The 288,358-nt window shown below is 47.8% G+C and overlaps 1 long non-coding RNA gene across 1 annotated transcript; it reads right to left on the bottom strand.

The window, feature by feature from the left end:
* Positions 1-216,129: 216,129 nt before the first annotated feature.
* LOC142568475 (uncharacterized) lies at positions 216,130-219,608 on the bottom strand. The gene is made up of 3 exons (XR_012825437.1): positions 219,540-219,608; positions 217,084-217,196; positions 216,130-216,316 (listed from the first exon to the last, which is right to left on the bottom strand). It is a non-coding gene; the product is annotated as an uncharacterized LOC142568475 (long non-coding RNA).
* Between the last annotated feature and the right edge of the window lie 68,750 nt (positions 219,609-288,358).

Raw genomic sequence — 288,358 nt, 5'->3', positions numbered from 1 at the left:
TGCTTAACTTGTTGTTTGGCAGAATACAACCTCCGCGTCTACCAAAAGATGCATGTGCATGCATAACAAGTTGTTTACCACAAATCGATGCACGTGTGCTGAAAAGAGCAGCATGGGCGTGTTTAGCACATCGTTTGGTAGAAATCCACATGCCTGCTCTGCCAAAAGCAGCATGTGCATGCTTATCTTGTGGTTTGGCAGAAAAGAACTTCCGTGTCTATCAAAAGATGCATGTGCATGCTTAACAAGTTGTTTACCACAAATCGATGCGCGTGCGCTGAAAAGAGCAGCATGTGCAGGCTTAGCACGTGGTTTGGTAGAAATCAACGCGGGCGCTATGCCAAAAGCAGCATCTGCATGCTTAACTTGTGGTCTGGCAGAAAACAACGTCCGCGTCTACCGAAAGATGCATGTGCATGCTTAACAAGTTGTTTACCACAAATCCACGCGCGTGTGCAGAAAAGAGCAGCATGGGCGTGCTAGGCACGTCGTTTGGCAGAAATCCACGTGCGCGCTCTCCCAAAAGCAGCATGTGCATGCGGAAGGTGTGGTATGGCAGAAAACAACGCCCGAGCCTACCGAAAGATGCATGTGCATGCTTAACAAGTTGTTTACCACAAATCCATGCGCGTGTGCTGCAAAGAGCAGAATGGGCGTGCTTGGCACGACGTTTGGCAGAAATCGACGTGTGCGCTCTGCCGAAAGCAGCATGTGCCTGCTTAACTTGTGGTTTGGCAGAAAACAACGTCCGCGTCTACCAAAAGATACATGTGCATGCTTAACAAGTGGTTTACCCCAAATCGATGCGCGCGTACTGAAAAGAGCAGCATGGGCGTGCTTACCACGTGGTTTGGTAGAAATCCACATGCGCGCACTGCCAAAAGCAGCATGTGCATGCATAACTTGTTGTTTGGCAGAAAACAACGTGCGCGTCTACGGAAAGATGCATGTGCATGCTTAACAAGTGGTTTGGAACAAATCGATGCGCGTGTGCTGAAAAGAGCAGCATGGGCGTGCTTACCACGTCGTTTGGTAGAAATCCACGTGCGCGCTCTGCCAAAAGGTGCATGTCCATGCTTAATTGTGGTTTGGCATAGAACAACATCCGCGTCTACGAAAAGATGCATGTGCATGCTTAACAAGTGGTTTGCCTCACATCGATGCCCGTGTGCTGAAAAGAGCAGCATGGGCGTGTTAAGCACATGGTTTGGTAAAAATCCACATGCGCGCTCTGCCAAAAGCAGCACTGCATGAATAACTTGTGGTTTGGCAGAAAACAACGTGCGCCTATACGGAAAGATCCGTGTGCATGCTTAACAAGTGGTTTGGCACAAATCGATGCGCGTGTGCTGAAAAAAGCAGCAAGGGAGTGCTTAGCACGTGGTTTGGTAGAAACCAACATGCGCGCTCTGCCAAAAGCAGCATATGCATTCTTAACTTGTGGTTTGGCAGAAAACAACGAGCGCCTCTACGAAAAGATGCATGTGCATGCTTAACAAGTTGTTTACCACAAATCCATGCGCGTGTGCTGAAAAGAGCAGCAAGGGCGTGATTAGAACGTGGTTTGGTAGAAATCCACATCCGCGCTCTGCCAATAGCATCATGTGCATGCTTAACTTGTGGTTTGGCAGAAAACAACGTCCGCGTCTACCAAAAGATACATGTGCATGCTTAACAAGTGGTTTGGCACAAATCGATGCGCGTGTGCTGAAAAGAGCAGCATGGGCGTGCTTAGCACGTCGTTTGTTAGAAATCCACGTGCGCGCTCTGCCAAAAGCAGCATGTGCCTGCTTAACTTGTTGTTGGGCAGAAAACAACTTGCGCGTCTAACGAAAGATGAATGTGCATGCTTAACAAGTGGTTTGGCACAAATCGATGTGCGTGTGCTGAAAATAGCATGAGCGTGCTTGGCACGTGGTTTGGTAGATATCCACGTGCGCGTTCTGCCAAAAGCAGCATGTGCATGCATAGCTTGTGGTTTGGCAGAAAACAACGTGCGCGTCTACCGAAAGATGCATGTGCATACTTAACAAGTGGTTTGGCAAAAATCAATGCTTGGATGCTGAAAAAAGCAGCATGGGCGTGCTTAGCACGTGGTTTAGTAGAAATCCGCATGCGCGCTCTGCCAAAAGCAGCATGTGCATACTTAGCTTGTGGTTTGGCAGAAAACAACGTGCGCCTCTACGGAAAGATGCATGTGCATGCTTAACAAGTCGTTTACCACAAAGCCATGCGCGTGTGCTGAAAAGAGCAGCATGGGCGTGCTTGGCACGTCGTTTGGCAGAAATCCACGTGCGCGCTCTGCCAAAAGCAGCATGTGCATGCTTAAATTGTGGTTTGCAAGAAAACAACGTCCGCGTCTACCGAAAGATGTATGTGCATGCTTAACAAGTTGTTTACCACAAGTCGATATGCGTGTGCTGAAAAGAGCAGCAAGGGCGTGCTTAGCACGTGGTTTGGCAGAAATCCACATGCGCACTCTGACAAAAGTAGCATATGCACGCATAACTTGTGGTTTGGCAGAAAACAACGTGCGCGTCTACGGAAAGATCCGTGTGCATGCTTAACAAGTGGTTTGGAACAAATCGATGCGCGTGTGCTGAAAAGAGCAGCATGGGCGTACTTAGCACGTGGTTTGGTAGAAATCTACGTGCGCGCTCTGCCAAAAGCAGCATGTGCCTGCTTAACTTGTTGTTTGGCAGAAAACCACTTGCGCGTCTAACGAAAGATGAATGTGCATGCTTAACAAGTGGTTTGGCACAAATCGATGCGCGTGTGCTGAAAAAAGCATGAGCGTGCTTGGCACGTGGTTTGGTAGATATCCACGTGCGCGTTCTGCCAAAAGCAGCATGTGCATGCATAGCTTGTGGTTTGGCAGAAAACAACGTGCGCGTCTACCGAAAGATGCATGTTTATACTTAACAAGTGGTTTGGCAAAAATCGATGAGTGGATGCTGAAAAAAGCAGCATGGGCGTGCTTAGCACGTGGTTTAGTAGAAATCCGCATGCGCGCTCTGCCAAAAGCAGCATGTGCATACTTAGCTTGTGGTTTGGCAGAAAACAACGTGCGCCTCTACGGAAAGATGCATGTGCATGCTTAACAAGTGGTTTGGCACAAATCGATGCACGTGTGCAGAAAAGAGCAGCATGGGCGTGGTTGGCACGAAGTTGGGCAGAAAAACACGTGCGCGCTCTGCCAAAAGCTGCTTGTGCATGCTTAACTTGTGGTTTAGCAGAAAACAACGTCCGCGTCAACCGAAAGATGAATGTGCATGCTTAACAAGTTGTTTACCACAAATCGACGCACGTGTGCTGAAAAGAGTAGCATGGACGTTATAGCACACGGTTTGGTAGAAATCCACATGCGCGCTCGGCCAAAAGCAGCATGTGCATGCATAACTTGTGGTTTGGCAGAAAACAACTTGCGCGTCTAACGAAAGATGCATGTGCATGCTTAACAAGTGGTTTGGCACAAATCGATGCGCGTGCTGAAAAGAGCAGCATGAGCGTGCTTGGCACGTGGTTTGGTAGAAATCCACGTGCGTGCTCTACCAAAAGCAGCATGTGCATGCATACCTTGTGGTTTGACAGAAAACAACGTGCGCGTCTATCGAAAGATGCATGTGCATACTTAACAAGTGGTTTGGCAAAAATGGATGCGCGTGTGCTGAAAAAAGCAGCAAGGGCATGCTTAGCACGTGGTTTGGCAGAAATCCACATGCGCGCTCTGCCAAAAGCAGCGTATGCATTCTTAACTTGTGGTTTGGCAGAAAACAACGTCCCCGTCTACCAAAAGATCCATTTGCATGCTTAACAAGTTCTTTACCACAAATCGATACACGTGTGCTGAAAAGAGCAGCTTGGGCAAACTTAGCACCTGGTTTGGTAGAAATCCACGTGCGCGCTCTGCCAAAAGCAGCATGTGCATGCTTATCTTGTGGTTTGGCAGAAAAGAACTTCCGTGTCTATCAAAAGATGCATGTGCATGCATAACAAGTTGTTTACCACAAATCGATGCGCGTGCGCTGAAAAGAGCAGTATGTGCAGGCTTAGCACGTGGTTTGGTAGAAATCAACGCGGGCGCTATGCCAAAAGCAGCATCTGCATGCTTAACTTGTGGTCTGGCAGAAAACAACGTCCGCGTCTGCCGAAAGATGCATGTGCATGCTTAACAAGTTGTTTACCACAAATCCACGCGCCTGTGCAGAAAAGAGCAGCATGGGCGTGCTTGGCACGTCGTTTGGCAGAAATCCACGTGCGCGCTCTGCCGAAAGCAGCATGTGCCTGCTTAACTTGTGGTTTGGCAGAAAACAACGTCCGCGTCTACCAAAAGATACATGTGCATGCTTAACAAGTGGTTTACCACAAATCGATGCGCGCGTGCTGAAAAGAGCAGCATGGGCGTGCTTACCACGTGGTTTGGTAGAAATCCACGTGCGCGCTCTGCCAAAAGGTGCATGTCCATGCTTAATTGTGGTTTGGCATAGAACAACATCCGCGTCTACGAAAAGATGCATGTGCATGCTTAACAAGTGGTTTGCCTCACATCGATGCGCGTGTGCTGAAAAGAGCAGCATGGGCGTGCTTAGCATGTGCTTTAGCAGAAATCAGCTTGGGCGCTCTGCCAAAAGCAGCATGTGCATGCTTAGCTTGTGGTCTGGCAGAAAACAACGTGCGCGTTTACCGAAAGATCAATGTGCATGCTTAACAAGTGGTTTCGCACAAATCGATGCGCGTGTGCTGAAAAAAGCTGCATAGGCGTGCTTAGCCCGTGGTTTGGTAGAAATCCACATGCGCGCTCTGCCAAAAGCAGCATGTGCATGCATAACTTGTGGTTTGGCAGAAAAAACGTGCGCCTCTACGGAAAGATGCATGTGCATGCTTAACAAGTGGTTTCGCACAAAATGGTGCGCGTGTGCTGAAAAGAGCAGCATGGGCGTGCTTAGCACGTCGTTTGGTAGAAATCCACGTGCGCGCCTTGCCAAAAGCTGCATGTGCATGGTTAGCTTGTGGTTTGGCAGAAAACAACGCCCGAGTCTACCGAAAGATGCATGTGCATGCTTAACAAGTTGTTTACCACAAATCCATGCGCGTGTGCTGAAAAGAGCAGCATGGGCGTGGTTGGCACGACGTTTGGCAGAAATCCACGTGCGCGCTCTGCCGAAAGCAGCATGTGCCTGCTTCACTTGTGGTTTGGTAGAAAACAACATCCGCGTCTACGAAAAGATGCATGTGCACGCTTAACAAGTGGTTTCGCACAAATCGATGCGCGTGTGCTGAAAAAAGCTGCATGGGCGTGCTTAGCAGGTAGTTTGGTAGAAATCCACATGCGCGCTCAGCCAAAAGCAGCATGTGCATGCATAACTTGTGGTTTGGCAGAAAACAACGTGCGCCTCTACGGAAAGATGCATGTGCATGTTTAATAAGTGGTTTCGCACAAAATGGTGCGCGTGTGCTGAAAAGAGCAGCATGGGCGAGCTTAGCACGTCGTTTGGTAGAAATCCACGTGCGCGCTCTGCCAAAAGCTGCATGTGCATGCTTAGCTTGTGGTTTGGCAGAAAACAACGCCCGCGTCTACCGAAAGATGCAGGTGCCTACTTAACAAGTGGTTTGGCAAAAATCGATGCGCGTGTGCTGAAAAAAGCAGCAAGGGCCTGCTTAGCACGTGGTTGGTAGAAATCCACATGCGCGCTCTGCCAAAAGCAGCATATGCATTCATAACTTGTGGTTTGGCAGAAAACAATGTCCGCGTCTACCAAAAGATCCATTTGCATGCTTAACAAGTTGTTTACCACAAATCGATACGCGTGTGCTGATAAGAGCAGCAAGGGCGTGCTTAGCACGTGGTTTGGTAGAAATTCACTTGCGCGCTCTGCCAAAAGCAGCATATGCACGCATAACTTGTGGTTTGGCAGAAAACAACGTGCGAGTCTACGGAAAGATGCATGGGCATGCTTAACAAGTTATTTACCACAAATCGATGCGCGTGTGCTGAAAAGAGCAGCGAGGGCGTGCTTAGCACGTGGTTTGGAGGAACTCCACATGCGCGCTCTGACAAAAGCAGCACTGCATGCATAACTTGTGGTTTGGCAGAAAACAACGTGCGCCTCTACGGAAAGATCCGTGTGCATGCTTAACAACTGGTTTGGCACAAATCGATGCGCGTGTGCTGAAAAAAGCAGCAAGGGCGTGCTTAGCACGTGGTTTGGTAGAAACCAACATCCGCGCTCTGCCAAAAGCAGCATATGCATTCTTAACTTGTGGTTTGGCAGAAAACAACGTGCGCCTCTACGGAAAGATGCATGTGCATGCTTAACAAGTTGTTTACCACGAATCCATGCGCGTGTGCTGAAAAGAGCAGCAAGGGCGTGATTAGCACGAGGTTTGGAAGAAATCCACATGCGCGCTCTGCCAATAGCATCATGTGCATGCTTAACTTGTGCTTCGGCAGAAAACAACGTCCGCGTCTACCAAAAGATACATGTGCATGCTTAACAAGTTGTTTACCACAAATCGATGCGCGTGTGCTGAAAAGAGCAGCGAGGGCGTGCTTAGCACGTGGTTTGGTAGAACTCCACATGCGCGCTCTGCCAAAAGCAGCACTGCATGCATAACTTGTGGTTCGGCAGAAAAAAAACGTGCGGCACTACGGAAAGATCCGTGTACATGCTTAACAAGTGGTTTGGCACAAATCGATGCGCGTGTGCTGAAAAAAGCTGCAAGGGTGTGCTTAGCACGTGGTTTGGTAGAAATCCACATGCGCGCTCTGCCAAAAGCAGCATATGCATTCTTAACTTGTGGTGTGGCAGAAAACAACGTCCGCGTCTACCAAAAGATCCATTTGCATCCTTAACAAGTTGTTTACCTCAAGTCGATGCACGTGTGCTGAAAAGAGCAGCAAGGGCGTGCTTAGCATGCGGTTTTGTAGAAATTCACATGCGCGCTCTGCAAAAAGCAGCATATGCACGCCTAACTTGTGGTTTGGCAGAAAACAACGTGCGCGTCTACGGAAAGATCCGTGTGCATGCTTAGCAAGTGGTTTGGCACAAATCGATGGGCGTGTGCTGAAAGGAGCAGCATGGGCGTGCTTAGCACGTCGTTTGGCAGAAATCCACGTGCGAGCTCTGCCAAAAACAACATGTGCATGATTAACTTGTGGTTTGGCAGAAAACAACGTCCGCGTCTACCGAAAGGTGCATGTGCATGCGTAACAAATCGTTTACCACAAAGCCATGCGCGTGTGCTGAAAAGAGCAGCATGGGCGTGCTTGGCACGTCGTTTGGCAGAAATCCACGTGCGCGCTCTGCCAAAAGAAGCATATGCACGCATATCTTGTGGTTTAGCAGAAAACAACGTCCGCGTCTACCGAAAGATGCATGTGCATGCTTAACAAGTTGTTTACCACAAGTCGATCCGCGTGTGGTGAAAAGAGCAGCAAGGGCGTGCTTAGCACGTGGTTTTGTAGAAATCCACATGCGCGCACTGCTAAAAGCAGCTTATGCACGCATAACTTGTGGTTTGGCAGAAAGCAACGTCCGCGTCTACCAAAAGATCCATTTGCATGCTTAACTAGTTGTTTACCACAAATCGATACGCGTGTGCTGAAAAGAGCAGCAAGGGCATGCTTAGCACGTGGTTTGGCAGAAATCCACATGCGCGCTCTGCCAAAAGTAGCATATGCACGCATAACTTGTGGTTTGGCAGAAAACAACGTGCGCGTCTACGGAAAGATTCGTGTGCATGCTTAACAAGTTGTTTACCACAAATCGATGCACGTGTGCTGAAAAGAGCAGCATGGGCGTGTTTAGCACATGGTTTGGTAGAAATCCACATGCGCGCTCTGCCAAAAGCAGCATGTGCATGCATAACTTGTGGTTTGGCAGAAAACAACTTGCGCGTCTAACGAAAGATGCATGTGCATGCTTAACAAGTGGTTTGGCACAAATCGATGCGCGTGTGCTGAAAAGAATAGCATGAGCGTGCTTGGCACGTGCTTTGGTAGATAACCACGTGCGCGCTCTGCCAAAAGCAGCGTGCGCATGCTTAACTTGTGGTTTGGCAGAAAACAAAGTCCGCGGCTACCAAAAGATCTATGTGCATGCTTAACAAGTTGTTTAACACAAATCGATGCGCGTGTGCTGAAAAGAGCAGCATGGGCGTGATTAGCAGCTTGTTTGGTAGAAATCCACATGCCCGCTCTGCAAAAAGCAGCATGTGCATGCATGACTTGTTGTTTGGCAGAAAACAACATGCGCGTCTACGGAAAGATGCATGTGCAAGCTTAACAAGTGGTATGGCACACATCGATGCGCGTGTGCAGAAAAGAGCAGCAAGGCCGTGCTTAGCACGTGGTTTGGTAGAAATCCACATGTGCGCTCTGCCAAAAGCAGCATATGCATTCTTAACTTGTGGTTTGGCAGAAAACAACGTGCCCGTCTACGGAAAGATCCGTGTGCATGCTTAACAAGTGGTTTGGCACAAATCGACGCGCGTGTGCTGAAAAAAGCAGCATGGGCGTACTAGCGCGTGGTTTGGTAGAAATCCACGTGCGCGCTCTGCCAAAAGCAGCATGTGCATGCTTAACTTGTGGTTTGGCAGAAAACAACGTGCGCCTCTACGGAAAGATGCATGTGCATGCTTAACAAGTGGTTTCGCACAAAATGGTGCGCGTGTGCTGAAAAGAGCAGCATGGGCGTGCTTAGCACGTCGATTGGTAGAAATCCACGTGCGCGCTCTGCCAAAAGCAGCATATGCATTCTTAACTTGTGGTTTGGCAGAATACAACCTACGCGTCTACCAAAAGTTGCATGTGCATGCTTAACAAGTTGTTTACCACAAATCGACGCACGTGTGCTGAAAACAGCAGCATGGGCGTGTTAAGCACATGGTTTGGTAAAAATCCACATGCGCGCTCTGCCAAAAGCAGCACTGCATGAATAACTTGTGGTTTGGCAGAAAACAACGTGCGCCTATACGGAAAGATCCGTGTGCATGCTTAACAAGTGGTTTGGCACAAATCGATGCGCGTGTGCTGAAAAAAGCAGCAAGGGCGTGCTTAGCACGTGGTTTGGTAGAAACCAACATGCGCGCTCTGCCAAAATCAGCATATGCATTCTTAACTTGTGGTTTGGCAGAAAGCAACGTCCGCGTCTACCAAAAGATCCATTTGCATGCTTAACTAGTTGTTTACCACAAATCGATACGCGTGTGCTGAAAAGAGCAGCAAGGGCGTGCTTAGCACGTGGTTTGGCAGAAATCCACATGCGCGCTCTGCCAAAAGTAGCATATGCACGCATAACTTGTGGTTTGGCAGAAAACAACGTGCGCGTCTACGGAAAGATTCGTGTGCATGCTTAACAAGTTGTTTACCACAAATCGATGCACGTGTGCTGAAAAGAGCAGCATGGGCGTGTTTAGCACATGGTTTGGTAGAAATCCACATGCGCGCTCTGCCAAAAGCAGCATGTGCATGCATAACTTGTGGTTTGGCAGAAAACAACTTGCGCGTCTAACGAAAGATGCATGTGCATGCTTAACAAGTGGTTTGGCACAAATCGATGCGCGTGTGCTGAAAAGAATAGCATGAGCGTGCTTGGCATGTGCTTTGGTAGATAACCACGTGCGCGCTCTGCCAAAAGCAGCGTGCGCATGCTTAACTTGTGGTTTGGCAGAAAACAAAGTCCGCGGCTACCAAAAGATCTATGTGCATGCTTAACAAGTTGTTTAACACAAATCGATGCGCGTGTGCTGAAAAGAGCAGCATGGGCGTGATTAGCAGCTTGTTTGGTAGAAATCCACATGCGCGCTCTGCTAAAAGCAGCATATTCACGCATAACTTGTGGTTTGGCAGAAAGCAACGTCCGCGTCTACCAAAAGATCCATTTGCATGCTTAACTAGTTGTTTACCACAAATCGATACGCGTGTGCTGAAAAGAGCAGCAAGGGCGTGCTTAGCACGTGGTTTGGCAGAAATCCACATGCGCGCTCTGCCAAAAGTAGCATATGCACGCATAACTTGTGGTTTGGCAGAAAACAACGTGCGCGTCTACGGAAAGATTCGTGTGCATGCTTAACAAGTTGTTTACCGCAAATCGATGCACGTGTGCTGAAAAGAGCAGCATGGGCTTGTTTAGCACATGGTTTGGTAGAAATCCACATGCGCGCTCTGCAAAAAGCAGCATGTGCATGCATGACTTGTTGTTTGGCAGAAAACTACATGCGCGTCTACGGAAAGATGCATGTGCATGCTTAACAAGTGGTATGGCACACATCGATGCGCGTGTGCAGAAAAGAGCAGCAAGGCCGTGCTTAGCACGTGGTTTGGTAGAAATCCACATGCGCGCTCTGCCAAAAGCAGCATATGCATTCTTAACTTGTGGTTTGGCAGAAAACAACGTGCCCGTCTACGGAAAGATCCGTGTGCATGCTTAACAAGTGGTTTGGCACAAATCGACGCGCGTGTGCTGAAAAAAGCAGCATGGGCGTACTAGCGCGTGGTTTGGTAGAAATCCACGTGCGCGCTCTGCCAAAAGCAGCATGTGCATGCTTAACTTGTGGTTTGGCAGAAAACAACGTACGCCTCTACGGAAAGATGCATGTGCATGCTTAACAAGTGGTTTCGCACAAAATGGTGCGCGTGTGCTGAAAAGAGCAGCATGGGCGTGCTTAGCACGTCAATTGGTAGAAATCCACGTGCGCGCTCTGCCAAAAGCAGCATATGCATTCTTAACTTGTGGTTTGGCAGAATACAACCTCCGCGTCTACCAAAAGTTGCATGTGCAGGCTTAACAAGTTGTTTACTACAAATCGACGCACGTGTGCTGAAAACAGCAGCATGGGCGTGTTAAGCACATGGCTTGGTAAAAATCCACATGCGCGCTCTGCCAAAAGCAGCACTGCATGAATAACTTGTGGTTTGGCAGAAAACAACGTGCGCCTATACGGAAAGATCCGTGTGCATCCTTAACAAGTGGTTTGGCACAAATCGATGCGCGTGTGCTGGAAAAAGCAGCAAGGGCGTGCTTAGCACGTGGTTTGGTAGAAACCAACATGCGCGCTCTGCCAAAATCAGCATATGCATTCTTAACTTGTGGTTTGGCAGAAAACAACGAGCGCCACTACGAAAAGATGCATGTGCATGCTTAACAAGTTGTTTACCACAAATCCATGCGCGTGTGCTGAAAAGAGCAGCAAGGGCGTGATTAGAACGTGGTTTGGTAGAAATCCACATTCGCGCTCTGCCAATAGCATCATGTGCATGATTAACTTGTGGTTTGGCAGAAAACAACGTTCCCGTCTACCAAAAGATACATGTGCATGCTTAACAAGTGGTTTGGCACAAATCGATGCGCGTGTGCTGAAAAGAGCAGCATGGGCGTGCTTAGCACGTCGTTTGTTAGAAATCCACGTGCGCGCCCTGCCAAAAGCTGCATGTGCATGCTTATCTTGTGGTTTAGCAGAAAACAACGTCCGCGCCTACCGAAAGATGCATGTGCATGCTTAACAAGTCGTTTACCACAAAGCCATGCGCGTGTGCTGAAAAGAGCAGCATGGGCGTGCTTGGCACGTCGTTTGGCAGAAATCCACGTGCGCGCTCTGCCAAAAGCAGCATGTGCATGCTTAAATTGTGGTTTGCAAGAAAACAACGTCCGCGTCTACCGAAAGATGTATGTGCATGCTTAACAAGTTGTTTACCACAAGTCGATATGCGTGTGCTGAAAAGAGCAGCAAGGGCGTGCTTAGCACGTGGTTTTGTAGAAATCAACATGCGCGCTCTGCCAAAAGCAGCATATGCACGCATATCTTGTGGTTTCGCAGAAAACAACGTCCGCGTCTACCAAAAGATTCATTTGCATGCTTAACTAGTTGTTTACCACAAATCGATACGCGTGTGCTGAAAAGAGCAGCAAGGGCGTGCTTAGCACGTGGTTTGGCAGAAATCCACATGCGCGCTCTGACAAGAGTAGCATATGCACGCATAACTTGTGGTTTGGCAGAAAACAACGTGCGCGTCTACGGAAAGATCCGTGTGCATGCTTAACAAGTGGTTTGGCACAAATCGATGCGCGTGTGCTGAAAAGAGCAGCATGGGCGTACTTAGCACGTGGTTTGGTAGAAATCTACGTGCGCGCTCTGCCAAAAGCAGCATGTGCCTGCTTAACTTGTTTGGCAGAAAACCACTTGCGCGTCTAACGAAAGATGAATGTGCATGCTTAACCAGTGGTTTGGCACAAATCGATGCGCGTGTGCTGAAAATAGCATGAGCGTGCTTGGCACGTGGTTTGGTAGATATTCACGTGCGCGTTCTGCCAAAAGCAGCATGTGCATGCATAGCTTGTGGTTTGGCAGAAAACAACGTGCGCGTCTACCGAAAGATGCATGTGCATACTTAACAAGTGGCTTGGCAAAAATCGATGAGTGGATGCTGAAAAAAGCAGCATGGGCGTGCTTAGCACGTGGTTTAGTAGAAATCCGCATGCGCGCTCTGCCAAAAGCAGCATGTGCATACTTAGCTTGTGGTTTGGCAGAAAACAACGTGCGCCTCTACGGAAAGATGCATGTGCATGCTTAACAAGTGGTTTGGCACAAATCGATGCACGTGTGCTGAAAGGAGCAGCATGGGCGTGGTTGGCACGAAGTTGGGCAGAAAAACACGTGCGCGCTCTGCCAAAAGCTGCTTGTGCATGCTTTACTTGTGGTTTAGCAGAAAACAACGTCCGCGTCTACCGAAAGATGAATGTGCATGCTTAACAAGTTGTTTACCACAAATCGACGCACGTGTGCTGAAAAGAGTAGCATGGGCGTTATAGCACACGGTTTGGTAGAAATCCACATGCGCGCTCTGCCAAAAGCAGCATGTGCATGCATAACTTGTGGTTTGGCAGAAAACAACTTGCGCGTCTAACGAAAGATGCATGTGCATGCTTAACAAGTGGTTTGGCACAAATCGATGCGCGTGCTGAAAAGAGCAGCATGAGCGTGCTTGGCACGTGCTTTGGTAGATATGCACGTGCGCGCTCTGCCAAAAGCAGCATGCGCATGCTTAACTTGTGGTTTGGCAGAAAACAACGTCCGCGTCTACCAAAAGATCTATGTGCATGCTTAACAAGTTGTTTACCACAAATCGATGCGCGTGTGCTGAAAAGAGCAGCATGGGCGTGATTAGCAGCTTGTTTGGTAGAAATCCACATGCCCGCTCTGCAAAAAGCAGCATGTGCATGCATGACTTGTTGTTTGGCAGAAAACAACGTGCCCGTCTACGGAAAGATCCGTGTGCATGCTTAACAAGTGGTTTGGCACAAATCGACGCGCGTGTGCTGAAAAAAGCAGCATGGGCGTACTTAGCGCGTGGTTTGGTAGAAATCCACGTGCGCGCTCTGCCAAAAGCAGCATGTGCATGCTTAACTTGTGGTTTGGCAGAAAACAACGTGCGCCTCTACGGAAAGATGCATGTGGATGCTTAACAAGTGGTTTCGCACAAAATGGTGCGCGTGTGCTGAAAAGAGCAGCATGGGCGTGCTTAGCACGTCGATTGGTAGAAATCCACGTGCGCGCTCTGCCAAAAGCTGCATGTGCATGCTTAGCTTGTGGTTTGGCAGAAAACAACGCCCGCGTCTACCGAAAGATGCATGTGCATACTTAACAAGTTGTTTACCACAAATCCATGCGCGTGTGCTGAAAAGAGCAGCATGGGCGTGGTTGGCACGAAGTTTGGCAGAAAAACACGTGCGCGCTCTGCCAAAAGCTGCTTGTGCATGCTTAACTTGTGGTATAGCAGAAAACAACGTCCGCGTCTACAGAAAGATGCATGTGCATGCTTAACAATTGGTTTGGCACACATCGATGCGCGTGTGCTGAAAAGAGCAGCATGGGCGTGCTTAGCACGTGGTTTAGTAGAAATCCGCATGCGCGCTCTGCCAAAAGCAGCATATGCATTCTTAACTTGTGGTTTGGCAGAATACAACCTCCGCGTCTACCAAAAGTTGCATGTGCATGCTTAACAAGTTGTTTACCACAAATCGACGCACGTGTGCTGAAAACAGCAGCATGGGCGTGTTAAGCACATGGTGTGGTAAAAATCCACATGCGCGCTCTGCCAAAAGCAGCACTGCATGAATAACTTGTGGTTTGGCAGAAAACAACGTGCGCCTTTAGGGAAAGATCCGTGTGCATGCTTAACAAGTGGTTTGGCACAAATCGATGCGCGTGTGCTGAAAAAAGCAGCAAGGGCGTGCTTAGCACGTGGTTTGGTAGAAACCAACATGCACGCTCTGCCAAAAGCCGCATATGCATTCTTAACTTGTGGTTTGGCAGAAAACAACGAGCGCCTCTACGAAAAGATGCATGTGCATGCTTAACAAGTTGTTTACCACAAATCCATGCGCGTGTGCTGAAAAGAGCAGCAATGGCGTGATTAGAACGTGGTTTGGTAGAAATCCACATGCGCGCTCTGCCAATAGCATCATGTGCATGCTTAACTTGTGGTTTGGCAGAAAACAACGTCCGCGTCTACCGAAAGATCCATTTGTATGCTTAACAAGTTGTTTACCACAAATCGATACGCGTGTGCTGATAAGAGCAGCAAGAGCGTGCTTAGCACGTGGTTTGGTAGAAATTCACATGCGCGCTCTGCCAAAAGCAGCATATGCATTCTTAACTTGTGGTTTGGCAGAAAACAACGTCCGCGTCTACCAAAAGATCCATTTGCATGCTTAACAAGTTGTTTACCACAAATCGATACGAGTGTGCTGAAAAGAGCAGCAAGGGCGTGCTTAGCACGTGGTTTGGTCGAAATCCACTTGCGCGCTCTGCCAAAAGTAGCATATGCACGCATAACTTGTGGTTTGGAAGAAAACAACGTGCGCGTCTACGGAAAGATGCATGGGCATGCTTAACAAGTTGTTTACCACAAATCGATGCGCGTGTGCTGAAAAGAGCAGCGAGGGCGTGCTTAGCACGTGGTTTGGTGGAACTCCACATGCGCGCTCTGACAAAAGCAGCACTGCATGCATAACTTGTGGTTTGGCAGAAAACAACGTGCGCCTCTACGGAAAGATCCGTGTGCATGCTTAACAACTGGTTTGGCACAAATCGATGCGCGTGTGCTGAAAAAAGCAGCAAGGGCGTGCTTAGCACGTGGTTTGGTAGAAACCAACATCCGCGCTCTGCCAAAAGCAGCATATGCATTCTTAACTTGTGGTTTGGCAGAAAACAACGAGCGCCTCTACGGAAAGATGCATGTGCATGCTTAACAAGTTGTTTACCACGAATCCATGCTCGAGTGCTGAAAAGAGCAGCAAGGGCGTGATTAGCACGAGGTTTGGTAGAAATCCACATGCGCGCTCTGCCAATAGCATCATGTGCATGCTTAACTTGTGCTTTGGCAGAAAACAACGTCCGCGTCTACCAAAAGATACATGTGCATGCTTAACAAGTTGTTTACCACAAATCGATGCGCGTGTGCTGAAAAGAGCAGCGAGGGCGTGCTTAGCACGTGGTTTGGTAGAACTCCACATGCGCGCTCTGCCAAAAGCAGCACTGCATGCATAACTTGTGGTTTGGCAGAAAAAAACGTGCGCCACTACGGAAAGATCCGTGTACATGCTTAACAAGTGGTTTGGCACAAATCGATGCGCGTGTGCTGAAAAAAGCTGCAAGGGCGTGCTTAGCACGTGGTTTGGTAGAAATCCACATGCGCGCTCATCCAAAAGCAGCATATGCATTCTTAACTTGTGTTGTGGCAGAAAACAACGTCCGCGTCTACCAAAAGATCCATTTGCATCCTTAACAAGTTGTTTACCTCAAGTCGATGCACGTGTGCTGAAAAGAGCAGCAAGGGCGTGCTTAGCATGCGGTTTTGTAGAAATTCACATGCGCGCTCTGCAAAAAGCAGCATATGCACGCCTAACTTGTGGTTTGGCAGAAAACAACGTGCGCGTCTACGGAAAGATCCGTGTGCATGCTTAGCAAGTGGTTTGGCACAAATCGATGGGCGTGTGCTGAAAGGAGCAGCATGGGCGTGCTTAGCACGTCGTTTGGCAGAAATCCACGTGCGAGCTCTGCCAAAAACAGCATGTGCATGATTAACTTGTGGTTTGGCAGAAAACAACGTCCGCGTCTACCGAAAGGTGCATGTGCATGCGTAACAAGTCGTTTACCACAAAGCCATGCGCGTGTGCTGAAAAGAGCAGCATGGGCGTGCTTGGCACGTTGTTTGGCAGAAATCCACGTGCGCGCTCTGCCAAAAGCAGCATATGCACGCATATTTTGTGGTTTAGCAGAAAACAACGTCCGCGTCTACCAAAAGATGCAGGTGCATGCTTAATAAGTTGTTTACCACAAATCGATGCGCGTGTGTTGAAGAGAGCAGCTTGGGCGCGCTTAGCACGTGGTTTGGTAGAAATCCACGCGCGCGCTCTGCCAAAAGCAGCATGTGCATGCTTATCTTGTGCTTTGGCAGAAAACAACGTCCGCGTCTACCGAAAGATGCATGTGCATGTTTAACAAGTTGTTTACCACAAGTCGATCCGCGTGTGGTGAAAAGAGCAGCAAGGGCGTGCTTAGCACGTGGTTTTGTAGAAATCCACATGCGCGCTCTGCTAAAAGCAGCATATGCACGCATAACTTGTGGTTTGGCAGAAAGCAACGTCCGCGTCTACCAAAAGATCCATTTGCATGCTTAATTAGTTGTTTACCACAAATCGATACGCGTGTGCTGAAAAGAGCAGCAAGGGCGTGCTTAGCACGTGGTTTGGCAGAAATCCACATGCGCGCTCTGCCAAAAGTAGCATATGCACGCATAACTTGTGGTTTGGCAGAAAACAACGTGCGCGTCTACGGAAAGATTCGTGTGCATGCTTAACAAGTTGTTTACCGCAAATCGATGCACGTGTGCTGAAAAGAGCAGCATGGGCGTGTTTAGCACATGGTTTGGTAGAAATCCACATGCGCGCTCTGCCAAAAGCAGCATGTGCATGCATAACTTGTGGTTTGGCAGAAAACAACTTGCGCGTCTAACGAAAGATGCATGTGCATGCTTAACAAGTGGTTTGGCACAAATCGATGCGCGTGTGCTGAAAAGAATAGCAAAAGCGTGCTTGGCACGTGCTTTGGTAGATAACCACGTGCGCGCTCTGCCAAAAGCAGCATGCGCATGCTTAACTTGTGGTTTGGCAGAAAACAACGTCCGCGGCTACCAAAAGATCTATGTGCATGCTTAACAAGTTGTTTACCACAAATCGATGCGCGTGTGCTGAAAAGAGCAGCATGGGCGTGATTAGCAGCTTGTTTGGCAGAAATCCAAATGCCCGCTCTGCAAAAAGCAGCATGTGCATGCATGACTTGTTGTTTGGCAGAAAACAACGTGCGCGTCTACGGAAAGATGTATGTGCATGTTTAACAAGTGGTATGGCACACATCGATGCGCGTGTGCAGAAAAGAGCAGCAAGGCCGTGCTTAGCACGTGGTTTGGTAGAAATCCACATGCGCGCTCTGCCAAAAGCAGCATATGCATTCTTAACTTGTGGTTTGGCAGAAAACAACGTGCCCGTCTACGGAAAGATCCGTGTGCATGCTTAACAAGTGGTTTGGCACAAATCGACGCGCGTGTGCTGAAAAAAGCAGCATGGGCGTACTAGCGCGTGGTTTGGTAGAAATCCACGTGCGCGCTCTGCCAAAAGCAGCATGTGCATGCTTAACTTGTGGTTTGGCAGAAAACAACGTGCGCCTCTACGGAAAGATGCATGTGCATGCTTAACAAGTGGTTTCGCACAAAATGGTGCGCGTGTGCTGAAAAGAGCAGCATGGGCGTGCTTAGCACGTCGATTGGTAGAAATCCACGTGCGCGCTCTGCCAAAAGCTGCATGTGCATGCTTAGCTTGTGGTTTGGCAGAAAACAACGCCCGCGTCTACTGAAAGATGCATATGCATACTTAACGAGTTGTTTACCACAAATCCATGCGCGTGTGCTGAAAAGAGCAGCATGGGCGTGGTTGGCACGAAGTTTGGCAGAAAAACACGCGCGCGCTCTGCCAAAAGCTGCTTGTGCATGCTTAACTTGTGGTATAGCAGAAAACAACGTCCGCGTCTACCGAAAGATGCATGTGCATGCTTAACAATTGGTTTGGCACACATCGATGCGCGTGTGCTGAAAAGAGCAGCATGGGCGTGCTTAGCACGTGGTTTAGTAGAAATCCGCATGCGCGCTCTGTCAAAAGCAGCATATGCATTCTTAACTTGTGGTTTGGCAGAATACAACCTCCGCGTCTACCAAAAGTTGCATGTGCATGCTTAACAAGTTGTTTACCACAAATCGACGCACGTGTGCTGAAAACAGCAGCATGGGCGTGTTAAGCACATGGTTTGGTAAAAATCCACATGCGCGCTCTGCCAAAAGCAGCACTGCATGAATAACTTGTGGTTTGGCAGAAAACAACGTCCGTGTCTACCAAAAGATACATGTGCATGCTTAACAAGTGGTTTGGCACAAATCGATGCGCGTGTGCTGAAAAAAGCAGCAAGGGCGTGCTTAGCACGTGGTTTGGTAGAAACCAACATGCGCGCTCTGCCAAAAGCAGCATATGCATTCTTAACTTGTGGTTTGGCAGAAAACAACGAGCGCCTCTACGAAAAGATGCATGTGCATGCTTAACAAGTTGTTTACCACAAATCCATGCGCGTGTGCTGAAAAGAGCAGCAAGGGCGTGATTAGAACGTGGTTTGGTAGAAATCCACATCCGCACTCTGCCAATAGCATCATGTGCATGCTTAACTTGTGGTTTGGCAGAAAACAACGTCCGCGTCGACCAAAAGATACATGTGCATGCTTAACAAGTGGTTTGGCACAAATCGATGCGCGTGTGCTGAAAAGAGCAGCATGGGCGTGCTTAGCACGTCGTTTGTTAGAAATCCACGTGCGCGCTCTGCCAAAAGCAGCATGTGCCTGCTTAACTTGTTGTTGGGCAGAAAACCACTTGCGCGTCTAACGAAAGATGAATGTGCATGCTTAACAAGTGGTTTGGCACAAATCGATGCGCGTGTGCTGAAAATAGCATGAGCGTGCTTGGCACGTGGTTTGGTAGATATCCACGTGCGCGTTCTGCCAAAAGCAGCATGTGCATGCATAGCTTGTGGTTTGGCAGAAAACAACGTGCGCGTCTACCGAAAGATGCATGTGCATACTTAACAAGTGGTTTGGCAAAAATCGATGCTTGGATGCTGAAAAAAGCAGCATGGGCGTGCTTAGCACGTGGTTTAGTAGAAATCCGCATGCGCGCTCTGCCAAAAGCAGCATGTGCATACTTAGCTTGTGGTTTGGCAGAAAACAACGTGCGCCTCTACGGAAAGATGCATGTGCATGCTTAACAAGTGGTTTGGCACAAATCGATGCACGTGTGCTGAAAGGAGCAGCATGGGCGTGGTTGGCACGAAGTTGGGCAGAAAAACACGTGCGCGCTCTGCCAAAAGCTGCTTGTGCATGCTTAACTTGTGGTTTAGCAGAAAACCACGTCCGCGTCTACCGAAAGATGAATGTGCATGCTTAACAAGTTGTTTACCACAAATCGACGCACGTGTGCTGAAAAGAGTAGCATGGGCGTGCTTAGCACACGGTTTGGTAGAAATCCACATGCGCGCTCTGCCAAAAGCAGCATGTGCATGCATAACTTGTGGTTTGGCAGAAAACAACTTGCGCGTCTAACGAAAGATGCATGTGCATGCTTAACAAGTGGTTTGGCACAAATCGATGCGCGTGTGCTGAAAAGAGCAGCATGAGCGTGCTTGGCACGTGGTTTGGTAGAAATCCACGTGCGCGCTCTACCAAAAGCAGCATGTGCATGCATACCTTGTGGTTTGGCAGAAAACAACGTCCCCGTCTACCAAAAGATCCATTTGCATGCTTAACAAGTTGTTTACCACAAATCGATACACGTGTGCTGAAAAGGGCAGCAAGGGCGTGCTTAGCACGTGGTTTGGTAGAAATCCACGTGCGCGCTCTGCCAAAAGCAGCATGTGCATGCTTAACTTGTGGTTTGGCAGAAAACAACGTGCGCCTCTACGGAAAGATGCATGTGGATGCTTAACAAGTGGTTTCGCACAAAATGGTGCGCGTGTGCTGAAAAGAGCAGCTTGGGCGTACTTAGCACGTGGTTTGGCAGAAATCCACATGCGCGCTCTGACAAAAGTAGCATATGCACGCATAACTTGTGGTTTGGCAGAAAACAACATGCGCGTCTACGGAAAGATCCGTGTGCATGCTTAACAAGTGGTTTGGCACAAATCGATGCGCGTGTGCTGAAAAGAGCAGCATGGGCGTACTTAGCACGTGGTTTGGTAGAAATCTACGTGCGCGCTCTGCCAAAAGCAGCATGTGCATGCTTATCTTGTGGTTTGGCAGAAAAGAACTTCCGTGTCTATCAAAAGATGCATGTGCATGCTTAACAAGTTGTTTACCACAAATCGATGCGCGTGCGCTGAAAAGAGCAGCATGTGCAGGCTTAGCACGTGGTTTGGTAGAAATCAACGCGGGCGCTCTCCCAAAAGCAGCATGTGCATACGTAAGGTGTGGTATGGCAGAAAACAACGCCCGAGTCTACCGAAAGATGCATGTGCATGCTTAACAAGTTGTTTACCACAAATCCATGCGCGTGTGCTGCAAAGAGCAGAATGGGCGTGCTTGGCACGACGTTTGGCAGAAATCCACGTGTGCGCTCTGCCAAAAGCAGCATGTGCCTGCTTAACTTGTGGTTTGGCAGAAAACAACGTCTGCGTCTACCAAAGATACATGTGCATGCTTAACAAGTGGTTTACCACAAATCGATGCGCGCGTGCTGAAAAGAGCAGCATGGGCGTGCTTACCACGTGGTTTGGTAGAAATCCACATGCGCGCTCTGCCAAAAGCAGCATGTGCATGCATAACTTGTTGTTTGGCAGAAAACAATGTGCGCGTCTACAGAAAGATGCATGTGCATGCTTAACAAGTGGTTTGGAACAAATCGAAGCGCGTGTGCTGAAAAGAGCAGCATGGGCGTGCTTAGCATGTGGTTTAGCAGAAATCAGCTTGGGCGCTCTGCCAAAAGCAGCATGTGCATGCTTAGCTTGTGGTCTGGCAGAAAACAACGTGAGCGTTTACCGAAAGATCCATGTGCATGCTTAACAAGTGGTTTCGCACAAATCGATGCGCGTGTGCTGAAAAAAGCTGCATAGGCGTGCTTAGCACGTGGTTTGGTAGAAATCCACATGCGCGCTCTGCCAAAAGCAGCATGTGCATGCATACCTTTTGGTTTGGCAGAAAAGCGTGCGCCTCTACGGAAAGATGCATGTGCATGCTTAACAAGTGGTTTCGCACAAAATGGTGCGCGTGTGCTGAAAAGAGCAGCATGGGCGTGCTTAGCACGTCGTTTGGTAGAAGTCCACGTGCGCGCCGTGCCAAAAGCTGCATGTGCATGGTTAGCTTGTGGTTCGGCAGAAAACAACGCCCGAGTCTACCGAAAGATGCATGTGCATGCTTAACAAGTTGTTTACCACAAATCCATGCAAGTGTGCTGAAAAGAGCAGCATGGGCGTGGTTGGCACGACGTTTGGCAGAAATCCACGTGCGCGCTCTGCCGAAAGCAGCATGTGCCTGCTTAACTTGTGGTTTGGCAGAAATCAACATCCGCGTCTACGAAAAGATGCATGTGCACGCTTAACAACTGGTTTCGCACAAATCGATGCGCGTGTGCTGAAAAAAGCTGCATGGGCGTGCTTAGCAGGTAGTTTGGTAGAAATCCACATGCGCGCTCAGCCAAAAGCAGCATGTGCATGCATAACTTGTGGTTTGGCAGAAAACAACGTGCGCCTCTACGGAAAGATGCATGTGCATGTTTAATAAGTGGTTTCGCACAAAATAGTGCGCGTGTGCTGAAAAGAGCAGCATGGGCGAGCTTAGCACGTCGTTTGGTAGAAATCCACGTGCGCGCTCTGCCAAAAGCTGCATGTGCATGCTTAGCTTGTGGTTTGGCAGAAAACAACGCCCGCGTCTACCGAAAGATGCATGTGCCTACTTAACAAGTGGTTTGGCAAAAATCGATGCGCGTGTGCTGAAAAAAGCAGCAAGGGCCTGCTTAGCACGTGGTTTGGTAGAAATCCACATGCGCGCTCTGCCAAAAGGAGCATATGCATTCATAACTTGTGGTTTGGCAGAAAACAACGTCCGCGTCTACCAAAAGATCCATTTGCATGCTTAACAAGTTGTTTACCACAAATCGATACGCGTGTGCTGATAAGAGCAGCAAGGGCGTGCTTAGCACGTGGTTTGGTAGAAATTCACATGCGCGCTCTGCCAAAAGCAGCATATGCATTCTTAACTTGTGGTTTGGCAGAAAACAACGTCCGCGTCTACCAAAAGATCCTTTTGCATGCTTAACAAGTTGTTTACCACAAATCGATACGCGTGTGCTGAAAAGAGCAGCAAGGGCGTGCTTAGCACGTGGTTTGGTCGAAATCCACTTGCGCGCTCTGCCAAAAGCAGCATATGCACGCATAACTTGTGGTTTGGCAGAAAACAACGTGCGCGTCTACGGAAAGATGCATGGGCATGCTTAACAAGTTGTTTACCACAAATCGATGCGCGTGTGCTGAAAATAGCAGCGAGGGCGTGCTTAGCACGTGGTTTGGTGGAACTCCACATGCGCGCTCTGACAAAAGCAGCACTGCATGCATAACTTGTGGTTTGGCAGAAAACAACGTGCGCCTCTACGGAAAGATCCGTGTGCATGCTTAACAACTGGTTTGGCACAAATCGATGCGCGTGTGCTGAAAAAAGCAGCAAGGGCGTGCTTAGCACGTGGTTTGGTAGAAACCAACATCCGCGCTCTGCCAAAAGCAGCATATGCATTCTTAACTTGTGGTTTGGCAGAAAACAACGAGCGCCTCTACGGAAAGATGCATGTGCATGCTTAACAAGTTGTTTACCACGAATCCATGCGCGTGTGCTGAAAAGAGCAGCAAGGGCGTGATTAGCACGAGGTTTGGTAGAAATCCACATGCGCGCTCTGCCAATAGCATCATGTGCATGCTTAACTTGTGCTTTGGCAGAAAACAACGTCCGCGTCTACCAAAAGATACATGTGCATGCTTAACAAGTTGTTTACCACAAATCGATGCGCGTGTGCTGAAAAGAGCAGCGAGGGCGTGCTTAGCACGTGGTTTGGTAGAACTCCACATGCGCGCTCTGCCAAAAGCAGCACTGCATGCATAACTTGTGGTTTGGCAGAAAAAAACGTGCGCCACTACGGAAAGATCCGTGTACATGCTTAACAAGTGGTTTGGCACAAATCGATGCGCGTGTGCTGAAAAAAGCTGCAAGGTGCGTGCTTAGCACGTGGTTTGGTAGAAATCCACATGCGCGCTCTGCCAAAAGCAGCATATGCATTCTTAACTTGTGGTGTGGCAGAAAACAACGTCCGCGTCTACCAAAAGATCCATTTGCATCCTTAACAAGTTGTTTACCTCAAGTCGATGCACGTGTGCTGAAAAGAGCAGCAAGGGAGTGCTTAGCATGCGGTTTTGTAGAAATTCACATGCGCGCTCTGCAAAAAGCAGCATATGCACGCCTAACTTGTGGTTTGGCAGAAAACAACGTGCGCGTCTACGGAAAGATCCGTGTGCATGCTTAGCAAGTGGTTTGGCACAAATCGATGGGCGTGTGCTGAAAGGAGCAGCATGGGCGTGCTTAGCACGTCGTTTGGCAGAAATCCACGTGCGAGCTCTGCCAAAAACAGCATGTGCATGATTAACTTGTGGTTTGGCAGAAAACAACGTCCGCGTCTACCGAAAGGTGCATGTGCATGCGTAACAAGTCGTTTACCACAAAGCCATGCGCGTGTGCTGAAAAGAGCAGCATGGGCGTGCTTGGCACGTCGTTTGGCAGAAATCCACGTGCGCGCTCTGCCAAAAGCAGCATATGCACGCATATCTTGTGGTTTAGCAGAAAACAACGTCCGCGTCTACCAAAGGATGCAGGTGCATGCTTAACAAGTTGTTTACCACAAATCGATGCGCGTGTGTTGAAGAGAGCAGCATGGGCGCGCTTAGCACGTGGTTTGGTAGAAATCCACGCGCGCCCTCTGCCAAAAGCAGCATGTGCATGCTTAACTTGTGCTTTGGCAGAAAACAACGTCCGCGGCTACCGAAAGATGCATGTGCATGCTGAACAAGTTGTTTACCACAAGTCGATCCGCGTGTGGTGAAAAGAGCAGCAAGGGCGTGCTTAGCACGTGGTTTTGTAGAAATCCACATGCGCGCTCTGCTAAAAGCAGCTTATGCACGCATAACTTGTGGTTTGGCAGAAAGCAACGTCCGCGTCTACCAAAAGATCCATTTGCATGCTTAACTAGTTGTTTACCACAAATCGATACGCGTGTGCTGAAAAGAGCAGCAAGGGCGTGCTTAGCATGTGGTTTGGTGGAAATCCTCATGCGCGCTCTGCCAAAAGCAGCATGTGCATGCTTAACTTGTGGTTTGGCAGAAAACAACGTCCGCGTCTACCAAAAAGATACATGTGCATGCTTAACAAGTGGTTTGGCACAAATCGATGCGCGTGTGCTGAAAACAGCAGCATGGGCGTGCTTAGCACGTCGTTTGGCAGAAATCCACGCGCGAGCTCTGCCAAAAACAGCATGTGCATGATTAACTTGTGCTTTGGCAGAAAACAACATCCGCGTCTACCAAAAGATCTATGTGCATGCTTAACAAGTTGTTTACCACAAATCGATGCGCGTGTGCTGAAAAGAGCAGCATGGGCGTGATTAGCAGCTTGTTTGGCAGAAATCCACATGCGCGCTCTGCCAAAAGTAGCATATGCACGCATAACTTGTGGTTTGGCAGAAAACAACGTGCGCGTCTACGGAAAGATTCGTGTGCATGCTTAACAAGTTGTTTACCACAAATCGATGCACGTGTGCTGAAAAGAGCAGCATGGGCGTGTTTAGCACATGGTTTGGTAGAAATCCACATGCGCGCTCTGCCAAAAGCAGCATGTGCATGCATAACTTGTGGTTTGGCAGAAAACAACTTGCGCGTCTAACGAAAGATGCATGTGCATGCTTAACAAGTGGTTTGGCACAAATCGATGCGCGTGTGCTGAAAAGAATAGCATGAGCGTGCTTGGCACGTGCTTTGGTAGATATCCACGTGCGCGCTCTGCCAAAAGCAGCATGCGCATGCTTAACTTGTGGTTTGGCAGAAAACAACGTCCGCGTCTACCAAAAGATCTATGTGCATGCTTAACAAGTTGTTTACCACAAATCGATGCGCGTGTGCTGAAAAGAGCAGCATGGGCGTGATTAGCAGCTTGTTTGGTAGAAATCCACATGCCCGCTCTGCAAAAAGCAGCATGTGCATGCATGACTTGTTGTTTGGCAGAAAACAACGTGCGCGTCTACGGAAAGATGCATGTGCATGCTTAACAAGTTGTTTACCACAAATCGATGCGCGTGTGCTGAAAAGAGCAGCGAGGGCGTGCTTAGCACGTGGTTTGGTGGAACTCCACATGCGCGCTCTGACAAAAGCAGCACTGCATGCATAACTTGTGGTTTGGCAGAAAACAACGTGCGCCTCTACGGAAAGATCCGTGTGCATGCTTAACAACTGGTTTGGCACAAATCGATGCGCGTGTGCTGAAAAAAGCAGCAAGGGCGTGCTTAGCACGTGGTTTGGTAGAAACCAACATCCGCGCTCTGCCAAAAGCAGCATATGCATTCTTAACTTGTGGTTTGGCAGAAAACAACGAGCGCCTCTACGGAAAGATGCATGTGCATGCTTAACAAGTTGTTTACCACGAATCCATGCGCGTGTGCTGAAAAGAGCAGCAAGGGCGTGATTAGCACGAGGTTTGGTAGAAATCCACATGCGCGCTCTGCCAATAGCATCATGTGCATGCTTAACTTGTGCTTTGGCAGAAAACAACGTCCGCGTCTACCAAAAGATACATGTGCATGCTTAACAAGTTGTTTACCACAAATCGATGCGCGTGTGCTGAAAAGAGCAGCGAGGGCGTGCTTAGCACGTGGTTTGGTAGAACTCCACATGCGCGCTCTGCCAAAAGCAGCACTGCATGCATAACTTGTGGTTTGGCAGAAAAAAACGTGCGCCACTACGGAAAGATCCGTGTACATGCTTAACAAGTGGTTTGGCACAAATCGATGCGCGTGTGCTGAAAAAAGCTGCAAGGTGCGTGCTTAGCACGTGGTTTGGTAGAAATCCACATGCGCGCTCTGCCAAAAGCAGCATATGCATTCTTAACTTGTGGTGTGGCAGAAAACAACGTCCGCGTCTACCAAAAGATCCATTTGCATCCTTAACAAGTTGTTTACCTCAAGTCGATGCACGTGTGCTGAAAAGAGCAGCAAGGGAGTGCTTAGCATGCGGTTTTGTAGAAATTCACATGCGCGCTCTGCAAAAAGCAGCATATGCACGCCTAACTTGTGGTTTGGCAGAAAACAACGTGCGCGTCTACGGAAAGATCCGTGTGCATGCTTAGCAAGTGGTTTGGCACAAATCGATGGGCGTGTGCTGAAAGGAGCAGCATGGGCGTGCTTAGCACGTCGTTTGGCAGAAATCCACGTGCGAGCTCTGCCAAAAACAGCATGTGCATGATTAACTTGTGGTTTGGCAGAAAACAACGTCCGCGTCTACCGAAAGGTGCATGTGCATGCGTAACAAGTCGTTTACCACAAAGCCATGCGCGTGTGCTGAAAAGAGCAGCATGGGCGTGCTTGGCACGTCGTTTGGCAGAAATCCACGTGCGCGCTCTGCCAAAAGCAGCATATGCACGCATATCTTGTGGTTTAGCAGAAAACAACGTCCGCGTCTACCAAAAGATGCAGGTGCATGCTTAACAAGTTGTTTACCACAAATCGATGCGCGTGTGTTGAAGAGAGCAGCATGGGCGCGCTTAGCACGTGGTTTGGTAGAAATCCACGCGCGCGCTCTGCCAAAAGCAGCATGTGCATGCTTAACTTGTGCTTTGGCAGAAAACAACGTCCGCGGCTACCGAAAGATGCATGTGCATGCTGAACAAGTTGTTTACCACAAGTCGATCCGCGTGTGGTGAAAAGAGCAGCAAGGGCGTGCTTAGCACGTGGTTTTGTAGAAATCCACATGCGCGCTCTGCTAAAAGCAGCTTATGCACGCATAACTTGTGGTTTGGCAGAAAGCAACGTCCGCGTCTACCAAAAGATCCATTTGCATGCTTAACTAGTTGTTTACCACAAATCGATACGCGTGTGCTGAAAAGAGCAGCAAGGGCGTGCTTAGCATGTGGTTTGGTGGAAATCCTCATGCGCGCTCTGCCAAAAGCAGCATGTGCATGCTTAACTTGTGGTTTGGCAGAAAACAACGTCCGCGTCTACCAAAAAGATACATGTGCATGCTTAACAAGTGGTTTGGCACAAATCGATGCGCGTGTGCTGAAAACAGCAGCATGGGCGTGCTTAGCACGTCGTTTGGCAGAAATCCACGCGCGAGCTCTGCCAAAAACAGCATGTGCATGATTAACTTGTGCTTTGGCAGAAAACAACGTCCGCGTCTACCAAAAGATCTATGTGCATGCTTAACAAGTTGTTTACCACAAATCGATGCGCGTGTGCTGAAAAGAGCAGCATGGGCGTGATTAGCAGCTTGTTTGGCAGAAATCCACATGCGCGCTCTGCCAAAAGTAGCATATGCACGCATAACTTGTGGTTTGGCAGAAAACAACGTGCGCGTCTACGGAAAGATTCGTGTGCATGCTTAACAAGTTGTTTACCACAAATCGATGCACGTGTGCTGAAAAGAGCAGCATGGGCGTGTTTAGCACATGGTTTGGTAGAAATCCACATGCGCGCTCTGCCAAAAGCAGCATGTGCATGCATAACTTGTGGTTTGGCAGAAAACAACTTGCGCGTCTAACGAAAGATGCATGTGCATGCTTAACAAGTGGTTTGGCACAAATCGATGCGCGTGTGCTGAAAAGAATAGCATGAGCGTGCTTGGCACGTGCTTTGGTAGATATCCACGTGCGCGCTCTGCCAAAAGCAGCATGCGCATGCTTAACTTGTGGTTTGGCAGAAAACAACGTCCGCGTCTACCAAAAGATCTATGTGCATGCTTAACAAGTTGTTTACCACAAATCGATGCGCGTGTGCTGAAAAGAGCAGCATGGGCGTGATTAGCAGCTTGTTTGGTAGAAATCCACATGCCCGCTCTGCAAAAAGCAGCATGTGCATGCATGACTTGTTGTTTGGCAGAAAACAACGTGCGCGTCTACGGAAAGATGCATGTGCATGCTTAACAAGTGGTATGGCACACATCGATGCGCGTGTGCTGAAAAGAGCAGCAAGGCCGTGCTTAGCACGTGCTTAGGTAGAAATCCACATGCGCGCTCTGCCAAAAGCAGCATATGCATTCTTAACTTGTGGTTTGGCAGAAAACAACGTGCCCGTCTACGGAAAGATCCGTGTGCATGCTTAACAAGTGGTTTGGCACAAATCGACGCGCGTGTGCTGAAAAAAGCAGCATGGGCGTACTTAGCGCGTGGTTTGGTAGAAATCCACGTGCGCGCTCTGCCAAAAGCAGCATGTGCATGCTTAACTTGTGGTTTGGCAGAAAACAACGTGCGCCTCTACGGAAAGATGCATGTGGATGCTTAACAAGTGGTTTCGCACAAAATGTTGCGCGTGTGCTGAAAAGAGCAGCATGGGCGTGCTTAGCACGTCGATTGGTAGAAATCCACGTGCGCGCTCTGCCAAAAGCTGCATGTGCATGCTTAGCTTGTGGTTTGGCAGAAAACAACGCCCGCGTCTACCGAAAGATGCATGTGCATACTTAACAAGTTGTTTACCACAAATCCATGCGCGTGTGCTGAAAAGAGCAGCATGGGCGTGGTTGGCACGAAGTTTGGCAGAAAAACACGTGCGCGCTCTGCCAAAAGCTGCTTGTGCATGCTTAACTTGTGGTATAGCAGAAAACAACGTCCGCGTCTACAGAAAGATGCATGTGCATGCTTAACAATTGGTTTGGCACACATCGATGCGCGTGTGCTGAAAAGAGCAGCGTGGGCGTGCTTAGCACGTGGTTTAGTAGAAATCCGCATGCGCGCTCTGCCAAAAGCAGCATATGCATTCTTAACTTGTGGTTTGGCAGAATACAACCTCCGCGTCTACCAAAAGTTGCATGTGCATGCTTAACAAGTTGTTTACCACAAATCGACGCACGTGTGCTGAAAACAGCAGCATGGGCGTGTTAAGCACATGGTGTTGTAAAAATCCACATGCGCGCTCTGCCAAAAGCAGCACTGCATGAATAACTTGTGGTTTGGCAGAAAACAACGTGCGCCTATACGGAAAGATCCGTGTGCATGCTTAACAAGTGGTTTTGCACAAATCGATGCGCGTGTGCTGAAAAAAGCAGCAAGGGCGTGCTTAGCACGTGGTTTGGTAGAAACCAACATGCGCGCTCTGCCAAAAGCAGCATATGCATTCTTAACTTGTGGTTTGGCAGAAAACAACGAGCGCCTCTACGAAAAGATGCATGTGCATGCTTAACAAGTTGTTTACCACAAATCCATGCGCGTGTGCTGAAAAGAGCAGCAAGGGCGTGATTAGAACGTGGTTTGGTAGAAATCCACATGCGCGCTCTGCCAATAGCATCATGTGCATGCTTAACTTGTGGTTTGGCAGAAAACAACGTCCGCGTCTACCAAAAGATACATGTGCATGCTTAACAAGTGGTTTGGCACAAATCGATGCGCGTGTGCTGAAAAGAGCAGCATGGGCGTGCTTAGCACGTCGTTTGTTAGAAATCCACGTGCACGCTCTGCCAAAAGCTGCATGTGCATGCTTATCTTGTGGTTTAGCAGAAAACAACGTCCTCGTCTACCGACAGATGCATGTGCATGCTTAACAAGTTGTTTACCACAAATCCATGCGCACGCGCTGAAAGGAGCAGCAAGGGCGTGCTTAGCATGTGGTTTGGTGGAAATCCTCATGCGCGCTCTGCCAAAAGCAGCATGTGCATGCTTAACTTGTGGTTTGGCAGAAAACAACGTCCGCGTCTACCAAAAGATACATGTGCATGCTTAACAAGTGGTTTGGCACAAATCGATGCGCGTGTGCTGAAAACAGCAGCATGGGCGTGCTTAGCACGTCGTTTGGCAGAAATCCACGCGCGAGCTCTGCCAAAAACAGCATGTGCATGATTAACTTGTGCTTTGACAGAAAACAACGTCCGCGCCTACCGAAATACTTCTTCGTAAACTTGAGCGTTGTGGCTTCCGCGGCCATGCACTATCGCTTGTGCAGTCATACCTCATGGATCGCAAACAGGCAGTAGCAATAAATGGTCTCCTCTCAGATATGCAATCTGTAGGCTGTGGCGTTCCACAAGGTAGCATTTTGGGTCCATTTCTGTTTAATCTTTACATCAATGACATTGTACATGCAACTCCATTCGTTAAATTTATCATCTATGCTGACGACACCAGTATTTTTCTTGCCGGAGATAATGCAGCCGAACTCACAGATACTGCAAACAATGCACTGAGGCAAATAGAAAACTGGAGTAGCAGAAATGCGTTGCGAATTAACACAGCAAAGACTAAAGTCGTTGTTTTCAGAGGTAGAAACAAGAAGGTCCGTCTCACTAAGAATATATTCCTTCAGTCCGTACCCTTAGAAGTTGTGCCTTCATTTAAAACATTAGGTATATTATTTAATGAAAGAATGTCATGGGATGATCATGTTAGCTTTGTAACAAATAAATGTTCACGTATTATTGGTCTTCTTTACAAGAACCGTGAGATACTACCGCGAAATGTAATGCTAATGCTATATAATTCATTGATACAATCGCATTTCAGCTATTGCCATTTAACCTGGGGTGCAACAACAGCAGGCAATCTTCAGAAACTACACTTGTTACAGAAAAAATTTCTAAGAATTGTTGAAAATGTTCCGCATACCTACCATACGGCCGCACTTTTCTTAAAGTATAACTTACTACCAATTACTAAACTTTATGACTATCGTCTGAGCAAGTGTGTGAAAAACGAGGTGTTGAAGAACATATCTTTTCTATCAAAATTAGCTGGTTTAGAAAAACGAGATGCAATGTACAGCACAAGAAACATAGCACAATGGAACGTAAAAACATACAGAACTTTCTATGGTAATCAAACATTAGAAAATAAACTACCACGACTTCTTAACAAACTCGCACAAAACGATATTGATCTCCAAAACACAACACGCCACAAACTGTTCGAGTATTTTTTACACTACACCTAACCTTTTTTTTTTTTTTTTTTTTTTCTGTGATTTGTCTACCCAATTCTTCTTTCTTTCACCATCATTGTAAGTTTTCTTTCCAGCCAGGACAATGCTGTTGATTTTATGCTGACTACTGTAACCGGATAACAACTCTGCTATATGTATTTTTTTTTTTTTTTCCTTTGTTATCTGTATTTCCTGTATTTTCTTTTCTTTTTCGTGTGTGTGAAAAAAAAGGAAAAAAAAAAAAAAAAAAAGGGAAAGAAAAACAACCACTGTATTGCTGTCAAAGTGGGGGCCCGTGGCCTTGTCAAGCTGTCCAACGGCAGCTTTTACTACGGGTCCCCGCCATCATCTGTACCATGGTGGCAAAATAAAATTTGAATTTGAATTTGAATTTGAAAGATGCATGTGCATGCTTAACAAGTCGTTGACCACAAAGCCATGCGCGTGTGCTGAAAAGAGCAGCATGGGCGTGCTTGGCACGTCGTTTGGCAGAAATCCACGTGCGCGCTCTGCCAAAAGCAGCATGTGCATGCTTAAATTGTGGTTTGCAAGAAAACAACGTCCGCGTCTACCGAAAGATGTATGTGCATGCTTAACAAGTTGTTTACCACAAGTCGATATGCGTGTGCTGAAAAGAGCAGCAAGGGCGTGCTTAGCACGTGGTTTTGTAGAAATCAACATCCGCGCTCTGCCAAAAGCAGCATATGCACGCATATCTTGTGGTTTCGCAGAAAACAACGTCCGCGTCTACCAAAAGATCCATTTGCATGCTTAACTAGTTGTTTACCACAAATCGATACGCGTGTGCTGAAAAGAGCAGCAAGGGCGTGCTTAGCACGTGGTTTGGCAGAAATTCACATGCGCGCTCTGACAAAAGTAGCATATGCACGCATAACTTGTGGTTTGGCAGAAAACAACGTGCGCGTCTACGGAAAGATCCGTGTGCATGCTTAACAAGTGGTTTGGCACAAATCGATGCGCGTGTGCTGAAAAGAGCAGCATGGGCGTACTTAGCACGTGGTTTGGTAGAAATCTACGTGCGCGCTCTGCCAAAAGCAGCATGTGCCTGCTTAACTTGTTGTTTGGCAGAAAACCACTTGCGCGTCTAACGAAAGATGAATGTGCATGCTTAACAAGTGGTTTGGTACAAATCGATGCGCGTGTGCTGAAAAAAGCAGCATGGGCGTACTTAGCGCGTGGTTTGGTAGAAATCCACGTGCGCGCTCTCCCAAAAGCAGCATGTGCATGCTTAACTTGTGGTTTGGCAGAAAACAACGTGCGCCTCTACGGAAAGATGCATGTGCATGCTTAACAAGTGGTTTCGCACAAAATGGTGCGCGTGTGCTGAAAAGAGCAGCATGGGCGTGCTTAGCACGTCGATTGGTAGAAATCCACGTGCGCGCTCTGCCAAAAGCTGCATGTGCATGCTTAGCTTGTGGTTTGGCAGAAAACAACGCCCGCGTCTACCGAAAGATGCATGTGCATACTTAACAAGTTGTTTACCACAAATCCATGCGCGTGTGCTGAAAAGAGCAGCATGGGCGTGGTTGGCACGAAGTTTGGCAGAAAAACACGTGCGCGCTCTGCCAAAAGCTGCTTGTGCATGCTTAACTTGTGGTATAGCAGAAAACAACGTCCGCGTCTACCGAAAGATGCATGTGCATGCTTAACAATTGGTTTGGCACACATCGATGCGCGTGTGCTGAAAAGAGCAGCATGGGCGTGCTTAGCACGTGGTTTAGTAGAAATCCGCATGCGCGCTCTGCCAAAAGCAGCATATGCATTCTTAACTTGTGGTTTGGCAGAATACAACCTCCGCGTCTACCAAAAGTTGCATGTGCATGCTTAACAAGTTGTTTACCACAAATCGACGCACGTGTGCTGAAAACAGCAGCATGCGCGTGTTAAGCACATGGTTTGGTAAAAATCCACATGCGCGCTCTGCCAAAAGCAGCACTGCATGAATAACTTGTGGTTTGGCAGAAAACAACGTGCGCCTATACTGAAAGATCCGTGTGCATGCTTAACAAGTGGTTTGGCACAAATCGATGCGCGTGTGCTGAAAAAAGCAGCAAGGGCGTGCTTAGCACGTGGTTTGGTAGAAACCAACATGCGCGCTCTGCCAAAAGCAGCATATGCATTCTTAACTTGTGGTTTGGCAGAAAACAACGAGCGCCTCTACGAAAAGATGCATGTGCATGCTTAACAAGTTGTTTACCACAAATCCATGCGCGTGTGCTGAAAAGAGCAGCAAGGGCGTGATTAGAACGTGGTTTGGTAGAAATCCACATGCGCGCTCTGCCAATAGCATCATGTGCGTTCTTAACTTGTGGTTTGGCAGAAAACAACGTCCGCGTCTACCAAAAGATACATGTGCATGCTTAACAAGTGGTTTGGCACAAATCGATGCGCGTGTGCTGAAAAGAGCAGCATGGGCGTGCTTAGCACGTCGTTTGTTAGAAATCCACGTGCGCGCTCTGCCAAAAGCTGCATGTGCATGCTTATCTTGTGGTTTAGCAGAAAACAACGTCCTCGTCTACCGACAGATGCATGTGCATGCTTAACAAGTTGTTTACCACAAATCCATGCGCACGCGCTGAAAAGAGCAGCAAGGGCGTGCTTAGCATGTGGTTTGGTGGAAATCCTCATGCGCGCTTTGCCAAAAGCAGCATGTGCATGCTTAACTTGTGGTTTGGCAGAAAACAACGTCCGCGTCTACCAAAAGATACATGTGCATGCTTAACAAGTGGTTTGGCACAAATCGATGCGCGTGTGCTGAAAACAGCAGCATGGGCGTGCTTAGCACGTCGTTTGGCAGAAATCCACGCGCGAGCTCTGCCAAAAACAGCATGTGCATGATTAACTTGTGCTTTGGCAGAAAACAACGTCCGCGCCTACCGAAAGATGCATGTGCATGCTTAACAAGTCGTTTACCACAAAGCCATGCGCGTGTGCTGAAAAGAGCAGCATGGGCGTGCTTGGCACGTCGTTTGGCAGAAATCCACGTGCGCGCTCTGCCAAAAGCAGCATGTGCATGCTTAAATTGTGGTTTGCAAGAAAACAACGTCCGCGTCTACCGAAAGATGTATGTGCATGCTTAACAAGTTGTTTACCACAAGTCGATATGCGTGTGCTGAAAAGAGCAGCAAGGGCGTGCTTAGCACGTGGTTTTGTAGAAATCAACATGCGCGCTCTGCCAAAAGCAGCATATGCACGCATATCTTGTGGTTTCGCAGAAAACAACGTCCGCGTCTACCAAAAGATCCATTTGCATGCTTAACTAGTTGTTTACCACAAATCGATACGCGTGTGCTGAAAAGAGCAGCAAGGGCGTGCTTAGCACGTGGTTTGGCAGAAATCCACATGCGCGCTCTGACAAAAGTAGCATATGCACGCATAACTTGTGGTTTGGCAGAAAACAACGTGCGCGTCTACGGAAAGATCCGTGTGCATGCTTAACAAGTGGTTTGGCACAAATCGATGCGCGTGTGCTGAAAAGAGCAGCATGGGCGTACTTAGCACGTGGTTTGGTAGAAATCTACGTGCGCGCTCTGCCAAAAGCAGCTTGTGCCTGCTTAACTTGTTGTTGGGCAGAAAACCACTTGCGCGTCTAACGAAAGATGAATGTGCATGCTTAACAAGTGGTTTGGCACAAATCGATGCGCGTGTGCTGAAAATAGCATGAGCGTGCTTGGCACGTGGTTTGGTAGATATCCACGTGCGCGTTCTGCCAAAAGCAGCATGTGTATGCATAGCTTGTGGTTTGGCAGAAAACAACGTGCGCGTCTACCGAAAGGTGCATGTGCATACTTAACAAGTGGTTTGGCAAAAATCGATGCTTGGATGCTGAAAAAAGCAGCATGGGCGTGTTTGGCACGAAGTTGGGCAGAAAAACACGTGCGCGCTCTGCCAAAAGCTGCTTGTGCATGCTTAACTTGTGGTTTAGCAGAAAACCACGTCCGCGTCTACCGAAAGATGAATGTGCATGCTTAACAAGTTGTTTACCACAAATCGACGCACGTGTGCTGAAAAGAGTAGCATGGGCGTGCTTAGCACACGGTTTGGTAGAAATCCACATGCGCGCTCTGCCAAAAGCAGCATATGCATTCTTAACTTGTGGCTTGGCAGAAAACAACGTGCCCGTCTACGGAAAGATCCGTGTGCATGCTTAACAAGTGGTTTGGCACAAATCGACGCGCGTGTGCTGAAAAAAGCAGCATGGGCGTACTTAGCGCGTGGTTTGGTAGAAATCCACGTGCGCGCTCTCCCAAAAGCAGCATGTGCATGCTTAACTTGTGGTTTGGCAGAAAACAACGTGCGCCTCTACGGAAAGATGCATATGCATGCTTAACAAGTGGTTTCGCACAAAATGGTGCGCGTGTGCTGAAAAGAGCAGCATGGGCGTGCTTAGCACGTCGATTGGTAGAAATCCACGTGCGCGCTCTGCCAAAAGCTGCATGTGCATGCTTAGCTTGTGGTTTGGCAGAAAACAACGCCCGCGTCTACCGAAAGATGCATGTGCATACTTAACAAGTTGTTTACCACAAATCCATGCGCGTGTGCTGAAAAGAGCAGCAAGGGCGTGGTTGGCACGAAGTTTGGCAGAAAAACACGTGCGCGCTCTGCCAAAAGCTGCTTGTGCATGCTTAACTTGTGGTATAGCAGAAAACAACGTCCGCGTCTACAGAAAGATGCATGTGCATGCTTAACAATTGGTTTGGCACACATCGATGCGCGTGTGCTGAAAAGAGCAGCATGGGCGTGCTTAGCACGTGGTTTAGTAGAAATCCGCATGCGCGCTCTGCCAAAAGCAGCATATGCATTCTTAACTTGTGGTTTGGCAGAATACAACCTCCGCGTCTACCAAAAGTTGCATGTGCATGCTTAACAAGTTGTTTACCACAAATCGACGCACGTGTGCTGAAAACAGCAGCATGGGCGTGTTAAGCACATGGTTTGGTAAAAATCCACATGCGCGCTCTGCCAAAAGCAGCACTGCATGAATAACTTGTGGTTTGGCAGAAAACAACGTGCGCCTATACTGAAAGATCCGTGTGCATGCTTAACAAGTGGTTTGGCACAAATCGATGCGCGTGTGCTGAAAAAAGCAGCAAGGGCGTGCTTAGCACGTGGTTTGGTAGAAACCAACATGCGCGCTCTGCCAAAAGCAGCATATGCATTCTTAACTTGTGGTTTGGCAGAAAACAACGAGCGCCTCTACGAAAAGATGCATGTGCATGCTTAACAAGTTGTTTACCACAAATCCATGCGCGTGTGCTGAAAAGAGCAGCAAGGGCGTGATTAGAACGTGGTTTGGTAGAAATCCACATGCGCGCTCTGCCAATAGCATCATGTGCATGCTTAACTTGTGGTTTGGCAGAAAACAACGTCCGCGTCTACCAAAAGATACATGTGCATGCTTAACAAGTGGTTTGGCACAAATCGATGCGCGTGTGCTGAAAAGAGCAGCATGGGCGTGCTTAGCACGTCGTTTGTTAGAAATCCGCGTGCGCGCTCTGCCAAAAGCTGCATGTGCATGCTTATCTTGTGGTTTAGCCGAAAACAACGTCCTCGTCTACCGACAGATGCATGTGCATGCTTAACAAGTTGTTTACCACAAATCCATGCGCACGCGCTGAAAAGAGCAGCAAGGGCGTGCTTAGCATGTGGTTTGGTGGAAATCCTCATGCGCGCTTTGCCAAAAGCAGCATGTGCATGCTTAACTTGTGGTTTGGCAGAAAACAACGTCCGCGTCTACCAAAAGATACATGTGCATGCTTAACAAGTGGTTTGGCACAAATCGATGCGCGTGTGCTGAAAACAGCAGCATGGGCGTGCTTAGCACGTCGTTTGGCAGAAATCCACGCGCGAGCTCTGCCAAAAACAGCATGTGCATGATTAACTTGTGCTTTGGCAGAAAACAACGTCCGCGCCTACCGAAAGATGCATGTGCATGCTCAACAAGTCGTTTACCACAAAGCCATGCGCGTGTGCTGAAAAGAGCAGCATGGGCGTGCTTGGCACGTCGTTTGGCAGAAATCCACGTGCGCGCTCTGCCAAAAGCAGCATGTGCATGCTTAAATTGTGGTTTGCAAGAAAACAACGTCCGCGTCTACCGAAAGATGTATGTGCATGCTTAACAAGTTGTTTACCACAAGTCGATATGCGTGTGCTGAAAAGAGCAGCAAGGGCGTGCTTAGCACGTGGTTTTGTAGAAATCAACATGCGCGCTCTGCCAAAAGCAGCATATGCACGCATATCTTGTGGTTTCGCAGAAAACAACGTCCGCGTCTACCAAAAGATCCATTTGCATGCTTAACTAGTTGTTTACCACAAATCGATACGCGTGTGCTGAAAAGAGCAGCAAGGGCGTGCTTAGCACGTGGTTTGGCAGAAATCCACATGCGCGCTCTGACAAAAGTAGCATATGCACGCATAACTTGTGGTTTGGCAGAAAACAACGTGCGCGTCTACGGAAAGATCCGTGTGCATGCTTAACAAGTGGTTTGGCACAAATCGATGCGCGTGTGCTGAAAAGAGCAGCATGGGCGTACTTAGCACGTGGTTTGGTAGAAATCTACGTGCGCGCTCTGCCAAAAGCAGCTTGTGCCTGCTTAACTTGTTGTTGGGCAGAAAACCACTTGCGCGTCTAACGAAAGATGAATGTGCATGCTTAACAAGTGGTTTGGCACAAATCGATGCGCGTGTGCTGAAAATAGCATGAGCGTGCTTGGCACGTGGTTTGGTAGATATCCACGTGCGCGTTCTGCCAAAAGCAGCATGTGTATGCATAGCTTGTGGTTTGGCAGAAAACAACGTGCGCGTCTACCGAAAGATGCATGTGCATACTTAACAAGTGGTTTGGCAAAAATCGATGCTTGGATGCTGAAAAAAGCAGCATGGGCGTGGTTGGCACGAAGTTGGGCAGAAAAACACGTGCGCGCTCTGCCAAAAGCTGCTTGTGCATGCTTAACTTGTGGTTTAGCAGAAAACCACGTCCGCGTCTACCGAAAGATGAATGTGCATGCTTAACAAGTTGTTTACCACAAATCGACGCACGTGTGCTGAAAAGAGTAGCATGGGCGTGCTTAGCACACGGTTTGGTAGAAATCCACATGCGCGCTCTGCCAAAAGCAGCATATGCATTCTTAACTTGTGGTTTGGCAGAAAACAACGTGCCCGTCTACGGAAAGATCCGTGTGCATGCTTAACAAGTGGTTTGGCACAAATCGACGCGCGTGTGCTGAAAAAAGCAGCATGGGCGTACTTAGCGCGTGGTTTGGTAGAAATCCACGTGCGCGCTCTCCCAAAAGCAGCATGTGCATGCTTAACTTGTGGTTTGGCAGAAAACAACGTGCGCCTCTACGGAAAGATGCATATGCATGCTTAACAAGTGGTTTCGCACAAAATGGTGCGCGTGTGCTGAAAAGAGCAGCATGGGCGTGCTTAGCACGTCGATTGGTAGAAATCCACGTGCGCGCTCTGCCAAAAGCTGCATGTGCATGCTTAGCTTGTGGTTTGGCAGAAAACAACGCCCGCGTCTACCGAAAGATGCATGTGCATACTTAACAAGTTGTTTACCACAAATCCATGCGCGTGTGCTGAAAAGAGCAGCAAGGGCGTGGTTGGCACGAAGTTTGGCAGAAAAACACGTGCGCGCTCTGCCAAAAGCTGCTTGTGCATGCTTAACTTGTGGTATAGCAGAAAACAACGTCCGCGTCTACAGAAAGATGCATGTGCATGCTTAACAAGTGGTTTGGCACAAATCGATGCGCGTGTGCTGAAAAGAGCAGCATGGGCGTGCTTAGCACGTCGTTTGTTAGAAATCCGCGTGCGCGCTCTGCCAAAAGCTGCATGTGCATGCTTATCTTGTGGTTTAGCCGAAAACAACGTCCTCGTCTACCGACAGATGCATGTGCATGCTTAACAAGTTGTTTACCACAAATCCATGCGCACGCGCTGAAAAGAGCAGCAAGGGCGTGCTTAGCATGTGGTTTGGTGGAAATCCTCATGCGCGCTTTGCCAAAAGCAGCATGTGCATGCTTAACTTGTGGTTTGGCAGAAAACAACGTCCGCGTCTACCAAAAGATACATGTGCATGCTTAACAAGTGGTTTGGCACAAATCGATGCGCGTGTGCTGAAAACAGCAGCATGGGCGTGCTTAGCACGTCGTTTGGCAGAAATCCACGCGCGAGCTCTGCCAAAAACAGCATGTGCATGATTAACTTGTGCTTTGGCAGAAAACAACGTCCGCGCCTACCGAAAGATGCATGTGCATGCTTAACAAGTCGTTTACCACAAAGCCATGCGCGTGTGCTGAAAAGAGCAGCATGGGCGTGCTTGGCACGTCGTTTGGCAGAAATCCACGTGCGCGCTCTGCCAAAAGCAGCATGTGCATGCTTAAATTGTGGTTTGCAAGAAAACAACGTCCGCGTCTACCGAAAGATGTATGTGCATGCTTAACAAGTTGTTTACCACAAGTCGATATGCGTGTGCTGAAAAGAGCAGTAAGGGCGTGCTTAGCACGTGGTTTTGTAGAAATCAACATGCGCGCTCTGCCAAAAGCAGCATATGCACGCATATCTTGTGGTTTCGCAGAAAACAACGTCCGCGTCTACCAAAAGATCCATTTGCATGCTTAACTAGTTGTTTACCACAAATCGATACGCGTGTGCTGAAAAGAGCAGCAAGGGCGTGCTTAGCACGTGGTTTGGCAGAAATCCACATGCGCGCTCTGACAAAAGTAGCATATGCACGCATAACTTGTGGTTTGGCAGAAAACAACGTGCGCGTCTACGGAAAGATCCGTGTGCATGCTTAACAAGTGGTTTGGCACAAATCGATGCGCGTGTGCTGAAAAGAGCAGCATGGGCGTACTTAGCACGTGGTTTGGTAGAAATCTACGTGCGCGCTCTGCCAAAAGCAGCATGTGCCTGCTTAACTTGTTGTTGGGCAGAAAACCACTTGCGCGTCTAACGAAAGATGAATGTGCATGCTTAACAAGTGGTTTGGCACAAATCGATGCGCGTGTGCTGAAAATAGCATGAGCGTGCTTGGCACGTGGTTTGGTAGATATCCACGTGCGCGTTCTGCCAAAAGCAGCATGTGCATGCATAGCTTGTGGTTTGGCAGAAAACAACGTGCGCGTCTACCGAAAGATGCATGTGCATACTTAACAAGTGGTTTGGCAAAAATCGATGCTTGGATGCTGAAAAAAGCAGCATGGGCGTGCTTAGCACGTGGTTTAGTAGAAATCCGCATGCGCGCTCTGCCAAAAGCAGCATGTGCATACTTAGCTTGTGGTTTGGCGGAAAACAACGTGCGCCTCTACGGAAAGATGCATGTGCATGCTTAACAAGTGGTTTGGCACAAATCGATGCACGTGTGCTGAAAGGAGCAGCATGGGCGTGGTTGGCACGAAGTTGGGCAGAACAACACGTGCGCGCTCTGCCAAAAGCAGCATGTGCATGCATAACTTGTGGTTTGGCAGAAAACAACTTGCGCGTCTAACGAAAGATGCATGTGCATGCTTAACAAGTGGTTTGGCACAAATCGATGCGCGTGTGCTGAAAAGAGCAGCATGAGCGTGCTTGGCACGTGGTTTGGTAGAAATCCACGTGCGCGCTCTGCCACAAGCAGCATATGCACGCACAACTTGTGGTTTGGCAGAAAACAACGTGCGCGTCTACGGAAAGATCCGTGTGCATGCTTAACAAGTGGTTTGGCACAAATCGATGCGCGTGTGCTGAAAAAAGCAGCAAGGGCGTGCTTAGCACGTGGTTTGGTAGAAACCAACATGCGCGCTCTGCCAAAATCAGCATATGCATTCTTAACTTGTGGTTGGCAGAAAACAACGAGCGCCTCTACGAAAAGATGCATGTGCATGCTTAACAAGTTGTTTACCACAAATCCATGCGCGTGTGCTGAAAAGAGCAGCAAGGGCGTGATTAGAACGTGGTTTGGTAGAAATCCACATGCGCGCTCTGCCAATAGCATCATGTGCATGCTTAACTTGTGGTTTGGCAGAAAACAACGTCCGCGTCTACCAAAAGATACATGTGCATGCTTAACAAGTGATTTGGCACAAATCGATGCGCCTGTGCTGAAAAGAGCAGCATGGGCGTGCTTAGCACGTCGTTTGTTAGAAATCCACGTGCGCGCTCTGCCAAAAGCTGCATGTGCATGCTTATCTTGTGGTTTAGCAGAAAACAACGTCCTCGTCTACCGACAGATGCATGTGCATGCTTAACAAGTTGTTTACCACAAATCCATGCGCACGCGCTGAAAAGAGCAGCAAGGGCGTGCTTAGCATGTGGTTTGGTGGAAATCCTCATGCGCGCTCTGCCAAAAGCAGCATGTGCATGCTTAACTTGTGGTTTGGCAGAAAACAACGTCCGCGTCTACCAAACGATACCTGTGCATGCTTAACAAGTGGTTTGGCACAAATCGATGCGCGTGTGCTGAAAACAGCAGCATGGGAGTGCCTAGCACGTCGTTTGGCAGAAATCCACGCGCGAGCTCTGCCAAAAACAGCATGTGCATGATTAACTTGTGCTTTAGCAGAAAACAACGTCCGCGCCTACCGAAAGATGCATGTGCATGCTTAACAAGTCGTTTACCACAAAGCCATGCGCGTGGGCTGAAAAGAGCAGCATGGGCGTGCTTGGCACGTCGTTTGGCAGAAATCCACATGCGCGCTCTGCCAAAAGTAGCATATGCACGCACAACTTGTGGTTTGGCAGAAAACAACGTGCGCGTCTACGGAAAGATCCGTGTGCATGCTTAACAAGTGGTTTGGCACAAATCGATGCGCGTGTGCTGAAAAGAGCAGCTTGGGCGTACTTAGCACCTGGTTTGGTAGAAATCCACGTGCGCGCTCTGCCAAAAGCAGCATGTGCATCCTTAACTTGTTGTTTGGCAGAATACAACCTCCGCGTCTACCAAAAGATGCATGTGCATGCATAACAAGTTGTTTACCACAAATCGATGCACGTGTGCTGAAAAGAGCAGCGTGGGCGTGTTTAGCACATGGTTTGGTAGAAATCCACATGCCCGCTCTGCCAAAAGCAGCATGTGCATGCTTAACTTGTGGTATAGCAGAAAACAACGTCCGCGTCTACAGAAAGATGCATGTGCATGCTTAACAATTGGTTTGGCACACATCGATGCGCGTGTGCTGAAAAGAGCAGCATGGGCGTGCTTAGCACGTGGTTTAGTAGAAATCCGCATGCGCGCTCTGCCAAAAGCAGCATATGCATCCTTAACTTGTGGTTTGGCAGAATACAACCTCCGCGTCTACCAAAAGTTGCATGTGCATGCTTAACAAGTTGTTTACCACAAATCGATGCACGTGTGCTGAAAAGAGCAGCATGGGCGTGTTTAGCACATGGTTTGGTAGAAATCCACATGCGCGCTCTGCCAAAAGCAGCATGTGCATGCATAACTTGTGGTTTGGCAGAAAACAACTTGCGCGTCTAACGAAAGATGCATGTGCATGCTTAACAAGTGGTTTGGCACAAATCGATGCGCGTGTGCTGAAAAGAATAGCATGAGCGTGCTTGGCACGTGCTTTGGTAGATATCCACGTGCGCGCTCTGCCAAAAGCAGCATGGGCATGCTTAACTTGTGGTTTGGCAGAAAACAACGTCCGCGTCTACCAAAAGATCTATGTGCATGCTTAACAAGTTGTTTACCACAAATCGATGCGCGTGTGCTGAAAAGAGCAGCATGGGCGTGATTAGCAGCTTGTTTGGTAGAAATCCACATGCCCGCTCTGCAAAAAGCAGCATGTGCATGCATGACTTGTTGTTTGGCAGAAAACAACGTGCGCGTCTACGGAAAGATGCATGTGCATGCTTAACAAGTGGTATGGCACACATCGATGCGCGTGTGCTGAAAAGAGCAGCAAGGCCGTGCTTAGCACGTGGTTTGGTAGAAATCCACATGCGCGCTCTGCCAAAAGCAGCATATGCATTCTTAACTTGTGGTTTGGCAGAAAACAACGTGCCCGTCTACGGAAAGATCCGTGTGCATGCTTAACAAGTGGTTTGGCACAAATCGACGCGCGTGTGCTGAAAAAAGCAGCATGGGCGTACTTAGCGCGTGGTTTGGTAGAAATCCACGTGCGCGCTCTCCCAAAAGCAGCATGTGCATGCTTAACTTGTGGTTTGGCAGAAAACAACGTGCGCCTCTACGGAAAGATGCATATGCATGCTTAACAAGTGCTTTCGCACAAAATGGTGCGCGTGTGCTGAAAAGAGCAGCATGGGCGTGCTTAGCACGTCGATTGGTAGAAATCCACGTGCGCGCTCTGCCAAAAGTTGCATATGCATGCTTAGCTTGTGGTTTGGCAGAAAACAACGCCCGCGTCTACCGAAAGATGCATGTGCATACTTAACAAGTTGTTTACCACAAATCCATGCGCGTGTGCTGAAAAGAGCAGCATGGGCGTGGTTGGCACGAAGTTTGGCAGAAAAACACGTGCGCGCTCTGCCAAAAGCTGCTTGTGCATGCTTAACTTGTGGTATAGCAGAAAACAACGTCCGCGTCTACAGAAAGATGCATGTGCATGCTTAACAATTGGTTTGGCACACATCGATGCGCGTGTGCTGAAAAGAGCAGCATGGGCGTGCTTAGCACGTGGTTTAGTAGAAATCCGCATGCGCGCTCTGCCAAAAGCAGCATATGCATTCTTAACTTGAGGTTTGGCAGAATACAACCTCCGCGTCTACCAAAAGTTGCATGTGCATGCTTAACAAGTTGTTTACCACAAATCGACGCACGTGTGCTGAAAACAGCAGCATGGGCGTGTTAAGCACATGGTTTGGTAAAAATCCACATGCGCGCTCTGCCAAAAGCAGCACTGCATGAATAACTTGTGGTTTGGCAGAAAACAACGTGCGCCTATACTGAAAGATCCGTGTGCATGCTTAACAAGTGGTTTGGCACAAATCGATGCGCGTGTGCTGAAAAAAGCAGCAAGGGCGTGCTTAGCACGTGGTTTGGTAGAAACCAACATGCGCGCTCTGCCAAAAGCAGCATATGCATTCTTAACTTGTGGTTTGGCAGAAAACAACGAGCGCCTCTACGAAAAGATGAATGTGCATGCTTAACAAGTTGTTTACCACAAATCCATGCACGTGTGCTGAAAAGAGCAGCAAGGGCGTGATTAGAACGTGGTTTGGTAGAAATCCACATGCGCGCTCTGCCAATAGCATCATGTGCATGCTTAACTTGTGGTTTGGCAGAAAACAACGTCCGCGTCTACCAAAAGATACATGTGCATGCTTAACAAGTGGTTTGGCACAAATCGATGCGCGTGTGCTGAAAAGAGCAGCATGGGCGTGCTTAGCACGTCGTTTGTTAGAAATCCACGTGCGCGCTCTGCCAAAAGCTGCATGTGCATGCTTATCTTGTGGTTTAGCAGAAAACAACGTCCTCGTCTACCGACAGATGCATGTGCATGCTTAACAAGTTGTTTACCACAAATCCATGCGCACGCGCTGAAAAGAGCAGCAAGGGCGTGCTTAGCATGTGGTTTGGTGGAAATCCTCATGCGCGCTCTGCCAAAAGCAGCATGTGCATGCTTAACTTGTGGTTTGGCAGAAAACAACGTCCGCGTCTACCAAAAGATACATGTGCATGCTTAACAAGTGGTTTGGCACAAATCGATGCGCGTGTGCTGAAAACAGCAGCATGGGCGTGCTTAGCACGTCGTTTGGCAGAAATCCACGCGCGAGCTCTGCCAAAAACAGCATGTGCATGATTAACTTGTGCTTTGACAGAAAACAACGTCCGCGCCTACCGAAAGATGCATGTGCATGCTTAACAAGTCGTTTACCACAAAGCCATGCGCGTGTGCTGAAAAGAGCAGCATGGGCGTGCTTGGCACGTCGTTTGGCAGAAATCCACTTGCGCGCTCTGCCAAAAGCAGCATGTGCATGCTTAAATTGTGGTTTGCAAGAAAACAACGTCCGCGTCTACCGAAAGATGTATGTGCATGCTTAACAAGTTGTTTACCACAAGTCGATATGCGTGTGCTGAAAAGAGCAGCAAGGGCGTGCTTAGCACGTGGTTTTGTAGAAATCAACATGCGCGCTCTGCCAAAAGCAGCATATGCACGCATATCTTGTGGTTTCGCAGAAAACAACGTCCGCGTCTACCAAAAGATCCATTTGCATGCTTAACTAGTTGTTTACCACAAATCGATACGCGTGTGCTGAAAAGAGCAGCAAGGGCGTGCTTAGCACGTGGTTTGGCAGAAATCCACATGCGCGCTCTGACAAAAGTAGCATATGCATGCATAACTTGTGGTTTGGCAGAAAACAACGTGCGCGTCTACGGAAAGATCCGTGTGCATGCTTAACAAGTGGTTTGGCACAAATCGATGCGCGTGTGCTGAAAAGAGCAGCATGGGCGTACTTAGCACGTGGTTTGGTAGAAATCTACGTGCGCGCTCTGCCAAAAGCAGCATGTGCCTGCTTAACTTGTTGTTGGGCAGAAAACCACTTGCGCGTCTAACGAAAGATGAATGTGCATGCTTAACAAGTGGTTTGGCACAAATCGATGCGCGTGTGCTGAAAATAGCATGAGCGTGCTTGGCACGTGGTTTGGTAGATATCCACGTGCGCGTTCTGCCAAAAGCAGCATGTGCATGCATAGCTTGTGGTTTGGCAGAAAACAACGTGCGCGTCTACCGAAAGATGCATGTGCATACTTAACAAGTGGTTTGGCAAAAATCGATGCTTGGATGCTGAAAAAAGCAGCATGGGCGTGCTTAGCACGTGGTTTAGTAGAAATACGCATGCGCGCTCTGCCAAAAGCAGTATGTGCATACTTAGCTTGTGGTTTGGCAGAAAACAACGTGCGCCTCTACGGAAAGATGCATGTGCATGCTTAACAAGTGGTTTGGCACAAATCGATGCACGTGTGCTGAAAGGAGCAGCATGGGCGTGGTTGGCACGAAGTTGGGCAGAAAAACACGTGCGCGCTCTGCCAAAAGCTGCTTGTGCATGCTTAACTTGTGGTTTAGCAGAAAACCACGTCCGCGTCTACCGAAAGATGAATGTGCATGCTTAACAAGTTGTTTACCACAAATCGACGCACGTGTGCTGAAAAGAGTAGCATGGGCGTGCTTAGCACACGGTTTGGTAGAAATCCACATGCGCGCTCTGCCAAAAGCAGCATGTGCATGCATAACTTGTGGTTTGGCAGAAAACAACTTGCGCGTCTAACGAAAGATGCATGTGCATGCTTAACAAGTGGTTTGGCACAAATCGATGCGCGTGTGCTGAAAAGAGCAGCATGAGCGTGCTTGGCACGTGGTTTGGTAGAAATCCACGTGCGCGCTCTGCCACAAGCAGCATATGCACGCACAACTTGTGGTTTGGCAGAAAACAACGTGCGCGTCTACGGAAAGATCCGTGTGCATGCTTAACAAGTGGTTTGGCACAAATCGATGCGCGTGTGCTGAAAAGAGCAGCTTGGGCGTACTTAGCACCTGGTTTGGTAGAAATCCACGTGCGCGCTCTGCCACAAGCAGCATATGCACGCACAACTTGTGGTTTGGCAGAAAACAACGTGCGCGTCTACGGAAAGATCCGTGTGCATGCTTAACAAGTGGTTTGGCACAAATCGATGCGCGTGTGCTGAAAAGAGCAGCTTGGGCGTACTTAGCACCTGGTTTGGTAGAAATCCACGTGCGCGCTCTGCCAAAAGCAGCATGTGCATCCTTAACTTGTTGTTTGGCAGAATACAACCTCCGCGTCTACCAAAAGATGCATGTGCATGCATAACAAGTTGTTTACCACAAATCGATGCACGTGTGCTGAAAAGAGCAGCATGGGCGTGTTTAGCACAGGGTTTGGTAGAAATCCACATGCCCGCTCTGCCAAAAGCAGCATGTACATGCTTATCTTGTGGTTTGGCAGAAAAGAACTTCCGTGTCTATCAAAAGATGCATGTGCATGCTTAACAAGTTGTTTACCACAAATCGATGCGCGTGCGCTGAAAAGAGCAGCATGTGCAGGCTTAGCACGTGGTTTGGTAGAAATCAACGCGGGCGCTCTCCCAAAAGCAGCATGTGCATGCGTAAGGTGTGGTATGGCAGAAAACAACGCCCGAGTCTACCGAAAGATGCATGTGCATGCTTAACAAGTTGTTTACCACAAATCCATGCGCGTGTGCTGCAAAGAGCAGAATGGGCGTGCTTGGCACGACGTTTGGCAGAAATCCACGTGTGCGCTCTGCCAAAAGCAGCATGTGCCTGCTTAACTTGTGGTTTGGCAGAAAACAACGTCCGCGTCTACCAAAAGATACATGTGCATGCTTAACAAGTGGTTTACCACAAATCGATGCGCGCGTGCTGAAAAGAGCAGCATGGGCGTGCTTACCACGTGGTTTGGTAGAAATCCACATGCGCGCTCTGCCAAAAGCAGCATGTGCATGCATAACTGTTGTTTGGCAGAAAACAACGTGCGCGTCTACAGAAAGATGCATGTGCATGCTTAACAAGTGGTTTGGAACAAATCGATGCCGTGTGCTGAAAAGAGCAGCATGGGCGTGCTTAGCATGTGGTTTAGCAGAAATCAGCTTGGGCGCTCTGCCAAAAGCAGCATGTGCATTCTTAGCTTGTGGTCTGGCAGAAAACAACGTGCGCGTTTACCGAAAGATCCATGTGCATGCTTAACAAGTGGTTTCGCACAAATCGATGCGCGTGTACCGAAAAAAGCTGCATAGGCGTGCTTAGCACGTGGTTTGGTAGAAATCCACATGCGCGCTCTGCCAAAAGCAGCATGTGCATGCATACCTTTTGGTTTGGCAGAAAAAACGTGCGCCTCTACGGAAAGATGCATGTGCATGCTTAACAAGTGGTTTCACACAAAATGGTGCGCGTGTGCTGAAAAGAGCAGCATGGGCGTGCTTAGCACGTCGTTTGGTAGAAATCCACGTGCGCGCCCTGCCAAAAGCTGCATGTGCATGGTTAGCTTGTGGTTCGGCAGAAAACAACGCCCGAATCTACCGAAAGATGCATGTGCATGCTTAACAAGTTGTTTACCACAAATCCATGCGCGTGTGCTGAAAAGAGCAGCATGGGCGTGCTTACCACGTGGTTTGGTAGAAATCCACATACGCGCTCTGCCAAAAGCAGCATGTGCATGCTTAACTTGTTGTTTGGCAGAAAACAACGTGCGCGTCTACGAAAAGATGCATGTGCATGCTTAACAAGTGGTTTGGCAAAAATCGATGCGCGTGTGCTGAAAAAAGCAGCAAGGGCCTGCTTAGCACGTGGTTTGGTAGAAATCCACATGCGCGCTCTGCCAAAAGCAGCATATGCATTCATAACTTGTGGTTTGGCAGAAAACAACGTCCGCGTCTACCAAAAGATCCATTTGCATGCTTAACAAGTTGTTTACCACAAACCGATACGCGTGTGCTGATAAGAGCAGCAAGGGCGTGCTTAGCACGTGGTTTGGTAGAAATTCACATGCGCGCTCTGCCAAAAGCAGCATATGCATTCTTAACTTGTGGTTTGGCAGAAAACAACGTCCGCGTCTACCAAAAGATCCATTTGCATGCTTAACAAGTTGTTTACCACAAATCGATACGCGTGTGCTGAAAAGAGCAGCAAGGGCGTGCTTAGCACGTGGTTTGGTCGAAATCCACTTGCGCGCTCTGCCAAAAGCAGCATATGCACGCATAACTTGTGGTTTGGCAGAAAACAACGTGCGTGTCTACGGAAAGATGCATGGGCATGCTTAACAAGTTGTTTACCACAAATCGATGCGCGTGTGCTGAAAAGAGCAGCGAGGGCGTGCTTAGCACGTGGTTTGGTGGAACTCCACATGCGCGCTCTGACAAAAGCAGCACTGCATGCATAACTTGTGGTTTGGCAGAAAACAACGTGCGCCTCTACGGAAAGATCCGTGTGCATGCTTAACAACTCGTTTGGCACAAATCGATGCGCGTGTGCTGAAAAAAGCAGCAAGGGCGTGCTTAGCACGTGGTTTGGTAGAAACGAACATCCGCGCTCTGCCAAAAGCAGCATATGCATTCTTAACTTGTGGTTTGGCAGAAAACAACGAGCGCCTCTACGGAAAGATGCATGTGCATGCTTAACAAGTTGTTTACCACAAATCCATGCGCGTGTGCTGAAAAGAGCAGCAAGGGCGTGATTAGAACGTGGTTTGGTAGAAATCCACATGCGCGCTCTGCCAATAGCATCATGTGCATGCTTAACTTGTGGTTTGGCAGAAAACAACGTCCGCGTCTACCAAAAGATACATGTGCATGCTTAACAAGTGGTTTGGCACAAATCGATGCGCCTGTGCTGAAAAGAGCAGCATGGGCGTGCTTAGCACGTCGTTTGTAAGAAATCCACGTGCGCGCTCTGCCAAAAGCTGCATGTGCATGCTTATCTTGTGGTTTAGCAGAAAACAACGTCCTCGTCTACCGACAGATGCATGTGCATGCTTAACAAGTTGTTTACCACAAATCCATGCGCACGCGCTGAAAAGAGCAGCAAGGGCGTGCTTAGCATGTGGTTTGGTGGAAATCCTCATGCGCGCTCTGCCAAAAGCAGCATGTGCATGCTTAACTTGTGGTTTGGCAGAAAACAACGTCCGCGTCTACCAAACGATACCTGTGCATGCTTAACAAGTGGTTTGGCACAAATCGATGCGCGTGTGCTGAAAACAGCAGCATGGGCGTGCCTAGCACGTCGTTTGGCAGAAATCCACGCGCGAGCTCTGCCAAAAACAGCATGTGCATGATTAACTTGTGCTTTGGCAGAAAACAACGTCCGCGCCTACCGAAAGATGCATGTGCATGCTTAACAAGTCGTTTACCACAAAGCCATGCGCGTGGGCTGAAAAGAGCAGCATGGGCGTGCTTGGCACGTCGTTTGGCAGAAATCCACATGCGCGCTCTGCCAAAAGTAGCATATGCACGCACAACTTGTGGTTTGGCAGAAAACAACGTGCGCGTCTACGGAAAGATCCGTGTGCATGCTTAACAAGTGGTTTGGCACAAATCGATGCGCGTGTGCTGAAAAGAGCAGCTTGGGCGTACTTAGCACCTGGTTTGGTAGAAATCCACGTGCGCGCTCTGCCAAAAGCAGCATGTGCATCCTTAACTTTTTGTTTGGCAGAATACAACCTCCGCGTCTACCAAAAGATGCATGTGCATGCATAACAAGTTGTTTACCACAAATCGATGCACGTGTGCTGAAAAGAGCAGCGTGGGCGTGTTTAGCACATGGTTTGGTAGAAATCCACATGCCCGCTCGGCCAAAAGCAGCATGTGCATGCTTAACTTGTGGTATAGCAGAAAACAACGTCCGCGTCTACAGAAAGATGCATGTGCATGCTTAACAATTGGTTTGGCACACATCGATGCGCGTGTGCTGAAAAGGGCAGCATGGGCGTGCTTAGCACGTGGTTTAGTAGAAATCCGCATGCGCGCTCTGCCAAAAGCAGCATATGCATTCTTAACTTGTGGTTTGGCAGAATACAACCTCCGCGTCTACCAAAAGTTGCATGTGCATGCTTAACAAGTTGTTTACCACAAATCGATGCACGTGTGCTGAAAAGAGCAGCATGGGCGTGTTTAGCACATGGTTTGGTAGAAATCCACATGCGCGCTCTGCCAAAAGCAGCATGTGCATGCATAACTTGTGGTTTGGCAGAAAACAACTTGCGCGTCTAACGAAAGATGCATGTGCATGCATAACAAGTGGTTTGGCACAAATCGATGCGCGTGTGCTGAAAAGAATAGCATGAGCGTGCTTGGCACGTGCTTTGGTAGATATCCACGTGCGCGCTCTGCCAAAAGCAGCATGGGCATGCTTAACTTGTGGTTTGGCAGAAAACAACGTCCGCGTCTACCAAAAGATCTATGTGCATGCTTAACAAGTTGTTTACCACAAATCGATGCGCGTGTGCTGAAAAGAGCAGCATGGGCGTGATTAGCAGCTTGTTTGGTAGAAATCCACATGCCCGCTCTGCAAAAAGCAGCATGTGCATGCATGACTTGTTGTTTGGCAGAAAACAACGTGCGCGTCTACGGAAAGATGCATGTGCATGCTTAACAAGTGGTATGGCACACATCGATGCGCGTGTGCTGAAAAGAGCAGCAGGGCCGTGCTTAGCACGTGGTTTGGTAGAAATCCACATGCGCGCTCTGCCAAAAGCAGCATATGCATTCTTAACTTGTGGTTTGGCAGAAAACAACGTGCCCGTCTACGGAAAGATCCGTGTGCATGCTTAACAAGTGGTTTGGCACAAATCGACGCGCGTGTGCTGAAAAAAGCAGCATGGGCGTACTTAGCGCGTGGTTTGGTAGAAATCCACGTGCGCGCTCTCCCAAAAGCAGCATGTGCATGCTTAACTTGTGGTTTGGCAGAAAACAACGTGCGCCTCTACGGAAAGATGCATATGCATGCTTAACAAGTGGTTTCGCACAAAATGGTGCGCGTGTGCTGAAAAGAGCAGCATGGGCGTGCTTAGCACGTCGATTGGTAGAAATCCACGTGCGCGCTCTGCCAAAAGTTGCATGTGCATGCTTAGCTTGTGGTTTGGCAGAAAACAACGCCCGCGTCTACCGAAAGATGCATGTGCATACTTAACAAGTTGTTTACCACAAATCCATGCGCGTGTGCTGAAAAGAGCAGCATGGGCGTGGTTGGCACGAAGTTTGGCAGAAAAACACGTGCGCGCTCTGCCAAAAGCTGCTTGTGCATGCTTAACTTGTGGTATAGCAGAAAACAACGTCCGCGTCTACAGAAAGATGCATGTGCATGCTTAACAATTGGTTTGGCACACATCGATGCGCGTGTGCTGAAAAGAGCAGCATGGGCGTGCTTAGCACGTGGTTTAGTAGAAATCCGCATGCGCGCTCTGCCAAAAGCAGCATATGCATTCTTAACTTGAGGTTTGGCAGAATACAACCTCCGCGTCTACCAAAAGTTGCATGTGCATGCTTAACAAGTTGTTTACCACAAATCGACGCACGTGTGCTGAAAACAGCAGCATGGGCGTGTTAAGCACATGGTTTGGTAAAAATCCACATGCGCGCTCTGCCAAAAGCAGCACTGCATGAATAACTTGTGGTTTGGCAGAAAACAACGTGCGCCTATACTGAAAGATCCGTGTGCATGCTTAACAAGTGGTTTGGCACAAATCGATGCGCGTGTGCTGAAAAAAGCAGCAAGGGCGTGCTTAGCACGTGGTTTGGTAGAAACCAACATGCGCGCTCTGCCAAAAGCAGCATATGCATTCTTAACTTGTGGTTTGGCAGAAAACAACGAGCGCCTCTACGAAAAGATGCATGTGCATGCTTAACAAGTTGTTTACCACAAATCCATGCACGTGTGCTGAAAAGAGCAGCAAGGGCGTGATTAGAACGTGGTTTGGTAGAAATCCACATGCGCGCTCTGCCAATAGCATCATGTGCATGCTTAAATTGTGGTTTGGCAGAAAACAACGTCCGCGTCTACCAAAAGATACATGTGCATGCTTAACAAGTGGTTTGGCACAAATCGATGCGCGTGTGCTGAAAAGAGCAGCATGGGCGTGCTTAGCACGTCGTTTGTTAGAAATCCACGTGCGCGCTCTGCCAAAAGCTGCATGTGCATGCTTATCTTGTGGTTTAGCAGAAAACAACGTCCTCGTCTACCGACAGATGCATGTGCATGCTTAACAAGTTGTTTACCACAAATCCATGCGCACGCGCTGAAAAGAGCAGCAAGGGCGTGCTTAGCATGTGGTTTGGTGGAAATCCTCATGCGCGCTCTGCCAAAAGCAGCATGTGCATGCTTAACTTGTGGTTTGGCAGAAAACAACGTCCGCGTCTACCAAAAGATACATGTGCATGCTTAACAAGTGGTTTGGCACAAATCGATGCGCGTGTGCTGAAAACAGCAGCATGGGCGTGCTTAGCACGTCGTTTGGCAGAAATCCACGCGCGAGCTCTGCCAAAAACAGCATGTGCATGATTAACTTGTGCTTTGACAGAAAACAACGTCCGCGCCTACCGAAAGATGCATGTGCATGCTTAACAAGTTGTTTACCACAAGTCGATATGCGTGTGCTGAAAAGAGCAGCAAGGGCGTGCTTAGCACGTGGTTTTGTAGAAATCAACATGCGCGCTCTGCCAAAAGCAGCATATGCACGCATATCTTGTGGTTTCGCAGAAAACAACGTCCGCGTCTACCAAAAGATCCATTTGCATGCTTAACTAGTTGTTTACCACAAATCGATACGCGTGTGCTGAAAAGAGCAGCAAGGGCGTGCTTAGCACGTGGTTTGGCAGAAATCCACATGCGCGCTCTGACAAAAGTAGCATATGCATGCATAACTTGTGGTTTGGCAGAAAACAACGTGCGCGTCTACGGAAAGATCCGTGTGCATGCTTAACAAGTGGTTTGGCACAAATCGATGCGCGTGTGCTGAAAAGAGCAGCATGGGCGTACTTAGCACGTGGTTTGGTAGAAATCTACGTGCGCGCTCTGCCAAAAGCAGCATGTGCCTGCTTAACTTGTTGTTGGGCAGAAAACCACTTGCGCGTCTAACGAAAGATGAATGTGCATGCTTAACAAGTGGTTTGGCACAAATCGATGCGCGTGTGCTGAAAATAGCATGAGCGTGCTTGGCACGTGGTTTGGTAGATATCCACGTGCGCGTTCTGCCAAAAGCAGCATGTGCATGCATAGCTTGTGGTTTGGCAGAAAACAACGTGCGCGTCTACCGAAAGATGCATGTGCATACTTAACAAGTGGTTTGGCAAAAATCGATGCTTGGATGCTGAAAAAAGCAGCATGGGCGTGCTTAGCACGTGGTTTAGTAGAAATACGCATGCGCGCTCTGCCAAAAGCAGCATGTGCATACTTAGCTTGTGGTTTGGCAGAAAACAACGTGCGCCTCTACGGAAAGATGCATGTGCATGCTTAACAAGTGGTTTGGCACAAATCGATGCACGTGTGCTGAAAGGAGCAGCATGGGCGTGGTTGGCACGAAGTTGGGCAGAAAAACACGTGCGCGCTCTGCCAAAAGCTGCTTGTGCATGCTTAACTTGTGGTTTAGCAGAAAACCACGTCCGCGTCTACCGAAAGATGAATGTGCATGCTTAACAAGTTGTTTACCACAAATCGACGCACGTGTGCTGAAAAGAGTAGCATGGGCGTGCTTAGCACACGGTTTGGTAGAAATCCACATGCGCGCTCTGCCAAAAGCAGCATGTGCATGCATAACTTGTGGTTTGGCAGAAAACAACTTGCGCGTCTAACGAAAGATGCATGTGCATGCTTAACAAGTGGTTTGGCACAAATCGATGCGCGTGTGCTGAAAAGAGCAGCATGAGCGTGCTTGGCACGTGGTTTGGTAGAAATCCACGTGCGCGCTCTGCCACAAGCAGCATATGCACGCACAACTTGTGGTTTGGCAGAAAACAACGTGCGCGTCTACGGAAAGATCCGTGTGCATGCTTAACAAGTGGTTTGGCACAAATCGATGCGCGTGTGCTGAAAAGAGCAGCTTGGGCGTACTTAGCACCTGGTTTGGTAGAAATCCACGTGCGCGCTCTGCCACAAGCAGCATATGCACGCACAACTTGTGGTTTGGCAGAAAACAACGTGCGCGTCTACGGAAAGATCCGTGTGCATGCTTAACAAGTGGTTTGGCACAAATCGATGCGCGTGTGCTGAAAAGAGCAGCTTGGGCGTACTTAGCACCTGGTTTGGTAGAAATCCACGTGCGCGCTCTGCCAAAAGCAGCATGTGCATCCTTAACTTGTTGTTTGGCAGAATACAACCTCCGCGTCTACCAAAAGATGCATGTGCATGCATAACAAGTTGTTTACCACAAATCGATGCACGTGTGCTGAAAAGAGCAGCATGGGCGTGTTTAGCACAGGGTTTGGTAGAAATCCACATGCCCGCTCTGCCAAAAGCAGCATGTACATGCTTATCTTGTGGTTTGGCAGAAAAGAACTTCCGTGTCTATCAAAAGATGCATGTGCATGCTTAACAAGTTGTTTACCACAAATCGATGCGCGTGCGCTGAAAAGAGCAGCATGTGCAGGCTTAGCACGTGGTTTGGTAGAAATCAACGCGGGCGCTCTCCCAAAAGCAGCATGTGCATGCGTAAGGTGTGGTATGGCAGAAAACAACGCCCGAGTCTACCGAAAGATGCATGTGCATGCTTAACAAGTTGTTTACCACAAATCCATGCGCGTGTGCTGCAAAGAGCAGAATGGGCGTGCTTGGCACGACGTTTGGCAGAAATCCACGTGTGCGCTCTGCCAAAAGCAGCATGTGCCTGCTTAACTTGTGGTTTGGCAGAAAACAACGTCCGCGTCTACCAAAAGATACATGTGCATGCTTAACAAGTGGTTTACCACAAATCGATGCGCGCGTGCTGAAAAGAGCAGCATGGGCGTGCTTACCACGTGGTTTGGTAGAAATCCACATGCGCGCTCTGCCAAAAGCAGCATGTGCATGCATAACTGTTGTTTGGCAGAAAACAACGTGCGCGTCTACAGAAAGATGCATGTGCATGCTTAACAAGTGGTTTGGAACAAATCGATGCCGTGTGCTGAAAAGAGCAGCATGGGCGTGCTTAGCATGTGGTTTAGCAGAAATCAGCTTGGGCGCTCTGCCAAAAGCAGCATGTGCATGCTTAGCTTGTGGTCTGGCAGAAAACAACGTGCGCGTTTACCGAAAGATCCATGTGCATGCTTAACAAGTGGTTTCGCACAAATCGATGCGCGTGTACCGAAAAAAGCTGCATAGGCGTGCTTAGCACGTGGTTTGGTAGAAATCCACATGCGCGCTCTGCCAAAAGCAGCATGTGCATGGTTAGCTTGTGGTTCGGCAGAAAACAACGCCCGAGTCTACCGAAAGATGCATGTGCATGCTTAACAAGTTGTTTACCACAAATCCATGCGCGTGTGCTGAAAAGAGCAGCATGGGCGTGCTTACCACGTGGTTTGGTAGAAATCCACATACGCGCTCTGCCAAAAGCAGCATGTGCATGCTTAACTTGTTGTTTGGCAGAAAACAACGTGCGCGTCTACGAAAAGATGCATGTGCATGCTTAACAAGTGGTTTGGCAAAAATCGATGCGCGTGTGCTGAAAAAAGCAGCAAGGGCCTGCTTAGCACGTGGTTTGGTAGAAATCCACATGCGCGCTCTGCCAAAAGCAGCATATGCATTCATAACTTGTGGTTTGGCAGAAAACAACGTCCGCGTCTACCAAAAGATCCATTTGCATGCTTAACAAGTTGTTTACCACAAACCGATACGCGTGTGCTGATAAGAGCAGCAAGGGCGTGCTTAGCACGTGGTTTGGTAGAAATTCACATGCGCGCTCTGCCAAAAGCAGCATATGCATTCTTAACTTGTGGTTTGGCAGAAAACAACGTCCGCGTCTACCAAAAGATCCATTTGCATGCTTAACAAGTTGTTTACCACAAATCGATACGCGTGTGCTGAAAAGAGCAGCAAGGGCGTGCTTAGCACGTGGTTTGGTCGAAATCCACTTGCTCGCTCTGCCAAAAGCAGCATATGCACGCATAACTTGTGGTTTGGCAGAAAACAACGTGCGTGTCTACGGAAAGATGCATGGGCATGCTTAACAAGTTGTTTACCACAAATCGATGCGCGCGTGCTGAAAAGAGCAGCGAGGGCGTGCTTAGCACGTGGTTTGGTGGAACTCCACATGCGCGCTCTGACAAAAGCAGCACTGCATGCATAACTTGTGGTTTGGCAGAAAACAACGTGCGCCTCTACGGAAAGATCCGTGTGCATGCTTAACAACTCGTTTGGCACAAATCGATGCGCGTGTGCTGAAAAAAGCAGCAAGGGCGTGCTTAGCACGTGGTTTGGTAGAAACGAACATCCGCGCTCTGCCAAAAGCAGCATATGCATTCTTAACTTGTGGTTTGGCAGAAAACAACGAGCGCCTCTACGGAAAGATGCATGTGCATGCTTAACAAGTTGTTTACCACGAATCCATGCGCGTGTGCTGAAAAGAGCAGCAAGGGCGTGATTAGCACGAGGTTTGGTAGAAATCCACATGCGCGCTCTGCCAATAGCATCATATGCATGCTTAACTTGTGCTTTGGCAGAAAACAACGTCCGCGTCTACCAAAAGATACATGTGCATGCTTAACAAGTTGTTTACCACAAATCGATGCGCGTGTGGTGAAAAGAGCAGCGAGGGCGTGCTTAGCACGTGGTTTTGTAGAAATTCACATGCGCGCTCTGCAAAAAGCAGCATATGCACGCCTAACTTGTGGTTTGGCAGAAAACAACGTGCGCGTCTACGGAAAGATCCGTGTGCATGCTTAGCTAGTGGTTTGGCACAAATCGATGGGCGTGTGCTGAAAGGAGCAGCATGGGCGTGCTTAGCACGTCGTTTGGCAGAAATCCACGTGCGAGCTCTGCCAAAAACAGCATGTGCATGATTAACTTGTGGTTTGGCAGAAAACAACGTCCGCGTCTACCGAAAGGTGCATGTGCATGCGTAACAAGTCGTTTACCACAAAGCCATGCGCGTGTGCTGAAAAGAGCAGCATGGGCGTGCTTGGCACGTCGTTTGGCAGAAATCCACGTGCGCGCTCTGCCAAAAGCAGCATATGCACGCATATCTTGTGGTTTAGCAGAAAACAACGTCCGCGTCTACCAAAAGATGCAGGTGCATGCTTAACAAGTTGTTTACCACAAATCGATGCGCGTGTGTTGAAGAGAGCAGCATGGGCGCGCTTAGCACGTGGTGTGGTAGAAATCCACGCGCGCGCTCTGCCAAAAGCAGCATGTGCATGCTTAACTTGTGCTTTGGCAGAAAACAACGTCCGCGTCTACCGAAAGATGCATGTGCATGCTTAACAAGTTGTTTACCACAAGTCGATCCGCGTGTGGTGAAAAGAGCAGCAAGGGCGTGCTTAGCACGTGGTTTTGTAGAAATCCACATGCGCGCTCTGCTAAAAGCAGCATATGCACGCATAACTTGTGGTTTGGCAGAAAGCAACGTCCGCGTCTACCAAAAGATCCATTTGCATGCTTAACTAGTTGTTTACCACAAATCGATACGCGTGTGCTGAAAAGAGCAGCAAGGGCGTGCTTAGCACGTGGTTTGGCAGAAATTCACATGCGCGCTCTGCCAAAAGTAGCATATGCACGCATAACTTGTGGTTTGGCAGAAAACAACGTCCGCGTCTACCAAAAGATCCATTTGCATGCTTAACTAGTTGTTTACCACAAATCGATACGCGTGTGCTGAAAAGAGCAGCAAGGGCGTGCTTAGCACGTGGTTTGGCAGAAATTCACATGCGCGCTCTGCCAAAAGCAGCATGTGCATGCATAACTTGTGGTTTGGCAGAAAACAACTTGCGCGTCTAACGAAAGATGCATGTGCATGCTTAACAAGTGGTATGGCACACATCGATACGCGTGTGCAGAAAAGAGCAGCAAGGCCGTGCTTAGCACGTGGTTTGGTAGAAATCCACATGCGCGCTCTGCCAAAAGCAGCATATGCATTCTTAACTTGTGGTTTGGCAGAAAACAACGTGCCCGTCTACGGAAAGATCCGTGTGCATGCTTAACAAGTGGTTTGGCACAAATCGATGCGCGTGTGCTGAAAAGAATAGCATGAGCGTGCTTGGCACGTGCTTTGGTAGATAACCACGTGCGCGCTCTGCCAAAAGCAGCATGCGCATGCTTAACTTGTGGTTTGGCAGAAAACAACGTCCGCGGCTACCAAAAGATCTATGTGCATGCTTAACAAGTTGTTTACCACAAATCGATGCGCGTGTGCTGAAAAGAGCAGCATGGGCGTGATTAGCAGCTTGTTTGGTAGAAATCCACATGCCCGCTCTGCAAAAAGCAGCATGTGCATGCATGACTTGTTGTTTGGCAGAAAACAACGTGCGCGTCTACGGAAAGATGCATGTGCATGCTTAACAAGTGGTATGGCACACATCGATACGCGTGTGCAGAAAAGAGCAGCAAGGCCGTGCTTAGCACGTGGTTAGGTAGAAATCCACATGCGCGCTCTGCCAAAAGCAGCATATGCATTCTTAACTTGTGGTTTGGCAGAAAACAACGTGCCCGTCTACGGAAAGATCCGTGTGCATGCTTAACAAGTGGTTTGGCACAAATCGACGCGCGTGTGCTGAAAAAAGCAGCATGGGCGTACTAGCGCGTGGTTTGGTAGAAATCCACGTGCGCGCTCTGCCAAAAGCAGCATGTACATGCTTAACTTGTGGTTTGGCAGAAAACAACGTGCGCCTCTACGGAAAGATGCATGTGCATGCTTAACAAGTGGTTTCGCACAAAATGGTGCGCGTGTGCTGAAAAGAGCAGCATGGGAGTGCTTAGCACGTCGATTGGTAGAAATCCACGTGCGCGCTCTGCCAAAAGCTGCATGTGCATGCTTAGCTTGTGGTTTGGCAGAAAACAACGCCCGCGTCTACCGAAAGATGCATGTGCATAATTAACAAGTTGTTTACCACAAATCCATGCGCGTGTGCTGAAAACAGCAGCATGGGCGTGGTTGGCACGAAGTTTGGAAGAAAAATACGTGCGCGCTCTGCCAAAAGCTGCTTGTGCATGCTTAACTTGTGGTATAGCAGAAAACAACGTCCGCGTCTACCGAAAGATGCATGTGCATGCTTAACAATTGGTTTGGCACACATCGATGCGCGTGTGCTGAAAAGAGCAGCATGGGCGTGCTTAGCACGTGGTTTATTAGAAATCCGCATGCGCGCTCTGCCAAAAGCAGCATATGCATTCTTAACTTGTGGTTTGGCAGAATACAACCTCCGCGTCTACCAAAAGTTGCATGTGCATGCTTAACCAGTTGTTTACCACAAATCGACGCACGTGTGCTGAAAACAGCAGCATGGGCGTGTTAAGCACATGGTTTGGTAAAAATCCACATGCGCGCTCTGCCAAAAGCAGCACTGCATGAATAACTTGTGGTTTGGCAGAAAACAATGTGCGCCTATACGGAAAGATCCGTGTGCATGCTTAACAAGTGGTTTGGCACAAATCGATGCGCGTGTGCTGAAAAAAGCAGCAAGGGAGTGCTTAGCACGTGGTTTGGTAGAAATCAACGCGGGCGCTCTCCCAAAAGCAGCATGTGCATGCGTAAGGTGTGGTATGGCACAAAACAACGCCCGAGTCTACCGAAAGATGCATGTGCATGCTTAACAAGTTGTTTACCACAAATCCATGCGCGTGTGCTGCAAAGAGCAGAATGGGCGTGCTTGGCACGACGTTTGGCAGAAATCCACGTGTGCGCTCTGCCAAAAGCAGCATGTGCCTGCTTAACTTGTGGTTTGGCAGAAAACAACGGTCGCGTCTACCAAAAGATACATGTGCATGCTTAACAAGTGGTTTACCACAAATCGATGCGCGCGTGCTGAAAAGAGCAGCATGGGCGTGCTTACCACGTGGTTTGGTAGAAATCCACATGCGCGCTCTGCCAAAAGCAGCATGTGCATGCATAACTTGTTGTTTGGCAGAAAACAACGTGCGCGTCTACAGAAAGATGCATGTGCATGCTTAACAAGTGGTTTGGAACAAATCGATGCGCGTGTGCTGAAAAGAGCAGCATGGGCGTGCTTAGCATGTGGTTTAGCAGAAATCAGCTTGGGCGCTCTGCCAAAAGCAGCATGTGCATGCTTAGCTTGTGGTCTGGCAGAAAACAACGTGCGCGTTTACCGAAAGATCCATGTGCATGCTTAACAAGTGGTTTCGCACAAATCGATGCGCGTGTGCTGAAAAAAGCTGCATAGGCGTGCTTAGCACGTGGTTTGGTAAAAATCCACATGCGCGCTCGGCCAAAAGCAGCATGTGCATGCATACCTTTTGGTTTGGCAGAAAAAACGTGCGCCTCTACGGAAAGATGCATGTGCATGCTTAACAAGTGGTTTCGCACAAAATGGTGCGCGTGTGCTGAAAAGAGCAGCATGGGCGTGCTTAGCACGTCGTTTGGTAGAAATCCACGTGCGCGCCCTGCCAAAAGCTGCATGTGCATGGTTAGCTTGTGGTTCGGCAGAAAACAACGCCCGAGTCTACCGAAAGATGCATGTGCATGCTTAACAAGTTGTTTACCACAAATCCATGCGCGTGTGCTGAAAAGAGCAGCATGGGCGTGGTTGGCACGACGTTTGGCAGAAATCCACGTGCGCGCTCTGCCGAAAGCAGCATGTGCCTGCTTAACTTGTGGTTTGGCAGAAATCAACATCCGCGTCTACGAAAAGATGCATGTGCACGCTTAACAAGTGGTTTCGCACAAATCGATGCGCGTGTGCTGAAAAAAGCTGCATGGGCGTGCTTAGCAGGTAGTTTGGTAGAACTCCACATGCGCGCTCTGCCAAAAGCAGCACTGCATGCATAACTTGTGGTTTGGCTGAAAACAACGTCCGCGTCTACCAAAAGATACATGTGCATGCTTAACAAGTGGTTTACCACAAATCGATGCGCGTGTGCTGAAAAGAGCAGCATGGGCGTGCTTACCACGTGGTTTGGTAGAAATCCACATACGCGCTCTGCCAAAAGCAGCATGTGCATGCTTAACTTGTTGTTTGGCAGAAAACAACGTGCGCGTCTACGAAAAGATGCATGTGCATGCTTAACAAGTGGTTTGGCACACATCGATGCGCGTGTGCTGAAAAGAGCAGCATGGGCGTGCTTAGCACGTGGTTTAGCAGATATCCGCATGCGCGCTCTGCCAAAAGCAGAATGTGCATGCATAGCTTGTGCTGTGGCAGAAAACAACCTGCGCGTCTATCGAAAGATGCATGTGCCTACTTAACAAGTGGTTTGGCAAAAATCGATGCGCGTGTGCTGAAAAAAGCAGCAAGGGCCTGCTTAGCACGTGGTTTGGTAGAAATCCACATGCGCGCTCTGCCAAAAGCAGCATATGCATTCATAACTTGTGGTTTGGCAGAAAACAACGTCCGCGTCTACCAAAAGATCCATTTGCATGCTTAACAAGTTGTTTACCACAAACCGATACGCGTGTGCTGATAAGAGCAGCAAGGGCGTGCTTAGCACGTGGTTTGGTAGAAATTCACATGCGCGCTCTGCCAAAAGCAGCATATGCATTCTTAACTTGTGGTTTGGCAGAAAACAACGTCCGCGTCTACCAAAAGATCCATTTGCATGCTTAACAAGTTGTTTACCACAAATCGATACGCGTGTGCTGAAAAGAGCAGCAAGGGCGTGCTTAGCACGTGGTTTGGTCGAAATCCACTTGCGCGCTCTGCCAAAAGCAGCATATGCACGCATAACTTGTGGTTTGGCAGAAAACAACGTGCGCGTCTACGGAAAGATGCATGGGCATGCTTAACAAGTTGTTTACCACAAATCGATGCGCGTGTGCTGAAAAGAGCAGCGAGGGCGTGCTTAGCACGTGGTTTGGTGGAACTCCACATGCGCGCTCTGACAAAAGCAGCACTGCATGCATAACTTGTGGTTTGGCAGAAAACAACGTGCGCCTCTACGGAAAGATCCGTGTGCATGCTTAACAACTCGTTTGGCACAAATCGATGCGCGTGTGCTGAAAAAAGCAGCAAGGGCGTGCTTAGCACGTGGTTTGGTAGAAACCAACATCCGCGCTCTGCCAAAAGCAGCATATGCATTCTTAACTTGTGGTTTGGCAGAAAACAACGAGCGCCTCTACGGAAAGATGCATGTGCATGCTTAACAAGTTGTTTACCACGAATCCATGCGCGTGTGCTGAAAAGAGCAGCAAGGGCGTGATTAGCACGAGGTTTGGTAGAAATCCACATGCGCGCTCTGCCAATAGCATCATGTGCATGCTTAACTTGTGCTTTGGCAGAAAACAACGTCCGCGTCTACCAAAAGATACATGTGTATGCTTAACAAGTTGTTTACCACAAATCGATGCGCGTGTGCTGAAAAGAGCAGCATGGGCGTGCTTGGCACGTCGTTTGGCAGAAATCCACGTGCGCGCTCTGCCAAAAGCAGCATATGCACGCATATCTTGTGGTTTAGCAGAAAACAACGTCCGCGTCTACCAAAAGATGCAGGTGCATGTTTAACAAGTTGTTTACCACAAATCGATGCGCGTGTGTTGAAGAGAGCAGCATGGGCGCGCTTAGCACGTGGTGTGGTAGAAATCCACGCGCGCGCTCTGCCAAAAGCAGCATGTGCATGCTTAACTTGTGCTTTGGCAGAAAACAACGTCCGCGTCTACCGAAAGATGCATGTGCATGCTTAACAAGTTGTTTACCACAAGTCGATCCGCGTGTGGTGAAAAGAGCAGCAAGGGCGTGCTTAGCACGTGGTTTTGTAGAAATCCACATGCGCGCTCTGCTAAAAGCAGCATATGCACGCATAACTTGTGGTTTGGCAGAAAGCAACGTCCGCGTCTACCAAAAGATCCATTTGCATGCTTAACTAGTTGTTTACCACAAATCGATACGCGTGTGCTGAAAAGAGCAGCAAGGGCGTGCTTAGCACGTGGTTTGGCAGAAATTTACATGCGCGCTCTGCCAAAAGTAGCATATGCACGCATAACTTGTGGTTTGGCAGAAAACAACGTGCGCGTCTACGGAAAGATTCGTGTGCATGCTTAACAAGTTGTTTACCACAAATCGATGCACGTGTGCTGAAAAGAGCAGCATGGGCGTGTTTAGCACATGGTTTGGTAGAAATCCACATGCGCGCTCTGCCAAAAGCAGCATGTGCATGCATAACTTGTGGTTTGGCAGAAAACAACTTGCGCGTCTAACGAAAGATGCATGTGCATGCTTAACAAGTGGTATGGCACACATCGATACGCGTGTGCAGAAAAGAGCAGCAAGGCCGTGCTTAGCACGTGGTTTGGTAGAAATCCATATGCGCGCTCTGCCAAAAGCAGCATATGCATTCTTAACTTGTGGTTTGGCAGAAAACAACGTGCCCGTCTACGGAAAGATCCGTGTGCATGCTTAACAAGTGGTTTGGCACAAATCGATGCGCGTGTGCTGAAAAGAATAGCATGAGCGTGCTTGGCACGTGCTTTGGTAGACAACCACGTGCGCGCTCTGCCAAAAGCAGCATGCGCATGCTTAACTTGTGGTTTGGCAGAAAACAACGTCCGCGGCTACCAAAAGATCTATGTGCATGCTTAACAAGTTGTTTACCACAAATCGATGCGCGTGTGCTGAAAAGAGCAGCATGGGCGTGATTAGCAGCTTGTTTGGTAGAAATCCACATGCCCGCTCTGCAATAAGCAGCATGTGCATGCATGACTTGTTTGGCAGAAAACAACGTGCGCGTCTACGGAAAGATGCATGTGCATGCTTAACAAGTGGTATGGCACACATCGATACGCGTGTGCAGAAAAGAGCAGCAAGGCCGTGCTTAGCACGTGGTTTGGTAGAAATCCACATGCGCGCTCTGCCAAAAGCAGCATATGCATTCTTAACTTGTGGTTTGGCAGAAAACAACGTGCCCGTCTACGGAAATATCCGTGTGCATGCTTAACAAGTGGTTTGGCACAAATCGACGCGCGTGTGCTGAAAAAAGCAGCATGGGCGTACTAGCGCGTGGTTTGGTAGAAATCCACGTGCGCGCTCTGCCAAAAGCAGCATGTGCATGCTTAACTTGTGGTTTGGCAGAAAACAACGTGCGCCTCTACGGAAAGATGCATGTGCATGCTTAACAAGTGGTTTCGCACAAAATGGTGCGCGTGTGCTGAAAAGAGCAGCATGGGAGTGCTTAGCACGTCGATTGGTAGAAATCCACGTGCGCGCTCTGCCAAAAGCTGCATGTGCATGCTTAGCTTGTGGTTTGGCAGAAAACAGCGCCCGCGTCTACCGAAAGATGCATGTGCATACTTAACAAGTTGTTTACCACAAATCCATGCGCGTGTGCTGAAAAGAGCAGCATGGGCGTGGTTGGCACGAAGTTTGGAAGAAAAACACGTGCGCGCTCTGCCAAAAGCTGCTTGTGCATGCTTAACTTGTGGTATAGCAGAAAACAACGTCCGCGTCTACCGAAAGATGCATGTGCATGCTTAACAATTGGTTTGGCACACATCGATGCGCGTGTGCTGAAAAGAGCAGCATGGGCGTGCTTAGCACGTGGTTTAGTAGAAATCCGCATGCGCGCTCTGCCAAAAGCAGCATATGCATTCTTAACTTGTGGTTTGGCAGAATACAACCTCCGCGTCTACCAAAAGTTGCATGTGCATGCTTAACCAGTTGTTTACCACAAATCGACGCACGTGTGCTGAAAACAGCAGCATGGGCGTGTTAAGCACATGGTTTGGTAAAAATCCACATGCGCGCTCTGCCAAAAGCAGCACTGCATGAATAACTTGTGGTTTGGCAGAAAACAATGTGCGCCTATACGGAAAGATCCGTGTGCATGCTTAACAAGTGGTTTGGCACAAATCGATGCGCGTGTGCTGAAAAAAGCAGCAAGGGAGTGCTTAGCACGTGGTTTGGAAGAAATCAACGCGGGCGCTCTCCCAAAAGCAGCATGTGCATGCGTAAGGTGTGGTATGGCAGAAAACAACGCCCGAGTCTACCGAAAGATGCATGTGCATGCTTAACAAGTTGTTTACCACAAATCCATGCGCGTGTGCTGCAAAGAGCAGAATGGGCGTGCTTGGCACGACGTTTGGCAGAAATCCACGTGTGCGCTCTGCCAAAAGCAGCATGTGCCTGCTTAACTTGTGGTTTGGCAGAAAACAACGTCCGCGTCTACCAAAAGATACATGTGCATGCTTAACAAGTGGTTTACCACAAATCGATGCGCGCGTGCTGAAAAGAGCAGCATGGGCGTGCTTACCACGTGGTTTGGTAGAAATCCACATGCGCGCTCTGCCAAAAGCAGCATGTGCATGCATAACTTGTTGTTTGGCAGAAAACAACGTGCGCGTCTACAGAAAGATGCATGTGAATGCTTAACAAGTGGTTTGGAACAAATCGATGCGCGTGTGCTGAAAAGAGCAGCATGGGCGTGCTTAGCATGTGGTTTAGCAGAAATCAGCTTGGGCGCTCTGCCAAAAGCAGCATGTGCATGCTTAGCTTGTGGTCTGGCAGAAAACAACGTGCGCGTTTACCGAAAGATCCATGTGCATGCTTAACAAGTGGTTTCGCACAAATCGATGCGCGTGTGCTGAAAAAAGCTGCATAGGCGTGCTTAGCACGTGGTTTGGTAGAAATCCACATGCGCGCTCGGCCAAAAGCAGCATGTGCATGCATACCTTTTGGTTTGGCAGAAAAAACGTGCGCCTCTACGGAAAGATGCATGTGCATGCTTAGCAAGTGGTTTCGCACAAAATGGTGCGCGTGTGCTGAAAAGAGCAGCATGGGCGTGCTTAGCACGTCGTTTGGTAGAAATCCACGTGCGCGCCCTGCCAAAAGCTGCATGTGCATGGTTAGCTTGTGGTTCGGCAGAAAACAACGCCCGAGTCTACCGAAAGATGCATGTGCATGCTTAACAAGTTGTTTACCACAAATCCATGCGCGTGTGCTGAAAAGAGCAGCATGGGCGTGGTTGGCACGACGTTTGGCAGAAATCCACGTGCGCGCTCTGCCGAAAGCAGCATGTGCCTGCTTAACTTGTGGTTTGGCAGAAATCAACATCCGCGTCTACGAAAAGATGCATGTGCACGCTTAACAAGTGGTTTCGCACAAATCGATGCGCGTGTGCTGAAAAAAGCTGCATGGGCGTGCTTAGCAGGTAGTTTGGTAGAACTCCACATGCGCGCTCTGCCAAAAGCAGCACTGCATGCATAACTTGTGGTTTGGCTGAAAACAACGTCCGCGTCTACCAAAAGATACATGTGCATGCTTAACAAGTGGTTTACCACAAATCGATGCGCGTGTGCTGAAAAGAGCAGCATGGGCGTGCTTACCACGTGGTTTGGTAGAAATCCACATACGCGCTCTGCCAAAAGCAGCATGTGCATGCTTAACTTGTTGTTTGGCAGAAAACAACGTGCGCGTCTACGAAAAGATGCATGTGCATGCTTAACAAGTGGTTTGGCACACATCGATGCGCGTGTGCTGAAAAGAGCAGCATGGGCGTGCTTAGCACGTGGTTTAGCAGATATCCGCATGCGCGCTCTGCCAAAAGCAGAATGTGCATGCATAGCTTGTGCTTTGGCAGAAAACAACCTGCGCGTCTATCGAAAGATGCATGTGCCTACTTAACAAGTGGTTTGGCAAAAATCGATGCGCGTGGGCTGAAAAAAGCAGCAAGGGCCTGCTTAGCACGTGGTTTGGTAGAAATCCACATGCGCGCTCTGCCAAAAGCAGCATATGCATTCATAACTTGTGGTTTAGCAGAAAACAACGTCCGCGTCTACCAAAAGATCCATTTGCATGCTTAACAAGTTGTTTACCACAAACCGATACGCGTGTGCTGATAAGAGCAGCAAGGGCGTGCTTAGCACGTGGTTTGGTAGAAATTCACATGCGCGCTCTGCCAAAAGCAGCATATGCATTCTTAACTTGTGGTTTGGCAGAAAACAACGTCCGCGTCTACCAAAAGATCCATTTGCATGCTTAACAAGTTGTTTACCACAAATCGATACGCGTGTGCTGAAAAGAGCAGCAAGGACGTGCTTAGCACGTGGTTTGGTCGAAATCCACTTGCGCGCTCTGCGAAAAGCAGCATATGCACGCATAACTTGTGGTTTGGCAGAAAACAACGTGCGCGTCTACGGAAAGATGCATGGGCATGCTTAACAAGTTGTTTACCACAAATCGATGCGCGTGTGCTGAAAAGAGCAGCGAGGGCGTGCTTAGCACGTGGTTTGGTGGAACTCCACATGCGCGCTCTGACAAAAGCAGCACTGCATGCATAACTTGTGGTTTGGCAGAAAACAACGTGCGCCTCTACGGAAAGATCCGTGTGCATGCTTAACAACTGGTTTGGCACAAATCGATGCGCGTGTGCTGAAAAAAGCAGCAAGGGCGTGCTTAGCGCGTGGTTTGGTAGAAACCAACATCCGCGCTCTGCCAAAAGCAGCATATGCATTCTTAACTTGTGGTTTGGCAGAAAACAACGAGTGCCTCTACGGAAAGATGCATGTGCATGCTTAACAAGTTGTTTACCACGAATCCATGCGCGTGTGCTGAAAAGAGCAGCAAGGGCGTGATTAGCACGAGGTTTGGTAGAAATCCACATGCGCGCTCTGCCAATAGCATCATGTGCATGCTTAACTTGTGCTTTGGCAGAAAACAACGTCCGCGTCTACCAAAAGATACATGTGCATGCTTAACAAGTTGTTTACCACAAATCGATGCGCGTGTGCTGAAAAGAGCAGCGAGGGCGTGCTTAGCACGTGGTTTTGTAGAAATTCACATGCGCGCTCTGCAAAAAGCAGCATATGCACGCCTAACTTGTGGTTTGGCAGAAAACAACGTGCGCGTCTACGGAAAGACCCGTGTGCATGCTTAGCAAGTGGTTTGGCACAAATCGATGGGCGTGTGCTGAAAGGAGCAGCATGGGCGTGCTTAGCACGTCGTTTGGCAGAAATCCACGTGCGAGCTCTGCCAAAAACAGCATGTGCATGATTAACTTGTGGTTTGGCAGAAAACAACGTCCGCGTCTACCGAAAGGTGCATGTGCATGCGTAACAAGTCGTTTACCACAAAGCCATGCGCGTGTGCTGAAAAGAGCAGCATGGGCGTGCTTGGCACGTCGTTTGGCAGAAATCCACGTGCGCGCTCTGCCAAAAGCAGCATATGCACGCAAATCTTGTGGTTTAGCAGAAAACAACGTCCGCGTCTACCAAAAGATGCAGGTGCATGCTTAACAAGTTGTTTACCACAAATCGATGCGCGTGTGTTGAAGAGAGCAGCATGGGGGCGCTTAGCACGTGGTTTGGTAGAAATCCACGCGCGCGCTCTGCCAAAAGCAGCATGTGCATGCTTAACTTGTGCTTTGGCAGAAAACAACGTCCGCGTCTACCGAAAGATGCATGTGCATGCTTAACAAGTTGTTTACCACAAGTCGATCCGCGTGTGGTGAAAAGAGCAGCAAGGGCGTGCTTAGCACGTGGTTTTGTAGAAATCCACATGTGCGCTCTGCTAAAAGCAGCATATGCACGCATAACTTGTGGTTTGGCAGAAAGCAACGTCCGCGTCTACCAAAAGATCCATTTGCATGCTTAACTAGTTGTTTACCACAAATCGATACGCGTGTGCTGAAAAGAGCAGCAAGGGCGTGCTTAGCACGTGGTTTGGCAGAAATCCATATGCGCGCTCTGCCAAAAGTAGCATATGCACGCATAACTTGTGGTTTGGCAGAAAACAACGTGCGCGTCTACGGAAAGATTCGTGTGCATGCTTAACAAGTTGTTTACCACAAATCGATGCACGTGTGCTGAAAAGAGCAGCATGGGCGTGTTTAGCACATGGTTTGGTAGAAATCCACATGCGCGCTCTGCCAAAAGCAGCATGTGCATGCATAACTTGTGGTTTGGCAGAAAACAACTTGCGCGTCTAACGAAAGATGCATGTGCATGCTTAACAAGTGGTTTGGCACAAATCGATGCGCGTGTGCTGAAAAGAATAGCATGAGCGTGCTTGGCACGTGCTTTGGTAGATAACCACGTGCGCGCTCTGCCAAAAGCAGCATGCGCATGCTTAACTTGTGGTTTGGCAGAAAACAACGTCCGCGGCTACCAAAAGATCTATGTGCATGCTTAACAAGTTGTTTACCACAAATCGATGCGCGTGTGCTGAAAAGAGCAGCATGGGCGTGATTAGCAGCTTGTTTGGTAGAAATCCACATGCCCGCTCTGCAAAAAGCAGCATGTGCATGCATGACTTGTTGTTTGGCAGAAAACAACGTGCGCGTCTACGGAAAGATGCATGTGCATGCTTAACAAGTTGTATGGCACACATCGATGCGCGTGTGCAGAAAAGAGCAGCAAGGCCGTGCTTAGCACGTGGTTTGGTAGAAATCCACATGCGCGCTCTGCCAAAAGCAGCATATGCATTCTTATCTTGTGGTTTGGCAGAAAACAACGTGCGCCTCTACGGAAAGATGCATGTGCATGCTTAACAAGTGGTTTCGCACAAAATGGTGCGCGTGTGCTGAAAAGAGCAGCATGGGCGTGCTTAGCACGTCGATTGGTAGAAATCCACGTGCGCGCTCTGCCAAAAGCTGCATGTGCATGCTTAGCTTGTGGTTTGGCAGAAAACAACGCCCGCGTCTACCGAAAGATGCATGTGCATACTTAACAAGTTGTTTACCACAAATCCATGCGCGTGTGCTGAAAAGAGCAGCATGGGCGTGGTTGGCACGAAGTTTGGCAGAAAAACACGTGCGCGCTCTGCCAAAAGCTGCTTGTGCATGCTTAACTTGTGGTATAGCAGAAAACAACGTCCGCGTCTACCGAAAGATGCATGTGCATGCTTAACAATTGGTTTGGCACACATCGATGCGCGTGTGCTGAAAAGAGCAGCATGGGCGTGCTTAGCACGTGGTTTAGTAGAAATCCGCATGCGCGCTCTGCCAAAAGCAGCATATGCATTCTTAACTTGTGGTTTGGCAGAATACAACCTCCGCGTCTACCAAAAGTTGCATGTGCATGCTTAACAAGTTGTTTACCACAAATCGACGCACGTGTGCTGAAAACAGCAGCATGGGCGTGTTAAGCACATGGTTTGGTAAAAATCCACATGCGCGCTCTGCCAAAAGCAGCACCGCATGAATAACTTGTGGTTTGGCAGAAAACAATGTGCGCCTATACGGAAAGATCCGTGTGCATGCTTAACAAGTGGTTTGGCACAAATCGATGCGCGTGTGCTGAAAAAAGCAGCAAGGGAGTGCTTAGCACGTGGTTTGGTAGAAATCAACGCGGGCGCTCTCCCAAAAGCAGCATGTGCATGCGTAAGGTGTGGTATGGCAGAAAACAACGCCCGAGTCTACCGAAAGATGCATGTGCATGCTTAACAAGTTGTTTACCACAAATCCATGCGCGTGTGCTGCAAAGAGCAGAATGGGCGTGCTTAGCACGTGGTTTGGCAGAAATTTACATGCGCGCTCTGCCAAAAGTAGCATATGCACGCATAACTTGTGGTTTGGCAGAAAACAACGTGCGCGTCTACGGAAAGATTCGTGTGCATGCTTAACAAGTTGTTTACCACAAATCGATGCACGTGTGCTGAAAAGAGCAGCATGGGCGTGTTTAGCACATGGTTTGGTAGAAATCCACATGCGCGCTCTGCCAAAAGCAGCATGTGCATGCATAACTTGTGGTTTGGCAGAAAACAACTTGCGCGTCTAACGAAAGATGCATGTGCATGCTTAACAAGTGGTATGGCACACATCGATACGCGTGTGCAGAAAAGAGCAGCAAGGCCGTGCTTAGCACGTGGTTTGGTAGAAATCCATATGCGCGCTCTGCCAAAAGCAGCATATGCATTCTTAACTTGTGGTTTGGCAGAAAACAACGTGCCCGTCTACGGAAAGATCCGTGTGCATGCTTAACAAGTGGTTTGGCACAAATCAATGCGCGTGTGCTGAAAAGAATAGCATGAGCGTGCTTGGCACGTGCTTTGGTAGACAACCACGTGCGCGCTCTGCCAAAAGCAGCATGCGCATGCTTAACTTGTGGTTTGGCAGAAAACAACGTCCGCGGCTACCAAAAGATCTATGTGCATGCTTAACAAGTTGTTTACCACAACTCGATGCGCGTGTGCTGAAAAGAGCAGCATGGGCGTGATTAGCAGCTTGTTTGGTAGAAATCCACATGCCCGCTCTGCAATAAGCAGCATGTGCATGCATGACTTGTTGTTTGGCAGAAAACAACGTGCGCGTCTACGGAAAGATGCATGTGCATGCTTAACAAGTGGTATGGCACACATCGATACGCGTGTGCAGAAAAGAGCAGCAAGGCCGTGCTTAGCACGTGGTTTGGTAGAAATCCACATGCGCGCTCTGCCAAAAGCAGCATATGCATTCTTAACTTGTGGTTTGGCAGAAAACAACGTGCCCGTCTACGGAAAGATCCGTGTGCATGCTTAACAAGTGGTTTGGCACAAATCGACGCGCGTGTGCTGAAAAAAGCAGCATGGGCGTACTAGCGCGTGGTTTGGTAGAAATCCACGTGCGCGCTCTGCCAAAAGCAGCATGTGCATGCTTAACTTGTGGTTTGGCAGAAAACAACGTGCGCCTCTACGGAAAGATGCATGTGCATGCTTAACAAGTGGTTTCGCACAAAATGGTGCGCGTGTGCTGAAAAGAGCAGCATGGGAGTGCTTAGCACGTCGATTGGTAGAAATCCACGTGCGCGCTCTGCCAAAAGCTGCATGTGCATGCTTAGCTTGTGGTTTGGCAGAAAACAGCGCCCGCGTCTACCGAAAGATGCATGTGCATACTTAACAAGTTGTTTACCACAAATCCATGCGCGTGTGCTGAAAAGAGCAGCATGGGCGTGGTTGGCACGAAGTTTGGAAGAAAAACACGTGCGCGCTCTGCCAAAAGCTGCTTGTGCATGCTTAACTTGTGGTATAGCAGAAAACAACGTCCGCGTCTACCGAAAGATGCATGTGCATGCTTAACAATTGGTTTGGCACACATCGATGCGCGTGTGCTGAAAAGAGCAGCATGGGCGTGCTTAGCACGTGGTTTAGTAGAAATCCGCATGCGCGCTCTGCCAAAAGCAGCATATGCATTCTTAACTTGTGGTTTGGCAGAATACAACCTCCGCGTCTACCAAAAGTTGCATGTGCATGCTTAACCAGTTGTTTACCACAAATCGACGCACGTGTGCTGAAAACAGCAGCATGGGCGTGTTAAGCACATGGTTTGGTAAAAATCCACATGCGCGCTCTGCCAAAAGCAGCACTGCATGAATAACTTGTGGTTTGGCAGAAAACAATGTGCGCCTATACGGAAAGATCCGTGTGCATGCTTAACAAGTGGTTTGGCACAAATCGATGCGCGTGTGCTGAAAAAAGCAGCAAGGGAGTGCTTAGCACGTGGTTTGGTAGAAATCAACGCGGGCGCTCTCCCAAAAGCAGCATGTGCATGCTTAACTTGTTGTTTGGCAGAAAACAACGTGCGCGTCTACGAAAAGATGCATGTGCATGCTTAACAAGTGGTTTGGAACAAATCGATGCGCGTGTGCTGAAAAGAGCAGCATGGGCGTGCTTAGCATGTGGTTTAGCAGAAATCAGCTTGGGCGCTCTGCCAAAAGCAGCATGTGCATGCTTAGCTTGTGGTCTGGCAGAAAACAACGTGCGCGTTTACCGAAAGATCCATGTGCATGCTTAACAAGTGGTTTCGCACAAATCGATGCGCGTGTGCTGAAAAAAGCTGCATAGGCGTGCTTAGCACGTGGTTTGGTAGAAATCCACATGCGCGCTCGGCCAAAAGCAGCATGTGCATGCATACCTTTTGGTTTGGCAGAAAAAACGTGCGCCTCTACGGAAAGATGCATGTGCATGCTTAGCAAGTGGTTTCGCACAAAATGGTGCGCGTGTGCTGAAAAGAGCAGCATGGGCGTGCTTAGCACGTCGTTTGGTAGAAATCCACGTGCGCGCCCTGCCAAAAGCTGCATGTGCATGGTTAGCTTGTGGTTCGGCAGAAAACAACGCCCGAGTCTACCGAAAGATGCATGTGCATGCTTAACAAGTTGTTTACCACAAATCCATGCGCGTGTGCTGAAAAGAGCAGCATGGGCGTGGTTGGCACGACGTTTGGCAGAAATCCACGTGCGCGCTCTGCCGAAAGCAGCATGTGCCTGCTTAACTTGTGGTTTGGCAGAAATCAACATCCGCGTCTACGAAAAGATGCATGTGCACGCTTAACAAGTGGTTTCGCACAAATCGATGCGCGTGTGCTGAAAAAAGCTGCATGGGCGTGCTTAGCAGGTAGTTTGGTAGAACTCCACATGCGCGCTCTGCCAAAAGCAGCACTGCATGCATAACTTGTGGTTTGGCTGAAAACAACGTCCGCGTCTACCAAAAGATACATGTGCATGCTTAACAAGTGGTTTACCACAAATCGATGCGCGTGTGCTGAAAAGAGCAGCATGGGCGTGCTTACCACGTGGTTTGGTAGAAATCCACATACGCGCTCTGCCAAAAGCAGCATGTGCATGCTTAACTTGTTGTTTGGCAGAAAACAACGTGCGCGTCTACGAAAAGATGCATGTGCATGCTTAACAAGTGGTTTGGCACACATCGATGCGCGTGTGCTGAAAAGAGCAGCATGGGCGTGCTTAGCACGTGGTTTAGCAGATATCCGCATGCGCGCTCTGCCAAAAGCAGAATGTGCATGCATAGCTTGTGCTTTGGCAGAAAACAACCTGCGCGTCTATCGAAAGATGCATGTGCCTACTTAACAAGTGGTTTGGCAAAAATCGATGCGCGTGGGCTGAAAAAAGCAGCAAGGGCCTGCTTAGCACGTGGTTTGGTAGAAATCCACATGCGCGCTCTGCCAAAAGCAGCATATGCATTCATAACTTGTGGTTTGGCAGAAAACAACGTCCGCGTCTACCAAAAGATCCATTTGCATGCTTAACAAGTTGTTTACCACAAACCGATACGCGTGTGCTGATAAGAGCAGCAAGGGCGTGCTTAGCACGTGGTTTGGTAGAAATTGACATGCGCGCTCTGCCAAAAGCAGCATATGCATTCTTAACTTGTGGTTTGGCAGAAAACAACGTCCGCGTCTACCAAAAGATCCATTTGCATGCTTAACAAGTTGTTTACCACAAATCGATACGCGTGTGCTGAAAAGAGCAGCAAGGACGTGCTTAGCACGTGGTTTGGTCGAAATCCACTTGCGCGCTCTGCCAAAAGCAGCATATACACGCATAACTTGTGGTTTGGCAGAAAACAACGTGCGCGTCTACGGAAAGATGCATGGGCATGCTTAACAAGTTGTTTACCACAAATCGATGCGCGTGTGCTGAAAAGAGCAGCGAGGGCGTGCTTAGCACGTGGTTTGGTGGAACTCCACATGCGCGCTCTGACAAAAGCAGCACTGCATGCATAACTTGTGGTTTGGCAGAAAACAACGTGCGCCTCTACGGAAAGATCCGTGTGCATGCTTAACAACTGGTTTGGCACAAATCGATGCGCGTGTGCTGAAAAAAGCAGCAAGGGCGTGCTTAGCGCGTGGTTTGGTAGAAACCAACATCCGCGCTCTGCCAAAAGCAGCATATGCATTCTTAACTTGTGGTTTGGCAGAAAACAACGAGTGCCTCTACGGAAAGATGCATGTGCATGCTTAACAAGTTGTTTACCACGAATCCATGCGCGTGTGCTGAAAAGAGCAGCAAGGGCGTGATTAGCACGAGGTTTGGTAGAAATCCACATGCGCGCTCTGCCAATAGCATCATGTGCATGCTTAACTTGTGCTTTGGCAGAAAACAACGTCCGCGTCTACCAAAAGATACATGTGCATGCTTAACAAGTTGTTTACCACAAATCGATGCGCGTGTGCTGAAAAGAGCGGCGAGGGCGTGCTTAGCACGTGGTTTTGTAGAAATTCACATGCGCGCTCTGCAAAAAGCAGCATATGCACGCCTAACTTGTGGTTTGGCAGAAAACAACGTGCGCGTCTACGGAAAGACCCGTGTGCATGCTTAGCAAGTGGTTTGGCACAAATCGATGGGCGTGTGCTGAAAGGAGCAGCATGGGCGTGCTTAGCACGTCGTTTGGCAGAAATCCACGTGCGAGCTCTGCCAAAAACAGCATGTGCATGATTAACTTGTGGTTTGGCAGAAAACAACGTCCGCGTCTACCGAAAGGTGCATGTGCATGCGTAACAAGTCGTTTACCACAAAGCCATGCGCGTGTGCTGAAAAGAGCAGCATGGGCGTGCTTGGCACGTCGTTTGGCAGAAATCCGCGTGCGCGCTCTGCCAAAAGCAGCATATGCACGCATATCTTGTGGTTTAGCAGAAAACAACGTCCGCGTCTACCAAAAGATGCAGGTGCATGCTTAACAAGTTGTTTACCACAAATCGATGCGCGTGTGTTGAAGAGAGCAGCATAGGCGCGCTTAGCACGTGGTTTGGTAGAAATCCACGCGCGCGCTCTGCCAAAAGCAGCATGTGCATGCTTAACTTGTGCTTTGGCAGAAAACAACGTCCGCGTCTACCGAAAGATGCATGTGCATGCTTAACAAGTTGTTTACCACAAGTCGATCCGCGTGTGGTGAAAAGAGCAGCAAGGGCGTGCTTAGCACGTGGTTTTGTAGAAATCCACATGCGCGCTCTGCTAAAAGCAGCATATGCACGCATAACTTGTGATTTGGCAGAAAGCAACGTCCGCGTCTACCAAAAGATCCATTTGCATGCTTAACTAGTTGTTTACCACAAATCGATACGCGTGTGCTGAAAAGAGCAGCAAGGGCGTGCTTAGCACGTGGTTTGGCAGAAATCCATATGCGCGCTCTGCCAAAAGTAGCATATGCACGCATAACTTGTGGTTTGGCAGAAAACAACGTGCGCGTCTACGGAAAGATTCGTGTGCATGCTTAACAAGTTGTTTACCACAAATCGATGCACGTGTGCTGAAAAGAGCAGCATGGGCGTGTTTAGCACATGGTTTGGTAGAAATCCACATGCGCGCTCTGCCAAAAGCAGCATGTGCATGCATAACTTGTGGTTTGGCAGAAAACAACTTGCGCGTCTAACGAAAGATGCATGTGCATGCTTAACAAGTGGTTTGGCACAAATCGATGCGCGTGTGCTGAAAAGAATAGCATGAGCGTGCTTGGCACGTGCTTTGGTAGATAACCACGTGCGCGCTCTGCCAAAAGCAGCATGCGCATGCTTAACTTGTGGTTTGGCAGAAAACAACGTCCGCGGCTACCAAAAGATCTATGTGCATGCTTAACAAGTTGTTTACCACAAATCGATGCGCGTGTGCTGAAAAGAGCAGCATGGGCGTGATTAGCAGCTTGTTTGGTAGAAATCCACATGCCCGCTCTGCAAAAAGCAGCATGTGCATGCATGACTTGTTGTTTGGCAGAAAACAACGTGCGCGTCTACGGAAAGATGCATGTGCATGCTTAACAAGTGGTATGGCACACATCGATGCGCGTGTGCAGAAAAGAGCAGCAAGGCCGTGCTTAGCACGTGGTTTGGTAGAAATCCACATGCGCGCTCTGCCAAAAGCAGCATATGCATTCTTAACTTGTGCTTTGGCAGAAAACAACGTGCCCGTCTACGGAAAGATCCGTGTGCATGCTTAACAAGTGGTTTGGCACAAATCGACGCGCGTGTGCTGAAAAAAGCAGCATGGGCGTACTAGCGCGTGGTTTGGTAGAAATCCACGTGCGCGCTCTGCCAAAAGCAGCATGTGCATGCTTAACTTGTGGTTTGGCAGAAAACAACGTGCGCCTCTACGGAAAGATGCATGTGCATGCTTAACAAGTGGTTTCGCACAAAATGGTGCGCGTGTGCTGAAAAGAGCAGCATGGGCGTGCTTAGCACGTCGATTGGTAGAAATCCACGTGCGCGCTCTGCCAAAAGCTGCATGTGCATGCTTAGCTTGTGGTTTGGCAGAAAACAACGCCCGCGTCTACCGAAAGATGCATGTGCATACTTAACAAGTTGTTTACCACAAATCCATGCGCGTGTGCTGAAAAGAGCAGCATGGGCGTGGTTGGCACGAAGTTTGGCAGAAAAACACGTGCGCGCTCTGCCAAAAGCTGCTTGTGCATGCTTAACTTGTGGTATAGCAGAAAACAACGTCCGCGTCTACCGAAAGATGCATGTGCATGCTTAACAATTGGTTTGGCACACATCGATGCGCGTGTGCTGAAAAGAGCAGCATGGGCGTGCTTAGCACGTGGTTTAGTAGAAATCCGCATGCGCGCTCTGCCAAAAGCAGCATATGCATTCTTAACTTGTGGTTTGGCAGAATACAACCTCCGCGTCTACCAAAAGTTGCATGTGCATGCTTAACAAGTTGTTTACCACAAATCGACGCACGTGTGCTGAAAACAGCAGCATGGGCGTGTTAAGCACATGGTTTGGTAAAAATCCACATGCGCGCTCTGCCAAAAGCAGCACTGCATGAATAACTTGTGGTTTGGCAGAAAACAACGTGCGCCTATACGGAAAGATCCGTGTGCATGCTTAACAAGTGGTTTGGCACAAATCGATGCGCGTGTGCTGAAAAAAGCAGCAAGGGAGTGCTTAGCACGTGGTTTGGTAGAAATCAACGCGGGCGCTCTGCCAAAAGCAGCATGTGCATGCGTAAGGTGTGGTATGGCAGAAAACAACGCCCGAGTCTACCGAAAGATGCATGTGCATGCTTAACAAGTTGTTTACCACAAATCTATGCGCGTGTGCTGCAAAGAGCAGAATGGGCGTGCTTGGCACGACGTTTGGCAGAAATCCACCTGTGCGCTCTGCCAAAAGCAGCATGTGCCTGCTTAACTTGTGGTTTGGCGGAAAACAACGTCCGCGTCTACCAAAAGATACATGTGCATGCTTAACAAGTGGTTTACCACAAATCGATGCGCGCGTGCTGAAAAGAGCAGCATGGGCGTGCTTACCACGTGGTTTGGTAGAAATCCACATGCGCGCTCTGCCAAAAGCAGCATGTGCATGCATAACTTGTTGTTTGGCAGAAAACAACGTGCGCGTCTACAGAAAGATGCATGTGCATGCTTAACAAGTGGTTTGGAACAAATCGGTGCGCGTGTGCTGAAAAGAGCAGCATGGACGTGCTTAGCATGTGGTTTAGCAGAAATCAGCTTGGGCGCTCTGCCAAAAGCAGCATGTGCATGCTTAGCTTGTGGTCTGGCAGAAAACAACGTGCGCGTTTACCGAAAGATCCATGTGCATGCTTAACAAGTGGTTTCGCACAAATCGATGCGCGTGTGCTGAAAAAAGCTGCATAGGCGTGCTTAGCACGTGGTTTGGTAGAAATCCACATGCGCGCTCGGCCAAAAGCAGCATGTGCATGCATACCTTTTGGTTTGGCAGAAAAAACGTGCGCCTCTACGGAAAGATGCATGTGCATGCTTAACAAGTGGTTTCGCACAAAATGGTGCGCGTGTGCTGAAAAGAGCAGCATGGGCGTGCTTAGCACGTCGTTTGGTAGAAATCCACGTGCGCGCCCTGCCAAAAGCTGCATGTGCATGGTTAGCTTGTGGTTCGGCAGAAAACAACGCCCGAGTCTACCGAAAGATGCATGTGCATGCTTAACAAGTTGTTTACCACAAATCCATGCGCGTGTGCTGAAAAGAGCAGCATGGGCGTGGTTGGCACGACGTTTGGCAGAAATCCACGTGCGCGCTCTGCCGAAAGCAGCATGTGCCTGCTTAACTTGTGGTTTGGCAGAAATCAACATCCGCGTCTACGAAAAGATGCATGTGCACGCTTAACAAGTGGTTTCGCACAAATCGATGCGCGTGTGCTGAAAAAAGCTGCATGGGCGTGCTTAGCAGGTAGTTTGGTAGAACTCCACATGCGCGCTCTGCCAAAAGCAGCACTGCATGCATAACTTGTGGTTTGGCTGAAAACAACGTCCGCGTCTACCAAAAGATACATGTGCATGCTTAACAAGTGGTTTACCACAAATCGATGCGCGTGTGCTGAAAAGAGCAGCATGGGCGTGCTTACCACGTGGTTTGGTAGAAATCCACATACGCGCTCTGCCAAAAGCAGCATGTGCATGCTTAACTTGTTGTTTGGCAGAAAACAACGTGCGCGTCTACGAAAAGATGCATGTGCATGCTTAACAAGTGGTTTGGCACACATCGATGCGCGTGTGCTGAAAAGAGCAGCATGGGCGTGCTTAGCACGTGGTTTAGCAGATATCCGCATGCGCGCTCTGCCAAAAGCAGAATGTGCATGCATAGCTTGTGCTTTGGCAGAAAACAACCTGCGCGTCTATCGAAAGATGCATGTGCCTACTTAACAAGTGGTTTGGCAAAAATCGATGCGCGTGTGCTGAAAAAAGCAGCAAGGGCCTGCTTAGCACGTGGTTTGGTAGAAATCCACATGCGCGCTCTGCCAAAAGCAGCATATGCATTCATAACTTGTGGTTTGGCAGAAAACAACGTCCGCGTCTACCAAAAGATCCATTTGCATGCTTAACAAGTTGTTTACCACAAACCGATACGCGTGTGCTGATAAGAGCAGCAAGGGCGTGCTTAGCACGTGGTTTGGTAGAAATTTACATGCGCGCTCTGCCAAAAGCAGCATATGCATTCTTAACTTGTGGTTTGGCAGAAAACAACGTCCGCGTCTACCAAAAGATCCATTTGCATGCTTAACAAGTTGTTTACCACAAATCGATACGCGTGTGCTGAAAAGAGCAGCAAGGACGTGCTTAGCACGTGGTTTGGTCGAAATCCACTTGCGCGCTCTGCCAAAAGCAGCATATGCACGCATAACTTGTGGTTTGGCAGAAAACAACGTGCGCGTCTACGGAAAGATGCATGGGCATGCTTAACAAGTTGTTTACCACAAATCGATGCGCGTGTGCTGAAAAGAGCAGCGAGGGCGTGCTTAGCACGTGGTTTGGTGGAACTCCACATGCGCGCTCTGACAAAAGCAGCACTGCATGCATAACTTGTGGTTTGGCAGAAAACAACGTGCGCCTCTACGGAAAGATCCGTGTGCATGCTTAACAACTGGTTTGGCACAAATCGATGCGCGTGTGCTGAAAAAAGCAGCAAGGGCGTGCTTAGCACGTGGTTTGGTAGAAACCAACATCCGCGCTCTGCCAAAAGCAGCATATGCATTATTAACTTGTGGTTTGGCAGAAAACAACGAGCGCCTCTACGGAAAGATGCATGTGCATGCTTAACAAGTTGTTTACCACGAATCCATGCGCGTGTGCTGAAAAGAGCAGCAAGGGCGTGATTAGCACGAGGTTTGGTAGAAATCCACATGCGCGCTCTGCCAATAGCATTATGTGCATGCTTAACTTGTGCTTTGGCAGAAAACAACGTCCGCGTCTACCAAAAGATACATGTGCATGCTTAACAAGTTGTTTACCACAAATCGATGCGCGTGTGCTGAAAAGAGCAGCGAGGGCGTGCTTAGCACGTGGTTTTGTAGAAATTCACATGCGCGCTCTGCAAAAAGCAGCATATGCACGCCTAACTTGTGGTTTGGCAGAAAACAACGTGCGCGTCTACGGAAAGATCCGTGTGCATGCTTAGCAAGTGGTTTGGCACAAATCGATGGGCGTGTGCTGAAAGGAGCAGCATGGGCGTGCTTAGCACGTCGTTTGGCAGAAATCCACGTGCGAGCTCTGCCAAAAACAGCATGTGCATGATTAACTTGTGGTTTGGCAGAAAACAACGTCCGCGTCTACCGAAAGGTGCATGTGCATGCGTAACAAGTCGTTTACCACAAAGCCATGCGCGTGTGCTGAAAAGAGCAGCATGGGCGTGCTTGGCACGTCGTTTGGCAGAGATCCACGTGCGCGCTCTGCCAAAAGCAGCATATGCACGCATACCTTGTGGTTTAGCAGAAAACAACGTCCGCGTCTACCAAAAGATGCAGGTGCATGCTTAACAAGTTGTTTACCACAAATCGATGCGCGTGTGTTGAAGAGAGCAGCATGGGCGCGCTTAGCACGTGGTTTGGTAGAAATCCACGCGCGCGCTCTGCCAAAAGCAGCATGTGCATGCTTAACTTGTGGTTTGGCAGAAAACAACGTCCGCGTCTACCAAAAGATACATGTGCATGCTTAACAAGTGGTTTACCACAAATCGATGCGCGCGTGCTGAAAAGAGCAGCATGGGCGTGCTTACCACGTGGTTTGGTAGAAATCCACATGCGCGCTCTGCCAAAAGCAGCATGTGCATGCATAACTTGTTGTTTGGCAGAAAACAACGTGCGCCTCTACGGAAAGATCCGTGTGCATGCTTAACAACTGGTTTGGCACAAATCGATGCGCGTGTGCTGAAAAAAGCAGCAAGGGCGTGCTTAGCACGTGGTTTGGTAGAAACCAACATCCGCGCTCTGCCAAAAGCAGCATATGCATTATTAACTTGTGGTTTGGCAGAAAACAACGAGCGCCTCTACGGAAAGATGCATGTGCATGCTTAACAAGTTGTTTACCACGAATCCATGCGCGTGTGCTGAAAAGAGCAGCAAGGGCGTGATTAGCACGAGGTTTGGTAGAAATCCACATGCGCGCTCTGCCAATAGCATTATGTGCATGCTTAACTTGTGCTTTGGCAGAAAACAACGTCCGCGTCTACCAAAAGATACATGTGCATGCTTAACAAGTTGTTTACCACAAATCGATGCGCGTGTGCTGAAAAGAGCAGCGAGGGCGTGCTTAGCACGTGGTTTTGTAGAAATTCACATGCGCGCTCTGCAAAAAGCAGCATATGCACGCCTAACTTGTGGTTTGGCAGAAAACAACGTGCGCGTCTACGGAAAGATCCGTGTGCATGCTTAGCAAGTGGTTTGGCACAAATCGATGGGCGTGTGCTGAAAGGAGCAGCATGGGCGTGCTTAGCACGTCGTTTGGCAGAAATCCACGTGCGAGCTCTGCCAAAAACAGCATGTGCATGATTAACTTGTGGTTTGGCAGAAAACAACGTCCGCGTCTACCGAAAGGTGCATGTGCATGCGTAACAAGTCGTTTACCACAAAGCCATGCGCGTGTGCTGAAAAGAGCAGCATGGGCGTGCTTGGCACGTCGTTTGGCAGAAATCCACGTGCGCGCTCTGCCAAAAGCAGCATATGCACGCATACCTTGTGGTTTAGCAGAAAACAACGTCCGCGTCTACCAAAAGATGCAGGTGCATGCTTAACAAGTTGTTTACCACAAATCGATGCGCGTGTGTTGAAGAGAGCAGCATGGGCGCGCTTAGCACGTGGTTTGGTAGAAATCCACGCGCGCGCTCTGCCAAAAGCAGCATGTGCATGCTTAACTTGTGGTTTGGCAGAAAACAACGTCCGCGTCTACCAAAAGATACATGTGCATGCTTAACAAGTGGTTTACCACAAATCGATGCGCGCGTGCTGAAAAGAGCAGCATGGGCGTGCTTACCACGTGGTTTGGTAGAAATCCACATGCGCGCTCTGCCAAAAGCAGCATGTGCATGCATAACTTGTTGTTTGGCAGAAAACAACGTGCGCGTCTACAGAAAGATGCATGTGCATGCTTAACAAGTGGTTTGGAACAAATCGATGCGCGTGTGCTGAAAAAAGCTGCATAGGCGTGCTTAGCACGTGGTTTGGTAGAAATCCACATGCGCGCTCGGCCAAAAGCAGCATGTGCATGCATACCTTTTGGTTTGGCAGAAAAAACGTGCGCCTCTACGGAAAGATGCATGTGCATGCTTAACAAGTGGTTTCGCACAAAATGGTGCGCGTGTGCTGAAAAGAGCAGCATGGGCGTGCTTAGCACGTCGTTTGGTAGAAATCCACGTGCGCGCCCTGCCAAAAGCTGCATGTGCATGGTTAGCTTGTGGTTCGGCAGAAAACAACGCCCGAGTCTACCGAAAGATGCATGTGCATGCTTAACAAGTTGTTTACCACAAATCCATGCGCGTGTGCTGAAAAGAGCAGCATGGGCGTGGTTGGCACGACGTTTGGCAGAAATCCACGTGCGCGCTCTGCCGAAAGCAGCATGTGCCTGCTTAACTTGTGGTTTGGCAGAAATCAACATCCGCGTCTACGAAAAGATGCATGTGCACGCTTAACAAGTGGTTTCGCACAAATCGATGCGCGTGTGCTGAAAAAAGCTGCATGGGCGTGCTTAGCAGGTAGTTTGGTAGAACTCCACATGCGCGCTCTGCCAAAAGCAGCACTGCATGCATAACTTGTGGTTTGGCTGAAAACAACGTCCGCGTCTACCAAAAGATACATGTGCATGCTTAACAAGTGGTTTACCACAAATCGATGCGCGTGTGCTGAAAAGAGCAGCATGGGCGTGCTTACCACGTGGTTTGGTAGAAATCCACATACGCGCTCTGCCAAAAGCAGCATGTGCATGCTTAACTTGTTGTTTGGCAGAAAACAACGTGCGCGTCTACGAAAAGATGCATGTGCATGCTTAACAAGTGGTTTGGCACACATCGATGCGCGTGTGCTGAAAAGAGCAGCATGGGCGTGCTTAGCACGTGGTTTAGCAGATATCCGCATGCGCGCTCTGCCAAAAGCAGAATGTGCATGCATAGCTTGTGCTTTGGCAGAAAACAACCTGCGCGTCTATCGAAAGATGCATGTGCCTACTTAACAAGTGGTTTGGCAAAAATCGATGCGCGTGTGCTGAAAAAAGCAGCAAGGGCCTGCTTAGCACGTGGTTTGGTAGAAATCCACATGCGCGCTCTGCCAAAAGCAGCATATGCATTCATAACTTGTGGTTTGGCAGAAAACAACGTCCGCGTCTACCAAAAGATCCATTTGCATGCTTAACAAGTTGTTTACCACAAACCGATACGCGTGTGCTGATAAGAGCAGCAAGGGCGTGCTTAGCACGTGGTTTGGTAGAAATTTACATGCGCGCTCTGCCAAAAGCAGCATATGCATTCTTAACTTGTGGTTTGGCAGAAAACAACGTCCGCGTCTACCAAAAGATCCATTTGCATGCTTAACAAGTTGTTTACCACAAATCGATACGCGTGTGCTGAAAAGAGCAGCAAGGACGTGCTTAGCACGTGGTTTGGTCGAAATCCACTTGCGCGCTCTGCCAAAAGCAGCATATGCACGCATAACTTGTGGTTTGGCAGAAAACAACGTGCGCGTCTACGGAAAGATGCATGGGCATGCTTAACAAGTTGTTTACCACAAATCGATGCGCGTGTGCTGAAAAGAGCAGCGAGGGCGTGCTTAGCACGTGGTTTGGTGGAACTCCACATGCGCGCTCTGACAAAAGCAGCACTGCATGCATAACTTGTGGTTTGGCAGAAAACAACGTGCGCCTCTACGGAAAGATCCGTGTGCATGCTTAACAACTGGTTTGGCACAAATCGATGCGCGTGTGCTGAAAAAAGCAGCAAGGGCGTGCTTAGCACGTGGTTTGGTAGAAACCAACATCCGCGCTCTGCCAAAAGCAGCATATGCATTATTAACTTGTGGTTTGGCAGAAAACAACGAGCGCCTCTACGGAAAGATGCATGTGCATGCTTAACAAGTTGTTTACCACGAATCCATGCGCGTGTGCTGAAAAGAGCAGCAAGGGCGTGATTAGCACGAGGTTTGGTAGAAATCCACATGCGCGCTCTGCCAATAGCATTATGTGCATGCTTAACTTGTGCTTTGGCAGAAAACAACGTCCGCGTCTACCAAAAGATACATGTGCATGCTTAACAAGTTGTTTACCACAAATCGATGCGCGTGTGCTGAAAAGAGCAGCGAGGGCGTGCTTAGCACGTGGTTTTGTAGAAATTCACATGCGCGCTCTGCAAAAAGCAGCATATGCACGCCTAACTTGTGGTTTGGCAGAAAACAACGTGCGCGTCTACGGAAAGATCCGTGTGCATGCTTAGCAAGTGGTTTGGCACAAATCGATGGGCGTGTGCTGAAAGGAGCAGCATGGGCGTGCTTAGCACGTCGTTTGGCAGAAATCCACGTGCGAGCTCTGCCAAAAACAGCATGTGCATGATTAACTTGTGGTTTGGCAGAAAACAACGTCCGCGTCTACCGAAAGGTGCATGTGCATGCGTAACAAGTCGTTTACCACAAAGCCATGCGCGTGTGCTGAAAAGAGCAGCATGGGCGTGCTTGGCACGTCGTTTGGCAGAAATCCACGTGCGCGCTCTGCCAAAAGCAGCATATGCACGCATACCTTGTGGTTTAGCAGAAAACAACGTCCGCGTCTACCAAAAGATGCAGGTGCATGCTTAACAAGTTGTTTACCACAAATCGATGCGCGTGTGTTGAAGAGAGCAGCATGGGCGCGCTTAGCACGTGGTTTGGTAGAAATCCACGCGCGCGCTCTGCCAAAAGCAGCATGTGCATGCTTAACTTGTGCTTTGGCAGAAAACAACGTCCGCGTCTACCGAAAGATGCATGTGCATGCTTAACAAGTTGTTTACCACAAGTCGATCCGCGTGTGGTGAAAAGAGCACCAAGGGCGTGCTTAGCACGTGGTTTTGTAGAAATCCACATGCGCGCTCTGCTAAAAGCAGCATATGCACGCATAACTTGTGGTTTGGCAGAAAGCAACGTCCGCGTCTACCAAAAGATCCATTTGCATGCTTAACTAGTTGTTTACCACAAATCGATACGTGTGTGCTGAAAAGAGCAGCAAGGGCGTGCTTGGCACGTGGTTTGGCAGAAATCCACATGCGCGCTCTGCCAAAAGTAGCATATGCACGCATAACTTGTGGTTTGGCAGAAAACAACGTGCGCGTCTACGGAAAGATTCGTGTGCATGCTTAACAAGTTGTTTACCACAAATCGATGCACGTGTGCTGAAAAGAGCAGCATGGGCGTGTTTAGCACATGGTTTGGTAGAAATCCACATGCGCGCTCTGCCAAAAGCAGCATGTGCATGCATAACTTGTGGTTTGGCAGAAAACAACTTGCGCGTCTAACGAAAGATGCATGTGCATGCTTAACAAGTGGTTTGGCACAAATCGATGCGCGTGTGCTGAAAAGAATAGCATGAGCGTGCTTGGCACGTGCTTTGGTAGATAACCACGTGCGCGCTCTGCCAAAAGCAGCATGCGCATGCTTAACTTGTGGTTTGGCAGAAAACAACGTCCGCGGCTACCAAAAGATCTATGTGCATGCTTAACAAGTTGTTTACCACAAATCGATGCGCGTGTGCTGAAAAGAGCAGCATGGGCGTGATTAGCAGCTTGTTTGGTAGAAATCCACATGCCCGCTCTGCAAAAAGCAGCATGTGCATGCTTGACTTGTTGTTTGGCAGAAAACAACGTGCGCGTCTACGGAAAGATGCATGTGCATGCTTAACAAGTTGTATGGCACACATCGATGCGCGTGTGCAGAAAAGAGCAGCAAGGCCGTGCTTAGCACGTGGTTTGGTAGAAATCCACATGCGCGCTCTGCCAAAAGCAGCATATGCATTCTTATCTTGTGGTTTGGCAGAAAACAACGTGCCCGTCTACGGAAAGATCCGTGTGCATGCTTAACAAGTGGTTTGGCACAAATCGACGCGCGTGTGCTGAAAAAAGCAGCATGGGCGTACTAGCGCGTGGTTTGGTAGAAATCCACGTGCGCGCTCTGCCAAAAGCAGCATGTGCATGCTTAACTTGTGGTTTGGCAGAAAACAACGTGCGCCTCTACGGAAAGATGCATGTGCATGCTTAACAAGTGGTTTCGCACAAAATGGTGCGCGTGTGCTGAAAAGAGCAGCATGGGCGTGCTTAGCACGTCGATTGGTAGAAATCCACGTGCGCGCTCTGCCAAAAGCTGCATGTGCATGCTTAGCTTGTGGTTTGGCAGAAAACAACGCCCGCGTCTACCGAAAGATGCATGTGCATACTTAACAAGTTGTTTACCACAAATCCATGCGCGTGTGCTGAAAAGAGCAGCATGGGCGTGGTTGGCACGAAGTTTGGCAGAAAAACACGTGCGCGCTCTGCCAAAAGCTGCTTGTGCATGCTTAACTTGTGGTATAGCAGAAAACAACGTCCGCGTCTACCGAAAGATGCATGTGCATGCTTAACAATTGGTTTGGCACACATCGATGCGCGTGTGCTGAAAAGAGCAGCATGGGCGTGCTTAGCACGTGGTTTAGTAGAAATCCGCATGCGCGCTCTGCCAAAAGCAGCATATGCATTCTTAACTTGTGGTTTGGCAGAATACAACCTCCGCGTCTACCAAAAGTTGCATGTGCATGCTTAACAAGTTGTTTACCACAAATCGACGCACGTGTGCTGAAAACAGCAGCATGGGCGTGTTAAGCACATGGTTTGGTAAAAATCCACATGCGCGCTCTGCCAAAAGCAGCACTGCATGAATAACTTGTGGTTTGGCAGAAAACAACGTGCGCCTATACGGAAAGATCCGTGTGCATGCTTAACAAGTGGTTTGGCACAAATCGATGCGCGTGTGCTGAAAAAAGCAGCAAGGGAGTGCTTAGCACGTGGTTTGGTAGAAACCAACATGCGCGCTCTGCCAAAAGCAGCATATGCATTCTTAACTTGTGGTTTGGCAGAAAACAACGAGCGCCTCTACGAAAAGATGCATGTGCATGCTTAGCAAGTTGTTTACCACAAATCCATGCGCGTGTGCTGAAAAGAGCAGCAAGGGCGTGATTAGAACGTGGTTTGGTAGAAATCCACATCCGCGCTCTGCCAATAGCATCATGTGCATGCTTAACTTGTGGTTTGGCAGAAAACAACGTCCGCGTCTACCAAAAGATACATGTGCATGCTTAACAAGTGGTTTGGCACAAATCGATGCGCGTGTGCTGAAAAGAGCAGCATGGGCGTGCTTAGCACGTCGTTTGTTAGAAATCCACGTGCGCGCTCTGCCAAAAGCAGCATGTGCCTGCTTAACTTGTTGTTGGGCAGAAAACCACTTGCGCGTCTAACGAAAGATGAATGTGCATGCTTAACAAGTGGTTTGGCACAAATCGATGCGCGTGTGCTGAAAATAGCATGAGCGTGCTTGGCACGTGGTTTAGTAGAAATCCGCATGCGCGCTCTGCCAAAAGCAGCATGTGCATACTTAGCTTGTGGTTTGGCAGAAAACAACGTGCGCCTCTACGGAAAGATGCATGTGCATGCTTAACAAGTCGTTTACCACAAAGCCATGCGCGTGTGCTGAAAAGAGCAGCATGGGCGTGCTTGGCACGTCGTTTGGCAGAAATCCACGTGCGCGCTCTGCCAAAAGCAGCATGTGCATGCTTAAATTGTGGTTTGCAAGAAAACAACGTCCGCGTCTACCGATAGATGTATGTGCATGCTTAACAAGTTGTTTACCACAAGTCGATATGCGTGTGCTGAAAAGAGCAGCAAGGGCGTGCTTAGCACGTGGTTTTGTAGAAATCAACATGCGCGCTCTGCCAAAAGCAGCATATGCACGCATATCTTGTGGTTTCGCAGAAAACAACGTCCGCGTCTACCAAAAGATCCATTTGCATGCTTAACTAGTTGTTTACCACAAATCGATACGCGTGTGCTGAAAAGAGCAGCAAGGGCGTGCCTAGCACGTGGTTTGGCAGAAATCCACATGCGCGCTCTGACAAAAGTACCATATGCACGAATAACTTTTGGTTTGGCAGAAAACAACGTGCGCGTCTACGGAAAGATCCGTGTGCATGCTTAACAAGTGGTTTGGCACAAATCGATGCGCGTGTGCTGAAAAGAGCAGCATGGGCGTACTTAGCACGTGGTTTGGTAGAAATCTACGTGCGCGCTCTGCCAAAAGCAGCATGTGCCTGCTTAACTTGTTGTTTGGCAGAAAACCACTTGCGCGTCTAACGAAAGATGAATGTGCATGCTTAACAAGTGGTTTGGCACAAATCGATGCGCGTGTGCTGAAAAAAGCATGAGCGTGCTTGGCACGTGGTTTGGTAGATATCCACGTGCGCGTTCTGCCAAAAGCAGCATGTGCATGCATAGCTTGTGGTTTGGCAGAAAACAACGTGCGCGTCTACCGAAAGATGCATGTGCATACTTAACAAGTGGTTTGGCAAAAATCGATGAGTGGATGCTGAAAAAAGCAGCATGGGCGTGCTTAGCACGTGGTTTAGGAGAAATCCGCATGCGCGCTCTGCCAAAAGCAGCATGTGCATACTTAGCTTGTGGTTTGGCAGAAAACAACGTGCGCCTCTACGGAAAGATGCATGTACATGCTTAACAAGTAGTTTGGCACAAATCGATGCACGTGTGCTGAAAGGAGCAGCATGGGCGTGGTTGGCACGAAGTTGGGCAGAAAAACACGTGCGCGCTCTGCCAAAAGCTGCTTGTGCATGCTTAACTTGTGGTTTAGCAGAAAACAACGTCCGCGTCTACCGAAAGATGAATGTGCATGCTTAACAAGTTGTTTACCACAAATCGACGCACGTGTGCTGAAAAGAGTAGCATGGGCGTTATAGCACACGGTTTGGTAGAAATCCACATGCGCGCTCTGCGAAAAGCAGCATGTGCATGCATACCTTGTGGTTTGGCAGAAAACAACTTGCGCGTCTAACGAAAGATGCATGTGCATGCTTAACAAGTGGTTTGGCACAAATCGATGCGCGTGCTGAAAAGAGCAGCATGAGCGTGCTTGGCACGTGGTTTGGTAGAAATCCACGTGCGCGCTCTACCAAAAGCAGCATGTGCATGCATACCTTGTGGTTTGACAGAAAACAACGTGCGCGTCTACCAAAAGATGCATGTGCATGCATAACAAGTGGTTTGGCAAAAATGGATGCGCGTGTGCTGAAAAAAGCAGCAAGGGCATGCTTAGCACGTGGTTTGGTAGAAATCCACATGCGCGCTCTGCCAAAAGCAGCATGTGCATACTTAGCTTGTGGTTTGGCAGAAAACAACGTGCGCCTCTACGGAAAGATGCATGTACATGCTTAACAAGTGGTTTGGCACAAATCGATGCACGTGTGCTGAAAGGAGCAGCATGGGCGTGGTTGGCACGAAGTTGGGCAGAAAAACACGTGCGCGCTCTGCCAAAAGCTGCTTGTGCATGCTTAACTTGTGGTTTAGCAGAAAACAACGTCCGCGTCTACCGAAAGATGAATGTGCATGCTTAACAAGTTGTTTACCACAAATCGACGCACGTGTGCTGAAAAGAGTAGCATGGGCGTTATAGCACACGGTTTGGTAGAAATCCACATGCGCGCTCTGCGAAAAGCAGCATGTGCATGCATACCTTGTGGTTTGGCAGAAAACAACCTCCCCGTCTACCAAAAGATCCATTTGCATGCTTAACAAGTTGTTTACCACAAATCGATACACGTGTGCTGAAAAGAGCAGCTTGGGCAAACTTAGCACCTGGTTTGGTAGAAATCCACGTGCGCGCTCCGCCAAAAGCAGCATGTGCATCCTTAACTTGTTGTTTGGCAGAATACAACCTCCGCGTCTACCAAAAGATGCATGTGCATGCATAACAAGTTGTTTACCACAAATCGATGCACTTGTGCTGAAAAGAGCAGCATGGGCGTGTTTAGCACATGGTTTGGTAGAAATCCACATGCCCGCTCTGCCAAAAGCAGCATGTGCATGCTTATCTTGTGGTTTGGCAGAAAAGAACTTCCGTGTCTATCAAAAGATGCATGTGCATGCATAACAAGTTGTTTACCACAAATCGATGCGCGTGCGCTGAAAAGAGCAGCATGTGCAGGCTTAGCACGTGGTTTGGTAGAAATCAACGCGGGCGCTATGCCAAAAGCAGCATCTGCATGCTTAACTTGTGGTCTGGCAGAAAACAACGTCCGCGTCTGCCGAAAGATGCATGTGCATGCTTAACAAGTTGTTTACCACAAATCCACGCGCGTGTGCAGAAAAGAGCAGCATGGGCGTGCTTGGCACGTCGTTTGGCAGAAATCCACGTGCGCGCTCTCCCAAAAGCAGCATGTGCATGCGTAAGGTGTGGTATGGCAGAAAACAACGCCCGAGTCTACCCAAAGATGCATGTGCATGCTTAACAAGTTGTTTACCACAAATCCATGCGCGTGTGCTGCAAAGAGCAGAATGGGCGTGCTTGGCACGACGTTTGGCAGAAATCGACGTGTGCGCTCTGCCGAAAGCAGCATGTGCCTGCTTAACTTGTGGTTTGGTAGAAAACAACGTCCGCGTCTACCAAAAGATACATGTGCATGCTTAACAAGTGGTTTACCAAAAATCGATGCGCGCGTGCTGAAAAGAGCAGCATGGGCGTGCTTACCACGTGGTTTGGTAGAAATCCACGTGCGCGCTCTGCCAAAGGGTGCATGTCCATGCTTAATTGTGGTTTGGCATAGAACAACATCCGCGTCTACGAAAAGATGCATGTGCATGTTTAACAAGTGGTTTGCCTCACATCGATGCGCGTGTGCTGAAAAGAGCAGCATGGGCGTGCTTAGCATGTGGTTTAGCAGAAATCAGCTTGGGCGCTCTGCCAAAAGCAGCATGTGCATGCTTAGGTTGTGGTCTGGCAGAAAACAACGTGCGCGTTTACCGAAAGATCCATGTGCATGCTTAACAAGTGGTTTCGCACAAATCGATGCGCGTGTGCTGAAAAGAGCTGCATAGGCGTGCTTAGCACATGGTTTGGTAGAAATCCACATGCGCGCTCTGCCAAAAGCAGCATGTGCATGCATAACTTGTGGTTTGGCAGAAAAAACGTGCGCCTCTACGGAAAGATGCATGTGCATGCTTAACAAGTGGTTTCGCACAAAATGGTGCGCGTGTGCTGAAAAGAGCAGCATGGGTGTGCTTAGCACGTCGTTTGGTAGAAATCCACGTGCGCGCCCTGCCAAAAGCTGCATGTGCATGGTTAGCTTGTGGTTTGGCAGAAAACAACGCCCGAGTCTACCGAAAGATGCATGTGCATGCTTAACAAGTTGTTTACCACAAATCCATGCGCGTGTGCTGAAAAGAGCAGCATGGGCGTGGTTGGCACGACGTTTGGCAGAAATCCACGTGCGCGCTCTGCCGAAAGCAGCATGTGCCTGCTTCACTTGTGGTTTGGCAGAAAACAACATCCGCGTCTACGAAAAGATGCATGTGCACGCTTAACAAGTGGTTTCGCACAAATCGATGCGCGTGTGCTGAAAAAAGCTGCATGGGCGTGCTTAGCAGGTAGTTTGGTAGAAATCCACATGCGCGCTCAGCCAAAAGCAGCATGTGCATGCATAACTTGTGGTTTGGCAGAAAACAACGTGCGCCTCTACGGAAAGATGCATGTGCATGCTTAACAAGTTGTTTACCACAAATCGATGCGCGTGTGCTGAAAAGAGCAGCGAGGGCGTGCTTAGCACGTGGTTTGGTGGAACTCCACATGCGCGCTCTGACAAAAGCAGCACTGCATGCATAACTTGTGGTTTGGCAGAAAACAACGTGCGCCTCTACGGAAAGATCCGTGTGCATGCTTAACAACTGGTTTGGCACAAATCGATGCGCGTGTGCTGAAAAGAGCAGCATGGGCGTACTTAGCACGTGGTTTGGTAGAAATCTACGTGCGCGCTCTGCCAAAAGCAGCATGTGCCTGCTTAACTTGTTGTTTGGCAGAAAACCACTTGCGCGTCTAACGAAAGATGAATGTGCATGCTTAACAAGTGGTTTGGCACAAATCGATGCGCGTGTGCTGAAAAAAGCATGAGCGTGCTTGGCACGTGGTTTGGTAGATATCCACGTGCGCGTTCTGCCAAAAGCAGCATGTGCATGCATAGCTTGTGGTTTGGCAGAAAACAACGTGCGCGTCTACCGAAAGATGCATGTGCATACTTAACAAGTGGTTTGGCAAAAATAGATGAGTGGATGCTGAAAAAAGCAGCATGGGCGTGCTTAGCACGTGGTTTAGGAGAAATCCGCATGCGCGCTCTGCCAAAAGCAGCATGTGCATACTTAGCTTGTGGTTTGGCAGAAAACAACGTGCGCCTCTACGGAAAGATGCATGTACATGCTTAACAAGTGGTTTGGCACAAATCGATGCACGTGTGCTGAAAGGAGCAGCATGGGCGTGGTTGGCACGAAGTTGGGCAGAAAAACACGTGCGCGCTCTGCCAAAAGCTGCTTGTGCATGCTTAACTTGTGGTTTAGCAGAAAACAACGTCCGCGTCTACCGAAAGATGAATGTGCATGCTTAACAAGTTGTTTACCACAAATCGACGCACGTGTGCTGAAAAGAGTAGCATGGGCGTTATAGCACACGGTTTGGTAGAAATCCACATGCGCGCTCTGCGAAAAGCAGCATGTGCATGCATACCTTGTGGTTTGGCAGAAAACAACTTGCGCGTCTAACGAAAGATGCATGTGCATGCTTAACAAGTGGTTTGGCACAAATCGATGCGCGTGCTGAAAAGAGCAGCATGAGCGTGCTTGGCACGTGGTTTGGTAGAAATCCACGTGCGCGCTCTACCAAAAGCAGCATGTGCATGCATACCTTGTGGTTTGACAGAAAACAACGTGCGCGTCTACCAAAAGATGCATGTGCATGCATAACAAGTGGTTTGGCAAAAATGGATGCGCGTGTGCTGAAAAAAGCAGCAAGGGCATGCTTAGCACGTGGTTTGGTAGAAATCCACATGCGCGCTCTGCCAAAAGCAGCATGTGCATACTTAGCTTGTGGTTTGGCAGAAAACAACGTGCGCCTCTACGGAAAGATGCATGTACATGCTTAACAAGTGGTTTGGCACAAATCGATGCACGTGTGCTGAAAGGAGCAGCATGGGCGTGGTTGGCACGAAGTTGGGCAGAAAAACACGTGCGCGCTCTGCCAAAAGCTGCTTGTGCATGCTTAACTTGTGGTTTAGCAGAAAACAACGTCCGCGTCTACCGAAAGATGAATGTGCATGCTTAACAAGTTGTTTACCACAAATCGACGCACGTGTGCTGAAAAGAGTAGCATGGGCGTTATAGCACACGGTTTGGTAGAAATCCACATGCGCGCTCTGCGAAAAGCAGCATGTGCATGCATACCTTGTGGTTTGGCAGAAAACAACCTCCCCGTCTACCAAAAGATCCATTTGCATGCTTAACAAGTTGTTTACCACAAATCGATACACGTGTGCTGAAAAGAGCAGCTTGGGCAAACTTAGCACCTGGTTTGGTAGAAATCCACGTGCGCGCTCCGCCAAAAGCAGCATGTGCATCCTTAACTTGTTGTTTGGCAGAATACAACCTCCGCGTCTACCAAAAGATGCATGTGCATGCATAACAAGTTGTTTACCACAAATCGATGCACTTGTGCTGAAAAGAGCAGCATGGGCGTGTTTAGCACATGGTTTGGTAGAAATCCACATGCCCGCTCTGCCAAAAGCAGCATGTGCATGCTTATCTTGTGGTTTGGCAGAAAAGAACTTCCGTGTCTATCAAAAGATGCATGTGCATGCATAACAAGTTGTTTACCACAAATCGATGCGCGTGCGCTGAAAAGAGCAGCATGTGCAGGCTTAGCACGTGGTTTGGTAGAAATCAACGCGGGCGCTATGCCAAAAGCAGCATCTGCATGCTTAACTTGTGGTCTGGCAGAAAACAACGTCCGCGTCTGCCGAAAGATGCATGTGCATGCTTAACAAGTTGTTTACCACAAATCCACGCGCGTGTGCAGAAAAGAGCAGCATGGGCGTGCTTGGCACGTCGTTTGGCAGAAATCCACGTGCGCGCTCTCCCAAAAGCAGCATGTGCATGCGTAAGGTGTGGTATGGCAGAAAACAACGCCCGAGTCTACCCAAAGATGCATGTGCATGCTTAACAAGTTGTTTACCACAAATCCATGCGCGTGTGCTGCAAAGAGCAGAATGGGCGTGCTTGGCACGACGTTTGGCAGAAATCGACGTGTGCGCTCTGCCGAAAGCAGCATGTGCCTGCTTAACTTGTGGTTTGGTAGAAAACAACGTCCGCGTCTACCAAAAGATACATGTGCATGCTTAACAAGTGGTTTACCAAAAATCGATGCGCGCGTGCTGAAAAGAGCAGCATGGGCGTGCTTACCACGTGGTTTGGTAGAAATCCACGTGCGCGCTCTGCCAAAGGGTGCATGTCCATGCTTAATTGTGGTTTGGCATAGAACAACATCCGCGTCTACGAAAAGATGCATGTGCATGTTTAACAAGTGGTTTGCCTCACATCGATGCGCGTGTGCTGAAAAGAGCAGCATGGGCGTGCTTAGCATGTGGTTTAGCAGAAATCAGCTTGGGCGCTCTGCCAAAAGCAGCATGTGCATGCTTAGGTTGTGGTCTGGCAGAAAACAACGTGCGCGTTTACCGAAAGATCCATGTGCATGCTTAACAAGTGGTTTCGCACAAATCGATGCGCGTGTGCTGAAAAGAGCTGCATAGGCGTGCTTAGCACATGGTTTGGTAGAAATCCACATGCGCGCTCTGCCAAAAGCAGCATGTGCATGCATAACTTGTGGTTTGGCAGAAAAAACGTGCGCCTCTACGGAAAGATGCATGTGCATGCTTAACAAGTGGTTTCGCACAAAATGGTGCGCGTGTGCTGAAAAGAGCAGCATGGGTGTGCTTAGCACGTCGTTTGGTAGAAATCCACGTGCGCGCCCTGCCAAAAGCTGCATGTGCATGGTTAGCTTGTGGTTTGGCAGAAAACAACGCCCGAGTCTACCGAAAGATGCATGTGCATGCTTAACAAGTTGTTTACCACAAATCCATGCGCGTGTGCTGAAAAGAGCAGCATGGGCGTGGTTGGCACGACGTTTGGCAGAAATCCACGTGCGCGCTCTGCCGAAAGCAGCATGTGCCTGCTTCACTTGTGGTTTGGCAGAAAACAACATCCGCGTCTACGAAAAGATGCATGTGCACGCTTAACAAGTGGTTTCGCACAAATCGATGCGCGTGTGCTGAAAAAAGCTGCATGGGCGTGCTTAGCAGGTAGTTTGGTAGAAATCCACATGCGCGCTCAGCCAAAAGCAGCATGTGCATGCATAACTTGTGGTTTGGCAGAAAACAACGTGCGCCTCTACGGAAAGATGCATGTGCATGCTTAACAAGTTGTTTACCACAAATCGATGCGCGTGTGCTGAAAAGAGCAGCGAGGGCGTGCTTAGCACGTGGTTTGGTGGAACTCCACATGCGCGCTCTGACAAAAGCAGCACTGCATGCATAACTTGTGGTTTGGCAGAAAACAACGTGCGCCTCTACGGAAAGATCCGTGTGCATGCTTAACAACTGGTTTGGCACAAATCGATGCGCGTGTGCTGAAAAGAGCAGCATGGGCGTACTTAGCACGTGGTTTGGTAGAAATCTACGTGCGCGCTCTGCCAAAAGCAGCATGTGCCTGCTTAACTTGTTGTTTGGCAGAAAACCACTTGCGCGTCTAACGAAAGATGAATGTGCATGCTTAACAAGTGGTTTGGCACAAATCGATGCGCGTGTGCTGAAAAAAGCATGAGCGTGCTTGGCACGTGGTTTGGTAGATATCCACGTGCGCGTTCTGCCAAAAGCAGCATGTGCATGCATAGCTTGTGGTTTGGCAGAAAACAACGTGCGCGTCTACCGAAAGATGCATGTGCATACTTAACAAGTGGTTTGGCAAAAATCGATGCGCGTGTGCTGAAAAAAGCAGCAAGGGCCTGCTTAGCACGTGGTTTGGTAGAAATCCACATGCGCGCTCTGCCAAAAGCAGCATATGCATTCATAACTTGTGGTTTGGCAGAAAACAACGTCCGCGTCTACCAAAAGATCCATTTGCATGCTTAACAAGTTGTTTACCACAAACCGATACGCGTGTGCTGATAAGAGCAGCAAGGGCGTGCTTAGCACGTGGTTTGGTAGAAATTTACATGCGCGCTCTGCCAAAAGCAGCATATGCATTCTTAACTTGTGGTTTGGCAGAAAACAACGTCCGCGTCTACCAAAAGATCCATTTGCATGCTTAACAAGTTGTTTACCACAAATCGATACGCGTGTGCTGAAAAGAGCAGCAAGGACGTGCTTAGCACTTGGTTTGGTCGAAATCCACTTGCGCGCTCTGCCAAAAGCAGCATATGCACGCATAACTTGTGGTTTGGCAGAAAACAACGTGCGCGTCTACGGAAAGATGCATGGGCATGCTTAACAAGTTGTTTACCACAAATCGATGCGCGTGTGCTGAAAAGAGCAGCGAGGGCGTGCTTAGCACGTGGTTTGGTGGAACTCCACATGCGCGCTCTGACAAAAGCAGCACTGCATGCATAACTTGTGGTTTGGCAGAAAACAACGTGCGCCTCTACGGAAAGATCCGTGTGCATGCTTAACAACTGGTTTGGCACAAATCGATGCGCGTGTGCTGAAAAAAGCAGCAAGGGCGTGCTTAGCACGTGGTTTGGTAGAAACCAACATCCGCGCTCTGCCAAAAGCAGCATATGCATTATTAACTTGTGGTTTGGCAGAAAACAACGAGCGCCTCTACGGAAAGATGCATGTGCATGCTTAACAAGTTGTTTACCACGAATCCATGCGCGTGTGCTGAAAAGAGCAGCAAGGGCGTGATTAGCACGAGGTTTGGTAGAAATCCACATGCGCGCTCTGCCAATAGCATTATGTGCATGCTTAACTTGTGCTTTGGCAGAAAACAACGTCCGCGTCTACCAAAAGATACATGTGCATGCTTAACAAGTTGTTTACCACAAATCGATGCGCGTGTGCTGAAAAGAGCAGCGAGGGCGTGCTTAGCACGTGGTTTTGTAGAAATTCACATGCGCGCTCTGCAAAAAGCAGCATATGCACGCCTAACTTGTGGTTTGGCAGAAAACAACGTGCGCGTCTACGGAAAGATCCGTGTGCATGCTTAGCAAGTGTTTTGGCACAAATCGATGGGCGTGTGCTGAAAGGAGCAGCATGGGCGTGCTTAGCACGTCGTTTGGCAGAAATCCACGTGCGAGCTCTGCCAAAAACAGCATGTGCATGATTAACTTGTGGTTTGGCAGAAAACAACGTCCGCGTCTACCGAAAGGTGCATGTGCATGCGTAACAAGTCGTTTACCACAAAGCCATGCGCGTGTGCTGAAAAGAGCAGCATGGGCGTGCTTGGCACGTCGTTTGGCAGAAATCCACGTGCGCGCTCTGCCAAAAGCAGCATATGCACGCATACCTTGTGGTTTAGCAGAAAACAACGTCCGCGTCTACCAAAAGATGCAGGTGCATGCTTAACAAGTTGTTTACCACAAATCGATGCGCGTGTGTTGAAGAGAGCAGCATGGGCGCGCTTAGCACGTGGTTTGGTAGAAATCCACGCGCGCGCTCTGCCAAAGCAGCATGTGCATGCTTAACTTGTGCTTTGGCAGAAAACAACGTCCGCGTCTACCGAAAGATGCATGTGCATGCTTAACAAGTTGTTTACCACAAGTCGATCCGCGTGTGGTGAAAAGAGCACCAAGGGCGTGCTTAGCACGTGGTTTTGTAGAAATCCACATGCGCGCTCTGCTAAAAGCAGCATATGCACGCATAACTTGTGGTTTGGCAGAAAGCAACGTCCGCGTCTACCAAAAGATCCATTTGCATGCTTAACTAGTTGTTTACCACAAATCGATACGCGTGTGCTGAAAAGAGCAGCAAGGGCGTGCTTGGCACGTGGTTTGGCAGAAATCCACATGCGCGCTCTGCCAAAAGTAGCATATGCACGCATAACTTGTGGTTTGGCAGAAAACAACGTGCGCGTCTACGGAAAGATTCGTGTGCATGCTTAACAAGTTGTTTACCACAAATCGATGCACGTGTGCTGAAAAGAGCAGCATGGGCGTGTTTAGCACATGGTTTGGTAGAAATCCACATGCGCGCTCTGCCAAAAGCAGCATGTGCATGCATAACTTGTGGTTTGGCAGAAAACAACTTGCGCGTCTAACGAAAGATGCATGTGCATGCTTAACAAGTGGTTTGGCACAAATCGATGCGCGTGTGCTGAAAAGAATAGCATGAGCGTGCTTGGCACGTGCTTTGGTAGATAACCACGTGCGCGCTCTGCCAAAAGCAGCATGCGCATGCTTAACTTGTGGTTTGGCAGAAAACAACGTCCGCGGCTACCAAAAGATCTATGTGCATGCTTAACAAGTTGTTTACCACAAATCGATGCGCGTGTGCTGAAAAGAGCAGCATGGGCGTGATTAGCAGCTTGTTTGGTAGAAATCCACATGCCCGCTCTGCAAAAAGCAGCATGTGCATGCATGACTTGTTGTTTGGCAGAAAACAACGTGCGCGTCTACGGAAAGATGCATGTGCATGCTTAACAAGTTGTATGGCACACATCGATGCGCGTGTGCAGAAAAGAGCAGCAAGGCCGTGCTTAGCACGTGGTTTGGTAGAAATCCACATGCGCGCTCTGCCAAAAGCAGCATATGCATTCTTATCTTGTGGTTTGGCAGAAAACAATGTGCCCGTCTACGGAAAGATCCGTGTGCATGCTTAAAGAGTGGTTTGGCACAAATCGACGCGCGTGTGCTGAAAAAAGCAGCATGGGCGTACTAGCGCGTGGTTTGGTAGAAATCCACGTGCGCGCTCTGCCAAAAGCAGCATGTGCATGCTTAACTTGTGGTTTGGCAGAAAACAACGTGCGCCTCTACGGAAAGATGCATGTGCATGCTTAACAAGTGGTTTCGCACAAAATGGTGCGCGTGTGCTGAAAAGAGCAGCATGGGCGTGCTTAGCACGTCGATTGGTAGAAATCCACGTGCGCGCTCTGCCAAAAGCTGCATGTGCATGCTTAGCTTGTGGTTTGGCAGAAAACAACGCCCGCGTCTACCGAAAGATGCATGTGCATACTTAACAAGTTGTTTACCACAAATCCATGCGCGTGTGCTGAAAAGAGCAGCATGGGCGTGGTTGGCACGAAGTTTGGCAGAAAAACACGTGCGCGCTCTGCCAAAAGCTGCTTGTGCATGCTTAACTTGTGGTATAGCAGAAAACAACGTCCGCGTCTACCGAAAGATGCATGTGCATGCTTAACAATTGGTTTGGCACACATCGATGCGCGTGTGCTGAAAAGAGCAGCATGGGCGTGCTTAGCACGTGGTTTAGTAGAAATCCGCATGCGCGCTCTGCCAAAAGCAGCATATGCATTCTTAACTTGTGGTTTGGCAGAATACAACCTCCGCGTCTACCAAAAGTTGCATGTGCATGCTTAACAAGTTGTTTACCACAAATCGACGCACGTGTGCTGAAAACAGCAGCATGGGCGTGTTAAGCACATGGTTTGGTAAAAATCCACATGCGCGCTCTGCCAAAAGCAGCACTGCATGAATAACTTGTGGTTTGGCAGAAAACAACGTGCGCCTATACGGAAAGATCCGTGTGCATGCTTAACAAGCGGTTTGGCACAAATCGATGCGCGTGTGCTGAAAAAAGCAGCAAGGGAGTGCTTAGCACGTGGTTTGGTAGAAACCAACATGCGCGCTCTGCCAAAAGCAGCATATGCATTCTTAACTTGTGGTTTGGCAGAAAACAACGAGCGCCTCTACGAAAAGATGCATGTGCATGCTTAGCAAGTTGTTTACCCCAAATCCATGCGCGTGTGCTGAAAAGAGCAGCAAGGGCGTGATTAGAACGTGGTTTGGTAGAAATCCACATCCGCGCTCTGCCAATAGCATCATGTGCATGCTTAACTTGTGGTTTGGCAGAAAACAACGTCCGCGTCTACCAAAAGATACATGTGCATGCTTAACAAGTGGTTTGGCACAAATCGATGCGCGTGTGCTGAAAAGAGCAGCATGGGCGTGCTTAGCACGTCGTTTGTTAGAAATCCACGTGCGCGCTCTGCCAAAAGCAGCATGTGCCTGCTTAACTTGTTGTTGGGCAGAAAACCACTTGCGCGTCTAACGAAAGATGAATGTGCATGCTTAACAAGTGGTTTGGCACAAATCGATGCGCGTGTGCTGAAAATAGCATGAGCGTGCTTGGCACGTGGTTTGGTAGATATCCACGTGCGCGTTCTGCCAAAAGCAGCATGTGCATGCATAGCTTGTGGTTTGGCAGAAAACAACGTGCGCGTCTACCGAAAGATGCATGTGCATACTTAACAAGTGGTTTGGCAAAAATCGATGCTTGGATGCTGAAAAAAGCAGCATGGGCGTGCTTAGCACGTGGTTTAGTAGAAATCCGCATGCGCGCTCTGCCAAAAGCAGCATGTGCATACTTAGCTTGTGGTTTGGCAGAAAACAACGTGCGCCTCTACGGAAAGATGCATGTGCATGCTTAACAAGTCGTTTACCACAAAGCCATGCGCGTGTGCTGAAAAGAGCAGAATGGGCGTGCTTGGCACGTCGTTTGGCAGAAATCCACGTGCGCGCTCTGCCAAAAGCAGCATGTGCATGCTTAAATTGTGGTTTGCAAGAAAACAACGTCCGCGTCTACCGATAGATGTATGTGCATGCTTAACAAGTTGTTTACCACAAGTCGATATGCGTGTGCTGAAAAGAGCAGCAAGGGCGTGCTTAGCACGTGGTTTTGTAGAAATCAACATGCGCGCTCTGCCAAAAGCAGCATATGCACGCATATCTTGTGGTTTCGCAGAAAACAACGTCCGCGTCTACCAAAAGATCCATTTGCATGCTTAACTAGTTGTTTACCACAAATCGATACGCGTGTGCTGAAAAGAGCAGCAAGGGCGTGCCTAGCACGTGGTTTGGCAGAAATCCACATGCGCGCTCTGACAAAAGTACCATATGCACGAATAACTTTTGGTTTGGCAGAAAACAACGTGCGCGTCTACGGAAAGATCCGTGTGCATGCTTAACAAGTGGTTTGGCACAAATCGATGCGCGTGTGCTGAAAAGAGCAACATGGGCGTACTTAGCACGTGGTTTGGTAGAAATCTACGTGCGCGCTCTGCCAAAAGCAGCATGTGCCTGCTTAACTTGTTGTTTGGCAGAAAACCACTTGCGCGTCTAACGAAAGATGAATGTGCATGCTTAACAAGTGGTTTGGCACAAATCGATGCGCGTGTGCTGAAAAAAGCATGAGCGTGCTTGGCACGTGGTTTGGTAGATATCCACGTGCGCGTTCTGCCAAAAGCAGCATGTGCATACTTAGCTTGTGGTTTGGCAGAAAACAACGTGCGCCTCTACGGAAAGATGCATGTACATGCTTAACAAGTGGTTTGGCACAAATCGATGCACGTGTGCTGAAAGGAGCAGCATGGGCGTGGTTGGCACGAAGTTGGGCAGAAAAACACGTGCGCGCTCTGCCAAAAGCTGCTTGTGCATGCTTAACTTGTGGTTTAGCAGAAAACAACGTCCGCGTCTACCGAAAGATGAATGTGCATGCTTAACAAGTTGTTTACCACAAATCGACGCACGTGTGCTGAAAAGAGTAGCATGGGCGTTATAGCACACGGTTTGGTAGAAATCCACATGCGCGCTCTGCGAAAAGCAGCATGTGCATGCATACCTTGTGGTTTGGCAGAAAACAACTTGCGCGTCTAACGAAAGATGCATGTGCATGCTTAACAAGTGGTTTGGCACAAATCGATGCGCGTGCTGAAAAGAGCAGCATGAGCGTGCTTGGCACGTGGTTTGGTAGAAATCCACGTGCGCGCTCTACCAAAAGCAGCATGTGCATGCATACCTTGTGGTTTGACAGAAAACAACGTGCGCGTCTATCGAAAGATGCATGTGCATACTTAACAAGTGGTTTGGCAAAAATGGATGCGCGTGTGCTGAAAAAAGCAGCAAGGGCATGCTTAGCACGTGGTTTGGTAGAAATCCACATGCGCGCTCTGCCAAAAGCAGCGTATGCATTCTTAACTTGTGGTTTGGCAGAAAACAACCTCCCCGTCTACCAAAAGATCCATTTGCATGCTTAACAAGTTGTTTACCACAAATCGATACACGTGTGCTGAAAAGAGCAGCTTGGGCAAACTTAGCACCTGGTTTGGTAGAAATCCACGTGCGCGCTCCGCCAAAAGCAGCATGTGCATCCTTAACTTGTTGTTTGGCAGAATACAACCTCCGCGTCTACCAAAAGATGCATGTGCATGCATAACAAGTTGTTTACCACAAATCGATGCACTTGTGCTGAAAAGAGCAGCATGGGCGTGTTTAGCACATGGTTTGGTAGAAATCCACATGCCCGCTCTGCCAAAAGCAGCATGTGCATGCTTATCTTGTGGTTTGGCAGAAAAGAACTTCCGTGTCTATCAAAAGATGCATGTGCATGCATAACAAGTTGTTTACCACAAATCGATGCGCGTGCGCTGAAAAGAGCAGCATGTGCAGGCTTAGCACGTGGTTTGGTAGAAATCAACGCGGGCGCTATGCCAAAAGCAGCATCTGCATGCTTAACTTGTGGTCTGGCAGAAAACAACGTCCGCGTCTGCCGAAAGATGCATGTGCATGCTTAACAAGTTGTTTACCACAAATCCACGCGCGTGTGCAGAAAAGAGCAGCATGGGCGTGCTTGGCACGTCGTTTGGCAGAAATCCACGTGCGCGCTCTCCCAAAAGCAGCATGTGCATGCGTAAGGTGTGGTATGGCAGAAAACAACGCCCGAGTCTACCCAAAGATGCATGTGCATGCTTAACAAGTTGTTTACCACAAATCCATGCGCGTGTGCTGCAAAGAGCAGAATGGGCGTGCTTGGCACGACGTTTGGCAGAAATCGACGTGTGCGCTCTGCCGAAAGCAGCATGTGCCTGCTTAACTTGTGGTTTGGTAGAAAACAACGTCCGCGTCTACCAAAAGATACATGTGCATGCTTAACAAGTGGTTTACCAAAAATCGATGCGCGCGTGCTGAAAAGAGCAGCATGGGCGTGCTTACCACGTGGTTTGGTAGAAATCCACGTGCGCGCTCTGCCAAAGGGTGCATGTCCATGCTTAATTGTGGTTTGGCATAGAACAACATCCGCGTCTACGAAAAGATGCATGTGCATGTTTAACAAGTGGTTTGCCTCACATCGATGCGCGTGTGCTGAAAAGAGCAGCATGGGCGTGCTTAGCATGTGGTTTAGCAGAAATCAGCTTGGGCGCTCTGCCAAAAGCAGCATGTGCATGCTTAGGTTGTGGTCTGGCAGAAAACAACGTGCGCGTTTACCGAAAGATCCATGTGCATGCTTAACAAGTGGTTTCGCACAAATCGATGCGCGTGTGCTGAAAAGAGCTGCATAGGCGTGCTTAGCACATGGTTTGGTAGAAATCCACATGCGCGCTCTGCCAAAAGCAGCATGTGCATGCATAACTTGTGGTTTGGCAGAAAGAACGTGCGCCTCTACGGAAAGATGCATGTGCATGCTTAACAAGTGGTTTCGCACAAAATGGTGCGCGTGTGCTGAAAAGAGCAGCATGGGTGTGCTTAGCACGTCGTTTGGTAGAAATCCACGTGCGCGCCCTGCCAAAAGCTGCATGTGCATGGTTAGCTTGTGGTTTGGCAGAAAACAACGCCCGAGTCTACCGAAAGATGCATGTGCATGCTTAACAAGTTGTTTACCACAAATCCATGCGCGTGTGCTGAAAAGAGCAGCATGGGCGTGGTTGGCACGACGTTTGGCAGAAATCCACGTGCGCGCTCTGCCGAAAGCAGCATGTGCCTGCTTCACTTGTGGTTTGGCAGAAAACAACATCCGCGTCTACGAAAAGATGCATGTGCACGCTTAACAAGTGGTTTCGCACAAATCGATGCGCGTGTGCTGAAAAAAGCTGCATGGGCGTGCTTAGCAGGTAGTTTGGTAGAAATCCACATGCGCGCTCAGCCAAAAGCAGCATGTGCATGCATAACTTGTGGTTTGGCAGAAAACAACGTGCGCCTCTACGGAAAGATGCATGTGCATGCTTAACAAGTTGTTTACCACAAATCGATGCGCGTGTGCTGAAAAGAGCAGCGAGGGCGTGCTTAGCACGTGGTTTGGTGGAACTCCACATGCGCGCTCTGACAAAAGCAGCACTGCATGCATAACTTGTGGTTTGGCAGAAAACAACGTGCGCCTCTACGGAAAGATCCGTGTGCATGCTTAACAACTGGTTTGGCACAAATCGATGCGCGTGTGCTGAAAAGAGCAGCATGGGCGTACTTAGCACGTGGTTTGGTAGAAATCTACGTGCGCGCTCTGCCAAAAGCAGCATGTGCCTGCTTAACTTGTTGTTTGGCAGAAAACCACTTGCGCGTCTAACGAAAGATGAATGTGCATGCTTAACAAGTGGTTTGGCACAAATCGATGCGCGTGTGCTGAAAAAAGCATGAGCGTGCTTGGCACGTGGTTTGGTAGATATCCACGTGCGCGTTCTGCCAAAAGCAGCATGTGCATGCATAGCTTGTGGTTTGGCAGAAAACAACGTGCGCGTCTACCGAAAGATGCATGTGCATACTTAACAAGTGGTTTGGCAAAAATCGATGAGTGGATGCTGAAAAAAGCAGCATGGGCGTGCTTAGCACGTGGTTTAGTAGAAATCCGCATGCGCGCTCTGCCAAAAGCAGCATGTGCATACTTAGCTTGTGGTTTGGCAGAAAACAACGTGCGCCTCTACGGAAAGATGCATGTACATGCTTAACAAGTGGTTTGGCACAAATCGATGCACGTGTGCTGAAAGGACCAGCATGGGCGTGGTTGGCACGAAGTTGGGCAGAAAAACACGTGCGCGCTCTGCCAAAAGCTGCTTGTGCATGCTTAACTTGTGGTTTAGCAGAAAACAACGTCCGCGTCTACCGAAAGATGAATGTGCATGCTTAACAAGTTGTTTACCACAAATCGACGCACGTGTGCTGAAAAGAGTAGCATGGGCGTTATAGCACACGGTTTGGTAGAAATCCACATGCGCGCTCTGCGAAAAGCAGCATGTGCATGCATACCTTGTGGTTTGGCAGAAAACAACTTGCGCGTCTAACGAAAGATGCATGTGCATGCTTAACAAGTGGTTTGGCACAAATCGATGCGCGTGCTGAAAAGAGCAGCATGAGCGTGCTTGGCACGTGGTTTGATAGAAATCCACGTGCGCGCTCTACCAAAAGCAGCATGTGCATGCATACCTTGTGGTTTGACAGAAAACAACGTGCGCGTCTATCGAAAGATGCATGTGCATACTTAACAAGTGGTTTGGCAAAAATGGATGCGCGTGTGCTGAAAAAAGCAGCAAGGGCATGCTTAGCACGTGGTTTGGTAGAAATCCACATGCGCGCTCTGCCAAAAGCAGCGTATGCATTCTTAACTTGTGGTTTGGCAGAAAACAACCTCCCCGTCTACCAAAAGATCCATTTGCATGCTTAACAAGTTGTTTACCACAAATCGATACACGTGTGCTGAAAAGAGCAGCTTGGGCAAACTTAGCACCTGGTTTGGTAGAAATCCACGTGCGCGCTCCGCCAAAAGCAGCATGTGCATCCTTAACTTGTTGTTTGGCAGAATACAACCTCCGCGTCTACCAAAAGATGCATGTGCATGCATAACAAGTTGTTTACCACAAATCGATGCACTTGTGCTGAAAAGAGCAGCATGGGCGTGTTTAGCACATGGTTTGGTAGAAATCCACATGCCCGCTCTGCCAAAAGCAGCATGTGCATGCTTATCTTGTGGTTTGGCAGAAAAGAACTTCCGTGTCTATCAAAAGATGCATGTGCATGCATAACAAGTTGTTTACCACAAATCGATGCGCGTGCGCTGAAAAGAGCAGCATGTGCAGGCTTAGCACGTGGTTTGGTAGAAATCAACGCGGGCGCTATGCCAAAAGCAGCATCTGCATGCTTAACTTGTGGTCTGGCAGAAAACAACGTCCGCGTCTGCCGAAAGATGCATGTGCATGCTTAACAAGTTGTTTACCACAAATCCACGCGCGTGTGCAGAAAAGAGCAGCATGGGCGTGCTTGGCACGTCGTTTGGCAGAAATCCACGTGCGCGCTCTCCCAAAAGCAGCATGTGCATGCGTAAGGTGTGGTATGGCAGAAAACAACGCCCGAGTCTACCCAAAGATGCATGTGCATGCTTAACAAGTTGTTTACCACAAATCCATGCGCGTGTGCTGCAAAGAGCAGAATGGGCGTGCTTGGCACGACGTTTGGCAGAAATCGACGTGTGCGCTCTGCCGAAAGCAGCATGTGCCTGCTTAACTTGTGGTTTGGTAGAAAACAACGTCCGCGTCTACCAAAAGATACATGTGCATGCTTAACAAGTGGTTTACCAAAAATCGATGCGCGCGTGCTGAAAAGAGCAGCATGGGCGTGCTTACCACGTGGTTTGGTAGAAATCCACGTGCGCGCTCTGCCAAAGGGTGCATGTCCATGCTTAATTGTGGTTTGGCATAGAACAACATCCGCGTCTACGAAAAGATGCATGTGCATGTTTAACAAGTGGTTTGCCTCACATCGATGCGCGTGTGCTGAAAAGAGCAGCATGGGCGTGCTTAGCATGTGGTTTAGCAGAAATCAGCTTGGGCGCTCTGCCAAAAGCAGCATGTGCATGCTTAGGTTGTGGTCTGGCAGAAAACAACGTGCGCGTTTACCGAAAGATCCATGTGCATGCTTAACAAGTGGTTTCGCACAAATCGATGCGCGTGTGCTGAAAAGAGCTGCATAGGCGTGCTTAGCACATGGTTTGGTAGAAATCCACATGCGCGCTCTGCCAAAAGCAGCATGTGCATGCATAACTTGTGGTTTGGCAGAAAGAACGTGCGCCTCTACGGAAAGATGCATGTGCATGCTTAACAAGTGGTTTCGCACAAAATGGTGCGCGTGTGCTGAAAAGAGCAGCATGGGTGTGCTTAGCACGTCGTTTGGTAGAAATCCACGTGCGCGCCCTGCCAAAAGCTGCATGTGCATGGTTAGCTTGTGGTTTGGCAGAAAACAACGCCCGAGTCTACCGAAAGATGCATGTGCATGCTTAACAAGTTGTTTACCACAAATCCATGCGCGTGTGCTGAAAAGAGCAGCATGGGCGTGGTTGGCACGACGTTTGGCAGAAATCCACGTGCGCGCTCTGCCGAAAGCAGCATGTGCCTGCTTCACTTGTGGTTTGGCAGAAAACAACATCCGCGTCTACGAAAAGATGCATGTGCACGCTTAACAAGTGGTTTCGCACAAATCGATGCGCGTGTGCTGAAAAAAGCTGCATGGGCGTGCTTAGCAGGTAGTTTGGTAGAAATCCACATGCGCGCTCAGCCAAAAGCAGCATGTGCATGCATAACTTGTGGTTTGGCAGAAAACAACGTGCGCCTCTACGGAAAGATGCATGTGCATGCTTAACAAGTTGTTTACCACAAATCGATGCGCGTGTGCTGAAAAGAGCAGCGAGGGCGTGCTTAGCACGTGGTTTGGTGGAACTCCACATGCGCGCTCTGACAAAAGCAGCACTGCATGCATAACTTGTGGTTTGGCAGAAAACAACGTGCGCCTCTACGGAAAGATCCGTGTGCATGCTTAACAACTGGTTTGGCACAAATCGATGCGCGTGTGCTGAAAAGAGCAGCATGGGCGTACTTAGCACGTGGTTTGGTAGAAATCTACGTGCGCGCTCTGCCAAAAGCAGCATGTGCCTGCTTAACTTGTTGTTTGGCAGAAAACCACTTGCGCGTCTAACGAAAGATGAATGTGCATGCTTAACAAGTGGTTTGGCACAAATCGATGCGCGTGTGCTGAAAAAAGCATGAGCGTGCTTGGCACGTGGTTTGGTAGATATCCACGTGCGCGTTCTGCCAAAAGCAGCATGTGCATGCATAGCTTGTGGTTTGGCAGAAAACAACGTGCGCGTCTACCGAAAGATGCATGTGCATACTTAACAAGTGGTTTGGCAAAAATCGATGAGTGGATGCTGAAAAAAGCAGCATGGGCGTGCTTAGCACGTGGTTTAGTAGAAATCCGCATGCGCGCTCTGCCAAAAGCAGCATGTGCATACTTAGCTTGTGGTTTGGCAGAAAACAACGTGCGCCTCTACGGAAAGATGCATGTACATGCTTAACAAGTGGTTTGGCACAAATCGATGCACGTGTGCTGAAAGGACCAGCATGGGCGTGGTTGGCACGAAGTTGGGCAGAAAAACACGTGCGCGCTCTGCCAAAAGCTGCTTGTGCATGCTTAACTTGTGGTTTAGCAGAAAACAACGTCCGCGTCTACCGAAAGATGAATGTGCATGCTTAACAAGTTGTTTACCACAAATCGACGCACGTGTGCTGAAAAGAGTAGCATGGGCGTTATAGCACACGGTTTGGTAGAAATCCACATGCGCGCTCTGCGAAAAGCAGCATGTGCATGCATACCTTGTGGTTTGGCAGAAAACAACTTGCGCGTCTAACGAAAGATGCATGTGCATGCTTAACAAGTGGTTTGGCACAAATCGATGCGCGTGCTGAAAAGAGCAGCATGAGCGTGCTTGGCACGTGGTTTGGTAGAAATCCACGTGCGCGCTCTACCAAAAACAGCATGTGCATGCATACCTTGTGGTTTGACAGAAAACAACGTGCGCGTCTATCGAAAGATGCATGTGCATACTTAACAAGTGGTTTGGCAAAAATGGATGCGCGTGTGCTGAAAAAAGCAGCAAGGGCATGCTTAGCACGTGGTTTGGTAGAAATCCACATGCGCGCTCTGCCAAAAGCAGCGTATGCATTCTTAACTTGTGGTTTGGCAGAAAACAACCTCCCCGTCTACCAAAAGATCCATTTGCATGCTTAACAAGTTGTTTACCACAAATCGATACACGTGTGCTGAAAAGAGCAGCTTGGGCAAACTTAGCACCTGGTTTGGTAGAAATCCACGTGCGCGCTCTGCCAAAAGCAGCATGTGCATCCTTAACTTGTTGTTTGGCAGAATACAACCTCCGCGTCTACCAAAAGATGCATGTGCATGCATAACAAGTTGTTTACCACAAATCGATGCACTTGTGCTGAAAAGAGCAGCATGGGCGTGTTTAGCACATGGTTTGGTAGAAATCCACATGCCCGCTCTGCCAAAAGCAGCATGTGCATGCTTATCTTGTGCTTTGGCAGAAAAGAACTTCCGTGTCTATCAAAAGATGCATGTGCATGCATAACAAGTTGTTTACCACAAATCGATGCGCGTGCGCTGAAAAGAGCAGCATGTGCAGGCTTAGCACGTGGTTTGGTAGAAATCAACGCGGGCGCTATGCCAAAAGCAGCATCTGCATGCTTAACTTGTGGTCTGGCAGAAAACAACGTCCGCGTCTGCCGAAAGATGCATGTGCATGCTTAACAAGTTGTTTACCACAAATCCACGCGCGTGTGCAGAAAAGAGCAGCATGGGCGTGCTTGGCACGTCGTTTGGCAGAAATCCACGTGCGCGCTCTCCCAAAAGCAGCGTGTGCATGCGTAAGGTGTGGTATGGCAGAAAACAACGCCCGAGTCTACCGAAAGATGCATGTGCATGCTTAACAAGTTGTTTACCACAAATCCATGCGCGTGTGCTGCAAAGAGCAGAATGGGCGTGCTTGGCACGACGTTTGGCAGAAATCGACGTGTGCGCTCTGCCGAAAGCAGCATGTGCCTGCTTAACTTGTGGTTTGGTAGAAAACAACGTCCGCGTCTACCAAAAGATACATGTGCATGCTTAACAAGTGGTTTACCAAAAATCGATGCGCGCGTGCTGAAAAGAGCAGCATGGGCGTGCTTACCACGTGGTTTGGTAGAAATCCACGTGCGCGCTCTGCCAAAGGGTGCATGTCCATGCTTAATTGTGGTTTGGCATAGAACAACATCCGCGTCTACGAAAAGATGCATGTGCATGTTTAACAAGTGGTTTGCCTCACATCGATGCGCGTGTGCTGAAAAGAGCAGCATGGGCGTGCTTAGCATGTGGTTTAGCAGAAATCAGCTTGGGCGCTCTGCCAAAAGCAGCATGTGCATGCTTAGCTTGTGGTCTGGCAGAAAACAACGTGCGCGTTTACCGAAAGATCCATGTGCATGCTTAACAAGTGGTTTCGCACAAATCGATGCGCGTGTGCTGAAAAAAGCTGCATAGGCGTGCTTAGCACATGGTTTGGTAGAAATCCACATGCGCGCTCTGCCAAAAGCAGCATGTGCATGCATAACTTGTGGTTTGGCAGAAAAAACGTGCGCCTCTACGGAAAGATGTATGTGCATGCTTAACAAGTGGTTTCGCACAAAATGGTGCGCGTGTGCTGAAAAGAGCAGCATGGGTGTGCTTAGCACGTCGTTTGGTAGAAATCCACGTGCGCGCCCTGCCAAAAGCTGCATGTGCATGGTTAGCTTGTGGTTTGGCAGAAAACAACGCCCGAGTCTACCGAAAGATGCATGTGCATGCTTAACAAGTTGTTTACCACAAATCCATGCGCGTGTGCTGAAAAGAGCAGCATGGGCGTGGTTGGCACGACGTTTGGCAGAAATCCACGTGCGCGCTCTGCCGAAAGAAGCATGTGCCTGCTTCACTTGTGGTTTGGCAGAAAACAACATCCGCGTCTACGAAAAGATGCATGTGCACGCTTAACAAGTGGTTTCGCACAAATCGATGCGCGTGTGCTGAAAAACGCTGCATGGGCGTGCTTAGCAGGTAGTTTGGTAGAAATCCACATGCGCGCTCAGCCAAAAGCAGCATGTGCATGCATAACTTGTGGTTTGGCAGAAAACAACGTGCGCCTCTACGGAAAGATGCATGTGCATGCTTAACAAGTTGTTTACCACAAATCGATGCGCGTGTGCTGAAAAGAGCAGCGAGGGCGTGCTTAGCATGTGGTTTGGTAGAACTCCACATGCGCGCTCTGCCAAAAGCAGCACTGCATGCATAACTCGTGGTTTGGCAGATAAAAACGTGCGCCACTACGGAAAGATCCGTGTACATGCTTAACAAGTGGTTTGGCACAAATCGATGCGCGTGTGCTGAAAAAAGCTGCAAGGGCGTGCTTAGCACGTGGTTTGGTAGAAATCCACATGCGCGCTCTGCCAAAAGCAGCATATGCATTCTTAACTTGTGGTGTGGCAGAAAACAACGTCCGCGTCTACCAAAAGATCCATTTGCATCCTTAACAAGTTGTTTACCTCAAGTCGATGCACGTGTGCTGAAAAGAGCAGCAAGGGCGTGCTTAGCATGCGGTTTTGTAGAAATTCACATGCGCGCTCTGCAAAAAGCAGCATATGCACGCCTAACTTGTGGTTTGGCAGAAAACAACGTGCGCGTCTACGGAAAGATCCGTGTGCATGCTTAGCAAGTGGTTTGGCACAAATCGATGGGCGTGTGCTGAAAGGAGCAGCATGGGCGTGCTTAGCACGTCGTTTGGCAGAAATCCACGTGCGAGCTCTGCCAAAAACAGCATGTGCATGATTAACTTGTGGTTTGGCAGAAAACAACGTCCGCGTCTACCGAAAGGTGCATGTGCATGCGTAACAAGTCGTTTACCACAAAGCCATGCGCGTGTGCTGAAAAGAGCAGCATGGGCGTGCTTGGCACGTCGTTTGGCAGAAATCCACGTGCGCGCTCTGCCAAAAGCAGCATATGCACGCATATCTTGTGGTTTAGCAGAAAACAACGTCCGCGTCTACCAAAAGATGCAGGTGCATGCTTAACAAGTTGTTTACCACAAATCGATGCGCGTGTGTTGAAGAGAGCAGCATGGGCGCGCTTAGCACGTGGTTTGGTAGAAATCCACGCGCGCGCTCTGCCAAAAGCAGCATGTACATGCTTAACTTGTGCTTTGGCAGAAAACAACGTCCGCGTCTACCGAAAGATGCATGTGCATGCTTAACAAGTTGTTTACCACAAGTCGATCCGCGTGTGTGAAAAGAGCAGCAAGGGCGTGCTTAGCACGTGGTTTTGTAGAAATCCACATGCGCGCTCTGCTTAAAGCAGCTTATGCACGCATAACTTGTGGTTTGCCAGAAAACAACGTCCGCGTCTGCCGAAAGATGCATGTGCATGCTTAACAAGTTGTTTACCACAAATCCACGCGCGTGTGCAGAAAAGAGCAGCATGGGCGTGCTTGGCACGTCGTTTGGCAGAAATCCACGTGCGCGCTCTCCCAAAAGCAGCATGTGCATGCGTAAGGTGTGGTATGGCAGAAAACAACGCCCGAGTCTACCGAAAGATGCATGTGCATGCTTAACAAGTTGTTTACCACAAATCCATGCGCGTGTGCTGCAAAGAGCAGAATGGGCGTGCTTGGCACGACGTTTGGCAGAAATCGACGTGTGCGCTCTGCCGAAAGCAGCATGTGCCTGCTTAACTTGTGGTTTGGCAGAAAACAACGTCCGCGTCTACCAAAAGATACATGTGCATGCTTAACAAGTGGTTTACCAAAAATCGATGCGCGCGTGCTGAAAAGAGCAGCATGGGCGTGCTTACCACGTGGTTGGTAGAAATCCACGTGCGCGCTCTGCCAAAGGGTGCATGTCCATGCTTAATTGTGGTTTGGCATAGAACAACATCCGCGTCTACGAAAAGATGCATGTGCATGCTTAACAAGTGGTTTGCCTCACATCGATGCGCGTGTGCTGAAAAGAGCAGCATGGGCGTGCTTAGCATGTGGTTTAGCAGAAATCAGCTTGGGCGCTCTGCCAAAAGCAGCATGTGCATGCTTAGCTTGTGGTCTGGCAGAAAACAACGTGCGCGTTTACCGAAAGATCCATGTGCATGCTTAACAAGTGGTTTCGCACAAATCGATGCGCGTGTGCTGAAAAAAGCTGCATAGGCGTGCTTAGCACATGGTTTGGTAGAAATCCACATGCGCGCTCTGCCAAAAGCAGCATGTGCATGCATAACTTGTGGTTTGGCAGAAAAAACGTGCGCCTCTACGGAAAGATGCATGTGCATGCTTAACAAGTGGTTTCGCACAAAATGGTGCGCGTGTGCTGAAAAGAGCAGCATGGGTGTGCTTAGCACGTCGTTTGGTAGAAATCCACGTGCGCGCCCTGCCAAAAGCTGCATGTGCATGGTTAGCTTGTGGTTTGGCAGAAAACAACGCCCGAGTCTACCGAAAGATGCATGTGCATGCTTAACAAGTTGTTTACCACAAATCCATGCGCGTGTGCTGAAAAGAGCAGCATGGGCGTGGTTGGCACGACGTTTGGCAGAAATCCACGTGCGCGCTCTGCCGAAAGCAGCATGTGCCTGCTTCACTTGTGGTTTGGCAGAAAACAACATCCGCGTCTACGAAAAGATGCATGTGCACGCTTAACAAGTGGTTTCGCACAAATCGATGCGCGTGTGCTGAAAAAAGCTGCATGGGCGTGCTTAGCAGGTAGTTTGGTAGAAATCCACATGCGCGCTCAGCGAAAAGCAGCATGTGCATGCATAACTTGTGGTTTGGCAGAAAACAACGTGCGCCTCTACGGAAAGATGCATGTGCATGCTTAACAAGTTGTTTACCACAAATCGATGCGCGTGTGCTGAAAAGAGCAGCGAGGGCGTGCTTAGCACGTGGTTTGGTGGAACTCCACATGCGCGCTCTGACAAAAGCAGCACTGCATGCATAACTTGTGGTTTGGCAGAAAACAACGTGCGCCTCTACGGAAAGATCCGTGTGCATGCTTAACAACTGGTTTGGCACAAATCGATGCGCGTGTGCTGAAAAAAGCAGCAAGGGCATGCTTAGCATGTGGTTTGGTAGAAACCAACATCCGCGCTCTGCCAAAAGCAGCATATGCATTCTTAACTTGTGGTTTGGCAGAAAACAACGAGCGCCTCTACGGAAAGATGCATGTGCATGCTTAACAAGTTGTTTACCACGAATCCATGCGCGTGTGCTGAAAAGAGCAGCAAGGGCGTGATTAGCACGAGGTTTGGTAGAAATCCACATGCGCGCTCTGCCAATAGCATCATGTGCATGCTTAACTTGTGCTTTGGCAGAAAACAACGTCCGCGTCTACCAAAAGATACATGTGCATGCTTAACAAGTTGTTTACCACAAATCGATGCGCGTGTGCTGAAAAGAGCAGCGAGGGCGTGCTTAGCACGTGGTTTGGTAGAACTCCACATGCGCGCTCTGCCAAAAGCAGCACTGCATGCATAACTCGTGGTTTGGCAGAAAAAAACGTGCGCCACTACGGAAAGATCCGTGTACATGCTTAACAAGTGGTTTGGCACAAATCGATGCGCGTGTGCTGAAAAAAGCTGCAAGGGCGTGCTTAGCACGTGGTTTGGTAGAAATCCACATGCGCGCTCTGCCAAAAGCAGCATATGCATTCTTAACTTGTGGTGTGGCAGAAAACAACGTCCGCGTCTACCAAAAGATCCATTTGCATCCTTAACAAGTTGTTTACCTCAAGTCGATGCACGTGTGCTGAAAAGAGCAGCAAGGGCGTGCTTAGCATGCGGTTTTGTAGAAATTCACATGCGCGCTCTGCAAAAAGCAGCATATGCACGCCTAACTTGTGGTTTGGCAGAAAACAACGTGCGCGTCTACGGAAAGATCCGTGTGCATGCTTAGCAAGTGGTTTGGCACAAATCGATGGGCGTGTGCTGAAAGGAGCAGCATGGGCGTGCTTAGCACGTCGTTTGGCAGAAATCCACGTGCGAGCTCTGCCAAAAACAGCATGTGCATGATTAACTTGTGGTTTGGCAGAAAACAACGTCCGCGTCTACCGAAAGGTGCATGTGCATGCGTAACAAGTCGTTTACCACAAAGCCATGCGCGTGTGCTGAAAAGAGCAGCATGGGCGTGCTTGGCACGTCGTTTGGCAGAAATCCACGTGCGCGCTCTGCCAAAAGCAGCATATGCACGCATATCTTGTGGTTTAGCAGAAAACAACGTCCGCGTCTACCAAAAGATGCAGGTGCATGCTTAACAAGTTGTTTACCACAAATCGATGCGCGTGTGTTGAAGAGAGCAGCATGGGCGCGCTTAGCACGTGGTTTGGTAGAAATCCACGCGCGCGCTCTGCCAAAAGCAGCATGTGCATGCTTAACTTGTGCTTTGGCAGAAAACAACGTCCGCGTCTACCGAAAGATGCATGTGCATGCTTAACAAGTTCTTTACCACAAGTCGATCCGCGTGTGGTGAAAAGAGCAGCAAGGGCGTGCTTAGCACGTGGTTTTGTAGAAATCCACATGCGCGCTCTGCTAAAAGCAGCTTATGCACGCATAACTTGTGGTTTGGCAGAAAGCAACGTCCGCGTCTACCAAAAGATCCATTTGCATGCTTAACTAGTTGTTTACCACAAATCGATACGCGTGTCCTGAAAAGAGCAGCAAGGGCGTGCTTAGCACGTGGTTTGGCAGAAATCCACATGCGCGCTCTGCCAAAAGTAGCATATGCACGCATAACTTGTGGTTTGGCAGAAAACAACGTGCGCGTCTACGGAAAGATTCGTGTGCATGCTTAACAAGTTGTTTACCACAAATCGATGCACGTGTGCTGAAAAGAGCAGCATGGGCGTGTTTAGCACATGGTTTGGTAGAAATCCACATGCGCGCTCTGCCAAAAGCAGCATGTGCATGCATAACTTGTGGTTTGGCAGAAAACAACTTGCGCGTCTAACGAAAGATGCATGTGCATGCTTAACAAGTGGTTTGGCACAAATCGATGCGCGTGTGCTGAAAAGAATAGCATGAGCGTGCTTGGCACGTGCTTTGGTAGATAACCACGTGCGCGCTCTGCCAAAAGCAGCATGCGCATGCTTAACTTGTGGTTTGGCAGAAAACAACGTCCGCGGCTACCAAAAGATCTATGTGCATGCTTAACAAGTTGTTTACCACAAATCGATGCGCGTGTGCTGAAAAGAGCAGCATGGGCGTGATTAGCAGCTTGTTTGGTAGAAATCCACATGCCCGCTCTGCAAAAAGCAGCATGTGCATGCATGACTTGTTGTTTGGCAGAAAACAACATGCGCGTCTACGGAAAGATGCATGTGCATGCTTAACAAGTGGTATGGCACACATCGATGCGCGTGTGCAGAAAAGAGCAGCAAGGCCGTGCTTAGCACGTGGTTTGGTAGAAATCCACATGCGCGCTCTGCCAAAAGCAGCATATGCATTCTTAACTTGTGGTTTGGCAGAAAACAACGTGCGCCTCTACGGAAAGATGCATGTGCATGCTTAACAAGTGGTTTCGCACAAAATGGTGCGCGTGTACTGAAAAGAGCAGCATGGGCGTGCTTAGCACGTCGATTGGTAGAAATCCACGTGCGCGCTCTGCCAAAAGCTGCATGTGCATGCTTAGCTTGTGGTTTGGCAGAAAACAACGCCCGCGTCTACCGAAAGATGCATGTGCATACTTAACAAGTTGTTTACCACAAATCCATGCGCGTGTGCTGAAAAGAGCAGCATGGGCGTGGTTGGCACGAAGTTTGGCAGAAAAACACGTGCGCGCTCTGCCAAAAGCTGCTTGTGCATGCTTAACTTGTGGTATAGCAGAAAACAACGTCCGCGTCTACCGAAAGATGCATGCGCATGCTTAACAATTGGTTTGGCACACATCGATGCGCGCGTGCTGAAAAGAGCAGCATGGGCGTGCTTAGCACGTGGTTTAGTAGAAATCCGCATGCGCGCTCTGCCAAAAGCAGCATATGCATTCTTAACTTGTGGTTTGGCAGAATACAACCTCCGCGTCTACCAAAAGTTGCATGTGCATGCTTAACAAGTTGTTTACCACAAATCGACGCACGTGTGCTGAAAACAGCAGCATGGGCGTGTTAAGCACATGGTTTGGTAAAAATCCACATGCGCGCTCTGCCAAAAGCAGCACTGCATGAATAACTTGTGGTTTGGCAGAAAACAACGTGCGCCTATACGGAAAGATCCGTGTGCATGCTTAACAAGTGGTTTGGCACAAATCGATGCGCGTGTGCTGAAAAAAGCAGCAAGGGCGTGCTTAGCACGTGGTTTGGTAGAAACCAACATGCGCGCTCTGCCAAAAGCAGCATATGCATTCTTAACTTGTGGTTTGGCAGAAAACAACGAGCGCCTCTACGAAAAGAAGCATGTGCCTGCTTAACAAGTTGTTTACCACAAATCCATGCGCGTGTGCTGAAAAGAGCAGCAAGGGCGTGATTAGAACGTGGTTTGGTAGAAATCCACATCCGCGCTCTGCGAATAGCATCATGTGCATGCTTAACTTGTGGTTTGGCAGAAAACAACGTCCGCGTCTACCAAAAGATACATGTGCATGCTTAACAAGTGGTTTGGCACAAATCGATGCGCGTGTGCTGAAAAGAGCAGCATGGGCGTGCTTAGCACGTCGTTTGTTAGAAATCCACGTGCGCGCTCTGCCAAAAGCTGCATGTGCATGCTTATCTTGTGGTTTAGCAGAAAACAACGTCTTCGTCTACCGACAGATGCATGTGGATGCTTAACAATTTGTTTACCACAAATCCATGCGCACGCGCTGAAAAGAGCAGCAAGGGCGTCCTTAGCATGTGGTTTGGTGGAAATCCTCATGCGCGCTCTGCCAAAAGCAGCATGTGCATGCTTAACTTGTGGTTTGGCAGAAAACAACGTCCGCGTCTACCAAAAGATACATGTGCATGCTTAACAAGTGGTTTGGCACAAATCGATGCGCGTGTGCTGAAAACAGCAGCATGGGCGTGCTTAGCACGTCGTTTGGCAGAAATCCACGCGCGAGCTCTGCCAAAAACATCATGTGCATGATTAACTTGTGCTTTGGCAGAAAACAACGTCCGCGCCTACCGAAAGATGCATGTGCATGCTTAACAAGTCGTTTACCACAAAGCCATGCGCGTGTGCTGAAAAGAGCAGCATGGGCGTGCTTGGCACGTCGTTTGGCAGAAATCCACGTGCGCGCTCTGCCAAAAGCAGCATGTGCATGCTTAAATTGTGGTTTGCAAGAAAACAACGTCCGCGTCTACCGAAAGATGTATGTGCATGCTTAACAAGTTGTTTACCACAAGTCGATATGCGTGTGCTGAAAAGAGCAGCAAGGGCGTGCTTAGCACGTGGTTTTGTAGAAATCAACATGCGCGCTCTGCCAAAAGCAGCATATGCACGCATATCTTGTGGTTTCGCAGAAAACGACGTCCGCGTCTACCAAAAGATCCATTTGCATGCTTAACTAGTTGTTTACCACAAATCGATACGCGTGTGCTGAAAAGAGCAGCAAGGGCGTGCTTAGCACGTGGTTTGGCAGAAATCCACATGCGCGCTCTGCCAAAAGCAGCATGTGCCTGCTTAACTTGTTGTTTGGCAGAAAACCACTTGCGCGTCTAACGAAAGATGAATGTGCATGCTTAACAAGTGGTTTGGCACAAATCGATGCGCGTGTGCTGAAAATAGCATGAGCGTCCTTGGCACATGGTTTGGTAGATATCCACGTGCGCGTTCTGCCAAAAGCAGCATGTGCATGCATAGCTTGTGGTTTGGCAGAAAACAACGTGCGCGTCTACCGAAAGATGCATGTGCATACTTAACAAGTGGTTTGGCAAAAATCGATGAGTGGATGCTGAAAAAAGCAGCATGGGCGTGCTTAGCACATGGTTTAGTAGAAATCCGCATGCGCGCTCTGCCAAAAGCAGCATGTGCATACTTAGCTTGTGGTTTGGCAGAAAACAACGTGCGCCTCTACGGAAAGATGCATGTGCATGCTTAACAAGTGGTTTGGCACAAATCGATGCACGTGTGCTGAAAGGAGCAGCATGGGCGTGGTTGGCACGAAGTTGGGCAGAAAAACACGTGCGCGCTCTGCCAAAAGCTGCTTGTGCATGCTTAACTTGTGGTTTAGCAGAAAACAACGTGCGCGTCTACCGAAAGATGAATGTGCATGCTTAACAAGTTGTTTACCACAAATCGACGCACGTGTGCTGAAAAGAGTAGCATGGGCGTTATAGCACACGGTTTGGTAGAAATCCACATGCGCGCTCTGCCAAAAGCAGCATGTGCATGCATAACTTGTGGTTTGGCAGAAAACAACTTGCGCGTCTAACGAAAGATGCATGTGCATGCTTAACAAGTGGTTTGGCACAAATCGATGCGCGTGCTGAAAAGAGCAGCATGAGCGTGCTTGGCACGTGGTTTGGTAGAAATCCACGTGCGCGCTCTACCAAAAGCAGCATGTGCATGCATACCTTGTGGTTTGACAGAAAACAACGTGCGCGTCTATCGAAAGATGCATCTGCATACTTAACAAGTGGTTTGGCAAAAATGGATGCGCGTGTGCTGAAAAAAGCAGCAAGGGCATGCTTAGCACGTGGTTTGGTAGAAATCCACATGCGCGCTCTGCCAAAAGCAGCGTATGCATTCTTAACTTGTGGTTTGGCAGAAAACAACGTCCCCGTCTACCAAAAGATCCATTTGCATGCTTAACAAGTTGTTTACCACAAATCGATACACGTGTGCTGAAAAGAGCAGCTTGGGCAAACTTAGCACCTGGTTTGGTAGAAATCCACGTGCGCGCTCTGCCAAAAGCAGCATGTGCATCCTTAACTTGTTGTTTGGCAGAATACAACCTCCGCGTCTACCAAAAGATGCATGTGCATGCATAACAAGTTGTTTACCACAAATCGATGCACTTGTGCTGAAAAGAGCAGCATGGGCGTGTTTAGCACATGGTTTGGTAGAAATCCACATGCCCGCTCTGCCAAAAGCAGCATGTGCATGCATACCTTGTGGTTTGACAGAAAACAACGTGCGCGTCTATCGAAAGATGCATGTGCATGCTTAACAAGTTGTTTACCACAAATCCACGCGCGTGTGCAGAAAAGAGCAGCATGGGCGTGCTTGGCACGTCGTTTGGCAGAAATCCACGTGCGCGCTCTCCCAAAAGCAGCATGTGCATGCGTAAGGTGTGGTATGGCAGAAAACAACGCCCGAGTCTACCGAAAGATGCATGTGCATGCTTAACAAGTTGTTTACCACAAATCCATGCGCGTGTTCTGCAAAGAGCAGAATGGGCGTGCTTGGCACGACGTTTGGCAGAAATCGACGTGTGCACTCTGCCGAAAGCAGCATGTGCCTGCTTAACTTGTGGTTTGGCAGAAAACAACGTCCGCGTCTACCAAAAGATACATGTGCAGGCTTAACAAGTGGTTTACCACAAATCGATGCGCGCGTGCTGAAAAGAGCAGCATGGGCGTGCTTACCACGTGGTTTGGTAGAAATCCACGTGCGCGCTCTGCCAAAAGGTGCATGTCCATGCTTAATTGTGGTTTGGCATAGAACAACATCCGCGTCTACGAAAAGATGCATGTGCATGCTTAACAAGTGGTTTGCCTCACATCGATGCGCGTGTGCTGAAAAGAGCAGCATGGGCGTGCTTAGCATGTGGTTTAGCAGAAATCCGCTTGGGCGCTCTGCCAAAAGCAGCATGTGCATGCTTAGCTTGTGGTCTGGCAGAAAACAACGTGCGCGTTTACCGAAAGATCCATGTGCATGCTTAACAAGTGGTTTCGCACAAATCGATGCGCGTGTGCTGAAAAAAGCTGCATAGGCGTGCTTAGCACGTGGTTTGGTAGAAATCCACATGCGCGCTCTGCCAAAAGCAGCATGTGCATGCATAACTTGTGGTTTGGCAGAAAAAACGTGCGCCTCTACGGAAAGATGCATGTGCATGCTTAACAAGTGGTTTCGCACAAAATGGTGCGCGTGTGCTGAAAAGAGCAGCATGGGCGTGCTTAGCACGTCGTTTGGTAGAAATCCACGTGCGCGCCCTGCCAAAAGCTGCATGTGCATGGTTAGCTTGTGGTTTGGCAGAAAACAACATCCGCGTCTACGAAAAGATGCATGTGCACGCTTAACAAGAGGTTTAGCACAAATCGATGCGCGTGTGCTGAAAAAAGCTGCATGGGCGTGCTTAGCAGGTAGTTTGGTAGAAATCCACATGCGCGCTCTGCCAAAAGCAGCATGTGCATGCATAACTTGTTGTTTGGCAGAAAACAACGTGCGCGTCTACGGAAAGATGCATGTGCATGCTTAACAAGTGGTTTGGCACACATCGATGCGCGTGTGCTGAAAAGAGCAGCAAGGCCGTGCTTAGCACGTGGTTTGGTAGAAATCCACATGCGCGCTCTGCCAAAAGCAGCATATGCATTCTTAACTTGTGGTTTGGCAGAAAACAACGTCCGCGTCTACCAAAAGATCCATTTGCATGCTTAACAAGTTGTTTACCACAAATCGATGCGCGTGCGCTGAAGAGAGCAGCATGGGCGCGCTTAGCACGTGGTTTGGTAGAAATCCACGCGCGCGCTCTGCCAAAAGCAGCATGTGCATGCTTAACTTGTGCTTTGGCAGAAAACAACGTCCGCGTCTACCGAAAGATGCATGTGCATGCTTAACAAGTGGTTTGGCACAAATCGCTGCGCGCGTGCTGAAAAGAGCAGCTTGGGCGTACTTAGCACGTGGTTTGGTAGAAATCCACGTGCGCGCTCTGCCAAAAGCAGCATGTGCATGCTTAACTTGTTGTTTGGCAGAATACAACCTCCGCGTCTACCAAAAGATGCATGTGCATGCATAACAAGTTGTTTACCACAAATCGATGCACGTGTGCTGAAAAGAGCAGCATGGGCGTGTTTAGCACATGGTTTGGTAGAAATCCACATGCCCGCTCTGCCAAAAGCAGCATGTGCATGCTTATCTTGTGGTTTGGCAGAAAAGAACTTCCGTGTCTATCAAAAGATGCATGTGCATGCTTAACAAGTTGTTTACCACAAATCGATGCGCGTGCGCTGAAAAGAGCAGTATGTGCAGGCTTAGCACGTGGTTTGGTAGAAATCAACGCGGGCGCTATGCCAAAAGAAGCATCTGCATGCTTAACTTGTGGTCTGGCAGAAAACAACGTCCGCGTCTACCGAAAGATGCATGTGCATGCTTAACAAGTTGTTTACCACAAATCCACGCGCGTGTGCTGCAAAGAGCAGAATGGGCGTGCTTGGCACGACGTTTGGCAGAAATCGACGTGTGCGCTCTGCCGAAAGCAGCATGTGCCTGCTTAACTTGTGGTTTGGCAGAAAACAACGTCCGCGTCTACCAAAAGATACATGTGCATGCTTAACAAGTGCTTTACCACAAATCGATGCGCGCGTGCTGAAAAGAGCAGCATGGGCGTGCTTACCACGTGGTTTGGTAGAAATCCACATGCGCGCTCTGCCAAAAGCAGCATGTGCATGCATAACTTGTTGTTTGGCAGAAAACAACGTGCGCGTCTACGGAAAGATGCATGTGCATGCTTAACAAGTGGTTTGGAACAAATCGATGCGCGTGTGCTGAAAAGAGCAGCATGGGCGTGCTTACCACGTCGTTTGGTAGAAATCCACGTGCGCGCTCTGCCAAAAGGTGCATGTCCATGCTTAATTGTGGTTTGGCATAGAACAACATCCGCGTCTACGAAAAGATGCATGTGCATGCTTAAAAAGTGGTTTGCCTCACATCGATGCGCGTGTGCTGAAAAGAGCACCATGGGCGTGCTTAGCATGTGGTTTAGCAGAAATCAGCTTGGGCGCTCTGCCAAAAGCAGCATGTGCATGCTTAGCTTGTGGTCTGGCAGAAAACAACGTGCGCGTTTACCGAAAGATCCATGTGCATGCTTAACAAGTGGTTTCGCACAAATCGAAGCGCGTGTGCTGAAAAAAGCTGCATAGGCGTGCTTAGCACGTGGTTTGGTAGAAATCCACATGCGCGCTCTGCCAAAAGCAGCATGTGCATGCATAACTTGTGGTTTGGCAGAAAAAACGTGCGCCTCTACGGAAAGATGCATGTGCATGCTTAACAAGTGGTTTCGCACAAAATGGTGCGCGTGTGCTGAAAAGAGCAGCATGGGCGTGCTTAGCACGTCGTTTGGTAGAAATCCACGTGCGCGCCCTGCCAAAAGCTGCATGTGCATGGTTAGCTTGTGGTTTGGCAGAAAACAACATCCGCGTCTACGAAAAGATGCATGTGCACGCTTAACAAGTGGTTTCGCACAAATCGATGCGCGTGTGCTGAAAAAAGCTGCATGGCCGTGCTTAGCAGGTAGTTTGGCAGAAATCCACATGCGCGCTCTGCCAAAAGCAGCATGTGCATGCATAACTTGTGGTTTGGCAGAAAACAACGTGCGCCTCTACGGAAAGGTGCATGTGTAATAAGTGGTTTCGCACAAAATGGTGCGCGTGTGCTGAAAAGAGCAGCATGGGCGTGCTTAGCAGGTAGTTTGGTAGAAATCCACATGCGCGCTCAGCCAAAAGCAGCATGTGCATGCATAACTTGTGGTTTGGCAGAAAACAACGTGCGCCTCTACGGAAAGATGCATGTGCATGTTTAATAAGTGGTTTCGCACAAAATGGTGCGCGTGTGCTGAAAAGAGCAGCATGAGCAGCATGGGCGAGCTTAGCACGTCGTTTGGTAGAAATCCACGTGCACGCTCTGCCAAAAGCTGCATGTGCATGCTTAGCTTGTGGTTTGGCAGAAAACAACGCCCGCGTCTACCGAAAGATGCATGTGCATGATTAAGTTGCTTACCATAAATCCATGCGCGTGTGCTGAAAAGAGCACCATGGACGTGGTTGGCACGACTTTGGCAGAAAAACACGTGCGCGCTCTGCCAAAAGCTGCTTGTGCATGCTTATCTTGTGGTTTAGCAGAAAACAACGTCCGCGTCTACCGACAGATGCATGTGCATGCTTAACAAGTTGTTTACCACAAATCCATGCGCATGCGCTGAAAAGAGCAGCAACGGCGTGCTTAGCACTTGGTTTGGTAGAAATCCATATGCGCGCTCTGCCAAAAGCAGCATATGCATTCTTAACTTGTGGTTTGGCAGAAAACAACGTCCGCGTCTACCAAAAGATCCATTTGCATGCTTAACAAGTTGTTTACCACAAATCGATGCGCGTGCGCTGAAGAGAGCAGCATGGGCGCGCTTAGCACGTGGTTTGGTAGAAATCCACGCGCGCGCTCTGCCAAAAGCAGCATGTGCATGCTTAACTTGTGCTTTGGCAGAAAACAACGTCCGCGTCTACCGAAAGATGCATGTGCATGCTTAACAAGTCGTTTAGCACAAAGCCATGCGCGTGTGCTGAAAAGAGCAGCAAGGGCGTGCTTAGCACGTGGTTTGGTAGAAATCCACATGCGCGCTCTGCCAAAAGCAGCATATGCACGCATAACTTGTGGTTCGGCAGAAAACAATGTGCGCGTCTACGGAAAGATCCGTGTGCATGCTTAACAAGTGGTTTGGCACAAATCGATGCGCGTGTGCTGAAAAGAGCAGCTTGGGCGTACTTAGCACGTGGTTTGGTAGAAATCCACGTGCGCGCTCTGCCAAAAGCAGCATGTGCATGCTTAACTTGTTGTTTGGCGGAATACAACCTCCGCGTCTACCAAAAGATGCATGTGCATGCATAACAAGTTGTTTACCACAAATCGATGCACGTGTGCTGAAAAGAGCAGCATGGGCGTGTTTAGCACATGGTTTGGTAGAAATCCACATGCCCGCTCTGCCAAAAGCAGCATGTGCATGCTTATCTTGTGGTTTGGCAGAAAAGAACTTCCGTGTCTATCAAAAGATGCATGTGCATGCTTAACAAGTTGTTTACCACAAATCGATGCGCGTGCGCTGAAAAGAGCAGCATGTGCAGGCTTAGCACGTGGTTTGGTAGAAATCAACGCGGGCGCTATGCCAAAAGCAGCATCTGCATGCTTAACTTGTGGTCTGGCAGAAAACAACGTCCGCGTCTACCGAAAGATGCATGTGCATGCTTAACAAGTTGTTTACCACAAATCCACGCGCGTGTGCAGAAAAGAGCAGCATGGGCGTGCTTGGCACGTCGTTTGGCAGAAATCCACGTGCGCGCTCTCCCAAAAGCAGCATGTGCATGCGTAAGGTGTGGTATGGCAGAAAACAACGCCCGAGCCTACCGAAAGATGCATGTGCATGCTTAACAAGTTGTTTACCACAAATCCATGCGCGTGTGCTGCAAAGAGCAGAATGGGCGTGCTTGGCACGACGTTTGGCAGAAATCGACGTGTGCGCTCTGCCGAAAGCAGCATGTGCCTGCTTAACTTGTGGTTTGGCAGAAAACAACGTCCGCGTCTACCAAAAGATACATGTGCATGCTTAACAAGTGGTTTACCACAAATCGATGCGCGCGTGCTGAAAAGAGCAGCATGGGCGTGTTTAGCACAAGGTTTGGTAGAAATCCACATGCCCGCTCTGCCAAAAGCAGCATGTGCATGCTTATCTTGTGGTTTGGCAGAAAAGAACTTCCGTGTCTATCAAAAGATGCATGTGCATGCTTAACAAGTTGTTTACCACAAATCGATGCGCGTGCGCTGAAAAGAGCAGCATGTGCAGGCTTAGCACGTGGTTTGGTAGAAATCAACGCGGGCGCTATGCCAAAAGCAGCATCTGCATGCTCAACTTGTGGCCTGGCAGAAAACAACGTCCGCGTCTACCGAAAGATGCATGTGCATGCTTAACAAGTTGTTTACCACAAATCCACGCGCGTGTGCAGAAAAGAGCAGCATGGGTGTGCTTGGCACGTCGTTTGGCAGAAATCCACGTGCGCGCTCTCCCAAAAGCAGCATGTGCATGCGTAAGGTGTGGTATGGCAGAAAACAACGCCCGAGCCTACCGAAAGATGCATGTGCATGCTTAACAAGTTGTTTACCACAAATCCATGCGCGTGTGCTGCAAAGAGCAGAATGGGCGTGCTTGGCACGACGTTTGGCAGAAATCGACGTGTGCGCTCTGCCGAAAGCAGCATGTGCCTGCTTAACTTGTGGTTTGGCAGAAAACAACGTCCGCGTCTACCAAAAGATACATGTGCATGCTTAACAAGTGGTTTACCACAAATCGATGCGCGCGTGCTGAAAAGAGCAGCATGGGCGTGCTTACCACGTGGTTTGGTAGAAATCCACATGCGCGCTCTGCCAAAAGCAGCATATGCACGCATAACTTGTGGTTCGGCAGAAAACAATGTGCGCGTCTACGGAAAGATCCGTGTGCATGCTTAACAAGTGGTTTGGCACAAATCGATGCGCGTGTGCTGAAAAGAGCAGCTTGGGCGTACATAGCACGTGGTTTGGTAGAAATCCACGTGCGCGCTCTGCCAAAAGCAGCATGCGCATGCTTAACTTGTTGTTTGGCAGAATACAACCTCCGCGTCTACCAAAAGATGCATGAGCATGCATAACAAGTTGTTTACCACAAATCGATGCACGTGTGCTGAAAAGAGCAGCATGGGCGTGTTTAGCACATGGTTTGGTAGAAATCCACATGCCCGCTCTGCCAAAAGCAGCATGTGCATGCTTATCTTGTGGTTTGGCAGAAAAGAACTTCCGTGTCTATCAAAAGATGCATGTGCATGCTTAACAAGTTGTTTACCACAAATCGATGCGCGTGCGCTGAAAAGAGCAGCATGTGCAGGCTTAGCACGTGGTTTGGTAGAAATCAACGCGGGCGCTATGCCAAAAGCAGCATCTGCATGCTTAACTTGTGGTCTGGCAGAAAACAACGTCCGCGTCTACCGAAAGATGCATGTGCATGCTTAACAAGTTGTTTACCACAAATCCACGCGCGTGTGCAGAAAAGAGCAGCATGGGCGTGCTTGGCACGTCGTTTGGCAGAAATCCACGTGCGCGCTCTCCCAAAAGCAGCATGTGCATGCGTAAGGTGTGGTATGGCAGAAAACAACGCCCGAGCCTACCGAAAGATGCATGTGCATGCTTAACAAGTTGTTTACCACAAATCCATGCGCGTGTGCTGCAAAGAGCAGAATGGGCGTGCTTGGCACGACGTTTGGCAGAAATCGACGTGTGCGCTCTGCCGAAAGCAGCATGTGCCTGCTTAACTTGTGGTTTGGCAGAAAACAACGTCCGCGTCTACCAAAAGATACATGTGCATGCTTAACAAGTGGTTTACCACAAATCGATGCGCGCGTGCTGAAAAGAGCAGCATGGGCGTGTTTAGCACATGGTTTGGTAGAAATCCACATGCCCGCTCTGCCAAAAGCAGCATGTGCATGCTTATCTTGTGGTTTGGCAGAAAAGAACTTCCGTGTCTATCAAAAGATGCATGTGCATGCTTAACAAGTTGTTTACCACAAATCGATGCGCGTGCGCTGAAAAGAGCAGCATGTGCAGGCTTAGCACGTGGTTTGGTAGAAATCAACGCGGGCGCTATGCCAAAAGCAGCATCTGCATGCTTAACTTGTGGTCTGGCAGAAAACAACGTCCGCGTCTACCGAAAGATGCATGTGCATGCTTAACAAGTTGTTTACCACAAATCCACGCGCGTGTGCAGAAAAGAGCAGCATGGGCGTGCTTGGCACGTCGTTTGGCAGAAATCCACGTGCGCGCTCTCCCAAAAGCAGCATGTGCATGCGTAAGGTGTGGTATGGCAGAAAACAACGCCCGAGCCTACCGAAAGATGCATGTGCATGCTTAACAAGTTGTTTACCACAAATCCATGCGCGTGTGCTGCAAAGAGCAGAATGGGCGTGCTTGGCACGACGTTTGGCAGAAATCGACGTGTGCGCTCTGCCGAAAGCAGCATGTGCCTCCTTAACTTGTGGTTTGGCAGAAAACAACGTCCGCGTCTACCAAAAGATACATGTGCATGCTTAACAAGTGGTTTACCACAAATCGATGCGCGCGTGCTGAAAAGAGCAGCATGGGCGTGCTTACCACGTGGTTTGGTAGAAATCCACATGCGCGCTCTGCCAAAAGCAGCATGTGCATGCATAACTTGTTGTTTGGCAGAAAACAACGTGCGCGTCTACGGAAAGATGCATGTGCATGCTTAACAAGTGGTTTGGAACAAATCGATGCGCGTGTGCTGAAAAGAGCAGCATGGGCGTGCTTACCACGTCGTTTGGTAGAAATCCACGTGCGCGCTCTGCCAAAAGGTGCATGTCCATGCTTAATTGTGGTTTGGCATAGAACAACATCCGCGTCTACGAAAAGATGCATGTGCATGCTTAACAAGTGGTTTGCCTCACATCGATGCGCGTGTGCTGAAAAGAGCACCATGGGCGTGCTTAGCATGTGGTTTAGCAGAAATCAGCTTGGGCGCTCTGCCAAAAGCAGCATGTGCATGCTTAGCTTGTGGTCTGGCAGAAAACAACGTGCGCGTTTACCGAAAGATCCATGTGCATGCTTAACAAGTGGTTTCGCACAAATCGAAGCGCGTGTGCTGAAAAAAGCTGCATAGGCGTGCTTAGCACGTGGTTTGGTAGAAATCCACATGCGCGCTCTGCCAAAAGCAGCATGTGCATGCATAACTTGTGGTTTGGCAGAAAAAACGTGCGCCTCTACGGAAAGATGCATGTGCATGCTTAACAAGTGGTTTCGCACAAAATGGTGCGCGTGTGCTGAAAAGAGCAGCATGGGCGTGCTTAGCACGTCGTTTGGTAGAAATCCACGTGCGCGCCCTGCCAAAAGCTGCATGTGTATGGTTAGCTTGTGTGTTTGGCAGAAAACAACATCCGCGTCTACGAAAAGATGCATGTGCACGCTTAACAAGTGGTTTCGCACAAATCGATGCGCGTGTGCTGAAAAAAGCTGCATGGGCGTGCTTAGCAGGTAGTTTGGTAGAAATCCACATGCGCGCTCTGCCAAAAGCAGCATGTGCATGCATAACTTGTTGTTTGGCAGAAAACAACGTGCGCGTCTACGGAAAGATGCATGTGCATGCTTAACAAGTGGTTTGGCACACATCGATGCGCGTGTGCTGAAAAGAGCAGCAAGGCCGTGCTTAGCACGTGGTTTGGTAGAAATCCACATGCGCGCTCTGCCAAAAGCAGCATATGCATTCTTAACTTGTGGTTGGGCAGAAAACAACGTCCGCGTCTACCAAAAGATCCATTTGCATGCTTAACAAGTTGTTTACCACAAATCGATGCGCGTGCGCTGAAGAGAGCAGCATAGGCGCGCTCTACACGTGGTTTGGTAGAAATCCACGCGCGCGCTCTGCCAAAAGCAGCATGTGCATGCTTAACTTGTGCTTTGGCAGAAAACAACGTCCGCGTCTACCGAAAGATGCATGTGCATGCTTAACAAGTCGTTTAGCACAAAGCCATGCGCGTGTGCTGAAAAGAGCAGCAAGGGCGTGCTTAGCACGTGGTTTGGTAGAAATCCACATGCGCGCTCTGCCAAAAGCAGCATATGCACGCATAACTTGTGGTTCGGCAGAAAACAATGTGCGCGTCTACGGAAAGATCCGTGTGCATGCTTAACAAGTGGTTTGGCACAAATCGCTGCGCGCGTGCTGAAAAGAGCAGCTTGGGCGTACTTAGCACGTGGTTTGGTAGAAGTCCACGTGCGCGCTCTGCCAAAAGCAGCATGTGCATGCTTAACTTGTTGTTTGGCAGAATACAACCTCCGCGTCTACCAAAAGATGCATGTGCATGCATAACAAGTTGTTTACCACAAATCGATGCACGTGTGCTGAAAAGAGCAGCATGGGCGTGTTTAGCACATGGTTTGGTAGAAATCCACATGCCCGCTCTGCCAAAAGCAGCATGTGCATGCTTAACTTGTGGTCTGGCAGAAAACAACGTCCGCGTCTACCGAAAGATGCATGTGCATGCTTAACATGTTGTTTACCACAAATCCACGCGCGTGTGCAGAAAAGAGCAGCATGGGCGTGCTTGGCACGTCGTTTGGCAGAAATCCACGTGCGCGCTCTCCCAAAAGCAGCATGTGCATGCGTAAGGTGTGGTATGGCAGAAAACAACGCCCGAGCCTACCGAAAGATGCATGTGCATGCTTAACAAGTTGTTTACCACAAATCCATGCGCGTGTGCTGCAAAGAGCAGAATGGGCGTGCTTGGCACGACGTTTGGCAGAAATCGACGTGTGCGCTCTGCCGAAAGCAGCATGTGCCTGCTTAACTTGTGGTTTGGCAGAAAACAACGTCCGCGTCTACTAAAAGATACATGTGCATGCTTAACAAGTGGTTTACCACAAATCGATGCGCGCGTGCTGAAAAGAGCAGCATGGGCGTGCTTACCACGTGGTTTGGTAGAAATCCACATGCGCGCTCTGCCAAAAGCAGCATGTGCATGCATAACTTGTTGTTTGGCAGAAAACAACGTGCGCGTCTACGGAAAGATGCATGTGCATGCTTAACAAGTGGTTTGGAACAAATCGATGCGCGTGTGCTGAAAAGAGCAGCATGGGCGTGCTTACCACGTCGTTTGGTAGAAATCCACGTGCGCGCTCTGCCAAAAGGTGCATGTCCATGCTTAATTGTGGTTTGGCATAGAACAACATCCGCGTCTACGAAAAGATGCATGTGCATGCTTAACAAGTGGTTTGCCTCACATCGATGCGCGGGTGCTGAAATGAGCACCATGGGCGTGCTTAGCATGTGGTTTAGCAGAAATCAGCTTGGGCGCTCTGCCAAAAGCAGCATGTGCATGCTTAGCTTGTGGTCTGGCAGAAAACAACGTGCGCGTTTACCGAAAGATCCATGTGCATGCTTAACAAGTGGTTTCGCACAAATCGAAGCGCGTGTGCTGAAAAAAGCTGCATAGGCGTGCTTAGCACGTGGTTTGGTAGAAATCCACATGCGCGCTCTGCCAAAAGCAGCATGTGCATGCATAACTTGTGGTTTGGCAGAAAAAACGTGCGCCTCTACGGAAAGATGCATGTGCATGCTTAACAAGTGGTTTCGCACAAAATGGTGCGCGTGTGCTGAAAAGAGCAGCATGGGCGTGCTTAGCAGGTCGTTTGGTAGAAATCCACGTGCGCGCCCTGCCAAAAGCTGCATGTGCATGGTTAGCTTGTGGTTTGGTAGAAAACAACATCCGCGTCTACGAAAAGATGCATGTGCACGCTTAACAAGTGGTTTCGCACAAATCGATGCGCGTGTGCTGAAAAAAGCTGCATGGGCGTGCTTAGCAGGTAGTTTGGTAGAAATCCACATGCGCGCTCTGCCAAAAGCAGCATGTGCATGCATAACTTGTGGTTTGGGAGAAAACAACGTGCGCCTCTACGGAAAGATGCATGTGCATGTGTAATAAGTGGTTTCGCACAAAATGGGGCGCGTGTGCTCAAAAGAGCAGCATGGGCGTGCTTAGCAGGTAGTTTGGTAGAAATCCACATGCGCGCTCGGCCAAAAGCAGCATGTGCATGAATAACTTGTGGTTTGACAGAAAACAACGTGCGCCTCTACGGAAAGATGCATGTGCATGTTTAATAAGTGGTTTCGCACAAAATGGTGCGCGTGTGCTGAAAAGAGCAGCATGGGCGAGCTTAATACGTCGTTTGGTAGAAATCCACGTGCGCGCTCTGCCAAAAGCTGCATGTGCATGCTTAGCTTGTGGTTTGGCAGAAAACAACGCCCGCGTCTACCGAAAGATGCATGTGCATGATTAAGTTGTTTACCATAAATCCATGCGCGTGTGCTGAAAAGAGCACCATGGACGTGGTTGGCACGACTTTGGCAGAAAAACACGCGCGCGCTCTGCCAAAAGCTGCTTGTGCATGCTTATCTTGTGGTTTAGCAGAAAACAACGTCCGCGTCTACCGACAGATGCATGTGCATGCTTAATAAGTTGTTTACCACAAATCCATGCGCATGCGCTGAAAAGAGCAGCAACGGCGTGCTTAGCACTTGGTTTGGTAGAAATCCATATGCGCGCTCTGCCAAAAGCAGCATATGCATTCTTAACTTGTGGTTTGGCAGAAAACAACGTCCGCGTCTACCAAAAGATCCATTTGCATGCTTAACAAGTTGTTTACCACAAATCGATGCGCGTGCGCTGAAGAGAGCAGCATGGGCGCGCTTAGCACGTGGTTTGGTAGAAATCCACGCGCGCGCTCTGCCAAAAGCAGCATGTGCATGCTTAACTTGTGCTTTGGCAGAAAACAACGTCCGCGTCTACCGAAAGATGCATGTGCATGCTTAACAAGTCGTTTAGCACAAAGCCATGCGCGTGTGCTGAAAAGAGCAGCAAGGGCGTGCTTAGCACGTGGTTTGGTAGAAATCCACATGCGCGCTCTGCCAAAAGCAGCATATGCACGCATAACTTGTGGTTTGGCAGAAAAAACGTGCGCCTCTACGGAAAGATGCATGTGCATGCTTAACAAGTGGTTTCGCACAAAATGGTGCGCGTGTGCTGAAAAGAGCAGCATGGGCGTGCTTAGCACGTCGTTTGGTAGAAATCCACGTGCGCGCCCTGCCAAAAGCTGCATGTGTATGGTTAGCTTGTGTGTTTGGCAGAAAACAACATCCGCGTCTACGAAAAGATGCATGTGCACGCTTAACAAGTGGTTTCGCACAAATCGATGCGCGTGTGCTGAAAAAAGCTGCATGGGCGTGCTTAGCAGGTAGTTTGGTAGAAATCCACATGCGCGCTCTGCCAAAAGCAGCATGTGCATGCATAACTTGTTGTTTGGCAGAAAACAACGTGCGCGTCTACGGAAAGATGCATGTGCATGCTTAACAAGTGGTTTGGCACACATCGATGCGCGTGTGCTGAAAAGAGCAGCAAGGCCGTGCTTAGCACGTGGTTTGGTAGAAATCCACATGCGCGCTCTGCCAAAAGCAGCATATGCATTCTTAACTTGTGGTTGGGCAGAAAACAACGTCCGCGTCTACCAAAAGATCCATTTGCATGCTTAACAAGTTGTTTACCACAAATCGATGCGCGTGCGCTGAAGAGAGCAGCATAGGCGCGCTCTACACGTGGTTTGGTAGAAATCCACGCGCGCGCTCTGCCAAAAGCAGCATGTGCATGCTTAACTTGTGCTTTGGCAGAAAACAACGTCCGCGTCTACCGAAAGATGCATGTGCATGCTTAACAAGTCGTTTAGCACAAAGCCATGCGCGTGTGCTGAAAAGAGCAGCAAGGGCGTGCTTAGCACGTGGTTTGGTAGAAATCCACATGCGCGCTCTGCCAAAAGCAGCATATGCACGCATTTTTATTTTATTTATTTATTTAGTACATACTGCAGACCCTTTTCAGGGTCCAAGCAGGACAGGCATATATTCTTAAAACTCAAAAGATACAGAACACAATGAAAAGAAATATACATAAAAATAAGGAGACAAATATTGCAAACTATTAAGATGTCATAACATGGTTCCAATCGGATATTGTCCGCGGAAAAAAGGAATATTTAAAACAGTCAGTTTTCGCAAAATACGGTGTCAATGAGTGAATGTGATGATGTCGGGTATAACGTGTGGTTAGAGGGGATATGTACTGTGAAGGATCCAAAGCAAACTTATGGTTAAGTAAAGAATAAAGAAATTCAAGGCGATATTTTCCTCTTCGCGTTTCAAGTGTTTCAATATTGTTAGCCGCCATGAGGTCAGTGGGGGAGTCGGTGATTTTAAATTTGGAATAGATAAACCTAACAGCTTTTCTTTGAACCCTTTCTAATTTATCTATGTTAAGTTTAGTGAATGGGTCCCAAACAACCGAAGCATACTCGAGCTTTGGCCTGATGTAAGTGTTATACGTTAGAAGTTTTATGTGAGAAGGTGAATTTCTTAGTTTATGCCTCAGAAAACACAGCTTTTTAAATGCAGAGGAGCATATGTTATCTATATGTGAGTTCCAGGAAAGACGGCTTGTGATTGTTACACCTAGATATTTGTAGCTATTAACCTGCTTTAGTGTTGATGATCCCAGTGTATACACGTGGTTAATTGGGTTCTTTTTATGTGTTATTTGCATCGAAACTGTTTTTTCAGTGTTAAGAACCATGGAAAACTCGCTGCACCAATCAAGAACATTTCGAAGACACTGGTCAAGTTCGTTTTGATCGTTAGTACACGTAATTTGACGGAAAACGACACAATCATCAGCAAACAAGCGAATATGAGTTCCTGGAGTAACCACATTAACAATATCATTTATGTAAATCTGAAAAAGCAAAGGCCCCAAGACGCTTCCTTGGGGCACCCCAGAGGTGACTGGGAGACAACTGGAGCTGCACCCATCGACTGAAACAAATTGCACTCTATTCGTGAGGTAATCTTGAATCCACGATATTAAAATGTCTGGAAGATTAATGTTTTTTAGTTTTTGAATCAGTTTTTCGTGGTGAACTTTATCAAATGCTTTGCTGAAATCCATAAATATGGCGTCTATTTGACCATTCATATCCAGTGTTTTAGCAAAGGTGTGTACTATTGTAACTAATTGTGTTATTGTAGAATAGCCCTTTCTAAACCCATGCTGAAAGTCGCTTAATATGGAGTGTTCTTCAAGAAATTTGTTAATATGTTTAGCAATAATATGTTCGAGCATTTTACAGCATGCGGAAGTTAAAGAAATAGGACGGTAATTTTGTAGTAATGTGCAGTCACCTTTTTTAAAGATGGGAACAACTCGAGCAGTCTTCCATTCAACCGGAAGTTTTGATGACAGCAGAGATTTTTTAAACAGCACAAAAAGAAACTTCGCAATTATTTCGGCATAGCGTCGCAAAAATACATTGGGTAAATTATCAGGACCAGAAGAAGTTTTAGGTTTCAGTTCTAAAAGCAAAGCAAATACACCAGGGAGGCTAACAAAGTCAACCTCCGATACAGGAAAATTTGATGCGCTTTGTACAGTTTGTACACCTTCTTTAGAGAATACGCTGTGAAAAAAATAATTAAAATGGCGTGCAATATCAATCGGATCAGTCAAAGTATCTCCCTCCGCTGTTATTTTTGAGATATGTTTCTTGCTGTCACTCAGGAAGTTCCAAAATTTACTTGGGTCATTTTTAACAAAACTGGGTAATGTTGTGTTAAAGTAGAAGTCTTTTGACTCACGAACCGCACGTTCAAGATTATTTTTAAGCGTTTCAATCTGACTTAACTGGTGGTTTTTTTTCTTAGATCTTTTTAGTTTTCGCTTCAGTTGAATAATCTTCCGCGTCATCCAAGGTGTGCGTTTGTGAACTTTTTTGCGTTTATTCGGAACAAAGGCATTTAGACAATATTGACACATTTCGACGAATCGCTCCCACAGCTTGCAGACATCGTCATTATCATCGAAGCTCGATAAACAAGTTTCCATATGATCAATCACTGCGGCATCATCAGCCCTAGAATAATCCTTGAAACAACGTACGTGACTGGCTTTTTTGTTGTGGTAAGGGGACTTAACTAAATCTATCGATACGCTTACGAGGTGATGGTCTGAAATGCCTGTTTCGACCGATACAGTATGCATAGAATATTGACGGCTAGCAAAAACTAAGTCTAGTATAGAGGAAGATGAACCTTGTACACGAGTAGGTTGATTTACAATTTGAGCTAAATCATGAGTAAGCATGACATCAAACAGAACGTCTGCATTGCTCCCAGACTTAGCACCGCCTTGTAGGCGGTACCAGCACACATCTGGCAGATTGAAGTCACCTATTAACAGTATTTTCTTATTTTGGAAATGAGACAGGTGATGTTGTAGCTTAATAAGATAGTCGGGTGCGGCATCTGGTGGCCTGTAGCAACCATACAGGATGAAAGAATGACCCCAGCAAGAAATTTTTATGCAAAGGCATTCAAGGTCAGGAACATCATATACAAGGTCGCATTCTACAGAGTCTTTTAAGAGAATGGCTACGCCACCACCCCTTGAGGTCCTGTCCTTGCGAACAACTTTATAATGAGGAGGAAATACCAGGTCATCTGCTAAGTCCTCATGTAACCAAGTTTCCGTCAGGACTGATATGTGTGGGTCGAACTCCAGCAGTTTAAGTTCAAGCGAGTCTTTCTTGTTTGCAACGCTGCGTGCGTTAATGTTAGCTATTCTCAAGCTTTTTATACTAGATTGGCCCGTGTTACTATGGCAAGACAAGCTATCTGTCTTAGTGAAGAAAGAAGCTGAGGTAAATGAACCACTCACTTTATTGGTGAGCGGTTTCGCAACTGCGTACAACTTCGCGTCACGGGCCGACTTGCGCCGATCCCGTCGTTTTTTTGAACCCTCACTTTATCATTTTTTTCGCAGTCCCAAACGTAAGGAATATTATTGATATATAACTTATCAAACACCAAGGAAACCCTTTCTTTTTTATCTCGGTTCGGCTTCGCGCTATCCCATAGTTTCTTTCTTAGTTCACGAACGTTCTTTGAAAAGTCTTCGCCAATTGAATAATCTTTTCCCTTTAGTTTCTTTCCGTTCTTGAGTATCACAGTTTTATGCCTACTGTCTAAAAGCTTTAGGATTACAGGACGTGTTTTGTCAATTGCCGGTTTACCTAACCTATGTATCCGCTCAATAGGGATAGGGTCGAGTCCTAAAATATCATGAAAAATATCTTTGTTTACGGTTTCTTCAAGCGATTCATTTGTTTCCTCTTCAGTTTCTGGGATGCCATATATGATCAGATTTGACCTCCTACTATAATTTTCAAGATGCTCAAGCCTTGCTTCAAGCCTTTCAATCGTTGTACTCATACAACTAACCTGTTCTTGGCAGGACGTTACTCGGCTCTCAAGCCTGGACAGGGCATCTAATTTGTTCTCTATGTTCAGTAATCTGTTCTCTTTCATATCTTTTATGTCGACTGCAATATCATTAAGTTGTTGTAAAATTCGGGTCATGTCAGGGCCTGGGTTCGATTCAATGTCTCCGGCTAACAATAATAATTTCCTCAGACACAATGTGAAAACCTGTAGCAAGCAACAAAGCCGAGGGCACGGCAGCACCAACAGGAATAGGTCATTAGAACGAAAACATTTTCCATACTTTTTGCTCACCTGCACAAGGAAGACAAACGGATTAGTGCTCCGCATTCTGTCGATGCTGCCATGCCCAGTGGTTGCAAAACGAGCATGAATCCCATTTATAGCTTGAGTGCACTGTGATGCCCCCTGCAGTCCAGGTTCCTGGCAATCAGAACGTGTTGCCGAAGAATGATGATACGGATTCCAAGATTCCAATGCTGGTGGGCGTATTTCTTGATCGATGTCTTGATGCGTTGAAAGATGGACATGCGCAGAGAGGTTCAGCACGCCGATGTCCGGACAGCCAACGTTGAAACACCCAAGAAGGCCACACAGCTGCACAAGGAAGACAAACGGATTAGTGCTCCGCATTCTGTCGATGCTGCCATGCCCAGTGGTTGCAAAACGAGCATGAATCCCATTTATAGCTTGAGTGCACTGTGATGCCCCCTGCAGTCCAGGTTCCTGGCAATCAGAACGTGTTGCCGAAGAATGATGATACGGATTCCAAGATTCCAATGCTGGTGGGCGTATTTCTTGATCGATGTCTTGATGCGTTGAAAGATGGACATGCGCAGAGAGGTTCAGCACGCCGATGTCCGGACAGCCAACGTTGAAACACCCAAGAAGGCCACACAGCTGCACAAGGAAGACAAACGGATTAGTGCTCCGCATTCTGTCGATGCTGCCATGCCCAGTCATAACTTGTGGTTCGGCAGAAAACAATGTGCGCGTCTACGGAAAGATCCGTGTGCATGCTTAACAAGTGGTTTGGCACAAATCGCTGCGCGCGTGCTGAAAAGAGCAGCTTGGGCGTACTTAGCACGTGGTTTGGTAGAAGTCCACGTGCGCGCTCTGCCAAAAGCAGCATGTGCATGCTTAACTTGTTGTTTGGCAGAATACAACGTCCGCGTCTACCGAAAGATGCATGTGCATGCTTAACATGTTGTTTACCACAAATCCACGCGCGTGTGCAGAAAAGAGCAGCATGGGCGTGCTTGGCACGTCGTTTGGCAGAAATCCACGTGCGCGCTCTGCCAAAAGCAGCATGTGCATGCTTAACTTGTTGTTTGGCAGAATACAACCTCCGCGTCTACCAAAAGATGCATGTGCATGCATAACAAGTTGTTTACCACAAATCGATGCACGTGTGCTGAAAAGAGCAGCATGGGCGTGTTTAGCACATGGTTTGGTAGAAATCCACATGCCCGCTCTGCCAAAAGCAGCATGTGCATGCTTAACTTGTGGTCTGGCAGAAAACAACGTCCGCGTCTACCGAAAGATGCATGTGCATGCTTAACATGTTGTTTACCACAAATCCACGCGCGTGTGCAGAAAAGAGCAGCATGGGCGTGCTTGGCACGTCGTTTGGCAGAAATCCACGTGCGCGCTCTCCCAAAAGCAGCATGTGCATGCGTAAGGTGTGGTATGGCAGAAAACAACGCCCGAGCCTACCGAAAGATGCATGTGCATGCTTAACAAGTTGTTTACCACAAATCCATGCGCGTGTGCTGCAAAGAGCAGAATGGGCGTGCTTGGCACGACGTTTGGCAGAAATCGACGTGTGCGCTCTGCCGAAAGCAGCATGTGCCTGCTTAACTTGTGGTTTGGCAGAAAACAACGTCCGCGTCTACTAAAAGATACATGTGCATGCTTAACAAGTGGTTTACCACAAATCGATGCGCGCGTGCTGAAAAGAGCAGCATGGGCGTGCTTACCACGTGGTTTGGTAGAAATCCACATGCGCGCTCTGCCAAAAGCAGCATGTGCATGCATAACTTGTTGTTTGGCAGAAAACAACGTGCGCGTCTACGGAAAGATGCATGTGCATGCTTAACAAGTGGTTTGGAACAAATCGATGCGCGTGTGCTGAAAAGAGCAGCATGGGCGTGCTTACCACGTCGTTTGGTAGAAATCCACGTGCGCGCTCTGCCAAAAGGTGCATGTCCATGCTTAATTGTGGTTTGGCATAGAACAACATCCGCGTCTACGAAAAGATGCATGTGCATGCTTAACAAGTGGTTTGCCTCACATCGATGCGCGGGTGCTGAAATGAGCACCATGGGCGTGCTTAGCATGTGGTTTAGCAGAAATCAGCTTGGGCGCTCTGCCAAAAGCAGCATGTGCATGCTTAGCTTGTGGTCTGGCAGAAAACAACGTGCGCGTTTACCGAAAGATCCATGTGCATGCTTAACAAGTGGTTTCGCACAAATCGAAGCGCGTGTGCTGAAAAAAGCTGCATAGGCGTGCTTAGCACGTGGTTTGGTAGAAATCCACATGCGCGCTCTGCCAAAAGCAGCATGTGCATGCATAACTTGTGGTTTGGCAGAAAAAACGTGCGCCTCTACGGAAAGATGCATGTGCATGCTTAACAAGTGGTTTCGCACAAAATGGTGCGCGTGTGCTGAAAAGAGCAGCATGGGCGTGCTTAGCAGGTCGTTTGGTAGAAATCCACGTGCGCGCCCTGCCAAAAGCTGCATGTGCATGGTTAGCTTGTGGTTTGGTAGAAAACAACATCCGCGTCTACGAAAAGATGCATGTGCACGCTTAACAAGTGGTTTCGCACAAATCGATGCGCGTGTGCTGAAAAAAGCTGCATGGGCGTGCTTAGCAGGTAGTTTGGTAGAAATCCACATGCGCGCTCTGCCAAAAGCAGCATGTGCATGCATAACTTGTGGTTTGGGAGAAAACAACGTGCGCCTCTACGGAAAGATGCATGTGCATGTGTAATAAGTGGTTTCGCACAAAATGGGGCGCGTGTGCTCAAAAGAGCAGCATGGGCGTGCTTAGCAGGTAGTTTGGTAGAAATCCACATGCGCGCTCGGCCAAAAGCAGCATGTGCATGAATAACTTGTGGTTTGACAGAAAACAACGTGCGCCTCTACGGAAAGATGCATGTGCATGTTTAATAAGTGGTTTCGCACAAAATGGTGCGCGTGTGCTGAAAAGAGCAGCATGGGCGAGCTTAATACGTCGTTTGGTAGAAATCCACGTGCGCGCTCTGCCAAAAGCTGCATGTGCATGCTTAGCTTGTGGTTTGGCAGAAAACAACGCCCGCGTCTACCGAAAGATGCATGTGCATGATTAAGTTGTTTACCATAAATCCATGCGCGTGTGCTGAAAAGAGCACCATGGACGTGGTTGGCACGACTTTGGCAGAAAAACACGCGCGCGCTCTGCCAAAAGCTGCTTGTGCATGCTTATCTTGTGGTTTAGCAGAAAACAACGTCCGCGTCTACCGACAGATGCATGTGCATGCTTAATAAGTTGTTTACCACAAATCCATGCGCATGCGCTGAAAAGAGCAGCAACGGCGTGCTTAGCACTTGGTTTGGTAGAAATCCATATGCGCGCTCTGCCAAAAGCAGCATATGCATTCTTAACTTGTGGTTTGGCAGAAAACAACGTCCGCGTCTACCAAAAGATCCATTTGCATGCTTAACAAGTTGTTTACCACAAATCGATGCGCGTGCGCTGAAGAGAGCAGCATGGGCGCGCTTAGCACGTGGTTTGGTAGAAATCCACGCGCGCGCTCTGCCAAAAGCAGCATGTGCATGCTTAACTTGTGCTTTGGCAGAAAACAACGTCCGCGTCTACCGAAAGATGCATGTGCATGCTTAACAAGTCGTTTAGCACAAAGCCATGCGCGTGTGCTGAAAAGAGCAGCAAGGGCGTGCTTAGCACGTGGTTTGGTAGAAATCCACATGCGCGCTCTGCCAAAAGCAGCATATGCACGCATAACTTGTGGTTTGGCAGAAAAAACGTGCGCCTCTACGGAAAGATGCATGTGCATGCTTAACAAGTGGTTTCGCACAAAATGGTGCGCGTGTGCTGAAAAGAGCAGCATGGGCGTGCTTAGCACGTCGTTTGGTAGAAATCCACGTGCGCGCCCTGCCAAAAGCTGCATGTGTATGGTTAGCTTGTGTGTTTGGCAGAAAACAACATCCGCGTCTACGAAAAGATGCATGTGCACGCTTAACAAGTGGTTTCGCACAAATCGATGCGCGTGTGCTGAAAAAAGCTGCATGGGCGTGCTTAGCAGGTAGTTTGGTAGAAATCCACATGCGCGCTCTGCCAAAAGCAGCATGTGCATGCATAACTTGTTGTTTGGCAGAAAACAACGTGCGCGTCTACGGAAAGATGCATGTGCATGCTTAACAAGTGGTTTGGCACACATCGATGCGCGTGTGCTGAAAAGAGCAGCAAGGCCGTGCTTAGCACGTGGTTTGGTAGAAATCCACATGCGCGCTCTGCCAAAAGCAGCATATGCATTCTTAACTTGTGGTTGGGCAGAAAACAACGTCCGCGTCTACCAAAAGAAACATTTGCATGCTTAACAAGTTGTTTACCACAAATCGATGCGCGTGCGCTGAAGAGAGCAGCATAGGCGCGCTCTACACGTGGTTTGGTAGAAATCCACGCGCGCGCTCTGCCAAAAGCAGCATGTGCATGCTTAACTTGTGCTTTGGCAGAAAACAACGTCCGCGTCTACCGAAAGATGCATGTGCATGCTTAACAAGTCGTTTAGCACAAAGCCATGCGCGTGTGCTGAAAAGAGCAGCAAGGGCGTGCTTAGCACGTGGTTTGGTAGAAATCCACATGCGCGCTCTGCCAAAAGCAGCATATGCACGCATAACTTGTGGTTCGGCAGAAAACAATGTGCGCGTCTACGGAAAGATCCGTGTGCATGCTTAACAAGTGGTTTGGCACAAATCGCTGCGCGCGTGCTGAAAAGAGCAGCTTGGGCGTACTTAGCACGTGGTTTGGTAGAAGTCCACGTGCGCGCTCTGCCAAAAGCAGCATGTGCATGCTTAACTTGTTGTTTGGCAGAATACAACGTCCGCGTCTACCGAAAGATGCATGTGCATGCTTAACATGTTGTTTACCACAAATCCACGCGCGTGTGCAGAAAAGAGCAGCATGGGCGTGCTTGGCACGTCGTTTGGCAGAAATCCACGTGCGCGCTCTGCCAAAAGCAGCATGTGCATGCTTAACTTGTTGTTTGGCAGAATACAACCTCCGCGTCTACCAAAAGATGCATGTGCATGCATAACAAGTTGTTTACCACAAATCGATGCACGTGTGCTGAAAAGAGCAGCATGGGCGTGTTTAGCACATGGTTTGGTAGAAATCCACATGCCCGCTCTGCCAAAAGCAGCATGTGCATGCTTAACTTGTGGTCTGGCAGAAAACAACGTCCGCGTCTACCGAAAGATGCATGTGCATGCTTAACATGTTGTTTACCACAAATCCACGCGCGTGTGCAGAAAAGAGCAGCATGGGCGTGCTTGGCACGTCGTTTGGCAGAAATCCACGTGCGCGCTCTCCCAAAAGCAGCATGTGCATGCGTAAGGTGTGGTATGGCAGAAAACAACGCCCGAGCCTACCGAAAGATGCATGTGCATGCTTAACAAGTTGTTTACCACAAATCCATGCGCGTGTGCTGCAAAGAGCAGAATGGGCGTGCTTGGCACGACGTTTGGCAGAAATCGACGTGTGCGCTCTGCCGAAAGCAGCATGTGCCTGCTTAACTTGTGGTTTGGCAGAAAACAACGTCCGCGTCTACTAAAAGATACATGTGCATGCTTAACAAGTGGTTTACCACAAATCGATGCGCGCGTGCTGAAAAGAGCAGCATGGGCGTGCTTACCACGTGGTTTGGTAGAAATCCACATGCGCGCTCTGCCAAAAGCAGCATGTGCATGCATAACTTGTTGTTTGGCAGAAAACAACGTGCGCGTCTACGGAAAGATGCATGTGCATGCTTAACAAGTGGTTTGGAACAAATCGATGCGCGTGTGCTGAAAAGAGCAGCATGGGCGTGCTTACCACGTCGTTTGGTAGAAATCCACGTGCGCGCTCTGCCAAAAGGTGCATGTCCATGCTTAATTGTGGTTTGGCATAGAACAACATCCGCGTCTACGAAAAGATGCATGTGCATGCTTAACAAGTGGTTTGCCTCACATCGATGCGCGTGTGCTGAAAAGAGCACCATGGGCGTGCTTAGCATGTGGTTTAGCAGAAATCAGCTTGGGCGCTCTGCCAAAAGCAGCATGTGCATGCTTAGCTTGTGGTCTGGCAGAAAACAACGTGCGCGTTTACCGAAAGATCCATGTGCATGCTTAACAAGTGGTTTCGCACAAATCGAAGCGCGTGTGCTGAAAAAAGCTGCATAGGCGTGCTTAGCACGTGGTTTGGTAGAAATCCACATGCGCGCTCTGCCAAAAGCAGCATGTGCATGCATAACTTGTGGTTTGGCAGAAAACAACGTGCGCCTCTACGGAAAGATGCATGTGCATGTGTAATAAGTGGTTTCGCACAAAATGGGGCGCGTGTGCTCAAAAGAGCAGCATGGGCGTGCTTAGCAGGTAGTTTGGTAGAAATCCACATGCGCGCTCGGCCAAAAGCAGCATGTGCATGCATAACTTGTGGTTTGACAGAAAACAACGTGCGCCTCTACGGAAAGATGCATGTGCATGATTAAGTTGTTTACCATAAATCCATGCGCGTGTGCTCAAAAGAGCAGCATGGGCGTGCTTGGCACGTCGTTTGGCAGAAATCCACGTGCGCGCTCTCCCAAAAGCAGCATGTGCATGCGTAAGGTGTGGTATGGCAGAAAACAACGCCCGAGCCTACCGAAAGATGCATGTGCATGCTTAAAAAGTTGTTTACCACAAATCCATGCGCGTGTGCTGCAAAGAGCAGAATGGGCGTGCTTGGCACGTCGTTTGGTAGAAATCCACGTGCGCGCTCTGCCAAAAGCTGCATGTGCATGCTTAGCTTGTGGTTTGGCAGAAAACAACGCCCGCGTCTACCGAAAGATGCATGTGCATGATTAAGTTGTTTACCATAAATCCATGCGCGTGTGCTGAAAAGAGCACCATGGACGTGGTTGGCACGACTTTGGCAGAAAAACACGCGCGCGCTCTGCCAAAAGCTGCTTGTGCATGCTTATCTTGTGGTTTAGCAGAAAACAACGTCCGCGTCTACCGACAGATGCATGTGCATGCTTAATAAGTTGTTTACCACAAATCCATGCGCATGCGCTGAAAAGAGCAGCAACGGCGTGCTTAGCACTTGGTTTGGTAGAAATCCATATGCGCGCTCTGCCAAAAGCAGCATATGCATTCTTAACTTGTGGTTTGGCAGAAAACAACGTCCGCGTCTACCAAAAGATCCATTTGCATGCTTAACAAGTTGTTTACCACAAATCGATGCGCGTGCGCTGAAGAGAGCAGCATGGGCGCGCTTAGCACGTGGTTTGGTAGAAATCCACGCGCGCGCTCTGCCAAAAGCAGCATGTGCATGCTTAACTTGTGCTTTGGCAGAAAACAACGTCCGCGTCTACCGAAAGATGCATGTGCATGCTTAACAAGTCGTTTAGCACAAAGCCATGCGCGTGTGCTGAAAAGAGCAGCAAGGGCGTGCTTAGCACGTGGTTTGGTAGAAATCCACATGCGCGCTCTGCCAAAAGCAGCATATGCACGCATAACTTGTGGTTCGGCAGAAAACAATGTGCGCGTCTACGGAAAGATCCGTGTGCATGCTTAACAAGTGGTTTGACACAAATCGATGCGCGTGTGCTGAAAAGAGCAGCTTGGGCGTAATTAGCACGTGGTTTGGTAGAAATCCACGTGCGCGCTCTGCCAAAAGCAGCATGTGCATGCTTAACTTGTTGTTTGGCAGAATACAACCTCCGCGTCTACCAAAAGATGCATGTGCATGCGTAACAAGTTGTTTACCAAAAATCGATGCACGTGTGCTGAAAAGAGCAGCATGGGCGTGTTTAGCACATGGTTTGGTAGAAATCCACATGCCCGCTCTGCCAAAAGCAGCATGTGCATGCTTATCTTGTGGTTTGGCAGAAAAGAACTTCCGTGTCTATCAAAAGATGCATGTGCATGCTTAACAAGTTGTTTACCACAAATCGATGCGCGTGCGCTTAAAAGAGCAGCATGTGCAGGCTTAGCACGTGGTTTGGTAGAAATCAACGCGGCCGCTATGCCAAAAGCAGCATCTGCATGCTTAACTTGTGGTCTGGCAGAAAACAACGTCCGCGTCTACCGAAAGATGCATGTGCATGCTTAACAAGTTGTTTACCACAAATCCATGCGCGTGTGCTGCAAAGAGCAGAATGGGCGTGCTTGGCACGACGTTTGGCAGAAATCGACGTGTGCGCTCTGCCGAAAGCAGCATGTGCCTGCTTAACTTGTGGTTTGGCAGAAAACAACGTCCGTGTCTACGGAAAGATGCATGTGCATGCTTAACAAGTGGTTTGGAACAAATCGATGCGCGTGTGCTGAAAAGAGCAACATGGGCGTGCTTACCACGTCGTTTGGTAGAAATCCACGTGCGCGCTCTGCCAAAAGGTGCATGTCCATGCTTAATTGTGGTTTGGCATAGAACAACATCCGCGTCTACGAAAAGATGCATGTGCGTGCTTAACAAGTGGTTTGCCTCACATCGATGCGCGTGTGCTGAAAAGAGCACCATGGGCGTGCTTAGCATGTGGTTTAGCAGAAATCAGCTTGGGCGCTCTGCCAAAAGCAGCATGTGCATACTTAGCTTGTGGTCTGGCAGAAAACAACGTGCGCGTTTACCGAAAGATCCATGTGCATGCTTAACAAGTGGTTTCGCACAAATCGAAGCGCGTGTGCTGAAAAAAGCTGCATAGGCGTGCTTAGCACGTGGTTTGGTAGAAATCCACATGCGCGCTCTGCCAAAAGCAGCATGTGCATGCATAACTTGTGGTTTGGCAGAAAAAACGTGCGCCTCTACGGAAAGATGCTTGTGCATGCTTAACAAGTGGTTTCGCACAAAATGGTGCGCGTGTGCTGAAAAGAGCAGCATGGGCGTGCTTAGCACGTCGTTTGGTAGAAATCCACGTGCGCGCCCTGCCAAAAGCTGCATGTGCATGGTTAGCTTGTGGTTTGGCAGAAAACAACATCCGCGTCTACGAAAAGATGCATGTGCACGCTTAACAAGTGGTTTCGCACAAATCGATGCGCGTGTGCTGAAAAAAGCTGCATGGGCGTGCTTAGCAGGTAGTTTGGTAGAAATCCACATGCGCGCTCTGCCAAAAGCAGCATGTGCATGCATAACTTGTGGTTTGGCAGAAAACAACGTGCGCCTCTACGGAAAGATGCATGTGCATGTGTAATAAGTGGTTTCGCACAAAATGGTGCGCGTGTGCTGAAAAGAGCAGCATGGGCGTGCTTAGCAGGTAGTTTGGTAGAAATCCACATGCGCGCTCAGCCAAAAGCAGCATGTGCATGCATAACTTGTGGTTTGGCAGAAAACAACGTGCGCCTCTACGGAAAGATGCATGTGCATGTTTAATAAGTGGTTTCGCACAAAATGGTGCGCGTGTGCTAAAAAGAGCAGCATGGGCGAGCTTAGCACGTCGTTTGGTAGAAATATACGTGCGCGCTCTGCCAAAAGCTGCATGTGCATGCTTAGCTTGTGGTTTGGCAGAAAACAACGCCCGCGTCTACCGAAAGATGCATGTGCACGATTAAGTTCTTTACCATAAATCCATGCGCGTGTGCTGAAAAGAGCACCATGGACGTGGTTGGCACGACTTTGGCAGAAAAACACGTGCGCGCTCTGCCAAAAGCTGCTTGTGCATGCTTATCATGTGGTTTAGCAGAAAACAACGTCCGCGTCTACCGACAGATGCATGTGCATGCTTAACAAGTTGTTTACCACAAATCCATGCGCATGCGCTGAAAAGAGCAGCAACGGCATGCTTAGCACTTGGTTTGGTAGAAATCCATATGCGCGCTCTGCCAAAAGCAGCATATGCATTCTTAACTTGTGGTTTGGCAGAAAACAACGTCCGCGTCTACCAAAAGATCCATTTGCATGCTTAACAAGTTGTTTACCACAAATCGATGCGCGTGCGCTGAAGAGAGCAGCATGGGCGCGCTTAGCACGTGGTTTGGTAGAAATCCACGCGCGCGCTCTGCCAAAAGCAGCATGTGCATGCTTAACTTGTGCTTTGGCAGAAAACAACGTCCGCGTCTACCGAAAGATGCATGTGCATGCTTAACAAGTCGTTTAGCACAAAGCCATGCGCGTGTGCTGAAAAGAGCAGCAAGGGCGTGCTTAGCACGTGGTTTGGTAGAAATCCACATGCGCGCTCTGCCAAAAGCAGCATATGCACGCATAACTTGTGGTTCGGCAGAAAACAATGTGCGCGTCTACGGAAAGATCCGTGTGCATGCTTAACAAGCGGTTTGGCACAAATCGATGCGCGTGTGCTGAAAAGAGCAGCTTGGGCGTACTTAGCACGTGGTTTGGTAGAAATCCACGTGCGCGCTCTGCCAAAAGCAGCATGTGCATGCTTAAATTGTTGTTTGGCAGAATACAACCTCCGCGTCTACCAAAAGATGCATGTGCATGCATAACAAGTTGTTTACCACAAATCGATGCACGTGTGCTGAAAAGAGCAGCATGGGCGTGTTTAGCACATGGTTTGGTAGAAATCCGCATGCGCGCTCTGCCAAAAGCAGCATGTGCATGCTTAACTTGTGGTTTGGCAGAAAACAACTTCCGTGTCTATCAAAAGATGCATGTGCATGCTTAACAAGTTGTTTACCACAAATCGATGCGCGTGCGCTGAAAAGAGCAGCATGTGCAGGCTTAGCACGTGGTTTGGTAGAAATCAACGCGGGCGCTATGCCAAAAGCAGCATCTGCATGCTTAACTTGTGGTTTGGCAGAAAACAACGTCCGCGTCTACCGAAAGATGCATGTGCATGCTTAACAAGTTGTTTACCACAAATCCACGCGCGTGTGCAGAAAAGAGCAGCATGGGCGTGCTTGGCACGTCGTTTGGCAGAAATCCACGTGCGCGCTCTCCCAAAAGCAACATGTGCATGCGTAAGGTGTGGTATGGCAGAAAACAACGCCCGAGTCTACCGAAAGATGCATGTGCATGCTTAACAAGTTGTTTACCACAAATCCATGCGCGTGTGCTGCAAAGAGCAGAATGGGCGTGCTTGGCACGACGTTTGGCAGAAATCCACGTGTGTGCTCTGCCGAAAGCAGCATGTGCCTGCTTAACTTGTGGTTTGGCAGAAAACAACGTCCGCGTCTACCAAAAGATACATGTGCATGCTTAACAAGTGGTTTACCACAAATCGATGCGCGCGTGCCGAAAAGAGCAGCATGGGCGTGCTTACCACGTGGTTTGGTAGAAATCCACATGCGCGCTCTGCCAAAAGCAGCATGTGCATGCATAACTTGTGGTTTGGCAGAAAAAACGTAGGCCTCTACGGAAAGATGCATGTGCATGCTTAACAAGTGGTTTCGCACAAAATGGTGCGCGTGTGCTGAAAAGAGCAGCATGGGCGTGCTTAGCACGTCGTTTGGTAGAAATCCACGTGCGCGCCCTGCCAAAAGCTGCATGTGCATGGTTAGCTTGTGGTTTGGCAGAAAACAACATCCGCGTCTACGAAAAGATGCATGTGCACGCTTAACAAGTGGTTTCGCAAATCGATGCGCGTGTGCTGAAAAAAGCTGCATGGGCGTGCTTAGCAGGTAGTTTGGTAGAAATCTACATGCGCGCTCTGCCAAAAGCAGCATGTGCATGCATAACTTGTGGTTTGGCAGAAAACAACGTGCGCCTCTACGGAAAGATGCATGTGCATGTTTAATAAGTGGTTTCGCACAAAATGGTGCGCGTGTGCTGAAAAGAGCAGCATGGGCGAGCTTAGCACGTCGTTTGGTAGAAATCCACGTGCGCGCTCTACCAAAAGCTGCATGTGCATGCTTAGCTTGTGGTTTGGCAGAAAACAACGCCCGCGTCTACCGAAAGATGCATGTGCATGATTAAGTTGTTTACCATAAATCCATGCGCGTGTGCTGAAAAGAGCACCATGGACGTGGTTGGCACGACGTTTGGCAGAAAAACACGTGCGCGCTCTGCCAAAAGCTGCTTGTGCATGCTTATCTTGTGGTTTAGCAGAAAACAACGTCCGCGTCTACCGAGAGATGCATGTGCATGCTTAACAAGTTGTTTACCGCAAATCCATGCGCATGCGCTGAAAAGAGCAGCAACGGCATGCGTAGCACTTGGTTTGGTAGAAATCCACATGCGCGCTCTGCCAAAAGCAGCATGTGCATGCTTAACTTGTGGTTTGGCAGAAAACAACGTCCGCGTCTACCAAAAGATCTTTGTGCATGCTTAACAAGTTGTTTACCACAAATCGATGCGCGTGTGCTGAAAAGAGCAGCATGGGCTTTCTTAGCAGCTCGTTTGGTAGAACTCCACAAGCGCGCTCTGCAAAAAGCAGCATGTGCATGCATAACTTGTTGTATGGCAGAAAACAACGTGCGCGTCTACGGAAAGATGCATGTGCATGCTTAACAAGTGGTTTGGCACACATCCATGCGCGTGTGCTGAAAAGAGCAGCAAGGCCGTGCTTAGCACGTGGTTTGGTAGAAATCCACATGCGCGCTCTGCCAAAAGCAGCATATGCATTCTTAACTTGTGGTTTGGCAGAAAACAACGTCCGCGTCTACCAAAAGATCCATTTGCATGCTTAACAAGTGGTTTGGCACAAATCGATGCGCGTGTGCTGAAAAGAGCAGCTTGGGCCTACTTAGCACGTGGTTTGGTAGAAATCCACGTGCGCGCTCTGCCAAAAGCAGCATGTGCATGCTTAACTTGTTGTTTGGCAGAATACAACCTCAGCGTCTACCAAAAGATGCATGTGCATGCATAACAAGTTGTTTACCACAAATCGATGCACGTGTTCTGAAAAGAGCAGCATGGGCGTGTTTAGCACATGGTTTGGTAGAAATCCGCATGCGCGCTATGCCAAAAGCAGCATCTGCATGCTTAACTTGTTGTTTGGCAGAAAACAACGTCCGCGTCTACCGAAAGATGCATGTGCATGCTTAACAAGTTGTTTACCACAAATCCACGCGCGTGTGCAGAAAAGAGCAGCATGGGCGTGCTTGGCACGTCGTTTGGCAGAAATCCACGTGCGCGCTGTCCCAAAAGCAGCATGTGCATGCGTAAGGTGTGGTATGGCAGAAAACAACGCCCGAGTCTACCGAAAGATGCATGTGCATGCTTAACAAGTTGTTTACCACAAATCCATGCGCGTGTGCTGCAAAGAGCAGAATGGGCGTGCTTGGCACGACGTTTGGCAGAAATCCACGTGTGCGCTCTGCCGAAAGCAGCATGTGCCTGCTTAACTTGTGGTTTGGCAGAAAACAACGTCCGCGTCTACCAAAAGATACATGTGCATGCTTAACAAGTGGTTTACCACAAATCGATGCGCGCGTGCTGAAAAGAGCAGCATGGGCGTGCTTACCACGTGGTTTGGTAGAAATCCACATGCGCGCTCTGCCAAAAGCAGCATGTGCATGCATAACTTGTTGTTTGGCAGAAAACAACGTGCGCGTCTACGGAAAGATGCATGTGCATGCTTAACAAGTGGTTTGCCTCACATCGATGCGCGTGTGCTGAAAAGAGCAGCATGGGCGTGCTTAGCATGTGGTTTAGCGGAAATCAGCTTGGGCGCTCTGCCAAAAGCAGCATGTGCATGCTTAGCTTGTGGTCTGGCAGAAAACAACGTGCGCGTTTACCGAAAGATCCATGTGCATGCTTAACAAGTGGTTTCTCACAAAGCGATGCGCGTGTGCTGAAAAAAGCAGCAAGGGCGTGCTTAGCACGCGGTTTGGTAGAAATCCACATGCGCGCTCTGCCAAAAGCAGCATGTGCATGCATAACTTGTGGTTTGGCAGAAAAGAACGTGCGCCTCTACGGAAAGATGCATGTGCATGTTTAATAAGTGGTTTCGCACAAAATGGTGCGCGTGTGCTGAAAAGAGCAGCATGGGCGAGCTTAGCACGTCGTTTGGTAGAAATCCACGTGCGCGCTCTGCCAAAAGCTGCATGTGCATGCTTAGCTTGTGATTTGGCAGAAAACAACGCCCGCGTCTACCGAAAGATGCATGTGCATGATTAAGTTGTTTACCATAAATCCATGCGCGTGTGCTGAAAAGAGCACCATGGACGTGGTTGGCACGACGTTTGACAGAAAAACACGTGCGCTATGCCAAAAGCAGCATCTGCATGCTTAACTTGTTGTTTGGCAGAAAACAACGTCCGCGTCTACCGAAAGATGCATGTGCATGCTTAACAAGTTGTTTACCACAAATCCACGCGCGTGTGCAGAAAAGAGCAGCATGGGCGTGCTTGGCACGTCGTTTGGCAGAAATCCACGTGCGCGCTCTCCCAAAAGCAGCATGTGCATGCGTAAGGTGTGGTATGGCAGAAAACAACGCCCGAGTCTACCGAAAGATGCATGTGCATGCTTAACAAGTTGTTTACCACAAATCCATGCGCGTGTGCTGCAAAGAGCAGAATGGGCGTGCTTGGCACGACGTTTGGCAGAAATCCACGTGTGCGCTCTGCCAAAAGCAGCATGTGCCTGCTTAACTTGTGGTTTGGCAGAAAACAACGTCCGCGTCTACCAAAAGATACATGTGCATGCTTAACAAGTGGTTTACCACAAATCGAAGCGCGTGTGCTGAAAAAAGCTGCATAGGCGTGCTTAGCACGTGGTTTGGTAGAAATCCACATGCGCGCTCTGCCAAAAGCAGCATGTGCATGCATAACTTGTGGTTTGGCAGAAAAAACGTGCGCCTCTACGGAAAGATGCATGTGCATGCTTAACAAGTGGTTTCGCACAAAATGGTGCGCGTGTGCTGAAAAGAGCAGCATGGGCGTGCTTAGCATGTCGTTTGGTAGAAATCCACGTGCGCGCCCTGCCAAAAGCTGCATGTGCATGGTTAGCTTGTGGTTTGGCAGAAAACAACATCCGCGTCTACGAAAAGATGCATGTGCACGCTTAACAAGTGGTTTCGCACAAATCGATGCGCGTGTGCTGAAAAAAGCTGCATGGGCGTGCTTAGCAGGTAGTTTGGTAGAAATCCACATACGCGCTCTGCCAAAAGCAGCATGTGCATGCATAACTTGTGGTTTGGCAGAAAACAACGTGCGCCTCTACGGAAAGATGCATGTGCATGTTTAATAAGTGGTTTCGCACAAAATCGTGCGCGTGTGCTGAAAAGAGCAGCATGGACGTGGTTGGCACGACGTTTGGCAGAAAAACACGTGCGCTCTGCCAAAAGCTGCTTGTGCATGCTTATCTTGTGGTTTAGCAGAAAACAACGTCCGCGTCTACCGACAGATGCATGTGCATGCTTAACAAGTTGTTTACCACAAATCCATGCGCATGCGCTGAAAAGAGCAGCAACGGCGTGCGTAGCACTTGGTTCGGTAGAAATCCACATGCGCGCTCTGCCAAAAGCAGCATGTGCATGCTTAACTTGTGGTTTGGCAGAAAACAACGTCCGCGTCTACCAAAAGATCTTTGTGCATGCTTAACAAGTTGTTTACCACAAATCGATTCGCGTGTGCTGAAAAGAGCAGCATGGGCGTTCTTAGCAGCTGGTTTGGTAGAACTCCACAAGCGCGCTCTGCAAAAAGCAGCATGTGCATGCATAACTTGTTGTTTGGCAGAAAACAACGTGCGCGTCTACGGAAAGATGCATGTGCATGCTTAACAAGTGGTTTGGCACACATCGATGCGCGTGTGCTGAAAAGAGCAGCAAGGCCGTGCTTAGCACGTGGTTTGGTAGAAATCCACATGCGCGCTCTACCAAAAGCAGCATATGCATTCTTAACTTGTGGTTTGGCAGAAAACAACGTCCGCGTCTGCCAAAAGATCCATTTGCATGCTTAAAAAGTTGTTTACAACAAATCGATGCGCGTGCGCTGAAGAGAGCAGCATGGGCGCGCTTAGCACGTGGTTTGGTAGAAATCCACGCGCGCGCTCTGCCAAAAGCAGCATGTGCATGCTTAACTTGTGCTTTGGCAGAAAACAACGTCCGCGTCTACCGAAAGATGCATGTGCATGCTTAACAAGTCGTTTAGCACAAAGCCATGCGCGTGTGCTGAAAAGAGCAGCAAGGGCGTGCTTAGCACGTGGTTTGGTAGAAATCCACATGCGCGCTCTGCCAAAAGCAGCATATGCACGCATAACTTGTGGTTCGGCAGAAAACAACGTGCGCGTCTACGGAAAGATCCGTGTGCATGCTTAACAAGTGGTTTGGCACAAATCGATGCGCGTGTGCTGAAAAGAGCAGCTTGGGCGTACTTAGCACGTGGTTTGGTAGAAATCCACGTGCGCGCTCTGCCAAAAGCAGCATGTGCATGCTTAACTTGTTGTTCGGCAGAATACAACCTCCGCGTCTACCAAAAGATGCATGTGCATGCATAACAAGTTGTTTACCACAAATCGATGCACGTGTTCTGAAAAGAGCAGCATGGGCGTGTTTAGCACATGGTTTGGTAGAAATCCGCATGCGCGCTCTGCCAAAAGCAGCATGTGCATGCTTAACTTGTGGCTTGGCAGAAAACAACTTCCGTGTCTATCAAGAAGATGCATGTGCATGCTTAACAAGTTGTTTACCACAAATCGATGCGCGTGCGCTGAAAAGAGCAGCATGTGCAGGCTTAGCACGTGGTTTGGTAGAAATCCACATGCGCGCTCTGCCAAAAGCAGCATGTGCATGCTTAACTTGTGGTTTGGCAGAAAACGACGTCCGCGTCTAGCAAAAGATCTTTCTGCATGCTTAACAAGTTGTGTACCACAAATCGATGCGCGTGTGCTGAAAAGAGCAGCATGGGCGTGCTTAGCAGCTGGTTTGGTAGAACTCGACAAGCGCGCTCTGCAGAAAGCAGCATGTGCATGCATAACTTGTTGTTTGGCAGAAAACAACGTGCGTGTCTACGGAAAGATGCATGTGCATGCTTAACAAGTGGTTTGGCACACATCGATGCGCGTGTGCTGAAAAGAGCAGCAATGCCGTGCTTAGCACGTGGTTTGGTAGAAATCCACATGCGCGCTCTGCCAAAAGCAGCATATGCATTCTTAACTTGTGGTTTGGCAGAAAACAACGTCCGCGTCTACCAAAAGATCCATTTGCATGCTTAACAAGTTGTTTACCACAAATCGATGCGCGTGCGCTGAAGAGAGCAGCATGGGCGAGCTTAGCACGTGGTTTGGTAGAAATCCACGCGCGCACTCTGCCAAAAGCAGCATGTGCATGCTTAACTTGTGCTTTGGCAGAAAACAACGTCCGCGTCTACCGAAAGATGCATGTGCATGCTTAACAAGTCGTTCAGCACAAAGCCATGCGCGTGTGCTGAAAAGAGCAGCTTGGGCGTACTTAGCACGTGGTTTGGTAGAAATCCACGTGCGCGCTCTGCCAAAGCAGCATGTGCATGCTTAACTTGTTGTTTGGCAGAATACAACCTCCGCGTCTACCAAAAGATGCATGTGCATGCATAACAAGTTGTTTACCACAAATCGATGCACGTGTGCTGAAAAGAGCAGCATGGGTGTGTTTAGCACATGGTTTGGTAGAAATCCGCATGCGCGCTCTGCCAAAAGCAGCATGTGCATGCTTAACTTGTGGTTTGGCAGAAAACAACTTCCGTGTCTATCAAAAGATGCATGTGCATGCTTAACAAGTTGTTTACAACAAATCGATGCGCGTGCGCTGAAAAGAGCAGCATGTGCAGGCTTAGCACGTGGTTTGGTAGAAATCAACGCGGGCGCTATGCCAAAAGCAGCATCTGCATGCTTAACTTGTGGTTTGGCAGAAAACAACGTCCGCGTCTACCGAAAGATGTATGTGCATGCTTAACAAGTTGTTTACCACAAATCCACGCGCGTGTGCAAGAAAGAGCAGCATGGGCGTTCTTGGCACGTCGTTTGGCAGAAATCCACGTGCGCGCTCTGCCAAAAGCAGCATGTGCATGCGTAAGGTGTGGTATGGCAGAAAACAACGTCCGCGTCTACCAAAAGATGCATGGGCATGCTTAAACAGTTGTTTACCACAAATCGATGCGCGTGTGCTGCAAAGAGCAGAATGGGCGTGCTTGGCACGACGTTTGGCAAAAATCCACGTGTGCGCTCTGCCGAAAGCAGCATGTGCCTGCTTAACTTGTGGTTTGGCAGAAAACAACGTCCCCGTCTACCAAAACATACATGCGCATGCTTAACAAGTGGTTTACCACAAATCGATGCGCGCGTGCTGAAAAGAGCAGCATGGGCGTGCTTACCACGTGGTTTGGTAGAAATCCACGTGCGTGCTCTGCCAAAAGGTTCATGTCCATGCTTAATTGTGCTTTGGCATAGAACAACATCCGCGTCTACGAAAAGATGCATGTGCATGCTTAACAAGTGGTTTGCCTCACATCGATGCGCGTGTGCTGAAAAGAGCAGCATGGCCGTGCTTAGCATGTGGTTTAGCAGAAATGAGCTTGTGCGCTCTGCCAAAAGCAGCATGTGCATGCTTAGCTTGTGGTTTGGCAGAAAACAACGTGCGCGTTTACCGAAAGATGCATGCGCATGCTTAACATGTTGTTTACCACAAATCCATGCGCGTGTGCTGAAAAGAGCAGCAAGGGCGTGATTAGCACGTGGTTTGGTAGATATCCACATGCGCGCTCTGCCAATAGCATCATGTGCATGCTTAACTTGTGGTTTGGCAGAAAACAACGTCCGCGTCTACCAAAAGATACATGTGCATGCTTAACAAGTGGTTTAGCACAAATCGATGCGCGTGTGCTGAAAAGAGCAGCATGGGCGTGCTTAGCACGTGGTTTAGTAGAATCCCGCATGCGCGCTCTGCCAAAGGCAGCATGTGCATGCTTAGCTTGGGGTCTGGCAGAAAACAACGTGCGCGTTTACCGAAAGATGCATGTGCATGCTTAACAAGTGGTTTCGCCCAATTCGATGCGCGTGTGCTGAAAAAAGCTGCATAGGCGTGCTTAGCACGTGGTTTGGTAGAAATCCACATGCGCGCTCTGCCAAAAGCAGCATGTGCATGCATAACTTGTGGTTTGGCAGAAAAAACGTGCGCCTCTACGGAAAGATGCATCTGCATGCTTAACAAGTTGTTTGCCACAAATCCATGCGCATGCGCCGAAAAGAGCAGCAAGGGCGTGCTTAGCACGTGGTTTGGAAGAAATCAACGCGCGCGCTCTGCCAAAAGCAGCATATGCATTCTTAACTTGTGGTTTGGCAGAAAACAACGTCCGCGTCTACCAAAAGATCCATTTGCATGCTTAACAAGTGGTTTGGCACAAATCGATGCGCGTGTGCTGAAAAGAGCAGCTTGGGCGTACTTAGCACGTGGTTTGGTAGAAATCCACGTGCGCGCTCTGCCAAAAGCAGCATGTGCATGCTTAACTTGTTGTTTGGCAGAATACAACCTCAGCGTCTACCAAAAGATGCATGTGCATGCATAACAAGTTGTTTACCACAAATCGATGCACGTGTTCTGAAAAGAGCAGCATGGGCGTGTTTAGCACATGGTTTGGTAGAAATCCGCATGCGCGCTATGCCAAAAGCAGCATCTGCATGCTTAACTTGTTGTTTGGCAGAAAACAACGTCCGCGTCTACCGAAAGATGCATGTGCATGCTTAACAAGTTGTTTACCACAAATCCACGCGCGTGTGCAGAAAAGAGCAGCATGGGCGTGCTTGGCACGTCGTTTGGCAGAAATCCACGTGCGCGCTCTCCCAAAAGCAGCATGTGCATGCGTAAGGTGTGGTATGGCAGAAAACAACGCCCGAGTCTACCGAAAGATGCATGTGCATGCTTAACAAGTTGTTTACCACAAATCCATGCGCGTGTGCTGCAAAGAGCAGAATGGGCGTGCTTGGCACGACGTTTGGCAGAAATCCACGTGTGCGCTCTGCCGAAAGCAGCATGTGCCTGCTTAACTTGTGGTTTGGCAGAAAACAACGTCCGCGTCTACCAAAAGATACATGTGCATGCTTAACAAGTGGTTTACCACAAATCGATGCGCGCGTGCTGAAAAGAGCAGCATGGGCGTGCTTACCACGTGGTTTGGTAGAAATCCACATGCGCGCTCTGCCAAAAGCAGCATGTGCATGCATAACTTGTTGTTTGGCAGAAAACAACGTGCGCGTCTACGGAAAGATGCATGTGCATGCTTAACAAGTGGTTTGCCTCACATCGATGCGCGTGTGCTGAAAAGAGCAGCATGGGCGTGCTTAACATGTGGTTTAGCAGAAATCAGCTTGGGCGCTCTGCCAAAAGCAGCATGTGCATGCTTAGCTTGTGGTCTGGCAGAAAACAACGTGCGCGTTTACCGAAAGATCCATGTGCATGCTTAACAAGTGGTTTCTCACAAAGCGATGCGCGTGTGCTGAAAAAAGCAGCAAGGGCGTGCTTAGCACGCGGTTTGGTAGAAATCCACATGCGCGCTCTGCCAAAAGCAGCATGTGCATGCATAACTTGTGGTTTGGCAGAAAACAACGTGCGCCTCTACGGAAAGATGCATGTGCATGTTTAATAAGTGGTTTCGCACAAAATGGTACGCGTGTGCTGAAAAGAGCAGCATGGGCGAGCTTAGCACGTCGTTTGGTAGAAATCCACGTGCGCGCTCTGCCAAAAGCTGCATGTGCATGCTTAGCTTGTGATTTGGCAGAAAACAACGCCCGCGTCTACCGAAAGATGCATGTGCATGATTAAGTTGTTTACCATAAATCCATGCGCGTGTGCTGAAAAGAGCACCATGGACGTGGTTGGCACGACGTTTGACAGAAGAACACGTGCGCTATGCCAAAAGCAGCATCTGCATGCTTAACTTGTTGTTTGGCAGAAAACAACGTCCGCGTCTACCGAAAGATGCATGTGCATGCTTAACAAGTTGTTTACCACAAATCCACGCGCGTGTGCAGAAAAGAGCAGCATGGGCGTGCTTGGCACGTCGTTTGGCAGAAATCCACGTGCGCGCTCTCCCAAAAGCAGCATGTGCATGCGTAAGGTGTGGTATGGCAGAAAACAACGCCCGAGTCTACCGAAAGATGCATGTGCATGCTTAACAAGTTGTTTACCACAAATCCATGCGCGTGTGCTGCAAAGAGCAGAATGGGCGTGCTTGGCACGACGTTTGGCAGAAATCCACGTGTGCGCTCTGCCAAAAGCAGCATGTGCCTGCTTAACTTGTGGTTTGGCAGAAAACAACGTCCGCGTCTACCAAAAGATACATGTGCATGCTTAACAAGTGGTTTACCACAAATCGAAGCGCGTGTGCTGAAAAAAGCTGCATAGGCGTGCTTAGCACGTGGTTTGGTAGAAATCCACATGCGCGCTCTGCCAAAAGCAGCATGTGCATGCATAACTTGTGGTTTGGCAGAAAAAACGTGCGCCTCTACGGAAAGATGCATGTGCATGCTTAACAAGTGGTTTCGCACAAAATGATGCGCGTGTGCTGAAAAGAGCAGCATGGGCGTGCTTAGCATGTCGTTTGGTAGAAATCCACGTGCGCGCCCTGCCAAAAGCTGCATGTGCATGGTTAGCTTGTGGTTTGGCAGAAAACAACATCCGCGTCTACGAAAAGATGCATGTGCACGCTTAACAAGTGGTTTCGCACAAATCGATGCGCGTGTGCTGAAAAAAGCTGCATGGGCGTGCTTAGCAGGTAGTTTGGTAGAAATCCACATACGCGCTCTGCCAAAAGCAGCATGTGCATGCATAACTTGTGGTTTGGCAGAAAACAACGTGCGCCTCTACGGAAAGATGCATGTGCATGTTTAATAAGTGGTTTCGCACAAAATGGTGCGCGTGTGCTGAAAAGAGCAGCATGGACGTGGTTGGCACGACGTTTGGCAGAAAAACACGTGCGCTCTGCCAAAAGCTGCTTGTGCATGCTTATCTTGTGGTTTAGCAGAAAACAACGTCCGCGTCTACCGACAGATGCATGTGCATGCTTAACAAGTTGTTTACCACAAATCCATGCGCATGCGCTGAAAAGAGCAGCAACGGCGTGCGTAGCACTTGGTTCGGTAGAAATCCACATGCGCGCTCTGCCAAAAGCAGCATGTGCATGCTTAACTTGTGGTTTGGCAGAAAACAACGTCCGCGTCTACCAAAAGATCTTTGTGCATGCTTAACAAGTTGTTTACCACAAATCGATGCGCGTGTGCTGAAAAGAGCAGCATGGGCCTTCTTAGCAGCTGGTTTGGTAGAACTCCACAAGCGCGCTCTGCAAAAAGCAGCATGTGCATGCATAACTTGTTGTTTGGCAGAAAACAACGTGCGCGTCTACGGAAAGATGCATGTGCATGCTTAACAAGTGGTTTGGCACACATCGATGCGCGTGTGCTGAAAAGAGCAGCAAGGCCGTGCTTAGCACGTGGTTTGGTAGAAATCCACATGCGCGCTCTACCAAAAGCAGCATATGCATTCTTAACTTGTGGTTTGGCAGAAAACAACGTCCGCGTCTGCCAAAAGATCCATTTGCATGCTTAAAAAGTTGTTTACAACAAATCGATGCGCGTGCGCTGAAGAGAGCAGCATGGGCGCGCTTAGCACGTGGTTTGGTAGAAATCCACGCGCGCGCTCTGCCAAAAGCAGCATGTGCATGCTTAACTTGTGCTTTGGCAGAAAACAACGTCCGCGTCTACCGAAAGATGCATGTGCATGCTTAACAAGTCGTTTAGCACAAAGCCATGCGCGTGTGCTGAAAAGAGCAGCAAGGGCGTGCTTAGCACGTGGTTTGGTAGAAATCCACATGCGCGCTCTGCCAAAAGCAGCATATGCACGCATAACTTGTGGTTCGGCAGAAAACAACGTGCGCGTCTACGGAAAGATCCGTGTGCATGCTTAACAAGTGGTTTGGCACAAATCGATGCGCGTGTGCTGAAAAGAGCAGCTTGGGCGTACTTAGCACGTGGTTTGGTAGAAATCCACGTGCGCGCTCTGCCAAAAGCAGCATGTGCATGCTTAACTTGTTGTTCGGCAGAATACAACCTCCGCGTCTACCAAAAGATGCATGTGCATGCATAACAAGTTGTTTACCACAAATCGATGCACGTGTTCTGAAAAGAGCAGCATGGGCGTGTTTAGCACATGGTTTGGTAGAAATCCGCATGCGCGCTCTGCCAAAAGCAGCATGTGCATGCTTAACTTGTGGCTTGGCAGAAAACAACTTCCGTGTCTATCAAGAAGATGCATGTGCATGCTTAACAAGTTGTTTACCACAAATCGATGCGCGTGCGCTGAAAAGAGCAGCATGTGCAGGCTTAGCACGTGGTTTGGTAGAAATCCACATGCGCGCTCTGCCAAAAGCAGCATGTGCATGCTTAACTTGTGGTTTGGCAGAAAACGACGTCCGCGTCTAGCAAAAGATCTTTCTGCATGCTTAACAAGTTGTGTACCACAAATCGATGCGCGTGTGCTGAAAAGCGCAGCATGGGCGTGCTTAGCAGCTGGTTTGGTAGAACTCGACAAGCGCGCTCTGCAAAAAGCAGCATGTGCATGCATAACTTGTTGTTTGGCAGAAAACAACGTGCGTGTCTACGGAAAGATGCATGTGCATGCTTAACAAGTGGTTTGGCACACATCGATGCGCGTGTGCTGAAAAGAGCAGCAATGCCGTGCTTAGCACGTGGTTTGGTAGAAATCCACATGCGCGCTCTGCCAAAAGCAGCATATGCATTCTTAACTTGTGGTTTGGCAGAAAACAACGTCCGCGTCTACCAAAAGATCCATTTGCATGCTTAACAAGTTGTTTACCACAAATCGATGCGCGTGCGCTGAAGAGAGCAGCATGGGCGAGCTTAGCACGTGGTTTGGTAGAAATCCACGCGCGCGCTCTGCCAAAAGCAGCATGTGCATGCTTAACTTGTGCTTTGGCAGAAAACAACGTCCGCGTCTACCGAAAGATGCATGTGCATGCTTAACAAGTCGTTCAGCACAAAGCCATGCGCGTGTGCTGAAAAGAGCAGCAATGCCGTGCTTAGCACGTGGTTTGGTAGAAATCCACATGCGCGCTCTGCCAAAAGCAGCATATGCATTCTTAACTTGTGGTTTGGCAGAAAACAACGTCCGCGTCTACCAAAAGATCCATTTGCATGCTTAACAAGTTGTTTACCACAAATCGATGCGCGTGCGCTGAAGAGAGCAGCATGGGCGAGCTTAGCACGTGGTTTGGTAGAAATCCACGCGCGCGCTCTGCCAAAAGCAGCATGTGCATGCTTAACTTGTGCTTTGGCAGAAAACAACGTCCGCGTCTACCGAAAGATGCATGTGCATGCTTAACAAGTCGTTCAGCACAAAGCCATGCGCGTGTGCTGAAAAGAGCAGCATGGGCGTACTTAGCACGTGGTTTGGTAGAAATCCACGTGCGCGCTCTGCCAAAGCAGCATGTGCATGCTTAACTTGTTGTTTGGCAGAATACAACCTCCGCGTCTACCAAAAGATGCATGTGCATGCATAACAAGTTGTTTACCACAAATCGATGCACGTGTTCTGAAAAGAGCAGCATGGGCGTGTTTAGCACATGGTTTGGTAGAAATCCGCATGCGCGCTATGCCAAAAGCAGCATCTGCATGCTTAACTTGTTGTTTGGCAGAAAACAACGTCCGCGTCTACCGAAAGATGCATGTGCATGCTTAACAAGTTGTTTACCACAAATCCACGCGCGTGTGCAGAAAAGAGCAGCATGGGCGTGCTTGGCACGTCGTTTGGCAGAAATCCACGTGCGCGCTCTCCCAAAAGCAGCATGTGCATGCGTAAGGTGTGGTATGGCAGAAAACAACGCCCGAGTCTACCGAAAGATGCATGTGCATGCTTAACAAGTTGTTTACCACAAATCCATGCGCGTGTGCTGCAAAGAGCAGAATGGGCGTGCTTGGCACGACGTTTGGCAGAAATCCACGTGTGCGCTCTGCCGAAAGCAGCATGTGCCTGCTTAACTTGTGGTTTGGCAGAAAACAACGTCCGCGTCTACCAAAAGATACATGTGCATGCTTAACAAGTGGTTTACCACAAATCGATGCGCGCGTGCTGAAAAGAGCAGCATGGGCGTGCTTACCACGTGGTTTGGTAGAAATCCACATGCGCGCTCTGCCAAAAGCAGCATGTGCATGCATAACTTGTTGTTTGGCAGAAAACAACGTGCGCGTCTACGGAAAGATGCATGTGCATGCTTAACAAGTGGTTTGCCTCACATCGATGCGCGTGTGCTGAAAAGAGCAGCATGGGCGTGCTTAACATGTGGTTTAGCAGAAATCAGCTTGGGCGCTCTGCCAAAAGCAGCATGTGCATGCTTAGCTTGTGGTCTGGCAGAAAACAACGTGCGCGTTTACCGAAAGATCCATGTGCATGCTTAACAAGTGGTTTCTCACAAAGCGATGCGCGTGTGCTGAAAAAAGCAGCAAGGGCGTGCTTAGCACGCGGTTTGGTAGAAATCCACATGCGCGCTCTGCCAAAAGCAGCATGTGCATGCATAACTTGTGGTTTGGCAGAAAACAACGTGCGCCTCTACGGAAAGATGCATGTGCATGTTTAATAAGTGGTTTCGCACAAAATGGTACGCGTGTGCTGAAAAGAGCAGCATGGGCGAGCTTAGCACGTCGTTTGGTAGAAATCCACGTGCGCGCTCTGCCAAAAGCTGCATGTGCATGCTTAGCTTGTGATTTGGCAGAAAACAACGCCCGCGTCTACCGAAAGATGCATGTGCATGATTAAGTTGTTTACCATAAATCCATGCGCGTGTGCTGAAAAGAGCACCATGGACGTGGTTGGCACGACGTTTGACAGAAGAACACGTGCGCTATGCCAAAAGCAGCATCTGCATGCTTAACTTGTTGTTTGGCAGAAAACAACGTCCGCGTCTACCGAAAGATGCATGTGCATGCTTAACAAGTTGTTTACCACAAATCCACGCGCGTGTGCAGAAAAGAGCAGCATGGGCGTGCTTGGCACGTCGTTTGGCAGAAATCCACGTGCGCGCTCTCCCAAAAGCAGCATGTGCATGCGTAAGGTGTGGTATGGCAGAAAACAACGCCCGAGTCTACCGAAAGATGCATGTGCATGCTTAACAAGTTGTTTACCACAAATCCATGCGCGTGTGCTGCAAAGAGCAGAATGGGCGTGCTTGGCACGACGTTTGGCAGAAATCCACGTGTGCGCTCTGCCAAAAGCAGCATGTGCCTGCTTAACTTGTGGTTTGGCAGAAAACAACGTCCGCGTCTACCAAAAGATACATGTGCATGCTTAACAAGTGGTTTACCACAAATCGAAGCGCGTGTGCTGAAAAAAGCTGCATAGGCGTGCTTAGCACGTGGTTTGGTAGAAATCCACATGCGCGCTCTGCCAAAAGCAGCATGTGCATGCATAACTTGTGGTTTGGCAGAAAAAACGTGCGCCTCTACGGAAAGATGCATGTGCATGCTTAACAAGTGGTTTCGCACAAAATGATGCGCGTGTGCTGAAAAGAGCAGCATGGGCGTGCTTAGCATGTCGTTTGGTAGAAATCCACGTGCGCGCCCTGCCAAAAGCTGCATGTGCATGGTTAGCTTGTGGTTTGGCAGAAAACAACATCCGCGTCTACGAAAAGATGCATGTGCACGCTTAACAAGTGGTTTCGCACAAATCGATGCGCGTGTGCTGAAAAAAGCTGCATGGGCGTGCTTAGCAGGTAGTTTGGTAGAAATCCACATACGCGCTCTGCCAAAAGCAGCATGTGCATGCATAACTTGTGGTTTGGCAGAAAACAACGTGCGCCTCTACGGAAAGATGCATGTGCATGTTTAATAAGTGGTTTCGCACAAAATGGTGCGCGTGTGCTGAAAAGAGCAGCATGGACGTGGTTGGCACGACGTTTGGCAGAAAAACACGTGCGCTCTGCCAAAAGCTGCTTGTGCATGCTTATCTTGTGGTTTAGCAGAAAACAACGTCCGCGTCTACCGACAGATGCATGTGCATGCTTAACAAGTTGTTTACCACAAATCCATGCGCATGCGCTGAAAAGAGCAGCAACGGCGTGCGTAGCACTTGGTTCGGTAGAAATCCACATGCGCGCTCTGCCAAAAGCAGCATGTGCATGCTTAACTTGTGGTTTGGCAGAAAACAACGTCCGCGTCTACCAAAAGATCTTTGTGCATGCTTAACAAGTTGTTTACCACAAATCGATGCGCGTGTGCTGAAAAGAGCAGCATGGGCCTTCTTAGCAGCTGGTTTGGTAGAACTCCACAAGCGCGCTCTGCAAAAAGCAGCATGTGCATGCATAACTTGTTGTTTGGCAGAAAACAACGTGCGCGTCTACGGAAAGATGCATGTGCATGCTTAACAAGTGGTTTGGCACACATCGATGCGCGTGTGCTGAAAAGAGCAGCAAGGCCGTGCTTAGCACGTGGTTTGGTAGAAATCCACATGCGCGCTCTACCAAAAGCAGCATATGCATTCTTAACTTGTGGTTTGGCAGAAAACAACGTCCGCGTCTGCCAAAAGATCCATTTGCATGCTTAAAAAGTTGTTTACAACAAATCGATGCGCGTGCACTGAAGAGAGCAGCATGGGCGCGCTTAGCACGTGGTTTGGTAGAAATCCACGCGCGCGCTCTGCCAAAAGCAGCATGTGCATGCTTAACTTGTGCTTTGGCAGAAAACAACGTCCGCGTCTACCGAAAGATGCATGTGCATGCTTAACAAGTCGTTTAGCACAAAGCCATGCGCGTGTGCTGAAAAGAGCAGCAAGGGCGTGCTTAGCACGTGGTTTGGTAGAAATCCACATGCGCGCTCTGCCAAAAGCAGCATATGCACGCATAACTTGTGGTTCGGCAGAAAACAACGTGCGCGTCTACGGAAAGATCCGTGTGCATGCTTAACAAGTGGTTTGGCACAAATCGATGCGCGTGTGCTGAAAAGAGCAGCTTGGGCGTACTTAGCACGTGGTTTGGTAGAAATCCACGTGCGCGCTCTGCCAAAAGCAGCATGTGCATGCTTAACTTGTTGTTCGGCAGAATACAACCTCCGCGTCTACCAAAAGATGCATGTGCATGCATAACAAGTTGTTTACCACAAATCGATGCACGTGTTCTGAAAAGAGCAGCATGGGCGTGTTTAGCACATGGTTTGGTAGAAATCCGCATGCGCGCTCTGCCAAAAGCAGCATGTGCATGCTTAACTTGTGGCTTGGCAGAAAACAACTTCCGTGTCTATCAAGAAGATGCATGTGCATGCTTAACAAGTTGTTTACCACAAATCGATGCGCGTGCGCTGAAAAGAGCAGCATGTGCAGGCTTAGCACGTGGTTTGGTAGAAATCCACATGCGCGCTCTGCCAAAAGCAGCATGTGCATGCTTAACTTGTGGTTTGGCAGAAAACGACGTCCGCGTCTAGCAAAAGATCTTTCTGCATGCTTAACAAGTTGTGTACCACAAATCGATGCGCGTGTGCTGAAAAGCGCAGCATGGGCGTGCTTAGCAGCTGGTTTGGTAGAACTCGACAAGCGCGCTCTGCAAAAAGCAGCATGTGCATGCATAACTTGTTGTTTGGCAGAAAACAACGTGCGTGTCTACGGAAAGATGCATGTGCATGCTTAACAAGTGGTTTGGCACACATCGATGCGCGTGTGCTGAAAAGAGCAGCAATGCCGTGCTTAGCACGTGGTTTGGTAGAAATCCACATGCGCGCTCTGCCAAAAGCAGCATATGCATTCTTAACTTGTGGTTTGGCAGAAAACAACGTCCGCGTCTACCAAAAGATCCATTTGCATGCTTAACAAGTTGTTTACCACAAATCGATGCGCGTGCGCTGAAGAGAGCAGCATGGGCGAGCTTAGCACGTGGTTTGGTAGAAATCCACGCGCGCGCTCTGCCAAAAGCAGCATGTGCATGCTTAACTTGTGCTTTGGCAGAAAACAACGTCCGCGTCTACCGAAAGATGCATGTGCATGCTTAACAAGTCGTTCAGCACAAAGCCATGCGCGTGTGCTGAAAAGAGCAGCATGGGCGTACTTAGCACGTGGTTTGGTAGAAATCCACGTGCGCGCTCTGCCAAAGCAGCATGTGCATGCTTAACTTGTTGTTTGGCAGAATACAACCTCCGCGTCTACCAAAAGATGCATGTGCATGCATAACAAGTTGTTTACCACAAATCGATGCACGTGTGCTGAAAAGAGCAGCATGGGTGTGTTTAGCACATGGTTTGGTAGAAATCCGCATGCGCGCTCTGCCAAAAGCAGCATGTGCATGCTTAACTTGTGGTTTGGCAGAAAACAACTTCCGTGTCTATCAAAAGATGCATGTGCATGCTTAACAAGTTGTTTACAACAAATCGATGCGCGTGCGCTGAAAAGAGCAGCATGTGCAGGCTTAGCACGTGGTTTGGTAGAAATCAACGCGGGCGCTATGCCAAAAGCAGCATCTGCATGCTTAACTTGTGGTTTGGCAGAAAACAACGTCCGCGTCTACCGAAAGATGTATGTGCATGCTTAACAAGTTGTTTACCACAAATCCACGCGCGTGTGCAAGAAAGAGCAGCATGGGCGTTCTTGGCACGTCGTTTGGCAGAAATCCACGTGCGCGCTCTGCCAAAAGCAGCATGTGCATGCGTAAGGTGTGGTATGGCAGAAAACAACGTCCGCGTCTACCAAAAGATGCATGGGCATGCTTAAACAGTTGTTTACCACAAATCGATGCGCGTGTGCTGCAAAGAGCAGAATGGGCGTGCTTGGCACGACGTTTGGCAAAAATCCACGTGTGCGCTCTGCCGAAAGCAGCATGTGCCTGCTTAACTTGTGGTTTGGCAGAAAACAACGTCCCCGTCTACCAAAACATACATGCGCATGCTTAACAAGTGGTTTACCACAAATCGATGCGCGCGTGCTGAAAAGAGCAGCATGGGCGTGCTTACCACGTGGTTTGGTAGAAATCCACGTGCGTGCTCTGCCAAAAGGTTCATGTCCATGCTTAATTGTGCTTTGGCATAGAACAACATCCGCGTCTACGAAAAGATGCATGTGCATGCTTAACAAGTGGTTTGCCTCACATCGATGCGCGTGTGCTGAAAAGAGCAGCATGGCCGTGCTTAGCATGTGGTTTAGCAGAAATCAGCTTGTGCGCTCTGCCAAAAGCAGCATGTGCATGCTTAGCTTGTGGTTTGGCAGAAAACAACGTGCGCGTTTACCGAAAGATGCATGCGCATGCTTAACATGTTGTTTACCACAAATCCATGCGCGTGTGCTGCAAAGAGCAGAATGGGCGTGCTTGGCACGACGTTTGGCAAAAATCCACGTGTGCGCTCTGCCGAAAGCAGCATGTGCCTGCTTAACTTGTGGTTTGGCAGAAAACAACGTCCCCGTCTACCAAAAGATACATGTGCATGCTTAACAAGTGGTTTACCACAAATCGATGCGCGCGTGCTGAAAAGAGCAGCATGGGCGTGCTTACCACGTGGTTTGGTAGAAATCCACATGCGCGCTCTGCCAAAAGCAGCATGTGCATGCATAACTTGTTGTTTGGCAGAAAACAACGTGCGCGTCTACGGAAAGATGCATGTGCATGCTTAACAAGTGGTTTGCCTCACATCGATGCGCGTGTGCTGAAAAGAGCAGCATGGGCGTGCTTAGCATGTGGTTTAGCAGAAATCAGCTTGGGCGCTCTGCCAAAAGCAGCATGTGCATGCTTAGCTTGTGGTCTGGCAGAAAACAACGTGCGCGTTTACCGAAAGATCCATGTGCATGCTTAACAAGTGGTTTCTCACAAAGCGATGCGCGTGTGCTGAAAAAAGCAGCAAGGGCGTGCTTAGCACGCGGTTTGGTAGAAATCCACATGCGCGCTCTGCCAAAAGCAGCATGTGCATGCATAACTTGTGGTTTGGCAGAAAACAACGTGCGCCTCTACGGAAAGATGCATGTGCATGTTTAATAAGTGGTTTCGCACAAAATGGTGCGCGTGTGCTGAAAAGAGCAGCATGGGCGAGCTTAGCACGTCGTTTGGTAGAAATCCACGTGCGCGCTCTGCCAAAAGCTGCATGTGCATGCTTAGCTTGTGATTTGGCAGAAAACAACGCCCGCGTCTACCGAAAGATGCATGTGCATGATTAAGTTGTTTACCATAAATCCATGCGCGTGTGCTGAAAAGAGCACCATGGACGTGGTTGGCACGACGTTTGACAGAAAAACACGTGCGCTATGCCAAAAGCAGCATCTGCATGCTTAACTTGTTGTTTGGCAGAAAACAACGTCCGCGTCTACCGAAATATGCATGTGCATGCTTAACAAGTTGTTTACCACAAATCCACGCGCGTGTGCAGAAAAGAGCAGCATGGGCGTGCTTGGCACGTCGTTTGGCAGAAATCCACGTGCGCGCTCTCCCAAAAGCAGCATGTGCATGCGTAAGGTGTGGTATGGCAGAAAACAACGCCCGAGTCTACCGAAAGATGCATGTGCATGCTTAACAAGTTGTTTACCACAAATCCATGCGCGTGTGCTGCAAAGAGCAGAATGGGCGTGCTTGGCACGACGTTTGGCAGAAATCCACGTGTGCGCTCTGCCGAAAGCAGCATGTGCCTGCTTAACTTGTGGTTTGGCAGAAAACAACGTCCGCGTCTACCAAAAGATACATGTGCATGCTTAACAAGTGGTTTACCACAAATCGATGCGCGCGTGCTGAAAAGAGCAGCATGGGCGTGCTTACCACGTGGTTTGGTAGAAATCCACATGCGCGCTCTGCCAAAAGCAGCATGTGCATGCATAACTTGTTGTTTGGCAGAAAACAACGTGCGCGTCTACGGAAAGATGCATGTGCATGCTTAACAAGTGGTTTCGCACAAAATGGTGCGCGTGTGCTGAAAAGAGCAGCATGGGCGTGCTTAGCATGTCGTTTGGTAGAAATCCACGTGCGCGCCCTGCCAAAAGCTGCATGTGCATGGTTAGCTTGTGGTTTGGCAGAAAACAACATCCGCGTCTACGAAAAGATGCATGTGCACGCTTAACAAGTGGTTTCGCACAAATCGATGCGCGTGTGCTGAAAAAAGCTGCATGGGCGTGCTTAGCAGGTAGTTTGGTAGAAATCCACATACGCGCTCTGCCAAAAGCAGCATGTGCATGCATAACTTGTGGTTTGGCAGAAAACAACGTGCGCCTCTACGGAAAGATGCATGTGCATGTTTAATAAGTGGTTTCGCACAAAATCGTGCGCGTGTGCTGAAAAGAGCAGCATGGACGTGGTTGGCACGACGTTTGGCAGAAAAACACGTGCGCTCTGCCAAAAGCTGCTTGTGCATGCTTATCTTGTGGTTTAGCAGAAAACAACGTCCGCGTCTACCGACAGATGCATGTGCATGCTTAACAAGTTGTTTACCACAAATCCATGCGCATGCGCTGAAAAGAGCAGCAACGGCGTGCGTAGCACTTGGTTCGGTAGAAATCCACATGCGCGCTCTGCCAAAAGCAGCATGTGCATGCTTAACTTGTGGTTTGGCAGAAAACAACGTCCGCGTCTACCAAAAGATCTTTGTGCATGCTTAACAAGTTGTTTACCACAAATCGATTCGCGTGTGCTGAAAAGAGCAGCATGGGCGTTCTTAGCAGCTGGTTTGGTAGAACTCCACAAGCGCGCTCTGCAAAAAGCAGCATGTGCATGCATAACTTGTTGTTTGGCAGAAAACAACGTGCGCGTCTACGGAAAGATGCATGTGCATGCTTAACAAGTGGTTTGGCACACATCGATGCGCGTGTGCTGAAAAGAGCAGCAAGGCCGTGCTTAGCACGTGGTTTGGTAGAAATCCACATGCGCGCTCTACCAAAAGCAGCATATGCATTCTTAACTTGTGGTTTGGCAGAAAACAACGTCCGCGTCTGCCAAAAGATCCATTTGCATGCTTAAAAAGTTGTTTACAACAAATCGATGCGCGTGCGCTGAAGAGAGCAGCATGGGCGCGCTTAGCACGTGGTTTGGTAGAAATCCACGCGCGCGCTCTGCCAAAAGCAGCATGTGCATGCTTAACTTGTGCTTTGGCAGAAAACAACGTCCGCGTCTACCGAAAGATGCATGTGCATGCTTAACAAGTCGTTTAGCACAAAGCCATGCGCGTGTGCTGAAAAGAGCAGCAAGGGCGTGCTTAGCACGTGGTTTGGTAGAAATCCACATGCGCGCTCTGCCAAAAGCAGCATATGCACGCATAACTTGTGGTTCGGCAGAAAACAACGTGCGCGTCTACGGAAAGATCCGTGTGCATGCTTAACAAGTGGTTTGGCACAAATCGATGCGCGTGTGCTGAAAAGAGCAGCTTGGGCGTACTTAGCACGTGGTTTGGTAGAAATCCACGTGCGCGCTCTGCCAAAAGCAGCATGTGCATGCTTAACTTGTTGTTCGGCAGAATACAACCTCCGCGTCTACCAAAAGATGCATGTGCATGCATAACAAGTTGTTTACCACAAATCGATGCACGTGTTCTGAAAAGAGCAGCATGGGCGTGTTTAGCACATGGTTTGGTAGAAATCCGCATGCGCGCTCTGCCAAAAGCAGCATGTGCATGCTTAACTTGTGGCTTGGCAGAAAACAACTTCCGTGTCTATCAAGAAGATGCATGTGCATGCTTAACAAGTTGTTTACCACAAATCGATGCGCGTGCGCTGAAAAGAGCAGCATGTGCAGGCTTAGCACGTGGTTTGGTAGAAATCCACATGCGCGCTCTGCCAAAAGCAGCATGTGCATGCTTAACTTGTGGTTTGGCAGAAAACGACGTCCGCGTCTAGCAAAAGATCTTTCTGCATGCTTAACAAGTTGTGTACCACAAATCGATGCGCGTGTGCTGAAAAGAGCAGCATGGGCGTGCTTAGCAGCTGGTTTGGTAGAACTCGACAAGCGCGCTCTGCAGAAAGCAGCATGTGCATGCATAACTTGTTGTTTGGCAGAAAACAACGTGCGTGTCTACGGAAAGATGCATGTGCATGCTTAACAAGTGGTTTGGCACACATCGATGCGCGTGTGCTGAAAAGAGCAGCAATGCCGTGCTTAGCACGTGGTTTGGTAGAAATCCACATGCGCGCTCTGCCAAAAGCAGCATATGCATTCTTAACTTGTGGTTTGGCAGAAAACAACGTCCGCGTCTACCAAAAGATCCATTTGCATGCTTAACAAGTTGTTTACCACAAATCGATGCGCGTGCGCTAAAGAGAGCAGCATGGGCGAGCTTAGCACGTGGTTTGGTAGAAATCCACGCGCGCACTCTGCCAAAAGCAGCATGTGCATGCTTAACTTGTGCTTTGGCAGAAAACAACGTCCGCGTCTACCGAAAGATGCATGTGCATGCTTAACAAGTCGTTCAGCACAAAGCCATGCGCGTGTGCTGAAAAGAGCAGCTTGGGCGTACTTAGCACGTGGTTTGGTAGAAATCCACGTGCGCGCTCTGCCAAAGCAGCATGTGCATGCTTAACTTGTTGTTTGGCAGAATACAACCTCCGCGTCTACCAAAAGATGCATGTGCATGCATAACAAGTTGTTTACCACAAATCGATGCACGTGTGCTGAAAAGAGCAGCATGGGTGTGTTTAGCACATGGTTTGGTAGAAATCCGCATGCGCGCTCTGCCAAAAGCAGCATGTGCATGCTTAACTTGTGGTTTGGCAGAAAACAACTTCCGTGTCTATCAAAAGATGCATGTGCATGCTTAACAAGTTGTTTACAACAAATCGATGCGCGTGCGCTGAAAAGAGCAGCATGTGCAGGCTTAGCACGTGGTTTGGTAGAAATCAACGCGGGCGCTATGCCAAAAGCAGCATCTGCATGCTTAACTTGTGGTTTGGCAGAAAACAACGTCCGCGTCTACCGAAAGATGTATGTGCATGCTTAACAAGTTGTTTACCACAAATCCACGCGCGTGTGCAAGAAAGAGCAGCATGGGCGTTCTTGGCACGTCGTTTGGCAGAAATCCACGTGCGCGCTCTGCCAAAAGCAGCATGTGCATGCGTAAGGTGTGGTATGGCAGAAAACAACGTCCGCGTCTACCAAAAGATGCATGGGCATGCTTAAACAGTTGTTTACCACAAATCGATGCGCGTGTGCTGCAAAGAGCAGAATGGGCGTGCTTGGCACGACGTTTGGCAAAAATCCACGTGTGCGCTCTGCCGAAAGCAGCATGTGCCTGCTTAACTTGTGGTTTGGCAGAAAACAACGTCCCCGTCTACCAAAACATACATGCGCATGCTTAACAAGTGGTTTACCACAAATCGATGCGCGCGTGCTGAAAAGAGCAGCATGGGCGTGCTTACCACGTGGTTTGGTAGAAATCCACGTGCGTGCTCTGCCAAAAGGTTCATGTCCATGCTTAATTGTGCTTTGGCATAGAACAACATCCGCGTCTACGAAAAGATGCATGTGCATGCTTAACAAGTGGTTTGCCTCACATCGATGCGCGTGTGCTGAAAAGAGCAGCATGGGCGTGCTTAACATGTGGTTTAGCAGAAATCAGCTTGGGCGCTCTGCCAAAAGCAGCGTGTGCATGCTTAGCTTGTGGTCTGGCAGAAAACAACGTGCGCGTTTACCGAAAGATCCATGTGCATGCTTAACAAGTGGTTTCTCACAAAGCGATGCGCGTGTGCTGAAAAAAGCAGCAAGGGCGTGCTTAGCACGCGGTTTGGTAGAAATCCACATGCGCGCTCTGCCAAAAGCAGCATGTGCATGCATAACTTGTGGTTTGGCAGAAAACAACGTGCGCCTCTACGGAAAGATGCATGTGCATGTTTAATAAGTGGTTTCGCACAAAATGGTACGCGTGTGCTGAAAAGAGCAGCATGGGCGAGCTTAGCACGTCGTTTGGTAGAAATCCACGTGCGCGCTCTGCCAAAAGCTGCATGTGCATGCTTAGCTTGTGATTTGGCAGAAAACAACGCCCGCGTCTACCGAAAGATGCATGTGCATGATTAAGTTGTTTACCATAAATCCATGCGCGTGTGCTGAAAAGAGCACCATGGACGTGGTTGGCACGACGTTTGACAGAAGAACACGTGCGCTATGCCAAAAGCAGCATCTGCATGCTTAACTTGTTGTTTGGCAGAAAACAACGTCCGCGTCTACCGAAAGATGCATGTGCATGCTTAACAAGTTGTTTACCACAAATCCACGCGCGTGTGCAGAAAAGAGCAGCATGGGCGTGCTTGGCACGTCGTTTGGCAGAAATCCACGTGCGCGCTCTCCCAAAAGCAGCATGTGCATGCGTAAGGTGTGGTATGGCAGAAAACAACGCCCGAGTCTACCGAAAGATGCATGTGCATGCTTAACAAGTTGTTTACCACAAATCCATGCGCGTGTGCTGCAAAGAGCAGAATGGGCGTGCTTGGCACGACGTTTGGCAGAAATCCACGTGTGCGCTCTGCCAAAAGCAGCATGTGCCTGCTTAACTTGTGGTTTGGCAGAAAACAACGTCCGCGTCTACCAAAAGATACATGTGCATGCTTAACAAGTGGTTTACCACAAATCGAAGCGCGTGTGCTGAAAAAAGCTGCATAGGCGTGCTTAGCACGTGGTTTGGTAGAAATCCACATGCGCGCTCTGCCAAAAGCAGCATGTGCATGCATAACTTGTGGTTTGGCAGAAAAAACGTGCGCCTCTACGGAAAGATGCATGTGCATGCTTAACAAGTGGTTTCGCACAAAATGATGCGCGTGTGCTGAAAAGAGCAGCATGGGCGTGCTTAGCATGTCGTTTGGTAGAAATCCACGTGCGCGCCCTGCCAAAAGCTGCATGTGCATGGTTAGCTTGTGGTTTGGCAGAAAACAACATCCGCGTCTACGAAAAGATGCATGTGCACGCTTAACAAGTGGTTTCGCACAAATCGATGCGCGTGTGCTGAAAAAAGCTGCATGGGCGTGCTTAGCAGGTAGTTTGGTAGAAATCCACATACGCGCTCTGCCAAAAGCAGCATGTGCATGCATAACTTGTGGTTTGGCAGAAAACAACGTGCGCCTCTACGGAAAGATGCATGTGCATGTTTAATAAGTGGTTTCGCACAAAATGGTGCGCGTGTGCTGAAAAGAGCAGCATGGACGTGGTTGGCACGACGTTTGGCAGAAAAACACGTGCGCTCTGCCAAAAGCTGCTTGTGCATGCTTATCTTGTGGTTTAGCAGAAAACAACGTCCGCGTCTACCGACAGATGCATGTGCATGCTTAACAAGTTGTTTACCACAAATCCATGCGCATGCGCTGAAAAGAGCAGCAACGGCGTGCGTAGCACTTGGTTCGGTAGAAATCCACATGCGCGCTCTGCCAAAAGCAGCATGTGCATGCTTAACTTGTGGTTTGGCAGAAAACAACGTCCGCGTCTACCAAAAGATCTTTGTGCATGCTTAACAAGTTGTTTACCACAAATCGATGCGCGTGTGCTGAAAAGAGCAGCATGGGCCTCCTTAGCAGCTGGTTTGGTAGAACTCCACAAGCGCGCTCTGCAAAAAGCAGCATGTGCATGCATAACTTGTTGTTTGGCAGAAAACAACGTGCGCGTCTACGGAAAGATGCATGTGCATGCTTAACAAGTGGTTTGGCACACATCGATGCGCGTGTGCTGAAAAGAGCAGCAAGGCCGTGCTTAGCACGTGGTTTGGTAGAAATCCACATGCGCGCTCTACCAAAAGCAGCATATGCATTCTTAACTTGTGGTTTGGCAGAAAACAACGTCCGCGTCTGCCAAAAGATCCATTTGCATGCTTAAAAAGTTGTTTACAACAAATCGATGCGCGTGCGCTGAAGAGAGCAGCATGGGCGCGCTTAGCACGTGGTTTGGTAGAAATCCACGCGCGCGCTCTGCCAAAAGCAGCATGTGCATGCTTAACTTGTGCTTTGGCAGAAAACAACGTCCGCGTCTACCGAAAGATGCATGTGCATGCTTAACAAGTCGTTTAGCACAAAGCCATGCGCGTGTGCTGAAAAGAGCAGCAAGGGCGTGCTTAGCACGTGGTTTGGTAGAAATCCACATGCGCGCTCTGCCAAAAGCAGCATATGCACGCATAACTTGTGGTTCGGCAGAAAACAACGTGCGCGTCTACGGAAAGATCCGTGTGCATGCTTAACAAGTGGTTTGGCACAAATCGATGCGCGTGTGCTGAAAAGAGCAGCTTGGGCGTACTTAGCACGTGGTTTGGTAGAAATCCACGTGCGCGCTCTGCCAAAAGCAGCATGTGCATGCTTAACTTGTTGTTCGGCAGAATACAACCTCCGCGTCTACCAAAAGATGCATGTGCATGCATAACAAGTTGTTTACCACAAATCGATGCACGTGTTCTGAAAAGAGCAGCATGGGCGTGTTTAGCACATGGTTTGGTAGAAATCCGCATGCGCGCTCTGCCAAAAGCAGCATGTGCATGCTTAACTTGTGGCTTGGCAGAAAACAACTTCCGTGTCTATCAAGAAGATGCATGTGCATGCTTAACAAGTTGTTTACCACAAATCGATGCGCGTGCGCTGAAAAGAGCAGCATGTGCAGGCTTAGCACGTGGTTTGGTAGAAATCCACATGCGCGCTCTGCCAAAAGCAGCATGTGCATGCTTAACTTGTGGTTTGGCAGAAAACGACGTCCGCGTCTAGCAAAAGATCTTTCTGCATGCTTAACAAGTTGTGTACCACAAATCGATGCGCGTGTGCTGAAAAGCGCAGCATGGGCGTGCTTAGCAGCTGGTTTGGTAGAACTCGACAAGCGCGCTCTGCAAAAAGCAGCATGTGCATGCATAACTTGTTGTTTGGCAGAAAACAACGTGCGTGTCTACGGAAAGATGCATGTGCATGCTTAACAAGTGGTTTGGCACACATCGATGCGCGTGTGCTGAAAAGAGCAGCAATGCCGTGCTTAGCACGTGGTTTGGTAGAAATCCACATGCGCGCTCTGCCAAAAGCAGCATATGCATTCTTAACTTGTGGTTTGGCAGAAAACAACGTCCGCGTCTACCAAAAGATCCATTTGCATGCTTAACAAGTTGTTTACCACAAATCGATGCGCGTGCGCTGAAGAGAGCAGCATGGGCGAGCTTAGCACGTGGTTTGGTAGAAATCCACGCGCGCGCTCTGCCAAAAGCAGCATGTGCATGCTTAACTTGTGCTTTGGCAGAAAACAACGTCCGCGTCTACCGAAAGATGCATGTGCATGCTTAACAAGTCGTTCAGCACAAAGCCATGCGCGTGTGCTGAAAAGAGCAGCATGGGCGTACTTAGCACGTGGTTTGGTAGAAATCCACGTGCGCGCTCTGCCAAAGCAGCATGTGCATGCTTAACTTGTTGTTTGGCAGAATACAACCTCCGCGTCTACCAAAAGATGCATGTGCATGCATAACAAGTTGTTTACCACAAATCGATGCACGTGTGCTGAAAAGAGCAGCATGGGTGTGTTTAGCACATGGTTTGGTAGAAATCCGCATGCGCGCTCTGCCAAAAGCAGCATGTGCATGCTTAACTTGTGGTTTGGCAGAAAACAACTTCCGTGTCTATCAAAAGATGCATGTGCATGCTTAACAAGTTGTTTACAACAAATCGATGCGCGTGCGCTGAAAAGAGCAGCATGTGCAGGCTTAGCACGTGGTTTGGTAGAAATCAACGCGGGCGCTATGCCAAAAGCAGCATCTGCATGCTTAACTTGTGGTTTGGCAGAAAACAACGTCCGCGTCTACCGAAAGATGTATGTGCATGCTTAACAAGTTGTTTACCACAAATCCACGCGCGTGTGCAAGAAAGAGCAGCATGGGCGTTCTTGGCACGTCGTTTGGCAGAAATCCACGTGCGCGCTCTGCCAAAAGCAGCATGTGCATGCGTAAGGTGTGGTATGGCAGAAAACAACGTCCGCGTCTACCAAAAGATGCATGGGCATGCTTAAACAGTTGTTTACCACAAATCGATGCGCGTGTGCTGCAAAGAGCAGAATGGGCGTGCTTGGCACGACGTTTGGCAAAAATCCACGTGTGCGCTCTGCCGAAAGCAGCATGTGCCTGCTTAACTTGTGGTTTGGCAGAAAACAACGTCCCCGTCTACCAAAACATACATGCGCATGCTTAACAAGTGGTTTACCACAAATCGATGCGCGCGTGCTGAAAAGAGCAGCATGGGCGTGCTTACCACGTGGTTTGGTAGAAATCCACGTGCGTGCTCTGCCAAAAGGTTCATGTCCATGCTTAATTGTGCTTTGGCATAGAACAACATCCGCGTCTACGAAAAGATGCATGTGCATGCTTAACAAGTGGTTTGCCTCACATCGATGCGCGTGTGCTGAAAAGAGCAGCATGGCCGTGCTTAGCATGTGGTTTAGCAGAAATCAGCTTGTGCGCTCTGCCAAAAGCAGCATGTGCATGCTTAGCTTGTGGTTTGGCAGAAAACAACGTGCGCGTTTACCGAAAGATGCATGCGCATGCTTAACATGTTGTTTACCACAAATCCATGCGCGTGTGCTGCAAAGAGCAGAATGGGCGTGCTTGGCACGACGTTTGGCAAAAATCCACGTGTGCGCTCTGCCGAAAGCAGCATGTGCCTGCTTAACTTGTGGTTTGGCAGAAAACAACGTCCCCGTCTACCAAAAGATACATGTGCATGCTTAACAAGTGGTTTACCACAAATCGATGCGCGCGTGCTGAAAAGAGCAGCATGGGCGTGCTTACCACGTGGTTTGGTAGAAATCCACATGCGCGCTCTGCCAAAAGCAGCATGTGCATGCATAACTTGTTGTTTGGCAGAAAACAACGTGCGCGTCTACGGAAAGATGCATGTGCATGCTTAACAAGTGGTTTGCCTCACATCGATGCGCGTGTGCTGAAAAGAGCAGCATGGGCGTGCTTAGCATGTGGTTTAGCAGAAATCAGCTTGGGCGCTCTGCCAAAAGCAGCATGTGCATGCTTAGCTTGTGGTCTGGCAGAAAACAACGTGCGCGTTTACCGAAAGATCCATGTGCATGCTTAACAAGTGGTTTCTCACAAAGCGATGCGCGTGTGCTGAAAAAAGCAGCAAGGGCGTGCTTAGCACGCGGTTTGGTAGAAATCCACATGCGCGCTCTGCCAAAAGCAGCATGTGCATGCATAACTTGTGGTTTGGCAGAAAACAACGTGCGCCTCTACGGAAAGATGCATGTGCATGTTTAATAAGTGGTTTCGCACAAAATGGTGCGCGTGTGCTGAAAAGAGCAGCATGGGCGAGCTTAGCACGTCGTTTGGTAGAAATCCACGTGCGCGCTCTGCCAAAAGCTGCATGTGCATGCTTAGCTTGTGATTTGGCAGAAAACAACGCCCGCGTCTACCGAAAGATGCATGTGCATGATTAAGTTGTTTACCATAAATCCATGCGCGTGTGCTGAAAAGAGCACCATGGACGTGGTTGGCACGACGTTTGACAGAAAAACACGTGCGCTATGCCAAAAGCAGCATCTGCATGCTTAACTTGTTGTTTGGCAGAAAACAACGTCCGCGTCTACCGAAATATGCATGTGCATGCTTAACAAGTTGTTTACCACAAATCCACGCGCGTGTGCAGAAAAGAGCAGCATGGGCGTGCTTGGCACGTCGTTTGGCAGAAATCCACGTGCGCGCTCTCCCAAAAGCAGCATGTGCATGCGTAAGGTGTGGTATGGCAGAAAACAACGCCCGAGTCTACCGAAAGATGCATGTGCATGCTTAACAAGTTGTTTACCACAAATCCATGCGCGTGTGCTGCAAAGAGCAGAATGGGCGTGCTTGGCACGACGTTTGGCAGAAATCCACGTGTGCGCTCTGCCAAAAGCAGCATGTGCCTGCTTAACTTGTGGTTTGGCAGAAAACAACGTCCGCGTCTACCAAAAGATACATGTGCATGCTTAACAAGTGGTTTACCACAAATCGAAGCGCGTGTGCTGAAAAAAGCTGCATAGGCGTGCTTAGCACGTGGTTTGGTAGAAATCCACATGCGCGCTCTGCCAAAAGCAGCATGTGCATGCATAACTTGTGGTTTGGCAGAAAAAACGTGCGCCTCTACGGAAAGATGCATGTGCATGCTTAACAAGTGGTTTCGCACAAAATGGTGCGCGTGTGCTGAAAAGAGCAGCATGGGCGTGCTTAGCATGTCGTTTGGTAGAAATCCACGTGCGCGCCCTGCCAAAAGCTGCATGTGCATGGTTAGCTTGTGGTTTGGCAGAAAACAACATCCGCGTCTACGAAAAGATGCATGTGCACGCTTAACAAGTGGTTTCGCACAAATCGATGCGCGTGTGCTGAAAAAAGCTGCATGGGCGTGCTTAGCAGGTAGTTTGGTAGAAATCCACATACGCGCTCTGCCAAAAGCAGCATGTGCATGCATAACTTGTGGTTTGGCAGAAAACAACGTGCGCCTCTACGGAAAGATGCATGTGCATGTTTAATAAGTGGTTTCGCACAAAATGGTGCGCGTGTGCTGAAAAGAGCAGCATGGACGTGGTTGGCACGACGTTTGGCAGAAAAACACGTGCGCTCTGCCAAAAGCTGCTTGTGCATGCTTATCTTGTGGTTTAGCAGAAAACAACGTCCGCGTCTACCGACAGATGCATGTGCATGCTTAACAAGTTGTTTACCACAAATCCATGCGCATGCGCTGAAAAGAGCAGCAACGGCGTGCGTAGCACTTGGTTCGGTAGAAATCCACATGCGCGCTCTGCCAAAAGCAGCATGTGCATGCTTAACTTGTGGTTTGGCAGAAAACAACGTCCGCGTCTACCAAAAGATCTTTGTGCATGCTTAACAAGTTGTTTACCACAAATCGATGCGCGTGTGCTGAAAAGAGCAGCATGGGCCTTCTTAGCAGCTGGTTTGGTAGAACTCCACAAGCGCGCTCTGCAAAAAGCAGCATGTGCATGCATAACTTGTTGTTTGGCAGAAAACAACGTGCGCGTCTACGGAAAGATGCATGTGCATGCTTAACAAGTGGTTTGGCACACATCGATGCGCGTGTGCTGAAAAGAGCAGCAAGGCCGTGCTTAGCACGTGGTTTGGTAGAAATCCACATGCGCGCTCTACCAAAAGCAGCATATGCATTCTTAACTTGTGGTTTGGCAGAAAACAACGTCCGCGTCTGCCAAAAGATCCATTTGCATGCTTAAAAAGTTGTTTACAACAAATCGATGCGCGTGCGCTGAAGAGAGCAGCATGGGCGCGCTTAGCACGTGGTTTGGTAGAAATCCACGCGCGCGCTCTGCCAAAAGCAGCATGTGCATGCTTAACTTGTGCTTTGGCAGAAAACAACGTCCGCGTCTACCGAAAGATGCATGTGCATGCTTAACAAGTCGTTTAGCACAAAGCCATGCGCGTGTGCTGAAAAGAGCAGCAAGGGCGTGCTTAGCACGTGGTTTGGTAGAAATCCACATGCGCGCTCTGCCAAAAGCAGCATATGCACGCATAACTTGTGGTTCGGCAGAAAACAACGTGCGCGTCTACGGAAAGATCCGTGTGCATGCTTAACAAGTGGTTTGGCACAAATCGATGCGCGTGTGCTGAAAAGAGCAGCTTGGGCGTACTTAGCACGTGGTTTGGTAGAAATCCACGTGCGCGCTCTGCCAAAAGCAGCATGTGCATGCTTAACTTGTTGTTCGGCAGAATACAACCTCCGCGTCTACCAAAAGATGCATGTGCATGCATAACAAGTTGTTTACCACAAATCGATGCACGTGTTCTGAAAAGAGCAGCATGGGCGTGTTTAGCACATGGTTTGGTAGAAATCCGCATGCGCGCTCTGCCAAAAGCAGCATGTGCATGCTTAACTTGTGGCTTGGCAGAAAACAACTTCCGTGTCTATCAAGAAGATGCATGTGCATGCTTAACAAGTTGTTTACCACAAATCGATGCGCGTGCGCTGAAAAGAGCAGCATGTGCAGGCTTAGCACGTGGTTTGGTAGAAATCCACATGCGCGCTCTGCCAAAAGCAGCATGTGCATGCTTAACTTGTGGTTTGGCAGAAAACGACGTCCGCGTCTAGCAAAAGATCTTTCTGCATGCTTAACAAGTTGTGTACCACAAATCGATGCGCGTGTGCTGAAAAGAGCAGCATGGGCGTGCTTAGCAGCTGGTTTGGTAGAACTCGACAAGCGCGCTCTGCAAAAAGCAGCATGTGCATGCATAACTTGTTGTTTGGCAGAAAACAACGTGCGTGTCTACGGAAAGATGCATGTGCATGCTTAACAAGTGGTTTGGCACACATCGATGCGCGTGTGCTGAAAAGAGCAGCAATGCCGTGCTTAGCACGTGGTTTGGTAGAAATCCACATGCGCGCTCTGCCAAAAGCAGCATATGCATTCTTAACTTTTGGTTTGGCAGAAAACAACGTCCGCGTCTACCAAAAGATCCATTTGCATGCTTAACAAGTTGTTTACCACAAATCGATGCGCGTGCGCTGAAGAGAGCAGCATGGGCGAGCTTAGCACGTGGTTTGGTAGAAATCCACGCGCGCGCTCTGCCAAAAGCAGCATGTGCATGCTTAACTTGTGCTTTGGCAGAAAACAACGTCCGCGTCTACCGAAAGATGCATGTGCATGCTTAACAAGTCGTTCAGCACAAAGCCATGCGCGTGTGCTGAAAAGAGCAGCTTGGGCGTACTTAGCACGTGGTTTGGTAGAAATCCACGTGCGCGCTCTGCCAAAGCAGCATGTGCATGCTTAACTTGTTGTTTGGCAGAATACAACCTCCGCGTCTACCAAAAGATGCATGTGCATGCATAACAAGTTGTTTACCACAAATCGATGCACGTGTGCTGAAAAGAGCAGCATGGGTGTGTTTAGCACATGGTTTGGTAGAAATCCGCATGCGCGCTCTGCCAAAAGCAGCATGTGCATGCTTAACTTGTGGTTTGGCAGAAAACAACTTCCGTGTCTATCAAAAGATGCATGTGCATGCTTAACAAGTTGTTTACAACAAATCGATGCGCGTGCGCTGAAAAGAGCAGCATGTGCAGGCTTAGCACGTGGTTTGGTAGAAATCAACGCGGGCGCTATGCCAAAAGCAGCATCTGCATGCTTAACTTGTGGTTTGGCAGAAAACAACGTCCGCGTCTACCGAAAGATGTATGTGCATGCTTAACAAGTTGTTTACCACAAATCCACGCGCGTGTGCAAGAAAGAGCAGCATGGGCGTTCTTGGCACGTCGTTTGGCAGAAATCCACGTGCGCGCTCTGCCAAAAGCAGCATGTGCATGCGTAAGGTGTGGTATGGCAGAAAACAACGTCCGCGTCTACCAAAAGATGCATGGGCATGCTTAAACAGTTGTTTACCACAAATCGATGCGCGTGTGCTGCAAAGAGCAGCATGGGCGTGCTTACCACGTGGTTTGGTAGAAATCCACGTGCGTGCTCTGCCAAAAGGTTCATGTCCATGCTTAATTGTGCTTTGGCATAGAACAACATCCGCGTCTACGAAAAGATGCATGTGCATGCTTAACAAGTGGTTTGCCTCACATCGATGCGCGTGTGCTGAAAAGAGCAGCATGGCCGTGCTTAGCATGTGGTTTAGCAGAAATCAGCTTGTGCGCTCTGCCAAAAGCAGCATGTGCATGCTTAGCTTGTGGTTTGGCAGAAAACAACGTGCGCGTTTACCGAAAGATGCATGCGCATGCTTAACATGTTGTTTACCACAAATCCATGCGCGTGTGCTGAAAAGAGCAGCAAGGGCGTGATTAGCACGTGGTTTGGTAGATATCCACATGCGCGCTCTGCCAATAGCATCATGTGCATGCTTAACTTGTGGTTTGGCAGAAAACAACGTCCGCGTCTACCAAAAGATACATGTGCATGCTTAACAAGTGGTTTAGCACAAATCGATGCGCGTGTGCTGAAAAGAGCAGCATGGGCGTGCTTAGCACGTGGTTTAGTAGAATCCCGCATGCGCGCTCTGCCAAAGGCAGCATGTGCATGCTTAGCTTGGGGTCTGGCAGAAAACAACGTGCGCGTTTACCGAAAGATGCATGTGCATGCTTAACAAGTGGTTTCGCCCAATTCGATGCGCGTGTGCTGAAAAAAGCTGCATAGGCGTGCTTAGCACGTGGTTTGGTAGAAATCCACATGCGCGCTCTGCCAAAAGCAGCATGTGCATGCATAACTTGTGGTTTGGCAGAAAAAACGTGCGCCTCTACGGAAAGATGCATCTGCATGCTTAACAAGTTGTTTGCCACAAATCCATGCGCATGCGCCGAAAAGAGCAGCAAGGGCGTGCTTAGCACGTGGTTTGGTAGAAATCCACGTGCGCGCTCTGCCAAAAGCAGCATGTGCATGCTTAACTTGTTGTTTGGCAGAATACACCCTCCGCGTCTACCAAAAGATGCATGTGCATGCTTAACAAGTTGTTTACCACAAATCGATGCACACGCGCTGAAAAGAGCAGCATGGGCGTGTTTAGCATATGGTTTGCTAGGAATCCACATGCGCGCTTTGCCAAAAGCAGCATGTGCATGCATAACTTGTGGTTTGGCAGAAAACAACTTGCGCGTCTAACGAAAGATGCATGTGCATGCTTAACAAGTGGTTTGGCACAAATCGATGCGCGTGTGCTGAAAAGAATAGCATGAGCGTGCTTGGCACGTGGTTTGGTAGAACTCCACATGGGCGCTCTGCCAAAAGCAGCACTTCATGCATAACTTGTGGTTTGGCAGAAAACAACGTGCGCCTCTACGGAAAGATCCGTGTGCATGCTTAACAAGTGGTTTGGCACAAAGCGATGCGCGTGTGCTGAAAAAAGCAGCAAGGGCGTGCTTAGCACGTGGTTTGGTAGAAATCCACGCGCGCGCTCTGCCAAAAGCAGCATGTGCATGCTTAACTTGTGCTTTGGCAGAAAACAACGTCCGCGTCTACCGAAAGATGCATGTGCATGCTTAACAAGTCGTTTAGCACAAAGCCATGCGCGTGTGCAGAAAAGAGCAGCATGGGTGTGCTTGGCACGTCGTTTGGCAGAAATCCACGTGCGCGCTCTCCCAAAAGCAGCATGTGCATGCGTAAGGTGTGGTATGGCAGAAAACAACGCCCGAGCCTACCGAAAGATGCATGTGCATGCTTAACAAGTTGTTTACCACAAATCCATGCGCGTGTGCTGCAAAGAGCAGAATGGGCGTGCTTGGCACGACGTTTGGCAGAAATCGACGTGTGCGCTCTGCCGAAAGCAGCATGTGCCTGCTTAACTTGTGGTTTGGCAGAAAACAACGTCCGCGTCTACCAAAAGATACATGTGCATGCTTAACAAGTGGTTTACCACAAATCGATGCGCGCGTGCTGAAAAGAGCAGCATGGGCGTGCTTACCACGTGGTTTGGTAGAAATCCACATGCGCGCTCTGCCAAAAGCAGCATATGCACGCATAACTTGTGGTTCGGCAGAAAACAATGTGCGCGTCTACGGAAAGATCCGTGCGCATGCTTAACAAGTGGTTTGGCACAAATCGATGCGCGTGTGCTGAAAAGAGCAGCTTGGGCGTACTTAGCACGTGGTTTGGTAGAAATCCACGTGCGCGCTCTGCCAAAAGCAGCATGTGCATGCTTAACTTGTTGTTTGGCAGAATACAACCTCCGCGTCTACCAAAAGATGCATGTGCATGCATAACAAGTTGTTTACCACAAATCGATGCACGTGTGCTGAAAAGAGCAGCATGGGCGTGTTTAGCACATGGTTTGGTAGAAATCCACATGCCCGCTCTGCCAAAAGCAGCATGTGCATGCTTATCTTGTGGTTTGGCAGAAAAGAACTTCCGTGTCTATCAAAAGATGCATGTGCATGCTTAACAAGTTGTTTACCACAAATCGATGCGCGTGCGCTGAAAAGAGCAGCATGTGCAGGCTTAGCACGTGGTTTGGTAGAAATCAACGCGGGCGCTATGCCAAAAGCAGCATCTGCATGCTTAACTTGTGGTCTGGCAGAAAACAACGTCCGCGTCTACCGAAAGATGCATGTGCATGCTTAACAAGTTGTTTACCACAAATCCACGCGCGTGTGCAGAAAAGAGCAGCATGGGCGTGCTTGGCACGTCGTTTGGCAGAAATCCACGTGCGCGCTCTCCCAAAAGCAGCATGTGCATGCGTAAGGTGTGGTATGGCAGAAAACAACGCCCGAGCCTACCGAAAGATGCATGTGCATGCTTAACAAGTTGTTTACCACAAATCCATGCGCGTGTGCTGCAAAGAGCAGAATGGGCGTGCTTGGCACGACGTTTGGCAGAAATCGACGTGTGCGCTCTGCCGAAAGCAGCATGTGCCTGCTTAACTTGTGGTTTGGCAGAAAACAACGTCCGCGTCTACCAAAAGATACATGTGCATGCTTAACAAGTGGTTTACCACAAATCGATGCGCGCGTGCTGAAAAGAGCAGCATGGGCGTGTTTAGCACATGGTTTGGTAGAAATCCACATGCCCGCTCTGCCAAAAGCAGCATGTGCATGCTTATCTTGTGGTTTGGCAGAAAAGAACTTCCGTGTCTATCAAAAGATGCATGTGCATGCTTAACAAGTTGTTTACCACAAATCGATGCGCGTGCGCTGAAAAGAGCAGCATGTGCAGGCTTAGCACGTGGTTTGGTAGAAATCAACGCGGGCGCTATGCCAAAAGCAGCATCTGCATGCTTAACTTGTGGTCTGGCAGAAAACAACGTCCGCGTCTACCGAAAGATGCATGTGCATGCTTAACAAGTTGTTTACCACAAATCCACGCGCGTGAGCAGAAAAGAGCAGCATGGGCGTGCTTGGCACGTCGTTTGGCAGAAATCCACGTGCGCGCTCTCCCAAAAGCAGCATGTGCATGCGTAAGGTGTGGTATGGCAGAAAACAACGCCCGAGCCTACCGAAAGATGCATGTGCATGCTTAACAAGTTGTTTACCACAAATCCATGCGCATGTGCTGCAAAGAGCAGAATGGGCGTGCTTGGCACGACGTTTGGCAGAAATCGACGTGTGCGCTCTGCCGAAAGCAGCATGTGCCTGCTTAACTTGTGGTTTGGCAGAAAACAACGTCCGCGTCTACCAAAAGATACATGTGCATGCTTAACAAGTGGTTTACCACAAATCGATGCGCGCGTGCTGAAAAGAGCAGCATGGGCGTGCTTACCACGTGGTTTGGTAGAAATCCACATGCGCGCTCTGCCAAAAGCAGCATGTGCATGCATAACTTGTTGTTTGGCAGAAAACAACGTGCGCGTCTACGGAAAGATGCATGTGCATGCTTAACAAGTGGTTTGGAACAAATCGATGCGCGTGTGCTGAAAAGAGCAGCATGGGCGTGCTTACCACGTCGTTTGGTAGAAATCCACGTGCGCGCTCTGCCAAAAGGTGCATGTCCATGCTTAATTGTGGTTTGGCATAGAACAACATCCGCGTCTACGAAAAGATGCATGTGCATGCTTAACAAGTGGTTTGCCTCACATCGATGCGCGTGTGCTGAAAAGAGCACCATGGGCGTGCTTAGCATGTGGTTTAGCAGAAATCAGCTTGGGCGCTCTGCCAAAAGCAGCATGTGCATGCTTAGCTTGTGCTCTGGCAGAAAACAACGTGCGCGTTTACCGAAAGATCCATGTGCATGCTTAACAAGTGGTTTCGCACAAATCGAAGCGCGTGTGCTGAAAAAAGCTGCATAGGCGTGCTTAGCACGTGGTTTGGTAGAAATCCACATGCGCGCTCTGCCAAAAGCAGCATGTGCATGCATAACTTGTGGTTTGGCAGAAAAAACGTGCGCCTCTACGGAAAGATGCATGTGCATGCTTAACAAGTGGTTTCGCACAAAATGGTGCGCGTGTGCTGAAAAGAGCAGCATGGGCGTGCTTAGCACGTCGTTTGGTAGAAATCCACGTGCGCGCCCTGCCAAAAGCTGCATGTGTATGGTTAGCTTGTGGTTTGGCAGAAAACAACATCCGCGTCTACGAAAAGATGCATGTGCACGCTTAACAAGTGGTTTCGCACAAATCGATGCGCGTGTGCTGAAAAAAGCTGCATGGGCGTGCTTAGCAGGTAGTTTGGTAGAAATCCACATGCGCGCTCTGCCAAAAGCAGCATGTGCATGCATAACTTGTTGTTTGGCAGAAAACAACGTGCGCGTCTACGGAAAGATGCATGTGCATGCTTAACAAGTGGTTTGGCACACATCGATGCGCGTGTGCTGAAAAGAGCAGCAAGGCCGTGCTTAGCACGTGGTTTGGTAGAAATCCACATGCGCGCTCTGCCAAAAGCAGCATATGCATTCTTAACTTGTGGTTGGGCAGAAAACAACGTCCGCGTCTACCAAAAGATCCATTTGCATGCTTAACAAGTTGTTTACCACAAATCGATGCGCGTGCGCTGAAGAGAGCAGCATAGGCGCGCTTAGCACGTGGTTTGGTAGAAATCCACGCGCGCGCTCTGCCAAAAGCAGCATGTGCATGCTTAACTTGTGCTTTGGCAGAAAACAACGTCCGCGTCTACCGAAAGATGCATGTGCATGCTTAACAAGTCGTTTAGCACAAAGCCATGCGCGTGTGCTGAAAAGAGCAGCAAGGGCGTGCTTAGCACGTGGTTTGGTAGAAATCCACATGCGCGCTCTGCCAAAAGCAGCATATGCACGCATAACTTGTGGTTCGGCAGAAAACAATGTGCGCGTCTACGGAAAGATCCGTGTGCATGCTTAACAAGTGGTTTGGCACAAATCGCTGCGCGCGTGCTGAAAAGAGCAGCTTGGGCGTACTTAGCACGTGGTTTGGTAGAAATCCACGTGCGCGCTCTGCCAAAAGCAGCATGTGCATGCTTAACTTGTTGTTTGGCAGAATACAACCTCCGCGTCTACCAAAAGATGCATGTGCATGCATAACAAGTTGTTTACCACAAATCGATGCACGTGTGCTGAAAAGAGCAGCATGGGCGTGTTTAGCACATGGTTTGGTAGAAATCCACATGCCCGCTCTGCCAAAAGCAGCATGTGCATGCTTATCTTGTGGTTTGGCAGAAAAGAACTTCCGTGTCTATCAAAAGATGCATGTGCATGCTTAACAAGTTGTTTACCACAAATCGATGCGCGTGCGCTGAAAAGAGCAGCATGTGCAGGCTTAGCACGTGGTTTGGTAGAAATCAACGCGGGCGCTATGCCAAAAGCAGCATCTGCATGCTTAACTTGTGGTCTGGCAGAAAACAACGTCCGCGTCTACCGAAAGATGCATGTGCATGCTTAACAAGTTGTTTACCACAAATCCACGCGCGTGTGCAGAAAAGAGCAGCATGGGCGTGCTTGGCACGTCGTTTGGCAGAAATCCACGTGCGCGCTCTCCCAAAAGCAGCATGTGCATGCGTAAGGTGTGGTATGGCAGAAAACAACGCCCGAGCCTACCGAAAGATGCATGTGCATGCTTAACAAGTTGTTTACCACAAATCCATGCGCGTGTGCTGCAAAGAGCAGAATGGGCGTGCTTGGCACGACGTTTGGCAGAAATCGACGTGTGCGCTCTGCCGAAAGCAGCATGTGCCTGCTTAACTTGTGGTTTGGCAGAAAACAACGTCCGCGTCTACGAAAAGATGCATGTGCATGCTTAACAAGTGGTTTGCCTCACATCGATGCGCGTGTGCTGAAAAGAGCACCATGGGCGTGCTTAGCATGTGGTTTAGCAGAAATCAGCTTGGGCGCTCTGCCAAAAGCAGCATGTGCATGCTTAGCTTGTGGTCTGGCAGAAAACAACGTGCGCGTTTACCGAAAGATCCATGTGCATGCTTAACAAGTGGTTTCGCACAAAGCGAAGCGCGTGTGCTGAAAAAAGCTGCATAGGCGTGCTTAGCACGTGGTTTGGTAGAAATCCACATGCGCGCTCTGCCAAAAGCAGCATGTGCATGCATAACTTGTGGTTTGGCAGAAAAAACGTGCGCCTCTACGGAAAGATGCATGTGCATGCTTAACAAGTGGTTTCGCACAAAATGGTGCGCGTGTGCTGAAAAGAGCAGCATGGGCGTGCTTAGCACGTCGTTTGGTAGAAATCCACGTGCGCGCCCTGCCAAAAGCTGCATGTGCATGGTTAGCTTGTGGTTTGGCAGAAAACAACATCCGCGTCTACGAAAAGATGCATGTGCACGCTTAACAAGTGGTTTCGCACAAATCGATGCGCGTGTGCTGAAAAAAGCTGCATGGCCGTGCTTAGCAGGTAGTTTGGCAGAAATCCACATGCGCGCTCTGCCAAAAGCAGCATGTGCATGCATAACTTGTGGTTTGGCAGAAAACAACGTGCGCCTCTACGGAAAGGTGCATGTGTAATAAGTGGTTTCGCACAAAATGGTTCGCGTGTGCTGAAAAGAGCAGCATGGGCGTGCTTAGCAGGTAGTTTGGTAGAAATCCACATGCGCGCTCAGCCAAAAGCAGCATGTGCATGCATAACTTGTGGTTTGGCAGAAAACAACGTGCGCCTCTACGGAAAGATGCATGTGCATGTTTAATAAGTGGTTTCGCACAAAATGGTGCGCGTGCGCTGAAAAGAGCAGCATGGGCGAGCTTAGCACGTCGTTTGGTAGAAATCAACGTGCGCGCTCTGCCAAAAGCTGCATGTGCATGCTTAGCTTGTGGTTTGGCAGAAAACAACGCCCGCGTCTACCGAAAGATGCATGTGCATGATTAAGTTGTTTACCATAAATCCATGCGCGTGTGCTGAAAAGAGCACCATGGACGTGGTTGGCACGACTTTGGCAGAAAAACACGTGCGCGCTCTGCCAAAAGCTGCTTGTGCATGCTTATCTTGTGGTTTAGCAGAAAACAACGTCCGCGTCTACCGACAGATGCATGTGCATGCTTAACAAGTTGTTTACCACAAATCCATGCGCATGCGCTGAAAAGAGCAGCAACGGCGTGCTTAGCACTTGGTTTGGTAGAAATCCATATGCGCGCTCTGCCAAAAGCAGCATATGCATTCTTAACTTGTGGTTTGGCAGAAAACAACGTCCGCGTCTACCAAAAGATCCATTTGCATGCTTAACAAGTTGTTTACCACAAATCGATGCGCGTGCGCTGAAGAGAGCAGCATGGGCGCGCTTAGCACGTGGTTTGGTAGAAATCCACGCGCGCGCTCTGCCAAAAGCAGCATGTGCATGCTTAACTTGTGCTTTGGCAGAAAACAACGTCCGCGTCTACCGAAAGATGCATGTGCATGCTTAACAAGTCGTTTAGCACAAAGCCATGCGCGTGTGCTGAAAAGAGCAGCAAGGGCGTGCTTAGCACGTGGTTTGGTAGAAATCCACATGCGCGCTCTGCCAAAAGCAGCATATGCACGCATAACTTGTGGTTCGGCAGAAAACAATGTGCGCGTCTACGGAAAGATCCGTGTGCATGCTTAACAAGTGGTTTGGCACAAATCGATGCGCGTGTGCTGAAAAGAGCAGCTTGGGCGTACTTAGCACGTGGTTTGGTAGAAATCCACGTGCGCGCTCTGCCAAAAGCAGCATGTGCATGCTTAACTTTTTGTTTGGCAGAATACAACCTCCGCGTCTACCAAAAGATGCATGTGCATGCATAACAAGTTGTTTACCACAAATCGATGCACGTGTGCTGAAAAGAGCAGCATGGGCGTGTTTAGCACATGGTTTGGTAGAAATCCACATGCCCGCTCTGCCAAAAGCAGCATGTGCATGCTTATCTTGTGGTTTGGCAGAAAAGAACTTCCGTGTCTATCAAAAGATGCATGTGCATGCTTAACAAGTTGTTTACCACAAATCGATGCGCGTGCGCTGAAAAGAGCAGCATGTGCAGGCTTAGCACGTGGTTTGGTAGAAATCAACGCGGGCGCTATGCCAAAAGCAGCATCTGCATGCTTAACTTGTGGTCTGGCAGAAAACAACGTCCGCGTCTACCGAAAGATGCATGTGCATGCTTAACAAGTTGTTTACCACAAATCCACGCGCGTGTGCAGAAAAGAGCAGCATGGGCGTGCTTGGCACGTCGTTTGGCAGAAATCCACGTGCGCGCTCTCCCAAAAGCAGCATGTGCATGCGTAAGGTGTGGTATGGCAGAAAACAACGCCCGAGCCTACCGAAAGATGCATGTGCATGCTTAACAAGTTGTTTACCACAAATCCATGCGCGTGTGCTGCAAAGAGCAGAATGGGCGTGCTTGGCACGACGTTTGGCAGAAATCGACGTGTGCGCTCTGCCGAAAGCAGCATGTGCCTGCTTAACTTGTGGTTTGGCAGAAAACAACGTCCGCGTCTACCAAAAGATACATGTGCATGCTTAACAAGTGGTTTACCACAAATCGATGCGCGCGTGCTGAAAAGAGCAGCATGGGCGTGCTTACCACGTGGTTTGGTAGAAATCCACATGCGCGCTCTGCCAAAAGCAGCATGTGCATGCATAACTTGTTGTTTGGCAGAAAACAACGTGCGCGTCTACGGAAAGATGCATGTGCATGCTTAACAAGTGGTTTGGAACAAATCGATGCGCGTGTGCTGAAAAGAGCAGCATGGGCGTGCTTACCACGTCGTTTGGTAGAAATCCACGTGCGCGCTCTGCCAAAAGGTGCATGTCCATGCTTAATTGTGGTTTGGCATAGAACAACATCCGCGTCTACGAAAAGATGCATGTGCATGCTTAACAAGTGGTTTGCCTCACATCGATGCGCGTGTGCTGAAAAGAGCACCATGGGCGTGCTTAGCATGTGGTTTAGCAGAAATCAGCTTGGGCGCTCTGCCAAAAGCAGCATGTGCATGCTTAGCTTGTGGTCTGGCAGAAAACAACGTGCGCGTTTACCGAAAGATCCATGTGCATGCTTAACAAGTGGTTTCGCACAAATCGAAGCGCGTGTGCTGAAAAAAGCTGCATAGGCGTGCTTAGCACGTGGTTTGGTAGAAATCCACATGCGCGCTCTGCCAAAAGCAGCATGTGCATGCATAACTTGTGGTTTGGCAGAAAAAACGTGCGCCTCTACGGAAAGATGCATGTGCATGCTTAACAAGTGGTTTCGCACAAAATGGTGCGCGTGTGCTGAAAAGAGCAGCATGGGCGTGCTTAGCAGGTCGTTTGGTAGAAATCCACGTGCGCGCCCTGCCAAAAGCTGCATGTGCATGGTTAGCTTGTGGTTTGGCAGAAAACAACATCCGCGTCTACGAAAAGATGCATGTGCACGCTTAACAAGTGGTTTCGCACAAATCGATGCGCGTGTGCTGAAAAAAGCTGCATGGGCGTGCTTAGCAGGTAGTTTGGTAGAAATCCACATGCGCGCTCTGCCAAAAGCAGCATGTGCATGCATAACTTGTGGTTTGGCAGAAAACAACGTGCGCCTCTACGGAAAGATGCATGTGCATGTGTAATAAGTGGTTTCGCACAAAATGGGGCGCGTGTGCTCAAAAGAGCAGCATGGGCGTGCTTAGCAGGTAGTTTGGTAGAAATCCACATGCGCGCTCGGCCAAAAGCAGCATGTGCATGCATAACTTGTGGTTTGACAGAAAACAACGTGCGCCTCTACGGAAAGATGCATGTGCATGTTTAATAAGTGGTTTCGCACAAAATGGTGCGCGTGTGCTGAAAAGAGCAGCATGGGCGAGCTTAATACGTCGTTTGGTAGAAATCCACGTGCGCGCTCTGCCAAAAGCTGCATGTGCATGCTTAGCTTGTGGTTTGGCAGAAAACAACGCCCGCGCCTACCGAAAGATGCATGTGCATGATTAAGTTGTTTACCATAAATCCATGCGCGTGTGCTGAAAAGAGCACCATGGACGTGGTTGGCACGACTTTGGCAGAAAAACACGCGCGCGCTCTGCCAAAAGCTGCTTGTGCATGCTTATCTTGTGGTTTAGCAGAAAACAACGTCCGCGTCTACCGACAGATGCATGTGCATGCTTAATAAGTTGTTTACCACAAATCCATGCGCATGCGCTGAAAAGAGCAGCAACGGCGTGCTTAGCACTTGGTTTGGTAGAAATCCATATGCGCGCTCTGCCAAAAGCAGCATATGCATTCTTAACTTGTGGTTTGGCAGAAAACGACGTCCGCGTCTACCAAAAGATCCATTTGCATGCTTAACAAGTTGTTTACCACAAATCGATGCGCGTGCGCTGAAGAGAGCAGCATGGGTGCGCTTAGCACGTGGTTTGGTAGAAATCCACGCGCGCGCTCTGCCAAAAGCAGCATGTGCATGCTTAACTTGTGCTTAGGCAGAAAACAACGTCCGCGACTACCGAAAGATGCATGTGCATGCTTAACAAGTCGTTTAGCACAAAGCCATGCGCGTGTGCTGAAAAGAGCAGCAAGGGCGTGCTTAGCACGTGGTTTGGTAGAAATCCACATGCGCGCTCTGCCAAAAGCAGCATATGCACGCATAACTTGTGGTTCGGCAGAAAACAATGTGCGCGTCTACGGAAAGATCCGTGTGCATGCTTAACAAGTGGTTTGACACAAATCGATGCGCGTGTGCTGAAAAGAGCAGCTTGGGCGTAATTAGCACGTGGTTTGGTAGAAATCCACGTGCGCGCTCTGCCAAAAGCAGCATGTGCATGCTTAACTTGTTGTTTGGCAGAATACAACCTCCGCGTCTACCAAAAGATGCATGTGCATGCATAACAAGTTGTTTACCACAAATCGATGCACGTGTGCTGAAAAGAGCAGCATGGGCGTGTTTAGCACATGGTTTGGTAGAAATCCGCATGCGCGCTCTGCCAAAAGCAGCATGTGCATGCTTAACTTGTGGTTTGGCAGAAAACAACTTCCGTGTCTATCAAAAGATGCATGTGCATGCTTAACAAGTTGTTTACCACAAATCGATGCGCGTGCGCTGAAAAGAGCAGCATGTGCAGGCTTAGCACGTGGTTTGGTAGAAATCAACGCGGGCGCTATGCCAAAAGCAGCATCTGCATGCTTAACTTGTGGTTTGGCAGAAAACAACGTCCGCGTCTACCGAAAGATGCATGTGCATGCTTAACAAGTTGTTTACCACAAATCCACGCGCGTGCAGAAAAGAGCAGCATGGGCGTGCTTGGCACGTCGTTTGGCAGAAATCCACGTGCGCGCTCTCCCAAAAGCAACATGTGCATGCGTAAGGTGTGGTATGGCAGAAAACAACGCCCGAGTCTACCGAAAGATGCATGTGCATGCTTAACAAGTTGTTTACCACAAATCCATGCGCGTGTGCTGCAAACAGCAGAATGGGCGTGCTTGGCACGACGTTTGGCAGAAATCCACGTGTGTGCTCTGCCGAAAGCAGCATGTGCCTGCTTAACTTGTGGTTTGGCAGAAAACAACGTCCGCGTCTACCAAAAGATACATGTGCATGCTTAACAAGTGGTTTACCACAAATCGATGCGCGCGTGCTGAAAAGAGCAGCATGGGCGTGCTTACCACGTGGTTTGGTAGAAATCCACATGCGCGCTCTGCCAAAAGCAGCATGTGCATGCATAACTTGTGGTTTGGCAGAAAAAACGTAGGCCTCTACGGAAAGATGCATGTGCATGCTTAACAAGTGGTTTCGCACAAAATGGTGCGCGTGTGCTGAAAAGAGCAGCATGGGCGTGCTTAGCACGTCGTTTGGTAGAAATCCACGTGCGCGCCCTGCCAAAAGCTGCATGTGCATGGTTAGCTTGTGGTTTGGCAGAAAACAACATCCGCGTCTACGAAAAGATGCATGTGCACGCTTAACAAGTGGTTTCGCAAATCGATGCGCGTGTGCTGAAAAAAGCTGCATGGGCGTGCTTAGCAGGTAGTTTGGTAGAAATCCACATGCGCGCTCTGCCAAAAGCAGCATGTGCATGCATAACTTGTGGTTTGGCAGAAAACAACGTGCGCCTCTACGGAAAGATGCATGTGCATGTTTAATAAGTGGTTTCGCACAAAATGGTGCGCGTGTGCTGAAAAGAGCAGCATGGGCGAGCTTAGCACGTCGTTTGGTAGAAATCCACGTGCGCGCTCTGCCAAAAGCTGCATGTGCATGCTTAGCTTGTGGTTTGGCAGAAAACAACGCCCGCGTCTACCGAAAGATGCATGTGCATGATTAAGTTGTTTACCACAAATCCATGCGCGTGCGCTGAAAAGAGCACCATGGACGTGGTTGGCACGACGTTTGGCAGAAAAACACGTGCGCGCTCTGCCAAAAGCTGCTTGCGCATGCTTATCTTGTGGTTTAGCAGAAAACAATGTCCGCGTCTACCGAGAGATGCATGTGCATGCTTAACAAGTTGTTTACCACAAATCCATGCGCATGCGCTGAAAAGAGCAGCAACGGCGTGCGTAGCACTTGGTTTGGTAGAAATCCACATGCGCGCTCTGCCAAAAGCAGCATGTGCATGCTTAACTTGTGGTTTGGCAGAAAACAACGTCCGCGTCTACCAAAAGATCTTTGTGCATGCTTAACAAGTTGTTTACCACAAATCGATGCGCGTGTGCTGAAAAGAGCAGCATGGGCGTTCTTAGCAGCTGGTTTCTTAGAACTCCACAAGCGCGCTCTGCAAAAAGCAGCATGTGCATGCATAACTTGTTGTTTGGCAGAAAACAACGTGCGCGTCTACGGAAAGATGCATGTGCATGCTTAACAAGTGGTTTGACACACATCGATGCGCGTGTGCTGAAAAGAGCAGCAAGGCCGTGCTTAGCACGTGGTTTGGCAGAAATCCACGTGCGCGCTCTCCCAAAAGCAGCATGTGCATGCGTAAGGTGTGGTATGGCAGAAAACAACGCCCGAGTCTACCGAAAGATGCATGTGCATGCTTAACAAGTTGTTTACCACAAATCCATGCGCGTGTGCTGCAAAGAGCAGAATGGGCGTGCTTGGCACGACGTTTGGCAGAAATCCACGTGTGCGCTCTGCCGATAGCAGCATGTGCCTGCTTAACTTGTGGTTTGGCAGAAAACAACGTCCGCGTCTACCAAAAGATACATGTGCATGCTTAACAAGTGGTTTACCACAAATCGATGCGCGCGTGCTGAAAAGAGCAGCATGGGCGTGCTCACCACGTGGTTTGGTAGAAATCCACATGCGCGCTCTACCAAAAGCAGCATGTGCATGCATAACTTGTGGTTTGGCAGAAAAAACATGCGCCTCTACGGAAAGATGCATGTGCATGCTTAACAAGTGGTTTCGCACAAAATGGTGCGCGTGTGCTGAAAAGAGCAGCATGGGCGTGCTTAGCACGTCGTTTGGTAGAAATCCACGTGCGCGCCCTGCCAAAAGCTGCATGTGCATGGTTAGCTTGTGGTTTGGCAGAAAACAACATCCGCGTCTACGAAAAGATGCATGTGCACGCTTAACAAGTGGTTTCGCACAAATCGATGCGCGTGTGCTGAAAAAAGCTGCATGGGCGTGCTTAGCAGGTAGTTTGGTAGAAATCCACATGCGCGCTCTGCCAAAAGCAGCATGTGCATGCATAACTTGTGGTTTGGCAGAAAACAACGTGCGCCTCTACGGAAAGATGCATGTGCATGTTAAGTGGTTTCGCACAAAATGGTGCGCGTGTGCTGAAAAGAGCAGCATGGGCGAGCTTAGCACGTCGTTTGGTAGAAATCCACGTGCGCGCTCTACCAAAAGCTGCATGTGCATGCTTAGCTTGTGGTTTGGCAGAAAACAACGCCCGCGTCTACCGAAAGATGCATGTGCATGATTAAGTTGTTTACCATAAATCCATGCGCGTGTGCTGAAAAGAGCACCATGGACGTGCTTGGCACGACGTTTGGCAGAAAAACACGTGCGCGCTCTGCCAAAAGCTGCTTGTGCATGCTTATCTTGTGGTTTAGCAGAAAACAACGTCCGCGTCTACCGAGAGATGCATGTGCATGCTTAACAAGTTGTTTACCACAAATCCATGCGCATGCGCTGAAAAGAGCAGAAACGGCATGCGTAGCACTTGGTTTGGTAGAAATCCACATGCGCGCTCTGCCAAAAGCAGCATGTGCATGCTTAACTTGTGGTTTGGCAGAAAACAACGTCCGCGTCTACCAAAAGATCTTTGTGCATGCTTAACAAGTTGTTTACCACAAATCGATGCGCGTGTGCTGAAAAGAGCAGCATGGGCTTTCTTAGCAGCTCGTTTGGTAGAACTCCACAAGCGCGCTCTGCAAAAAGCAGCATGTGCATGCATAACTTGTTGTTTGGCAGAAAACAACGTGCGCGTCTACGGAAAGATGCATGTGCATGCTTAACAAGTGGTTTGGCACACATCCATGCGCGTGTGCTGAAAAGAGCAGCAAGGCCGTGCTTAGCACGTGGTTTGGTAGAAATCCACATGCGCGCTCTGCCAAAAGCAGCATATGCATTCTTAACTTGTGGTTTGGCAGAAAACAACGTCCGCGTCTACCAAAAGATCCATTTGCATGCTTAACAAGTGGTTTGGCACAAATCGATGCGCGTGTGCTGAAAAGAGCAGCTTGGGCGTACTTAGCACGTGGTTTGGTAGAAATCCACGTGCGCGCTCTGCCAAAAGCAGCATGTGCATGCTTAACTTGTTGTTTGGCAGAATACAACCTCAGCGTCTACCAAAAGATGCATGTGCATGCATAACAAGTTGTTTACCACAAATCGATGCACGTGTTCTGAAAAGAGCAGCATGGGCGTGTTTAGCACATCGTTTGGTAGAAATCCGCATGCGCGCTATGCCAAAAGCAGCATCTGCATGCTTAACTTGTTGTTTGGCAGAAAACAACGTCCGCGTCTACCGAAAGATGCATGTGCATGCTTAACAAGTTGTTTACCACAAATCCACGCGCGTGTGCAGAAAAGAGCAGCATGGGCGTGCTTGGCACGTCGTTTGGCAGAAATCCACGTGCGCGCTCTCCCAAAAGCAGCATGTGCATGCGTAAGGTGTGGTATGGCAGAAAACAACGCCCGAGTCTACCGAAAGATGCATGTGCATGCTTAACAAGTTGTTTACCACAAATCCATGCGCGTGTGCTGCAAAGAGCAGAATGGGCGTGCTTGGCACGACGTTTGGCAGAAATCCACGTGTGCGCTCTGCCGAAAGCAGCATGTGCCTGCTTAACTTATGGTTTGGCAGAAAACAACGTCCGCGTCTACCAAAAGATACATGTGCATGCTTAACAAGTGGTTTACCACAAATCGATGCGCGCGTGCTGAAAAGAGCAGCATGGGCGTGCTTACCACGTGGTTTGGTAGAAATCCACATGCGCGCTCTGCCAAAAGCAGCATGTGCATGCATAACTTGTTGTTTGGCAGAAAACAACGTGCGCGTCTACGGAAAGATGCATGTGCATGCTTAACAAGTGGTTTGCCCCACATCGATGCGCGTGTGCTGAAAAGAGCAGCATGGGCGTGCTTAGCATGTGGTTTAGCAGAAATCAGCTTGGGCGCTCTGCCAAAAGCAGCATGTGCATGCTTAGCTTGTGGTCTGGCAGAAAACAACGTGCGCGTTTACCGAAAGATCCATGTGCATGCTTAACAAGTGGTTTCTCACAAAGCGATGCGCGTGTGCTGAAAAAAGCAGCAAGGGCGTGCTTAGCACGCGGTTTGGTAGAAATCCACATGCGCGCTCTGCCAAAAGCAGCATGTGCATGCATAACTTGTGGTTTGGCAGAAAACAACGTGCGCCTCTACGGAAAGATGCATGTGCATGTTTAATAAGTGGTTTCGCACAAAATGGTGCGCGTGTGCTGAAAAGAGCAACATGGGCGAGCTTAGCACGTCGTTTGGTAGAAATCCACGTGCGCGCTCTGCCAAAAGCTGCATGTGCATGCTTAGCTTGTGATTTGGCAGAAAACAACGCCCGCGTCTACCGAAAGATGCATGTGCATGATTAAGTTGTTTACCATAAATCCATGCGCGTGTGCTGAAAAGAGCACCATGGACGTGGTTGGCACGACGTTTGGCAGAAAAACACGTGCGCTATGCCAAAAGCAGCATCTGCATGCTTAACTTGTTGTTTGGCAGAAAACAACGTCCGCGTCTACCGAAAGATGCATGTGCATGCTTAACAAGTTGTTTACCACAAATCCACGCGCGTGTGCAGAAAAGAGCAGCATGGGCGTGCTTGGCACGTCGTTTGGCAGAAATCCACGTGCGCGCTCTCCCAAAAGCAGCATGTGCATGCGTAAGGTGTGGTATGGCAGAAAACAACGCCCGAGTCTACCGAAAGATGCATGTGCATGCTTAACAAGTTGTTTACCACAAATCCATGCGCGTGTGCTGCAAAGAGCAGAATGGGCGTGCTTGGCACGACGTTTGGCAGAAATCCACGTGTGCGCTCTGCCAAAAGCAGCATGTGCCTGCTTAACTTGTGGTTTGGCAGAAAACAACGTCCGCGTCTACCAAAAGATACATGTGCATGCTTAACAAGTGGTTTACCACAAATCGAAGCGCGTGTGCTGAAAAAAGCTGCATAGGCGTGCTTAGCACGTGGTTTGGTAGAAATCCACATGCGCGCTCTGCCAAAAGCAGCATGTGCATGCATAACTTGTGGTTTGGCAGAAAAAACGTGCGCCTCTACGGAAAGATGCATGTGCATGCTTAACAAGTGGTTTCGCACAAAATGGTGCGCGTGTGCTGAAAAGAGCAGCATGGGCGTGCTTAGCATGTCGTTTGGTAGAAATCCCCGTGCGCGCCCTGCCAAAAGCTGCATGTGCATGGTTAGCTTGTGGTTTGGCAGAAAACAACATCCGCGTCTACGAAAAGATGCATGTGCACGCTTAACAAGTGGTTTCGCACAAATCGATGCGCGTGTGCTGAAAAAAGCTGCATGGGCGTGCTTAGCAGGTAGTTTGGTAGAAATCCACATACGCGCTCTGCCAAAAGCAGCATGTGCATGCATAACTTGTGGTTTGGCAGAAAACAACGTGCGCCTCTACGGAAAGATGCATGTGCATGTTTAATAAGTGGTTTCGCACAAAATGGTGCGCGTGTGCTGAAAAGAGCAGCATGGACGTGGTTGGCACGACGTTTGGCAGAAAAACACGTGCGCTCTGCCAAAAGCTGCTTGTGCATGCTTATCTTGTGGTTTAGCAGAAAACAACGTCCGCGTCTACCGACAGATGCATGTGCATGCTTAACAAGTTGCTTACCACAAATCCATGCGCATGCGCTGAAAAGAGCAGCAACGGCGTGCGTAGCACTTGGTTCGGTAGAAATCCACATGCGCGCTCTGCCAAAAGCAGCATGTGCATGCTTAACTTGTGGTTTGGCAGAAAACAACGTCCGCGTCTACCAAAAGATCTTTGTGCATGCTTAACAAGTTGTTTACCACAAATCGATGCGCGTGTGCTGAAAAGAGCAGCATGGGCGTTCTTAGCAGCTGGTTTGGTAGAACTCCACAAGCGCGCTCTGCAAAAAGCAGCATGTGCATGCATAACTTGTTGTTTGGCAGAAAACAACGTGCGCGTCTACGGAAAGATGCATGTGCATGCTTAACAAGTGGTTTGGCACACATCGATGCGCGTGTGCTGAAAAGAGCAGCAAGGCCGTGCTTAGCACGTGGTTTGGTAGAAATCCACATGCGCGCTCTGCCAAAAGCAGCATATGCATTCTTAACTTGTGGTTTGGCAGAAAACAACGTCCGCGTCTGCCAAAAGATCCATTTGCATGCTTAACAAGTTGTTTACAACAAATCGATGCGCGTGCGCTGAAGAGAGCAGCATGGGCGCGCTTAGCACGTGGTTTGGTAGAAATCCACGCGCGCGCTCTGCCAAAAGCAGCATGTGCATGCTTAACTTGTGCTTTGGCAGAAAACAACGTGCGCGTCTACGGAAAGATCCGTGTGCATGCTTAACAAGTGGTTTGGCACAAATCGATGCGCGTGTGCTGAAAAGAGCAGCTTGGGCGTACTTAGCACGTGGTTTGGTAGAAATCCACGTGCGCGCTCTGCCAAAAGCAGCATGTGCATGCTTAACTTGTTGTTTGGCAGAATACAACCTCCGCGTCTACCAAAAGATGCATGTGCATGCATAACAAGTTGTTTACCACAAATCGATGCACGTGTTCTGAAAAGAGCAGCATGGGCGTGTTTAGCACATGGTTTGGTAGAAATCCGCATGCGCGCTCTGCCAAAAGCAGCATGTGCATGCTTAACTTGTGGCTTGGCAGAAAACAACTTCCGTGTCTATCAAGAAGATGCATGTGCATGCTTAACAAGTTGTTTACCACAAATCGATGCGCGTGCGCTGAAAAGAGCAGCATGTGCAGGCTTAGCACGTGGTTTGGTAGAAATCCACATGCGCGCTCTGCCAAAAGCAGCATGTGCATGCTTAACTTGTGGTTTGGCAGAAAACGACGTCCGCGTCTAGCAAAAGATCTTTCTGCATGCTTAACAAATTGTGTACCACAAATCGATGCGCGTGTGCTGAAAAGAGCAGCATGGGCGTGCTTAGCAGCTGGTTTGGTAGAACTCGACAAGCGCGCTCTGCAAAAAGCAGCATGTGCATGCATAACTTGTTGTTTGGCAGAAAACAACGTGCGTGTCTACGGAAAGATGCATGTGCATGCTTAACAAGTGGTTTGGCACACATCGATGCGCGTGTGCTGAAAAGAGCAGCAATGCCGTGCTTAGCACGTGGTTTGGTAGAAATCCACATGCGCGCTCTGCCAAAAGCAGCATATGCATTCTTAACTTGTGGTTTGGCAGAAAACAACGTCCGCGTCTACCAAAAGATCCATTTGCATGCTTAACAAGTTGTTTACCACAAATCGATGCGCGTGCGCTGAAGAGAGCAGCATGGGCGCGCTTAGCACGTGGTTTGGTAGAAATCCACGCGCGCGCTCTGCCAAAAGCAGCATGTGCATGCTTAACTTGTGCTTTGGCAGAAAACAACGTCCGCGTCTACCGAAAGATGCATGTGCATGCTTAACAAGTCGTTCAGCACAAAGCCATGCGCGTGTGCTGAAAAGAGCAGCTTGGGCGTACTTAGCACGTGGTTTGGTAGAAATCCACGTGCGCGCTCTGCCAAAGCAGCATGTGCATGCTTAACTTGTTGTTTGGCAGAATACAACCTCCGCGTCTACCAAAAGATGCATGTGCATGCATAACAAGTTGTTTACCACAAATCGATGCACGTGTGCTGAAAAGAGCAGCATGGGTGTGTTTAGCACATGGTTTGGTAGAAATCCGCATGCGCGCTCTGCCAAAAGCAGCATGTGCATGCTTAACTTGTGGTTTGGCAGAAAACAACTTCCGTGTCTATCAAAAGATGCATGTGCATGCTTAACAAGTTGTTTACCACAAATCGATGCGCGTGCGCTGAAAAGAGCAGCATGTGCAGGCTTAGCACGGGGTTTGGTAGAAATCAATGCGGGCGCTATGCCAAAAGCAGCATCTGCATGCTTAACTTGTGGTTTGGCAGAAAACAACGTCCGCGTCTACCGAAAGATGTATGTGCATGCTTAACAAGTTGTTTACCACAAATCCACGCGCGTGTGCAGAAAAGAGCAGCATGGGCGTGCTTGGCACATCGTTTGGCAGAAATCCACGTGCGCGCTCTGCCAAAAGCAGCATGTGCATGCGTAAGGTGTGGTATGGCAGAAAACAACGTCCGCGTCTACCAAAAGATGCATGGGCATGCTTAAACAGTTGTTTACCACAAATCGATGCGCGTGTGCTGCAAAGAGCAGAATGGGCGTGCTTGGCACGACGTTTGGCAAAAATCCACGTGTGCGCTCTGCCGAAAGCAGCATGTGCCTGCTTAACTTGTGGTTTGGCAGAAAACAACGTCCCCGTCTACCAAAACATACATGCGCATGCTTAACAAGTGGTTTACCACAAATCGATGCGCGCGAGCTGAAAAGAGCAGCATGGGCGTGCTTACCACGTGGTTTGGTAGAAATCCACGTGCGTGCTCTGCCAAAAGGTTCATGTCCATGCTTAATTGTGCTTTGGCATAGAACAACATCCGCGTCTACGAAAAGATGCATGTGCATGCTTAACAAGTGGTTTGCCTCACATCGATGCGCGTGTGCTGAAAAGAGCAGCATGGCCGTGCTTAGCATGTGGTTTAGCAGAAATCAGCTTGTGCGCTCTGCCAAAAGCAGCATGTGCATGCTTAGCTTGTGGTTTGGCAGAAAACAACGTGCGCGTTTACCGAAAGATGCATGCGCATGCTTAACATGTTGTTTACCACAAATCCATGCGCGTGTGCTGAAAAGAGCAGCAAGGGCGTGATTAGCACGTGGTTTGGTAGATATCCACATGCGCGCTCTGCCAATAGCATCATGTGCATGCTTAACTTGTGGTTTGGCAGAAAACAACGTCCGCGTCTACCAAAAGATACATGTGCATGCTTAACAAGTGGTTTAGCACAAATCGATGCGCGTGTGCTGAAAAGAGCAGCATGGGCGTGCTTAGCACGTGGTTTAGTAGAATCCCGCATGCGCGCTCTGCCAAAGGCAGCATGTGCATGCTTAGCTTGGGGTCTGGCAGAAAACAACGTGCGCGTTTACCGAAAGATGCATGTGCATGCTTAACAAGTGGTTTCGCCCAATTCGATGCGCGTGTGCTGAAAAAAGCTGCATAGGCGTGCTTAGCACGTGGTTTGGTAGAAATCCACATGCGCGCTCTGCCAAAAGCAGCATGTGCATGCATAACTTGTGGTTTGGCAGAAAAAACGTGCGCCTCTACGGAAAGATGCATCTGCATGCTTAACAAGTTGTTTGCCACAAATCCATGCGCATGCGCCGAAAAGAGCAGCAAGGGCGTGCTTAGCACGTGGTTTGGAAGAAATCAACGCGCGCGCTCTGCCAAAAGCAGCATGTGCATGCTTAACTTGTGCTTTGGCAGAAAACAACGTCCGCGTCTACCGAAAGATGCATGTGCATGCTTAACAAGTCGTTTAGCACAAAGCCATGCGCGTGTGCTGAAAAGAGCAGCAAGGGCGTGCTTAGCACGTGGTTTGGTAGAAATCCACATGCGCGCTCTGCCAAAAGCAGCATATGCACGCATAACTTGTGGTTTGGCAGAAAACAACGTGCGCGTCTACAGAAAGATCCCTGTGCATGCTTAACAAGTGGTTTGGCACAAAGCGATGCGCGTGTGCTGAAAAAAGCAGCAAGGGCGTGCTTAGCACGTGGTTTGGTAGAAATCCACGCGCGCGCTCTGCCAAAAGCAGCATGTGCATGCTTAACTTGTGCTTTGGCAGAAAACAACGTCCGCGTCTACCGAAAGATGCATGTGCATGCTTAACAAGTCGTTTAGCACAAAGCCATGCGCGTGTGCTGAAAAGAGCAGCAAGGGTGTGCTTAGCACGTGGTTTGGTAGAAATCCACATGCGCGCTCTGCCAAAAGCAGCATATGCACGCATAACTTGTGGTTTGGCAGAAAACAACGTGCGCGTCTACAGAAAGATCCGTGTGCATGCGTAACAAGTGGTTTGGCACAAATGGATGCGCGTGTGCTGAAAGGAGCAGCATGGGCGAACTTAGCACGTAGTTTGGTAGAAATCCACGTGCGCGCTCTGCCAAAAGCAGCATGTGCATGCTTAACTTGTTGTTTGGCAGAATACACCCTCCGCGTCTACCAAAAGATGCATGTGCATGCTTAACAAGTTGTTTACCACAAATAGATGCACGTGTGCTGAAAAGAGCAGCATGGGCGTGTTTAGCATATGGTTTGCTAGAAATCCACATGCGCGCTCTGCCAAAAGCAGCATGTGCATGCATAACTTGTGGTTTGGCAAAAAACAACTTGCGCGTCTAACGAAAGATGCATGTGCATGCTTAACAAGTGGTTTGGCACAAATCGATGCGCGTGTGCTGAAAAGAATAGCATGAGCGTGCTTGGCACGTGGTTTGGTAGAAATCCACGTGCGCGTTCTGCCAAAAGCAGCATGTGCATGCATAGCTTGTGGTTTGGCAGAAAACAACGTGCGCGTCTACCGAAAGATTCGTGTGCATACTTAACAAGTGCTTTGGCAAAAATCGATGCGTGGATGCTGAAAAAGCAGCATGGGCGTACTTAGCACGTGGTTTGGTAGAAATCCACGTGCGCGCTCTGCCAAAAGCAGCATGTGCATACTTGTTGTTTGGCAGAATACAACCTCCGCGTCTACCAAGAGATGCATGTGCATGTTAAACAAGTTGTTTACCACAAATTGATGCACGTGTGCTGAAAAGAGCAGCATGGGCTTGCTTAGCACGTCCTTTTGCAGAAATGCACGTGCGCGCTCTGCCAAAAGCAGCATGCGCATGCTTAACTTGCGGTTTGGCAGAAAACAACGTCCGCGTCTACCAAAAGATCTATGTGCATGCTTAACAAGTTGTTTAACACAAATCGATGCGCGTGTGCTGAAAAGAGCAGCATGGGCGTGCTTAGCAGCTGGTTTGGTAGAAATCCACAAGCGCGCTCTGCAAAAAGCAGCATGTGCATGCATGACTTTTTGTTTGGCAGAAAACAACGTGCGCGTCTACGGGAAGATGCATGAGCATGCTTAACAAGTGGTATGGCACACATCGATGCGCGTGTGCTGAAAAGAGCAGCATGGGCGTGCTTAGCACGTGGTTTAGTAGAAATCCGCATGCGCGCTCTTCCAAAAGCAGCATACGCATTCTTAACTTGTGGTTTGGCAGAAAACAACGTCCGCGTCTACCAAAAGATCCATTTGCATGCTTAACAAGTTGTTTACCACAAATCGATACGCGTGTGCTGAAAAGAGCAGCAAGGGCGTGCTTAGCACGTGGTTTGGTAGAAATCCACATGCGCGCTCTGCCAAAAGCAGCATATGCACGCATAACTTGTGGTTTGGCAGAAAACAACGTGCGCGTCTACGGAAAGATCCGTGTGCATGCTTAACAAGTGGTTTGGCACAAATCGATGCGCGTGTGCTGAAAAGAGCAGCATGGGCGTATTTAGCACGTGGTTTGGTAGAAATCCACGTGCGCGCTCTGCCAAAAGCAGCATGTGCATGCTTATCTTGTTGTTTGGCAGAATACAACCTCCGCTTCTACCAAAAGATGCATGTGCATGCTTAACAAGTGCTTTGGCACAAATCGATGCGCGTGTGCTGAAAAGAGCAGCATGAGCGTGCTTGGCACGTGGTTTGGTAGAAATCCACGTGCGCGTTCTCCCAAAAGCAGCATGTGCATGCATAGCTTGTGGTTTGGCAGAAAACAACGTGCGCGTCTACCGAAAGATGCATGTGCATACTTAACAAGTGGTTTGGCAAAAATCGATGCGTGGATGCTGAAAAAAGCACCATGGGCGTGCTTAGCACGTGGTTTAGTAGAAATCCTCATGCGCGCTCTGCCAAAAGCAGCATGTGCATGCTTAGCTTGTGGTTTGGCAGAAAACAACGTGCGCCTCTACGGAAAGATGCATGTGCATGCTTAACAAGTGGTTTGGCACAAATCGATGCGCGTGTGCTGAAAAGAGCAGCATGGACGTGCTTAGCACGTCGTTTGTTAGAAATCCACGTGCGCGCTCTGCCAAAAGCTGCATGTGCATGCTTCTCTTGTGGTTTAGCAGAAAACAACGTCCGCGTCTACCGTGTGGGGCTTCGGGCTAACGTGCCCGGACCCGGCTAGCTAAGGTCTAAGGAGACACGTAGCTCGTCCCCACTCCGCAGCGCACGCAAAGGGGTGCCGCGGCGGGTTCGCTGGCTCACCGGCAAGGCGTAGAGACGACTCCAGCCGTGGCACCAACGAATGGGGGTTTATTCCCTGCTACGTACAAAATGCGAGTACAATACAGCAATACGGCACTGGGGTGGCCGTCGCAGACTACAGGTGAAAGCTCCCGGGAAGTCTGCTCCGCCACGCTGGCTCTTCCGAGCAGGTTCGCCACACAAAAGGGGGCCGCCTTGCGCAGAGGGGCGCGGGACCAAGGGGGTCCGCACGTCCGACAGCCATGAGCACCGAAAGTCAATCTGTCCGGGCGAAAGCGCCCGCGCACCTCCGATGCTGAAGGAGAGAGAAACCGAAGAGAGGGCGAGAGGGGCCCGCTCCTCAGGCACTGTTCTTAAGCCTGTTTCACATGCAAGCGAAAATGCTCGCGAACCCTGCCGCCGCGCCGCAGAAATCGGTTTCGAGCGGCGGCGGCAGCACTAGCGGCGTGAGCGGCGAGGTTCGGGCAAGTTGGAATTTCATCGCGGCGGCAGAGCGGCAGCGCCGCTTCCGAACGGCCCGCTTCGCCACGTGACCAGAGGAGGACTGGTACGGGAAAGCCTGCACATAGGACGATGTTTATATACTTGCTACACGTGGTACGGGCAACATGCCAAGAGAGCTTTTCAACGAACTGCTTATCACTGCAGTTTCAAAACGGCCACTCCTCTGGAATGTGAAAGACAACAACTTCCGCAATAGGAAGTCTAAAGAGTCCCTTTGGGAAGAAGTAAGGGACGCCTTGCTGAAACACTTTGACACCGGTAAGCGAAAAAAAAACAGTTGTATTGAACTGCGAGATTGTCAGTGTTGATAAATATTTTTTTTAATGTTGCCGACTCTTGAATGGAATGACAGTGCTTGTGTTAAAAGTATTTTTTCTCGCTTCTCTAGCGAAACGCCTTTTCTTTAATTATGCAACCGTGAGAAAAAGAAAGCTGTCATTCCTTTAGATAGAGGAAGCTTTAGCTCAGGTGTTCCCATCTAAATATATGTAAAAGGACAATTCGTTTTTGGCAACCACTGCACCAAATTCGACGAGGTTTGTCGCATTTAAAAGAAATACTTAAGGTCTAGAGACTGTTTGTTTCGAATTTTTTATTTAAATGGTCAATTTTTTATTAAAAATTGGCAAAAGCGCACATTTTCGGAAAACGAAACTACCAAGTTTACGACTCCGTAACTCAGCAATGAAAAACGATGGCATAATTATGTGGATTGCATTTAATAGTACATCTGACGCTGACAAAATTGATATGTCACACATATTTCTCAAAAAATTTAGTAATGTGGAAATACAATTTTTGCAGAACCCTTGTACATATCGTAACGAATTCACGTAAAATATAAATTAGCATATCGAATTTCTCCGCTTTGAATGATCCAATAGATGCCGTTTACAGAATCGCGATATCTGCTCTTGATCGAGTAATTTGTAAACTTGGTGCCTCTATTCTTTCTTAACTTACAAATTTTTGGAAATTCTTGTAATAAAATTAAGGCCCTAAATAGAAATTCCGCAAGCAACAGTCACTAGAATTTCTTTCTCTCTCAAATACAACAAATTTCATTAACATCGGCCCAGTGGTTATTTTAGAAAAGTGTTTTTGTGTTTTAGACGTATTTGAATAGGCTGCATCGGAGTTGCGCCCGAGCTAAAGCTACTGCGAGTAGGCCCGTTCATGTGGGCTTTATTTTATTATTGTGCTCACAGATGGCAAAATCCGCATGTTCACGCAAAACTTTGACCTTTATATGAGCTCAAAATTATTTATCCCTTTTGTTGATTAACATCATGTGGTATACTGGTCCCCATTTCAGTGACTATAGAAGAAATCCAAACAAGGTGGGAAAATCTCAAAGATACTTTTAGAAAGAAAATTAAAGATGAAGCAGACACCAAGAAGAGTGGAGCAGCAGCTGCTAGCAAATCAATTTGGCCATATATGCAGCAGCTAGAGTTCCTTAGGGATGCCGTTGAAACGAGACGGTAAGCAACAAGTAATATGCATGTGAAAAAAGAGTTGACACTTTGTGCACATTCTACGCAGGAGCTACTGCAACCTTGGACCAACTGATCTCTCAGTTGGTCGCACAGATATTCTCGCGGACAACTCAGCGGCTAATGGGAACTTGGCGCCCAACAGTGGTGCAGCTACATGCGGAAGCCCAGCGCGAAACAGTCAGAAGGATCCAGATGCCTCTTTGGACACCCTCGAAGTACTGTTTCAAACCCCAGGCTGTGCAGATGCAAATGAAGCGGGGTCTATGACGGCAACCCCCAGCACAAGCGGTGTCCCATCATCAAGGGTAAATAAACGACAAAAGAGGCGCCACGAACTGGACGAGACAGATAGGCAGCTGCAATCCGTGCGGAATGCCATTGCTGCTCACAGGCCGATGGACGCTTCAAGCCATTTTTTGCTGTCACTTAGACCACAAGTTGAAGCAACTCCTGCACACATGCTGATGCATTTAAAGATGGAGCTGCTGAGCATTTGTGAGCATTACAGTCAAGGGAAATGCCCAGTGGGCCTTCTTGTGCACCCATCATACGAAGAAGAATAAGGCATATTCCGGTTTATTCCCATGCCATCTTTATTTCCCTATGCCAAACTTGCTTGCTGCACACACACACACACAGAGCGAGAGAGAGAGAGAGAGAGGTGGCACAGAGCATTGTATTCAGTGCCGCAGTCCAGCTGATGTCCACTGCCATGGCACAGCTCCTTGCGTGCTATTAAAATAGTCCTTGAAAATCTCCCTTGTTGCAGCTGCACTGCGACTGTAGTTATGGCCCACCGGAGGCGCCAATTCAAGCATGGCTTGGGTGTCTTCTTCCCGCCACTGGCCTTCAGTCACGTTACCGTAGCTGTCTTCTGAGTCCGCATAGTTTGGTGGCATGTAAGCTGCATCTTCACTCAGAAAATTGTGCAGCACACATGCAGCCATTACCACATAATCTGCATTCTCGGGGTGCAGGTTAATAACTCGGCGAAAAATTCGAAACCTCCAGGCCATCACCCCGAATGTGTTTTCAACACACCTCCTGAAATGAAAAGAATTTTGATACAAGTACATTGCACTTGTGATCGCGAGAGGTACATCAAATTAGGTCAACAATTTCTGCCGCTAGGCCAGTGATGACACCCACACCGTAAATTAATGTAGCACTGAAACAAACCTTGCACGACTGAGCCGATAGTTGAATATTCGTTTGCCTTCATCTAGGCCTCTACCTGGGTAAGGCCGAAGAAAGTCGGGGCGAAGCTGGAACGCTTCGTCCCCTACGAAAACGTGGGGTGCCACCGTTGAAGTCTCTGGTAGGCATTTTGGTGCCGGGAGACCGAGGAGGCCACGCTCCAAGAATTTCCCTAGCCTTGAGGCTCCGAGTGTTCCGCCATCGCTCTGCCGCCCATAGGCCCCAACGTCTACAAGGATAAACTTCAGATTGCTGTCAGCTATAGCCATAAGTACTATAGAGTATGAGCCCTGGAATGATGAATGGTTAATATTGAGAAAATAGTGATTTACAAACAAAAACGGGTCAATGTGTACATTACGTTATAGTTGAAGTATAGGCTGCCTGAATTTGGTGGGGCCTGAATCTGCACGTGTTTCCCATCCACGGCGCCTACACAATTCGGGAAGTTCCATTTTTCAAAAAATCCTTCGGCTACCTTCTGCCAATCGGAAGTAGTTGGCACCTGTGGTGGGAACGAAGCAGACATAAAGGTAACTGAGTAATACTTGTTGGGGGGCTAGTTGGTGCATGTTTCCAGAAGAGGGCTGTAGCGCCGAAAAACACAACAGACCGCAAGCGAGACGGGACAGGCACATCCCATATGCGCCTGTCCCGTCTCGCTTGCGGTCTGTTGTGTTTTTCGGCGCTACAACCCTCTTCTGGAGACATAAAGGCATTTTTAGTGTACGATGAGAAACAGCGCAAACCAAAGAGCGGCATGTAAAGAGAAGTGCCATCCTGCAGTTATTTAACGTCCCTGTCTTTAGTTCGTTCTATTTATTTGTAGTACGAATTGACAAGCAGAGCAACATATACACTTCGATAAAATCTTAATGCCTCAAGCAACAGATCAGATACAGCTTATTCTTTCTTTTTGAAAGGGGGGAGGCATGTAAGCTTAGGAACCATTAACTAAACACTCCAAATCAAAGAGTGCATACCACACATATAATTCTGGTATCTTTACAGTATATAACCACGTGCATGTTGGTGGGAAGACTGCATGATCTTGCTCTTGAGCTCTTGTAGCATATGCAATACTTTTTGAGACTTCACACTCCCAACACTATCCGCATGCTTCCTATTTTGTCTTCAGTTTGTATTTAAACGGACAGGTGCCTTTGGAAATATTACAATGGACATTCATGATATGCGGTTCTCCCTTTGCTCTCTTGCAATTTGCCCTTCCTCATTGTCATTTACAATGTGCACATAGAGTGGACAGTGTCTAATTCACACGATGCTCATTGCTAAACTGTTCTTAAAAAACAAATCTCTTAGAATATGCAGTGATGAATAATAAGCAATCATTATGTATATGAATTTATGCCTGCAGTATTCTTACAATATGTAGGCTACCTACATCACATATGGGGAGAAAAAGATTCCTGTAGTGTTTGGGGTCGCTTAACATCCCAAAGCGACATGGGCTGAGGGACGCCGTAGTGAAGGGCTCGGGGTTAATTTCGACCGGTTTAATGCGCACTGCCATCGAACAGTACGCGGGCGCCTAGCGTTTCACCTCCATCTAAACGGTCTCTTCCTGCCAACAACATACCTTGAGACAAATGGGCTGAAGAGTTTCCCACAGCACCTTGCAAGTCTCGCGGATAATAATATCAGCTGTTAAGATGCCCACTCCGAATGCCAGGGCGATATCTTGAATTTGCATCCCTGATGCCATGTACCTGGAAGGAAGCTCAGAAGTAATGTCAGCTTGGCGTACTCGGGTCACCGATTTATCAATGAAATGCGGCGACCTTCTGAAAAAAAATTATGGGGTTTTACGTGCCAAAACCACTTTCTGATTATGCGGCACGCCGTAGTGGAGGACTCCGGAAATTTCGACCACATGGGGTTCTTTAACGTGCACTTAACCTAAGTACACGGGTGTTTTCGCATTTCGCCCCCATCGAAATGCGACCGCCGTGGCCGGGATTCGATCCCGCGACCTCATGCTCAGCAGCCCAACACCATAGCCACTGAGCAACCACGGCGGGTCGACCTACCTGAGAGTCATTGCAAGTCGTGCGCGTGACGGTATACGTTCCCGCACAACGAAGGGCTTCGTAAGCGGCCCTTCAACGAGGGCATGGAGCTCCTCAAACTTTTCTGCCGACATCTTATAGCACTTCTGAAAATACTCCGTGTCGGCGTTCATGAGCAGCGGCATCTGCACGAAAATATTGCAGAGTAAAGTACCAGCAACACGATAACTATTTCTGTGCAAACACAACTCACCGCGGTGTGGAACTCGGATTCCTCCTTCCGTTTCTCCCAGATCGGTCTCACCCACCAACGCCGTGGAACCCGGAGTTCGAGCAAAGCTTTCCGTGTTTTTAAAAGGCAGTACTCCTCGAGCAAAAGGAGATGCGTGTAGGAATCGTCATGCGGTGCACATAAATCCATCTCCATCTCGGTCTCCGTCAACACGCTAGCATCCATTGTGGCAGAATACCGAGCCGCTCGCTAGTTTGTGCGCCGCATATGCGCATTCTTTTACAAAAACAACACAAAATATAAAAAATAATCATGATTTAGATACTTAAAGGGCAGGATATGTATTTATAAAATAAAAATTTGGGAATCAGGGACAAAGCAATACTTATATTGGTAGTCGCAAACTACCGAAACTGGCTGAAAGACCCGCGTTTTTTGCCAGCAACATTGGTATTCGCAGCGGCGGAAAACGCGCGGCAGCAATGCATGTGAAACGAAACCTCGCGAAAAGCTTCGCAGCGCCGCGCCGCTGTTCGCTCCATTCGCTCAATCGCTTGCATGTGAAACAGGCATTACGCGCGGCGAACGGCGTAACGTGAGCCGCGCGCGCAAGCAGCAGGCCCCGCGTCGCGCCGGCGCCTGCGACCGCGGGGAATGTACGCTATCCAAAATGAGGCTTGGAATTGCGTGTCCCCAGCGATCGCGCGGCTGAATGGCCCAAGCCGCGCGTGCACAGGAGACAGGGGTCCCAAAAGGGGTCCCCACAACCGACAGATGCATGTGCATGCTTAACAAGTTGTTTACCACAAATCCATGCGCATGCGCTGAAAAGAGCAGCAACGGCGTGCTTAGCACTTGGTTTGGCAGAAATCCACATGCGCGCTCTGCCAAAAGCAGCATGTGCATGCTTAACTTGTAGTTTGGCAGAAAACAACGTCCGCGTCTCCCAAAAGATCTATGTGCATGCATAACAAGTTGTTTACCACAAATCGATGCGCGTGTGCTGAAAAGAGCAGCATGGGCGTGCTTAGCACGTGGTTTGGTAGAAATCCACATGGGCGCTCTGCCAAAAGCAGCATGTGCATGCATAACTTGTTGTTTACCAGAAAACAACGTGAGTCGGTGGAAAGATGCATGTGCATGCTTAACAAGTGGTTTGGCACACATCGATGCGCTTGTGCTGAAAAGAGCAGCATGGGCGTGCTTAGCACATGGTTTAGTAGCAATCCGCATACGCGCTCTGCCAAAAGCAGCCTGAGCATGCTTAACTTGTGGTTTGGCAGAACACAACGTGCGCGTTTACCGAAAGATGCATGTGCTTGCTTAACAAGTGGTTTGGCACAAATCGATGCGCGTGTGCTGAAAAAAGCAGCATGGGCGTGCTTAGCACGTGGTTTGGTAGAAAACCACATGCGCGCTCTGCCAAAAGCAGCATGTGCGTGCATAACTTGGGGTTAGCCAGAAAACAACGTCCGTGTCTATCAAAAGATGCATGTGCAAGCTTAACAAGTGGTTTGGCACAAATCGATGCGCGTGTGCTGAAAAGTGCTGAATCGATGCGTGTGCAGCGTGGGCGTTCTTAGCACGTCGTTTGGTAGAAATCCACGTGCGCGCTCTGCCAAAAGCTGCATCTGCATGCTTAGCTTGTGGTTTGGCTGAAAACAACGTCCGCGTCTACAGAAAGATGCATGTGCATGGTTAACAAGTTGTTTACCACAAATCCATGAGCGTGTGCTAAAAAGAGCAGCAAGGGCGTGCTTAGCACGTGGTTTGGTAGAAATCCACATGCGCGCTTTGCCAAAAGCAGCATATGCATGCCTAACATTTGGATTGGCAGAAAACAACGGGCGCGTCTACTGAAAGATGCATGTGCATGCGTAACAAGTGGTTTGGCACAAATCGAAGCAAGTGTGCTGAAAGGAGCAGCATGGGCGTGCTTAGCACGTCGTTTGGCAGAAATCCACGTGCGCGCTCTGCCAAAAGCAGCATGTGCATGCTTATCTTGTGGTTTGGCAGAAAACAACTTCCGTGTCTTTCAAAAGATGCATGTGCATGCTTAACAAGTTGTTTACCACAAATCGATGCGCGTGTGCTGAAAAGAGCAGCATGGGCGGGCTTAGCACGTGGTTTGGTAGAAATCAACGCGCGCGCTATGCCAAAAGCAGCATGTGCATGCTAACTTGTGGCTTGGCAGAAAACAACGTCCGCGTCTACCGAAAGATGCGTGTGCATGCTTAACAAGTTGTTTACCACAAATCCATGCGCGTGTGCAGAAAAGAGCAGCATGGGCGTGCTTGGCACGTCGTTTGGCAGAAATCCACGTGCGCGCTCTGCCAAAAGCAGCATGTGCATGCTTAAGGGGTGGTTTGGCAGAAAACAACGTCCGTGTCTACCAAAAGATGCATGGGCATGCTTAACAAGTTGTTTACCACAAATCGATGCGCGTGTGCTGCAAAGAGCAGCATGGGCATGCTTGGCACGACGTTTGGCAGAAATCCACGTGTGCGCTCTACAAAAAGCAGCATGTGCATGCTTAGCTTGTGGTTTGGCAGAAAACGTGCGCGTTTACCGAAAGATGCATGTGCATGCTTAACAAGCTGTTTACCACAAATCCATGCGCGTGTGCTGAAAAGAGCAGCAAGGGCGTGCTTAGCACGTGGTTTGGTAGAAATCGACATGCGCGCTCTGCCAATAGCATCACCTGCATGCTTAACTTGTGGTTTGGCAGAAAACAACGTCCGCGTCTACCAAAAGATACATGTGCATGCTTAACAAGTGGTTTACCACAAATCGATGCGCGTGTGCTGACCCTATTGAAAAAAATTGTATGAGAATTTTACGAGAACTTCTCTACGCTATTATTGCTCCGTAGACTCAACGATGTCGTATGTCACATGTGTACGAGAGGACATCGTCACTGAACGAGATCGTTCTCGTATGGGTACATTAAACGAGATTATTCTCGCATAGCTTTGCTTGACGAGATAGTTCTCGCACGTCTATGCTCAACGATATCGTTCTCGTATGTGTATGCTACATGAAAATGTTCTCGTTCAGCTATGGAAAATGAGACTATTCTTGTTTAGCTGCATTCTACAGGTGTTCTCATTTGTGTTGAATGAGTTCTTTTGTTCATGCAATATTTTTGGTGAAGTTCCACACAGTAACATGTACTGCCAACATTACAGCGAGTTAATTTCTATCACATGAGTCGGCCGATGTGCCAGCTCGGAGACAAAGAGGACACTTTTTAGGGCACACAATTAACACAAACCATCTTTATTTTGCATCCCGAAGCATAGTGGCCAGGTGCTTGTTCAGGTCCTTCAGCCTCCTTGCCTCTGTATCCACAGTGCTCGGCGTTTTTGACACAAAGTGCTCGTATGCCTCTGCAAAAAAATCTAAACAAAGCAGCCGGCCCTGCTAGATTCTAACAAGCCATTGGAACTAACATGCACAATAGGTGGCTCCACTGCATAACTGAATGGGCTGGTTCTTGCATGATATTGTGTGTAAAGCGTGAAAATCTCACAGAGAAACAGGAAAAAGAGAACACGGAGGCTTATGAGTTTTCTACCTATGTATAGTGATATTTCAACATTAACCACAGCAGTTGAAAGCAAGTGCTCATCCTCGCATTGTCTTGTTCCTGTCTCTGTTAAATGTTCGTGTTTTACAAACAATATAAATGGCTGCAGAATTGCAATACAAGACCACAGAAATAGTCTAATACTTTTCCACAAGTATTTTACATTAAATGAACAAGTATAACAAGCTCATGCAAGTGAATACACAGATAGCACAGCTCTTTGCTACCGCACTGCGGAATATGCAGACGGAAAACACTGCATAGATGCCACTGCAGAATTGTTTATAGGAAAGATTAATTCACCTTTAATACTACTATAGCAACTAAATGATAGTTTTTGTGAAAGAGTTCTAGTTTAAGGCCTAAACAAGCTCCATTGCAGTTTGCATTTAAGGAGTGTAAGCATCCTCTGAAAACATGTACATGAGGAACACTGCAGAAAGAGCACTTTAAAAAAAGAACACGAGTGTATTTATCACCAAGGCCAACCCTTGTGTCTTCTTAAATATTTATCAAAAGTCAAACTCAAAACTGATACTGAGGTGCAAGGTGTCCATATCATATTACCTTGTGAAAGCACCGTGGTGCCTGGAGGTTGTGGGACCAACTCGGACGTGGAGATCAGCACTGATCAGCAACACTGCAGTCTGCTTACAGCTTTTCTGCAGGCCCAGCCACACCTGCATTAAAACAAGTGAGCTTGGTGTCACAAGAGTACTGTATTTACCCGCATAATGATCGCACTTTTTTGTAAAAAATGGTCGAAAATTCAGATGTTATTCAGATCATTACGCCGGTTAAATTTCCTGCAAAAAGAATTTTTTTTATCCCGCGTTTGCTGCGGCATGGCAACAGGTCAACAAATAGGTGGCTGCCACTGAGTGTAGTGCGGGACACCAAAACAAAAATGGCGGCCGGCGCAGCAAGCTGAACACACCAAATGCGCCGAACGCGATTTTTTTTCTCGCGAGTACATTACATGCATTGAAAGTTTCTTCCGTATCCTTAATGAATAATATCATTAATATCAGTAAGTTTGTGGCAATAACGTAGCCATGTCCACTATGAGGGGGCAGAAACAGATGGGCGCGCTTAGCTGCCAGTGACGTAGAAAGACACGGCGGGCATGCTGCAGAAACTGCGGCATCTGTCTTCACTACTATCCTAATACAGCACGTTTCCGCTAAGGGTGGGCGAATATCTTAGCTGTGTTACAAGTGTTACAAGATTTGTTGCGTGCCCACGAGTGCAGATGAGAAGAATCGAAAGGTACCTTTTTTGTTGTTCTTGACCACAACCATTACAAAGCCTACACATAATGAAGGCAATTTTGGTTGTAGCTTTTTTGTCATGGACGTGCGGAAAGTGATGAAAGGAATGAAATCGGGCATCTGCTTAAGAATGTTTGGTGCGTGCAGACTGCTTGGTTTGTCTTGAAGAGTTGTTCGCGTAGCATCCGACAGATGGTAAGCGCTATCATTAATAGCTAGACTTGGCACATGACAGATCGCTACGGCAAGTTCGGAGTGTGATCAACTGGGAAATAAAAAAAATCGAATTTCGACGACAAAATTCAGGGCTGCGATCATTACGTTAGTGCGATCATTATGTGAGTAAATACGGTAAATATAAAAAGTGACACTGTGAACAAAGCAATACTTATTAGGTATAAATAAGAATGAAATGCTGATATTCGCCCATAGAAAGCTTTAAGTAACAAAGCCTGCAAGATAAGAAAAATGCAATGTGTGGGCCATCTGTACAAGAACATTAATCGAAGGTCCCTTCATTTTTTTAGTCCCTTCTCCTCCTCATGCATAGATGGCAGTTGGGTTAAGTGAACTGGGCCAGATTACCACATAGTGTAAGCAAAGGTGGTCACTTTGTGCGCCAATTATGATAGCATAGCACGACACGCATCCCTAGTCGTTTTATTGTGTTCTGTAATGCTAGCCATCTTGTAGGCCCTACAGTGTCAAAGCATCCATAACCCTAACAGTGTTACCCAGTAGGGATAACAAATAAGTGTCCACAGCAGCACAACTCAGCATATCTATCAGGAGGCTTTTGTTACACTTTTACAACTCTCCTCCTATGGCTTCATCCCAATTTTTGTCAATACAAGCTTGAAGCATCTGCACAAGCTGAACGCACCAGGGCACCATAAGAAATACCACATCTTTCTACCCAATCCCGTGTTTATTATAAGACTGGCAAGTTCACTATCATGTGTAGAACAAACCAAATTGTTCTGGAATCAAGTAATCTTCCACTACCTGTGAAAAAAAAGGATGCAAGAAAGAGCACGTAGAGCACAGGGGTGTTGATGGATATTAAATACCACTGTCGTGCAGTAGACGTCGGCAAAACAGGCCAATGTATAAATGACTGGATTTGCAACCATGTTAACTGAATGCTCAGGTCATTTTGTGGTCACTTGGTAGTGCAAAGCTCACTTGCATTATTTTGTTTGAAAACTGTGCAACTGTGGCAATGTATAAGGACCATAGTGCTGGCGAAATTCGTTAAGATTTCCTTATATGTGTGACAGGAAATCTGCAAGTTGGCTCCACCTCCAGTGGAATATCAGACAGCAAGACTGATTATTTATCATTGTAAAACAAGCGTCATAGTAGCCATGCCACGTGTCCTTTTCGCAGTTGTGTGAGCAACATGCATTTTCGATTTATCTGTTCTTGCCCTTTCACCTCTCGCTTTATAGTGCTGTGCAAGCAGTAAAACTGGATGGTTGTTAGACTTATGTCCTGTCACTTCCTCACCTTTGTCATGAATTGTGCATTAAATAAGGCTTTTTTTTGGTGAAAGAGTGCTACTTTAGGGCATAAACAAGTTCCATGGCGGTTTGCATTTAAGCATCTTCTGAAAACATGTGCATGAGGAACACTGCAAGAAGAACGCTTTAAAAAGAGAACACAAGTGTATTTATCACCAAGGCCAACTCTTGTGTCTTAGCATATTTCTCAAAACTGATACTGAGGTGCAAGTTGTCTATATCATATTACCTTGTCAAAGAAGCAAAGCACAGTGGTGCCTGGACGTTGTGAGGCCAACTCAGACGTAGAGATCAGCACTAGCACTGATCAGCAACACAGTAGTCTGCTTACACTCTTTCTGCAGGCCCAGCCACATGTGCATTAAAACAATAATAATAATAATATTTGGGGTTTTACGTTCCAAAACCACTTTCTGATTATGAGGCACGCCGTAGTGGAGGACTCCGGAAATTTTGACCACCTGGGGTTCTTTAACGTGCACCTAAATCTAAGCACACGGGTGTTTTTGCATTTCGCCCCCATCGAAATGCGGCCGCCGTGAGCATTAAAACAAGTGAGCTTATTCTCACAAGAGTATAATATAAAAAGTGACACTATGAACAAAGTAATTCTTATTAGGTATAAATAGTAATGAAATACTGATATTCGCCCATAGAAAGCTTTGAGTTAACAAAGCCTGCAAGATAAGAAAAGTGCAATGTATGAGCCATCTGTGCAAAAACATTAATCGAAGGTCCCTTTTTTTCGCTTCTGTCCTCCTCGTGCATAGATGGCAGACAGGTTAAGTAAACTGGACCAGACTGCCACGTAGAGTAAGCAAAGGTGGTCACTTCTTCGGGGAGCAGCCTACAGGCTGCTTCTTGAAAGAGTATTAGAAAATGCGAATAATGCACGTATGCATTATTCACAAGAGGCCTTGTTTCTCTGAGAATGCCACAGCCAATCACATATTTCAAATTGACCATATTAAAATGCATGCAAAGTACAGCATGGCTTTGAGGGTACCCCAGACTACTGAAATTCACATCAGCCAAGTTCAGCAGACAACCCCATAATTAAGCCTCTAGAAGTTGTGCATTTTAGTGCAAGTTAACAGAATAATGAGGAAGAGAAGGTGAGGGAGATGGTGCCACTATAGGATAGTTCAAGCTCTATCCCACATCATGTGCAGAAGGGCAAAGAATGCCCAGCTTTTGGTTATACTCGCACCTGTGACCACTGCACTATGTTGACTGACATGCGTAACAAGCAGTTCGTGATACCACATTATTATATCCTGCAACTGACGTGACATCAGAGATCAGCTTCAAGCTTGACGCTATGCTATACTAGGGACAGATAATGAACTGGCTACATTAAAATCTAAAGCAAAAGTGTTGAACATTGTTTGACAAACCTGCCAGCCTCTGCACTTCGTATTTAGCAAAAATTCTAGACAGAAATCCTGTGTTCGAAAGACAGCACGCACTTTCCTAAAGCTTTCTCTCAGCGCAAGAGTATAAGCGCCCAAGCGCTCTCAGCGCCCACATTTTTCTATGCATACATTATTAACCATTATTTACCTTGACACGCTGTACACAAACAGCACACTTGGAAAAGCAGAAACTAATCGGGAAAGTTGGCAGGTACTAAATACACGAACAGAACCTAGAACGCATAAATGGCTGTGACTGTTTTGTACGTACGTTGTCAAAGCAGGCAGATCAGATGCTTTGTCGTGCTGTTCAGGCTGCATAGTGCCGCAGTCTCCTTTGTGGTGCAGAGATGCCTCCGTCTCTGGAAATTGTGACATCCCTAAACAATAAATGTTCAGCTTATTGTAATCACTGCTGAATCTGCAAACTTGTGATTTAACAACACCGCGTCAAATTGTGGAAAGCTCTCGTAGAGCCAGCTACAAGAAGCTGCATCCGCTTAGACAAATTAAATATTTCATTCTTACATCACAGGCAGTTATTCAACGTGTCAAAGGCACGAAAACAAACAGAACACTAGACACAAGAAATACAGGTTGCCTTGGCGACAATCTATAAGCATCAAAGTTTGCATACAAGCTAAAATCTTCTCACGAGTCAGATCATTTGCACAACACATCAACGTACTTCTAGAATTGTCTATACGATTTCTTGCTGAGAAATTACGTACAGAAGCAGTGACATTCCCTGCTTGAATTTTTGTGCCCGTTCAGACCAAGCGATGCCCCGGCGCTAGCATACTTCATAACAAAAAGAAAATAAACAATAGATGAAGCTCTCAACAACATCAATCTCGGGGTAATTTTCGTGAAACGTTTTGCTAAATGTGCACTACGATATCGAAGGAACATTAGGGAATCACTGTTACTGTTTTTGTAGCTGTACTAATCTTCTGCTGCGCATGACAAGGTACACTACATGAACCACAAGAATGCGCTAGGCGCCGGACATACTTTCTGAGGCGAGTTCTGCTTCGTGTCCGCCCTTATGAAAATGACTGTTGAAAAGTTGTTGGCATATTGTTGACGAATTGTTGACTCAATAGCCTTTCAACAATACCTCAACAATTATTGAAACCACAGGCAATAATTCAACAGTAAAGTTGTTGGGCAGTTCACAACAAAAAAGTCGTTGACTAAATTCTGTTGGTATATTGTTGAATAGTATTGAGTATTATTGAGCCATTGTTGAGCAGCTTTCAACAATAAAGTCATTGACTAAATTCTCTTGATATATTGTTGAATGGTATTGAGTATTATTGAGCCATTGTTGAGTAGTTTCCAACAATAAATTCGTTGACTAAATTCTGTTGATATATTGTTGAATAGTATTGAGTATTATTGAGCCAATATTGAGTAGTTTTCAACAATAAAGTCGTTGACTAAATTCTCTTGACATATTGTTGAATAGTATTGACTATTGAACCATTGTTGAGTAGTTTCCAACAATAAAGTCGTTGTCTAAATGCTGTTAACTTATTGTTGAATAAAATTGAGTCACGAGCAATATTGAGTTTCGAAGTACATGTGAAACACACGCACATATGTATGTGTGCGTCTTTTGCACATATATGTTGCTTTACTGATCACTTGATCACCATTGCATATATACAGGGTGTTGTTTCACGTTACTTGAACCATAGACGTATATACACGTGTTTCAGCTAACTTTACTCAGAGTTTAAAAATATGCCGATGCACCATAAGACGATGCGACCAAATGCATGTTGCTCACTCTTGTACGTGTCACGCTATTCTTGTATTTTTCCTAAGTAGTTAATTAGTCAAGAAAATTAGCCATTCTGAAGGAACAAAGTTAGGCGAAAAATTCGAATTAGAAAGCTCTAGAGCACTTTGCAAAACGTCCTATTAGGCAATTTCTCACTTTCTATCTATTAAGTGTTAGTGTTTTTCAGCTTACTGCGGATGCCCGTGAAATACAAAAAATATCACCTGACATATCCGCTTGCGCGCCGTGCTTGCAGCGCTCCCAAACGAGCATACCATCGAGCAGGGTGTGTTGCCGCTTAAAAAGCGACAGGGCAGTGACGAAGGCGTTGGCTGTGGTATTGACGCCAGCGACGTGCTTCCCTCGCTGCGGTTCATGATGGCGATAAGCAGACAGGTGTTCACACTGGTTAAATGGTATGTTGTCGTTTGTGCGCAGAAGGCTTAGGAGCAGTGCAATCACGACGCAGGCGGGCATATGTCACGTGGTGCTTTTTCTATTTCGCGAGCATCCACAGTAAGCTGAAAAACAATAATACTTAACATATAGAAAGACAGAAACTGTTTATTCGGACGTGTTGCCAACAGCTCTGCAACTTTCTAATTGGAATTTCTTTCCTAACTTCCTTGCTTCAGAAGTTGGTTAATTATGCTTGACTAATTGGCTAATTAAGCAAAAATACACAAATAGCGCGACACGCTACATACCAAAGGGAGCAACATGCATTTAGTCGCGTCGTCATAGAGTTTATACACTCGGCCTAAAGTTAGCAGAAACACCCTGCATATATATATATATGCAGTTTGAGAAGACAAACGTCCCTATAAGCAGTGACAAACAACCGATGATTGGACACATCCTGCATTTCCATCGGCGTCCATTATAAGGGGCCAGGTGCCTTGGCTGTGTGTTAGGAAACGGCATTGCATGCCTCCATGTTAAATATGGTCAAGGTGGCGGAGAACGTTAACAAAATTCAAGTCTGGCGTTTGACGTGCCAAAACCACGCTTTGATTATGAGCCGCACCGTAGTAAGAAATGCCATATTTATTTCTGCCATCTGGGGTCCTTTAACTTGCACCGAACGCACAGTACACGGTCGTTTTTGCATTTCACCCCAATCGAAATGCAGCCGCCGCGGCCGGCATTAGATCCCAAGCACTCGGGTTAGTAGAGCAACACCTCAGCCACTATGCCACCACGGTGGGTGCGGCGGAGAAAGGAGTGAACATCGTTTTTACAGAGTGCATTTCGCTTACCCGTTAGCGCGCTATACAGAACGAAACGAAAAGCTTGGCCGATATGTACGACATGGTGCTCATATTTCACATGGAGGCCGAATTCTTTTCTGTGACCTCGACGGGGTGCTGGCGAATGTGTTCGGAGTCTGCTCGGCCACCAAGCACAATCTGCGCTGCTATACGTTCTCGGTGACAAATCGCACAGCGCAGGAGCACACGCACAAATGTTTAAAGAATGGGACGACAGACCGCCTACAGTTTGCCACGACGTCGAAATAAGAAGCACAAACAGCGACGTTTCTGTACTTTTCTGGTCAATAGTTCAGTTCGTATTGTTGCGGCACGCATTACTTTTTTTTTTTTTAAATCCAAACGACGAAAACTGTGCGCGCACAAATTAGCGCGGCGTTTGTGACGTTTGAATTTGGCGCCTTATCCCGCGCATTCCATTAGCTCCGGCCGGTGCACTGCGTTACTGCGCTAAAGAAAGTAGTTCATCAAAGAAGCGAAGCAAAAACTTTTATACACTTGCAAATCGCAACAATTGTTCAGTAATAACATGAAATTACATAATTTTTTATCCAATGGTACAATTTATGATAATATAAGCGTGTATTTGTATGAGTGTACATGTATGATTGCGCGTTTGCGCTGTTGATGCTTGGCGCATTCCGGCGAGTTCGTGCACGCCGTTTGCGTGAGAGTTTCCTGCGTTTTCTGTGTTCTTTGTGTGGTTCGCTGTGACATCTTTGGAATGTTCCTGCGTGTTGCTCGCTTTTTATGGACTTGTTGCCTCGAAGATCGCCATGATCGCCTCCGACTCAGCGACATCAAGGGTGAGTGAGTGTTTCGAATTCCCCTTGTTCGTCCATTGCGACGCGGTGAACGGAAGCGGGGAAATTATTTCAGCGCTTGTGCGTGTCTTCCGCGCGCCTCTTTTCTAGTTTTCATTCCTAGTACTATCCTTCCGTTGCGAGAATGGGTTGTACAGCACTAGATTTGTGGTAGATAACGTGGAGTTTTGTCCTGGTTTAACTTTACACTCCGCTTGTGGTGGCGTAAGGCAGCTATGTGGTGCCACTTAAAACAGGGCATGTTGTACGCCATGATTTCTGATACGGTGTTCGAGCACCGATTGAGTTAGCCTTATTAATGAGCGCAAAACAATGCGACGTGAAACCATCCGATCTGTACTGTAATCGAAGATATTTCGTTTGCGCCACGCTAGTACAAGGCGTGTGAGCGAGCTTTCAGCAAAAGGGGGGGGGGGGGGGGATGCGGTGGGATTGGCGAAAGTGTATTCTGTTGCGCTGTTCCCTTCAGGATCGAGTGACTCCGCGGTGCTTCAAAGCTACTATCTGACACGCCGTGCGGCCGATGTTCGCGCGATCGGAGAACACAGAGGAGGCTGTCGCGCAATAATAATAAAGAATTTCAAGGGTGTACATGCGATACGTGAGATACAATAGGGGTGATGCCACAGAGTGCTGCGAAATCATCGAGTTATACGCCTTGCCAACCGCGTGTGTTTTGTTTTCCCCCAGGTCGCGCGCATTCAACTTTCTTTTATCATCTTCTCCGTTCGACGCCATCGAGTGCTTCGCCCAAACGGCTTCGCGTAGGCGCTCTTTGCATTCACGGAAAGGCAGATTTCATGGCACTCCAGGTCCTACAACATTCAAAATAATGTAATTTCGTGAAATTGCAGCTTTTCGCACTTCAGTAACTGATTTAACAATAGTTTTAAAATCAGTAAAGGAACGAGATACTTGGCATATCTGCGTTGTCGTCCCACTGTGTTTCGAGGCGGCATGTATACGTTATCGGCAACATAAACATCAATAATTAGCATTGTTTCTTGTGACCATAGAAGTAGCTAGTTATGTCGAAAAGCTATTTTTGCTTTGAATCAGAGCACTATAGAGTGAACAGATTGAAAGGGGAGCGCATCGTTGTGAACTAAATCACGACACTTTGCCACAAGCTTGGAATAATGCTTTGTCGAAAGAGCAGTTCTGTGAAATTCTTTCTTTGAGAGTGAGCAAAACTTCAGTAGCATCAGGTAGACGGGGAGTAAAAGAATGTTACACTGGTTTTATATGAAGGAGCTGCCTCTAATATGTGGCCATAACAGTTAAGTAGATGCGTGGAAATAATGTTTAAAGTAACTAGAGGAATGTGAAATAAATTTTTTGACAAGCTCACACTGCCATTGGCAAGAGCGGCCACAATTTAGTGTATTCAATGACTAGTCATTTGTATCCGTCCATTTATGTCAGCCTAATGGTCCATGTAGCTCTTTTGATTGTCGCTTTTGCTGCATCGTGGCTTCACGTTTTAATAGTGACATCTTTTTTCAGATTCAAAATGAGCTGGGAGAGGCCCCAGCTGGAACGGTAAAAGTGAATTCTTTGGCCATCCATTCTGTAGCGTCACGATGATCAAATACAGTGATACCGTGAAATTGTATTGCAGGAAGCAGAAAAAACAACAACATTGCTGATGCAACTGCAACGCATTTGCTCCAGTGATCAATTGGCGCAGAGTGCCTTCATTAGGAGACATGGTGCCTTTAAGCACTCAGCTTAAAGACTTTGCAACTGCACCGGGACTGGGAGTGAATTTCAGTGCCACTTGTGAACATATTAAACGCAGAATGTGCCTTTTTCAGTGTATATGCCTGATATGAGAGGGGCGTTCAGAAACTTAGTGTGGACATTAGTGGTCTGCATGAGTGCACATCTTTCTAGTTTTACCAGAACGAAGGTATTATGACCTATGTCTTACAGCAGTGCACAGCTAGAGGTATCAAACCAGAACAGCAGCACCCTTTGAGAAAGTTGGCTGAAAAACGAGCAGTGAGCGGGGCTTTCTACATTTCAAGGGCCAAATTCCAAAAAGATTGATGTCGAGCTGGACGGTGTGAAGTGCCGGTCACCACATGCTGTAGCCAGCATGGCATTTTTAATCTCCTTGGCATTATGTCTCGTTAAGATACAGAAATTGCATCACTGCTCATAAAGAAATTGGAAATTGGGAGGTTGAGGGGAAGTGGAAGGGCTCCCCTCTGGAGCAGCCAGTGCATGCCCTTTGCTATACTGATAATCCTACCTTAATGAGAACCAGTGATGCATGTTAACCTATTACGCAGCCAAGTGCATTCCTTGTTTTGTATTAAGGGGACACTAATGACACCTTAAATGAATTTAAAATAAAGCATCGTCTTAAATAACTACTTCTGTAACTTTCTTGGTAGTTGTTTGATTATTAGAGAAAATAAAGCTCAAAGTTCAATTTTCTGAGTATCGCCCCAAAATCTTTGTGCTGACACCTCAGTGTCACATCATGGATTCCAAGTATGTTTTCAAACTTGGGCTGTATTGGTTCTGTAAAAGTTCTTGGCGCTTTTTATTTTGGGTTTTTGGAATACGATGAAGAACATCTTTATTTGTAAAAAAAATTGCTACACCTCAACAGACATCATCAAAATCCATGACGTCACAGCAAGCGGGTGTGGTAACTTCAAAGCAGCACTGCCACCAATCTTTCCTCTTGGTGCTTTTACAGTTTACTCAGCCTCTTGTCACGGTATAATTGAATCTCTTGAATTGTAGGAAGGTCATGTACAGATACATCTAAAATAATTTTTCTCTTTAGTGCTTTCGTGCTGTAGTTGCTTAGGGGTGTTGGCACAGCTCCGCTAAGCACGAGGTCACAGGATCAAACAACCGCATTTTGATGGAGGTGAAATACAAAACTGCCCAGGTACCTTGCAGCCTGATTTGGTAAAAATTAGTCCAGAGTTCCCCACTAAGGCGTGCCTAAACATCAGATTGTCGTTTTGGCACTTAAAACGCCAGAATTTAATTAATTTAATTTTGCTTTAGTGCTCCTTTAAGCTGTAGAATTCATGATCTTTGCAAAAACTCATGCTCAAAGTATTCTCCATAAAGATTAAATAAACAGTAGATATAAGTGTCTATTTATATTTTGAATTGTGGTGATACATGATGACTATTAGAACGGTGGTACAACGAGACAGACAGAATTGTAATACAATGTATGACGGCACGATGATGCACATCGAGGAAATGACTGAGTCTCCCTAGAGGTCCCTGACATGGACATCAACTGACTGTCCACAAACTTCTGAGTTCACTCCGTGATCTTGTGCAGCCTTTGCTTTGCGAGTCGATTAATTTAATTGAGGTGGTGGTTGGCACATACTGTCCTTGCAGCTTATGTACATTTCATACAGTGGAGTGGAATCTCACATATTGCTTCTGCAGCACAGCAAGCTAACGTGACGTGTAGTGGTAACCTTAGTAATGATCGACAATCATGTCCCTCTTTGAGCTCCTAATGCTGCTTGCCAACACAAGCAGCAGCAGTTGCCCAAGATAGCGGGAAGGAGATTCATTGAAAAGTGGCATATGCTCAAGGTCGCATACCCAGTCACCCAAGCTGTTCCAACGGCTGATTTTGAACTCTTCCCTCAACATAGCCCAATCTCCCCATTAGACCATGGACTACCTATTGACACAAATGGATGGGAAAATAGAGACAAACACCTGAAAATATGAAGTATCCTAAGAATGGTAATCACAATAAATAGTACTAGATGTGCATTAGCGCAAGCTCTTGGGCCAGTTGGTGCATGATAAACTTGAAAAAGGGGAGTACCAGCAAAACAAAGGACGCGCACACACGTAAAAGGCGTTAGACAGGGACGGACGCTGGTCCGTCCCAACGTCTGTCCGTGTCTAATGCCGTTTCCTTGTGTGCGTGTCATTTGTGTTTCGCTGGTACTCCCCTTTTTCAAGTACTAGATGTTTGGATACTTTGGTTTATTATTATTCTTTGTGCTGGATTGTTTTTCTGAAACATGTGGCGTCCAGACAGCATAAGAAGCTTGTAAGAAGTCAAGTTTAGCAATCTAGATTTGCAACAGGTACTTTTGTCATTTATTTGCACTAGGGCTGTTGTGTGAATGTGCTTGAAAGGCTTAAAACTGTTTTGCTAACATTTACTTAAACATGCAGGTTCACATAGGTTGAAGGAGTGCACATTGAGAAGGTTATCCTGGCACAGCTTGCCATGGCCTGCCATGGTGGACCACGAAAGTTTGCAAGGGCCTTGCTTCACCATGTGTTCACAGAGGAGGAGCTCATGGGCCATTTGGGCTTTGGAAATAACACCAAGGGGCAAAAAAGGCTCTTGACCCCACCAGGGTCAGTGCTGTTATAGGCAAGTACCATATATCCTTTCTGGTTGCATTTTTACATTCACATTTTTTTCTAAAATTATGAACTTGCCATTGGCATAACAAACGACTTTCAAGTAGCCCATGTGTGCAGTTGTGTGCAACAATAGCCTACTATTTGGAATGACTGTTCATACGATATTAAGTGCGTAATGCCGCCATGCTCAAATGCTTCTAAAATTTAAAAGCTGCCTTCACTGCTGAAAGTTTTTAGTGGCTCCACCACATAAAATGAGCTGCATTTGCGCATTAGCAGTGTTACTTGGCTGTCATTGCAAGGAATAGTTGTCTGTGAAGCACGCTCCAAATCTATTGGCATGGAGGACATGTTTAGTTAGCCTGAAAATGTTATTCTAATACGCGAATTGCGGAGAAGGTATGCTCAAGTGTGGTTACTGCTCAGCTCGAGCAGGAGCATGTTCACCAAATTGCAGAAGTCAAAACAGCTCTCCAGGTTCTGAGATGTGAAACAGTAGTTTCACCAATTTTAACTGACCACATCGAATTAAGGTTGCTCCTATATTGAAGGAGGTCCATGTGATGCCAGACAGCAGCCTTTTAGCAGAGGGAACCTGAGTGGTGTGGCAATTTTCTTTTGGTTGTTTCAATCAAAGAAACAACAGGGACAGAGTTGCAAGCATTGCTGTCAACAGTACTACGTTTAGTGGGCGCTTACTCATTCTAAGCACTTAACCTATGACTCGTATTTATTAATGCACACTTTATCACTTTGTATTCTAAGATATGAAAAAAATATTTATGTGGCTTTTCCCCATATACTTCAATAAATTGAGAATAGGATCTTGGGGCCTAATGTATAAAGCTTCTTACAGACCATCGGACATGTTCACTACTCCCATTCTGAAATTGTTAGAATTGATTCCTGCTTCCTTACTTCACCTACCTGTTAACAGGGTTATTATGAACCATTGCCAAGTAGATTATGGGCTTAAATTAATCAAAAAGATGAATTGGCTTTTCTGTCGCTCTTGTTTAGCCCGTTGAGGATCACATTTTGGGGAGAAATATGCCTCTAATTTAGGAGTTATATATTTTTTGTGGTGTGCAAATGCTCAAAACTTTCGAATTGAATAGTGTCCTATTCAATTTAGTCTTTGAGTGGTCACTATTTGTAAATGCGAGTATACTAATATTTCGAAAGACCAATAAAACATGAAATTTGAGCCAAAGTACGGTAAATTTTCACCTCCAATAACATAGTGTAGACATAAAACGTAAGAACTTGTAATAGCAGACCAGGCTACGTTACTTCAGTAGCTGTACTTTAGAGGCTTTACAGCAATCATTTATGCTTACTGAAGAGTCCTGTGCATGTGAAGAAACTTTCTGCTGCTCCATTTGTGCTTTTAATAAACAGCTTTTCATAACATAACAATGACAGAAACTTGCTAACTTTAATAATACTAGGATGTAAGCCTCATCTTACATTAATTGTGATATCAGCTGTTCATTATTCACAAGCTATCCATTATTTGATTTGCTTCTAGCATTTTTCGGTTCAGCCTCAAAAATCACTTTTCGCGCACCCTTAATATTTTTATTGCAGATTTAAGTTCTTCAGAGTGACATTCCGTGAAAATAAACTGGTAAATAATATTTTTAAATAACAATAAAGTGGCAATACCATTTCAGTATTTGCAGTTTTACATGTTTTATTTTTTTATGCAGGATAAAGCAGCATAATTTTTTTGTGTAATGAAACTTACAAAAAACTTGTGGCAACACTCCCAAATTACTGCAATGACAGACACCAAGGAGCTAGGTGAAAAATCAGTTTTGGAGAAACCCAAGGAGCGACACCACTATAAAAATATTTTCTAGAAGTCTCAGAAGGTTGCAGCACCTCCAGTGGGATGCTAGGCAACACTTTATTCTGATAAGGCAAATTTTTTTCAGAACGTTCCATCACAGCCACAGATGTACGGCAGTGAACCCTAAAAGGGTTAAAGAAGTCAGTCCTATGGCATATGGCCCTTAAAAGACGGCATTTCTTCGTCTCTGTCACATTCTGCATGTGTCATGCTAAGCAGCTTGGTGCACTACACGGAATCCTCATTATAACAGTAATTCAGTCGTCGAGGCAGAAAACATACTTCACTGTAAGCAGTGTCTTCTTTAATGTAGAAAGCCTTAAGTCATTGTAAGGCGAGAAGTACATTCCGATTGCATGTGAACTCAGGAAACCTAACATCAAATGAAGCTACACTCAGTTGTAGTGACATGACAGTATTGTATTTGGAGCATGGAAAAGCACAGTGAAGTGCAGCAAATTTTAATTATGAAAGTTATAAGAAATAATTTTAGTTGTCAGTTCAGGTTTATTTATGAACGACATGAATTTGTTTCACCATTTCGTTTCTCAGCAAGCAAAGCTCACATCTTTGACATTGAGGATATTCATAAAGTTATTTTGCTACAGTGTTTTGTTCCTCTTTGCCCTTTCCTGCATTTGACACTTAGTGGAGTCCTGTGCCGCACTGAATAAATTTAAATGGTCATGCTGTAAAGCTGTACCTGTGGAAAGTTGGAATAAAGCAACACAAATACATCAATCAATTTCGTTATAACGAGGGCAGATTGCATGCCATTCTTTTGCATGTGGAAGTTGCTTTTTAAAACTTGTTCTGGCTTCTTGTTTTTGCAGGCTTCACGTGTCGCAAATTGCCTGGTACCAACATGCCCTATGTAAAGAACTGTGGCCTCGCTTCTCGCATGGTACCAATAACCTCTCAAGAGCCCAAGTTGGACAGCTCAAACCAAAACACAAGTGTTGTGCTTTTGTAACTCTCGACATTTTTATGTTCTGTGTTAGTCTCCTGAAGGGCCCAATTTGGATTTCTCAAATGAGCTTACAAATGTTGTGCCTTTCTATGCCTTCACATTTTTATGTTAATTTTATTTATGTTAATTGAGCTAGTCTCCTGAGAAGTCCACATTGGATTGCTCAATCCAGAATACAAGTGCTGTGCTTTGTTATAGTTCACTACATTTTTATGTTAGTTTTTGATATTGTTCTAGTAAGGAAAGTGTTTCCTTATTAATATATTTTTTAAGTATCTTAAGCCATTTCATGCCAAACCACCCAATTTTGTCAAGAACTGTTCCATTATGGCAAACCATTTCAAGTTTGCTTGATTTTGAGTAGGTACAATGAGGAAATTTGCTTTCGTACATACACTTGAGTCATTCCAGGGCAACCAACCAACGTTTTTTTGACCATCACAGATATAGTTGAAGCTCCAAACTCTTGCTCCCCATTTATTTTCCTTCGGAAAAAATTTTTTGAACTTTGGCAAAAATTTATTGTTCTTGCCCAGCTAAGCTAGAAGGCACTGATACACGTTTCTTCTGAAAGGGAAATTATATGATCCAAATATTCAGATGGTGTTCATGTCGAGAGACTGAAGTGGTGTGAGTGCCAAAATTTGCAAAGTTTGAATTTTCTCCTAACGTAGGGAAATACAGAAGGCACAAAATAAATATAAAATCAGACTGGTTGACTTGGGATAGCTGCAAAATTTTTGAAGCCTTGGAGGTTCAGTTGAGCAGCTAAAAAACTGTAAAGTTCAAATTTTTTGCAAAAAGCTTCGTGTTGAAGGTAAAAAATTAGCTTTGGTGGTTGGCACAAAAGTATGTCGCCCATCGTTACACAGCCCTACATGTCTGCTATACATGTGACAAGTAACAAAAAGGTATTATTCTTTAAGTGCGATAAATTATTTCTTATAATCTTCATTTGTGGATCACACATACAGCATAAATATAGCATAAATATATGAAGCCATGTCATCTAGTAAGGAAATATTGTTAATATAATTATCCACAAGAACTATTCAACAAACTGACTGCCTTTTTTATCATTGCGAAGGCAGGTGACGTCAAGCGCTGCAGCTGCAGTCTCAATTCGTATTTTTTTAACATGAACGCAAGAAGTGGTTGCCAATGGTGTCTGACCACATCAGACTAAACATGGCACATGTGACTTTTATAGATGAGCATGTTCCGGCTCTGAAACAGTAGTAGCAAACAACACCACAAGAATTTGTTCGTACTCATGTAAGTTTTCAGTCCTAATTATGAAGGTGTTTTCTACTTGCATCATCATTGGGCTTCAGGGAGCAGGGCACAAAGTGTCCTGCTCCCTCTATGTTGCATTGCACTGCGACATGCCCTTTAAAATGCTTTGTATAAACAATATCAGCGCTCTTTCTGGATTTACTGTTTACATAATAGCTGATATTTCTTTTTGTAAACTGCACGAACCATATCTTTTAGCACTGCAGGATTCCCTCACGTATTTAATACGTACGATGTCTGTTAGAAAAGTATTTGACCTTTTTTTGCGAACACCTGATGAATATGTAACAAGTGCGTTTTCATCAGCCGCCCTTGAACCTTTGTACGCGTGCACGAATTTTTTCCTGCCTGCCAATAGCGTGACTTGCTGGGACGCAGCATTTGAATGAGGTAGTACACAGTGCTCTCGTCGGTTTTTTATTGCAAGGAAAATGGCGGAGTGACTGGAGCAGTGCTACTGCATCAAATTTTGCCAGAAACTGGGCGACAGCCAAGTGGAAACCATTCCGAAGATTCAGACTGCTTTTGGTGACTATGCTATAAGCAGCACACAGATTAAGGAGTGGTACAACCAGTTTAAAGATGGCCACACATCGATGGAGAGCGAGCCACGCTCCAGTCGGCCATCAACATGCCGAAATGACCAGGTCATTGCCGAAGTGAACCCCGTGGTGATGCGGGACTGTCGTGTGACTATCCAAGAAATTGTGGAAGAGGTGGGCATCAGCACATTTTATCCACATTCCATTATCACTGAAGATTTGGCCATGAAGAGTTGCACCGAAATTCGTTCCCAAGCTGCTCATGGTGGAGCTAAAGCAACTTCGTGTTGAAGTCTCACAGACATGCTGGATTCCACAAACAGTGACCCCAACTTCATGAACACCATAATCACTGGTGACAAGTCTTGGGGGTATGTTTACGACCCGGAAACCAAATCCCAGTCATTACAGTGGAAGCATTCCACATCACCAACCAAAGACCGCTAAGTGCGCATCAATGTTAAAGTGTTGCTGACTGCTTTCTTTGACTCCCGCAGTGGTAAACCACGGGTACGCACCACAGGGTCAAACAATCACTAAAGACTACTACAGGGATGTCCTCCATGGTCTATGTGATGCTGTGTGGCGCAAGATACCGAAGTTATCAACAGGAAATTGGCGCATCCATGACGACAATGCTTTTCTCGCACTTGATTCAGACTTTTTTGGCGAATAACCAGACTCCTGTAGTTCGACAGGCTCCTTACTCTCCTGATATGGCCGCCTGCGACTTCTGGCTGTTTCCCAAAATCAAGAGGCCATTGAAAGAAGCGCGATTTCAGACAAGAGAAGACATTATGGCTGCAACGACAGCTGAGCTAAACTCTGTTCGGAAAGAGGCCTTCTCGGAATGCTTCTAACAATGGCAGCACTGCTGGGAGAAGTGACTGGAGTCCCAAGGTGACTACTTTGAGGGTGATTAGGTTTCCAACGCTCCAGTTATGCCAGTTTTTTTTTTCTTCAGCCAAAGGTCAGATACTTTTCTAACAGACCTCGTATAGATAGTTTATGTGCAATGGCCGTATGGTTTACCTGGCCCACACCAAACACAAGCCTCGTTGCGTTAGAGCATGTGGCCCTTGGCAATAAAATGCAGACCCTAACACCGCTTCTCTGTCATCTGTGTGGAGACAAAGCCAGCTTTGTCGTGTGCATTCCCAGCCGGCAAGCTGTGCGCACATCCGAGAAAAGTCGGTGCTGACAAAATTTCAAAAAAGAATTTCTCGCATTTAAAAATAATGCCTTCTTTAACTTAACACATGCATAGCAGACATGTAGAGCTATCCAATAATGTATCATATTTTTTGGCCAACTACGAAAGCTGTTTTTTCCTTCAACATGAAGCTTCTTGCAAAACATTAGAATTTGTTTTTTTTACAGGCAATCAGCTGAACCTTCAAAGCTGCACATATCTTTTTGCTATACTATGTCACCTGGGCTACCTTTCTGTATTTAAGTTCTGTCCTGTGAATTTTTCGTTACGAAAAAAAATAACGGATTGCAATTTGACTCATTTTTTGCCGGTGCCAAAAGCAATTGAAGTATTCAAATATTTGAAAAATTGTCTATTTTGGCAGTTGCATCACTTCACCGTATTTCCACGCACACCATTTGAAGGCCTCGATCAATACAATGTGCATTTGAAAAAGAATGTTGATTGATGTCCTCTAGCTCAGCTGAGCAGGAAAACTAAACTGTCACCAAAATGCTACAAAATATCTGGCAAAAATTAATAAAAGTGGGTAACGAGTTTTGAACTCTATAAACACATGGCAATGTTTCAGCTATATGTGTGGTGTCAAAAAAACACTGGTCGATTCGGCATGGAATCGCACACCTGCAAGTGCATCTGTGCCATTGTCAGAGTTCAGTAAAAACTGCATTTTACATAACTTTGTAAACATGGTTTATTGCTATCTAAAATACATGAGTAAAAATTAATAAGTATAAGTCGGCTTAAATTTAAAATGCAACAAGAAATCTCCGGTAATGGCAATGATGTGCCTTTCATGCTTGCATGAAACCATATCTTTTTCTGAATTCTTTCGTTATTTTTTTGTGACAGTGAATAAAATTGAACTCACAAAAGGAGTAACTTTGTTTTATTCCAGCACATCACTAATAGTTTTTTTTTTCATATTAAAATCTGAAGTAGTTAATATGAATAAGTTGCTTGATATGGAATGACCTGCGCAGGAACGTTATCATGGCAGAAAACGCAACTGTATCATGCAACAGCAATGCAGCATAATAAACTGCTCCCATAAGCATCACTTATTGTGATTGCCATATTTCAGAAGTATGTAAGGTTTACTGAAATTGGCACACACCATTCAACCAACAAATAAGGATTGTACAGTGGTCCTTTTTCAGTTTTACAGATTTTTTAAAAGTTGTCTGTGCCAGGTAGCAGAATTTTTGTTCTTGAGCTGGATTATTCAGAGGTGGACATTACTAGCACAAGAAATGGAAACATTAAACTGATTCTCATAAATTTATTAATTCACTTAAACATCACGGCACATATTTCAGTTTGCAAATTGTAGCCAGTGAGGTTGAAAGACATACTTACTTGAAATTAATTTCCAGGATGACACCAGTTGCGAGATTTTTTCAGAAATGTGAGAGAAATACATAGGCATTCCGGTTACTTTTGTGCTTCAATGCATAACAGTGCGTTTTGTTAACAAAAAAGTGCTAGAGCAGTGCATTTCTACAGCCAGTTTGATGGCATGTGTCTCGTTACTGGTGTCATTCTGGAAGTTCGTTCTTAGTGCATACACCTTGTAAAATTACCGTCTACAATTCGTAAAAACTTTATTAGGAACTGAGTTTTTCTTAATCAGCTGACTATGGTGTCTTGATTTCTCATGCAAGTAATGTTTGGCACTCTGCATCTAGAATTATGTTAGCTGTAACAGTCCGTGTTTAATAAATTCCATGAAACTTAAAGATAAGCAGTCCGTGTTTAATAAATTCCATGAAACTTAAAGATAACCACCTGCATATCGGGTCTCATTTGATTGCTGTGGGCTCAAGCAAATCGTGCCATGGTAATAGTACCACTGGCTCCCTAATAGAGAAAGCAAGTACCTTTTTTGAGTGCTCTTATTGACAGTCATATTAGTCTGCTTCTACATTTATTTATTTAGGTATTTATTTTTTAAAATTTATTTCTTTTGGGAAATGTGTTTTACTTGAGGGCCACACAGACTACACCTTCAGTATTCAATTTTGTTATGGTGTCAAGCTGCAGGAAGTTTGTACTGTGCAATAGTTTTTAAGAAGTTTCTGATGTTCTCAAACTACAAATGGTTGTACATTTACACAGATGTTTGGTTACAAATAAACAGTTCACCTAGAAAAATGGTTTTTGTCTGCATCAGTTCAGCACTCTTGATTTTGTGGAGGACCATTCACTCTGACAATTGAAAAATGTGGCATAACAGTGCTGCTAGCAGTTTTGCAATATGTTTTATTACAGGCAATCTAGGAGCATGTTTTGAGCCCAGGGTGACAGAGGCCTGCGATACAAAATGGCTGTATTTAAATTTTATCCCTATCCTCTCACAGCAAACATACCAACGTGACATCAAAGGTAATTATATGCAACATAGCTCAGCAGTATTTTAAGGTAAGTGCAGGTTTAAACTGCTAAATACCCAGTGGGGCATAAAGGGATTTCAACATAATTTGTGTTAATGTTCAACAGATCTGCAACAATTCTTCCATGGGCTTTCAATATTGACGAAGAACACATTTCAACAATACGTCAATGGGCTTTCAATTTTGAGACTAAACACATCTTCAACAATGCTTCAATGGGCTTTCAACATTGACAAACAACACATTTCAACAATACCTCAATGGGCTTTCAATTTTGAGCTTCAACAATGCTTCAATGGGCTTTCAACATTGACAAACAACACATTTCGACAATACGTCAATTGGGTTTCAACATTGACAAACAACACGTCTTCAACAATGCTTCAATGGGCTTTCAGCATTGAAGTACACCATAGTTTCAACGATATGCCAATGATCTTTCAAATTGAGAGGCCACAATGATGTTTCGAGTGAATGTCGCGGGCCAATTATCAACACTTGTCAACAATTTCCTCAATGATGTTTCAACAATTCCCCAATGATCTTTCAAGGTCATTTGTTGACGTTGAACAATGATACGTCAATAACCTTTCAACAATTTTTTTTGTAAGGGCGTTCACGCCGCATCGACAGCACCAACAGTCCGTCCAGCGTAGTGTTGAATTGCGGTGAACTACAGCACGCGATAGCACAACTATCAACACATTCTTCCGTGCACTGTGAGCCGAGGCGGGAGCGGCGAGAGTACACCAGCTTCTCATGAGCCTGGCACAAAGAAAGCGCGTGTGGACCGCACTACGATAACCAACAACGGCGCACCGCAAGAAACATACAGCGAGCTAATAGCATTGCACAGGACCCAGGGCTTAGTGATCGTTAATTCACACAAAAAAGGGGCACATGTTTTCTAAGCACCGCGTAAATATGATTAAACGATCAGTACCACATCGACCGCCCGGTCCGCCGCAATAACGTTTATAAACCTCTTTAAGTGCCCGAACTCCTAGCCTATGCGCGCCATTTAGCCCGCTGCCGTTCCCGCCACCGCAGCGCTGCTATCGACCTCCGCGCCAAGCGTCCGAGCGTCGTCTGCTATAGCCTGGCACGATTATGGGTGTTTGTCGCGGCACTCGGCATTTACATGGTGCTCGCTGAATAAAGCAGCCGTTATTTCTTTCTGTTGTTGTTTAAGCTGAAGTATAATACTTTACAGACGCCATACCTAGGGGTGCAGGTCCGAAGAAAAGAATGAGATGAAAAAAAAGTGGGTCTACAAACCAAAGTGCGCACGCAATGTTAACGCTCGGTGACCCACACTTTGCCGGTACTGGCGTCTCCGTGAGCGCAAAACTTGGACCGGACGCAAAAGAGCTCGACCGCCAGCCACGTGCAAGAGGACAGTAACAAGACACACGCAGTGAGAAAATAAAATCGGCTACAGCACAAGAAGCGCAAACACCCGCAACTAACGTGCACATGTCAGCAGAGCAGCACCGCTCACTTGGTGCAGAGCTCGACCGCAGCGCCCTCACATTCCCAGGCACTAGTCGCGCCTTGCTCGAAAGGAAGAGTCGTGCAACTGAGAAAGTAACTAGAAGTCTCGGTCCGAAATGAGGGGAAATGACCTCTTTTGTTTACTTCGCCGTCTGTGGTTCCGGTAACCGTGATCGCATGGGTAGCGTGGGTAGTACAGGCGTATTATTTCAATGTTCTTGCGTGTTTTAGGCGACCTTTTTCAACAACTTTGCTGACATTGCTTTCAACAGCGAGGACAGCCTGTGGAGCAGCCCTATAAACCGGACAGGGCCGTAAAATCTGTTTGAAGTTCGCAGCACATCGTGGTTTGGTTTGTGAATGTTAGAAGGTGTTCGTGTTTCTCAGCGACGTAATCGACGACAGATTTGGCGTCGAGTGGTGTGCACTTTGTTCGTGCTTGTTGTGCGCCGTTCTACGGATGTGTGCTGTTAATGAGTGGTGTTGTTTGTGCTTCGGAAAATGGTGCCACGCCGGCGGGATTTGCTTTCTTGTAAAAACATCCGTACCGTCTTTGGCGAGTGCTTTCGGAAACTGCTCGCCTTTTGTGCGTGTGTGCGTGTGTGCGCACGCGCGCGCTTCTGATATGCGTCGAATGCGTAGGAACGTCCGTACAGTCTTTCGTGAGTGCTTTCGGAAACTGCTCGCATTCTGTCTGTGTGCGCGCGCGTGACATTCGTCGTTATTGCGATTTGCAAAGGTGTTTTTCATTTGGTGACTGCGTCCGCGAACGCCAGGATGTGATACACGTTCGTCATTTAAAGACCCTGCTTCAGTTTAGGGTCACTTACATTTTGGTTGCTTGGAGGTCAGCTTTCAACACATGGCAAGGCATTGCAGTGCGCTTAACCATCATTGGCACACGAACTGCTTTGTCATTTCTCCTTTAAATTCAAATTCAGTTTTGTGTAGTATGTAGGCAGATAATGGTCACCAAGTTGCGACGCTCATCTCGTTTTTTGCCACTGCTGTGCACATATGAGGATTTTTTACTAGGTCAAGCTCTCTTAGCAAGTTGTGAAACACTTAGTGCAAATAATTTTTCACAGCAGTAACTGTGATCATGACCACAATTGATCACATGACATATTTAGGGATTGTTATTGTTATTACCATATTTTTTATTTATTTGTGACAAAGTGCGATGGATTCTGACTGCTATTTTGGCTATCTGTTCACCAACCTATTACACTGTTTTGTGGTTGTGCTTTTTATTTTTATATGTGGGCATGCATGGCCAATCCCATGCCTACCTTCTACAATTTGACATAAACAGGCACTAACATGCTCTTAGCAGATTTGTATTTGACGGTATTGTGGTTGACGCACTTGGCTATTTGGAAAATATGCAGGTTCAAGTTCGCCCATTACTACCTCTGACTGATATCTCTGATGCAAAGCAATATTATTAGGATGTGACAAAGTGCATGCATAATTTGTCACTGATCAAACTTCCTGCAATAAACTTTGCCAACTCGTCCTTGTTTGAAGTGTTTCCAATGTGCTATAATCACATTGCCAGATTATTTTATTGCGTGCACAAACAAACATATAGCATTTTATTATGAAACTTTGATGGTACCTGACTCCTATATTGCAATAAAATCTTAGGCAGATCTACTCTGAACAAAGGATTCATTCTCTGATGATAGCTTTCGACAATATCATGGTGCTATCCAGTGCCTATTGGCTGGTCGAGGAATGCGTCATGCAAAGGCAGTAGTATCGCCATAAGTGTTCATCTGAGAATATGTCCCCAAGTGAAAATCATTGCATCAAAAGTACCGACACCAGCTTTGATGGGGAAGTATATGTGTTCGTTGCATGAAATTCCAGAAGTTGAACTCTGAACATCTTATTTGCTCTGTAGATTATGCTGGTATATATGTGTCACAATGGTTCAATGTGATCATACAGCACATTGATCACGCTCTTGCATGTACTACAAACAACTCATCATAAATGTCACTGTCATTAGACTTGAGTACACACACTTTGTATGCAATTCATAGTCATCCTCAAAGATCAAGTTGCTCATACGACTACAGTGCGTACACATCACACGCCACCTCACACACGTCATACATAATCTCGTCAGGTCTACGCAACTCATCGCACACATGTCATACAAGCTCTACGCATTCTTATCGCATATCGCATAAATCTCGTGCACTTCGTAAAAGTCTGCGTAGCACATCATACAGATCTCGCTCGTTTTCTATGAGAGTTCGTTCAATACGCATTTCATATCGTTCATTTCTCGTCAAATCTGTACGACATGCATACATCTCGTTCAATTTGTCATACAAATTTTTCAACAGGGGAAAAGAGCAGCATGGGCGTGCTTACCACGTGGTTTGGTAGAAATTCACATGCGTGCTCTGCCAAAAGCAGCATGTGCTTGCATATCTTGTTTGGCAAAAAACAACGTGCGCGTCTACGAAAAGATGCATGTGCATGCTTAACAAGGGGTTTGGCACACATGGATGCGCGTGTGCTGAAAAGAGCAGCATGGGCGTCCTTAGCACGTGGTTTAGTAGAAATCCGCATGCGCGCTCTGCCAAAAGCAGCATGTGCATGCTTAGCTTGTGGTTTGGCAGAAAACAACGGGCGCGTCTACGGAAAGATGCATGTGCATGCGTAGCAAGTGGTTTGGCACAAATCGATGCGCGTGTGATTCATGGGCGTGCTTAGCACGTCGTTTGGCAGAAATCCACGCGCGCGCTCTGCCAAAAGCAGCATGTGCATGCTTTACTTGTGGTTTGGCAGAATACAACCTCCGCGTCTACCAAAAGATGCATGTGCATGCTTAACAAGTTGTTTACCACAAATCGATGCCCGTGTGCAGCAAAGAGCAGCATGGGCGTGCTTAGCACGCCGTTAGGTAGAAATCCACATGCGCGCTCTGCCAAAAGCAGCAAGTGTATGCATAACTTGTGGTTTGGCAGAAAACAACGTGCGCGTCTACGGAAAGATGCATGTGGATGCTTAACAAGTGGTTTGGCACAAATCGATGCGCGTGTGCTGCAAAGAGCAGCATGGGCGTGCTTAGCAAGTCGTTTGGTAGAAATCCACATGCGCGCTCTGCCAAATGTGCATGCTTAGCTTGTGGTTTGGCAGAAAACAACGTGCGCGTCTAACATGCAATGAACGGCTACGAGAGCACCGAACGCTGGTAGATTCATTAGCGGGGGGCGGCCATTTGGCCATGCACTGTAAGCGATGCGGGTGCGTGCCGGCGTTTAGCACCACGTGTGTGCTTAGTAGGGGAGGCACAAGGTGGGGGCGCGAGATTTGTAAGGCATACCACATTGACAGGGAAGGTGATAACTGTGTCAGCACGGCATCACTTGCCTTGTCCAAAAAAGAAAAAAATGTACTTACAGAACAGTCTGCCACATTTTGATTAGAATGTGATTGTACTGTTTTAACACTGTGTGCGCATGCACCAACAAAATGTATATATGTACCTTCGCTCGCAATAAAAACCAGTTGATGTTTAGCGCTCGTCCTGTCGTCTTCTCTGTCTTTGTCCCTGGTATTTTGCGCTAGTCTTTTGAATAATGATGACACACCAACTAGCCCAGCTTTCTGCCTTGATCGCTATGATTTCTCGTACATCGGGCCCTGTGCTTCCTTCTTTTATGTGTCGAGATCCCTCAGTTACATATGTGAACGTAATAGCAGTAACTACCTAACGCGCAAGAGTGCTATCCTTCGCCCTGACGAATGGACTGGTACCGCCAGATGTGCAAGCCTTGTTCCATCCCTCCCAAGCATCGGTGCGACATACTAGAAGAATCACCAAGATCTTCCGTGCCGAACTCTGGAGACACATCCGGTATTTCCACTCGTGCCTACGTGTGCATGCCGCGACTAGGACAAGCTGCCAGGTAACCTGTGACGCCTTGATGTGTGCTTGGGCTAAGGTGGCAGGTAATGTTACCGAGTTTCTGTGGTCTTCTGGCCTACCATCTTTGTGTGCTTCGAAAAAAGCAAAAGAGGATTCCCAAGATGTTCATAAGAAAAAAGTGTTGTGTTTAGCGGAATGTGGTCTCCCAGATAATGTTCAAAGGGTTTTGAGCTGCGGGCCTAATTTTTGTAATGAAGTTAACGAGACACCGCTTGGAGTCCTTACTATGGTTAGGAAAGTTGGGCAATGTGCAGATGCAAAAGACAAAGCTAGATGTATTTCTGAAGGTGTCGACTGCCTGACAAGTAGGAAACCTTGCTCACTTGGGGCAACGCTAGCGGTGAGCAGAACTATTCATTACCTCAGGAAGAATAATCTTTCTTTGCTGACTGCTGATAAGGAGGGTGGTTTCGTCGTGTTGCCCAAAACGATGTATCATGAAAAGGCTAAGGAGGCTATTGAAAAGAATTTTGTTTCCTTGGAAAGATCTGGCAGGAAAGTAAAGGCAGAGGCACTAAAACTGTGTGAACAGATCAGTTTGACAGCACTACACAAGTCTGTAAAAGCTGCGAATATGCCGGGGCTGAACGTATTTTTTTCTGCAAAAACCCACAAGGAAGGCATGCCTCTCAGAGCAATTGTATCCGAGAAAGAAGCCTGGCAAGGTCTGGTATGAAAATACCTACAAAAGCATCTTAGCCAAATAGACGTAGAAGATCCTTTTCGTGTTAGTAACTCAAAGGATCTGATTGAATTTTTGGGTGAGCAAGATGGTGCTTCACGAGCCAGTTTTGCCTTTTCAGTTGATATTGAGGAGCACTTTTATTCCATTCCCCAAACAGAGTTGTTAGACGCAGTAAAAGAGCGGATTGAAAACTGGGGGGCTGTCCAGTTCCAAATTAGTCGCGGGGTTTCCGTAAACGACTTTGTAGCACTAGTTGAGTGCTACCTCACTTCCAACTACATTTGTTTTAACGACAAGTTGTTCGTGCAGAAAAATGGTATTTGCATAGGCTCCTGCATTGCTCCTATACTCAGTGAAATTTTTTTAGGCCAATTTGACAAGCGCGTGGCAGCGTGCATAAAACAGGAAAAACGTGTTGTGAGGTGTTTTAGATATGACGGTAGATGCTACGTGGGGCAGACTGGCCGCTGCCTAAATGAACGGCTACGAGAGCACCGAACGCTGGTAGATTCATTAGCGGGGGGCGGCCATTTGGCCATGCACTGTAAGCGATGCAGGTGCGTGCCGGCGTTTAGCACCACGTGTGTGCTTGGTAGGGGAGGCACAAGGTGGGGGCGCGAGATTTGTGAGGCATATCACATTGACAAGGAAGGTGATAACTGTGTCAGCACGGCTTCACTTGCCTTGTCCAAAAAAAGAAAAAATGTACTTACAGAACAGTCTGCCACATTTTGATTAGAATGTGATTGTACTGTTTTAACGCTGTGTGCGCATGCACCAACGAAATGTATATATGTACCTTCGCTCGCAGTAAAAACCAGTTGATGTTTAGCGCTCGTCCTGTCGTCTTCTCTGTCTTTGTCCCTGCTATTTTGCGCTAGTCTTTTGAATAATCAGTGCACTGCCGTCATCAGACAACACAAACACGGAGGCAAGAGGCCAGTGTGACTGTCAGCGTGATCAAACAGAACCAGCTGTGATCGAGACGAAACTACAGCCGGGCATACCACACCTGTTGACAGTAGAGTAAAGTTATGTGAATTCAAATCTGATATTTCGTGCTCTCAGTTCATTCAAACAAATCTATAATTTTTGCTTGACCCTTTTTTTTGTCAATGTATTAAAAAGACAATTAATTCAAACTGAACCATTCCGTTAAATCTGTTCATTCATACTTCTTGCTTGTATACCAGAAGTATGAGGTGCTTTAGTCACTTCTAGCTGAACATTTTCGTTCATATGAAAATGAAGCCCACTACCGGTCTACACTTCTCAAAGTGGTAAAAACCACAACCAGAATAGCTGTCCTTGTTGGAATAGAAACATTTTTGTTTTGAAGTCGCTTGCTGCAAGACAGCAGTCCCGAATTTGCAATTTATATTCAATATATTCTTAAAGGGATGTTAAGAGTATATAAAGACTGTATTTACAATATATATCCAGGATGAGTCAGCGTAGACAAGATGGCTCACCACCTGATGGCTCACCACTGGCTGCACGAAGCAGCCAGTGTCTCACGATCTTCTTTAGTTGAGTAGTTTGCTGGGCCAATTGGTGCATGGTGTACGTAAAATGGCTTCCAGCAGGTACGGACGCGAGCACAATTAAGTAAAAACGGACAGGAGAACGCTGGACTTACAACTGAAGTTTATGTGAAAACATTCCACAAGTCTCTGCCACGCATGCGTATACTCCCAAGAACAATAACAAGGTTCGTAGTCAATATCAACAAAAGCTATACGCGTACACAAAGGCGAAGTCACACCCCTTCCCGACAAAGATAACACGTGCATTAACATGACAAATTTAGAAATTGAAGTTCTTTATCATTGATATAAACCGATAGTTCACTCACACATGTATGCGCGCCCAAATTTTTCATGTGGAACGCTTGCCTTATTTCTCTTTCCAGTTTACTACGCTCTCTCCTCACTATCGATACCCTATAAAAAGCTGGTCGGCATTCGTGCTTTTTGCAATGCAATGGCAAGTTCCCTCCTGTACCTGTAGGTAGGAAATAGCGATGCTCACGCATGCGGCCATTAATGCAACGACCTGTTGGCCGATATAAGACAGTCCCAATGAGAGAGGTATGCGATACACAACCGAAGACAGACAGTTTTTGTGAAAAAAGTGGTGTGCTTTTTTCCACAGCCACTAGTCGCATCTTCTCTCCTGTGATGCTTTTGCACAACCTAACCAGTTTGCTCGGCGCCGAAGACACTGGTCTGACGCCATTGCTAGTGGCCACCCTCTTAAGATTATGAGACAAGCCATGCAAATGCGGCATCACTACGACCTTCTTTCTTTTTGAAGATTCATTGTCGTCCGCGGTTTCCACGGTTTTTTTTGTGTACTTTCTAAACAAGGATTCTGACACAGCCATCAAGAGAGACCGGGTACCCTGCCGACATTAATCCCGCCTTCTGGGCTTCAAAACTTTGCTGCAATGAGTGGGTGCAACTCTTGTTAAGAGCATTCTTCAAGCACACGGAAACTATGCCACGTTTTATTAATTTGGAGGGGGACGATTATTCGATGTGGTGCCGATTGTTGGATGGTGGATGTGTTGCCTTGAATAAAGCAACGACTTCACGGGAGCTGCCAAATTGCAGCAAATGAGACGCCTAGTTGACACAGTGACAGAGGTGTGCAGGAACGACATTCGCAAGAATTTTCCGAAGAAACCTCAGAAAAAAGATGACCATGTGGGTGTCGTGTACTTACTTGCAAGGGGCTGAAGTACCGGATGACGTTGACAGGCTTCTTAGCAAAGGCCCGAAGTTCAGTTTGGTGCTGCAGGTCACCGGACCTCAGCTTCTGGCTACCGTTCATAAAATAACGGAACAGGCCCCACTGGAGGAAAAGGACAGGGCCCTCTCTGAAGGAGTTGATTGCCTGCTGAGGTGGCACGGAGAACAGAGTGGACGTGACGACAAAAATTCTCGGACGTGTCGTTAAGCACTTCAACAACAGAGAGCTAAACCTGGTAAAGTCCGACAAAGGAGGTGGGTTTGTCGTGCTTCCAAAGGTTCTCTTTCTAGAAAAAGCAGTCCATGGCATTCGGAATTTTTGGCCAGTGGATGTCTCGCCTAAAAAGTCAAAGGCTCTAGCAAAAAACTCCTCAAGAAACTGAAGCTTGAGGCCTTAGAAAAAGCCGCAAAACTAAGTAAGCAAGATGTGTTACGCGTGTTTTTTGCAGCAAAGACACACAAGCCAGATATTCCGTTTCGCGCTATCGTCACAGGAGACTCATGGCAGATAGTTCTTAGTGAGTTCCTTCAGCGTACGTTGAAAACCTTGGACACTTCCGGTCCTTTTGGCGTCCAGAGCTCCTTGGAAGTTGTGTACTGGTTAAAGTCAAGTGAGATATGGGCCAATGCGGCGATGTGTGTAGATATTGAGGATCTGTTCTATTCTATCCCACACGATTATCTGTGCACAGCTTATGTGATCTGATTGAAGAAATTGAGAAAGTAGCTTTTATGAATTCTTGCGCTTTATCACTTGAGTCTTTTATCGAACTTCTCCCTTTTTACCTGTCAACCACTGTAGTGTCATTTAACAAGGATGTATTCATTCAGAAAAATGGTATTTGCATCGAATCTAAGGTTACTCCTGTTTTGTGTAACATCTTTTATCAAAGTTTGACTGTCATGTAATTCACAGGCTGCAGGACAAACGTATTGCGCAAATTTTTAGGTATGTGGATGATCGTTTAGTGCTTTTAAGGTTAAAATCCCATGATAACCTTGAATCAAATGCGAGAAGGATTTTAACGTGTTTCGAGGAGTCTTCCCGAGATCTCAGGTTCACGTTTGAACTTTGCAAAGAAAACTTGATCAGATTTCTTGATTTGGAAATTAAATTTACAAGTGAGAGTCGTGTGTGTTGGCAGTATTGCCCTAGATCGAAAAAATCGCCCCTCCCGTACAAATCGTCCCACTCCGAATTAATAAAACGTGGCATAGTTTCCTTGTACTTGACGAATGCTCTTAACAAGAGTTGACCCACTCATTGCAGCAATGTTTTGAAGCGCAGAAGGCGAGATTAATGTCGGCAGGGTACCCGGTCTCACTTTTGATGGCTGTGTCAGAAGCCTTGCTTAAAAACTACACAAAAAAGAAAACCGTGGAAACTGCGGACGACAATGAATCTTCAAAAACAAAGAAGGTTGTAGTGAAGCCGTATTTGCATTGCTTGTCTCATAATCTTAAGAGGGTGGCCACTGGGAATGGCGTCAGACTAGTGTTTTCGGCGCCGAGCATACTGGTTAGGTTGTGCAAAAGCATCACAGGAGAAAAGAAAGATACGACTAGCGGATGTGGAAAAAAGCACACACATTTTTTCACAAAAACTGTGTTTCTTGGGCTTTGTATCGCATACCTCTCTCATGCGGACTGTCCTATATCGGCCAACAGGTCGTTGCATTAATGACCGCATGCGTGAGCATCGCTATTTGCTACCTATAGCTACAGGGGGGAACTTGCCATTGCATTGCAAAAAGGACGAATGCCGACCAGCTTTTGATAGTGCATCGATAGTGGGGAGAGAGCGTAGTAAACTGGAACGAGAAATAAGCCAAGCGTTCCACATAAAAAGGTTGGACGCGCATACATGTATGAGTGAACCATCGGTTCATTCCAATGATAAATAACTTCAATTTCTAAATTTCTCATGTTAATCCACGTGTTGTTGCCTTTGTCGGGAAGGGGTGTGACTTCGCCTTCGTGTACGTGTATAACCTTTGTTGATAATTGACCACGAACCTTGTTATTGTTCTTGGGTGTATACGTATGCGTGGCGGAGATTTGTGGAATGTTTTCACAATAAACTTCAGTTGTAAGTCTAGCGTTGTCCTGTCCGTTTCTACTTACTTGTGCTCGCGTCCGTACCTGCTAAAAACCATTATACGATCTTCTTCTTCTTCTGTCTCCTTTGATCCTTCCGTAACAGGAACCCCGGGTGGTAAAGCTCCGTCTCGGCGTATGGTAGGCGAAGAATTGCGAGCGAAGAATGGCTTCAGGCACGAAATGTGCACGACGTCAACAGGCGTCGGACCTGAGGATGCATTAAACTGAAGCTGCGAAATCTCGTAATTTATGTTAACTTGACGTAGGATTTCACAAGGCCCTTCACGAGCGTACTCACTTTCAACATATGGCACAGTAGAGAGGATGCTGTCAAACGGCAAAGTGGGGTCACGACCATACAAAAGCTAAAAGGGTGAATATCCTGTGGTGCCATGTCGGGACGAGTTATACACGAACGTCACGTAGGCCAGCGTGGCGTCCCAGTCACGATGATCGTTAGAGACGTACATCGACAGCATCTCTGTGATTGTTCGGTGGAGACGTTCCGTAAGACCATTCGTTTGTGGGTGGTAGTGGACAGCTTGTGCTCAGTGGCACAACAGCGGACGAGGTCGTCGACAATTCGAGACAAGAACGAGTGGCTGCGGTCTGTAAGTAACAGCCGAGGCGCACCATGGTGGAGAATAACGTCATGAAGGAGAAAATCGGCGACGTCGGTTGCGCAACTAATCGGCAACGCCTTTGTTATCGCGTAGACGTAGCGTGTCGCGTAATCAGCAGCGACGGCGATCCACTTATTCCCTCTAGTCGTCGTTGGAAAACGGCCAAGCAGGTGAAGCCCTACACAAAAGAATGATTCAGAGGGAACTTCAATTGGATGGAGTCGTCCGACAGGTGGCAGGGGAGGTTTCTTCCGGCGCTGACAGAATTCGCAAGTTGCGACATAGCGACGCACGGAGCGGTAGAGGCTCGGCCAGAAGAAGCGGCGTCGTACTGGGTCGTATGTACGCAAAACTCCAAGGTGTCCCGCCGTCGGTGCATCGTGAAGTTGTTCGAGAGCAACGGATTGCAGATGACGAGGAAGGACAAGGAGCAACTCAGGGCCGTCAGTGGTCATAGAGCGGTAGAGGATGCCGTCGTGCAGCACAAAAATGCGGCACGTGCCGTCAGTGCTGTCAGATTGCACTCCGGCGATGATGGACTGCAGGGATTCGTCGCATTGTTGTTCAGCTCATGTCGGTCATGTAAGCAAAAGCCATCACGCAGGTCAGCGGATCATGCGCAGCAGCACCAGGGGGATACACGAGGTGACGAGAGAGGCAGTCAGCGCCCTTGTGATGGCGTTCAGTCTTGTAACAGACAATAAGTGAAAATTCCTGGAGCCGCAAAGCCAAGCGACCAAGCCGTTCTGTCGGGTCCCGGAGAGAAGACAGCCAGCAGAGTGCGTCGTGGTCTGTAACGTCCGAAAACGTGCGGCCGTACAAATATGGCCGGAACTTGGCCACAGCCCAAACTAAAGCCAAGAACTCCCGCTCGGTGATGGAGTAGTTTCTCTCGGCAGGTGACAACAAGCGGCTGGCGTAAGCTGTCACGCACTCGGTACCATTCTCTTGTTGGACGAGAACAGCGCCGACGCCATGGCCGCTTGCGTCAGTGTGGACTTCAGTTGGTGCAGATGGATCAAAATGGGCAAGTATGGGAGAGGTGGTCAGAAACCAGATGAGAGCGACGAAAGCGTCAGCTTGCTCAGGGCCCCATGGGAACGGCGTGTTCTTCTTTAGAAGATCTGTCAAGGGCTGAGCAACGTCGGCGAAGGTTTTGATGCAACGGCCAAAGAAAGAACACAGGCCGACGAAGCAGCGCACGTCAGAAGCAGAACGTGGCACAGGTTGAACACCGGATGCGTCAACCAGGTGTCCCAACACGGTAATCTGACGGCGCCCGAGTTCACACTTCGTGGAGTTCAGTTGGAGGCCGGCTTTTCGGAATAATGCAAGAATAGCAGTGAGTCGGGTAACGTGGCTGCCGAACGTGGGAGAAAACACAATAACGTCGTCAAGGTAACAGACAGGTGGTCCATTTGTAGCCTCGCAGGAGAGTCCACCATACATTCATATGTCGCATTAGCATTGCAAAGGCCTAAGGGCATGGCTTTGAACTGATATAAGCCATCCGGCGTGATGAAGGCCGTCTTCTCGTGGTTCATTTCATCAACTGAAATCTGCCAGTAGCCAGATCGAAGATCGATGGACGAGAAGTATTTAGCTCCGTGCAAGCATTCCAAGGCGTCATCGATGCGTGGTAGTGGGTAGACGTCTTTTCACGTGATCTTGTTCAACTGGCGATAGTCGACGCAAAAACGCCAGGTACCATCCTTCGTTTTCACAAGAACGACAGGCGAAGCCCAAGGGCTGGCTGATGGTTCGATGACCCCTTTGCGGAGCATTTCCTCCACTTCAGATTGAATGACTCGACGTTCAGTACGCGATGCACGATAGGGACGCCGACGAATAGGATTCGTGTCACGAGTGTCTATACAGTTGTGAACAGATGTTTGGCCTAAAGGCTTGTCACCGAAATCATAGATGTCACTGTACGATTCAAGCAGGAGACGTGTGTCCGCGGTTTGTGCCGAGGTGATGTCAGGTGCAATCATTTTAGGGAGGTCATCCGTTAAGGAACGAGAGCTGAGAGCTTCAATTGGCGCCAAGAAACCACTCTCGGCATTCAGACTCTCACTGTCAAATTCAGAACCACTAGAAACGCTGTCCAAGAACATGCCAGCCGGGATTACTTGAGGGTACAGGCTGAAATTCAGAAGCGGTAGAACGACGTCGTTATTAATAACCGTGACCAGCGTATGCGGAAAAGCAACGTTCCGGTTCAAAAGCACGTCGACGATGGGGCGAAGCACATATTGACATCAGGAACCTGTGGCTGAGCGGTCAAATTGACTTAAGTAACTGCCTCGGGTGCCAAACGCCCATCGTGAAGCAAGCACAAGTGCGGTGGGGCGGTGGTCGGAATATCGGCGAGTTGAGGCAGTTATTTATTTATTTCAGGAGCACTGCCGACCTGTCATATGGGGCCTTAGGCAAGAGTGGGTTATAACACAAAAACATTTGAAAACAAAGAGAAACAAATCTCGAAGCGCAACAGAAAAAGTTGCGAAAGCAAGTCCAATGCAGGTACTAGGGAGAGTGTGATTCATGCACAGGTACAAGAAACAAAGGCTAGAAAATCACACTAGAAATTATACAATTCAAGGGCAGAATGACGGAAACAGACATCTCTTGTCAAACATCTCTGCAACGAGTAAACATACCATATTCAGAGCAAGATAAATTTGTAAAACATTACGCCTTGCGAACACCGAAAGATACACATGACGCCGAGCAAATATTTTCAGCACACTGAAAAAGTACTAGAAAACGTTAATTGAAGCGTAGTGCGCGTGCGTTGAACGAGGCCATATAGGGGAAGGGCATGTACGATGACATAAGGTCAAGTGGATTGTTGCCGCAGCTTTTGGATGAACGACTCAACAGTAGTACAATTTACTGTATCAGCAGAAAGAGCATTCCATTCAGTAGCGGCGCACGGAAAAAAAGAATTTTTAAAAGCTCGTGTCTTGCAAGAATACTCCCTCAGTGTCTTTGGGCGCTCGGATCGCGTGGATCGCCGATTAACGGATTCTATGTACGTGTCCTTGTTTATGCGCAGCTTGTCATGATAAAGTAAAAACGTCTATCTGAAACGATCATGTTGTCTTCTTGTCTCCAATGTATTCAGGTCAGCGTTACTTAGAAGTGTGGTGGGGGATGTAAAGGAACTGTAGCGATTGTAAACAAATTTAATTGCTTTTCTTTGAATCATTTCAAGCTTTTTAATGTTTTCTTGGCTATGCGGATCCCAAACCATGGAAGAGTACTCGAGGATTGGCGGATGTAAGTTTTGTACGCAATTAGTTTTAATTTTGGGGTGGATTTGCGCAGAGACCTTCTTAAAAATCCCAATTTCTGCATAGCTTTCTTCTCGATGTAGGCAACATGCTCGTCCCACCTAAAATCAGTGCTAAGTATGACGCCTAAGTACTTGTAAGTATCAACGAAAGATAGTTTTTGGCCATTAATAAAATAATCGCATTTTAAGGGAGACCGTTTACGCGTCACGCTCATAGCCACCGTCTTCTTTTCGTTGACCTTCATTTGCCAGACTTCACACCAAGAAGATATTTTGATTAAAGCTGTGTTTAAGAGAGCCTGGTCGCATGGACTGCGTATTTCCTGATAAAGGATGCAGTCGTCTGCAAATAACTTAATATTAACCGGAATATCAAGCGTGCTGTCATCTATGAATATTAAAAAGAAGAGTGGCCCAATCACTGAACCTTGAGGGATTCCCGACTTCACCGGTCGTGAATCGGAGCGCACGTTGTCGATAGTGACAGTTTGATTTCGATACGAGAGGTAGGCCTCGATACATGAAATTAAGTTGTCATTTATCAGTATAAGTTTGAGTTTTGTCAGAAGTTTGGGATGGGACACGCGATCAAATGCTTTTTCAAAGTCTAGGAAGATCATGTCAATTTGGCCTTGTTTATCTAGGATAGCAGCAATATCATGAACAGTTTCCAGCAGTTGTGTGATAGTTGAGAGTCCCCTACGAAAGCCGTGCTTTAGATCATTGATTATGTTATGTTGCTCGAGAAAAAGTGACAGGTGCTTGAATATGATGTGTTCTAAAACTTTTGCGCATGAGCACAACAGGGAAATCGGTCTGTAGGACGAAATGATGGTAGATTTTGATGTTTTAGGTAAAGGAACAATTTTTACAAATTTCCAATCGCTCGGAAGCTCGCACTGAAAAAACGCTCTCTGAAAAATATTGCACAAGAACTTAGAGCACCATTGAGCATACCTCACAAGAAATGCGTTAGGTATGCCATCTATACCAGACGACTTTTTTGGATCGATATGAAGTAACAACGAGAAGATTCCTTCCTCAGATGTCGAGATGTCACTTATTGGTGGAATATTATTAGCTGTGTTGGGGCATGGCCTTCTACCATCATCATCGGTAAACACTGAACAAAAGAATGCAATAAATGATTCCGCAATTACTTCTTTGTTCGTAACAACAGCACCATTTATACACATATTAAGGAAGCACTTCTTTCTAGGAGAAAGTGCTGCCAGAATTACGCTCGGGACGAAACTAAAAAGTTATCTAAAGTGACGTTATAATAATAATCTTTTGTTTATTTTATACTGTCTTTCAATTCTTTGCGCATGACACTGAGTTCATGTGTGCACGACGGGGATGGGTTCTGATGATGCTGTTTTCTTAACTTTTTCGCTTTTCTTCCCAGGCGCACCACTGGCATATTAATGCACGGGCGAACATTTCTTATTATCTTTATTTTGTTGGTACATAGTCCTGAACGCATCGCAGTACAAGGTTCTTGAAAAAACACCAAAGGGCGTCAACAGTACAGGTGCTAGACTAAGAAAGCGTGGTAAATCGAGAAAAGTGTAGGCCAAGTGTGTCTAGTATTTCTACGTCATTGGCACACGAGAAGATCGAGACCACTCGCTCTTCCCTCTTTGTTTTTGTCACTTCGTTCAGTGTAACGCCCAGGCACACCAATTTGTGGTCTGATATTTCATCAACCACGTCGATACCCGACACACGACGCAACATGTCATTTTTAACGAAAAAAATATCCATGGTTGAGGCAGTAGTGTTCTGGATGCTGGTGGGTAGCTTAACCAGTTGGGTTAAATCATGATAAAGGACTATGTCAACTAAACGTTTAGCTGCATTTCGAGACGGTACAGGGAAATCCGTATCCCATGTGACTGAAGCGACATTGAAATCACCACCATTATGTTGCTAGAGTAGCCATGGACGGAGCAAAGAAATTCATTAAGCTTATCAAAGAATGTTTCATCTGTGCCTGGGGGGCGGTAAAAACCACCGACTATGAACTTCAAACCACCTGAGTCTACCCTCACGATAACACATTCAAGATCTGGTATATCGGCCAATCTTTCAACTTTTAAGGTTTCCTTAAAAAATATTGCTGAGGCGTAAATATTGCTGAGGCGTTTGTAAAAAATATTGTTATCCCTGAGGCGTAATTTCGTCGTCGCCAATCTCAGTGTGAAGCCACGTTTCAGTAATTATCAATAGTTGAGGCTGATAAGTTATTATGACACTGTCTAAACCATCGATTTTAGCTAGAATGCTACGGGCATTAATATTTAAGCATCGGAAGTGTTTGTCATCGTCATCGTTTCATTTCTTAGGAATTCCTCTGGTAGCTGGTGTGTGCGCACCGGCCATTTCGCGCTGAACTTCATCTAATGTGAGTAATCGATTGTCAATTTTAACTTTTATCATGTACGAGTTTTACCTTTGTACCGCATTTCCCAATTTCTGAGGTACTGTTCCAGAGAAGTTTCCTCAGGTGCCTAGTGGTTGCAGAAAAATCCTCGGAGATTGAGATTCCCTTCCCTTTCAATTTGTAGCAATTTTTTAGGACGTTAACATCTTCCCTGTGATCACAGAATTTCACGATCACTGGTCGCCCCTTACCGCGCTGCATTCGCCCTAGCCTATGAATCCGTTCGACTGAGTTAACGTTCAGGTCTAGAGTATTCTTGAACACATTATCAACCACGCTATCCATGAGGTCATCAGAGGCGTCGTCTTTCTTTTCTGGTATGCCGAACACTACAAGGACATTACGCCTACTTCGGTTCTCCAAATCAACGAGTTTGCTTTCCAAGTTACGAACGGTTGTTTCATAACTAGTAAATTTATCACTGAAACTTTTAATCGTTACAGAAGTTTCCTCGACAGTTTTTAATTGCGACTCAATGTCATCAAGCCTTTTTCAGATATTGTTCTGACCTTCAAGCAATTGTGATAACAATTCGGAAGCCGAGGGCCCTGGGTTGGGCTCAACGTCCCCACATAGCATCAGCAAAGACAGGAACACTTGTTGAATGGCACAATACAGGGTGAACAGGCTACGTGGGCACGTCAGCTGGACTAAGTAAGGATTGCTAGGCTTAACAGATGATACTTCGTTACTAACCTGCACATAGAAAAGAAACGGCTTGAACATGGTGCCACAGGAGGACCAGCCGGCTTGCCCACTGAATGATTCTGGGGATACCAGGCGTCTTATATCCTCTTGAGGCGACGTTGATGGCGCTGGAAGCATCGTTGCCCATCCTTCCTCGATAAAAGATGGCGCATGCGCGAAGACGTCAGTAGAGAGGCGTCAATCAGTTCTAACTGAAGAACGCCGGTTACGCAGACGATGAGAGCAGAATGAGTGCATAAAAAGTCCAATCGAAGGATAACGTCATGAGGGCATAACAGAAGTAGGGCGGCCGGCTATACTTAAACGCGCAGTACGCATTCTAAGAACGACCAGCACGCCACCGTCGGCCAGACGAAGCACTTGGGCACCTGCTGGGGTGAGGACCTTCTTTAGACGTCTACGTAAGCTAGCACTCATCACAGAAACGTGGGCTCTAGTGTCGACGAGTGCTTCGACAGGTACGCCTTCTATATTAAAGTCAATTACGCTTCTCCTTTTGGGCGCACACAGAGGATTTGCTGCAGTAGTAGGCAATGCAGCACCACCTCCGATGGCTGCATTTCTTAGTTTTCCGAAAAGTTGCGGCCAAAAGTCACAGTGGGCGAAAGGCGACGTGGCTGCGGCGAACGGGAAGATGGGCGACGTGTTTGCGGCGAGCGCGACTAGTGTCCGCGCAGCGATGGTGAGCGACTGTACCACGTCTTCCTAGCAAAGTTGTCAGCACTGTTGGACTCGACAATGGGCGAAACATAGCGGGCATTTCCATTAAAACGGGTCAGGTTGGTCGGCGTACGAAGTGCTGAGGGCCACGAGTTGCGACAGTATCGGGCGACATGACCAATGCGGCGACAGGTGGAACATATGGGCTGGTCATCCGCAGTTCTCAATCGGGTGGCGATAACGCGGAGAGAAGCGTCGGGGTGGAGCGAAAATAGTAGCAGGGAGTTCGTTAGCTCTGGGTTTGGGAATCGAAAAAGTGGCAGCATCAGGGCTACGCCAACAGAAAGCTGCGGGCGCCATCGCATCCAGTTCACTTCGAACGATTCGCACCACGTCCTCTGAGGGAGACGCATGCTGCTGTACAGGCTGATCCTCACACGTCGACGTTGCCGTAGTATTGGGAAGTCTGGTGAATGGTTGCAAGAGGCCGCGGGTTTTAGCCTGCTCGACTTGTCGGCACTATTTAATGATGGCGTCAACTGTAGAACAGCTATTGCACAGGAGCAGATTAAAGGCGTCGTCAGCATCGCAGATTAAAGGCGTCGTCAGCATCGCCCTTAAGCATGTGCCCGACCTTTTCTGCTTCTGTCATGTCGCGATCGGCTTTACGACAAAGTGCCAGCACGTCCTGGATGTACGAGACATATGACTCCGTGGGGGATTGGACACGGAAGGCCAGTTCCTGCTTTGCTGCAATTTTATGGCCGGCTGGTTTGCCAAACAACTCTGTCAACTTCTCTCTGCATTGGTCGCAGCTGGTGAGCTCCTCTTCGTGGCTTTCGTACCACACCTTCGCCATGCCTCGTAGGTAGAACAACCGGTTCTATCTACGAGCATAAGCGTAGGGTCCAATCTGTTGAGTCCACTCACGCGTTCATAGATAGCCACTTACTCTTTAACGTCGGCGCCATCGGTACCGCAGAAAGTTTCAGTATCCTTGGGTTGCAGAACCATCACCGAAGGCGACAGCGACGTAGGTGCTGATGGTGATGTTGGAGGCGGCAACGACATCGATCCCGCGGCTCACCGTCATTCATGATGCGGACGGTGATGCGACGTCCACTGCGGAGCTCCGTTTTCAGCCGTGGTACCCCGCACCTCCCACCATTATGTTACGGGGATGTTAGGAGTATATAAAGACTGTATTTACAATATATATACAGGATGAGTCAGCGTAGAAAAGATGGCTGACCACCAACAACACGCAGCACCCAGCGTCTCGCGATCTTCTTCCTCCGTCTTCTTTCATCCTTTCGTAACAATAAGATAAAATAAATATTTCATTACAGTGTAAGCTTATGTGTTGCCCTAAGACATATTTATACCTGCATCTGATAATTCAAACAAAATTCTGGGGCCCCCTCGAGCTTGAATTATCGGATGTCTATTGTATATGTAATCAGTTGTAAGCAACGAACACGGCGCCGTCGCTAACAGGCCCCGTTTTTCTCAGAAACCGAGGTGCCTCGAAGACACTGAAGAGACATACCCGCCTGTGGCGGTCTGCATGCCTGCAGCCTCGCTGCCATCTCCGGTTATACCCCCTTAGCATGTGCTGGTGGGCTAGTTGGTTAGGCATGATTGCAAAGACGGCGCCGAATAAAACAACACACGAAGAAGGGAGACACGAGACAAGCACGTAGACTACGTGCAGCGCCTACGTGCTTGTCTCGTGTCTCCCTTCTTCGTGTGTTGTTTTATCCGGCGCCGTCTTTGTAATTATACCCCCTTCGCTGACCGCAGGCATCTCCCCCACTCCCCGCCTCGAGCCCAATATCTTACGACCCCAGCAGTCTACAGCAGCTTGTGTCGTACAGAGAGTAAATTGCGTTTTAAAGAGAAAGGTTGTGGGTCTGTTTGCTCCCCCAAGTTTGCGCCGCGCCCTTTTTGGGCGGAAGCCGCTTGGGGCGAGTGTAAGCTTGTGCCTTACTTTGTGCCTCGTGTTTCTGGTTCACAGTGCAACATTTGCGGGCCGCGGTCGACCTGTGCTAGTTTTTAACGAAGTGCGTAGTTAGCCAGGTGAGTCCGTGGTGCAGAAGTTTTTTACGCTCAGAAGTGGGATAATCCCAACAAGCCCGTCAAGATAAGCCCGGATGACGAAAACCCGTACAACAGACGTGTTGCTGCACAATTACGCGCTGCTGAACAGGTGGCGAGCGCCACCGAGCTTCAACGGGACAGCAGGCAATAGAAATGATCACGGCGCAGCAGACCAGCTCCAAGAAAAGTCGCCCAGCTTTCATGACTGCAGGAGGAAATTCGGGAGCGCGGCGGCCCTAGTCCTGCTCCCTTAACACCGTCATTCCAGCCGGATACAGGCCTGAGCAACGCCATCTTGAGACAGCGCACCAAGGCTTTCTCTGCGATGGCCTGCATGATGGAGAGGATGAATGCGCCATCGACTGCGACAACTGTTCATGTGAGGCCGGACCTCTCTACCGCAATCCCATGCTTCACTGGAGACAGTGCCCAAATTAGTGCCGAAGATTGGCTAGAAACATTCTCGCGCGTTGCCGACGTAGCCAAATGGTCTGAACATCAACGACCATCAACGACTAACTGCTGCTCACCTCAAGCTGCAGGGCCCAGATAAGGATTGGCTGATTTCGTCGGCAACAAGGTGTTATTCATGGCGAGAGTTTGTAGCTGCACTTAAAGCAGGTTTCGTGACTGAGAAGATGCCTTCCGGACTTATGGAGGAGAATAGACGAACGAGTTCAGAGTCGTGACGAGGATGTGACAAAGTACGTCCGAGAAAAGGAAAAAAAATGTGCGCTAGGGTGAAGCTAACTCTGCCGGATACAAATGTCGAGATTATCAGATGTCTCTGGCCGACAGAGATGAGTTTCGCATTACGAGACAGAAGCCCTAAGAGTGTGGACGAGTTGCTTCAAGCTCTCGCAACCCATGAACACTTCAGAGAAAGCCGCAAAAGACAATTTCCACCGGCACAACAGTTCGACAGCTAAAGCCGATGGAGTAGCGGCCATCAGCCATGTCCTGCGTCAACATACGTAACGATGCAGTACTCAACAGTACCATAGAAGAAGGAGGGCGTCGCTCGGAAGGGGTACGTTGCTACAATTGTCGACAAACGGGCCACCTGTCGTGTCAGTGTCCTGAGCCACGGCGTCCACTTAATTGCACGAAATGCAACCGTGATGGGCACAGCGCGAAATCGTGTCCGCATCAGGGCTGCTCAGGTAATGTGACTAACACTGTACGCACTACGTTTTGAAAAAGATGTACGAAAGCATTTGTATTGACGGCGAAGGGATGATCACCCTTTTCGATACGGGCTCCGATGTGAGCTTGATAAAGCTGACGCGTGCCGTGCAGCTGAACAGGGAGCTTATGGCGCCTCCCGGAGCGGCCATAGGCGGAATCGGAGGAAAGCAGCCATTCCTCGGCAAACTAGATTTGAAGGTGCGTATTGATGATGTTGAACTTCCTGCCGTCCACTTCTACATAGTCAGTGACACCTTTGTTGGACCGGACGTCATCATTGGCACTGGCGTGATCGACTTGCCTGATCTGCTCCTGGTCTGCACGGGTGGATATCCCATTTGCTGAAAGAAAGGCAAGCAGAAGGGCTTACAGATATTGTCGCAGAATTAGAAAGACCGAGAGAAGTCGTCAAGTGTCGCGAAAGCATTGAGGCTTCCCCGCTGACGGTTCTGTCTGTATCGGGAACGCCTTCTCTTGATGCACCTGCTGTTTTCAGCGTCCCAGTTGCGAACTACAGCAATGAGAAGTTGCACATGAAGCAAGGACAAATACTCATGTGTCCACCCGCTCCTTGCAACATGCCAGAGCAAAACTATTAACAAAACTAAACGCAGAACTACTACGTCAAACACTTACCTTTGCTTCGTGCATTTTCGACAAATTCGACATCGCCCTGCCATCTGCTAGCCGCCTGGTTAGCTCAGATGGTAGAGCGGCTGCCCCGGTAAGGCGGTGGTCCCGGCTTCGAGTCCCGGACCAGGAGGAATTTTTCTTAAACTTGGAGGCTTTTCTTTCGAAGAACCCGTATGGGTTTCCTTTGTAGCACTTGCTACGAACGGGTGGATGTCTGATTTTCCCTTTGTCAATGACAGAGCAAAGTTTACGGACCACCTATGAGGAGGCTCATGCGCTACAACTGATAAAGCGAGGCAATAATATAGTAGGCTCGATCATCAATGGCGAGGAGAAAACAGCCCTGCACGTTGCTTAGCAAGAATAATAATTTCTGCGCACTGCGAATCGAAAAGGTGGGATGCACGGGCATCGCTGAGAAGAACATCGTCGAGCTCCCTCTAAGCAAGCCGCTTTACCAGCCACCATACCGTAGCTCCTATTACCAGAGGTGGCCATGGAAAGAGATCGTTGATGAGTTGTGACCATATAGATTAATCTGTAATAGTACTTCCGAGTACAGCAACGTTGTTCCCACGCGAAAAAAAGGATGGCACATACAAGAGCGTGGTCGACTACCGCCGCCTCCATAACCACAACAGTAAAGGACAAAGGACAGCCCATGAAGACGCAACCTAAACACAGATGTCCGTACATTGTTACAGAGGTGCTGCCTGCAGACACACACCGCATCTCGAACCTACGAATATCGAAGGGATCGACGTGACCAGACTACGTCACGAACGCCCATGCAAGCCAGATGAAACAATTTAACTTGGCGTCGGGCATCGAGTGCAGAAGCGAGTCAGACTGATGAGACTCTCTCCGGACGAGCTCGCGCATTATGGTCAAGTGTAAGCAACGAACACGACGCCGTCAGTACCAGGCCCCGTTTTTCTCAGAAACCGAGGTGCCTCGAAGACATTGAGGAGACAGACTCGCAAGGCTGCACGCCTGCAGCCTCGCTGCCACCTCCCGTTCGACCGCCTTCGCTAACCGCAGGCATCTACCCTCCGCCTCGAGCCCCGCGTCTTACGGCCCCAGCAGTGTACAGGAGCCTGTGTCACAGAGAATAAAACTGCCTTTCAAAGAAAAAAGTTGCGTGTCTGTTTGCTCCCCCATGTTCGCAAGGCGCCCTTTTTGCGTGGGAGCCGCTTGGAGAGAGTGTACGCCTGTGTCTTACTTTGCATCGCCTGTTTCCGATCCACAGTAGCACATTCGTGGGCCATTGTCCACCAGAGCTAGTGTATTAACCTAGTGTGCGGCTACCTAGCCGAGTCCGCGGTCTAGAACGTTTACACAGTTGTCACTCCGTTGACCCAGAGATGGACGGCCAAATCTAAATTCGTCAAGTGTCTCAGCACACTTTCTTGCCCAAGAGAAATCCCCAAAGGCGTTCTATGGGGTTTGCCGAATGACATATCATTGGCGTAGTGGTTTAAATATCCTACTACTGCGTTCGAGGTCCTCTGATCAAATCTGGTAAGCGGAAACTTTCCTATGTATTTAACAATATTTGTAATAATGCAATTAATTATAGAAAATAGAAAGTGACTATAATGTGTAAAACGAAAAATAGAATGTTTATACAAATCCACATAAGCAATTATTCCCAGTCTAGCTAAAGCGCCTTGTTTGCAACTCACGTGTGCACTAACATTACACTTCTGCCAAATATAGTCTATTGTCACAACAGCCGTTATGCACAAAACCGCGCATGCTATTGCAGCATGTTCATACCGCCTCAGCAAGAGACCATACTAGAGTTCCAACTTTCGTGACTTCTTCAACAAACTGCACCATGAAGAGGTGCATCAGTGGGTGATTCCCTGAGAACCATAGGTCCTGAGATGAGCACACTTTGCCACCGCATCAAAACTGGCGGCTCATTTATCATTACTTGAAATGGCCAAACTGTGCTCTTGGTGGAAAAGGATAGACAGTTGGGCGAGTTGGTACGGTAACATGGTCTTGGCTTGTTGCGCGAAGTGAACACGGACACAGAAATGAGCAGACAGGACGAGCGCTAACTCTCAACTAAATGTTTATTAAAACGAAGAACATATATATAGGTGATTGCAAAAACCGCAGTGGAACTACTGTGTAGTGTTAAAGAAGCAGTTACGCTCAACAATGATGAGTTCTGGTTTACTCAGGACTGTGGGATGCCCGTGGAATCTTTTCTGGAAGTTTTGTTGTCTTACATAGGGAATACCATGGTAAAATGGGGTAGTTCTATGTATGTACAAAAATCGGTAGTTTTCATTGGTTCAAAAGTTGCGCCAGTTTTGAGTGATATTTATCTAAGTCGCGTCAATAGAAAACTACAAAGCAATCTTAAGGAATTGGCGGTGCATGCGTTCAGATACGTACATGACTTCCTAGTGTTTTGTTCTCGCGATAACTACACCAAGAAAGCTACGGATATCTTAAAAGTTTTTACGGAATGAGGTGGGGGCCTAGGTATCACGCTTGAGCTTATCCAGGGCATCAAACTACAGTTTTTAGATCTGTGCTTAACGTTAACGTTGTTAAGTTGTCTAACATGTGGCCTATGATAAATAGGAAACTTGAGCAGGGTAGCAAAAAAGAAAAGATGACTGCGACGTTAATCATGTGCCCCTTTTAGTGCCTTGTAACACCAGTATAGCTTATCAGATTCCACTCGAGTGCGGGAAAGCTTACATTGGACAGAGCGGCAGGTTCATTAACATTAGACTAAAAGAACACAAACATTCACTAAACAAGCCTAATGCATCACATTTACCGTCACTCTGTTTCAATTGTGGTTGTAAACCTTTCTTTAAAGACACAAAAATTCTTTCCACACACAAATGCCAAACCACACGGGAAATTATCGAAGCATTCCACATCAAAAGATTAGGAGACACTTGCGTTAGCCATGCATCGTTGTCTTTGTTAGATTGCGAATTTCAGTACCTTCGCAACACGCGTAATAATCTGAAGTAATCTTTCTTTGTTTCCTTCTGTGACTTCTATACCTCCTGATATGTGTAACGGATGTTTTTACCTTGTCATGTTCTTATGCTGCGGTTTTTGCAATCACCTATATATATGTTCTTCGTTTTAATAAAAATTTAGTTGAGAGTTAGCGCTCGTCCTGTCTGCTCCTCTTTTTGTGTGTGTTCACTTCGCGCTACGAGCCAAGACCATGTTACTCTTGGTGGAATCAAACACAGGTGCACCATCACTGTTGAAGGTCAATGTGATGTCACTCCAAGCCATATTTAACTGCTTTCATACACTACGGTAGAAACTTCCATCGGTGATGCCAGAAAAAGCGCCTGGCACTAGAAGCCCTGATAACAGCTTCCGTAAGTTAGTGTGGAGAGGTCTGCCAACTTGTTTTAAGAATTAAAGCAACTGCTGTTTCAAGTTAAACATCAAAAGGAACTCCCAGAACTCATTGACTCTTGAAGCCTCTCTTCTGCACCACATGAATGACAGGGGACACTGGGCATGCTTTTGGCATTGCAAGATAGTCTGAGGTATTAGGGAAGGCCCGACAATATAAGTGCACCATTAACGCTTCTTCCTTGCTCTTCCACAGCTTTCTCAGGGAGTAGGTAGTGCATGGCACAACTTTCTCCACTAACAGTGCATTGCTCATAGTTAGAAGTCCTCGAACTTGTGCCCATTCGGGTCCTGCAGTGACAATATATTAAGCAGAAGCAGGAAAGCATGCGCTTTTGTTGTTGCCTGATAAGGTAGAGTTTCCTGTACTAGTTTTCCAAAATACTTAATGAAATCATCTGCAGCTTACTCCCACTTCCTTCAGCACCATGCCTCTGTGCACTTCCTTCATCATTGCTGCCCATTTCATCTGTTTCTTGAAAAGGATCACTATTGGAACTCAACTCAAAAGCAAAATTGAGTTCACTGCCACTGAAGCTTGTTGCGCCGTCATCACAAAGAACATCTGTTTCACTTGTAGCTTGGCTAGTTTCCTCGTCTTACACAGAACTGGCAGTTGCACTCGTATTAACACCAGCACATCAGCACACAGGAGGCCAAAAGAAGCATATACAGTGCTAAAAAGCGGGCACGTCCTGTGCTACCAGGGCTTAGCGGAGAAACGAGCACTAGGAGTCGGATTTCCGATTAATAAGAATATACCTGGCAACATACAGGAATTTGATAGCATTAACGAGAGGGTGGCAGGTCTTGTTGTGAAACTTATTAAGAGGTGCAAAATGAAGGTCGTACAGGTCTACGCCCCTACATCAAGTCATGATGACCAGGAAGTCGAAAGCTTCTACGAAGACGTGGAATCGGCGATGGGTAAAATCAAAACAATATACACCATACTGATGGGCCACTTCAATGCCAGGGTAGGCAAAAGCAGGCAGGAGACAAGTCAGTGGGGGATTATGGCATAGGCACTAGGAATATCAGGGGAGAATTATCAGTAGAGTTTGCGGAACATAATAATATGCGGATAATGAATACCTTATTCCGCAAGCGGGATAGCCGAAAGTGGACGTCGAGAAGCCAGGACGGCGAGACTGTAAATGAAATAGCCTTTATACTTTGCGCTAACCCTGGCATCATACAAGATGTGGACGTGCTCGGCAAGGTGAGCTGCAGTGACCACAGGATGGTAAGAACAGGAATTATTCTAGACCTGAGGAGGGAACGGAAGCAACTGATACAAAAGAAGCCGATCAATGAGATAGCGGTAAGAGGGAAAATAGAGGAATTCCAGATCAAGCTACAGAACAGGTATTCGGCTTTGACTCAGGAACAGGACCTTAGTGTTGAAGCAATTAACGACAATCTTGTGGGTATCATTAAGGGGTGTGCAATGGAAGTCGGTGGTAACTCCGTTAGACAGGATACCAGTCAGCTATCGCAGGAGACGAAAGATCTGATCAAGAAACGCCAATGCATAAAAGCCTCTAACTCTACAGCTAAATAGAACTGGCAGAACTTTCGAAGTTTATCAACAAGCGTAAGATAGCTTACATAAGGAAGTATCATATGGATAGAATTGAACATGCTGTCACGAACGGAGGAAGCCTAAAAGCACTGAAGAAGAAACTGGGAATTAGCAAGAATCAGATGTATGCGTTAAGAGACAAAGCCGGCAATATCATTACTAATATATATGAGATAGTTCAAGTGGATGAGGAGTTCTATAGAGGTTTATACGGTACCAGTGGCACCCACGACGATAATGGAAGAGAGAATAGTCTAGAGGAATTCGAAATCCCACAAGTAGCGCCGGAAGAAGTAAAGAAAGCCTTGGGAGCTATGCAAAGGGGGAAGGCAGCTACGGAGGATGAGGTAATAGCAGATTTGTTGAAGGATAGTGGGCAGATTCTTCTAGAAAAACTGGCCACCCTGTATACGCAATGCCTCATGACCTCGCGCGTACCGGAATCTTAGAAGAACGCTAACATAATCCTAATCCATAGGATAGGGGACACCAAAGACTTGAAAAATTATAGACCGAACAGCTTGCTGTCAGTTGCCGACAAATTATTTAGTAAGGTAATCGCAAATAGAATCAGGAACGCATTAGACTTCTGTCAAGCAAAGGACCAGGCAAGATTCCGTAAAGAATACTCAACAATAGACCATATTCACGCTATCAATCAGTTGATAGAGGAAGGTGCGGTATATAACCAACCCTTACATGTAGCTTTTATTCATTACGAGAAAGCGTTTGATTCTGTCGAAACCTCAGCAGTCATGGAGGCATTACGGAATCAAGGTGTAGACGAGCCGTATGTAAAAATACTTAAAGATATCCATAGCGGCTCCACAGCCACCATAGTCCTCCATAAAGAAAGCAACAAAATCTCAATAAAGAAAGGCGTCAGGCTGAGAGATACGATCTCTTCAATGCTATTCACAGCGTGTTGACAGGAGGTATTCAGAGACCTGGATTAGGAAGGATTGCGGATAAGAGTTAATGGAGAATACCTTAGTAACTTGCGATTCGCTGATGGTATTTCCTTGCTTAGTAACTCAGGGGACCAATTGCAATGCATGCTCGCTGACCTGGAGAGGCAAAGCAGAAGAGTGGGTCTAAAAATTATCTGCAGAAAACCAAAGTACTGTTTAACAGTCTCGGAAGAGAGCAGCAATTTACAATAGGTAGCGAGGCACTGGAAGTGGTAAGGGAATACATCTACTTAGGGCAGGTAGTGACCACGGATCTGGATCATGAAACGGAAATAATCAGAGGAATAAGAATGGGCTGGGGCGCGTTTGGCAGGCATTCTCAGTTCATGAACAGCAGGTTGCCATTATACTTCAAGAGAAAAGTGTATAATAGCTGTGTCTTACCAGTACTCACCTACGGGGCAGAAGCCAAGAGGCTTAAGAAAATGGTTCTACTTTAATTGAGAACGACGCAACGAGCTATGGAAAGAAGAATGATGGGTGTAACGTTAAGGGATGAGAAAGGAGCACATAGGGTGAGGGAACAAACGCGAGTTAATGACATCTTAGTTGAAATCAAGAAAAAGAAATGGGCATGGGTAGGACATGTAATGAGGAGGGAAGATAACCGATGGTCATTAACGATTACGGACTGGATTCCAAGGGGAGGGAAGCGTAGCAGGGGCGGCAGAAATTTAGGTGGGCGAATGAGATTTAGAAGTTTGCAGGGACGACATGGCCACAATTAGTACATGACCGGGGTAGTTGGAGAATTGAATTGATGACAATTGATGACATTTGAATTGAAAAGATGACATTTGCGAGCATAATGGTTGGGTCCTACCTGTTATTAGCACTGGCATGTACATATAGCTTGATCCATTCGTCAACGTCCTGTCCCTCCAGGGCAGAGAACACACCAGGGTCGCGATGTTAGGCAACCGTGACGACGGGAGCAGTCGGACAAGCCGAAGCCGTTGCAGAGGTGGTCTCGTCACCGGGAGGCATGGTGACAAGCTCGATGTAGCGACCACTCCGGAGTTCCGTGGCGAGGACGGGGATCGCTCACCTCCACCAGAATGTTACGTGTAGGAAGACACAGACGGAAGAGGCTGTGTACAAGCTATTTACACTGGACTGGAGCCGGAGCACCAGGCCGACATGTTCTCGAGCCAAGGGCACAGACCCACTTCGTCGTCGTTCTCGCGTCGGCTCGTCTCTCGGGTATCTAGCGATAATATCGTAATATTATATATATATATATACATATATATATATATATATATATATATATATATATATATATATATTGTGGGAATTTATAAGTTATTCTTTGTCATCTGTACATGATCATCATCATGTTCTTCTTCATCATCGCTTCTGGGGCTGGCTCTCGAGTGTGATCCGTGCTGTGGGCGTGGTCGCTTCGCCCAGTCTTTGACGCGGAATAAACGTCGCGATAACTGCTGCGTCACAAGTCTTCGCGTCTGCGTCTTCGGTCCTCCGTCCTCTGACTCCCCGTTCAACCTCCTGGAGCTTCGATCGGGTCGCCGATTGTGCCAGCTGTCCGCCAGCATGTCGCAGGACGAGCCAACAGGCACTTCTACTTCCACCATCTCGGCCTCGGCTACCCCAGCCTCTAAGTATTGGGTTGTCAGTGGGCACCAGCGTGATCCCCATCTGTTTGCTGGACTTCGCGGTGAAGACGTCGAGGATTGGCTGGACGACTATGACCGTGTGAGTTCGGCTAACCATTGGGACGATGCGTCCAAGCTACGTCACGTCAGCTTTTATCTGACAGGAGTAGCGAAGAATTCGTTTTTCAACCATGAGGTTGATTTCACGAACTGGGGCGCTTTCAAACAACAGCTCCGCCAAATCTTCGGCACACCTGCTGTTCGCTCTGCCCTCGCAAAAAAGACGCTCGACACTCGCAAGCAACAACCCGGCGAATCTTATACGTCGTACATCGAGGATGCGCTTGCTCTTTGTCGACGCGTGAACACGGCCATGACCGAATCAGACAGGGTTCGCCACATCATCAAAGGCATCGGAGCTATTGCTTTCAATGCTTTAGCCATACAGAACCCTGTTACCGTCGCCGATATCGTCGCTACTTGCCAGCGCCTTTACGAACTCGAATCAGTACGGTTGCAGCCAGACACCACTGCACACACAACCGCCGACGACCCTACATTACGAGCAATGATACGCGCAATAATTCGAGAAGAGCTCCAGTATCTTGGCTTAGCCGCAGGGCCCAAGCCTTCTCATGCCTACGATACCAATCTGCGAGACGTCATCAAGGAGGAATTGGCGTCCATGGCTGGTGCTGCGTACACGGACCCTCTAACCCCTAGGGCCCCATCAACGTACGCACAAGTAGCCGCAGCTACTCCAGTCCTCGTTCCACCGATGCCTCCTAAACCAACACCGGCCCACATTGCTTCCATGACTACCAGCGCACCTACCCAAACCAGCTATCCGCAGTGGCGTTCTCCTCGTCCCATCTGCTACTACTGCGGCTATCGTGGCCACATAGCACGTTTTTGCCGCAAGCGCCAGCAAGACGAGCGGCGCGGATATGACGTATACGAACGCGATGACTTTTCGCCCGGAGCTACTTTCCAACGTCTAGGGAGCTTCCATGACCAACGCCGTCCTTATGGTCCACTGCGCGGACGCTCTCCATCGCCTAATGTAACATCCGAGACGGCTCAGACGTACCGTCCTGCAAGACGCCGCTCGCCGTCACCCCTTCGCCGCTCTACGTCCCCACTGAGACCTGCTTCCCAATTCACCGAGCGTCGTCCGGAAAACTAAATTATGCAGCTTTTGGAGGAAAAGCTGCATCGAACGACAGGACAGAAATTCCTCCATCGCGTCCGCGCAATGTGATATTGGTTGTAGTAGAAGGTGTACAAGTAGAAGCTTTAATAGACACTGGTGCTAGTGTTTCAGTCATCCACCGTGAATTGTGTTCGCGACTTAGTTCGAAAGTTACGACCCCCTATGATAGACCTACGCTACTCGCTGCTCAAGGGGCCTCCATTCGACCTATCGCCATGTGCACTGCTCGTATTTCCATCGATGGACTTCTGCATTACGTACAATTTGCAGTGCTAAGTTCGTGTGCCCAGCAGCTCATATTGGGATAGGATTTTCTTTCTACGGCCTCCGCCTCCATCTGCTGTGGGCAACGCGTTCTCCATATGACCGACACGACCTATTCACTTCATGCAGATGACGCACCCCTTCACTTGCTTGCTGGAGAAGATACCGCGCTACCTCCTCGCCATCAAAGCATCGTTACCATCACGTCTGACGTCATTGACTGCGGCGACGTGCTCGTATTACCAACTGCACGCTGTCTCGCAAGAGGGATAGCCTTTGCATCAGGTCTCGTTAGGTTTGATCATGGCTCTGCACTTCTCTACGCTACAAACCCGACATCCCAAAAGATTCTCATCCCTAAAGGCACTACATTGGCTTGCGCCACTGAATCGGAGTCTATATCTGTTGTTTCCTTTAAACCAGCTTCCTCTGAAGTTCCTTGTACGGGACGGGCCGCATCTTCTTCAGCTCTTGCAGCTGCCATCAGTTCCGATCTCACACCTTCGCAGTCACAACAATTGCTTGCTTTGCTACAAAAACATGAAGCTTCCTTTGATGCGCATTCAGCTTCGTTGGGAACGACTTCGATAACGACGCATCGGATAGAGACAGATGGCACATCCATCGTGCGCCGTAGACCGTATCGCGTATCGCTACCCGAGAGGAAAGTCATTGACGACAACGTCACCGACATGCTCCAACGAAACGTAATACGCCCCTCTGCTAGCCCTTGGTCTTCCCCCGTTGTTTTGGTTCGGAAAAAAGACGGCTCTGTTCGATTTTGTGTCGACTACCGAGCACTTAACAAGATCACACGCAATGATGTATACCCTATGCCGCGAATAGACGATGCCTTGGATTCCCTGCGGGGTGCCGAGTACTTCTCCAGCATCGATCTGCGTTCCGGCTACTGGCAAATACCTATGCATGAGGACGATAAGGAGAAAACAGCGTTTTCAACACCATATGGGCTCTACGAGTTTAATGTCATGCCATTCGGCCTCTGCAATGCGCCAGCAACGTTCGAGCGCATGATTGACACCGTTTTTCGTGCCTGAAGTGGAAGACTTGCCTGTGCTACCTGGACGATATTGTTGTTTTCTCGTCAACCTTCTCTCAGCACCTGAAACGTCTGGATGAAGTTCTCACGTGCCTTGCCAACGCCGGACTTCAGCTAAACACCAAGAAATGCCATTTTGCGAGCAAGGCGATCAAAGTACTAGGTCACATTGTGAGCAAAGATGGTATTTGTCCTGATCCGGACAAGGTTTCGGCAGTTCAGCACTTCCCTCGTCCCGAAAAGACCAAAGATTTGCTTAGTTTCCTAGGCCTCGCTTCCTATTTTCGCCGATTCATACGAGGCTTCGCCTCAATAGCGTCACCTCTGCACAAATTACTGGGTTCTAATGTTCCCTTTGTGTGGTCTCCCGAATGTGAATCTGCGTTCGCCCATCTGAAGCGCGCTCTCACATCTGAACCAGTACTACGCCATTTTGATGAAGCTGCTCCTACCCTCCTGCATACGGATGCTAGTGGTCACGGAATTGGTGGCATTCTCCTACAGCGAGACGACACTCTAGGTGAGAGGGTCGTTGCATACGCAAGTCGCGTTCTGACAAAGGCCGAAAAGAATTACACCATCACGGAGCAGGAATGCCTAGCTATCATTTGGTCTGTGCAGAAGTTTCGACCTTATCTTCACGGCCGCCACTTTACGATCGTTACAGACCATCCTGCATTATGCTGGCTTTCAACGCTGAAGAACTTGTCTGGACGACTTGGTCGGTGGATTCTTCGTCTGCAAGAATACGACTTCACTATTACCTACAAGTGCGGAAAAAAACACCAAGATGCAGACGTGCTTTCTCGCTTTCCGCTTCCTACGACACCATGCAATGGACCTCCAACTACCATCCGTGACAAGCTTTCGCACGATCCCTCCTCACATGCTTTCTTGTTGGCCACTGTCGACGAGATGCCTCCACACGACAACAAATCCTTCCAATTTCATCAACTTGCCGACTCTTATTGTCGGCGCATCATAGACCACCTTCAAGGAGCTTCGCGCCCGCCTAACGCCCGCCTTCGTCGGCAGCTGACGCAATTTAAGATTGACAAGCGCGTCCTATACCGTCATGTCTATCACCCTGACGGTCAACGCTGGGTTCCTGTCCTGCCACGCTCTCTACGTGCTCATGTCCTGCAGGCTTCTCATGACGACATGACTGCTGGTCACCTCGGTTTTCAGAAAACCTATGACCGCATCAAAGGTCGCTTCTACAGGCCTGGATTGTCCGCCAGTGTAGCGAGATATGTCGCTTCCTGCGCCCTATGTCAGCGTCGAAAGCTCCCTACATCAGCTCCAAGCGGACAACTGCAACCGGTTCCTTGTCCGTCGCAACCATTTGAGCTCGTTGGCGTTGACCTGTATGGTCCTCTTCCTGTGACTCTCACCGGTAAACGATGGATTGTGACAGCCGTTGATCACGTGACACGCTACGCCGAAACAACTTGTGTGAGTTCTGCCTCAGCCTCTGAAGTTGCTGCATTCATACTTCAATCCTTAATACAGCGTCACGGTGCTCCTCGCGTCCTCCTGAGCGACCGTGGAAAAGCATTCCTCTCGCAACTGCTAGACGAAGTACTCAGAGCCTCCGGACCCACCCACAAGACCACCTCCAGTTACCATACGCAAACCAACGGCCTCACAGAGCGATTTCATCGCACGCTGTCAGACATGCTAGCCATGTACATCAACCCGGATCACAGAAACTGGGATGCAATTTTGCCATTCGTGACTTTTGCATATAATACCGCCGTTCAACGCACGACCGGTTACTCGTCATTCTACCTTGTCTATGGTCGTTCGCCCTCTTCCTATCTTGACGTCTCTTTCTTCGCGCCAACTGTCCATCAATGTCCTTCCTCCTGCGAAGAATATGTGTCCCGCATTCTGCGTTGTCGCCGGCTCGCCCGCATCAACACCGAAGCGCGGCAACAGGACCGCAAGCAGCATTACGACGCTTCTCATCGCGTCGTGTGCTTACGCCCTGGCGAGGAAGTGCTACTCTGGAAACCAGTTCGTACTCCTGGCTTGTTTGACAAGTTTCAGCTTCGGTTCATCGGCCCCTACAAAGTCTTGGAGCAGACTTCTCCGGTTAACTATCGCGTGGAACCAGTTATTGCTCCAAATGACCGCCGCTGCCGCGCCGCTGAGGTTGTCCACGTTTCCCGTATGAAGCCTTTATCGAGACGTTCACCGCCCCTTTGAATTGCGGCCAGGATGGCCGCTCTCGCGCGAGGGGACATTAGTGTGGGAATTTATAAGCTATTCTTTGTCATCTGTACATGATCATCATCATGTGGAGTTCATATGGGGTTCTTCTTCATCGTCGCTTGTGGGGCTGGCTCTCGAGCGTGATCCGTGCTGTGGGCGTGGTCGGTTCGCCTAGTCTTTGACGCGGAATAAACGTCGTGATAACTGCTGCGTCACAATATATATATATATATATATATATATATATATATATATATATATATATATATATACATGTCATTTTCACCTTTTCTCATTATATTTGACTTTTTTATACATTCTTAATCTTCTCCTGTATATAAAACATTATACCTAGTATTGTGTATTCTTAGTCTTATAGTGTATGCTTATTCTGATGAACTGTTATTTTCTGTTTCGAATGTTTTTGTTTAACGGTTCGACATGCACGTCAAGGTCATGCCCGGCCATAAATATGGTGTCCGGGCCTCTGTCGAGCTGCATACCGCAGCTTTTAGCCCTGTCAACCACAAAACTTCTTTTTGGAAATAAAGAATTTGAATGAAACAGGTCTATAGATACTTATGTCGAGTTTAGACCCAGATTTGTGCACAGGTATTACTCCGGCGCTTCGCCAGTCATTAAGTATCACTGAAGTTTCCGAAGGTCGCCTGTAAACTACGTAAAGTATTTTGACGTCCAAACTGCATGTTTTTGCAAAAATGCGTTTGATATAAGATCAGGGCCACAGGGCTTCATTACATCCCGTTTTTGCAAGAGTCGAAAAATTCCTTCTTGGTCGATATCTATTTCAGGCATTGGATTGCCGAACTGGTATCGTGGAGAGGGGCCGTTAAAGGTTGTTCTGTTCAATACAGATAAAGAAAATTCATTAAATTTGCTTGTTATGACGTCAGATTGAACAACCGTCTCGTTTGAAACAGTAATCTGCGATACGGTGTGCCGCTCCTTCGATAGGTAGCGCCAGAATGGTTGTGGTTTATTCGTCATGTAAGAAGGCAGAGTAACAGTCAAGAAACGCTCCTGGGCTATTTGGATTTTATCTTGTAGGAAGCGTACGAGATCTTGAAGGTCACGTGTGGTTTTTTTCCTGCGCTTTCTTTTAATTTTTCGTTTTAAATGTATTATTTCGCGCGATACCCAAAGATGTTGTCTTTTCACTCGTTTCTTTCTGGAGGGAATGTAGTTTTCTTTACAAAAATGTACAATATGCTTAAAACGTAACCATAATTTGTTTACGTCATGAAGTACTGAAGACTGCAGAAAACAGGCGTTCAAATATTCTCAGATAGCATTGTCATCCGCTCTTGAGTAATCCCTGGTAACAGCAATCGATGGCTTAATACGTTCATGGTTTCCTAAAATTGGGCAGGAGAATACAATCATATTATGGTCCTAAATGCCGTTTTCAACGTTTAATGTGTTATTGTGAAATAGGATGCTTACAAACATCAGATAAAGCATGACGGACATGATCTGACATGAGCATGATCAAACATGACGGACCACCTATTCTGGTCGGTTCGGAAACTAACTGGTCAAGAGAGAAGGTAAATGACATAAGCAATAGTGATTCAGCCCTTTTCGCGTCATAGCTGTTGAGCGAAAGATTAGTCCAATTGATTCCTGGTAAATTTAAATCACCTGTGATGATAATATTGGAACGTGAGTTAGTGTGTTGTGCAATGTAATCGCGCATAACGTCTAGGTATTCAGAGGGTGCATTCGGAGGTCGGTACACGCCACCCAGAAATATGGTTTTTCTATTAAATGTAAGCTTACACCATACGCTTTCATGGTCAGGTATGCTGTTTAAAACTGAATTTTATGTTATATTTAATTGCGACAGCTACACCTCCCCTCCCCCCCCTCCCCCCGCGATTCTATGCCTTTCCGTAAGAGCCGATAAGAAGGTGGGAACACTTCCGAATCCTGGACGCTTTCGTGAAGCCAGGTTTCCGTAATGACTATGATGTATGGCTGATGGGCTACCAATACTGTTTCAAGTAGGTTGAACTTACTGACTACGCTGCGCCCATTCAGCGATAACACTCTCATGCATTTAGTACGTTTTTGTCACGTGCCATCACGAGCTGCTGGGCCAGCGTGTGCAGAAGTTATCGGCTTAGATCAATTGTTCGGTCCTCACAGTCATTCCGCATAAAGGTTCTGCCACTTATTTTTCGTTTATCGAATGCCAGCGATACCTTTGCCCCTTTCGCCTTGTCACTTACTGCAGAATGCCATAATTTAGCACGTGTGTCGCGTACTTTCTTCAAGAAATCTTCGGATATTGAAATCTGGATGTTTTTCAGCTTGGAAGCGCAGCTTGATCTTTTCTTTTTCTTAACGAAGTTAAACAACCTCATAATAACGGGGCGTGTCCTTTGGCTTTGCTTTGTACCGGTTCTGTGAATCGTTCTATTGAGTTAATTTCTATTCCTAGGATCTTCTTATATATACCGTCTCGCAGTTTTGCTTCAGGCGCTTTAACATCTTCATCAGAGCTCTCACGTCATCCATAAATTACTAGGTTATTCAGCCTACTTCTGTATTCTAAATCATTGACCTTCGATGCCAGAAATTCTACTTGGGTCATGGTATATTTCAAAATTCATCGCAGTGAACTATCTTGTCTTCGCATTCTTTCCATAATCCCCTTTCATTCTCAATAATTGACGTTCTTTCTTGGAAATGTACAACAATTGTCTCCCCGTGCCTGATATTTGGAGACAGTTGTTTCAGTGTTTTGTTCGTTTCCTTTTGTTCTCTTAGAATGCGTTTCATTAGTTCGCGCTGCGAACATTCATCCGAATCAGTGTCAGCGCCTGGATTTTGTTCCATGTCTCCGGATGTTAATAACATTAAGCGGACAACATTAAAACAATCCCGCAAAATAGCAACACAGCATTGTGGACTTGGGAGCACCGTTAATGTTGCGTCGCTGTCTCTGACTGAAGAGACTAAATGCTTGTCACTTACCTGTGCGATCAGAAAAAATTTGATCAGCATCCGTACTCGTTCGGTGCTTCCAAGTCCACTGAAGGGTATGTCGAAGAGGCTGCTGCTTTTATCCGAGTGTCACGATGTCTCCATCGACGTCACCCTGCTGGTCAGGTGGTCCCAGCACAGTACATGTGGTGTAGCTTCTTGCGACGTGTTTCGTCCGATGAAGCCAGCAGGGCAGACAGCCGGAGGTTGCAGCAGATAGGCTGATGCAGCGCATGCTCAGACCCTGCGTTGACGAATCCGGTCCTCGACAGCGCGATCTATGCGATCAGAAAAAATTTGATCAGCATCCGTGCTCATTTGGTGCTTCCAAGTCCACTACTCCATTTACCGGAGTTTAAATTTATTACATTATAATAAGGTAAAATTTCAGTAAAACTTGTGTAGGGGCGAGTTGGTACATGTCCAGTAAAAGAGAATAGCGAAAACCAGAACGACCACAAAATGAAAGGGACATGCACAGAAGTGCTACTAACAACACTATTCAAAAGACTAGCGCAAAATAGCAGGGACACAGAGAGAGAAGACGACAGGACGAGCGCTCGTCCTATCGTGTTCTCTATCTGTGTCCCTGCTATTTTGCGCTAGTCTTTTGAATAATGATGACACACCAACTAGCCCAACTTTCTGCCTTGATCGCTACTAACAACTACTTTTATTCACTGTCGCAACACACATGCGCAGGGTGCCCCACATAACTAGCCAAGAATTGAAAAATGAAAGGCGCGTCGGAAGCGAATTGAACTAAACGCATACTATTCGCAATAACCTAAAGTAACTCGGACAGTTTTTTGTTTTCCCATTAATGACTAATTAATAACGTTTATTTACCCAATTTTCTAATTATTGGCTGAGGACTCAAAGTAGCAATATGCAGATTTGTAGAGCACCTTCAGAAACCACCGATCGAGTTGTTTCCTTTACGATACTTCTCGCGTAGTCCTTTTTCCCGGTTCCCAAAGAAAGCCCGCAAATATGAAAAAAGCCACGTGACGGAGCGCTTGCACAGAGGTATTGTGCTGCTCTCAAGTGTGCTTTCGGTGAACAAGGTCGGCTGCATCGTGACTGGTGATGAGGAATGGGCAGGGAGTTTATGTCATCAGCACCGCTCGGCCAGTAGCATGCATTTTCACCGTCATCCATAACGGGAGCCGACGTTGTTCACCGAACGCACGCTTGAGAGTAGCACGATACCACTGCGCAAGCGCTCCGTCAAGGGTTTTTTTTTTCATATTTCGCGGGCATTTGTTGCAACCCGGAAAAAGGACTACATGAGGTGTATCGTAAAGGAAACAACTCTATCGGTGGTTTTGAAGGTGCTATAAAAATCGGCGTGTCATACTTGGGGTCCTCAGCCAATAATTAACACGTTGGGTAATTAACCTAATTAATTAGTGAGTTATGGGGAAACAAAAAATTGTCTGAGTTACTATAGCTACTATATATTGTGAATAGTGTGCGTTGTTGCAATTCACTTCGATGCGCCTTTCATTTTAAATTCTTGGCTCAAGTTATGTGGCACACCCTGTATACACCACGGCCACACATGTGCAAACGTAATCAAAATGAACACATCACTTATGCCAGGCAGCCAACAGATATGTAAGCTTAAACACTGACACTCTGCAGCGTAAAGACATAGGGATGTGTCACGGACACAATTTTCTGTTTTTTTTTCTTTATGTGATAAGCTTTAGTGCTAATTGCTCTTGCTTGCTTTTGCTTCGCCCCAGGATCAAGGTCTCATGAAAGCGTGGCGCACAATTAAAGAGGGAAAAGTTTTTAATGTTTTTAGATACGTCGATGTGTTTTTAGTGTTTTTAGCATGTGGCTCTTCATACCTGGATACTGTTCATCAGGTTTTAGGTGTTTTCAATCAATGTGGTCAACGACTAAGATTTACCCACGAACTACCCCACGGTAATCATTTGCAGTTCCTTGATTGACTAAAGTTCTGTGAACGTCATGTTTGTTGGGTTTACCTTCTTCGGGCACAAAAGGAACTTTTGTCTTTCAAGTCGGAGCATTCAAGAATTGCAAAAGAGGCATAGTAACCCAATGCATGCAATCAGCTCTCAATAAATCGTGTGTGCATAAAATGCAGGCAAGTTTTCATAATCAGGTTCGCCGACTTCCGGCATCAGGGTTCCCTGTGACACTTTTGACAGCTATAGCCGAAAATCTTTTACAGCGGTTGAAAATCAGAAAGCCGGGTACGAGGTCGACGACAGCACGTGCAGCGTTCAGATCTGTGGTGGTTCCTACATACATAAGGTTTCTCACAACCTTAAGAAGGTCGCAGGTAGGCATGGCGTCCCTCTGGATTTTTCTGCTCTGAATAAGCTCGCGATACTGTGCCCGCAGATGCAGTGATAGCAGGCGAGGCCGCCAAATTAGGCATGGGATATCGTACGTTCCCTATGCAATCGGAGTTTTTTATGCCCTACCTTTATCATGTGGGAAGACGTACATCGGTCCGACCAGGCGATGCATCAACGAGTGACTCAGGGAACATTTCAGAAAAGCAAGCAGTAATGCTGACACAGGGGCACAACTTGTGTCCCATTCGAATACTTGCGAAATTGTGCACCGCGCTTTGATGAGACCTTGATACTGGGGCGAAGCAAGAGCGAGCAAGCGCGTTTAGTACTAGAAGCTCATCACATAAAGAAAAAAAAGCAGATCACTGTGTCAGTGACACATGCTTATCTTTTTAAATTGCAGAGTGCCAATTGTGAAGCTCACATTACTGTTAACTGCCGGGCTTAAGTGATGTTTTCATTTTGATTACATCTGCGCATGTGTGACTATGGTGTATATATGTGCATTGTGGCGCGAGAATAAAAGTAGTTGTTAGTAGCATTTCTGTGTGTGTCCCTCTCATTTGGTGGTCGTCCTGGTTTGCGCTATTATTTTTTACTGGATAATAAGGTACTTGAAGCTCGTAAATTGGTGCGGCACTGTGTCCAAAGAAAATATGTAGTTAACAATATATCCACTGTGGTGGCTTATTGGCTTTGACATTGTGCTGCTAAGCATGTGATCGATAGTTCGATTCCTGGCCATGGCAGCTTCATTTTGAAGGGGATGCAATGCAACTGCACTCATGTATTTAGATTTAGGTGCACATTTAATAACACATGTGGCCAAATTAATCCAGAGTCCTCCACTATGGCATCTCTCATAGCTCCATTGTTGCTTTGAGATGTTGAGCCCCATGAATCAACCCATCGAAAGAAGGTCACGTTGAATGCTTCAACATGACCTTAGAGTGCATGTGCTTGTGTCAGGCATTGCCGGATGCAGTGGCCTGCCAATTCGGGTCAGAACTACCTTTTTATCGGTAAACACATTTTCCTGCCAGTAAATGGCTCACAAGGGGCCCCAGATTTAGACATTGTGAACAACTGTGTACACGTAATGATCATGTCTAGAAAATAGTACATAGGCATGGGCCTAAAGCAGGTGAAAATTCAAGCTAAAGTTTGCGCTACACATAATTAGCAGTCAGCAGAGCTCTTGCTTACCGTGGATTTCTCCGCAGTTGGCAGAACACCGAGGGTTTGCTGTGAAATGCACCCGAGCAAATTTGGAAATATTCCGTGCAGAAGGGAAGAAAAAGGTGGTGGAGCTTCTAACAGTACCATATCATGGGCTTTTGGCGCCATTATTGGAAAAGGCAGGAGAAGAACGTTGTGAATGCTCTTCAAAGCAATGAGAAAGTTTGCTCTGGAGTGGGTTACTTGTTCAAAGTCCAAAAGAAATTAATCAGGTGTGTCATTGCAAGTTGCTGCATTGACACGTTGACTTTGTAATGTATGAACGTAATATACAAAGACTTGTCGTTATCATTGCAGAACCTAGTGGCAGGCTATCTAATGTCAGCAGGTCCAAAGCTTTGCAACCTTCGAGTAAGATAATACTTCATGGACAGGGCCAGTTTTTTCTTGTTTGCCATCCTCGTGTGTGACTGTTGTTCAGTCTCAATTATTGTTCGAAGCAAAAAATTGTCCTCCACCCTACAGCAGCAGACAGCTACAAATTTCCTCTGAATCTTCATGGTACTGTTGGGTGTATGACATTTTTTTTAACTTTCATGAAGCTTCCTCTAGTTCACGAATTTCTGCAGAACTGATTTGCAATAACATTGCTTGTACATTATCTTCAGGATGCAGCACTGCTGCTGCGTTCTTTGACGGCCCCAGTGTTCCTGCCAGACCAACTTGGTAAGATTTCTCTGACACCATTGCTTAGTTCTCAGGAACATATTGTGAGACACTTGGTCTTGCTAACCAATATTTTATGTGTGCACTCGCTCATACTTATCACGTCACTTTCACCAATACTCACCTACAAGCTTGTAGCACTTTTCAAAGCACTCGATCACACATTTGTAATGTTCACACCCATCTGTGTGGCAAACTTGCAGATAAACGCAGTTTTATCCAGATGTGCCTTGACTATTTCGAAGCCAACCCTTTTTTTTTCAGGAAACCAACACTGTTCTTCATTTTTATGCCTAATTTTTATGGGTAACGTTCGTTATTGCAATATCAGCAGTTCATTTGATATTTTCTGTTGTCTGTAAGTGCTTCTACGTTGCAGATAGACATTCTAACAGAAACTATTACTTGAAGCTTGACATTTCTTGGAATAGAGGTCACATACAACACATTATTTCTGGCACTGTGAATATAGGAAACCACAGAGGTGCCAACGGCAAAGCATCTTCATTGAGCTTCATTCAAGCTAGTGAGGCCACCAGAGACTTGTACTCTTCCTCGTAATCGTCGGTACTAAGTTGAAGTTCTCAACATGCCTCACTAGAGCTATCCAAGCCTAATTGTTCATTTCATGTGGGGAAACTTCGAAATACACAATAATTTAGACATCGAAAAAGGTGGCGGTTGGCAATAGAGCCGTCTGACTCCAAACTATGACCTCTAAAACCTTGGGGACCTAGATTTCCAATTTATTTCAGCAAACTATAGCCACAGAAAAATTTTTGGAGGGAAATTGGTGCCATCTAATGCGCCGCATTCACCAAAAATATGATGAAATGAGTGCCACGCATTTGTGGCGCTCTGTGGATCAAAGAAAGCCCTTGGACGTATGAGACTCATAAAATTTGTTAACTCAGTTGATGCATTGCTTGAATAATTAGTGTGAGTGTGTCCTGTCTGCACGCCTCACCTCTTTTTCGCATAATGAAATAATAAATTTGCCAGGACGTTATATTCCAGAAGTAGCCAAAAAGGCTTGTCAATACGCTGTTGCATGCACATGCACTTGCATGCTACCTGGCCATCGGTATTTTTTTCCATGTCATGGCATAGCTACCAATAAATGCATGCACAATATCTACATTCTCTGGCAACATGAACAGAGATACACTTCTCTCAAACACTTCAATGGCCATGGGTTAATTCGCAAGGGTAGAGAGTCAGCACCATTTAAAGCGGCTTGATGACAGATTGTAACAACATAAAAAGAAAATAATGAAGAGTGTGTTGCTATTTAACACAAATGAGCAGTTACATCGATTCCCACAGATGTGTGCAAGATCGAAATATTTCGTTGATGTGAAGCTTTCTTAGTGAACCTGCCCTGCACCGCTCTTGCCGACGGTGGCAGCTGCTTGTGTGTTCTCGCTGAATGGCTCATACGCCTCTGTGGGACTGCGCATCCATGTGGACTGTCACATCTTTGCCTCTTAGAAGTGGTTCCGTGCCCCCAAACAAATTGCGCAGAAAGCCAGCTTGCCCTTTTCAACCCCTAAAACGCTGGTTGTATTCACAGGTGCCTTGCATTCTTTGCCAACATGCCACCTACATTCCCTTTGCACTCACACTGACTAAAAAAGAACAAAGACGTGCTAAGCACTCTAGCCTTAATTATGCATATTTATGGAACACTTCATTGTACACATACTCATTCCAAGTGCATTTATAAACATGTTTTTGAATATGCTCCTTGCTTTTCACTTGCAGCTCTCTTAGGTTTATATACATGGGCAGCGATGTGCCCGACGAAGATAAGAAAAAAAAGGATGAAGAATGTTCGAAAGGCACCTTGCACAGAAGCCGGGTGACGTGCGACGGAAGTGATTGTTTGCACCACAAGCTTTTCTGCCCACTATGGTGCTTTCTGCAAATAAACATAATTTCAGCTATTCAGAGAAAGACTTATTTTCTGCCAAATAACACAAAGCTGTGTATGTGCAGGCCTAATAGGCTTAGGCCATGAGCTCCAACAAGCCGATGAGCATACAGGCCGATACGCCAACAGGCCATCAAGCCGACATGCCAAATTTTCGCATGGCCAACAGACTGCAGCTTGGTGGAATTTTCGACTGGGTCGTTTGAATGCGAAGACATTGAGTGGCTTATGAGGTAGAAAATGCAGTGTTGGCATCGTGACCACACCCTAATGCAGAAAGGCTACGAACCCACGATTTTGTGTTGTGCGCACCTTGTGACAAACACCGCTGGTCACATGACGGTGCCGCGCTTATGCTGGCATGACCGCAGTGCTTTCGCATTCATTGACGTAGGGACAACTAAGTGCCATTCGTGAATGCTGGCATCATTGTAACGGTGATGTGGATGATTTCTAATTGTCTAATTTGCTGCGCATTGAACAAAATGTCATCGCACAAGCTTTCCCAGCCACATGGTTGCCAGCACTCTTCGAGTTTTGCATTATTAAAGTGAAAAGAAAAAAAGGTGTTCCCACGCTGCAGCACTGTAAGGTTTATCTAATTTCCATGAAATGTGAGGCCTGCAGACAGGACCCAAGAGAAGTGGACAACACGGCGTTCGTGTTGTCCACTTCTCTTTTATTTTCATTTCATTTATGGAAGCATTAAAGGCCCGGAGGCATTAGATAAGGCGGGGGCCAATAAAGTGTGAGGAACTCTTCATCACGCAAAGGAGGGAAAAGAGGAAGAAAAGACAGACGAAGAAAAGAAAAGGAAACAACGCTCAAGAGGGATCCGAGCAAGCGGTACTATCATCAAAATCACTGTAAAAAACAATAAAATACAACAGAATACATACTACATCAATACTACTTAGTACATACTATGCATGAAAACGAATCCCTGTCTATTAATTACTTAAAAGGCGGTCAAGGAGCAAATTCATTTTTAACAGACCATTCTAGGTGCAGTGGATTGTTAGTTTCTCACGAAAAGTCGTGTGGTCGGCGAAAGAGACGATAGAGCCGGGCAGAGTGGTCCACAGCGCTAGTGCATTTGGAAAAAAAGAATCCTTCATCGAAGTTTAAGGCTATTAGCGCAGCTCAGGACGAGCAAAAAAGGAAAGAGGTAGGGGTAATCAAAGGGAGCGGAAAACAGGGTGAGCGCTCACCCTGTTTTCCGCTCCCTTTGATTACCCCTACCTCTTTCCTTTTTTGCTCGTCCTGAGCTGCGCTAATAGCCTTAAACAGTTATGGCATACCAACTCGCCCAAACTGCCACGCTTTTGACCTTCATCGAAGACGTACGGGACTCAATGTGCGCGATTGGACAGCTGTGGTTGAGGCGGGGAGAGATTCTTGGCGGGGGTTTTAGTCGAGGGTGTCTGGCTATTGGGTGATAGTAGAAAGAGTGAAGCATGCAGAGACGCGAGATGGTGCGACGTGATTTGAGACTGGGAACATCGAGTGTGCGTTTTAGTTCAGTTACGCTGGTTTTAGTTGAGTAGTCTGGCATGATAAAGCGTGCAGCACGATTCTGAATGGCTTCGAATTCGTAGGTGAAATATGCTTTCGAGGAGTGGCAGATAGATGATGCGTACTCCAGTTTCGTCCAAACGTATGTCTGATATGTAAGTTTTTGAATAGCGGGGGATGCAGATTTCAGATTGCGACGCAAAAAACCAAGTGTGCGCGAGGCTTTTACGCATATTGTTTCAATTTGAGTAACTCTGCCCGACTGTATCGTCTCTTTCGCCGACCACACGACTTTTCGTGAGAAACTAACGATCCACTGCACCTAGACTGGTCTGTTAAAAATGCATTTGCTCCTTGACCGCCTTTTAAGTAATTAATAGACAGGGATTCGTTGTCATGCATAGTATGTACTAAGTAGTATTGATGTAGTATGTATTCTGTTGTATTTTATTGTTTTTTACAGTGATTTTGCAGATGATTTTACAGATGATGCGTACTCCAGTTTTGGCCAAACGTATGTCTGATATGTAAGTTATTAATAACGGGGGATGCAGATTTCAGGTTGCGACGCAAAAAACCAAGTGTGCGCGAGGCGTTCACGCATATTGTTTCAATGTGAGTAACCCATGATAATGACGATGTCAAGTGAACACGTAGATACTTATAGCAGTCTGTTCGTGGTATTGTAGTTGAGCTTATGTGGTACCCGTAATTTATAATGCTGCGCTTACGTGAAAAGGACATACATTGGCACTTATTAAGGTTAAGGGGCATGAACCATTTTTCACACCATGAAACGATAGTGTCTATGTCTTTTTGTAGGTCAATGGAATCACCAGTGTTATGAATGGCGTTGTAGATGACGCAGTCATCAGCAAAAAGCCGAAGTGTGGTTTTTGTGCTACATGGCAGGTCATTGATATATATTAAAAATAACAGGGGGGATAAGCCTGCTCCCTGTGGGACACCGGATGCAACATCAGAAAGGTGTGAGTCGTGAGAGCTAGTTAGCGGATGTGTATTGTACGCGTCGTCATAAGAAATGTTCGATCCAAGTAATCAGTGATGCGGGGATTACAAGAGTAATTTGGCAAGTAGGTGATCGTGGGGGATTAAAACTTCTTTCTGGGCGAGTTTGTGCATACTCGACATAAAAATTGTAACAGCGCAAACAAATGCAACCACAAAGTATCAAGGACAGAGCTTGTGCCTCGTCCTTGATATTTTGTGGTTGCATGTGTTTGCGCTGTTACAATTTTTATACCACGATTGTGGGGGACACGGCCGAAGGCCTTCGAAAAGTCTAAGAAGATGGCGTCAATTTGTAGGGGATCGTCCATGTGTTGTAAGAATTCATCAGTGAATTCTGAGAGCTGAGTTTCGCAGGATAATAGTTTTCTAAAACCATGCTGGCATGAATAGAAGAAGTTAATTGATTCAAGGCAGTGCAGTAAAATGGTTGCTATGATATGTTCCAGCAGTTTACAGGGGATACTGGTTAGAGGAATTCGACGATAGTTACGTGCTTTTATTCGATCACAAGATTTATGGACGGGAATGACTTGAGCCTTTTTCCAATCGTGGGGAACTTCACCAGTACTTATTGATTGCTTGAAAAGTAAGCTAAGTACTGTGCTTGACAGGGAACTGGTGCTTTCAAGTAATTTGCTGCTGATTTGATCGCAACCAGCCGAGCAGGATAATTTTAGAGCCTGTATTAGCCCAGCTATTCGATCAGCGTTAATATGGATATCGGGCATTGTGGTCAGCTAGTAGTATGGTAATTCGTTAGAACTTAATTTTATAGCAGGAGAAAATACTGATGTGAAGAAGTTACTAAGGGCTGTAGCACATTCTTCAGTTTCAATTAGTACGTTGTCGTCGTCTGATAGCTGGAGATGAGTTCGGCGCTTTTATTTACGAGGGTTAGACTGAAGGATTGATAAGAGGTCAGTTGAAAAAAATTTGTTTTTGGAAGCTTTCAATTCCTTGATCTATTTTTTTACACTTAGTTCATACCTATCCCAAGCTCTGTGGTTATTAGTTAACATTGCTTTCCGATAATGGCGCTTTTTTCTTATTAAGTAGACGTTTTAGGTGTTGCGTAAACCACTGGTTATTTTTGTCAGTATTCATAAGGATAGTAGGGATATATATGTTTTTTTAAGTTTAGTATAGTGTTCTTATAAAATTCGCAATTGGCGTTGACCGAGCGAGCAGAATATGACTGTAGAAAATCTTCGTAGAAGAGTGCCAGTTCGCGGTTTAATTCGTCGAAGTTAGCTTTCTTGTAATTAGTGATTATTTTTGCATGGGGTCTTTTTTTTTAATGGCAATGAAATGCCGATATGACGTACGATGTGGTCGCTAAAGCCAGGGAGCGAAGTCACATATTTTATGTTTTCCTTCTTATATGCTAATAAGAGATCCAGGGTGTTGTCGCCCCTAGTTGGGCATATTATTGCTTGGTGGAAGTGAAAGTCTAGTGATGAATCAAGAAACTGCTTGGGTTCACTATAGGGTGTTCTGTTGGGTACTGAAAGTAGTGGCCAATTGATGCTGGGATGATTAAAGTCTCCAAAAAGCAAGATAGGTGTAGCGGGTATATCTTTTTTTATTTGTTCTAAACAGAGGCGGTAAGAAATTGCAAAATGGGTGGTTACTATCTGGTGGACGGTAACAGATTCCAAACGCTATTTTGCCAATTGTACTGTGCAGGCTTACCCATGCTAGTTCGATGCTGTCATCGAGATTTATCAAGGATGATGGTAAGCTGTCTTTAACGGCGATTACTACGCCTGCCCCTCGCCTATCATGCCGATCGCGTCGGTAAACTGTAAAGTTAGGGTAGGATGGAAAAACTTCGTTGTCGCCGACGTCCTCATTTAACCACGTTTCCGATAGTAAAATCATATTGGCTGTGGTGTCGTCTATGAAGCTTTCGAGTTCGTCACGTTTTGGAATTATACTGCGGATGTCAGTGAAAGCCACTCCAATGTTAAAAAAATGAATCAGGGTGGTTTTTGAAGGAAGCAGGCACGGAATTTCATGTTTGTCACTCGCACTGGTAAGATAACGTATCACTTGGAGCTGGCATTTTATAACTGTTAGGTGTTGTGGTATGTTCAATGACTCTATCGGATGCAGTATCATAAAAAATAGTATCTGCTGCCTAAATGCACTTGGTCCAGGCTGAGCTTAAACGCGCATTTTTGAGACTTGATAAATTTTAACAATTTCGAGCGCGCAAAGCGCGTAATTGGGGCAAAATCTTCTCTGGCCGAAAAACATGTACCTTTAAGCTTACGCCCACATGCCAATATGTTTTCTTGCGTGTTGAAGTGGGCCAGTTTTACTACTACAGGGTATTTCTTTCTTTCGGAGAATCTTCCAAGGCGGTGTGCACGCTCAATATCGCTGGCGTTCAATGTTAAACCAAGATTATTTTTGCATAAGTCCAGATTTTTGTTCTCTGAATCACTCCAAGGTTCTTTATCGGAATCTTCAATGCCAAAGAAGAGAAGGGTGGCTCGCCGCATACGGTACTTGGTGTCAATGTTCGCGGCTTTCATGGTAGTTGTGTCTTGCTGTAGTCGGCCGATAAAGTTAGCAGCGGTTGAGGTGGTTGGATCTTGTTGGTCTGAATCTAAGATGTTAGAGCGGTTCATAATTTATGCTATAAGTTTGTCTTGGGTAGTTTGGGTTGATTTCATTTGCTCAAGCTCAACAAGAATTGTGGCTTGAACACTTTCAAATCGTTTGATATTGTCGAGCATAGGCAGAAGTTTAGCATTAGGGGACGGACCAGGGTTAAGCTCAACGTCACCGCATATTAATAACATAATTTCACACATCAAATCGAAGGCAAACGCATCGCGGCAAAACAACACCACAACGCGACACTTCAAGGCGTAGGCTCACGACACCACCGCTATACATCTTTCATCACTTCTGAATTCCTTAGATTGGGCTAGGTAAAAAACCTGGAAGGTTAGAAGCGTTGTTAACATCATTGTTCTGGTGGTGTTGTGCCCCGAGTTGTCGGCGTTTCCTTGCTGTTTATATTGCGCGCAATGTGGTCCTGTGGTTGCTGACGTCGGAGAGTTCCAAGGTCGCCAGGCTGTGTGCTGGGCTCGTCCTGGAAACAGGCGGCTGGGGCCATTGGGCTTGATAGGAGGCGGTGGGGTTGGCGGAGAACTTGTTTCGTGCAGATAGGTGGTTCCAGGTGGGCTTTGGGCGGTCAGGGAAGGGCAAATACGTCCAGGTATCAGGTACGTCAGTACCTGGAAGGTTAAAAGCGTTGTGAACATCATTGTTCTGGCGGTGTTGGGCCCCCTTTGCGTCCAGTCTGCACGCCTCACCTTTCTTGATAATGAATCCTTACCAACTAGCTCAGCTTTCTGTCGTTATAATTTCCAAGTGATGCCAAATCACATCACAAGAGCTCACCAGATTACTTTTAGCAAGAGGCGCCTTGGACTGCTCATGAAAAGATAACCATATCTCACTGTTTAGTGCAGTGGTCAGCATACATTGTCTATATCCGGAGAAGAATGGTCACAGAGCAGCTTATTCAGAGAAAACCGTGCATCCATTTCTTATGCAGTGCATTTCATAGCTTTTATGGTCTCGCAGGGAAAGCAATGCCCAACTCACGTGATAGTTAGCTTGGTTTTGCAATGTTGCAAGCATTTGCTGCAGGGTGGGGACTAATCGTCGAAGTGATCGGGCCGGCTCCACCTGTTGTCCTGCGGTCTGTTGAATGTAACGGAAATGAAACTGTGATGTTTAGGATGCATCTGAAACCAAATTATTTAGTATAGTACCGTTACCATGCTCTGGTCCATTCGATGCGCGAACGCTGTCTGTACCTGCAGGTGTTGCTCCTGCACCTCTAGCAGCTAACGCTGGTTTCCTGCCAGAGTGGTGGCGCTGCTGGGGAACCTTTGCACCGCAGTCATCCGGCCACGTGGTAGGGTTGGAGGGGTTCGGCGCACATGGAGAGCACGCAGACTTTCACTAGTTATATATTTTTTGCAGTGTGTATGTCATGAGCATATTTATTACTAATGCAGCTTACGCACTTGCTATACGTTTATATTTGACTTGACGATAACAACCTGCAGCAGCAGATACATTCCAGTGGCTTGCAGGTTGGCTTGCAGACACATATTAACTTTGTATCTTCAGTGTACATTAAATAACTGCCGAGAGGCCTGAAAATTTAGGTCAAGCCCCCTCCCCCCCCCCCCCCTGTGGAACCTCTGACAGTGAAACTCTTTTGGATGTGGGAACAATTCACTCATTATGCAAAAAAGAGGTGAGGAGTGCTGACAGGACACAAGAGTAGAGAGGTGGACAACACGAACGCCGACTATCAACTGAAGAGAGCACAGGGGCGAAAAAGGTG

The sequence above is a fragment of the Dermacentor variabilis genome, unplaced genomic scaffold (genome assembly GCF_050947875.1).
Source record: "Dermacentor variabilis isolate Ectoservices unplaced genomic scaffold, ASM5094787v1 scaffold_19, whole genome shotgun sequence".
In the NCBI taxonomy this organism is placed as follows: domain Eukaryota; kingdom Metazoa; phylum Arthropoda; class Arachnida; order Ixodida; family Ixodidae; genus Dermacentor; species Dermacentor variabilis.
Note: the sequence above shows the minus strand (reverse complement) of the source record. Positions and strands in the feature narration are given on the sequence as shown.